The sequence below is a fragment of the Oryctolagus cuniculus genome, chromosome 8 (assembly GCF_964237555.1).
Source record: "Oryctolagus cuniculus chromosome 8, mOryCun1.1, whole genome shotgun sequence".
NCBI classification, from domain to species: domain Eukaryota; kingdom Metazoa; phylum Chordata; class Mammalia; order Lagomorpha; family Leporidae; genus Oryctolagus; species Oryctolagus cuniculus.
The window spans coordinates 9,478,447-9,727,526 of record NC_091439.1 but is presented as its reverse complement, the minus strand read 5'-3'; the positions used below and the strand labels follow the sequence as shown (position 1 = coordinate 9,727,526).

Below are 249,080 nucleotides of genomic sequence, written 5' to 3'. Positions count from 1 at the left end.
TTTTCACATCATTCTGTCGACGGTATCTTGCCTCATGACAATAGATGCGGATTCAGAACAAAAGTTTGGGTTCCTTCTCCGAAAGTTGTGAAAATAGTGCATTAAGGCTTCAATGATTTTGAAATTTATTATTTTATGTATTGTTAAGTATAATTATATTTTTAAAGAAGAGCAGCTGAAATAGAAGTTCGAAGTCGTTGCTTCTCTTGGAAGCCAGGAAAGGCATATGCTGGAATGCATGTACAGTTCCAATAATTTGGTTTTTCCTAGAGTGTGTTGTACAACACAAACAATTGATAAATACAGGACACGACTCCAAAGCAGTAGATGGGTAATCATTTAATACATGTTTTAATATGTACTAGAAAAAAGGTAATTAGCACATTTTTTCGGACTTCTAATGCAATGGTCATGATATGGCTAAAGTAGTGCCAGTGCCTACTGCTCCATCTGGTGCAGAGTCTTTCCCCAGCTACCTTTTGATTCATGCTTTTAGACCATTCAGGTAGCGCCACTAGAAATTATTTCCTGTCTTCCTGTTCCCTCCCTGCAGCCGGCAGCTTCCCCCTGTGGCGTTCTCTGTAGTTTTTATCACGGCACTTCACATTCATTTTATATATATCTTGCCTTCATCATCAAACCCGTCTTGGTTTCACCAAGACCTAACCCAGTGCTCGACAATGACAATGAATGTGTATAAATGAATGTCGCAGGGACTGGCCTTTTGTCCAGTGGTTAAGATGCTGGTGTCCCATACGGGAGTGCCTGAGTTTGCTGCCGGCTCTGGCTCCTGATTCCAGCTTCTCACCAATGCAGCTGCTGAGAGGCAGTAGTGAGAGGCTGTAGTGATTGAGTCCCTGCCACACACAGGAGACCGGGATTACGCCTCTGCCTCCGAACTTCAGCTTGGCCCATTCTGGGACATTGTGAGCATTTAGGGAGTGAACTGGTGGATGGAAGTGTGCACACACTCTCTTTTTCTCTCTGCTTCTCTCCTCTCCTCTCCTCCCCTTCCTTTCCCTTCTCTTCCCTTTTCTCTCTCTCTGCCTCTCAAATAAATTTGAAAAAAAATTTTAAAAGCATGTGCTAGGTATACAAGGACATAATTTTGTCATTAATTTAAAGATGACTAAGGATGGTTTTCAGTTGCAAATAAAACCCGAAGGATATTTTTCTTTTCTAAGCTAATTGTTACATTGAATAGCACTTTCCCATTAGCATTCTCACCAGTAAAAATCCATTTTTTATTAAATATTTATTTACTTGGGGGCTGGCGTTGTGCCATAGCAGGTAAATCCTCTGCCTGCAGTGCTGGCATACCATATGAGTGCCAGTTTGAGTCCCGGCTGCTCCACTTCTGATCCAGCTCTCTGCTATGGCCTGGGAAAACAGTAGAGGATGGCCCAACTCCTTGGGCCCCTGCAGCCACATGGGAGACCCAGAAGAAGCTCCTGGCTCCTGGTTTCTGATCGGCATAGATCCAGCCATTGTGGCCATCTGTGGAGTGAACCAGTGGATGGAAGTCCTCTCTCTCTCTCTCTCTCGCTGCCTCTCCTCTCTGTGTGCAACTCTGATTTTCAAATAAATACATAAATCTTTTTAAAAACCTGAAAGCCAAAGTCACAGAGAGAGGGAGAAACAGAAAGAGAGTGGGAGGTATCTTCTATCTGTTGGTTCACTCCCTAAATGGCTGCAATGGCCAGGACTGGGCCAGGCTGAAGCCCAGGAGCCAGGAGCTTCACCCAGGTCTCCTACATGAGTGACAGCGGCCCAAGCACTTGCACTGTCTTTTGCTGCTTTCCCAGGTGCATTAGTAGGGAGCTGGATCAGAAGTGGAGCAGCCAGGACTTGAACTGGCACCCGTATGGGAAGCCGGCATTGCAGGCAGCGGCTTAACTCACTGTGCAACAACACCAGCCCCACTAGTAAAATTCTTACACCATTCCTATGTCTTGAGATGCTCCAAGTTCTGCACTTTGATAGTAGCAGGCAGATGTAGTATATAGGTTATTAAGGATGAGGGCAAGGGCCGCCACTGTGGCATAGTGGGTTAAGCTGCTGTGTGTAATGTCAGAATCCCATATCAGAATGCTGGTTCAAGTCCTGATCCAGCTCCTTGCTAATGCGTGTGGGAAGGCAACTGAAGATGGCCCAAGTATCTGGGCCCTTACCACCCACATGAGAGACCCTGACAGAGTTCCCAGCTCCTGGATTCTGCCTATACTGTCTCTGGCTGGTTCTGCAATTGGGAGTGAACCAGCAGATGAAAGCTCGCTCTCTCTCTCTCTCTCTCTCTCTCTCTGTTCTCTTTCTCATTTTGCCTCTCAGATTAAAAAAAAAAAGAAAGAAAGAGGGCCGGCGCCGCGGCTCACTAGGCTAATCCTCTGCCTAGCGGCGCCGGCACACTGGGTTCTAGTCCTGGTCGGGGCGCCGGATTCTGTCCCGGTTGCCCCTCTTCCAGGCCAGCTCTCTGCTGTGGCCAGGGAGTGCAGTGGAGGATGGCCCAAGTGCTTGGGCCCTGCACCCCATGGGAGACCAGGAAAAGCACCTGGCTCCTGGCTCCTGCCATCGGATCAGCGCGGTGCGCCGGCCGCAGCGCGCCAGCCGCGGCAGCCATTGGAGGGTGAACCAACGGCAAAGGAAGACCTTTCTCTCTGTCTCTCTCTCTCACTGTCCACTCTGCCTGTCAAAAAAAAAAAAAAAAAAAAAAAAAAAAAAAAAAAAAGAAAGAAAGAAAGAAAGAAAGAAAGAAATATTTTTAGGGGCTGGCGCCATGGCTCACTTGTCTAATCTTCTACCTGAGGTGCCAGCATCCCATATGGGCACCGGGTTCTAGTCCCGGTTGCTCCTCTTCCAGGCCAGCTCTCTGCTGTGGCCCGGGAGGGCAGTGGAGGATGGCCCAAGTGCTTGGGCCCTGCACCCGCATGGAAGACCAGGAGGAACCACCTGGCTCCTGGCTTCGGATCGGCATAGTTCTGGCTGTAGCAGCCATTTTGGGGGTGAACCAATGGAAGAAAGACCTTTCTCTCTATTTCTCTCTCTCACCGTCTGTAACTCTACCTCTATAAAAACGAAATATTTTTAAAAAGAAGATGAAGGCAAATAAATATTAGTAGCAACTAAATACCCCTGAACTTGGATTGTGTAACCACCATCTAACACTTGCTAGAGTGATTGAATGGCAAATGTTTGTTGAACAAATTTTTTACAAAAATCTTGTAACAAAGATGAATTTCATTCATTTGCCTTTGGGTACCTACTGTCTGCAGAGTTTGTGAAGTGAGGCAGGCCGCACACTCTTCAGGAGCTTATATTCTTGTTAGGGTTGCCTTTCAGTCTGGGCAACAGGACTCATCCTAGGCCCTGCTCTGTAGAGAGACACTTTGACCATCTTCTTGTCATCTTCCATCCTGCCGGCAAGCCATCTGCAGGACCACAGGGCCATGCGCACCTGTTCTCCACCACCTACCTTCTACACCAGATTCCCCAGCTTGAGTCCCCCCGCCCAAAAAAAAAGAAGAATTTGAGACAGAGGTGTGCTAGGTATTTGCAATCAGAGTGAGGAAACCATGGACAGGAAAGGAGGAAAACCCACCATAGACATTACTGTATAAAGGGAACTCAACCCTACGGGAACTCTAGAAGCTTCCAGAACACATTCCAGAATTGTCAGGCTGAAGAATGGGAGGCTAAGACATTTCTCTCTCAAATCCCATTGGTTAAGTGTTGCTCCAAGAGAAATTGACATTTCTGGGCTCAGTTGCTCTTGGGCAGCTGCTATTCTGAGGAGGCCTTGAAGCAAAAAATGCACTTTGCACTCAGTTTGGGGACTGAAAAATCTTTACAAACCTTTCTTTGCCCAAGAGGATGGAAGAGTTTGTGGAAGGAGAAAGCATGGGGACGGATGACCACTTGAGCAGATGTTCCAGAGCTAAAAGGTGACTGCCAGGCCCTTGGCTCCTTTCTCTGTCTAAACTCCCATCATTCTTCACAGATCTGTGGTTCTTGCCATCGCTGTCAAAAAATTCCCTGCTCATTGGGTCGTGCCTGACTGGATCAGGAGTAGACGTTCAAGCCAAAACCAATGTTTACAGGAGGGACCTGGAGTAGGCCACCTGTCTCTGAGGTGGCATTGCAAAGCCATGCCCTGGGACAGTGACAAACAGACCCAATCAGGTCTTCTCTTGGGAGAGAGGAATGCTGAACGCACATAGAGCGGGTTGGTCATATGGGCTGCATCTGTGTCCCAGATGTCACTGAGCTGCGGTTACAATTCTCTGAGCATCTTCCTGCACACCACAGCCTTAGGATACAAAGTCAGAATGCCCACCACCAAGGAGAAATGTCCTCCATTGTCTCTGGTTCCTCTGCATTTGCAGTGTACACCGCAAACCACAGATTACTTTCTCAGGGCCCTTCCCTGAGATTCTGAAAAGTATGACCTATCTAAGAGACTTATTAAAGAAGTAGGAAAAGAAAGAGCAGTTGTTTGAAAGAGACAAGAATAAGTATGAGAACACAAAACCAAGAGGGGAGATTATATTAAAAGAAAAACTTGAGCCAACTTGAATTTCACAGGGTTTAATTGGGTGACTTCATAACTTTCTTTAAAGAGTTATTTATTTGGCCGGCGCTGTGGCTCAGTAGGCTAATCTTCCGCCTTGCGGCGCCGGCACACCGGGTTCTGATCCCGGTTGGGGCACCAGATTCTGTCCTGGTTGCCCCTCTTCCAGGCCAGCTCTCTGCTCTGGCCAGGGAGTGCAGTGGAGGATGGCCCACATACCTGGGCCCTGCACCCCATGGGAGACCAGGAGAAGCACCTGGTTCCTGCCTTCGGATCAGCGTGGTGCGCCGGCCGCAGCGCGCCGGCCGCAGCGGCCATTGGGGGGTGAACCAATGGCAAGGGAGGACCTTTCTCCTTGTCTCTCTCTCTCACTGTCCACTCTGCCTGTCAAAAAAAAAAAAAAAAAGAGTTATTTATTTGAGAGGAATAATTACAGAGAGAGGGAGAGACAGGTCTTCCATCCAGTGGTTCACTTGAGCCATCTTTCACTGCTTTCCCAGGTCATTAGCAGGGAGCTGGATTGGAAGAGGAGCAAGCAGGACTTGAACCGGCGCCCATTTGGGATGCCAGTGCCACAGGTGGAGGCTTAGCCTACTACACCACAGCACCGGCCCTGACTTTAGAACTTAAAGAGGTCTGGAAAGCTCAACTCTGCAATGTGGGCAGGGATGTTACAGAGAGAAAAAGGAAATGAGGCTTGATCGATCACAGCTCTTATTTGGACATAGTTTGATCAGTTGGTAGCTGATGGTTGGCTGGCACTTAGCTGCTTGTGGTTGGCTGAGACTTGGCTGTGTGTCATACTCTTTGTTATAATTGTCCTACACGGTTACTGATGTAGAAACTCACAGTAAGGATGCAGCCTCAGGCCAACTAACCTTTCTCCATGACTCATACCTTGATTTGCTCTGTGTGATAGTTATTCTTTTATTTTTATTTATTTTCTAAAGATTTATTTATTTATTTATTTTTAAAGATGTAATTATTTACTTGAAAGTCAGAGTTACAAAGAGAAGGAGAGGCAGAGAGAGAGAGAGAGAGAGAGAGAGAGAGAGGTCTTCCATCCGCCGGCTCACTCCCCAATTGGCCACAATGGCCAGAGCTGTGCTGATCTGAAGCCAGGAGCCAGGAGTCTCCTCCAGGTCTTCCACGTGATGCAGGGGCCTAAAGACCTGGGCCATCTTCCACTGCTTTCCCAGGCCACGGCAGAGAGCTGGATTGAAAGTGGAGCAGCTGGGACGTGAACTGGCGCCCATATGGGATGCCGGCACTGCAGGCAGTGGTTTTACCCGCTATGTCACAGCACCGGCCCCAAGATTTATTTATTCAAAAGGCAGAGTGACAGGGAGAGATACAGAAAAACATATTTTTTAAAAAAGATTTATTTATTTATTTGAAAGGCAGAGTTACAGAGGCAGAGGCAGAGAGAGGTCTTCTATCCATTGGTTCACTCCCCAAATAGTTGCAATGGCCAGAGCTGGGCCCATCCAAAGCCAGGAGCCTGGAGCTTCTTCCAGGTCTCCCACATGGGTGCAGGGGCCCAAGGACTTGGGCCATCTTACTGCTTTCCAAATCCATAGCAGAGAGCTAGAATGGAACTGGAGCAGCTGGGACTCAAACCAGCACCAATATGGATGTGGGCACTGCAGGCAGTGGCTTTACCCACTACACCACAGCTCCTGCCCCAGATAAAGAGATCTACTGGTTCACCCCCCCAAGTGGCCACAATGGCCAGGGCTGGACCAGGCTGAAGCTAGGAGCCTGGAACACCATCCTGGTCTCCCATACAGATGGCAGGAGCCCAAGCACTTACTCTTTTAGTCTAACAATTTCAAGGAAGAAACAGCATTAACTTCTCAGTCACAGTACAGATGCTGAGTTAGAAATGACAGTGCTATTATGTCATTTGTGTAGAGCATCATTCTCAACAGGAAATATCAAAACTGATTCCTGGGGGCATAAAGATCTTGGACCATTGGTGGGATGATGGTTTGTGGCCCTTAGCACATAAACAGATATACAATATACCCCTGGCATTAAACAATTCACCAAATGGGGATAGGGGAGTGATCAGGGGAAAAATGTCCAAAAGTTCCTTAGGGGGATGATGGTGGAGAAGAGTTTGAGAAACACTAGAGTACGGTGAAAATGTCCAAACTGGGGCACTTCTGAAAATGAAAGTGATTTGCTGCTCATAATTACACTGATACAACTGTCGTGATGCATCCCCTCAATTTTGTGGGAACTTCATCCTTCATCTTTTATTAACCCTGCTCCATGGCTCATATCTTGATTTGCTCCATACAACACTCTTCTATTTTTATTTTTTGAAAGATTTACCTATTTATTTGAAAGGCAGAGTGACAGAGGGATCAGGTGGAGAGAGAGAATGAAAGTGAGAGACAGAGACCTGCCATCTACTGGTGCACTCCCCAGATGGTTCCACTGGCCGAGGATGGGACAGCCTACAGCAAGGAGACAGGAACTCCATCCTGGTGGATGGCCAGAGCCTGAGCACTTGGGCCGTCATACATTGCTTTCCCAGGCACATTAGCAGGAACTGGATCAAAAGTAGAGCCACCAGTATTCAGACCTGCACTCTGATATGGGATGCAGGGGGCATCACTAGTGGTGACTCAACCTGCTGTACCATAATACTGCCCAGATACTTTATCTTTCCATCTGGAATGTAAACTCCTTAAGAGCAGGTGCAGTGACTTCCTCTTTGTAACTTTGCCTCATCTGCCATCATTTCTTCATGAGCATTCTATAGTTTCACAATATTTGTTTTTCCCGAGACAATCCATACTCTGTTGCTCTCTTTTACCACAAGTGTGGGATGAGTCTCAGCTGCAGGGTATAGCTCTGAGTGCCTCTGAGGGTCTATACTCACCCAGCAAATGTCCCCATGACCAACAGAATATGACATTAACTAGCAAAAAAAAATATGTATATATATATATATTCCAAGACACATGGAGAGACTGTAGAATAAAGGAAAATGGCTTTTTCATGCTACTTGAACAGAGTCCTGCAATTGCATTTTGAGCCAGGCCCCATAAACTATGTAGCCAGCCAAACACATATTCATTTATTTTTCTCATGCATTTGTCTACTGACAAAGCTTCATGAGAACCGAGACTTCTCTAGTGGCTAGGCTTAATAACCATTTGTGGAATATAAAAGCAGCTCATGGTATTAGCAGTATCTGGTCCGTTTCACCAACCAGGCTATAACCTCTTGGAGGGTACAGGTGTGGACTTGCCCTGCAAGGCCCGCACTGTTGGGGAGAGTAGGGGGATGGTGTTCTTCCACAAAAAGCACTGGTGACAGGCTTTGGTGAACTTATCTGCTTTATTAACGACCACATAGTTTTTAAAGGGCAGGCAGAAGGGGTGTAACTAATTCAGGGCAACACTAACTCTGTAGGACAGAACCAACACAGGCACCAATATGCCGCTCCAATCAGCTTGAAGGTCACGTAGCTAGGGTAGCTTTCCAGGTGGGCCTGGGCCACACCTGGGGGCAGTTTACCTGATTGGCAGAAGGCGGGGTGGGGGGAAATGTGCCCGGGGCTCCCACCGCCTGCCAGCAGTCAGGCTAACTACATGGGCTAGGCAGGCAGCCTCACGGGATCACCCACATACTGGCTTCAACATCATACTTGTCTCCCAGCCACATACCTGAAAGGCCAGTGTGAAACAGGTGCTTGAGGGACAGCATTGTGGCAAAGCAGGCTGAGCATCTCATAGGAGCGCCGACTCGAGTTCCAGTTGCTTCACTTATGATCCAGCTCTGTGGGAGACCCAGGTGAAGTTCTGGATTCCTGGCTCCGCCTGGCACAGCCCTAGGTATTGCAGCCATTTGGGGAGTGAACCAGCAGAGAGATCTCTGTCTCTCCGTCACTCTGCCTTTCAAATAAATAAGTAAAATTAAAAAAAAAAAAAAAAAGACATTTGCTTGGACATTTGTCCAGTGACTATAGCAATAAAAACACAGGTGGGTAGATGATTGAATATGGACAGGATGTTCCTGTCTCCCAGCTTGGGCAGTACTGGACTCCTTCTTTGCTGTAGAGAGGCGTGCACCTGGCTTTAAGTGAATCGTGTTCCTGAAGGGCAATCTGACATGTGCTGAGCTCAAACATGGGATAAGAGGCTTATGGCACACATCCACTTTCCCTGGTAAAAGAAACCCTCCACAGAGCCCGCCATGGCAATGTTGCTTGACAAGGGAAAAAAATAAGTGAAGACTAGAAGTAATGCGAGAAACAGCCTCACCCATCCACTCAAAGCATGGACTCAGACCCAGGAAGCGCAGCTTAGGAGACTTTATTAACCATCTTGCACGACCAGGGGCCTGGTGGGCCAGTACACCAGGGGTGGTTTACAGCAAGCCATTTACTTCCTAGAAGGCGGGCCCCTCCCCCAGTTCCTCACTGGCTGAGTACTATGGGGTTACAGTCTTCCCAGCATTCCTCCAGCTCTTTTGACCACTCCTAACATCCTGGTTGCCTAAGAACTTTCCAGGTGCATGTAATCTAGCTGTTATGCTAGCTAGCTACTTGTAACTTTCCACATATCTGCAAGCTGTTATGCTAGCTAGTTGTGTACTTATAGCTAAATACCTTACTTTGAAAATGAACCAAATGTTTACTTCTCACAGTTGCATCTGACAACATGAATATTCACAGTCGACAGTTGGCAGTTGGCAGTCATATTTGGTTGTCTTCTCGTTCCTGTTGTTTCAGCTGTTCTTCCAAAGCCAAGGACACCTCTTCAGGCGTTCCAATCTGTTCTGGAAGGTTTTTTTTTTAACTCTCCAGAAAGCAAAACAAATTTTATTGTGTTTCTTCACTGTTCAAGAAGGGTACTTAGAGCTCCATCTTGAATTAAGATAAATCTTAGCATTTATTCCATCACAGCAAAATACAAGTCAGAAACTTAGTGTATAAAAGCCTATAAATATAGCAGAGAAAAAATTGCATGTAATTGTACAAAAAAAAAAAAACAAAAAACCAATAATTTGTTTACAGTCAAGGAACAGCGACAATATTCCTTTATCATGGTACAAAAAGACAAACACCAAGTACAGACACCCATCCTGACCATGGGGAAGGCAGCTGTAGGTTAGGGACTTTAAATGGCAAATTCAAGTATTTGACTTAAGTTTTTTGACAAGGTTTGTAGTGCCTGGCTTTAAGTCCTGGCTCTGTGCCCCAGTTCCAGCTTCTTGCTAACACAAAAGGCATCAAGTGATGGCTCAAGTAATTGCAAGACTAGGTTGAGTTCCAGGCTTTCAGTTTGGGTCTGTTGCAGGCATTTGGGGAGTGAACCAGAACATTTGAATTCTCTCTGTCTCTCTTTCTGCTTCTTGAATAAATAAAAATCCATCTAAAAATTTTTAAAGGACAACTTTGACACCATGAATGGAGATTATGATTAGGAACATTCCCTTTGGTTTGATGACCATGCAGACTAACTTCTTGGAACAGACATGACTTTTGTTTCAGGCTGCTCTGGAGCCTGAAACCCCACAGCTGTGCAGACATGTTCTGTAGGTGCTTTGAGGACTGCTTGATACAATGTAGATAGTTTTACTGTTCTGAACTCCATCTGGTTAGATGCCGGTCCCTAAAGGTTTGCAGTGGGATCCCTCCTTAGTGCACTTCACTCCCCAGAAGTGTCTCTGCCATCGTCCTCAGAAGGACTCTTTATCTTGTGGTTATTTAAAGACTGTAAAGATTGTGATTTTGATCTACTTTTATAACCCTTAAATGTACATGCTTCTACCAGTGTGCCAGGATTTTCAAAATTCCTGTTCAAGGTACTTCCTCGGGGTAGACACTGTATGTGCACAGCATAAGCTGCCCCTATGTTACTGGCATCTCAGATGAGTGCCATCTGGGAGTCCCAGCTGCTCCACTTCTGATCCAGCTCCCTGCTAATGTGCCTGGGAAGGCCACAGAAGATGGCCCAAGTGCTTGGGCCCCTGCCACCCACATGGGAAGACCCGGATGGAGTTCCTGGCTCTTGGCTTTGACTTGGCCCAGCCTCTGACTGTTGTCGCTATTTGGGGAGTGAACCAATAGATGGAAGCTCTCTTTCTCTATCACTCCCTCTCTTTGGCATTCTGTCTTTCAAATAAATAAATCAATCTTTTATTTATTTTTTTTATAAAAGGTACTTCCTAAACGCTAATAGATTATTAGCATCATAGCAAACTTTGCTAACTAGTATGTACAGTTTGGCTGAGGCACTGCTAACTTCCACATGTTCTGGAACATTCTTTCTTTCCCTTCACTTAGAGAACAAATGTTAAATAAATAATCATTCACCTTAGAAATGGAGAAAACAAGCTTTATTATAACGATTTGAGAATTTGTGCATGGTAAAGATATACACATGAATCTTGTTTCTCCTATGTTTCAAGACAGAATTAATTTAAAGTTTTTATTGTAGACTAAAGCATCCAAAATACTGTGGTACATATGTCGCTACAAACACACACTTTGATGCACAGCGTTCATTCTTTTCTTTAAATAGGCAGTCAGCAATTTGATTCATAAAAGAACAAATAATGAGAATACATCAGTGTCAATGTCAGAGAGCGCAAGACTTAGTGTTCTAGACACAAAACGTACCAAACAGGTCTACGAAGAGGGAATGTACAAAACCCAAGAAGAAAAAAAGAAGCCAAAAGAAAAGCCTTCCTACTCATACACAGGATTGGAAGGTGACAGAACTGAGAATGAGAGAAGGAATTCCAGTACAAGAACACACTCTGTTGATGACAGAACATTCCAATGTCATAAAGCAAAAGCACTGAGTTTAAGGCTGTGTTCCTTTCAAAAGTTAATGGAAGTGCTGTACATTCATTGGAACAACATGGCCAATGTGTTAGTCTACTCTAGAACAGGAAATAGCTTTCATACATTCTCCACAAACACACAACCACTGCCTCACCATTCATCTTTAGAAAGGTTTTAAGATTAGCATCATGATTTGTAGCCTACTGTCATTAAAACAAAGCAAGATACTTATTTATACTAAACAAATCTTTAATGGGCACTTAGTTTCCTTTATGGCAACACTAGGTTCCTAGTTATCAAAAATATTAAAATAACTGTAAAGTTTAAAACCCTGCAACATTTACAGAAAGCAACAGTATTACGATTTTCAGTTTTCTGTAAAACTAGATAATGTTTGCATCAAATAGCTTCAATTTTATACTACTGGGAACTTGTCTTGTTTTAAAATTATTTAACTAAAAACACGCCTCCCTTCTCAGAGGTTGTTAAGTAGACAGGATACTACTGAATCCCAGTTAGAAAAAGATTCTTCCCACTGAAGTTATTGAAGACTATCCTGTATTTCTTTACCATTTTCTCCAATTAACTCGGTGCTATCACCAAAGCATTTGTTAACCCTTCGGGGTTAGGAATTCATCAGTACTTGCCGCTACACTACTATTCCAGTTAACTCCATGTTTGTACATACCCTGTATATTTCGTAGTGGAAGCAAGCATGTTCTAGTTGCATGGCTCTGGAGGATGTATTTGCCTCGAATCTAGTTAGAGTAAATTAAAATAAGGAAAGGTGAGGACTCGCTTAGTTCTGGAGACTAAAAGTTTGGTCAAAATACTAGTTAGTACTTAAAAAAAAAATGGCAAACAGTCACAGAAGCTTTGTGTTCATGTGTTTCTGGATGGCCAGGTGACTAACTTCCTGCGTCCACCAGGGAGGGGCTGTCCCAGCACGGACTGCATCGTCACTGACCTTGCAACCCTAACTGGCAATGGTTTGCCATAAGTGCCCAGGGGAAATCTGAACCTTTCAGAGCTACTTATTATGAACGTATGACAGATTCTGTACACCTGACAAAGCGAAATCAAGCAAATATGGTAGTCTAGAAAAAAAAATGCCACTTATTTTAATATCCTTCTCACTTTACCAGAAACCATCTTCCATAGAATGTGACAGAATTTCATTTAAACCTTGTCTATTTGTATCTCATAAGCAGCACTGTCCCCCAAAATATGCTTACCAAGAAATACAGTAAATGCACATGTATATCCAAATGTGACATGTTTTCTGTATGTTAACACATATGAGTACACATTTGGGGGGACAAAGTCAGAGTTTCCTGGAGTGCCCGCAGGACATGTTTCAGCTCTGGACAATGGAACAGGTCCAAAAGGCTGTCCTGTTTCATTCCAGGCTGTGTCAGTATGGACATGAAAAACAATGAGCATTGTGTCCAGTCTAGCCTGGACAGACATGACATGGCGGCTGGTTCATATATAAGTCAGTTTCTAAGTTCACAGATACAAATGTGCAAAAATCCTCTTTGAGTAAGCTAATTTTAAGGTCACTGGCCTGTGACAGAATCAAAATAGGAAGCCATTTTTTACTTGTGAAAATAAACTAAAATTAATTTGAATAACTTAGAAAGTTTTCTTTTTAGAGTATAACTAGGAACTATCAACAGTCTAGCCTATCTTCCAGGCAAAGTGTTAGTCAATGGAAAAATACTTTCCCTCCCAGAATGTAAGCTGCAAAAGGGTAGGGATTTCTGCCTGTTTCATCACAGTATTCCCAGTGCCTGGAACCTAGCAGGCACTCAGAAAACACGAGTGGTTAAATAGAAAGGCTTATTTCACTGATGTTAGGAAACAGTGTCTTGGTTTAACATTTTAAAAAATGTTACTGGATTTGACAGGCTTATCTCAGACAGGCTCAAACATATTAAAAACTCTACCTAACTAAAAAAACAAACCACTGACCCTAAATGAAAATCTTCCCAAGAAAACGTTTTCCCCTCAGCGGTTGGTTTTAAATTTAATAGACAACTGGAAGTAGCTACATTCCCTTCTAAATTTTAAAAGTCCTATAGAGAGGATGAAGTCTAAATTAATAAGCAAGAGACATCACATTCAAATAATCATACATATGGGAAATGTTTTCTTATAGTACAGTTCTAAGGTGCTTCCAGTGAAAAAGATCCCAAAGTCATTATCAAAAATGCCAAACACAACATCTTTTTTGGTAGAACTGAGCTAAACAAATTAAACAGTGGAAACAGACTGCATCTTATTTTACAGTATCAATGACAGATTAACAATTTCCCAAAATGCACTTATACTTAATTTTAAATTCAATGTAACTCAAGTTCTGCTTTTCTTTTGACCTGCCTTCCTGCCTGTTTTTTTTTTTTTTATTCCTTTTTTGCTTAGAAAGCACAGAAGGCTATTTTCTGACTCAAAGTCAGCTACCACCATCACTCCTAGAAAATGGCAAAAATGAAATCTGCTTGAGGGTTGGCTCTAGGACGGTTTTCAACTGCGCAGTGAAGGAATGTGCTGAAGAATGGCTGGACGATGCCTCCGTCTTTCAGAGTGCTGCCTATCTCAATACACCAAAGACTCAGCTATAATATATATATGTATATATTGTACATTCTATCTTACCCTAATCGCATATACATAGTCCCTTAACGCCTCTACTAGTCATTAAACAATGATAAATAACCATAACATGCCCTTACCTGTAATGCTCTCAAGATAACACAACTTTGGTAACACTTGCTTTCTAAGGGGGGGATCATTAATCCATCAATCACATGCCTTTGGTTGACACCATCAGTCCTCCAAAGGGCTACTTATGGCTCTCTGTCCTAGGATCCTGGTGTCCTATCACATGTGCTGACGTTTTGCAAGAGGTAAAGCTTTCGCTTTCGTGAAGTGGGAGAGGAAAGACACATGTGCAAACATGGCACACAAAACGTGACTTTTTCATGATTGCACTCCAGTGCAGCCATCTGGAGATGACAAGGCTGTCTGTTCACCAAAAGGGAGAATCACTTTTGGAATATGCTTCTCAAAGCACGAGGAATTTCAGGCTTCCCTGGAAATGTACTTGGTTTTCTGTGAGCAGGAATGAGAAGGTGGAAAGAACACACACAAAGGATCTTTGATCTAACCCAGAAAGATAGGGAAATTTGCATTGATTCTTAAGTGCTAAACTCAAGAGGCCAGCTGATCAAGCTAGAATGATTTTGCAAGACTGTCTTATTTTTTTTCTAAAATAATTTATGTGGAGCTGTTGATAACCAAAAAATGCCACAAGAGTAATACCTCCTGTAAAAGTGAGGTTAGAACATTCCCCAGGTCCTGTGACCTAGGCTCAATAAAGAATATAACTACAACAGATTTTGTCATTGTTTTGTTTCTGGAAGCTCTGTGCAAAAGCTACCATTCACAGGATTAATAAATACCTTTATGTAGTCTAGTTTTTTTTTTTTTAATGCTTGCTTGATTTGCAAAATCAGTTTAACTACATAAATCCCTGTCCTATAAGCCATAGTTCACAGGTGTAAAACTTTGCAGTTTTTACAGATTCAGTAGAAGAGATTCTTTTTTCTTTTTCAAACCCTAAAGGTGAATTACGGAAATTGGATAAGCAGTTTTTAAGGAAATTGTTACATTCAGAAATAACCTTGGAAAGTTCGCCATCGATTCTCTCTGACATGAAGTCTAGTCATGATCTGGTCCCCCGTGGAGAAATCCATTCCAGTTTGTAGTGCAAGACCTTGGGAAGGGGGTGTCCAGCTGCCCATGGTTACTGTAAGTATCGATAGACCTTGAAACAGTGATTTCCAGAGTCTGCAACCACAACATGGCCATCTGAGGTCAGGGCCAGGCCTTGGGGGCCATAGAGGGGGTCAGCAGATGTGTTAATGTAAGACAAAAATGATCCGCTTCCATCAAAAACCTGCAAAAAATACAGTCGTGTTATAAAGAAGGTCATAGTAATATGCTGAGACATTGGTTAGAAAATGCTTGATGCCTTTTTTTTTTTTTTTTTTTTTAACAAAAAAGCATGTAACATCCTAAGGTTGCTTAGGCCACTGTGGTATATACAAGGGTTCTTCAAAAAGTTCATGGAAAACACGTATTACTAAAAAACTATGCATGGATTTCAAAATTTGTGCACCCAACAAACTTCTCTCTTCATTCCACTCTTTCATGAACTCTTCAAAGCTCCCCCTCCTCCTTTTCTGGGTGCCAGATCTCACTCCTATTCTATAGTGGTTGCTCAGGTATCTGACGTTCATGGTCCTGGATGGTGTTTGCAAAACGAACGGTCCTCATTTTTCACACTACGCCTTCTCTTCCCTTTCAAGCCTCATATCTCCCTTCCATCCCCAATCACAAGGAAGAAGAGTCAGCAACCAGATCACAAATGGTCCTGAGTCATAACATGCAATGAGAAAATAAGAGATTGTTTTTTCCTTTTCAGAAAGGAGTCGTAAGAAGTCAATGACTCAGTATGTACATTTCATACACCAAGGTCGTCTGCTGCTCTGTAAGCTTCTGTGATGAGGAAATAAAAGGAGCAAGTTCAGGACCTTACATGTCCCCTTCCCATGACCCAGTCTGGTCTTCTGACCATTTGGTGTGGCCTGCATGGTGTTTTAAAAGGCAGTGTAATGAGGTGGGTGTTACAGGGGTCACAGTCCAAACAGTGGAGCATCTGTGATCCCAGATAGTACTGCTTTGTGAACTTAGTTCCCTGTCTGGCTTCTATAGCATATCAAAGTCTTCATGAATGCCTCCTTCAGGGCAGACAGCCACTGGAATAATTGAGATCAATAAATTGGAGAAATAAAAGCATTTTGTGTTACACTGATAACATCAACTCTTCTTCTGAGAGGCAGATAGCTATGTCAGATTTGAAATGCTGATCACTGCTATCCTCATGGAGACATATAAAAGCCACCAGACTTAGCTATGCTATGAACTCTGGTGCATGACACAGGGCCATGTCAGCAAGGGTGAACAGAGCTGTCTGTAAATGCATGCTTACAGCCGTGCAGGTGTGTGCATTGAGAAACCAGAGCAAAGAACGGTCTAGAACTCTCCATGAACCCCCCTGACAGTCTGGCAAAGACCATGTAGACCCCATGTTAGAATTCTGTTTAAAGTTTTTTGCCACAGGATATAACCAGTCTTATTATTTTTTAAACAAAATGCCAAATGTCATTCATGATTCCTAAATGATCAACACATAAATTCATTATTATTATTTTGTTAGCTTTCAATTTTGAAATAATTGTATATTCATAGGAAGTTGCAAAGATAGTAGAGAGGTCTTGCATCCCCTTCGTCCATTTCGTCCAATGTTTATATCTTCTGATTCCAGAATCTCATAAAACCCAATAAACTGACTTTGTGGTGTCTATGTATAGTTGTCATTTTACCACGTGTAGATTTGTGTAACCAACACCACCATCAGTGTACAGAACTATTCCATCACCACAAAGATCTCCCTTATGCTACCCCTTTTTGTCCTATCTCCTCCTCATATCCCCATCACATCTCTAACCCTTGCAACTACTAATCTGTTTTTCTTCTCTAATTTTGTCATTTCAAGAATGTTATATAAATGGAATCATACACTATGTGATCTTCTGAAAGTGCCTTTTCTCACCTGGCATGCTGCACTTGACATGCATCCAAGTTCTTGAGTATATCATTAATCTATTGCTTTTTAGTGCTGTGGTTATTTTAATTGCTCCAACTTCCATTTGTTGAAAAGGCTATCATGCCTCCCTTGATTGCTTTCTATGCTTTTGTCAAAAGTCATTTGGCTGTACATGTGTGGGAGCTATTTTTATATGTTCTATTCTCTTCCACTAATGCATGTGTCTGTCTCCCCACCAACATCACAGTCTTACTGCAGCCATATGGTAAATCATGAAACTTGATAGAGGGACTTCTCTCACTTTATTCTTTTTCCAAATTGTTTTAGCTATTCTAATTCCTTTGCCTAGCTACATAAACGTTACAGCAATCTTTTCTATATCTACCAAAACATCCTGCTGGGATTTTGTATTAAGTCTGTATATCAGTTTGGGGCCTAGTGACATCTTTGTTAAATCTTGCAATCCATAACATGGTTTATCTCTCCACTGATTTAAATATATTATTTGATTTCTTGAAGCAGTATTTTATGGTTTTCAGGACACAAATTCTGGGCATGCTTTGTTATACCAAAGTATTTTGTTTTGTTCAGCAATTGTGAAATGGTGTTGTATTTTTAACTCCAGGTCTAGTTTCATTCTTCCACATGTTGACATCCAATTTTCCCAGCATGAGTAACAGGAAAGATTCCTTTTTCCAATAGATGCTCTCTGCACCTTCATCAAAGATCAGTTGGGGAAAGATGCATGAGTTTACTTCTAGAGTCTCTATGCTGTTCTGCTGATCTATAGATCTGTTTTTATGTGAAATCCATGCCATTTTAATTACTGTAGTTTTGTTTTTTTAAATGTATCTCAACGTTAGACAGTATATAGCCTCCTGCTTTGTTCTTTTTATTCAAGATTCTTTTTGGCCATTCAGAGTCTTTTGTGTTTCCATACAAAGTTTAGTAGTGTTTTTTTCCTACTTTTGTGAAAAATATCACTGATTGATAATTTCACTGATCCTGAAAACTGTTTTGGGTAATATGGGCATTTTAGTGACATTGATTCTTCTAATCATGAACATGGGATGTCTTTCCAGTTCTTAGTGTACTCTGCAATTTCTTCAATCAATGATTTATACTTTTTATTGTAGAAATATTTCACCTGCTTGGTTAAATTTATTCCTAGGTGGTTTTTTTTTTGGGTAGCTATTAGAAATGGAATTGCTTTTTTGATAGCTTTTTCAGATAATTCTTTATTGGTGTATAACAACTGCTGCTTGTTTTTGCATGTTGATTTTGTACTCTGCAACTCTGCTGAACTTGCTTATTCTAACAGCTTTCCAGTGAAGTCTGGCACTTTCTATATATCAGACCACATTATCTGGAAACAGAGACCATTTCTGACTTCTTCCTTTCGAATTTGGATGCTCTTTATGTCTTTCTTTTGCTTAATAGTCTAGCCTAGGACTTCTAGTCCTAACTTCAATAAAAAAAGATGAAAGTGGACATCATTTTCTTGTTCCAGATCTTAGAGAAAGATTTTGGCTTTTCCCATTCAGTCTGATATTAGCTGTTGGCTTGTTATATATGGCCTTTACGATATTGAGGTATGTTCCTTTTATACTTCAGAGTTTTTATCATAAAAGGATATTGGATTTTATCAAATGGTTTTTCTGCACCTTTTGAGATGATCATATGATTTCTGTCTTTCATTCTGTTGATGTAGCATATCACAGTTTTTTTTTTTTTTGATTTGTGCATGTTGAACCATCCTGCATCCCTTAAATGGAACCCCCTTGATCATGGTGAATAATTTTCAAATGTGTTCTGGAATCTGTTTGCTAGTATTTTGTATAGGATTTTTGTTTCTGTGATCATCAAGGATATTGCTTGTAGCTTTGTTGTTATTGTTGTGACTTTGGTCTTGGTAAATGTGCTTTTTAAATCAGCACATTACGTAACGAGTAGTAGTGGGTCTAATGATAACTATGATTTTGAAGTTGTGATAATATAATTCATAATTCACGATGTCTACAACATGTAATCTGACATGAAAATTTTGGTGATTTTCCTTGGTGACAGAGTCAAGGGTATTATTAAAATTACTATGATTGTTGCCTTTAACCATGATGAAGGGAAATAACAAATAAAAGAAGTTAGTAAAAATAATATAGTAATTTTTTGTTCAATGGATCTCTTGAATCACATCCAAAAGCCCTTTGGATGCAGAGTGTGGGGTGCATGTTAAAAACCCCTTCATTTTGGTAATCTGCTGCTTAGGACCCTGCTTAGTTTGGTCCTTCTGGTGAGATTATCTATGGTCTTAGGACCCAACCAATGCAGAATGAAAAGCATTGCAGGTTGGAGGACAGCCAATTCATCACTTTTAATAAATAGCAACCACTCTATACATACACCTGGGGATGCTCGCCTACCTGGATCCTGCTGTTTCCCCAGTCTGCCACAATGATGTTCCCGTTTGAATCCACTGCCACACCTGTTGGGGCATTAAACTGCCCATTTCCTTCTCCATTTGAGCCAAATTTCAACATGAATTCTCCTTCCTGATTGAACACCTGTATCAAAGATTTAAAAATAAATTTCTTTTCAATTAAAAATAGTTGGCCCAACACTATAGATCTTAAAAATATCTACCTGAGCAAATTATTTATTACGAGACCTTTGACTTAAGACATAGGAAAAAAAAATCTGCAAACTAGATCCATATCAATTGTCATTTCCCAATTTACTAAGTAAATCTGATTTGTCAATTGTTAAATCGCTTTTTTGTTTACATCTGATTATTAATTATATGAAAAATACTTGTAAATTATAAAATGTTATACAAATATAAGGTGGTATGAGTGAGGAGAGCTACAGTTTTCAACAGTCTTATTCTTTCTGCCTTAAGTAAAATTAACTTTTAAATGGGCATGGTATCTAACAGCTGGGGTGATCATCCAGTTTGAATCAGAAAGTAGGAATTTCGTGTGAAGGTAGGTGCTCAGAATTTACTGCTGTCTTACTATACCAATTAACAAGAAAGGACAGACTGGACTTCATGCTTAGAAAAGGGAAAATTCACAGTGCGTGTGTAAGTGAGTGACATAGCAGTGGAGGAAGAATAAGAAAAGGGGCTTTTTTTGTGTGCCCCCAGAAAATGTTAGTTAAAGCAGAGTTTTTGTGATTCTAAGGATTTGCAGAGCAGAACTACTGAGAGAAGGAAGGCTGTGAGAAGTGAAGGGCTAGACTGATCTCTCAAGCAAATTCTCTTACGTAACTGATATGGTCAAGCAATGGATTTCTGTGGTTAATTAAATATTCTTATTAATTGAGTTACCATACATGTATCAAGTACAGAATACTGATCTTGAGAGAATTAAATTGTTACTGTGTTTAATGATAACATAGTAAGCACTAGTTTATACTGACTCAGATGATATTTACTCGCTTTGAAAGCTCTCTAGGACGTATCTTAAGCTTCCATTATCATATTGCCTAGATGCTTAGAAATATTCATCAGCAAAGCAAAAAGTGTCGTGTGCAAGGCACCTTTACAGATATGGAACTGGGCAAAAAAGTTCACCACAACCGAGCACAGATCGAATCTGAAGGTGCCTGGAGAATCCTGCTAGTGCTTTTTTCAAAACACATATCTTAAAAATGCATTTATGTGAGGGGCAGAGAGAGGGACACACAGAAGGATCTGTTGGTTCACTCCCCAGATGCCCACGATGGCTTGGGTGGGGGGTGGGGCCAAAGCTGGGAGCTGAGAACTCTATCCAGGTTTCCCTTGTGGGTGAACTGTCACCACAGCCTCCCAGGGTCTGCATTAGCTGGAAGCTGGAGTCAGGAGCCAGAGCCAGGGACTGAACCCAGGCACTCTGATGGGGTCACAGACATCTTAACCAGCCCGTGAATCACAATGCCAAAGGCCCACCCCTCACTGATTCTTCAGGGTGGACAGATAAGAACAACCAGTTCTTACTAAGATATTATGCTTCAGACTCTTTTTCCCTGACTCTTCCAGTCCCTGTTTACAGACAGCATTGGGTTTTACAGACCAACAGGAGTGTGCTTATGCAAGAGAGGACACAAGTTATTAATCCCTGCTCTTTCCTTTATTAATTCCCACGGCTCATCTTTGTGTGTGTGTGTTTGTGTTAACATCTTCGTCAGCATGCTTTCTTTGGCATAATCCAAACAGTCTCAGGTCATCTGCTTCATTTTGGAACGATGGACAATGTCCTATCTTGTCCCTTTTGCTCTGCCATGAAAAGAGACCACAGGTGGTTGTCCCCCTTCACCTAGGGTCTCACTTCCTGCTGTTTCGGCTACTCATGATGGCAGCATGAAGATTTGACATGGAAAATTCTAGAAATACATGCTTATTGTAGCACATGAGTATAGTTGTTCCTTTTGTTCTTAGTTGTTGTCATTAGTCTGTTGCTGGGTTTAATTTACAAATTAAACTCTACCATAGGGATGTGTGTATAGGGAAAAACATGGAATGCACAGGTTCAGGTGCTTTCTGTGGTTTTGGTATCTACTGGGGTCTTGGAACACTTTCTCCACAGACACTGCACTGCAGACAGCTAAAAAAGTAATGATGGCAGATTAACTGTTAGCCTGACCTACACTGTTTTGACATTTACCAGAAGAGCCCTGAATCCAGAACTGCTAACTGCTGTTCTATCAGACAAAAGTACAAGTTTCTATAGAAGTTACATGGCAATAGCTGTCACGGAGAAGAGGGAAAACAAAACAAGGCTATGATTTTATTAAATAAGAGGAAAACAGCATTGAAATAAATGCCTAAAATAATCTACCTCTACTGGACTGAAAACTTAAACAGGTCTTAGAATCTCATGAATTATACATTTGTCATATGCCTCATTTTCTCCTCTAAAAATGTCACTTAAGCACTTACAAATTACATAAATTTGTAGTCTATATGAATTAATATGAAAACCTACGCAAGAGCGTGAGCTGAAATTGCTTTTGTAGCGTTGCTCTTTGTAAGTATTCATAGTAAGCTTTCTTCTAAATCTCTGGATGATAATCCCTTCCCAGCTTCAAACTCCTGCTCTTGTCGAATGCCACCTCCAACTGGAAGGGTGCCTGACGGCCTTAATCACAAAAAGCTCTTCTGGAAATGTATAGAACTTTGTGTGTCCCTTTCTTCTGAAACCCTGCATTGCCATTTGCCTTGCATTCGGGTTACTTCTGTGTGTTTTCTTTCCTTCTGCTGTGTCAGCCAGGGCTGGTCAACAGGAGCCATCCCACATACAGCGCCAGCTGGCTCCCCCACAGGAAGGGCTGGGGGCCACAGCTGTGCGCAGTGAAACAGGGCAACTCCCTGAACCACCGCTGTCTGCCAGTGCGGGGTGGACACAGCCTACGCCAGGCGTTTGCTCAGCTTTGCACGGTTAGGGTCTAAGGATGGAAACACACAAGCCTCATTCCTGCGGCCTCTTCGGGTGTTCAAAGTCCCATTGCTGCAATGGGGGCTTGGCCTAGCAGTGAAGATGTGCGTATCCATACCAGAGATATGGGTTTGAGTCTCGGCTCCTCTCTCATCCCAGCTTCCTGCTAATGCATACTCTGGGAGGCACAGCTGATGGGTCAAGTGCTTGGGTCCCTGATACCCACAAAGGAGACTGGACTGAGTTCCTGGCTCCCAGCTTCAGCCCTGCTCAGCCTGGCTGTTGAGGGCATTTGAGGAGTGACCAGCAGATGGCACTCTCTCCCTCCCTGCCTCCATAATACTACTACTACTAATAAAAAAAACCCAATCCTACCCCTTATCTATCATTCCATAACTTTGGGTGCACCATGGTTGTCTCTAAGTACAAACTTTTGCCAATGGCCTATCACCCTAGGCTCTATTTTTCCATTAAATGGCTCACTTTTTGAAATTTAAATGAAGTTACTTATAAGGAAGGCTTTATATCACTTCTGTAAATACAAGCCAGTATTACTGTAAGCAGATGGGAACCCTAAAAATTAACACAGAGCCCTGAAAATAAAAATGTCAACCAGTGCAGTGCCCATAGCCACCTGGCACACCTGTGGTAGAACACACATCACACCCTGAGGAGGCAGTTCTAGAATATTACTGAACCTTTCCTCATCAATTCAGTAAATGGGGAATTCCTTTTCAATCACTTTATTATAATGTCCTGATTTTAAAAATGTTGACTCTTGCCCCTCCTGTACCTAGTGAGGAAGATGTACTATATTATCAGTACGTTATTTTCTAAATAACACCAAATGTGTGAAAGCAAATTTTCTTAATTTGATCTCCGAGTCAGCCTAATTTACACGTTTTAAACTAAGAAACGACTGCCACCATATTTTGTTTAAGTCCCTGGCTCTCCCAAGTCGGTATGTCCAGGTTAAAACTTGCTCCTGTCAGCAGCAGCAAAGTCCACCCTTCCAGGTTAAGCCCCTCGATCCTCTGTGTGTAGTTAGCATTACATTCTTTTCTCCCTGCTTGATTTCTCCATGAAAGCAGTTAACAATTTACAACCATTGAGGTGCCTGAAATACCTTGACGGAATGATTATGGAAATCTGTAACAATAATCTCATTATTGCTATTTACAGCTGCAAAATGAGGACCTGCAATAAAGATAGAAAAAAAAAAAAACAGGTGAGAACTCCATCAGCATCGCAGTTACTGTAACAAGAAACAAACACGCTTCACATATTACTTAGTTACTTAAGAGAACAAAGGATCAGAGAACCAGTCCTTGAAAGGAAAGCCAGCCAGGCCACTGGCCCCAGATTACTGGTGATTCTACACCTGCAGCTCTCCACTGACTCCTGGCAGACCAAGCTAAAGGCCCCAGCAGCCCTGATGAAGTGAGAAGAGCAGGAAGCATCAACGTTTGTTCTCCACACCATCATCTGGAGGACACACCTGCCAGCTTCCCTCAATATGTGTTAGTCAGTTTGGGGCTATCATCTCCCACTAGGGAGGACCCCGCAACTCTTAGCATCAGGAAAGAAACTCCAACGTGGGAAAAAGGAAGGAAGGAAGGAGGGAAGGAAGAAAGGGAAGGAGAGAGGGAGGCAGGGAGGGAAAGAAAAAGAGAGAGAGAAAGAGAAGAAAAGAGAGAGAAGACAGAGGGAAAGAGAAAGAGAGAGAGAAAGAAGAGGAGGGGAGAGGAGTGGAGGGGAGGGGAGGGGAGGAAGGGAATGGAGGGGAGGGGAGGGGAGGAAGGGAATGGAGGGGAGGGAAGGGAAAGGAAGGGAAGGGAGGAAAGGGGACAGGAGGGGAGGGAAGGGAAAATTGAGCGAAAATGCACATTTCCTAATTTTGGGTGGCATTCAGAAGCTGGTGGGACTGGAGACAAAGCACAGAGAAAGATGATGCCAATGAGCGCTCAACGCACAAAGCAGCCCTTCCGAAGGAAACTGCTGTGAAAGCCTGTTCCTGCAGCCATGGAAGTCTAAGGAACTCCTCACTGCAAGGTGCGGCACCGGAAGGACTGCCCTTCCTGCGCCCAGCACATATTCCTGACCCCTGTTATCTTAGCAAACCCTAGAAAGGTAACAAAACTTCTCATGGGGACGGGGGGTCTTTAAATAAAACCACAGCTTAGTGGAAGCAGGAGCTACTCCACTGTTCCTCAAAACACTTTTGTCTTCAAAATCTTCATTTTAAAATTTGCTTTGTGTTGAACGTGAATATCGGAAGATTAGATTTCCAGGCTGTGAACTGCCGCCAATGAAAGCCGACTGCGGCTGGCAGCTCGGCTTACAGCTGGTGGAGGGGCTGAGGAGCAGCTGACCATGCTTTCGCTCAGAGTTCATCCCCAGTGTCTTTCCCATAGCCAGCAAACACACTGGGGACGCGGCATCTTCAACATGCTTCAACAGCATGCAAATGTGAGCAGAAGAAGCGTAGAAAAGGGGGTTTACATATTACCATCGAGTGTACCTGCAAACTGCCTGTCCCCATTTCCTCGGCTACCAAACCTGGTGACTATTTTTCCGTTTGGCTGGAAGATAAACACGCAGCACGCCTTGTTGTCCACCACAATGATGTGCCCGTTGCGGTCCACAGAAACTCCTTTGGGCCCCATCAGCTTTCCTGATCCAATTTTTGTCTGTTAGGAACAAGAGCAGAAACGAAGTATAGATGCCACAGTTGAAGAACACAAAGACATTTTAGTCAACACTTGAACACAGGTGCTCAGCTACTCATGTAACACAGGGATCTTCTGTCTTAGAAAAGTGGCTTTAAAACATCCATTATCTGCTATAGACAGTTACAGGAAATTCTTGGCATCACCATCAAAAAATATTCTAGAACCTCCCCAAACTGGGGTTACATTGCCTTTCTAAAGAGGCAGCACTAGGAACCAGCCCTGTGGCATAGCGGGTAAAGCCACCAGCTGCAGAGCCGGCATCCCATATGGGCGCTGGTTCGAGTCCTGGCTGCTCCACTTCCAATCCAGCTCTTTGCTATGGCCTGGGAAAGCAGTAGAAGATGGCCCAAGTCCTTGGGCCCCTGCAGCCACATGGGAGACCCAGAAGAAGCTCCTGGCTCCTGGTTTTGGATCGGTGCAGCTCCAGCCATTGTGGCCAATTAGGGAGTGAACCTGCGGATGGAAGACCTCTTTCGCTCTGACTCTCCTCTCTGTGTAACTTTGACTTTCAAATAAATAAATAAATCTTTAAAAAAAAAATAAAGAAAGGCTGGCGCCGCGGCTCAATAGGCTAATCCTCCGCCTAGTGGCACCAGCACACCGGGTTCTAGTCCTGGTCGGGGCACCGGATTCTGTCCCGGTTGCCCCTCTTCCAGGCCAGCTCTCTGCTGTGGCCCAGGACTGCAGTGGAGGATGGTCCAAGTGTTTGGGCCCTGCACCCCATGGGAGACCAGGATAAGCACCTGGCTCCTGCCATCGGATCAGCACGGTCGCCGGCTGCAGTGCGCCGGCCGCGGCGGCCATTGGAGGGTGAACCAATGGCAAGGGAAGACCTTTCTCTCTGTCTCTCTCTCACTGTCCACTCTGCCTGTCCAAAAAAAAAAAAAAAAATAATAATAAAGAAAGAAAGAGGCAGCATTATATAGCAAAAAGTCGCCAATCAGGAGACTATCCTGTTACTGTCACTTACTTTGAACATACCTGATATAACACAAATGAATTTAATTTTCCAAAACTTCAGATTCCTTATATATAGTATTGAAAAATGGAAAAAGAAAAACAAAAACTGACCTCGATAACTCCCAGTGGTATTTTTGCAATATGCATTAAGCAAACTAATGCTAGGAAGTTACTGAGAGGAATGACAGTAAGCAGTCAGCAACAGGAAGCCATCCCTGGCACTGTGACACAGCAGAGTTGTCAGGCATCTACCACTGAACTTAGCTAGCATTAAGTTGCACCTGAGTGGGAGTGACGTCTTGTGTCCACCACTGTGTACTCACAGCCTACCACACTTCTTGGCCTGTACTAAGTCCTCAGCAAGTGTCTGCTGAACATCTTAGTAAAAAAAGTCTAGTGTTATAGGTCCAGGCTGATCCAGGGTGGGTTTCGGTATCTGCAGGGGGTTGGAAACAAATCTCCATGGATACCGAGAGGCCACATCTTAGAAAGTGCGTTAGTGGTAGCCTATAACACCATGAAAAGTTATATTCTTTTTTTTTTTTTTAAGATTTATTTATTTATTTGAAAGTCAGAGTTACATAGAGAAAAGGAGAGGCAGAGAGAGAGAGAGGTCTTCCACCCACTGCTTCACTCCCCAGATGGCCACAATGGCAGGAGCTATGCCGATCTGAAGCCAGAAGCCAGGAGATTCTTCCGGGTCTCCCACACCAGTGCAGGGGCCCAAGGACTTGGGTCATCTTCTACTGCTTTCCCAGGCCATAGTAGAGAGCTGAATCAGAGGAGGAACAGCTGGGTCTCGAACCAGCATCCATATAGGATGCCGGCACTGCAAGCCACAGCGTTAACCCGCTGCATCACAGTGCCGGCCCCAGAAGTTTCTTCTTTAGACCTTCTGTTTCCTCTCTGCATCAGCTCTGTCTGATGGAAGCAGAACATGAGCCACAGAGGTAGTTTTAAATTTTGTAATTCAGGAATGAGGGCTTTCCTACAGTGGGGAGAGAATGACTCTGTATCACCCTTTACTCTTGTAAGTTTACAAACGAGCGAGATCCAGATATGATCTTGTGAGAGCAAAGCGACATGGTCACCTAGGAGAGAACAAGGGGTTTCTCAGCAAGGACATCTGCTGTGTAACACTGACTCTGATTCTGTGTTCTCCAGCCCCAAGATCAGAGGCCAGGAGACCATCCTGTTACTGTCACTTGTTCGTCACACGACGGCAGGTAAAGAAAGGGCTCTGTGAGAACATTCTTGCCGGAATGTAAGAGGTCAGAAGGAAGAGGTGGCACTCTGATTATTGAAACTAAGCATATAGGGGCTGGTGCTGTGGCGCAGCAGGTTAAAGCCCCCGCCTGCAGTGCCGGCATCCCTTATGGGTGCTGTTTCGAGTCCTGGCAGCTCCTCTTCCAATCCAGCTCTTTGCTATGGCCTGGGAAAGCAGTAGAAGATGGTCCAAGTCCTTGGGCCCCTGCACCCACATGGGAGACCTGGAAGAAGTTCCTGGCTCCTGGCTTTGGATCAGCTCAGCTCTGGCCACTGCAGTCATATGGGGAGTGAAACAGCAGAATGGAAGATCCTTCTCTCTCTCCCTCTCTCTGGCTCTACTTCTCTCTGTAACTCTCTGTCTTTCAAAATATATAAAATAATTCTTTAAAAAAAAAAAACTAAGCATATGATCACCACCTAGCATCAGGGACTTAAGCAGTTCCTCAGAATGGATAATCATCTAGAATAAAAACAGAAAATAAAGGACGACTTCCATTCTATCACATGGTGGTGTAGTAACAGGTAGGACATATAAAAAGAACAACTTAAACACTTAACCAAAACTCCTTTTCCTTCTCCCTCCATCACTCCTAGTTTAGCCACAGTGGATCCTACCAAGTGTAATCAGAATCACTGCCTTTGGCCTGCCTCTGTTTCCCACCTTAAAACAGAACAGCACACAAAAATGTCTTAGCCTCTGGCTTTGGAACGGTCAAGAATCAGAGTGCTGAACTCAACAAAGAGGTTTATAAATTGAAGAGGAAAGGGATCATTTAGAAAATGGTGGCTGCTTGAGGCCTCTGTATTTGTTCTGATCACAAAAGGTTCCGAGATGAGCTGGAAGACATGTCAGGAAGCAAGAGGAAGGGAGAAGAACTTGAGGAGGCAGAGAGGAATGAAAAGGGAAGCTAAAAAACTGGGGAGTAAAAGGAAGAGAAGGGGACAAGGCGTTCCATCTCTGGAACCATTAGGAGCAAACAGAAATAATCTGAGTTGGTGGTAAAGGCATGTCTTTCCCAGCACCTGCTTAATTTTACAAAGTGCCACCCAAGAAGAAAACAAGTATCTCTGGGTATTTAGTGGCATGGACATTGCCCGTGGATGAACTCCTGCTATGGTACTAAAGTGTTTCCACCTGCGGTGCTTCTACCCTCGCTTGGGGTTTTGGTCAACACCCATCGTAAGAAAGGGTGCTGCAGAAACTATACCATTTCCATCTCCCCAATCCTCTGGGGATGTGGGGTGCTTTGTGTTTATTCCAGTTAAAAGCCATAGTATTCCAACCTTAAGAATCCAGTTCTTCCAAGAAGTATGTCCATTACTGGCCGACTAACGAACCACTGAATGAAAAACGATTAATTCTGAGAGGTCTCTTGGATATAAAACTGTTATCTCAATATGCAAAGCCTGTTTTTAGCATAAGCTACTGAATTTATAGACTGGTGGCTTTGATAGAGTATGAAACAGGAACAAGTGGCTTGCTTCTAAACCACACAAATGCTTTCAAGATATCACTTGAATAATTTTCCTATTAAAGCTGTCCTATTTGGGTATGTCTTAGCACCAATGCAATTATGAAAACACAGAACAAGGGGAGGAAGTTTGGGATACAGAGGCAGGAGATCTTTCTGTATACATGGCCAACCCACGGAGCCATCAGATTTCTAGTGGAACAAAAACTTCAAGGGCAATTGAAAAAGTATGAGCAATATTATGGAACTCAAAACGACAGCTTTTTGCTCTCCTAGACTGAGAAGATGTTACCCCACACAAACCAGAGGCTCCAATCTGAGGGTTACCAATGATGGAAGTAACTCATTTAATAAAAGCAATGAGGTGACCATAGTGAGCCAAAGATGTTAGAAAGGAAAATATAAATTGCTCTTGTAAGAGTCTGTCGATCACTTCCTGGCCTTTTGGCTAAGATCAAGTGAACAGTCTATTGAATGAGCTCATGGAGTCATCAGGATTCCAGGATGACTTATGAAAAGCAGCATCTCTGGCCTTTAGGAAGTAACACCAGGGGTCAGGAAGCCTGAATCCCAGCTGATCCAGAAGACTTCCTTTTTTAGACAGGGTTACTAGAGGCATGCAAAGGAACATGGCTTAGCTGCCTGTTTTGGATGAGACACACAGCACCCTGAAATAAAACCTCACTTAGACTCTACTCAAGTTCTAGGAGACAGATATTTACTTGCTGGGGAAACAGAAGCTGGTTTTGCATTTCCATACAGTCGATGGTGGCAGGAACACCAAACACATCAAATGATGAGAGCCCTCAAGGTCAAGCTCAGCTCACACTTTTCTCGCTGAACTAAGGCTCGATTTTCTTTCCCTTCCAACCCCTGCTACCACACACTCTACCGCTGCGGCTTTAGGTTACACCCATTTGTTTGCAGGCTGACATGAACTGTCCTGTGCATTAGCCTTTCTTCCACAATGAGCCTGTGCAGTTAAAGGGCAGGAACTGCGCCTTACAATTCTATTTCTTCTCTGTCATCTGAGAAAAGACAGGGGATCTCACAAGTGACAACTGCAGGTTAACTTGAAAAATATAAACTGCCTCTTAACCCTTTTCAAAAGGTTGGATGAGTAACAGGAACTTCCTCTATAAATCTGTGGTTTAAGAAAATGACCGAAAATCTCACACTGCTGTATAACACAAAGTCACAGTTAGGAGACATGATATGAGCAGATCTATGAAATCGGCCTTGTGGCTCTCACTTCGTAACGCTTAGATGACAAGATGTCTTTGTGCATACGGAATTGCTGAACAATAATGTGGAACTTAAAGAAGCAAAAGACAATTCTGTCGTTTCCTGTTCCTTCTCACTACTGTTCAGGGGCCAACTGTTGGTCAACCTTACCTTGAACTTCCCATCTGAAGAGAAAATGCTAACCCATTTATTATCATAGTCGGCAATGATGATGTCCCCACTAGGGTGCACGGCGACCCCCGTGGGCCGCTGCAGTTGCCCGGGAGAGCGGCCTCGTATACCAAAACGACTTTTGAACTGGCCATCGTTGGAAAATATCTGTAAAACAAATCACAGTCATTGGGGTGTGAAGTAGCCCAGGAGCTGCTGAGGAAGCGGCAGGAACATCTGTCTTATGAACTACAGCTCAGAAAGTGCAAACTCTATTCCGGAAAAATCTACACACACCGCGTATCTGAAGTCTAAAGTAGGAAAATATGCACCTGTATCTTTCTTGTAAACAGTTAAAGGTATAAAACTAGGGACTATACCTGTACACATTGGTTGTTGCTGTCTGCAATTAATATCTTTCCACTTGTAGACGCAGCTACCCCCTGAAGATTTGTAAACTCTCCTTTATTTCTTCCTTTGGTGCCTAAAAATAAATGATAAAACCACAGACATTAAGTACTAAAGAACAATTTCTCAGTTTCAGCCAAAGAATAATTCAACCATCTATAGGTGGTCTGAGAATGCATTTTTTAAACTATACTTTTTTTAAGAACCTCTCTTTCCTCCATAACCTATTCCATATGTTACTAAACTTCTCTTCCAGATCAATAAAGTCTTTGTAAAATCACATTTTAAGACAAATGCAAGTCTCCTCCTATTAATCTGTCAGTGTACATCAACATGATTAAAATACACTTAGATTCCACAAAGACATAAAAATAAAAACTAGGAGATGCATTTGGAGAGGGATCCTATTCTAGGGCTTTGCCAAAATCCTCCTCTCTCAGTCAGCTGCTCTTAGCTCTGACACCAGGACACTTGATTTTTTTGTGCATTTAATAAACCACTTGGCCATCGATATTATAAAAATAGCAGGCTGGGTTTCACTTACTGGCTTTACTTATGCATTCTTTCCAAAGATCTGATCAATACACTGTGTATTCTTCCTGAAAGTATAGAGGATATCATGACAGGGTACTGTCTAGATAAAATAAATAAAGCAAAAGGCAATTACTGAACCCAAGGAAAATAGCCTTATCCTTTTTTTTAAGGAAAAGAGGGAGCAGGGGTCAGAAAAAGAAAAACATCCACAGGTTAAGAGACATCAGCTTTTGTTTCCGAGGAAGTTTTACTACTTATTTCAGTAGGAGTATCTAAATATTAATGGATTGGGGCAGGTAGCTAGCTTAGTGGTTAAGCACCAGTTAAGATATTAATGCCCCACATCAGCATCCCTGGGTTTGATACCCCGTTCCAGCCCCTGTCTTCAGGTTTCTGCTAATGTGGCCCCTGAGAGGCAGCCGTGACAGCTCAGTTAGGTTCCTGCCATCAATGCAAGAGATTTAGATTGAGTTCCCAGTTCCACTGCAGGCATTTGGAAAGTGAATCAGTGGATGGGAGTTCTCTCTCTGTCTCTAAAATAAACAAATGAAGACACTTTTAGGCCGGTGCCGCGGCTCTCTAGGTTAATTCTCCGCCTGCAGCGCTGGCACACCAGGTTCTAGTCCTGGTTGGAGCACCGGATTCTGTCCCAGTTGCTCTTCTTCCAGTCCAGCTCTCTGCTGTGGCCCGGGAGTGCAGTGGAGGATGGCCCAAGTGCTTGGGCCCTGCACCTGCATGGGAGACCAGGAGGAAGCACCTGGCTCCTGGCTTCAGATCGGCGCCGCACACCGGCCATAGTGGCCATTTTGGGGCAGTGAACCAATGGAAGGAAGACCTTTCTTTCTGTCTCTCTCTCTCTCTCACTGTCTAACTCTGCCTGGCCAAAAAAAATAAGAAAAATTAAAAAAAAAATTAAAAAAATAAAGACACTTTTAAATAAGTTAATGAAACATCATGAACTTTGCTCAAAAATGACCTGGAAGGTTTAAATTTTCAAAGAGAGAGAGAGAGACAAAACAATTCCTTAGTTTAACAGTTTCATTTATATTCAGAGGATAACCTGATGCTTTTAGACATCGGTTCAGTGTCTTAGGAAAGAGCAGTCAAGGATGCACTGATGCTGGGCCACACGGAACACACGCGGAGGCACTGCCAGGGGCAGACTCTCGCAAAGCGGATTTTTGGGTTAGCGAAGCGACGTTGGTGGTGACTTAAACTCAGAATACAATCAACAACACAACTGCTGGGCACCCCCATCTCAGATGACCTGGTTCTCACTGGGCACACCAGGTTCTCGTTTTACTGAAATAAAGGATCCTATCAGTTTACTCGGTACCTCTCTGTCTCATCTGCTCTCAACTACAGGAAAGCAAGGTTTGCGAGCCAGATCCTCAAAGCAGTCTCTGCCACACGGTGAAGCCAAATATGCTATTTTCTCACAAGGTGTCAAAAGAGAGGATCTTTTACAGCGGCTCCATGGCGAGTCCCTGCAAAATTCGTGAGTCGGGTATCAGCCGACTTTCTTTATAACAGGAGTGTTGGAGTGGTATTGTGGCACACAGGTTAAGCCACCTCTTGTGATGCTGGCATGCCCAGGAGTCCCAGATGCTCTGCTTCTGATTCATCTTCCTGCAAATGTGCCTGGGAAGGCAGCAAACAATGACTCAAGTGCTTGGACCACCGCCACCGATGCGGCAGACTAGAGTGGTGTTCAGCCTGGCCCTGACCTGGATTTGGCAACCATTTGGGGGGTGAACCAGTGGATGGAAGGTCTGTAAAGAAAAAGGGGTAGAACAGAGAGGAGACAGAATACAAATTCGCAGCCAGGCTGAATTTATTCAAAGAAAATAAGCTTGCAGAGGTAGACCAACTGCCAGCATGTACACAGACCAAACATGTGGCAGAGGGCCCAGACCCCAGTAGGCTGGGCCTTTTTCTATTTTAGGTGGGCTAGGAATGGGGGTTAAGGGGGGGCAGTAGGTAGCAGTGAGCTTCCCCATACAGGTTCTTCAAGTATGGCCCTGCTGGCTTCCAAACCTGGGAAGGAATGCAGGGGGTGAGGTGGAGAATAGGGTGTGAGACTGAACTGGCATCTTGAAAGAAGGCAGGGGTAACAAGAACCCAAAATGGCTGAGGCTTCATCCTTGTTCCATCAGCCCTGACTCTGTAGATAAGGAGATAGGGCACCTGTTTCTTGCTGGCTACTTCCTGCTGATCCGGGACGCAGACATAGGGAAAGGATCTATATTCGGGATCGGATTGATTGAAGAAGAGCAGTCTTGTATTGTCCATTGGCCTCTGCGAGTTTATTTTCTTTGAATAAATTCAGTCTGGCTGTGAGTTCGTATTATGTCTCCTCCCTTTTTCTTAAATTTGGTGCCCCGAGTGAAGAGGCACCAATCTGCACCTCTTTTCCTTACAAGGTCTCTCTTCTCTGTCTCTCTCCTTTTCCCTCCGATGCTCTGCCTTTCAGATAAATAAATCTTTAAAATACAACAAAATAAAACTATGGGGTTGGCATTGTACACATATACTGAAATGGCATACTAGACCCTATAAATATGTGCAACTAATATGTGTAAATTAGAAATATATATATATATATATACACCCTTAAGATTTATTTACTTATTTGAAAACAGAACAACAAGGACAGAGTTGGAGAGAGTGAGAAAGATCTTCTATTTGTTGGTTCACTTCCCAAATGCCTTTAACAGCCAGGTCTGGACTAGGTCAATGCCAGGAACTCTATCTGGGTCTCCCACATGGTCAGTAGGGATTCAAGTACTTGGGTCATCGTCCACTGCCTTCCCAGGCACGTTAGCAAGGAGCTGGACTGGAAGCACAGAAGCCATGACTTGAATCAGCGCTCTGATATGGGATGCAGGTGTTGTTGGCAGCTTAATCCACCACACCACAACGCCCACATTGAAAATAAAAATACATTTTTAAAAAGATGGTGTATTGCAGCGGTTAAAAAAAAAAGAAATCCGGTCATTTGCAACAAAATGGATGAATCTGGAAAACATCATACTTAGTGAAATAAGCCAGTCTCAAAGGGACAAATACCATATGTTCTCCCTGACCTGTGATAACTAATAGAGCACCTAAAAGGCAAGCTGTAGAAGTGAAATTGACATTTTGAGAAGCAATGACTTGAACAGGCCTAGTCTTGACTGTTGAGGAACAGTTTTTTTATACTATTTCTTCATACTATTTGTTGAACTCTTTATTTAACACAGACTTAATCATATGTGTATAAAGTCAATTAAAAATAGATCTTAGTAAAAAATAAGAGTGGGAATAAGAGAGGGAGGAGGAGGAGGGGTGGGAGTATGGGTGGGAGGGTGGACATGGTGGGAAGAATCACCGCATTCCTGAAGTTGTAATAATGAAGTCTGTAACTTGTAAAACTGTATAGTTCTGCAAATAAATAAATAAATAAGGTGTGTTGGTTCTTGTTGGGCTGGAGGCAAAGGAAGGGGTGATTGGCCCTTGAAGGAGATGTGTACTAATGTTGTTGTTGTTGTTGTTTTTTTTTTTTTTTTTTTATTTTTGACAGGCAGAGTGGACAGTGAGAGAGAGAGAGACAAAGAGAAAGGTCTTCCTTTGCCGTTGGTTCACCCTCCAATGGCCGCCGCTGCAGCCGGCGCACCGCGCTGATCCAATGGCAGGAGCCAGGATCCAGGTGCTTTTCCTGGTCTCCCATGGGGTGCAGGGCCCAAGCACCTGGGCCATCCTCCACTGCACTCCCTGGCCATAGCAGAGAGCTGGCCTGGAAGAGGGGCAACCGGGACAGAATCCGGCGCCCCGACCGGGACTAGAACCCGGTGTGCCGGCGCCGCAAGGTGGAGGATTAGCCTATTGAGCCACGGCGCCGGCCTATGTTTTTGTTTTTGATTATTCCCCAGCAGTATGAAGAACAGCTGGCTAATGGATATAGAACAACTGAAGAACTGAAGAAAGAAATAATTTTTAAAAATACATTTTAGGAGGCCAGCACTGCAGCTCACTAGGCTAATCCTCCGCCTTGTGGCGCCGGCACACCGGGTTCTAGACCCGGTCGGGGTGCCGGATTCTGTCTCGGTTGCCCCTCTTCCAGGCCAGCTCTCTGCTGTAGCCCGGGAGGACTGTGGAGGATGGCCCAAGTGCTTGGGCCCTGCACCCCATGGGAGACCAGGAGAAGTACCTGGCTCCTGCCATCGGATCAGTGCAGTGCGCTGGCCGCAGCGTGCCGGCCGCGGCGGCCATTGGAGGGTGAACCAACGGCAAAAGGAAGACCTTTCTCTCTCTCTCTCTCTCTCACTGTCCATTCTGCCTGTCAAATATATATATATATATATATATATATATTTTAGGGGCTGGCACCATGGCACAGTAGGTTAATCCTCCGCCTGCGGCCACCGGCATCCCATTTGGGCACCAGTTCTAGTCCCCGCTGCTCCTCTTCTGATCCAGCTCTCTGCTATGGCCTGGGAAAGCAGTAGAAGATGGCCCAAGTCTTTGAGCTCCTGCACCCACGTGAGAGACCCGGAGGAATCACCCGGCTCCTGGCTTCGGATCAGCACAGCTCCAGCCGTTGTGGCCATTGGAGAGTAAACCAACGGAAGGAAGATCTTTCTCTCTGTCTTTCCCTCTCACTGTCTGTAACTCTAGCTCTCAAATAAATAAAATCATAATATATATATATATATATTTAAAAAGTAGTGGGGGCAGGGCCAGGATATCTTAAGGATAAAAACTTATAATAATAAAAATATTTGATAAACAACAGCATGGATGCAGCTAGATAAGGAGCTGAGGACCAACTAAAGAAGCATAATTCGGTACAACTGAGATTAGAAGATTAAAAAAAAAAGTAAAACAAAACAAAACGAAACAACAACCCAGGCTGTTATAGACTCTTTTTTTTTTTTTTTTTGACAGGCAGAGTGGACAGTGAGAGAGACAGAGCGAAAGGTCTTCCTTTGCCGTTGGTTCACCCTCCAATGGCCACCGCAGCCAGCGCGCCGCGCTGATCTGATGGCAGGAGCCAGGTACTTATCCTGGTCTCCCATGGGGTGCAGGGCCCCAAGCACTTGGGCCATCCTCGACTGTACTCCCGGGCCACAGCAGAGAGCTGGCCTGGAAGAGGGGCAACCGGGACAGAATCCGGTGCCCCGACCGGGACTAGAACCCGGTGTGCTGGCGCCGCAAGGCGGAGGATTAGCCTAGTGAGCCGCGGCGCCAGTGAGACTCTTGCTTATATAAAACTGGAAATGTGTCCATGGCTAGAGGCTATTCAGGTAGAGAAAGAAATACGGAAAATAAAGAAGAAAGGGCTAAGATGCACCTGAACAGAGCTGACGAACACTGATTTGCTGTGCTTCTGGTCCAGAGAGGGACACAAGAGCCTACGGTTCCCCTTCCTTGAAGCTTCTGTCTGTCCTGCTCTGGTAAAACCATTGCTACTCAACACAGACATTGCAGGTGGCAGCAGTGGTGAAAGCAAGGGCAGAAAACGGACAAACGAGTGCCTCAACAGAAGTCAGAAAGAGGGGAAATAGATGAGCAAAACACTTGGACACTTCTCTTCATTCTTTGCAGGAAGAAATACACATTTGAGGGCCAGGAAAATGGGCAGTCATTCTATTTGGGGGTGTCATTTTGCAACCGGGGAAACATGTGGTCAGACTCCATTTTGATTTAGAACAAGGAGAAGGAAGACTCGGCCCAGCTGGCCACCAGTGTGAGCTGCTCAGAAGCGCCCAACACTGCGCAGGGAAGCGAAGGTACCGTGCAGCCGCGGGCAGACGTGCAGCCGCGGGCAGACGCGGGGAAGAGGTTCTCCCGCCTCTGAGACGCCCCGCAGGGGAGGAGCCAGCCCAGCTCTTCCTCCTGGTCTCAAGTCAGCGTCAGGCTGAGGCCCCACGTGTAAACCACATCGCAGAGACGGAGAAACTTCTGCCTGTCTAACATCACTTGTACGTCTTTAAAAGAGGCTAGATGAAACAGACCCTGTCATTTTAATTTTACTTTTTTTTTGCTTTTAAAAATATGAAATATTGGGGCCAGTGCTGTGGTGTAGCAGGTAAAGCTGCCACGTGCAGTGCCGGCATCCCATTTGGACACCGGTTCAAGTCCCAGCTGCTCCACTTCCGATCCAGCTCTCTGCTACGGCCTGGGAAAGCAGCAGAAGGCTCACTCTGCTGGTTCACTCCTCAAATGGCTGCAATGGCTGGAGCTAGACCAGATCAAAGCCAGAAGCCCCTTCTGGGTCTCCCACATTGGTGCAGGGGTCCCCAGCACTCGGGCCATCTGCTGCCTTCCCAGATGCTCTCACAGGGAGCTGGATCAGGATATGGGATGCTGACATCAGAAGAAGCAGCTTAACCTGCTATGCCACAACACCAGCTCCAGGCTTCTATTTTTATTAGCAGTTTAACTAGAAAAATCTTGGAGGTGAGTAATGAACTACAGTGTATTGTCCTTATGCTGGAATGTTCCCATGTTTACAAAGAATCCTGGGGGGGCCGGCGCTGTGGTGCAGTGGGTTAACACCCTGGCCTGAAGCGCCAGCATCCCATACAGGCGTCGGTTCTAGTCCTGGCCACTTCTTTTCCGATCCAGCTCTCTGCTATGGCCTGGGAAAGCAGTAGAAGATGGCCCAAGTGCTTGGGCCCCTGCACCCACGTGGGAGACCTGGAAGAAGCTCCTGGCTCCTGGCTTCGGATTGGTGCAGCTCCGGTCATTGCGGTCAACTAGTGAGTGAACCATCGGATGGAAGACTCTCTCTCTCTCTCTCTCTGCCTCTCCTCTCTCTGTGTAACTCTGACTTTCAAATAAATAAATAAATCTTAGAAAAAAAAAAGAATCTTGAGACAAAAATAAAATAAATAGAATTCCAGAAGTAGACATACTTGGGGATCATGCTTAACTCTGTAAGGTCTTTAGTACAATCTCTTTAGTCTACAGAAAAGTGTCTGCCCTCTCTACAGTATTCTAAATACGTCCTTCAAAGTAGTTCTTCCATAATGAATATAACACAGAACACATTCAGTACTTACAAAATCTCTTCCTTCTTGCTTCAGTGCAAGAGATTTCATTTGAAGGCCAGCACTGTGGCACAGCGGGTTAAAGTCCTGGCCTGCAGTGCCAGCATCCCATATGGGTACCAATCTGAGTCCCAGCTGCTCTACTTCCAATCCAGCTCCCTGCTAATGCACCTCAGAAAGCAGCAGCAGATGGCCCAAGTCCTTGGGCCCCTGCACCCATGTGGGAGACCTGGATGAAGCTCCTGGCTCCTAGTTTCAGATGGGCCCAGCTCCAGCCATTGCAGCCATTTGGGGAGTGAACCACAGAATGCAGATCTCTTTCTCTCTGTTTTTCCCTTCCTCTGTCTGTAACACTGCCTCTTAAATAAATAAATAAATAAACCTATTATAAAAATGCCTGCTGGGCCGGTACTATGGTGTAGTGGGCTAAGCCTCCTCCTGCTGTGCTGGCATCTCATATGGGTGCCGGTTCTTATCTTGGCTGCTCGTCTTCTGATCCAGCTCTCTACTATGACCTGGGAAAGCAGTGAAAGACGGCTCAAGTGCTTGGGCCCCTGCACCCATGTGGGAGACCCAGGAAGAAGCTCCTGGCTCTCAGCTTTGAATCTATCTGTCCAGCTCTGGCTGTTGCAACCATTTGGGGGAGTGAACCAGCGGATGGAAGACCTTTCTCTCGGTCTCTTCCTCTCTCTGTAACTCTACCTCTCAAATAAATAAATAAAAGCTTAAAGAAATTCCTACTGAAGGAGTGAATTATTAATGACTGACAGAGTAAATGACATGCACATTACATCATGGGAAAATGAGATGTTTAACAACAGTGTACATTCTCTCAGCCCCTGAGTTAGCAGCACAGATATTATTGTTCCCATTTTAAGGATGAGAAAGTTGACGTTTAGCCACATCACAAGGGCAGCGGGAGTCCAGGGAAAGGCTAACGCCTGCCTCCTCTGATGCTTCCATCACCTTTGTCCTGTTACTCACACTGCGTCTTCCTGATTGGACTTTAAAAGATCCGGCTTTGGAGGTGAGGATACTTATGCTTTGGGCTCGCGTGGGTCACACTTTCTGCTCAAGATCCTTTCGAGGAGTCTGTCCCTTCTTACGTAGTGTTTCAACTGTTTGTCTGTGGCCCTCACTTGAGCGGAAGCTCCCTGAGGTTGGAGCGATGTCTGCCCTGTTCACTGTTGCACCCAGGGACGCAGCACGGGGCCTGTACTCAGCGTCAGAGGCAGCTTTGCTCCACTTAAAATGCAAGAAGAGAGCCCAAGGATGAGACTCTCGAGGGGTCAGGGTGGAGTGCCTATAATGACCTCAGATGCCCAACTAGCAGGACATTTGACGGAGGGAAGGAGGTGGCTTGCAGAGGTGAGGCAGGGAGGGCCGTGAAATAGTACCCTATCTTCCTGCAAGCCTCTAAACTCAGGCTACGTGATTTTACACATCCAGCTTTTTAACCAATTGATTTGTTTTCCTTTTGCTTGAACAGCAGGATGACAAAGATCTTCCATCCTCTGGTTCATGTCCCAGATGCCCACAATAGCCAGGACTGGGCCAGGTTCAAAGCCAGGAGCCTGGAATTCCACCCAGGTCTCTCACATGGGTGTCAGGGACCCAAAGACTTGAGTCATCATCTGCTACCTCCCAGGGTACATGTTAGCAAGAAGCTGGAATCAGAAGCGAAGGCGGAACTTGAACCCCGGCACCCTCTTATGGGATGCAGGCATCCCATGGGGCATCTTAACTGCTCCATCAAACACCTGCGCCCACAAATCTGCTTTAAATGACACTGTTCCAGAGTACGAATGAGTGTTTCATTCAACTTCTCTTCTACTCATTAAGGTATGGTGCATGAATTACAGAACCTGAAGGAACTGAACAGGAATTCTTTCACTCCCGCCCACGCGTTCTGGTTTTCCCTTTGTTCCGTGGCTTTCTTTAGTAGCTGACAGCTGAGTTCACAGCTTCCAGCCAGCAAAGTCTTAAAAGTGAAAAACACTGGAACACGAGTTCAGGCAGTCACCATCCACAGAGGTTCTAAGCTACTTCTCTACACTTAGGCAGGACTGTGTTCCAGTGCAGTATTATTAACACCGCAGCTCACTCAGAGGGGCACACATGTAAGTTTTCAGGCTCGACAGGCACCAAATACCCCAATATGGGAAAACCACAGGAATTAAAAGGACATCTTCAACGCAAAGGAATCACAGAGCTATCAAAAAGGCAAGGGCCTCACTTCTGGAAGCCTCAGTTCCTTCAACAGTTAGGATAATTAGGGGCTGTCCTGGCAATTCGGCTGGGAGGCTGGGGTGGTTTGTGACTTCCTGCGTGTACTAGTCGCTAGGTTATGAGTGCTCCCATCACAGCTGACATCAAGCTCCTAATTCGGAGTCCCTGACACAGCTGGTAGGAGCCGGCTCTAACCCACCATGCACTGTACTACGGTATCTTTATCCTACTGTGGGATTATCTGTTTACTGTGCCCACTGCAAAGTAAATCTAGCTGTGGAATCAAAATTTAAGTTCTTATTTTGGCTATGCTATTATTACAGAAAAATGTAAGCCATCCCTTTTATAAGGTCTAAAGATCAAATTATACAGGAAATGAAAGTACAAGGGGGGTCTTCAAAATTTTCATGGAAAATGCTAATTGTGAAAAACTACATGTGTGGACTTCAAACATTTTTGCACCAAAATAAACTTATCTTTTAATTTCATTTTTCCCATCAACTTTTTGAAGTACCCCCGGGTACTGGATTTTAAATGACATATGGAAATCCTTTGGACTAAGGATTTTAATTGAGATGCCACACCACAGCGCCTGGCTCAGAGAACGCACCTGCCTTTCTCCTTGCCTCTATTTCCGTGTATTCCCTCAGGTACGTGCAGGATACAACGCATGGTACTGGCATAACAGGATTGCTCTTGCAGCTCACTGCTCTGCCCTGGGCTGTGTGTCCCTGGACTTCCAAATGGGTGTGGTGAAAGGGAAATTAAATCAGGCATAGGCCATGACTTGATCCTCTTCAAATGGACAAAGTGCCAAGTATTCTTCTGCTCATTGTTGGGGACATAAATGGTTGAAGACATCATCCTTGACACTCAAAGAAATGACAGCCTCGTCAGGTAATAAGACCCAGGCCTAACTAATGATAATCTCAATGGATTCTGAAAAAGAAGGGGGCACTTTAAGGGAAAGATTAAATTCACCAACTAAGCAGCACAGCTGGCATCCAAGGTACAGGGAGCTCCACCACCAATGTGTCCAATGTCATCACTTTTGGTTCCTCTGATCTTTGCTCACCCTGCACCCTCTCACAAGATGTGTTCCTTAGAACAACCATGGTCTCTTCTCTTCACTTTTCCTTCTCTCTTCTCGGTGGTCCTCTGTCTGGGGGCTGCCATTTCTGCCTGCCAACTTCTGTAAGTCCTGCTCACCATCCAAGTCCTGGTTTAAATCCCTTCTCATTTCTATAGTTTTCCATCACCTGGTGTTAGAGGTAGGTGGGCATACAGCTGTCATGTCATGCCAAGCGGTAACCTCCTTGAGAAAAGAGATCTCCTTTCATCTCTGTATTCCCAGCATCTATCATAATGCCTGGCAGGCACTAACATTTTTTTGAGCTATATTATTGCATACTGAGTGCTGTTTTTCTCACTAGAATATGGATTAGAGGAATATGGGGGCCAGTGCTGTGGCACAGTGGGTTAAAGCTCTGGCTTGCAGTGCCAGCATCCCATTTGAGCACCAGTTCGAAACCCAGCTGCTCCACTTCTGATCCAAGTCCCTGCTGGTGCACCTGGAAAGGCAGTGGAGGATGGCCCAAGTGCTTGGGCCCCTGCACCCACGTGGGAGACCCAGAGGAAGCTATCTGGCTTCAGATAGGCTCAGCTCCGGCCATTCCAGCTATTTGGGCAGTGAACAAGTAGACAGAAGACCTCTCTTGCTCACTCTGTCTTTACCTCTCTCTGTAACTGTCTTTCAAATAAATCTTTAAAAAAAGAAACAGACTTTAAAAAAAGAGGAATATGACAAAAAATACTTAGGAATAAATTTAACAAAGGAAGTAAAAGAGCTGTATACTGAAAAATATGACATTAATATAAGAAAATTGAAGATGACAAATAAATGGAAGATATCGGCCGGCGCCGCGGCTCAGTAGGCTAATCCACCTTGCGGCGCCGGCACACCGGGTTCTAGTTCCAGTCGGGGCGCCGGATTCTGTCCCAGTTGCCCCTCTTCCAGGCCAGCTCTCTGCTGTGGCCCGGGAGTGCAGTGGAGGATGGCCCAAGTGCTTGGGCCCTGCACCCCATGGGAGACCAGGAGAAGTACCTGGCTCCTGGCTTCGGATCAGCGCGGTGCGCCGGCCACGGCGGCCATTGGAGGGTAAACCAACGGCAAAGGAAGACCTTTCTCTCTGTCTCTCTCTCTCTCACTGTCCACTCTGCCTGTCAAAAAAATAAAAAATAAATAAATAAATAAATGGAAGATATCCTATGTTCATGGAATGGAAGAATCATTATTGTTAAAATGTCCATGCTATCCAAAGTGATCTCAAACTCAGTGCAATCTCTTGTCAAAATCCCAATTCACAGAAACAGAAATCCTAAAATCCATTTGGAACTACAGAAACCTCCATATAACCAAAACAATCTTGACCATAAGAAACAAAGCTGTAGGTATTACGCTACCTGGTTTCAAAATCTACTTCAAAGCTATAATAATAAAAACAGCATAGTATTGGCACAAAAAGACACAGATGGCTGGAACAGAACAGAAAGCCCAAAAATAAATCCATGCATTTACAGTTAATTGATTTTTCAAGATACATGTTAAGAACACATAATGAAGAAAGGACAGTCTCTTCAATAAATAGTGCAGGGGAAACTGGATATTCACTTGAAGAATGAAATTAGACCTTCATTTCACACCACAGACAAAGATCAACTCCAAGTAGATGCCAAACTTCAATATAAAAACTATAAAACCACTAGAAGAAAACAGATGGAAAGCTCCAGGACACTGGTCTGGGCAATGACCTTTTGATAAGAATCTGAAAGCACAGCAGCAGAGAAGCAAGACAGACAAATGAGGGCCTGGAGTTACGAGTTAGACAGCTGCTTGTGATACCAATATGCCATAGTGGAGTGCTGGTTTGAGTCCGGCTGCTCTGCTTCTAACCCAGCTTCCTGCTAATCTGCCTGAGAAGGCAGCAGAAGGTGGTACTTGGGCCCCTACCACTTTTCTGGGGGACCAGGATGAGGTTGCTGGCTCCGGCTTCAGCCTGACCCTGATCTGGCTACTATGGTCATTTAGGGAGTGAACTAGCAGATGGAAGATACCTATCTCTCTCTCTCTCTCTCATTCTCTGTTGCCCTGCTTTTCAATAATTATATTAATTTTAAAAACAGATAAAATTTCATCAAATTAAAAAGCTATATAGCAAGTCCTGCACCCATGTGGGAGACCCAGATGGGAGTTCTGGGCTCCTGCCTGGCCCAGTCCCGGCTGTTGCAGCCATCTGGGGAGTGAACCAACAGATAGAGCTCTTTCTCTGTCTCTCCCTCTCTCTCTGTGACTCTGCCTTCAAATAAATAAATAAATCTTAAAAAATAATTTTAAAAAGTATAAGGAACTTACATAACTAAACAGTAAAAAAATCACAAATAATCTGACTTAGAATTGGCAAAGTGGTGTGGGCACTTGTGATACAGTGTGGTACACAGCTTGGGATGCCTGCACCCACATCAGAGTGCCAGTTTGGGTCCTAGCTACTTGACTTTCAATACAGATTCCTGCTGATGTATCCTAGGAGGCAGCAGGTGACAGCCCAAGTACTTGGGTCCCTGACACCCATGTGAGTGACCTGGATGGAGTTCTGGACTCCTGGCTTCAGCCTTGGCTATTGCAGTCCTCTGGGGAGTGAACCAGCAGACGGAAAACTCTGTCTCTCTCTGTGTGTTGCTCTGCCTTTCAAGTAGATGAACATAAACAAACATTTTTAATAGCAATACAATGGTCAAAGGGCCTAAAAAGAGACTTCTCTGAAGACATGAAAACTGCTAACAGGTCTGTGAAAAATGCTCAACTTCAGGAATCGTCACGGAGATGCAAATCAAAACCACACCAGCACCATGATCTTGGACTTGTAACTCCAAAAACAGTTCCAGTTTTGAGTGGGAAAGGGGAGGGTTGCGGGTGGGAGGGACGTTATGGGGGGGGGGAAGCCATTGTAATCCATAAGCTGTACTTGGGAAATTTATATTCATTAAATAAAAGTTAAAAAAAAAAAACAGTTCCAGTTTTATAACTGTGAGAAAGTAAGTTTCTGTCATTTAAACCCTCCAGACCATGGCAGCTCTGGCAAACTAAGAGAATATCTTTACTTCATTAATAAACCTGGACATAAGGCTATACACTAGGCACCGTTCCAAATTCTTTACCAATGTTTCACCATATAAACACCTTTCCACCAGTGTCAATCAATTTCTCAATGGGTAGGAGGAGAAAAGTAGACCCCTGTCCTCCCAGGGTAGGAGCCGAGAGCTAAAAACTCATACAGGAGAGGCCGTTGACCCTCGCACATCAGAGTGTATGGTTCCATGCCTGGCTCTACCTTCTGATTGCAGCTTCCTGCTGATGCATACCCTGGGAGGGAGCAGTGATGGCTCAAGGAACTGGTGTGGGTGCTGCCACCCACGCAGCAGGACCTGGATTGTGTTCCCAGCTCCTGACTTTGGCTCTGGCCTAGCCCCAACCCCTGTGAGCATTCAGGGGTGAGCCAGCAGATGGCAATGCAGGCGCTCTGTCTCGCCTCTTAATGAAAACAACACAGGGGTGTCTGCGTGTGAGTGTGCGTGTGCGTGTGTGTGCGTGCTGCTGCGGGGGGGACCCCTATGAGACATTTCTATTTCCTTAGGTGGTATCAGAGGTGGACATGATGAAAATGAGTAAGAGTAAAATCTTTTTTTTTTATTTGAAAGGCAGAGTTACAGGGAGGGAGAGAGAGAGAGAGAGAGAGAGAGAGAGATTGAGAATCTTCCATCTGCTGGTTATTCCCCAAATGGCTGCAATCAATGGGCAGAGCTGGGCCAGGCTGAAGCCAGGAGTTAGGATCTTCACCCGGGTCTCCCACATGGGTGCAGGGGCCTAAGCACGTGGGCCATCTTCCACTGCGCTCCCCAGGCCCATTATCAGGGAGCTGGATCAGAAGTGGCACAGCTGCACCTCAAACCATACATGCCCATATGGGATGCCAGAGGCACAGCTTAACCCGGTACACCAATGGCAGCCCCAACAGTAAAATCTTAGCTACCACTAACGGAGAATTTACTGTTCTCTGGTGAGTGCCCAGCAGATTCCAGGAATTCTCTCCTTTCACCCCAAACAACAACCTCAGATTAGGTCATATTTCATTCCTTATATTTTACAGCGAAGGAAAACAGGGCTCAGAAAGGGTAAGCCAGCTGTCTAGTTCTCAAGAAAAATCTGTATTCGGATGCAGATTTGCCCAATTCCAGATCAAGCCTTTTACCACGAACACTGTCTAGAGAAGTCACCGGGAATCACACTGGGAAAATGAATTTGTCCTCGGATCACTAGGAAGCAGCAAGCTAGGGTTTTTTCTTTTTTGAAGAGAAAAGGGAGTAGAGAGACTCTAACAGCCTTAGCAATTACACTTGCAAAAACAATGGTTCTCATTTAAATTCCTCCTACATGGTTTGGAACTTGTGTATCCTGGCATCTTCATTTTAAGGACACGGAAAGTGAAGCTCAAGAGATCTGCCCAGGGCTCCAGCAAGTGGGAGGCTCCCACCGCCCCGCCCCAGCTCTGCTTTGGCAGGTGCATCAACAGCCGACTCCACGCCCACACACCAGTGAAAGTATGAGGGCCTCCTTGGACCAGGATTCACCCTGCAGCATCAACACAGCAAACCAGGAATGTTCCGGAGCCTTGGTTTCCCAAGACACTCCTGGGGCCAAGTTGCAGCAGTGGTGAGGAGAGACTGAAGGTGCCGCCTGACACCCCTTCCCTGCCTCCTACCCAGCACAGTGTGCACTTGCTGGTTCTAAAGGTTCCAGAAAGTTCTGCAGGACAAACCTTACTTTCCTGCAGTCGGCCAAAGCTCCCCCCAGTGTAGCTGATCTGCAGAACTGCTTTTCCACACGTGTCAGTTGCAGCAGCCTCCCAGGGCCACTGCAGGGAAGGGCGGACCCCAGGGAAAGGGGTGCTGGCAGGAAGCTACTTTCTCAAGGAAACCAAAAGGCAGACTTTGTCTCTCTTAAGGAGGATCAAGCCCTCTGTTACTTAGTTTGCTTTCTGTTGAGGAAGCAAACAGTTAAAAAAGAGACAGTGCTCAGAGGCTACACATCAGATGAGGTAAGGGCTGAGAAGTTCCCAGAGCTCTTGGCTCAACCCACACCTACTGGCTTCTGCCTCAACCCCGCCCCAACCTCATTCTGTTCTCCCAGTTACCACCCAGCCCCTCCCCTTTGGGGTGCTCTCCCAGGGGAAGCAGCTGGGGGCAACACAACGGCAATGCCCCACCCTGGACAAGTGGGCAGAGAAGCAGCAGGGGGCTGCAGGGGGCCAGGGATGGCTGCCTGCAGGGGGGTGAGGCTGGAGGCTGCTAGGGCCACACCTCCCACCCCCCACCCCCCATACCCCCAGGGGCTGGGTGGGGGGACAGGCCAGCATTTTCCTTAAAGCATCCAGACCGCAGAAGCCCTGAATTTTCTGTTTCTCTTTTTCATTTATATTCAGATTCCAATTTTCTACTGTAACTCTTTTGCGGGAGGAGGTGGGGGAGGGGGCGGGGGGAAGGAAGCGAGGGGAGAGGAGGAGGGGAAGGAGGGGGAGGGGGAGAGCAGGGGAGTGGGAGGGGGAGGGGAAGAGGAGGAGGAGGGGGGAGGTTGAGCAGGAGGAGAAGGCACATCTCCAGAGGGGGAGAAGCGGGGACCAGACCCAGGGGTGGGGTCCCGAGCCGCGGCGACGACCCCTCCCCACCGCGCCCCCGGCTCACCCACGCGGAAGATCAGGTCGTCCTCGATGGGGTTCTCTTTTCGCTTGCCGGTGCTGTACATGCTCGCCGGCCTCTTCACCGCCTTCTGCTTGACGTGGCCGCTGCCGGGGGACTTGACGCGCCGCTTGACGCCCTCGGTGGTGGGCGACACGTCGGCCGAGCGGATCACCTTCAGCTTGAAGGGGCTGCCGCGGATGTGCTGGTCGTAGAGCCGCAGCGACAGCGTGAAGTCGCCCTCCTTCTGCACGGTGTAGAGGAACTCGTACGTGCCGTTCTTGTTGTCCAGGATCTCGCCGTCCGCCACGCTGCCGTCGGGCGTGCTCAGCTCGGCCGTCAGGTAGGCGTTGCCGGTCTTGCACAGCTCGCCGTCCTTGTCCTTGGTCGTTATGGTGACGGACATGGGCTGCCCGATGATGGTCTGCCGCAGGCCCTCGCCCGTGGCCACCGTCTCGGAGGCCACGGCGTTGGTGGTGAGGATGCTGCCCAGGTTGTGGATGGATTTCTTCAGGCCCTCGGTCTCCACGATGAAGTCCAGCTGGTCGTTCTCGCGCGGGTGCAGCGGGAAGTCCTGGTCGGCCAGCTCGTTCAGCTTCTCGCTCATCTGCTTCTTCACCAGCAACACCTCGGTCTCCGTGCCGTGGTGCAGCGCCTGCGCTGTGAAGTTGCTGCAGCTCTTGATGCTCTCCTGCCCCTGGAGCAGGGTGTCCAGCTGGGACTGCAGCACCTGCGGGCAGGGGGGAGGCGGGAGGCGCGGGGCGGGTGAGTGCCGCCGGCGGGGCGGGGCGCAGGCTCCCTCCGGAGGGCCGAGCCCCAAACACCCAGTGCTAACACGGGATTCTAAACCGCAGCCCCAGCACCTGCTCTGGCTATTTCCTTTCTGCCCCGCCCTGTCTCTCCCACACAAATATTTCCTGGGTCATGTGTTTTGGAGAGGGGCAAACAGAAACATCCTTGCCAAGAGCCTGCCAAACCCGCGGCGCTGTCTCCTGCCATCTGAAATAATCATTATTCAGTATCTGTTCCCTAATAACCAAAGCTCCCCCGTCACCACCCACCTAAAGCAACACAAACCAGAACAAAGGAAAACTCTCTGCACCTGAATATCAGAGGCTTTGCATGCCTGGTTTTGTGATGCGCCTGGCAGAGTTACACAAAGGCTGCAGCCAGGGCTCACTTTGAAGTTGGAAAACAGGTTGGTGTGGGTGAGAGCAATTAAGAGCCTATTGGACTTTATAATTAAGGAAGGAAAACAATCCCTCTTAACCCTAAATCCCGAAAGCATGCCATTGTATTCAACCTCGCCTTTTGTCGAGGTACAAACTGGCACTTAAGGTCACGGATAGAGCTGTGCCAGAAATACGAAGGCCAACAAGGAAACAGAGTGGAGTATCTCATTAAAGGAAAATTAGGGATTAGCGCACAATGGAGACACGTGAGGACGCACCTGAGTCCCCCCAGAACACACTGAGCTAGAATAAATGCCAAGGACCCCTGGGTCTCTCCCAGGACGAGGGTAAGGAGGACTGGGTCTTACTTTATGTTTGAGGCCGTAGTTGACTTCCAGCTCCATAAGCAGCACGCTCTTGCGCACGTTCAGAGTCTTCTGGAGCTCATCGAAGGTGGAATGGATGTCATCCACGATGCTGGCCTTCTGGTTGGTTAACTGATGAATGATTTCCGAGATGAACTGGAGAGCGGAATCAATTTCCGGGAGCCTGGGGATCAAGTTGTTAGAGATCATTATGGAACACCCCCTCTGGAAATATTCCAGAATCTGCACACATTCTGTGTTGTAAGCAAATGTTTCTACTATGCCTTTCATCATCTTCACAAGCCACTAAGGGAAGAGTGGACGTGGTACATGACAAGCACAGCCTCTCAAAGAAGGGACTTTGAGGGTTCATGTCTATTTCACTTTAGCCATCTCATTTTAATAAAGACTCGAAGTGCTCTGAAAAGCCACTGTGGTCAGTGTTTGTTGGGGGACTGTCCCATGCATTGCAGGATGTTGGACAGCATCCTGTCCCCTGCAAGATACCAACAGCATCTCAGAACACAGTGACACCAAATATATCTCCAGACATTGCCAGATGTCCCCTGCAGGGCACAGGGTCCCACGGTTGAGAACCACTATTCTTTTTTTTTTTTTCTTTTTGACAGGCAGAGTGAACAGTGAGAGAGAGAGACAGAGAGAAAGGTCTTCCTTTGCCGTTGGTTCACCCTCCAATGGCCGCCGCGGCTGGTGCGCTACAGCCGGCGCACCGCGCTGATCCGATGGCAGGAGCCAGGTGCTTATCCTGGTCTCCCATGGGGTGCAGGGCCCAAGTGCTTGGGCCATCCTCCACTGCACTGCCTGGCCACAGCAGAGAGCTGGCCTGGAAGAGGGGCAACCGGGACAGAATCCGGCGCCCCGACAGGGACTAGAACCCGGTGTGCTGGCGCCGCAAGGCAGAGGATTAGCCTAGTGAGCCGCGGCACTGGCGAGAACCACTATTCTAAACACATACACACACACATATATTAAATATTGGAGCTTTTATTCAGGACACCCACACTCTGCTCCTGGGACTTCTTGTATGTTCTTTCAGTCAGCACAGAGGACCTGCTTTTTCCCAATGTCTGTGGACTCCGGGTGAGAGATTTAGTGCTCTGCCTGCTTTTCAGCTGGCTGTTAATCTCCCTGTCTTTGGGCTTCCTCCTGCACCCAACAGCTACTCAGTTCCCTCATTTCCATGCCAAAGAAAGAACCTGAAAGCAGGAAAAAGGGGCAATCCCTGCTCAGGACAAAGGGAAAGGGGCCAGTCCTGGCCACCTGAGCGGTCCTGTGTGTTGCCAAGGAGCTCCCCAGAGTTCCCTGCATCCTACTTTAATTCATTTCCTCCTGCTGAGGCACTAGATGGCACCAGTGTAAGCTAAGGAGGTCGGACTTTTCCAAGGGGCAGGGGGTGGCCTTCAGCGCTACACATCCACAATCCCAGGAGAATTTACTTATGGCCCAGAAAGACTTATTCCTGAAAGGGTGACATGAACCAACTGTCGCGGGAGACAGAGACCATGAGGCCGGCTGGAGCTGCTGCAGCCGAAGGGGCCAGGTGGGGGTCTGGGGAGGGAGGCCTCACCTTTTGTTGACAGCGTCCAGTTGGACCTGGAGGGAGGCCTTGTGCTGCTCTACCACATCCTTGAGTGGGACTGTGGGGTGCTCCGCGTGCTCCCCCTCCGTGCACTCCCGACACATGGCGGTCTCACAGGACTGGCAGTAGAATTCCATCACCTGTGGGTAACACAAAGAAAGCCCCAGGTTCAGGGCCACGGGCTGCACCAAGCACTTGTCCTGGTGTTGCGTCGTTTCATTCTCACAGCCACCCCGGGATGTCCCCCATCGTGATGTCCAGTTTCACGAGGGGAAATGGCAGACAGGCCTCGAGTCCCGTACAGAGGAGGCTCTGCCTCCAAAGCTGATGTGTAGCCGGCAAACCGGCATCTCAGTGGCCACTTCCCCAAGTGCAGGGCTGTGGTTCTCAAGCGTTTTGGCCTTGGGACCTCTATATTCTCTACAAATTATAGCTTTTGTGTATGGGGATTATATCTACAGACATTGGTCGTATCAAAAGTTGAAAGTGAGGGGCAGGCGCTGTGGCATAGGTTAAACCTCTGTATGCAGTGCTGGCATCCCATATGGGTCCCAGTTAGAGTCCCGGCTGCTCTACTTCCAATCCAGCTCCCTGCTAATGCACCTGGAAAAGCAGGGGAGGATGGCCCAACTCCCTGTCACTGGCGTGGGAGTCCAGAAGGAGCTCCTGGTTTCTGGCTTTGACCTAGCTCAGCCATCTGGGGAATGAGCCAGTAGATGGAAGATCGCTGTCTATCTGTCTGTCCCTCTCTCTCTTCTCTAACTCTGCCTTTCAGGTAAATAAAATAAATCTTTTAAAAAAATTAAAACTGAGAAAAAGTTTCAAGTATCTATTAATTATAAAAAGTGATAAACCTGCAGCAGCACTGTGGTACAATGAGTTAAATCACCGCTTAGGACGCCGGCATCCCATATCTGAGTGCCAGAGTTCAAATCCTGCCTCTGCTTCCAATACAGCCTTCTGCTAATGAGCACCCCGGGAGGCAGCAGATGATGGTTCAGGGGCTTAGGTTCCTGCCGCCCATGTGGGAGCCCTGGGGCTGCTGGCTCCTGGCTTTGTCCTAGTTCAGCCTTTGCTGTTGCGGGCATTTAAGGAGTGAACTGGCAGATGGGCAACCTCTCACCTTCTCTCTCTGTCACTTTGCTTTTCAAATAATAAACATTTGGGAAAGAAGTGATAAGCCCTTTAAGTATTAATGTAAATGACATAATTGATGGCAAATACCTACATTTTGTGAATCAAAACATTTTGTGAGAAGACAGCATTGTTTCCCCTGTTTGTAAAATCTCTGCAGTGCCTGAGTTAATAAAAGATAGTTGGGTTCTCATATCTGCTCCTGCATTCAGTCTGTTCTAATCATACAATCTCTGGAAAATTCCACTGTATGCCCCTGAGAGAGAGAGAGTGGGAAAGGAAACCATGTCTTTGTATGACTGCACTATAAATACAGTTTTGACCTTGTGAACACCCTGTAAGGACCATAGGACCCACGAGGGTGCTTGGACCACACTCTAAAAATCGCTGCTGTTTGGATAAGAGCTGGACCGGGCAGTATACTTCCTGTCTCCACTTATTGGGCTGAATGACCTCAAGCCAATGACTTCCCTTCTTTGTGTTGCCGTTTCTGCTTCTGTCAAATGGAGATTACAACAGTCAGCGACTTCACTGGGCTGCTCTGAGTATTAAATAGGTTAGTTTGCATAAAGAACCCAATGATGCCTGGCCCTGGCCTGAGATATATCTTCAATAAGTAGCAGCTGCCACGATGATGATGATGATGCCACCGATGACATCATGTGCTTACCTGAAAATAAAGCTACCTATCTTGATTAACTGAACTCTTAGTAACGATATAGCATCAAGCCTGAATGCTGGTTTTCTTGTAAGATACTCCCCTGTTCTTTCTGGTTTGTGAATTCCCAAAGCACTTTTCTCTGTACCCCATGGATGAAATATTTATAAGAGGTCTTAAGTTCCTGAGCACAACAGCAACCAACTTGTAACCCAGAGCCTAGGTAACGCCTTGCATATAGTGAGTACTCAATGCTACTGCTGAATGAGTGAATGGGAGGACACTCTTCGTCATGACTTGGGTAGCAGGTGTTAGTTCTTCCTTCCTAGGGCTCCGTATTTTTCTCAGTACTTTCTGGAACCGATTCTCCCAGGAATAAAGCACTCAGGTTGCTGATAAGATTTGGAAGAAATCTTTGCCAAGTTCAGATGAAAGTCCTCAAACCATCTCCGAGACAGTTTTACATGTCATATGCCATCATAGTCTGAAGTAGGCAGATTCTGAGTTAGGGGTTTGAAAACACATTCCTTTTTTGTTGTTGTTGTTGTTGTTGTTGTTATATAAAGATTAATTCTATGTACTTTATTCCTCTACAGACCTTTTGGGAATGTGGTTGGACTATCATTGAAAGTTTCATTTCTTCTATAAAATTTATTTTGTTTTCACTTTATTTGAAAGGCAGAAAGAAAGGGAGGGAAGGGGATGGAGAGGAAAGAGAGAGAGAGAGAGAGAGAGAGAGAGAGGAGAGAGAGATCGAGATCTTCCATTTCCTTATTCACTTCCCAAATGCTCACAACAGCCAGGGCTGGGCCAGGCTGAAACCAGGAGCCCAGAACCCAGTCTGGACCTGCAGATGGGTGGCAGAGACCCAGGTACTTAGACCTTCATCTGCTGCCTTCCAAGATGAGTATTTGCATGAAGCTCATCATAGTTGGAATAGACAGGAGTCAAACCAGGCACTTTAATATGGAATGCGGCTGTCTCAAGGGGCTGTTTAATTACTGTGTCCCTTGCCTGCCCCTACAGTTTTCTTTTTTAAATCCACCTTCTACTCAAAAACATTTCTCCACACATTCCATTAACACGTACTTGAATAAATAATCTCAAGTGAAAATTCAAATATTCTAGGAGGGGTGGACATTCAGCCTACCGGTGAAGACACGGGCTACGAAGCCCACATACCACGTCGGAGTACCTGGGTTTACCCTCAGCTCCAGCTCCCGAGTCCAGCTTTGTACTAATGCAGGCCCTGTGAGGTAGTGACGATGACGCAAGTGGTTGAGTTCCTGCCACCCACCTGCGAGATGGATTGAATTCACAGTTCCAGGCTCTGGCCAGAGCTGGTGGGCGTGTGGGCATGGTGGTCATTTGAGGAATGAACAAGTGGGTGGGAGATTATCTCTCTCGCTTTCCCTCTCTCTCTCCTTGCATCTCTCAAACTAATCAATAAAAAGTTAAAAAGCAAACAAAAACCAAACACCCCACAGGAAGACCTTAATTTTATTCAGGTCTGATTCCATTAAGCAGAAGGCCCAGCACATGGCAACTATTGACGATTATTTGCTAAAGGATTTTTGTGTGAGTTAAGGGATGCGTCCTTCTTTCTCTAGGGAGAGGCAGCATTAGCTGATGGAAGACTTCCTTGTGGGTAGCTTTGGACATTTTACTACGCTGCTTGCCTTTCTGTGATTAGAAAATGGAATTTGTGGGGAGCAACTCGGACTATACTGTTACTGGAATTAAGACTTATTCTATGCATCTGCTCTCCCACAATGTGGCGCTGGGAGAGGAGCGAACAGCTTCTACCCAGCTGCCTCTCACCAACTTGACAAGCTGCAGGAGCCGCTCCTGATTGGAGGAGAGCAGCGTACTTGGTGTGTGGGCAGCTGAGTTGGGATTGGCGGAAGAGGACTATAAAGGAGGAGAGAGACAACATGCACCAGGAACATCTATCTGAAGGAACACCTGTGCAGCCCCCGAGAGAGCCAGCCGGCGGTGTGCTGCTCCCCCGCGGAAGTGGGGAAAGTGGCCAGGGGGAACCGCCCTTCCACGGAGGTGGAAGGGATGGTAGCCAACCTGGGAAGAACCAGCAGCAAACCCGGGGAGGGCCGAGCAGATAAAAGAACAGCGCAGGGTCCTGTGTCGTTCCTCCATGAAGAGGGGGAGCGACATAATGGTGCCGTGACTCGGATATGAAGCCTAGGCAGGGTTTAGTGTCGTTCCTCCACAAAGATGGGGAGCGACAGAATTACCTAAAATTACATGCAGTGCCATAGGAAACTTCCTAGCATTAAGTTTTTAGAACTTCTTCTTGGAAATGCAAATCTTTGGTAATAATATATAAAACCTACATCAAAAATATTTTACTCATTATGCAAAGTGCCAGCGAATGGGAGGATACAGGAGTATTTCTCATTAAACTCTAGGAATTTCTCAGGCAAACTTCATCTGTGGAATACAATGACTGTGAAGGCCAAGGTTCCTTGTCCCTGCCTGGCTTCAAACACAAGTGGCTGCCTTTTAACAGAACATTTTATTTTTAGACTGTACACAGCCAGATTAATTTTTACTAATATTTCAACTTCATAATCAGTTTCATGAAACCCCTCTAAAGCTGGCTGTCACTGCCAGCCATGTGCAGCAGAGGTGAGCCAAGAACCAAGAACAGAAAGTGAAGAGACTTCTTCCCCCAGATATTCAGGGTTCTGGGGCTCGTGTACGTTTCTTGGCTGGGGACTGCACACTCCCGAAGTCGGTGTAGCCTGGGACCCAGTTCTCACACTCTCCTCAGGAGACAGGAGCATGGCCTCAGGTCTATGGGCCAAAGGCAGTATGCATTTGGGAATCATTGTCCATACTGGATTTAGAAGTCACAAGGACTACATCATGTTAGGTGCACAGGAACATGGAGTCACCGCAAGGTACAGGGGCAAGTGCTGTGGCACAGTGGTCAAGGTGCCAGTTGGGCTGGGGCAAGCATTGTAGTGCAGTGGGCTAAGCTGCCTCCTGCAACATAGGCAGCCCATATCTTAGTGCCAGTTTGAATCTTGGCCACTCTGCTTCTAGTCCAGCTCCCTGTAAATGTGCCAGGGAAGGCAGCAGAAGATGGCCCCTGCTACCCATAGAGGAGACTCAGATGGAGTCCTGGCTCCTGGCTTCAGCTTGGCCCAGCTCTGGCTGATGGGGCTATTTAGGGAGTCAAACAATGGATAGAAAATACCCCCTCCCCCGTAGCTACCTTTCAAAGAAATTTTTTAAAAGTTTTTAAAAAAATGCCAGGGGCCAGCACTGTGGTGCAGCAGGGTAAAGCCCCAGCCTGCAGCGCTGGCATCCCTTACGGGCACCAGTTCAAGTCTCAGCTGCTCCACTTCTGGTCCAGCTCTCTGCTATGGCCTGGGAAAGCAGTAGAAGATGGCTTGAGCCCTTGGGCCCCTGCACCCGCGTGGGACACCCGAAGAAGCTCCTGACTCCTGGCTTCGGATCAGCTCAGCTCTGGCTGTTGCGGTCATCTGGGGAGTAAACCAGAGGATGGAAGACCTCTCTCTCTCTCTCTCTCTCTCTCTTTCTGTCTCTACCTCTCTCTATAACTCTTTCAAATAAATAAAATAAATCTTACAAAAAAAGCCATTTGGGAGGTGTCTTATATCAGAGTGTCTGGGTTCAAGTGTCAGCTCCACTCCGGATTGCAGCAGTGGTTTCTGCCATCCACCTTGGCTTGAGTCTTGGCTCCTGGTTTGGGAAGTGAACCAGAAAGTGGAAGACCTTTCTCTGTGTATCAGTCTCTATCTCTCTATCTTTCAAATAAAATGAAAATAAATAAAAATTAATAAAGTTCTCGTATGTAAAAAATGTGCAGTCCTCAAGTCCTCAAACCAGAGCTGATCATCTAAGATAAAGACTCAGCACCCGTCACTAGTGCTAATCCTTTTAAAGTTTCCGTTTGAAAATAATTGATTGCAGGAGCAGGGTGATACTGAAAATGGCAGATTAGAGAAAGCCCTGTCACCATACAGACAAATGAGCTACTGGAAGAGGCTTCAGTGGCAAAATCTGACCAAAAAATATAGGTTTTGCAAAAATCAGTTCAGAAAAGTCACTAAACCAAACCAAAACAATGAAAATGGATAGCAAGAAAAAAAAAACGGAGTGGGGAAGTATAAAACTGACCAAAAAAAAAAAAAAACAAAAAACAAAAAAACACACATTACATAGTTTGATAAAACTTCAGCTAGAGGGGCCAGCGCTGTGGCGTAGTGGGTAAACTGCTGCCTGCAGTGCCAGCTCAAACCCATCCAGCTCTCTGCTGTGGCCTGGGAAAGCAGTAGAGGATGGCCCAGGTCCTTGGGCCCTGCACCCACGTGGGAGACTCGGAGGAAGCTCCTGGCTCCTGGCTTCGGATCAGCACAGTTCCAGCCATTGCAGCCAATTGGGGAGTAAACCAGCAGATGGAAGAGCTCTCGCTCTCTCTCTCTCTCTCTCTCTCTCTCTCTCTGCGTCTCTCTTTCAATCTCTGTGTAACTCTTTCAAATAAATAAGTGAATCTTAAAAAAAAAAAAAAAGACTTTAGCTAGACTGGCCAAGAAAAAAGAAGATTCAAATTACTAAAACTGGGGAGGAAAGTATGGAAATTTCTATTATCATAGAAACATGAAGAGTATTAACAGAATACTAGTTGGATGCCAACCAACTGAATAACCTAGATGAAATGGACAAATTCCCAGAAACACCCAAACTACCAAAACTGACTCAAAGAAGACATATGAAGTCCAGGACCACATGGCTTCAATGAGAAATTTTACCAAACATTTAAAGAACAAGCATCAATTCTTCTTAAATCTTCCTGCCCCTCCAACCAACCAACCAAACAAAAGGGAGAAGGGGATACTCCCTAACTCAGCCTATTAGTATTAGGTCCATATTTCCCTGATGGAATCATATCACAAGATATGAAGATATCACAAGAAAATTACAGACGAGTATCTCTCATAAATCAGACGAAAACCCTCAAAAACTATTAGCAAAATGAGACCTGCCACATAGTAAAAGGATTAGACACAGTGAGCATGTGGGATTCATCCCAGGATTGCAAGAGAGGTTTGCATAGGAAAATCATTATATGTAATACGTCAAATCAATAAAATGAAGGGGAGAAACAAGATGATCATCTGAACTGATATGGAAAAAGTGTTGGACAAGATCCAGCGCCCATTCCTGATAAAGCAGACATGGAACTGGAAGGGGACTTCCTCACCCTTGTAAGTAGTATCTACTGAAACCCACAGCTAACATCAGACCGGGGAGAGGATGTGAATGTTCATTCTCATTACTTCTATTCAACCACGTACCAGAGGTTCTAGTCAGGGCATTTAGGCTAAAAAAAGAAATAAAATGAAAGCAAATTTGAAATTTCAGTTATTTATTGGAAAAGAATTAAGACTTTCTCTATTCACGGACCAGCACCTGTGGCATAGCTGGTAAAGCCGACAGCTACGATGCTGGCATCTCCTATGGGCAACGGTTCAAGTCCCGGCTGCTCGACTTTTGATCCAGTTTCCTGCTAATGTGTCTGGAAAAGCAGAGGAAGATTTCCCTAGTGCTTGGGTCCCTGTACCCATGTGAGAGACCTGGAAGAAGTTCCTGGCTATTGGCTTTGAATAGGTCCAGCACTGGCTGTTACAGCAATTTGGGGAGTGAAGCAGCAGATGAAAGACCTTGCTCTCTCTTTCTCTAATTCTGTTTTTCAAATAAATAAATAAATAAAAATATTTAAAAAATTTCTTTATTCAGAGATGACAAGATCTTTTTTATTTTTTATTTATTTATTTATTTATTTTTTATTTTTTGACAGGCAGAGTGGACAGTGAGAGAGAGAGACAGAGAAAGGTCTTCCTTTGCTGTTGGTTCACCCTCCAATGGCCGCCGCGGCCGGCGCACTGCGGCCGGCGCACCGCGCTGATCCAATGGCAGGAGCCAGGAGCCAGGTGCTTTTCCTGGTCTCCCATGGGGTGCAGGGCCCAAGCACCTGGGCCATCCTCCATTGCACTCCCTGGCCACAGCAGAGAGCTGGCCTGGAAGAGGGGCAACCGGGACAGAATCCGGCGCCCCAACCGGGACTAGAACCCGGTGTGCTGGCGCCGCTAGGCGGAGGATTAGCCTAGTGAGCCGCGGCGCCGGCTGACAAGATCTTATATATAGAAAAATCTTAAAGAACACACACACATAAACACACATACAATTAGGCAAATAAATTCAGAAGGTTGAAAGATATTTTATTTCTATACACTGGTAAGAAATAACCCAAAAGTGAAATTAATAAAACAATTCCATTTATAATAGCACCAAAAAGTTTAGGAATAAGTTTAACCAAGGAGGGTCAAGTCTTAAATATTGAAAACTACGAAACACTGCTAATGGGTAGGTGTTTGGCCTAGTGGTTAAGACACAAATTGGGATACCAGGATCCCATACTGGAGTGTCTGGGCTTGATTCTCAGCTCCACCTCTTGCTTTCAGTTTCCTGCTAGTGTGGCCCCTGGAAGGCAGTGGTGATGACTCAAGTAATTGGGTTCATATCACAATTCTAGAAGACTTGAATTGAGTTCCTGGCTCCCGGCACAGGCATGGGAGATCTCTCCCTCCCTCTCTCTCTCTCTCTTACTCTCTCTCTCCCCTTCTCAATGTATCTCTTTCTGTTTCTCACAAATTTGTTGAACAAAATTAAAGAATACCTAAATAACTGAAATGAATGGGAAGATGTTCCAGGCTTATGAACTGGAAGACTTAATATTGTTAAGATGGTGATATTCCCCAAATCAACACATAAATCTAATGAAATATATATCAAAATTCCAACTTCCTTTTGGCAGAACTGAACAAGCAAACCCTAAGATTCATATAGAATCATATGGAATCCTGAATAGCCAAAAACAATCTTGAGAAAGAGCAGAATTGGAAGACTCACACTTTTCCATTTCAAAATGCACTATAAAGCTTCAGTAATTAAAATAATGTGGTACAGGTATAAAGATAGCCATATAAATCAATGGAATACAATGGAAAGTGTAGAAATAAACTCATAGCTCTATTGTCAACTGAATCTTGACAAGGCTGCCAAGACCACTCAATGGGGAAAATAGTGTTTTCAACACATGATGTTGAGATAACCTGATAATTACATGTAAAAGAATGAAATTAAACTCTTACCTCAAATGACATGCAAAAACTAACTCAACAGATCCAAGACCTACATGTAAACTAGAACCATAAAACGTCTAGAAGAAAATAGGGATAAATCTTCATGACCTTGGGTTTGGCAACAAATTCTTAGACATGACATCAAAAGCACAAGCAAAACAATGAAAAGATAAAGTGAACTTCAACAAATTAAAAACTTTTACATCAAAGAACCCTACTAAAATAATGAAAAGAAAACCTACAGGATAAAGAAATATTGGCTAGTCATGGATTGGGTAAGGGTATAGAATCTGAAACATATAAAGAAACCTACAGGCTGACCCTATAACTCAACAACAAAAAGATAAACAACTTAATTCAAAAATAAGCAAAGGACTTGAAATGTAAAATGGTGTAGCCACTTGGAAACCAGTTTGATGGTTCCTTAAGTTTAACACAGAACTCCTAAAAGATCTAGTAATTCCACTCTTAGCTATATACACTATAGAAATAAAAACATACATCTACACAAAAACTGTATATGAGAATTCATAGTAGAATTATTCATAATAGCTGGGCAGTGAAAACGATCCTGACGTCCATGACTGATGGATGTATAAATACATTATTAACGACTACCCAATGGAATAAGCCAAAGAGGAATGCTGATATGAAGGCACTTCAAACTTTGTAGGAATACAGAATTAAAAAATGTTTCTTTTGGTCAAAAAGATTTTTGAAGTCATGCATGCATAGTTTTGTCATAGTATGCATTTTCCAAGTACCGCTGTATGATATAACACAGATGAACCTCGAACACATGCTAAGTGATATGAACAAGACTTAGAAGGCCACATATCATATGATTCCATTTATATCCAAAGTCAACAATGAGCAAATCCATACAGACATGCCAGAGACTAATGGTGGTCAGGGGGCAGGGGAGAAGGCAATGGGCAGAGCCTACCTCACAGGTTTAGTTTCTTTTAGGGTTGATGAAAATGTTCCGGGAATAGTTTGCACCCTTTGTAAATACCCTACAAATTACTACAAAAAATTGTTAAAGGTTAAATTTTGTATTATGTGAGTCTACCCTCAATTTTAAAAAAAGTCTGATTTCGGTTTTGAAGAGACGAGAGCAGATCTGGGTCACTGCAGCTGGTTCACTGTCCTAAGCCCGTCTTGGGAAGCAAAGGCCCTGAGTGAAATCCTTTTGAAGCATCAACCGCGCCTCACTCTGAGATGCTCCTGCTTGGGTTCAGACGGCGGCGGCTCAGACTGAGAGCTAGCTGTGTGTGAGGTGTGCGGCCCAGTGGAGCTCAGCTCTCCAGAGGGAGGAGGCCCCCGGGGGGGCAGGACAGACCAGAAGCCAGGAGGAGTTTATTGATGCTGACAGGTGGTCCAGTTTGTGTTCACCAGAAGGGGAGCCTGGCGGGGCCACACGCATCCCTAGCATGCAGAGTGGTCAGGGCCTTGCAGCCAGCTCTGAGGATCTGCATGAGCACTAACAGTGGATCCTGGTGGCAGAAGTGGGGACTTGCTAGAGGCAGGACACTTGCTAGTGGTATGAGCACCTCTCCTCTGCACCCCTTAACATTCTCATTAGCAAGGGGCCTTGGCAAGCAATACGACAGGCTTTCATCATCATTTGTGTTCCCGGGACCACAGACCTGGACTCAAATGGCTGCTTTAAGTGAAAAGAACCTCTTAGATCACTCACCACTATTCCCCCTTTTCCTTCTAAACGTGGACAATGCCGCCCTGGCAGTCTAACGAGAAGACAGTGTCGGAACACAGGAAGCAGATGACAGGCTTCCGTCTGCCAGTGCCAGTCAGCAGCAGGCAGCATCCTGCCTTGTTGTTAATTACCCGATTTTATCACCCTTCAGCCGCTTGAGTTGTTTTTAAAGATTCACCCCTGGCAATTAACTGCAGCAATTTATCTGGAATATTGCATGCATTTGGCTTGAATACTCAATGAGGACCCCTGTTTCCAAGCGGCAGCATTGAATTCCTACAATCCGAGATGGAACAATAGAGCGCATTCACGCACACACCTGCTAATTTTCCGAGGCCTCTTACTGATTTGTAAATTGTATGAATCCAAAGAACCATAATGACTGGGCATAGAGAAAGTGCTCAAAATGTGGAGAGAGTGCTCAAAATGCAATCTATACCGCTTCATTCACCTCGAGGAGGTTCGAACTCTTCGGACAAATCTTAAGTGCGATTTGATGAGATGCACTTGCTAGAAAGCAGGGGGAAGATCTTCATTGGAAGGCTTCTTTGACGGCAGCAGCATCTCTAAGAATGAGGCTGTGGGGCAGCCTGTGGCACCCACGAGTCTTCACTCAGCAGTAAAGGCAGCCAATGCATCTGCAGGAATTCTTTTCTCATTTCTCCCTTGCGCAGCGACAACAGATTTCTCTTCCCAAAGCTTCTCTAAGATGGACGGTGCTAGTCGATGCAAGTGCACAGCAATTTAAAGAGCTGACCTGTCTCCGCTGGTAGCACCTGGTCCCCGGGGAACCCAAGCCTGGACACCTGGGAATCACTCTACGGGCTTCAGTTCACCTGGTCACCCAGCGCATGCCCTCCTCCTTGACAGTCCTGCTGGCCGGGGTCAGGGCCCCTCTGTGCATTATTCTAGCAGCTTCCCATTTGGCTGTGCCTCGGGTTCTTCTCCTCTGAATGCACCCTCCCTCACATCTCTGGCTACTTAGAAAGGAGTTGAATGCACATCCAGCCTGGGCGTTCCAATGCTTAAGATCCTACAGCAACTCCCAAGACCTAGGAGGCACTCAAAATCCTTCAACGGGGCCGGCGCCGCGGCTCACTAGGCTAATCCTCAGCCTAGCGGCGCCGGCACACCGGGTTCTAGTCCCGGTCGGGGTGCCGGATTCTGTCCCGGTTGCCCCTCTTCCAGGCCAGCTCTCTGCTGTGGCCAGGGAGTGCAGTGGAGGATGGCCCAGGTGCTTGGGCCCTGCACCCCATGGGAGACCAGGAAAAGCACCTGGCTCCTGGCTCCTGCCATCGGATCAGCGCAGTGCGCCGGCCGCAGTGCGCCGGCCGCAGCGCGCTGGCCGCGCCGGCCATTGGAGGGTGAACCAATGGCAAAGGAAGACCTTTCTCTCTGTCTCTCTCTCTCACTGTCCACTCTGCCTGTCAAAAAAAAAAAAAAAATCCTTCAACGGCACCCGGACCCTCCACGCGGACCCTCCACGCGAACCTCACTAAGCCATCATCACGGCTCCCCGGCTCCCCGGCTCCCAGGAACTCTGAGCTGACATGATAATGACGGTCTCTTCGATTTTTCTATTCTCCCTGCAACTGTGTGCCTCCTGCACAGAATACCAGCCTCCCTTCGTACTGTATATACTGTGGTCCTATGAATTAAAAACACACAACTTCAAAGAAACTCATAAATATATTCACATATATGTCAGTTGCTTTCAAAACATCAGATTCGATGGTCATCAAACAGTGAGCTACCTGTGGCCTTAACAAAATGTAATCATGTCCCTAATATTGCCCATTTAGATTATTTCCAATTTTTACTAGAATATAAAAATTACCATTAACTTTGTAAATCAAATTTTTATTCTCACTTCTGGCTATTTTCTTAGAAATCTTTCTGCTAGTGAAATTACTAGATTAAAAGATGAGAAGCTGTGTAAAACATTCATTACATTTTGCCAAACTGACACATTTTCTGAAAAGTAATTTATCCTTCTACACAAAACTTATGAAAACATCTCAACATACACACTTTCAATAGTCCTGGTTGTTATCTGTTCTGAAAACTGCAACTAATTTGAGAAAATGTCAGTATTTGTGAGGCTTAACATTTAAAAAAAAATAGTTATTTATTTATTGGAAAGGAAGAATTACAGACAGTGAGAGGCAGAGAGAGAGAAGTCTTCCATCCACTAATTCACTCCCCAAATGGCCAAAACAGCCAGAGCTGCACCGATCCAAGCCAGGAGCCAGGAGCTTCCTCCAGATCTCCCACTTGGGTGCAGGGGCCCAGGGACTTGGGCCATCTTTCACTGCTCTCCCAGGCCACATCAGAGAGCTAGATCAGAAGTGGAGCAGCCGGGTCTCCAACCGGCCCCTATGTGGGATGCTGGCACTGCAGGCAGCGGCTTTACCTGCTATGCCACAGAGCCGGCCCCAGCAATTTTTTATATGATTATTGGCCACTTAGATCTCCCCTGTGAATTTTCTGTGTACTTTGCTTACTATCTTTCTGATGTTCATATTTTTACTAATTTGAATTAAGGATTTGCTGGAGTATTTTAATTATGAATTTCACAGTTACTATCATAAGTTGATATATATATTTTTCTATTTGAGAAAGAGAGAGCACATATACTTCCAACTACTGATTCACTACCCAAATATCCACAAGAGTGGGGACTGGCCCAGGCTGAAGCTGGGAACTGGGAATGCAATCCAGGTCTCCCATGTGAGTGATAAGACCCCAGTTACTTTAGCCATCATTGGGGCCCTCCAGGGTCTGTATTAGTAGGAAGCTGGAGACAGAGATGGAGCCAGGAACCAAACTCAGGCACTCAGGTGACACAGGTGCCTTAACTTAGCTACTACGCCAAATGCCTGCCCTAAAAGTTGAATTCCGACCAGTGTTCTTTTTGTTCTATCTTTACTAGATTTTGGTATCAGGGTTATGAGTGTATCATAAATGAATAGAGGGCCTTTGTATATTTTCTTATAATCCAAATATACATGCTAAGAATCATAAGGTCATTTTCTTTTTTGTTCTGTCATATATTTATTTGGTACTGCTTTTCTAACTTCTTGAATTGGATTCTTTGCTAATAATGGAAAAGACCTTAACTGGCAAAATTTCCTAGGTTGGGGTGGGCATTTAGACTTAGCAGTTAAGATGAGAGGGTTGGGGCTGGTGCTGTGGCGTAGCGGCTAAAGCTGCCGCCTGCAGTGCCGGCATCCCATATGGGCATCAGTTTGAGTCCCAGCTGCTTCACTTCCGATCCAGCTCTCTGCTATGGCCTGGGAAAGCAGTGGAAGATGGCCCAAGGGCCACTGCACCTGTGTGGAAGACCCAGAAGAAGCTCCTGGCTCCTGGCTTCAGATTGGCCCAGCTCCAGCCATTGTAGCCATTTGGGGAGTGAACAGTGGATAGAAGACCTCTCTCTCTCTCTGTGTAACTCTGTCTCTCTCTCTCTCTCTCTCTCTTTTTTTTTTTTTTTTTTTTTTTTTTGACAGGCAGAGTGGACAGTGAGAGAGAGAGACAGAGAGAAAGGTCTTCCTTTTGCCGTTGGTTCACCCTCCAATGGCCGCCGCGGCCGGCGCGCTGCGGCCGGCACACCGCACCGATCCGATGGCAGGAGCCAGGAGCCAGGTGCTTTTCCTGGTCTCCCATGGGGTGCAGGGCCCAAGCACCTGGGCCATCCTCCACTGCACTCCCGGGCCACAGCAGAGGGCTGGCCTGGAAGAGGGGCAACCGGGACAGAATCCGGCGCCCCGACCGGGACTAGAACCCGGTGTGCCGGCGCCGCTAGGCGGAGGATTAGCCTAGTGAGCCGCGGCGCCGGCCTTTTTTTTTTTTTTTTTGACAGGCAGAGTGGACAGTGAGAGAGAGAGACAGAGAGAAAGGTCTTCCTTTGCCGTTGGTTCACCCTCCAATGGCTGGCGCGGCCGGTGCGCTGTGGCCGGCGCACCGCGCTGATCCGATGGCAGGAGCCAGGTACTTCTCCTGGTCTCCCATGGGGTGCAGGGCCCAAGCACTTGGGCCATCCTCCACTGCCTTCCCGGGCCACAGCAGAGAGCTGGACTGGAAGAGGAGCAACCGGGACAGAATCCAGCGCCCTGACCGGGACTAGAACCTGGTGTGCCGGCGCCGCAAGGCGGAGGATTAGCCTAGTGAGCTGCGGCGCCGGCCCTGTCTCTCAAATAAATAAATAAATCTTTGGAAAAAACAAAAACGATGAGGGGGTTAAGACGCCCGTGTCCCACATTAGAGTACCTGGGTTCACTACCCAGCTCAGCTCCTGATTCCAGCTTTCCACCTATACAGCTGGGAGGCAGTGGTGATGGCTCCAGTAATTAGGTGCCTGCCACCCACAGAGAGACTTGGATTAAGTTCCCAGCCGTTGGCGCAGGCCTGCCCAGCCCTGGTCAGTGTGGGTATTTGGGGCATGGAACCAGCAGATGAGTGTGCTCTCTCTGTGTCTACCTCTCTCCTTCTGTCTCTGGAAATTCCAAACAAATTTCCTGGATAGAGATTTGACTTTAGCCTCATGCATTCAATAGATAAAGCTGCCACTTCCACATTTTATAAACAGCCCAATTTTGATATATTTCCCTTTAATTAAATAATTTAAATTATTATGAGCTTTTAAATGACATTTTGGGAACTTTCCATAAATAAGTGTTTCTAATATGATTTTAGGCATGGTGGTGCAGAAATTCGCTTTACACAATGGGAAAATAAAGTGGTGTTTGCTTTGTGACCTGGCATATGATCAATTTTAACTGCTCAAGTTCTCAACAACCCTAATAGTCTAGCTTAAAAGATTTTAGCACCTGCCTTTTCATTTTGGGGAGGCAGAGTTCTCTCGAAAGGAATTCTCTCTTGTCTGAAACTCATCCCGTCTTCTCCAGGCCCAGCGACACTATTCCAGTTCCACCTCTTACCCCTCATTTGGACAACTCAGGAAATTCAGCCTTTAGTCTCTGCTACTCTATTCTCCCATATGGGCTGCTAAAGTATTCACTTCCTCTGAAAGTGCAGATGTCTGTTTAACAGACTAATTTATTTTTTATTTATTTGAATAAATATATTCAATATTACAGAGAGAGAAGGAGAAACAAAGAGAGAGAGCGAGAGTGAGAGAGAGAGAGAGAAAGAGAGCTCCTCCATTTACTGGTTCACTCCCCAAATGGCTGCAATGGCCAGGCCAAAGCCAGGACCCTGGAGCTTCTTCCAGGTCTCCCATGTGGATGCAGGGGCCCAGGGACTTGGGTCATCTTCCATTTCTTTTCCCAGATGCGTTATCAGGGAGCTGGACTGGAAGTGGAGCAGCCAGGATTCCAATCGCACCCCTACGGGATACCACATAGCAGGTGGAGGCTTAGCTACCAACACCACAATGCCAGCCCCTTGACGTTTTTAAGGTTCCTGCACAGCTTGTGGAACTGAGGGCTAACCATTTCTTAATGGCATCCATAGCTCTTCACAATCTCCCCCCATCACCCTCCTAGGCCCACGTCTGTAATTGTCCTGTTCACCTGGGTCTCCAACCTCACCTGCCCTGTCTTCATGCTCCAGCTGCCCTGAGCTAGGAGCTATTCCCGAATTCTACAACATTCTTACTTTGCTTATTGATATCATGTTTCCAATTGTTGTTACTCCTCCTTCTGCAGGAAGGCTCATCACATCCCACATGGAGACCAGAGTCTACCACATCCCACATGGAGACCAGAGTCTACCGAGGTCTCCTAATGTTTCTGTCTCAGGTCAGGTCTCCAGAGAGCCCTGTTTTAAGGGGACCCTTTAAGGGTGTGTTGAGAGGATTCTTGCACCTGACCAAAGTGCCTTCCCAGAGCTAGTATCAGAATGTGAGTTCCAGATGGAGACTGACAGCCTTCCCTGAGAGCCTGTGTGGGAGAAAAGGACACAAGAAGAATGTTCGAACTGCCTTGGAAGGCATTAGAGTACTTTATAAAAAAAAAAAAAAATTCGTTTGAGAAGGAGAGACAGAGCTCCTGCCTGCTGGTTCACTCTGCAAGTGCCCACAGTAGGCTGGCGACAGAAGGCAGGTGCCTGGAACTCGACAGTCTCCTGCATGAGTGGCAGACACAATTACTTAAGCCTCACCTGCTGCCTCCCAGAGTGCGTGTTGGCAGGGGGCTGGGAAGGGAGCAGAGCCAGGACTTGAACTTGGGCACTCCAATAGGGGTCTGGGTATCCCAAGCAGTGTCTTTAATCGCTAGGCCAGAGGCCAGCCCCTAAAAGTCCTTATTTGCAAAATTCACATGGCAACTCTCCCCTGAAGTGCAATGTGTGGAAAAATCTCATAGTTATGAATACCCTAGGGTGCTTTCAATTAAATCATCACTGATAACGTAACCTATGATCTCTTGCTCTTAGTTTGGCCACCACAAAGCTCAGGATGCTACTTCCTCCATAATGAATCAAGCAGCTCTGTGACTTGAACTGCTCAATCCACAGTGTCTCCCCCTAGAGACACTGTAGAGAACTAACAGCTTTGCAGAGCAGTGTTCACGGAGCCCAGGATGGTGCCTGGCTGATTTGCTTGGCAAGGATGTACAGATTGGCTTCTAGGTATAAGATACTGGACTCAAGCTAGCGGTGTAGTGGACTTGGTCCCTGTCCTCCTGTGGCTCACATCCCACAGGGAAAGCTGGAAGACACAGAGACAGGCAGGCAGATCGTGGTGAGTGCCATGGGGGAAATAAACGGAGTGATGTGACAGAGGGTAACTGGGTGCATGAGGTGGCCTAGGCCACAGGATGCTGCACACACTGGATAGCTTGAAAGCTAAGCAAGATAGGGCCCAGCTTAGTACGCAGATGGGAGAAGCCTGGGTATGCAGGAGAACTTTGCACTGAGACCTCAAGGGTGAGAAGACGAGCGGGTCACTTAGTGCAGGAACAAAGAGCAGTGCTGGAGGAAGAACCAGGACAGTCAGGCCCCGAGGTGGAAAACCACATGGCCAGGTCCAGGAGGCCAGGGAGGCGGCAAAGTCACAGCCGGCAAACAGGAGGGGGTGCCGTGAGAGAAACAATACTACAGCTGGTCATTACTCACTGGCTGGCCTGCGAGGCTTCACTGTACACGGGGCTCTTCTTCTAAGCAATTTCACACTCTTTAGAAGTGGCCAATACAGAAAAAAAAAAAAAAGTGATTGCATCCTTAATCAGAAATAATTTTCAGAGCCAACATTTATCAAGAGCTTCCTATGTGCGTCACATGATTTAAACACTGGATCTTCCTATTAATCCTAGATGGGCAGCACTATTTTTGATTCCTTTGGACGGAAGTACAGAGAGGTTAATAAAGTTTTGCCAAAGCTGATACAGGGAATAAGTTTAAGAGGAAGCTCTGAGGCAGGCAGTCTGACTCCAAAGCCAGTGCTCTTGGCCACTACACAATACTGCCTCTCCAGATGATGAGGCTATTGTGAATTAGCTATTACATATATGTTGCATATGTTATATATAGTATATATTTAAAATGTTTACTTATTTTTTGAGAGTCACAAACACACACACACACACACACTCACACACACATACAGATACCATCCTCTGGTTTACTCTCCAAATGCCCACAACAGCCTTGGGGCAGGGTGAGGAACCCACCCCAGGTCTCCCATGATGGTGGCAGGAATTGAACTACTCAAGCCATTCCCCCTGCCTCCCCAGGGTCTACACTAGCAGGAAGCAGAACGGGGAGCAGGAGGCAGGATTGAAGCCTGCATACTCAGATATGGGATACACATGTCCTAACCAGTGGCTTAACTGCCAGGCCAACCCTCTGCCCCCACCCCTGAATTCGTTATTTAACAGTGCACACAGATCCTCCTGAGTGTATACCAGTTATTGTGCTTGCTCGTGGCACAGATGTGCTTGCAATCCATAATCTGTAGTCTATTCTCAGGGATCCACGCGGCTTCACATTTTATTTGTTATTAAGGGATAAGGTCGAAGGGAGCAGAGAAAGATCTCCCTCACAAGGAAAAGAGCTCTAACATTTTAATATCATTCTCTATCTGCAGCACTGATCCATTATTAAATCCATATCCATAATTTACTACACAGATGTTTATGTAGGTCAACGTGTGCCCGGCTTGCACAAAGCTACTGGGTAGCCCTGCTGGGAGCTACCAATAACATGCGCGAAGCAGACACAAGGAAGACTGATGTTTATCACTGAAATCATTCTGGCCAGAGAAAGTGAGCATGCAAAACAGTCTGAGGGCTGGTGGCAAAAACCTGCTTTAGTTACTCATTTTCCAGGTGGCTTCCTATTTCAATGTCTAATCAGCAATGTGCCCCCAAATTCCCCAAGGCCAAAACCGCCCGGCTCAGGGCAGCGTCTGCCATCGGCTTCACTTACATTGCCATCGTGGTTTGGGCAAGAGAGAGGCTTTCCCGCAGCCACAGCGGTGACCGTCTCCAGGATGGACGACTCCTCGACGTTGCTGCCTGGTGTTCGCTGCAGCACGTCCATCAGGTTTGTGATGAAGAAGTTGTTCTGGAGCGCGGCCACCCCTTTCTCGGGCAGGATGGAAGTCTGGCGGCACACTGGGCAGGAGAGGGTTAAACTGTGGGCGGGAATGTAGTTCTGCAGGCACCTGAGGCAGAGGGAGAGGTGGAGGAGGGTCAGAGGAGCGCAGGACAACACAGGACAGAGCCCCAGGTCTCCCAGGTACCACCCTGTTCTCACAGACTGAAGATGATCTCCTTCATAAGCAAAATACTTCAGGGGATATAGTGTCCTGGTGCAGCGGGCTAAGCCACTGCCTGTGACACCGGCATCACATAGGAATGCTGTTTTGAGTCCTGGCTGCTCTGTTTCCCATCCAGCTCTTTGCTAATGCACCTTGCTAATGGGATGGAGTTTCAGACTCCTGGCTTCTGCCTGTCTCAGCCCCGGCTGTTGCAGCCATTTGGGGAGTGAACCAGCTTACAGAAGATCTCTCTTTCTCTTTCCTCAAATAAATAAATCTTAAAAGAAAAATATCTATTTATTTAAAAGTCTGAGTTATGTAGAGAAAAGAAAAGACAGAGAGATCTTCCATCTGTTGGTTCACTCCCCAGATGGCCACAATGGCTGGGGCTGGGACAGGTTGAAGCCAGGAGCCAGGATCCAGGAGCTACTTCCAGGTCTCCCATGTGGGTGGTAGGAGTGCAAGCACTTGGTCCATCTTCCGATGCTTTCCCAGGCACATTAGCAGGGAGCTGGATCAGAAGCGGAGCAGCCAGGACACAAACTGGCACCCACGTGGGATGCCAGCATTGCAGGTGTCAGTTTTACTTGCTACTCCACAATGCTGGCCCCAATAAATCTTTCTTTTTTAAGGTTTTTTTTTTTAATTTAATGAATACAAATTTCATATGTATACCCAATAAATCTTAAAGAAAAATTGCAATAATCAAGAGGCAACCTGTATCACAGTGGCCCTGCCAACCAACCAGGCAAATGGTTATGCTCAAGGAAAAAAAAAAAAAAAAAAAAAAAAACGGTCATTGGCTTCTGCAGCCTTCTCTAGAGCTTGGGCAGACAAAGTGTCATCCATGGATCAGCATCTTTGGCCCCATCAGGGAGGTTTTTAGAAATGCAGACTCCTAGGCCTCAGCCCAAGTGCCTACCACAGCCGAGCCCCATGTGACTCCTATACATAGTCAGCTTGGGGAGGCACTGGTCTACATCTAGCTTTGGCTCATGAACGTGTGGACTTCTACAACTGGGAGAAACATGGCAAGTGCTTTTGTTAGCAATGAAACTCTCTTTACATAGAAAATCATAGTTGGACTTTAAGGACTCATCAAAGTGGAAACGTTTGGTTGAAGCAGGGATGGTCATCCGGAGTCAGAGTGGACAGGGCCCCTTCTCCTTGCCTTGCCTCAACAGGTGTCAACTTAGTTAATTTCATTAAGGAAATGAACACTTCATGACTGACATATTTACTGCTCCATGAGCTCAAAGTACTTGCAGTGTGCCTCTGAAGGAGGTGCTGTCACGATCCCTTAGGACAGATGAGGAAACACAGGCAGAGTAGGCCAAGGCACTTGCCCAAGGTACTCAGTTGGCCCCCGGGCGGAGCAGGAATTCAGACTCAGGCAAACTGGACACCATAACCTAAGCATTAAACAAGGAGTGTATCCAGTGCTTTCTAGTTGCTTAGACAGAGTTAGAAAACCACGGATTTAGTCCCATTCCCCTCATTGTGCAGGTGAGGAACTAACACGAAGAGGCTCAGCGATCTTCTCTGTGCCATGGAGGCAGCTAGCGCTGAATCAATTCAGAAGTGAAACAGCTTCTGCTAAGGTTGCGAATGGCATCTAATCCAGTCCTGCCCAACCAGGTCCTCACCATCACCACTGCCCTCTCCTGCCCTCACTGGTTTGCACTTTCATCTTTGTCGAAAGACAAAGGAGAGGCAGAGAGATCAAGAAAGTGACAGACACAGAGACAGAGAGCCCTCATCCACTCCTTAATTACTCACAACAGGCTAGGACCAGGCCAGAACAAAGTCAGTGTCCAGGAACCCAATCCGGGTCTCCTATGTGGGCAGCTGGAACCTGGTCACTTGGATCATCACTGCTTCCTCCCACAGTGTGCATTGGCTGGAAGCTGGGGTCAGGAGTAGGGCTGGGCACAGACCCAGGTGCTGTGATGTGGAACACAAGCATCCTAGCCAGCACCTTAACCAGCTGCTGGCCCCCTTGTCTTTTTTTTTTTTTTTTTTTTTTTTTTTTTTTTTTTTTTGACAGGCAGAGTGGACAGTGAGAGAGAGAGACAGAGAGAAAGGTCTTTCTTTTGTTGTTGGTTCACCCTCCAATGGCCGCCGTGGCTGGCGCGCTGCGGCCGGCGCACCGCGCTGATCCAATGGCAGGAGCCAGGTGCTTCTCCTGGTCTCCCATAGGGTGCAGGGCCCAAGTACTTGGGCCATCCTCCACTGCACTCCCTGGCCACAGCAGAGAGCTGGCCTGGAAGAGGGGCAACCGGGACAGAATCCGGCGCCCCGACCGGGACTAGAACTCGGTGTGCCGGCGCCGCAAGGCTGAGGATTAGCCTAGTGAGCCGCGGTGCCGGCCAGCCCCCTTGTCTTTATGACACAACGCTCACCTGATCCTCCAAATGTCTGTCTGTTCTGAGCTCGTCAAGTTTGGATTAATCAAAGGTCTACCACAGACTTCTCTCCCTGGGATAATATATCCACGTGCACGGCTCTAAGGACCACAGTCCCACACTCACCCTTCTTTCCACAGACGTCTCCCCTGGGCCCCATATTTGTACACCAACCCATCAGCAAAGTCTGCCAGTTCCTCACTATCTTTCTAACCTCTCCAGGTCTCTTGTTCCCTATCATACCATCCTTTCTGAGACATTTGCAATAGCCATAAACCTGTTTTGTTGTCCTCCAACTTTGTACCCTCTAACCCTTCTCCACGTTCCACAGTGACCTTTGTAAAATGCAGAACCAATCAACCAATCTTCCTCCACTCCCATCTGAGCTGGAAACCCTCCCATGACTTCCACTGCTCTTACATGAAGACACTCACGGCAGCATGGATCACCCACCTATAGGATCTAGTACCGGTACCTTTTCTGCCTTTCCCTCCATTAGCTGTGTGCCAGTCACAGGGGCTTCCCTAAGTTCTCCCAGCTATCTTGGTCCCTCTCACGACAGCACCTCTGTACTACCTGGAATTCTTTCTGCCTACTCATTCCCCTTTATTTAATTGCCACTCATCTTCGGAGCTGCTCCTTAATCACCGCTTCTCCAGGAAAGCCTTCCTTGATACAAACACTTATGAAGTTTCCCATGAATTGGCGAGTGTCACTTGTCCCTGGCTTAATTTCACAGTAATCTTTGCGATTAGGAGATTCATGACTGGCTCCGCTGCTAGGCAGTAAGCTCCACTAGGCCAGCATCTGCCTGGTTTTGCTCTCCTCCCAAGCCTTGATGACGGTGTTGTGGAGGATGGGGCAGCAGGAGGGGGACTGTGAGCAGAGGTTCCCGGAGCAGCCAGTGTGTACGTCTGACAGGGCTTGGTCTCCTGACAGTGAGGCGATCTGTGAAGATCTGTCTCCATAGCACCAACCATTTCCCACTTTAAGGAAAGTTGCCAGCACCTCTAAAAGGAAATCATTTTAATGTGCATGATGCTCAGACATTTTAGTCCTATCACCACTGTGACGGGCTCTTGCAAATCTGTGCCACTAGCTAGCTATTGGTTGGGGAACGGAGGGTAGCTGGGCCCAGACCCAGGGCAGCTCAGAAGTGCTCCTACTTGCCAGAGTAGGGAAAGAGGACCCAAAACACAGAATGGGCACTTAACTGTGGGGACTGGTGCGGTTCTGCCAGGCCCAGACTGTGTGGCTCTCAGCGCTGTGTACATAGTGCCAGGCTGTGCCGACTGCTGTGAATCAATTGATCTCACCATGTGTGCCCTCAAACACACACACAATTAGCTGCTGTTCATGTTTAGTTACACCCATTAAGCAACGGAGGGAAATCACTCTGTTTAATTAGTTTGGAACATGAAGGACAAAGCACTTAAGCCAAAGTACAAAATGAAAAAAGTAAAAAGTATTAGGGCCCTAATATGTCACCAAAGAAACAACAACCAAAAAAAAAAAAAAAAAAAAAAAACCAAAAAAACAAAACAAAAACCCATATCCATACACACATACACACACACACAGAAAATCCCACAACTCAAAACAAAAAGCCACAATGACAAATCTACCTTTTCCCTCCATTCATCACCACCACCAAGAGTGTGGCTATTATTTTGCACCTGAGACTTCCAAAGTAAATCAACTTGAGAATGCTCAGAAGGTAAATGCAATCAACACAGATGTAAAACCATTGGAAATACTGACTCCCTGTGCTCCACAGCAGGAAGTAAAGAATTTTAAGTATGAGTGCTAACCAACAATAGAAAAGGGAACAGGCACTGCTGCTTGGGACACCTGCGTCCCATATGGGAATGCCTGGGTTCAAGTCTCAGCTCTGCTGCCAATTCTAGCTTCCTGTTAAGGCCGACCTTGGGAGGTAATGGGAGATGACACAAGTATGTGGGTCTGTCACTCATGTGGGAGACCTGGAGTGAGTTCCTGGCTCCTGGCTTCAGTCTGGCTGTTTTAAGCATTTGCAGAGGAAACCGGTAGATGGGAGATGGCTGTCTATTTCTCTGTCTTTCAAAAAAAAAAAAAAAAAAAAACCCTTAAAATAATAATTTTTAGAGTATAATAGGAAATGTATTTAACAAAAAGATTATAAAACCTAATAATATATTTACTTTTTTTTAAAAAAAGATTTATTTATTTATTTGAAAGACAGAATTACACAGAGAGAGCAGGAGAGACAGAGAGAGAGAAAGGTCTTCCATCTGCTGGTTCACTCCTAATTGGCCACAATGGCCGGAGCTGCGCCAATCAGAAGCCAGGAGCCAGGAGCCAGGAGCTTCTTCTGGGTCTCCCACATGGGTGCAGGGGCCCAAGAACTTGGGCCGTCTTCTATTGCTTTCCCAGCCATAGTAGAGAGCTGGATTGGAAGTGGAGCAGCCAGGACTCGAACTGGCATCCACATGGGATTTTAGCACTTCAGGTGGTGGCTTTACCTACTACGCCACAGTGCCAGCCCCAATAATATATTTACTTTTAAGAAAAATATGTAACCTTAATAAACAATACTTCAATTAGGTCATACACTAATTACTAATATACTTCTTATGCTTAGTAGCTTAAATGGTTAGTTAAACAATGGGTAGAAGTGTGTTCTGATAACTACTTAACATCTTTTTCCAAAAAATGTTATCCTCTTAAGAAGGATAAATATGGGGCTGGTGTTGTGGCAGGAGGTTAAGCCTCCTCCTGCACCAGGCTGCTCCACTTCCAATCCAGCTCCCTGCTAATGTGCCAGAAAAGCAGAAGATGGCCTGAGTACTTGGGCCCCTGCTTTACATGTGACGACCTGGATGGCACCCAGGTTTCTGGTTTCCAGCTGGGCCAGCCCAGGCCTTTGTGGCCATTGGGGCAGAGAACCATTAGATGGAAGAGCTCTCTCGCTCTCGCCTCTCTCTCTTTCTCTCTCTGTCTCTCCCTCTCTCTCTGTAACTCTGTCTTTCAAATAATAAATCTTTTTAAAAAAGGAAAAATTTAATAAAAAAACAAGGATAAATAAGGAAGTATCCTTTCTTTTCCCAGAAATCTTTTCTTTAAGGTATACAAATTTCATGCATTTCACAAATACAAATTTAGGGACACAATGATTCTCCCACCCTACCCCCCTACACTCCCACCCTTCTTCCTCCTCCCTCTCCTATTCTCATTCTTATTTTTTACTAAGATTTATTTTCAATTAACTTTATACACATAATATTAACCCTACACTAAGTACAGAGTTCAACAAATAGCATTTTTTTTTGACAGGCAGAGTGGACAGTGAGAGAAAGAAAGGTCTTCCTTTGCCGTTGGTTCACCCTCCAATGGCCGCCGCGGCCGGTGCACTGCAGCCGGCGCACCGCACTGATCCGATGGCAGGAGCCAGGTACTTCTCCTGGTCTCCCATGGGGTGCAGGGCCCAAGTACTTGGGCCATCCTCCACTGCCTTCCTGGCCACAGCAGAGAGCTGGCCTGGAAGAGGAACAACCGGGACAGAATCCAGCGCCCCGACCGGGACTAGAACTCGGTGTGCCGGCGCCGCAAGGCAGAGGATTAGCCTAGCTAATCCTAGCTCACTAGCCGACAAATAGCATTTTAAAACAAACAAAATACACTGTTCCTCACCAGTGGAGTCAAGGGCTCATCTCCAAGTGTCAATTTTACTTCTATGGATTACTTTACATATGTAGCAAATTACATAGTGAGGAAATTTATCATTACTTTATATATGGTATGTCAAGTTTTCTTCATCTAAAACATCCTGGTGTTCAAATGTGACATTAGTATACACAGGAGATCTTTGGGGAGGAAGCACTATTTCATCCATGCAGATGCATGCCCCAACTTGTTACATGGAAGGAAATGGTAGGTTTCTAACTAACCCTCACCAAAGACCCTCTCTGCGAGGGAGCTGCTGCTGGCAAAGATTGTTTCCCAAAGAAGAAAGGGATGAGCCCGCACTGTGGCACAGTGGGTAAAGTTGCCATGGGAGACCTGGAAGAAGCTCCTGGCTCCTGGCTTTGGAATGGCCCAGCTTTGGCTGTTGCGGCCATTTGGGGGGGGGGGGTAATCAGCAGATGGAAGATCTCTCTCTCTCTCTCTCTCTTCCTTTGCCTCTCTATAACTCTGCCTTTCAAATAATAAATAAATCTTTTTTTAAAAAAAGAACAAAGGGAAATTAAAATAAAATTTTCTTCTTCAACTATTTATTTAATGCTCTCTTGTAGAAATGAATCAAGAGTTACTGCTTTGCTTCCTCCCACTTGGAATTGTTAGAAATAAAGTAAATTACTGGCAATTGGTGATTCTGCCTCTAGACGTCCACAAGAAGACGTTCACCGTCTCCCACTGGGAACCACAGAATTCTGGGAAAACACAGGGGTGGGGGAAGGTGTCAAAGGTCAATGTGAAAAACTCCATTGTTGGAGCACAAAGGAGGCTTACCTTTCGCAGAAAGTATGCAGACAGGGGAGAACCTTGGGATTCTTGTACCGTTCCAGGCATATACTGCAAATCAGAAACTGCTTGTCAATCTGGCGCACGACGGGGCTTGGGATGCTGGCGCCTTCACTGGCCATCCTAGACCACTGACATGGGGGGCCGGCTGTCTTTGACCCTGCACGCTGCTGCTGTCAGACAGAAAAAAGGAAAATATGTAATAATTTGTAGAGGCAAACCAGTCACTGGCTCTTTCAATATAGGTGCTGCTTTATAATACAGTAGTGGTTAATATCAGCCATCTCAACCTGACCATCGCCAATCCTCATTGTGGTACAAGGATACAATGAGATGCTTGTTGTTTGTTTTATACAGCAATAAAATAAGCACACGATCACCATGCATCAGAACAAAGAGGCTGTTCTGGGAACAGGTGTTTGGCACAGCAGTTAAGTCACCTGTGGGGACACCTGCATCCCTGGCTTGAGTTCTGGCTACTTTGCTTCTGATCCAGTCTCCAACTAATGTACACCCCGGGTGACAGCTCAAGTACTTGGGTCCCTGCTACCAATGTGGGAGACCCAGACTGAGTTCTGGGCTTCTGGCTTTGGCCTGACCCATACCTGGCAGTTGTGGGCATTTGGAGAATGAATCAGTGGATGGAAGATCTTTCTCCATCTGTTTCTTTGTCTCTCTGCCTTTCAAATGAAAAGATGAAGAGGGAGGAGGAGGAGAAGGAAGAGGAGGGAAGATGTGTCATATAAAGAGGTACATGGGGCTGGCACTGTGGTGTAGCAGGTAAAACTGTCGCCTGCAGTGCCAACATCCCATATGGGTGCCGGTTCAAGTCCCGGCTGCTGCACTTCCGATCCAGCTCTCTGCCATGGCCTGGGAAAGCAGTAGAAGATGGCCCAAGTCCTTGGGCCCCTGCACTAGAGTGGGAGACCTGGAGGAAGCTCCTGGCTGTGGATCAGTTCAGGTCCAGCCATTGCAGTCATTTGGGGAGTGAACCTGCGTATGGAAGACCTTTCTCCCTGTCTGTCTCTCCTTCTCTCTCTGTAACTCTGACTTTGAAATAAATAAATAACTCTTTAAAAAAAAGTAAAGAGGTACATATGCTATGTTTCAAAGCAGTGGTGGCTGAAGGAATAAATACTTATATGGCTATGGTTGTGTCTCCAGCTGTGACCATATTTTATTCCATGTTTGCCTTTTATATTCTTATTAAATTCATTATGTTCTTCCAGTTGTCATACTTGAAGGCATCAGATTATGCCACCCCAACATAGGACACTTTGGCATTAAGAATTAATTTGAACTGAAAGCTACTGAGAAACAGCAGACACCAGGAGAGCTCTTTGTCCTCCTCCATCTGTCTAAAAGCAGGGCACCAATGTCCTTTTTGTAAAGGAAGCCTCCATTTTTAAAAATGCCCCTCTCTCTGATACCAGGAAAAGACTTAATCGAGAATACACACATAAGTCTGACACCAGCTTTGCTAAACAAATCTGTCTGCCACACACTTCCTATTCCTCTTCCCACAATTCACTGCCCCTCAGAGTCTAAACCCCTCCTTCCTTTGTCTCATCAATTCTCCACAATTTATCACTTCTTGTTAAAATGGTATATAGGTCTCCAGGTCTAACCACATCTTTGGGTTTTCACTCCTTTTCTGTCAAGTCCCTGTTCCTGTAAGATGCAGAAGATTAACATCAATAAAATTCTTGTCTCCTTTTCTCCTGTTAATTTGTCTTTTGTCACTTTAATTCACAGGTTCCAGGGACAAAACTTTTTTTTTTTAAAGATTTTATTTATTTATTTGAGAGGTAGAGTTATATATAGAGAGATGGAGAGACAGAGATAAGGAAAGGTCTTCCATCTGCTGGTTCACTCCTCAAATGGTCACATGGCCAGAGCTGAGCCAATCCGAAGCCAGGAGCCAAGAACTTCTTTTTGGTCTCCTATGTGGGTGCAGGGAACCAAGCACTTGGATCATCTTCTGCTGCTTTCCCAGGCCATAAGCAGAGAGCTGGTTTGGAAGAGGAGCAGCCAGGACACTAACTGGTGCCACACGGGATGCTGGAGCTGCAGGCCGAGGCTTAGCCTAACACACCACAGCCCCAGCCCCCAGCCAAACAACTTAAAAGGACCAAAGGAGAGCTTCTCATCTTTTACACCCTATTATGTACGATGGTGATAACTAGAATTTTTTACTTAAGAACATCATATGTGGTTCAGAGAGTTTTCTACAGAACCAAACGTTTGCAGATTTGAGTCTAAGTTGTATCAGCCATCCCCATAGTTGTAAAGAAATGTCCACTGAGATTCATGCACGGGCATTTGCAGGACCAGATGAAGTGAATTAATTGACAGAAAGTTTCAAAATGTCAGGGATCATTCCAGAAAAGGAAAACACCTTGGGCAACAGAGAGGAAGCAAAGAGATAAGGGAGGGGAAAGTCACAACATAAAACTCTGCTTGAGGAAGGCATTTGACTCAGTAATTAAGACAATGTTTGGGACATCCACATCCCATAACCAAGTGCCTGGGTTAGAGTCCTGGCTACCCCAACAATTCAGCTACCTGGTAAAGCACACCCTGGGAGGCAGCAGTGACGACTCAAGTAATTGGCTCTCTGCACCCTTAGGGGAGACCTGGATTGAGTTCCTGGCTCTTGGCTCCAGCCTGGTCCAGCCCCAGCCCCACCTCTGGCTGTCATTTGGGGAATGAAACAATGGATAAAGGGTATCTCTGGATATCTCTGTCTGTCTCTTTCTACCTTTCAAATAAGCTTAAAATATTTTTTTATTTTTAAAAACCCTACTCCATTTACAATTTACAGAAAGAACTCGTGGCTTCGATCCTAAAAAGGAAAACCAAAGCTGAGCTAATTGGTAAGGTACCCATAGCCGTCCAATTCCCAGTGGAATACTCTTTAAAACAAGAAAAGATTTATTTATTCATTCAGAAGGCAGTGTGACAGAGAGAGAAGGAAAGAGACAGAGTGAGAGAAAGATCTTTTACCCACTGCTTCATTCCCCTAAATGGCCGCAGCAGCTAGGGCAGGGCCAGGCCAAAGCCCAGGAGTCTGCAACACCATCCTGGTCTCCCCTGTGGGTGGCAGGGGCCCAAGGACTTGGGCCATCCTCCGCTACTTTCCCAGACACATTAGCAGAGGGCTGGATCGGACGTGGAGCAGCCGGGACTCGAACCAGTGCTCATCTGGGATGCTGGCCTCATAGGCCACGGTTTAACTGATTGCACCACAATGCCAGCTCCAAACTCGTGATGATGCCATCTTCAAGACTAATCTTCAGTATGACCTTGGTAGGAGGTAATATTATTATTCCCATTTTTTGGATTTAAAAAAACAGACTCTGTCAAGAGGTTTGCCAGAATATAAACTCAGGTGTGTCTGTCTCTAAATCCATGGACTTTCCACTCCCTAAATCATCATCAGGCCTGACCCTTGTGTTTTATGAAGGCTGTACTATGGGGGGCTGAAGCTGTGGTGTAGTAGGTTAAACCTCTGCCTGTGGTACCAGCATCCCATATGGGCGCTGGCTTGAGTCCTGGCTGCTCCTCTTCATATCCAGCTCTCTGCTATTTTTCCTAGGAAAGCAGTGGAAGATGGTCAAAATGCTTGGGACTCTGCACCCACATGGGAGACCCAGAAGAAGCTCCTGGCTCCAGATTGGCCCAGATCCAACCGTTGCGGCCATTTGGGGAGTGAACCAGTGGATGGAAGACCTCTCTGTCTCTGTCTCTCTTTCTCTCTGTAACTCAGCCTCTCAAATAAATAAATAAATAAATCTTTGAAAAAAAAAAAAAAAAAGGAAGGCTATACTATGGAAGCTTGGATGCTTTCATTTGGCCCGGGACCTGTGTTTGAAGCTGGGAAACACAACATAGTGACAGAATCAACAATTCTATGCTTCTAAAAGAAACACTCTTTTCAAAATCTTAATGACAGTTCTTACTCTCCATCAAATCACCAAATGTTTTGAAAAACATTTCAACTTGTATTAGGAAAATTGTTGTGTATTTGAATACAGCCATATAGATGACACCCCTACTTTCCAACCCTTTACCTTCTGCATAATTTCACTACAGGGCATGAATAACAGACGGGCAGAAGCTGGGGAAAGCACCTGCACCTGAGCAATGCCACACTGGGCGGAGCTCTGCATGAACAGTGTGGCTGGGAGGGGTCTGCTGGGCTGCACGGCGTGTGTCTGCAGAGAGCCAGAGCGGGGAGGGCCATTCAGTGATTGGGTTACGTGCAGCCCCCGTCTCAGGAGAACCGAGATGTTGGCTCACTGTCTGCCCTTTTAAACACATCCTTATGACGTCAGCACAGGGGAGGGGTGGATTTGCCTGTCCTAGAGATAAGGAAACCCAAGCTGAGGGTTTGAATGAGCAGCCCAAGGTCATGCAGTAAAATCAGTAAGTCAGAAAGCTCTGATTTCACGTTTTCCTTCTTACCCGATAAGCAAGGATACCTAATCTGAAACAAGTTTAACGCTTTGCTGAGGGGTGTGTGTGTGTGTGTGTGTGTGGTCTTCTAAAAATGACAGGGTGCTCACCCTGGCAGCAGTAAAATGTGAATGATCCAGAGAAGATTGGTATAGCCCATGTACAAGGATGGTATGCAAGGCTGTAAAGTGGTTCATTTTTTCCCCCTAAAATATGGTATTAACTTTTCAATTGAAACCAATTAAAAATAATTTGATTTTGAATAGCTTTTAAAGTTTGTCACATTATCCTTTGAAATAATCATAGCCACACTAAGTTTGAAGTAGGCAAAGAGAAAACATCATTTCCTCTTTTTATTAACCTTAGAAATTGTGATTTGAGGCAAGAAAAACATCTGTCTTAATTGAATGATACATGGCACTTTAAAATATGTGGGGGGAATAGGCCGGCGCCGCGCCTCAATAGGCCAATCCTCCCCCTGTGGCACCGGTACCCCGGGTTCTAGTCCCAGTCTGGGCGCCGGATTCTGTCCCGGTTGCCCCTCTTCCAGGCCAGCTCTCGACTATGGCCCAGGAGGGCAGTGGAGGATGGCCCAGGTCCTTGGGCCCTGCACCTGCATGGGAGACCAGGAGAAGCACCTGGCTCCTGGCTTCGGATCAGTGCAGTGCGCCAGCCGCAGCAGCCATTGGAGGATAAACCAATGGAAAAGGAAGACCTTTTCTCTCTGTCTCTCTCTCACTGTCCACTCTGCCTATCAATAAGTAAATAAATAAATAAAAGTTTAAAAAAAATATGTGGGGGGACAGGGACAGGAGTTTGGTGCAAAAATTAAGACGCCACTTGGGGCGCCCATATCTCACGTCAGAGGCCTGGGCTTGGATTTTGCTCTACTTCCCATTCCAGTGTCCTGCTAATACACACAGGCAGCAGCAGGCGATGGCTCAAGTACTTGGGTCCCTGCCACCCATGTGGGAGACCCAGATTGAACTTCCAGCTTCTGGTATTGGCCTGGCCCAGCCATGGCTGTGCTGGTACTTGGGAGTGAACCAGGGAACAGAAAAACTCCGTCTGCCTTTCTCTGTCCCTCGGCCTTTCAAATAAAATGAAATAAATAAATGAATGAAAAACTAAAAAATAACTTTATTTTGGGGCTACTTTTAAAACAATCCATGCAATAGTTTTTTCCTTCATAATAAACATTTCCATGAACTTTTTGAAGACCCTTCGTATATGTTGACTGAATGAAATTTCGAAAGGTGCTATTTTTATGCTTTAAAGATGAAAATGAAAACATTTCAGTCTAATTTTATGATAGTTATGCGGATAAGGGCAAATCTTTGATAGTATCCTTCATGGACATGGCAAACTAATGACCTCCACTCATCAACACTGACAGAAAATCACAATATCACAACTCTGTCACCAGTGACCTGCTGAAGGCATCTGGGTGTTTTAGAACTCCCAGGAGCGACACAGAAGGCTTCCACCCCCACAGACCCCCAGGATAGCGCAGCGGCACACCAGGGTGGGCCTTGGGGAGGAGCCTGAGTGCTTTTGGATGTTGACAGAGGAGAAGGCGGGAAGAGCCATTTTTAAAAGACATTCATAGTCGCAGGGAGTTCGATGTGGACATTCACCCGCCTAAGAGCTTTCACGTGGGGAGAGGAGCTCCTGTTCCAGGGAGGTGCGGCGGTGGGGGGCCTGGTGTGCGCTCCACTCTGGGTCACCTGCTCGGTCCCGCCTTTCTCTTGGCCCCAGTTTCCCTGCCCTTGCTGTGTTTTCCTCCATAGCACTCACTGGCCGCCTTCTCCTAGGCCCTCATGTTTGCGACCCCCTCAAAGTTCCTTTGTGGAAGTCTGAGCCTCCAACGTGATGGGATTGGGAGGTGGGGCCTTTGGGAGCACCTAGCTGAGGGTGGTATCACTGCCCGTGGGAGAGAAGGAGGGACAGTGCCTTCTTGCTCGCTCAGCTCCCTGACACGGAGGTTACAATGAGGAAAGAGCCACTAGACTCAAAACCCAGAAGAGAGCTCCCACCTTGCCTTCAGATTGCCGGCTTCCAAAACTGAGTCAACGCATTTGTTTTGCTTAAGCTACCCAATCGGGTTGTATCAGGCTGAACTTGGAACCCTCCCCTCCCCGTGAGACACAGGCAGTATGTCATTTATTCTCCATGTCGTCTTTCTACCCCGGAACCCCCTGCTTCAATACAAGGTTCACGTGACCCGGGGTTTTGTCCGATTTCCCATTGCAGGAGTTCCAGCACCCAGCACCGTGCCAGGCACATGGTGGACACTGCTTATTTTTTTTTTTTTTTTGAATGAATTAAACCAGTGACCTGTAACGTGGAAGTAGATTTGGGCACAGCAGCAGGAAAGAGCGGCACTGCTGAATTCTACCACGGAGAGTATTGGCGTCACTTGATGTCAGACATTCCCCGCCTTCCGTGTGATAGTCCAAATATTAGCAACAGCAGCCGTCACCCAGACAGTAAATCTCAGTGACACATTTTAACACGTTCCAAGTGCAGGAAAGGCAACTGGGAGCTACTGTGAACACATGTGCATGGAAGCAGGCGTCTGAAAAGCTGGCGCATCGATCCTCATTAATGGGGACTTGGCAATAGACACAGCTTGTTGTTGGGGGAAAAAAAAAAACAATGCAGCCATCACAGAACCCTTGGGCACAGGGAAATCTGGCCCCAGCACTCCCTCCCTCGCAGCATCTCTGGCGTTTGTCCTGGCCCCTTTCCCAAATCTCCTACGACTTGGGGGAAATGACTGTCCCCATGGAAGAGAACTTGATAGCGGGAGATGAAATGGGAGAAAAATGCCAGTGTCCACAATTCTGAGATTTAGACCACAGTTCTCACCCCAAATTATACCGCTTAGCTCAAAAGACTACCCAAACTCTCTGCTGCTGACACTGAGTGAGGAGGAGCAGGAACGGAGAAAGGAAGCGAAAAGCCACAGCGAAACCACCCTGGAGTTGGCAAAACTTGTCCGGCTTGTCTAGGGAACACAGTCTGGAAACAGACGCCAGGATTCCTCTGAAAAGTGAGAATCTAACATGTGATTTGTGGGCAAACGTCAGCGTGCTTGATTATACATCATCCTAGAGGAACCCAATTCCATGTCTATCGTGGTTCACAGCATTCTGAGGTTGCTGCTCTTTTTTCCACTTCAGTTGAATCAATAAATTAATATGTTGGGGGGGGGGCGGCAGCATCATGGCACAGGAGGTTAAGCTGCCACCTGTGTTGCCAGCATCCCATATGAGCACCAGTTCTGGCTGCTCCACTTCCGATCCAACTCCCCGCTAATGCTCCTGGGAAAGCAGTGGAAGATGGTCTAAGTGCTAGGGCCCCCGCACTCATGTTGGAGACCTAGATGGAGTTTCAGGCTCCAGGTTTTGGACTGGCCCAGCCTGGGTCATTGCAGCCACTTGGGGAGATGGAAGATCTCTCTCTCTCTCTCTCTCTCTCTCTTTCTCTCTCTCACTCTCTGTTACTATGCCTTTCAATTCAATAAATAAATATCTAAAAATGAACTCTCTTGGAACAAAGACAATGATTCAGTCATGCAAAAAATCAGCTTCCCAAGCAGATGCAAATGTCCTGGTACATTTATAACAGGAACCATGAGGGTTATCCGTAACAGATGACAAGCTGCCTTGACCTGCCAAGACAGGCAGCAGTTAGAGCTCAAGCCACAGGCTAAAACACAATTCAAGAATCAAGGTGCTCTCAATGGCTTTACATTATGAGCCTACTGCCAGTCACCTGCAGTTGAACTTGCAATGTTACTAAGGACTCAACCAGAAGAATGAAAAGAGGACAGTCTTCCATGACATTAAAACAGGGTGACCCATTTCCAGTTAATCAAGCCACTATCCCAGATGGCCCTTTGGTAAATTAGAAGACTGGGTGCATTCTCTTTCCTGGTGGTGTATGTGTTGTGTGCTTGTGTTCCTGTGTTGTGTGTATCTGTGTGTGTGTCTGGGGAGAGGGAGTCAGGAGTCACCCACTTGGACTTCTGTCTCCAGGCCAGGACCTGCCCAGACTCTCCAAGGTTCTCATATTTCCGTGGCCTCATGGATGGCAGCTTCCCTAGGTGTGTAGGCTTTCACCACGTGGAAGTTAACTTGCAAGCTGCACCTCCAACTTGTCTTTACGATAGGTGTGCCTGTTTCTCCTGCCTTTTTGCTTAGGATCGCTAGATAGTGAGAAGTCCTCCTGCAGTAAGTTCTTCAGCTCTGCCTAAGTTCCAGAAGCCTGTGTCTGTGTGATAGTGGTAAGTGGTCAGGCTAATTGACACTCACCTTACAGAACTGTGGGGTGGTCAAGGTGAGTGGGGTCTCCTTGCCCATACATGCATCACTTGCCAAGTCTTCCTTGTTCACTTTGGGGATAATACAAAGAGGATGAACACTATAGGACCACAAGAAGGGCAGGGGCACCTAGGGCCACAAACCCCAGGGATCAGTTCTGGGAGTTGGGAGAGACTTGTAAGAAGGAGGAAGAAAAACTAATTTCCCATTAGAATTCCAAAAGACACAAGCTTATTGTAAACCCGTTTTCACTCCAGCAGTATTGAAAGCACTCTTTCATGCTGCTGTTGACAAATAACACAAAGCATTGAATGGAGAATATGAAGGCAGAAGAGGGTGAAGTTTAAGAGGAGAGACAGACCAGCAAACAAAACCCAGGAACACACGTTTCCCCCAGTGATGATGGCTCAATACTTAGCTCATTTGTTCTTGCTCTCTGATCTAAAACTCCAAATGTGGGAGTAAACCTGTTCAATTCAGACAAACTGCACAGCAAAAACATTCAAAGAACCCTAATAACCTACCCACTATAGAGTGACACTAAAATCTTACATATGCAATGAAGGGACACAGATGACATCAAACATTAAAAAAAATTATAGGTGTGTGCAGATTATCATTTTGCCACAATTTAGAAGCAATTGTTACATGTTTTGGAAGACAGAACTACGATAGTAAATAATTTGGCAGTAATGATTTAAAGTTTGAAAGTCTTTCCTTTCTGTGTATTTCAGTAACACTGGTCATGAGAATCTTCATGTTGATTTTATAGGAGAGAGAATGAACTGTCTAACACAGTCTTAGAAATTAGCTTAGTTACATTCTTAAAGATTGCTACATACTTAGGATTCTTTTCTATTTAATAAAGACACATAAAAGAAAGTCATGAGTTAGAAGAAATTAACACCTTAAAAATCCAAATGAATATTTTTGTTTCTTAATAAGACAAAGACTGGCTGTTTTTACTTTATTTTACAAGCATCCAAATCCGGTGATCTTTTGTTATCACATGCGTTTTAAAATCTGAAGTCATGTCAGGATTATCCCGTTGACTGTGTCAGAAAACGTGTCTAGGTTTTATTCTCATATTTAAACATGTGTAGGCTAAGTATGCTGCATTCATACATCTTGAATCAGAGGGCACTTTTACATTCAGCTCTGTTTTAACCTTTCCCACGCAACTCGCTACTGTCTTTCTAGGAGGGGACTGGAAAGAAATACTTAGGGGTTTGGGAAGGGCTAGGGCAGATGCCTGAGACAGAAAGCTGCTTTCTAACACCACAGCACACAGGAAACTTCTCATTGTGTGCTCGCCGGCTCACAGGGGAGGGGTGTGCGTTATTTAACATGACAGTGGGTTACAAACAGTGCTGCCCAAATGTCTGCCCCCAGATACTGAAAGACACCAGAAAATAGGCTCACCTAGGCAGAACTGCAGCTTAATACTTAAAAAGCAATTTAATAATCTGGGTGAACAAGCAGCTCTCCTTGCACATTGTACATTTTTCTTAACCTCCAACAATTTATTCACGAGCAGTAAAACTGCCATCATGCAATCGAAGCCAAAGCAATAAACTGGTAATTTTTAAATGTCTCATCTCCATTCTGAAGCTATGACATGGAAACCATCTTTTCTTAAGACAAAGATACTTTATCTTTTGGTTCAGGAATCCATTTATTAACATTCAGTTTTTTGTTTAAAACAACCTTCCGACTTGCTCTCCAATCCCCTAAAATAAGGAATAAAGACAGGGTGGGCAGACTTTCAGAAAAAGCTCTACACAGAAACAATACTTGCGGTTTCAGGAAGCAAACCTAAGGGCCAACTCAAGGGTTTTTTTTCCTTCCCCCTTCTGTGCAATGCTACCATTGAGCTCCACCCAGATTTGATTGCACTTCAAAGGCAGGGAGAAATTGTCAGGGGAAAAAAAAAAAAAAAAAAAAGCAAATCATTGACTGCATATCTGTCTGCCAGCCCTCACTGGCATTCAGCATGCAGAGGGTCCAGTCATGCATTAATAATGAACGGGTCTCCAACGGTAACTGACAGCCCTGGAACTCAACCCCAGGGTTCTCCAACAGAGGGTGGGTGGGGGAAGGGTCGGAGCCAGGGAGGAATCCTGCAAATTAAATATCTCATCCTCATTTTTCTATCCAACAGAGCTAAATATTCCTCTCTTTAAAACAGGCCAAGATACACACGAAAATAAAGACTAGTAAAAAAAAAAAAAAAAAAAAAAAAAAAAAAAAGAACCCAGAGAGATTGCATTAGAACTTCCTAAGAAAAATCTCTCATGACTTTCTCCCCCGACTTGTTAAATCTGGTGTCTTTGTTTAGGCAAAGAGTGAGTCCCCTGCTATTTTATAGTTACAGAGCATGCAGCAGCACCGAGAGAGGGAAGGGGAGGAGGGCCGATAGAACAGAAAAAGCAGGGAGACCTACCCATTTCTGCAGACAAACAGATGAACCACCAGGAAAAGGATGAGACCCTCCCAAGCCTGTCGCTGCAGCCCCATGGCAATCCAAAAGAACAATGCACATTTCTGCTAGCGACTCAAGTTTAGAAGCACCATGCAAACAGACTGGTTAAAATTCCCTACCATGCAGTGCAGCCATCATCAGAAGCCCAGCATATCTTCTGCTCTAAGTAGTGATGTGCCAGCTCATGAACAGAACAGAAGAAGAGAAAAATGGAGGAAACCAGAGAAGGCTCAGGAGGCAGCAATGTTCCCGGGTCATTAACAAGTGGGAGACCCCCTTCGGCAGTCACACCGATCCATCTTTATCTTACAGAACATCTCGCTCTCACTCAGCGTCTGTTGAAAAGACTGCAGCAAACCAAGCAAGGGATTATGGGATGGGGATGCAGCAGCGAGCCGCGCTGAGATTCGCGGGTGGCTCGCTTTCTCCTCTGAGTCAGCAGTCAGCTGTTGCCACGCTCCCGAGCCCAGAACGCGGCAGCCGGGTTAGCCCGGGGCTGGCCGGCTGCGCTGCGACCCTCGGAGCGTGACGCAGGGCCAGGAGGGCGAGCGCACACCCCCACGGGGACTAGTTTGCATCTGGAGGCGTGCCGGGGGTGGGTGCGAGAGCACACGCTGACTGAAGAGACAAGCAGGCAGCTTCCCTAGGTATCTCGAGTTGCCGGAAACACAAAAGTAAATTCTAAAAATGCAAAAACTCCAGTCTCTACTGCCCCTCCTCCTCTCAGTGTTTTCCCAGAAAACGGTCTATGAAATACAGAGCCACAGGCCAAACATGCAAACGACATTTCTCTGCTTTCTGTGGTTCCAATCATTACTCAGAAAACAAAACAAACAAAAAAAGGTACATTAAGTTGATTCAGGGGATAACCAGATTCTGTTCTTTTTCTGATGATGCTTTCAGTTAAAGGTTGGGAAATTTGACATACTTTACATATACTTATAGCTTGATTTCCTAGTCATTCAATTAAATTTTAAAAGGCATTAATAACATAAAATTATAAGCACGTAGTTAACTGAAAGTGAGTAGGTCCTCTTATGACAAATAATATATTTGAATTAAAAAATCTTACATATATTAGAATGGAATTCATAATCATTCTCTTTTTTACAGAAATAAAGGCAGGCAATATTATTGTGTTCTATTTGGTGGTCAGTTACTAGCTTAGTATATTTTTTAAAGATTTATTTATTTGAAAGGCAAAGTTTCAGAGAGGGAGGGAGAGACAGAGAAAGGTCCTCCATCCACTGGTTCGCTCCCCCAAATGGCCACAAAAACCAGAGCTAGGCCAGTATGAAGTCAGGAGCCTGAAACTCCATCTGGGTCTCCCCTGAGGGTGGTAGGGGCCCTAGCACTTGGGCCATCTCCCACGGCTGTCCCAGGCACATTGGCAAGGAGATGGATCAGAGCTGGAGCAGCTGGGACTCAAACTGGTGCTGTAGCTTTATCTGCTGCAACACAATGTGGGCCCCAGTCAGTTACCAGTTTAAGAGTGATGATTAATAATTTTTATTTAAGACTATGCATATTTATCACATTTGTTCCATGTAGTCAAGCAGTGTCTTGAAGATGCAGTTCTGAAGAGCAGTGATGGTTATCACCTGCGGTCACAGAGAACCAAGGAAATCAACGCACCCTGGAAATGCCAATTTTACATGCCTTTTTGGTGGCACCTTTGGCCATCACACCCTTCCTTGCCTGACCCTCACAGCCCTATGCAACCACCACTCCACTTCCTGTCCCTACAGATCTCCCTGTTGTGGACCGTCACACAAATGGTGTCAGACAGCATGTGGCCATCTGAGTCTGGCTGGCTTCACTGTGCTTCCAAAGTTCGTCTATCTTGTAGGACGCATCAGTATCTCATTCCTTTTGATGGCTGATCCACCGCACGGATGTAGCACCTTCTGTTCATTCATTGATCAGTTAATGGACTTTGGACTTATTTGGCTATTCTGAATAATATCACTGTGAATATCTGTGTCCAAACTTTAGTCTGGACATACGTTTTGCTCTAGAATACTTTAATTAGGGAGGCCAGTGTTGTGGTACAGCAGGTTAAGCCACCCCTTGACATGCTGGCCTCCCATGTGGGAGTGCTTGTTAAAGTCGTGGCTGCTAAACTTCTGATCCGGCTTCCTGCTGATGCAGCTGGGAAGGCAGTGGTAGGTGGTCCAAGTATTTGGGCCCTAGCACCCATGTGGGAGAGCCAGATGGAGTTCCTGGCTCCTGGCTTTGGCCTGGCCCAGACTTGGCATTGCTGTCACCTGAGAAGTAAGCCAGTGGATGGAAGATTTCTCTCTCTCTCTTTCTGTGTGTGTGTGTGTGTGTGTCCCTCTCACTCTGTCTCTCTGTTTTTCAAATAAATAAATGTTTTTAAAGAACAGTTTATTTAGGACCTAACTCCTACAGGCAGTTGGGCTGCCCCCACTCGGTTTCATAAAGATCTCCTCCCAAGACAGGCCATCACAGGGGTGTCTGGTTTGCTGGGATAGGGGTGCCCTCTTCCCATCCTGCTGCTGGGCCCAGCCCAAGCCAAATTCCTCGAATGCTGACCCCTCCCCCAGCACATCCTTTCTTCTGACCTTCCTCCTTCTCTTCCTCCCACAACCCAAATTCTTGGCATGTACAACTGGAACAAGTCTCTGTTATCAGAAGAGGATGGAGAAGTCAGAGAGATTCTTGGTCTTGTTGCTGGGTTGGTAGACAGAGAAGGTTCCCTTACTGGTTCAATCATTCATTCCAGAGAACACTGTTGAGTATATATTCCAGGCACTGAGTAGCCATTGAGGATGCAAAGAAGAGTTGAATGTTTTTTGAGTCCTTAGGAAGGTTAGGCTATAGCGTGGGAGATGGATCAGTAACCAGGAAATTGCAACGTGGAGTGGAGAGCATTTGAGAGCAAGAGAACATGGATACTTTGGGTGCCCACACGTGGGCTATGTTGGGCTAGGGTGAGGTGGGGGCACATTTAAGGCACAGAACACAGCATAAGCAAAGAATAGCTGCAGAGTGGGGTGAAGGTGGAACAACTGGGGGTCATATTTGTTTCTTATCTTCCATTTGGAGTTGGGAATTCCTCCTCTGTGGAAATAGGATTATACAGGCTGGTTGTGTTCCAAATACCCTTATCATTATGTCTTGGCTATTGTATGGATTACAACATGGGCTTTCAGGGCTTGGCTGGGAACCTAGCAATCACAGTTTACATTGCTTATTGTCGGACAATTCGCAGGCAACAGCATCTTCTCCTTGGTATTCCTGGCCACAGGTAGATGGTGGTAGTGGTCGATGGTGTGTTTCTCAATGAGCTGGAGTTTTCCTAGATTAAGACCTCAAGGGGCCAAATGTGGGACTTGAGGAGCAGAGAGGAGCCTAAAATCTTTGGGATTAAGGCTGCTGCACCCCCTGCTGAGTTCTTGGAGCTGTCTTGCTCCTCTCCACTGTTTCCCCCTGGCCTTAAAGGTCATCAGCCAGTTTGACATGGAAAGCATACAGACAGTGCATATGCATGAGAAAAGCCTATAAGTGCTAAATTAGGTGTGGCAGGATCCTGGGAGCAATCCAAAACTGACTGACTAATCCAAAACACTTTATATACAGTCTACCTATGCCCGATGGAGGAAGTTTCCTGCAGAAAAGAAACTCTTTAGGATGGCACGCAGGGCACTTTATGGTCTAGTCGCTGCCTTTCTCATTGTTTCTACCTCCTGCCCTCTCCCATTGTACCCCAGCTCCTAAGACATTCATCATGAGCTTTTTAGCAATGGATCCCAGCAAAGAAATGGTACCAGTCCCTTCCCCGGAGTGGTAGGGTATGCCCGTGGAAATGTAAAGGGGTGCTCCTGGCTGTCACTGTGTGTGTGGGTGAGGGGAGGCTATACTACTAACACTGAGTGCCTGGGGGCAGGCTTGCCAAACACCTGCCAATACATGGCTGGGAGAGTTTCACACAGGTCCTTGGTCTCCTCATATTGTCCATAGCACCCTGTGAGAAACACCCATGTCTAGGTTTAAATAGCATTTGTTCTGCCAGGAACCGCTCATCTTCTCCTACTTCCTGCCCTTGGTTAACTCCTTTGACTCCTCCAGAGCTCGGCAAAGCCACCACCTACTTTGAGGATAATTCTCTGACTCTTCCTTCAACATCCAGACCCTTCTACCCCCAAACCAGATGGGGTAGCACTCCTGTGTGCTCCAAAGCACTCTTGCATGAAAACTGCTGAAGAGTCCATCTTTCTCCTGTATCTCCCCACTTCTAGTGCAATACCCATCACAAAGTAGGTACCAATAATGAAAGAATGACAAAAACTCCTGGAAAGATGAGTATGACAAATTATGACATAAAGGTAAGAATCTGTCTCAGAATTTGAAAACAGTTGGACCAGAGACCAGTTGGGAAAAGCAATTCCTCAGTTTTTTTTTTTTTTTTTATTAATATTTATCTATTTTGAAAGTGTTTCAGAGAAAGGAAGAGGCAAAGAGTGGGGGAGGGGGAGAGGATCTTCCATCTGCTGGTTTACTCTCCAGATGGTGGCAAAGGCCAGCACTGGGCCAGGCCAAAGCCAGGAGCCAAGAGCTTCATCTAGGTCTAGGTCATCTAGGCCCATGCAGGTGGCAGGGGCCCAAACACTTAGGCCATCTTCTACTGCTTTTCCCAGGCCATTAGCACAGAGCTGGGTTGGAAGTAGAGCAGCTGGACATGAACTGGCACCCATATGGGATGCTAGTGCCACATTTAGCAGTTTTACATGCTATGCCACAATGCAGCCCTGCAGTTCCTCATTTCTGATCACTGGCTTCTCATTTCAAATTTGCCTTCATAATAGATTTTCTCTTTGATCCTCAAAGCAAACCCAGGAATGCGCAGAGTGAGCATTACTATTTTAGTGGAAATTGAAGTTTAAAAGGGCTAAGTGGCCAGCCCAGGGTGGACTAGCCATTATGTAGTCAAGATGACCCAGAGTCCAGGTCTTATGGCTGAGCCAATTCCCCTTTCAGTGTTCAGTGTCCCTCCAGAATGGGAAAGAACAGGAACAGTAATCAGGTAATTCCAGAGTGAAACAAAGCCAGCTGATTAGATAGGTGAAGTGTCTCACTGAGAAGTAAATACAATCAACTAGAAGAAGAAAACCTGAAATCAGAAGGTTACAAACGCTGCCCAGTGCAATCATTATTTCATTTTTCTCTGCTTTCAAAGAGCTTCATGAAACTTCCTGCCCCATGGTCTCATGAAAGAGGATGATAGACGACAATTATTTTCAGCCTGGGGTGCAGGCACGAGCAGCTGGAGATGAGATATTGTTAAGCTGACTTTCACAGACTCTGCTTTTCCAGGTGTGGCCCCTCAAGATCAAACTCTTTCTAGACAGCTCAGATCCTCTGCAGCCAGTTGGACTGTGTAGTCTGGAGTGGACCCCAGGTGGCTTCTTCTCTATTGCCCACCCACCAAGGGGCATTGAGGAAATTCTTTAGAAGCTACTGGGAGGTCCTAGAGCAAACAAGATGGCAGAAAAATAATGGCAGATGAAGCAGAAAGTATCGTCTCCCTAAGTGTCCTTAGCAAAAGAGAAGGTCCAAGTTGGCCTTAACCTACTGGGATTATGTGGATAAATTGAGGTAGCAGCTGAGCCAGTTCCAACCCAAGAACTCTCACACCAGCACTGGAGCAGCCTTGGTGTTGCCATTGAATTTTACCCATTAAAAAATAATAAAGTAAAATAAAAGTTACATTTTTCACAAATGATTATGTGCACTTTGGGGCAGAAGGCAATGATGACACAAAAAGAAAAAAAAGACATGACTCGAACGTCTCAAAATCACACCTGGGGGTGGAGTTCCCTGATTCCAACTAGCAGTCACAGTGGTTAGGACTGAGGGGTCAGGACAACCCTTGGCAGCTAGACAGTGTGTGCAGTAAAGGTGACTCAGGTCAATCGCCCCTGACTCTGCCCCACCCCCTCAGTCTCCCTCCATCCCATCAGAGTGCTTCCACAGGTGCTGCCCCAAACTGGAGAGAGACTCAGGTTGGATCTGCCCAGCACAGAGCAGAGCAGAGACCATCGATTTCCTCGCTCCAGGCCTATCCTTTTGTTAAAGACCTTGGCATTCACTGTACTTATCAAAGCAGTTTTCTCATGTTGACTCATACCGAACAGGCAACAAAAATTCATGTCCTGAAACGCTAACCAAAAAGGAGTTTCCATGGGTCTGTTGTAATGCACTCTTATGGAACTCATAATGATGTCTTTTCTAGGTGCTTACAAACCATGCCGTTAATACTTCTTCTCTATAATTAGGCCCGATATTGAATTCCTTAATCTATCATTTGTGGGTCTCATTTTTTTCATTTTGGTAAAGAAAGCATATTTTCTGGAGTCCATGTTTAGGAAATTTTCGCTTTCCCTAATGAGAGACTGTGATTTGGCAATCTTAGCTATAGATTCTCTCAGAAACCTGGAATGTGGTTTGTTGAAGCCAGGACACAAAGTTATTCAGAACAACTGAATTTTCTCTTAAATCACTTTTCCTTTTGTATTCATTCCCTAGGGCTGCAGTAAACCAAAGAACCACAAAGTGGCCTGGCTAAACAGAATAGAAATGTATTCTCCTACAGTTCTGGAGCCCATAAGTCCTAAGTCCAGCTGTTGACTGGGCCATGCTCCCTCTGCAGCCTCTGTGGGAGGACCATCCCTGCATCTCCCAGCTCCCGGTTGTCCCTGGCATGCCTCAGGAAGAAGATGCAGCCCTCCACTCTCTCTCTGTTACCTGGCCTCTTCCTCCGGAGCGTCTGTGTACTTACATGGCGCTCTCCCGGTGTCTCTGTTTTCTCCTAAGGACACGGGTCATACTGGATTAGGACTCACTCTCACATGACCATGATTAATTTGATGACACCTGCAAAGACCCTGTTTCCAAATAAGGTCACGTTCACAGGTACTGGGATTTAAAACTGCAATCTATAGCTTTCTGGAGTACGCAATTCAACCCAGAGTGCCTACCGTGGGTAAAAGGTTAGCACAAGGCCTGGGCTGATGCCTCAGAATGACCTGGTCCCCATAAATACAGTAGAGGTAAGATATTGAGAAATGCTGTGTCTGCCTCGGTTGCGATGTACATTAGTGGAGCTTGGGAAGGAGGCTGTGACTTGTGTGTGTGTCAAGGTGATCCCTGCACCTTGGATCTCCTCGCTGAATGGGTGAAGGGCAAAGGTAGCTTCTGGGTCCCCCAAGGTGCTGTCTCCCCTGCCTTCCACCCTTCGCTGAGGCTCAGTCACCAGGATAGGCTACAGCCTATTTGGGCAAACCGCAACTGGGCGGGTCTGAGCTCCTATCCCAGGAACTTCCCGAAGCCCCTTCTCAGCCTGAAGCAAAGCCCAAGGCTCTGCCCCGCCCCACCGACTGCCTGCAGCCCCAAGTCCACGCTGCCTTCTCTTTGTCTTGACCAGACTGGAACAGCACAAAGAGCCAAATTCACCCAACCAGACGCTCCTTTGTTTGCCGCGGTTGGGCCTGGAGGAGTCCAAGCTGACCGCCCACCCTGAGGACTCCCGGAATACGCGCTCCTGGGCCACACTGGATTTCTAGCGACCCGGGCCGGCAGCCCTCACTGAGGTTCGCCTCAGGATCCAGGGAGGGTGGCTCCTCTCCTAAGCGGTTTCGGGATCACACTTTTCTCTTTGGCCACTAAAGTCACGGCGGCGTCAGGCTCCCGCCTGCGTCCGCGGTGATCCCGGCCACAGAGTTGGATTTTAGTCAGGGATTCCACAGAGCGGAGCGGAACCCGCCGGCGCGGGAGCCGGGAGGCGGCGGCCGGGGTGGGCGCGCGGCTAGCAATGCCTGGCTGAGCTCCCGACTTCCTCTTCCTCTCAGGCTCTCCGCTCTGGCCCCTAAAATGGACGACTTTTAAGCCCGTGAGGAGTGCTTCCATCAGGTGACAGTCAGCCAAGGCAATAATCACAGGTGCCGCCAAATTTCAGACGGCCCCGGGTCGCCCAGGCCCGCCGGAGCCCCGACAGCGTTCACCGCGGCGGCGGCACAGCCGGGTCCTTGTCTCCACGGCAACAGGCACCGCCCCGGGGAGGCGGCTCCGCTCCGGCTACGGAAAAAACAGGCTGGGGCCGCCCCGCAGAGATGCCGAGGCTCCCTTAGGAGCCTCCATTTTCCCCTTCTCTACTGGGACGCAGGGCCATTCTGTCAAAGAATGGACCCCCGGGGTGGAGGTGGGGGAGGGGGGTCAGGCCGGCGGCGACGGCGTTCGAAGCTGGGCGCCGCCGGGACCCCGGGCCGGGCCCTCCCTCCGTCCACGACGGCGCGCTCCCAGCCGCGGCCCTCCCCCGTCTCCTGGGACGGCGGCCCTTGGGTTCCGGCACCGCCTCTCCCGCCCTGCAGCTAACAGGCCTGGGTTGACCCTGACAGAGGCAGATTAATCTGAGGACCGGGGAGCTTGCCATCATGCACCCAAGGCCGCCCACAGGGCACCATGCCTCGCTTCCTTCCCACTTTCCGAATCAAACTGTGAGCATGCACCTGTGACTGGGCACGGCTCCAGAGACCTAGCCAAGCTCGCTCAGCAGTACCCCAACCCCATCCCATCCCCAGAGTGTAAGTTCTAAGACACCCCCCCCAACCCCACCCCCAGAGTGTAAGTTCCAAGAGCCCCCGTGGATGCCAGAAGCCGCCATGAGGACCAAACCCTACATATGCTCTGTTTTTCTCCCATGCATATAAATAACACCTAGGACAAAGCCCGGTAAGACATTAACACCAACTAATAATAAAATACATCAAAACACAATAAAAGTTATGCGTGTGTGGTTTCTCTCCCTCTTTCTCAAGATACCTTCATGTCCTTTTACCTTTTCACTTAAAAGAAGCAGTTTATCGCATCTCCAGAAAGTACCTGAATTGCCCGGGTCACTACTCTCACACTTTGGGGCCATTAGAAAGGACAACAAGGGTCACCTGAGCACAAACACGGAAACCACAGCATCACCCGCTGCCTCCCAGAGTCTGCATTAGCAAGAAGCTGGAGTGGGAAGTGGAGCCAAGTGTCACACCCAGGTTTTGATATGGAATATTGGTGTCTTAACCACTAGGCTTGCCTCTGACCTCATAATTCCATCTTTCCACAAACTTCCTGAAGTCCCTGCATAGGTGTGCATGCTGCCCCAGCTGACTGGGGTGCTGTCTGGTAGGCATAAGGGTCTAGGTCTAAAATCAGCTGACTGTGGGTACAAATGCCAGCCCTGACCCTGACCAGTGCAGTGGTGTGGGCCAAATCACAGTTCTCAGAACTCTTTTTCTTCATCTGTAAAATGGTAAAAAGAGAATCACCTCACAGGGCAGTTAAAGGCTTAAACAAGAAGTGTCTGGGGACCGGCGCTGTGGCTTAGAAGGTTAAGCCACTGCATGACACTGGCATCCCATATGGTCACTTGTTCAAGTCCCAGCTGCTCCACTCTGATCCAGCCCCCTGTTAATGGCCTGGGAAAGCAGTGGAGGATGGCCCAAATGCCTGGGCCCCTGTGCCTGCATGAGAGACTGAAAAGAAACTCCAAGCTCCTGGCTTCGGCCTGACCCTGCTCTGGCCATCGCAGCCATCTGGGGAATAAGCCTGAGAATGTCTCTCTCCTCTTCCCTCCTCTCTCTCTGTAACTCTGCCTTAAAAAAAAAAAAAAAGAAAAGAAAAGAAAAAGAAAAAAAGAAAAAAATGTATGAATGGTTCAAAACATGCCAATTGTTGTTGCTGTTTTAATGACTCAAGCCCAGAGGGTAGCAAACTTTTTCTGGGAAGGGTCAGTTTCTGTTGCAACCTCTCAATGCCACTGTAGTATGAAAACAGAGAAAATAGTAGAGAATTATTGCAGCTACATTCCAGTAAAATTGCATTTATAAACACTGCAATTTGAAATCTTGTATGATTTTCTCATCATAGAACATTTTTCTCTTGGATTTCTACAATTCATTAAGATATGTAAAAACCATTCTTAGCTCCCAGGCTATCGCAAAAACAGGCAGTGGCCTTGATCTGGCCTGCAGGCCAGAGCTTGCCTATTCTTGCTCAAACCTGATGAAAGGGCTGGCATTTCCCTTCGTGGATCTTGCTTTAGAGGAAAATGCATTTGCTGGGTCCATAATACCAGAAAATTCAACATCTGGACATGAAGACAACAGGCTGGATTGACGAACAAGGTTATAAACTAACCCAAGGACAGCGAACACCTCATAAAGAAAAACAATACCTACAGCTTTCTTGTGCAGAAGCCAACACAAGCCAGTTAGTGATACTCACCATTTACCTGTGTGCACAAGATAAGAGCTGGAAAAGTCAATCAGTTCCTTAAATGCACCAACACCCTGTGTTTTGCACACAGAGGAAGCTGCTCCTGACAGGTGCAAGCATTGGCTATGTGTGTACTTTGCGTCTCAGCACTGGGTGCAGAGGAGTGCAGAGGGTCTTAAGCCCCGAGAATGGCAGAAGAGTGTGCACTGAATTAAGAAAGATAGAGGAAAAGAGGGCAGGAGGAATCTGCTGGAACCAGGAGGGGCAGCACAGACATAGAAAGCTGATCACTATGTATGGATGCTAAAGTTAGAGGAGAGGGGCGAAGGGCAAGGGAAGAGAAAGAGAGAGAGAGAGGATCTCCCATCTACTGTTTTACTCCTCAAATGGATATAACAGCCAGGGCATGGAAGCCAGGAGCCAGGACTCAATCCAGGTTTCCAACATGGGCTGCAGGAACCCAGGTACTTGGGCCATCACGCTGCCTCCCAGGGTGCATATTAGCAGGAAGCTGGACTCCAGAACCAGAACCGAGAATTGAACCCAGGCTTTTTGATGGGGGACACAAGCTTCCTAACCAGTGCCTTAACCACAGAGCCAAATCCCTGCCCTACTGTCTAATTCCTAATTCTCTTTCCTTTCCTTCTCTGTTACCCTCATACATACCCAGGGATGGGAACAGGACATGTGCACTTCCTTTCTACTGCAGGCTAGCAAGATTCACTCTCTAGTCTATGTCAAATTCCTTACAGAACAGAAATTTCTTCTCTAATAATAAAATGCCTACATATTCCAGAGACATTGTAATTAATAATTAAACCTGTTTCCATTGGCCCAGAGGAAAGGCAAAGCTTTCTAATAAAGCCATTTCAAAAATCCAGTCCGCCCTGACACAGCTTTAGAAAGTGACATGCTATCCATGTCCAGCCAATATTACTAGATAAAGAATTTGCTTAGCCAGCTTGATTGTGGTGTCGAGCAATGCCAAGGTCAGGTGTTATAATAACACCTCTCCCTTCATGGGGACTCTCCTCTGGGAAGAAAGTAGCCCAGACATCTCCATCCTTAAGATTTGAGTCACAGGTAACCAGCTGGCTCCCTACAGAATAGCTCTTTTGTTTCCACTTGGATCTGATGAATAAAGAAAACAAGACCCCAGGGTTCTTTAGAAAGGGAAAGGGGACAGTCTGTAATCTGGGAAGGAGCCCAGCTGCCAGGTGCTCCTGCCCTACCCAACAAGAAGCTGGAGCCTGGGGCGGGCATTTTGTGCAATGGTTAAGATGCCTGCATTCTGTATGGGAGTGCCTAGGCTCAAGTCCCAGCTTTGCTCCTGATTCCAGCTTCCTGCTAATGTGCACCCTGGGAGGCAGCAGATGATTGCTCAAGTATGAGTCCCTATCACCCACACAGGAGACCCAGGCTGAGTTCTAGGCTCCTTGCTTCAGCCTGGCCCAGCCCTAGCAATTGTGGGCATTCAGGGAGTCAACCAGCCGATGGGAGATCTGCGTGTGTGTGTGTGTGTGTCTGTGTCTGACTCTCAAATGGATAAAAATTAATTATTTAAAAAGTTATAGGCCTCAGGTCAAAGAACCCGACACTGTCTTCTCCTCTCGGCCTGCTGCTTCAGGCTGTGGCACTGGTACTCCCCAAGGCAACAAGAGTCACCTCCTGGCATGTAACTGCTCCATCTCAGACTCAACAACCTGGACGAGGTCATAAACGCCCCCGCTTTCTAATCCCACAGGGCACATGAGTTCCATTTGGTGATGCTGATGGGAAGCTCCAAGCCCTCAGGCTGGCCCCTGATCCACCCCCTCCTGGGGAGGCACAAGGCTCCCATCTTCTCCTAGACTTGGGGGCCTCTGACATCAGAAAGCACCTCAAAGACGATACGACCACAAAATGCTCCAGGTGCTGGGCCCTGCCTACACGCTCCCCTCTCACTCAGGCCAGGACCCCCTACATCTCTGCAGAAGACATGGGCTTGGTGGACATATTCAGTCATATGACCCCCCCACCCCGCACTGTGTAGAGGAAGGAACACAGGTCTGGGGACATGATGTGACTGCCCCCAGGCCACACAACACCATGGCACAGCCATTCACAGAGCTCAGGCCTGATTCCCAGCACCAGCCTCTCTCCACCGGGCCCATGGTCCTCTTGTCACTGGCAGACATGGGCGTGGAGCCCTTTGTCGGCCGGCTGGGCTGCATTTCAGTTAGTTCTCTCCAGACTGTTGTACAACAGAAAGGCTTGGAAATGAAAACGTCTCGCCAAGTGAGTCTAGAAAACTGTGTTGCGGAACCCCCTGCAAAGAGCTCTCCAAGCACAGCAGCTCTGCTCCAGGAGTTAATGGTTTACAGTTTATGAATATGCAGACATCAGAGGCAAACAGCAGGAGTTCCTAGCAGAGCAGAGGAACAGGAACCCCCTCTCCCCAAGGAGGAGAGTACTAATAAGGAATACAGTCCTCAAAGGTTAAAAATCCAGCCATCCATGGGGCAGAGGGCAGGGGAAAAAAATAAACCATGACATCCTGTTGGAGGGGGAGTCACAGGAGAAGGCAGACTCCTGGGAATAGAAAAGAAAAACTGTACAGAGCACAGTGGCCCAAGACTAAATGCCAACTGCCTGCAGTTATGGAGTTGTGTAGCCTCGGAATGACCTTGACAATAAAATTCTGATGCTAAAACAAACACGGATGAGTGGAGGTTAGGTCATTAGCAGTCATACGGATTGCACATGCAGCCTAGTAAGCAGTCATGCTGGTGAGCGGGGCAAAGGGATAAAGCAAACAGATTTACTCCAAGAACCCACACCTGGCTGCCATCAGATGGCCGGCGCATTCCAGCACCTGATACCCCTCTCCTGTCCCCTGATGGGTTTCGGTAGAATTCCCACCCTATTTTTTTTTTTAAAGATTTATTTATTTATTTGAAAGGCAGAGTTACAGAGAAGCAGAGGTAGATAGAGAGAGAGAAAGAGAGAGGGCGAGAGAGAGAGAGAGAGAGAGAGAGAAAGAGAGAGAGGTCTTCCATCTGCTGGTTCACTCTCCAATTGGCTGCAATGGCCAGAGCTGCGCCAATCCGAAGCCAGGAGCCAGGAGCTTCTTCCTGGTCTCCCATGTGGGTGCAGGGGCCCAAGGACTTGGGCCATCTTTTACTGCTTTCCCAGGCCACATCAGAGAGCTGGATTGGAAAAGGAGCAGCTGGGACTTGAACCCACACCCATATGGGATGCTGGCACTTCAGGCGGTGGCTTTACCCACTATGCCACAGCTCAGGCCCCTCTACCCTATTTTTTAAAACCTATCCAAACATGTTTCTTTGTTCCCATGAATGCGAAAACCCAGTCTTCACTTAAACTTGTCCACAAAATTTATTCAGAGATAGCTTTTATTCCTATTTTCCAGTTTCAGGGCTCTGGTGGCAGCATCCTGAGAACTTTTTCCAGGGCTTCTGCTCTTTGCTCCTGTTTGCTTCTGCCCTTGTGACTGCTTCTGGCTTTTTGAACATCAGGCAGACATTCAGCCTGGCGGTCCAGATGCCCACTGGGATGCCTATATCCCATATCAAAGTGTCTGGGTTCAGTACCCAACTCCAATCCTGACTCCATCTTTCTTCTAATTCACACTCTGGGATGCAGCAGGTGGTGGCTCAAGTGCTTGGATCCCTGCCACCCATGTGGGAGACCCAGACTGAGTTCTTAGCTCCTGGCTTCAGCCTGGCCCAGCCCCAGCTATTGCCGGCATCTGGGCAGTGAACCAGCAGACAGATTTTTGTCTATGGTGCTCTCACTCTCTTTTTCTCCCTGCCTCTCAAATACATTCATAAATTTAAATTAAAAAAAAAAATCCATCAACCCATCACCTCAAGGAGGCCACCTCTCTGCAGTTCATGGCCAAATTAACAGTTCTTCCTGAGGGCCATGGTCTGCTTCCCATGCGCAGTTCCTGCTCCTGCAGCCCCGGCTCCCTGTCTCTGCTCAAATGGTGCCTCCTCCCATGGCCTCCTGACCCTCCTATCTCCAGTGGGCGTTTTCCTTTGCTATCTATCACTGGACCCTGTTTGAGTCCTCCATGACAATTGTCTCAGTTTATAATGACATGAGGGTATGCCAAAGGGTCATTGAAATTGGGATGTTGTGATGTGTACTTTGGCACAATTCTTTTTTATTTTTTTTATTTTTTGACAGGCAGAGTGGACAGTGAGAGAGAGAGACAGAGAGAAAGGTCTTCCTTTTGTCGTTGGTTCTCCCTCCAATGGCCGCCGCGGCCGGCGCGCTGCGGCCGGCGCACCGCACTGATCCGATGGCAGGAGCCAGGAGCCAGGTGCTTTTCCTGGTCTCCCATGGGGTGCAGGGCCCAAGCACCTGGGCCATCCTCCACTGCACTCCCTGGCCACAGCAGAGAGCTGGCCTGGAAGAGGGGCAACCGGGACAGAATCCGGCGCCCCAACCGGGACTAGAACCCGGTGTGCCGGCCCCGCTAGGCGGAGGATTAGCCTAGTGAGCCGCGGCGCCGGCCACTTTGGCACAATTCTGAAATCCAGGCATAATTTTTCATATTATGCATTTTTCCATGAACTTTTTTTTTCCCAAAGATGTATTTATTTAAATTTTTTTGAAAGTTAGAGTTGCAGAGAAAAGAGGGAGACCTTCCATCCACTGGTTCACTCCCTAAGTGGCCACAAGGGCCAGGGCTAAGTCAGGCTGAAGCCAGGAGCCAGGAGCTTCATCTGGGTCTCCCATGTGGGTGCAAGGGTTCAAGCTCTTGGGCCATCTTCCTCTGCTTTTCCCAGGCACATTAGCAGAGAGCTGGATGGGAAAAGGAGCAGCCAGGACTCGAACCGGTACCCATATGGGATGCCTGCATTGCAGGCAGTGGCTTTACCTGCTGCGCTACAGCACTGGCTCCCTCTATGAACTTTCTGAAGACCCCCATTGGTCAGAGCTGTCACCCCCACCACCCTGTGGAATCCACAGGGGCAGGAGATAGAATCACCCCCCAACCCCAACAAGGACATGGCACACATGCAACCTTGGCACGTGGCTTGCAACAGTGTGTGATGCAGAATGACTGAGTTGGGCCTGCCTGGACATTGTCTAGGGCCGTGTGACTAGCCTTGCGCTAGAGAACACAGTCTCACTAACGAGGCTACAGGTGAAACACCTGAGAAATACTTGCTAGGACCAGGCAAGTATGTGAGCCCTGTTTGTAGAAGGGACCTGTTGGGAAAACGGTGAACCACCAGGACAGCACAGGCTACGTAAGAGTGGCACAGAATCTACAGGGAGAGGTCTCCCTCCATAGGACTTACTGAAAACAGTCTCGCCCAGTCAATCACATGTGTTCAGAGTGCATTTGCATTGTTGTCTGCTTAACGGGTACATGCAAATATTAGAAACAACAATAGACAGCTCTGACATGTTCTGTAATTCACTGCTGCTTGTTCCTGGATTCTGCATTAGTGAGTTCTTTCAATATGTAAAGTAACCTCCTACAGATGATGCAAGTGGCGTAGGAGAGGACACCACTTACTCCCACACCAAGTCCTTTCACAGTGGGAGAAGGTAGTCTCATCATTACATGTTTTTGATATTCTTTTTTTATTTTAAAGAAAGAAACCCTACTGTTCATGCATAAATATATGTAGTTTATACAATAATGTAATACAGTAGCTTTGAAAGCAAACATCAGACTGCCATGTAGAACTTCTCCCTTCAAAGTGGGAATCTAAAAACAATACCTGAAAGAAAACCCTGCCAAATAAGATACTGTGTCTTCTCATTCTTTATTGCTTGGCCTTAAGTATTTGCGGTATTATTAGAGGAAACCATTTTTTTTTTTAATAAGCTAACAAGGGCCCAGATTGTAGTATAGCAGGTAAAGCCACCGCCTGCAGTACCGGCATTCCATATGGACACCAATTCAAGTCCCGGCTGCTCCTTTTCCAATCTAGCTCTCTGCTATGGCCTGGGAAAGCAGTAGAAGATGGCCCAAGTCCTTGGGCCCCTGCACCCATGTGAGAGACCCAGAAGAAGCTCCTGGCTCCTGGTTTTGTATGGGCACAGCTCAAGCCATTGTGGCCATCTGGAGAGTGAACCAGCAGATGGAGGTCCCCCCCTCCCCCCGGCCTCTCTGTAACTCTGCCTTTCAAATAAATAAATCTTAAAAAAAATAAGCTAACAATCCTTATACACAGCTTGGCAGCAATCATCTTTTCTGTTTAAGTCAAGTAATGAAAGAGGAGTATGATATTCAATTTCTAACCAGCGACTATTTGCTCCTGCAAAAAGCATGCGGCACCAGCTGTTAGTCCCTACCTCACCTGCTTGCCCACTGCTTCTTCCCAGGGTGCTCAACACATTTAACTCTGCTCTCAAATTTAAAAATTTAAAAAATAATAATAATTTAAAGTTAGTGCTCTGTCATGCATGGACATTTGATAGTGCTCTAAAATTTTGCTCCTAATCAAGACCAGGATGAAAAACAGCAGTATTACCTAACAAAAGTCATGTTGTTCATTGAAGAAAAAAGCGACAGAAAAACTTGGTGCAGGCCATTTCTTTACGACAGTCACTCATTCATTCCTCTTGTACGTGCCACTGCTTAGGAGGCACAGGGGGCTCCCACGCTGTCCCAGCAGTATGGTGGTGACTGCATTCTTTGGCAATTGGAAATAAGAAGATAAGGTTTTCTCTAGATCAGAAGGGAACGGAAAGAGAACATCAGAAGGGCAAAAGAAAAGAGGGCTATCTTTATGATAGGATCTCCAAACAACTCTCAAAGCCAGTTATTTTCTCACTGGGGACTCTGAGCACTAACCCTGCAAAAGCCACCCCCCCACCCCAGACTTTATCTGACCCTGATCACCTCCGGCTATGAACACACTACACTGGTGGTTAGGGCTCCAACTGGGAGGACTTCAGAAAGTTCCCGGAAAAATGGAATTAAAAATATGAGCTTATTTTGTACAAAATACTTGTAAAAATCTATGCAGAGTTTTTTTTGTCACAATACCCATTTGTTGCATATTACAAAAAAACAATTTTTTGGCACCAAAATAAACTGATTTTTTCTTTAAGTTCCATTTTTTCCCCAGGAACTTTTTGAAGCAGCTTCTTACATCGATTTTGGGGAACACGGACACTCAGTCCATAATGGGGAGCTCTGAGGGTTTTGTACAGGGTCTGTGTGTTCTGTCTCCAGGAGCCCGTCTCCTGGGCCTCCTCACCATGACCCCTTCAGGCCCCTTCAGATTCAGGCCCCCTCAGATTGCTGGGCGCAGGAGAGCCCAGCCTCACCCACAGGACATTCGGGCACGGCAACTTCAATGCATGCAGTTGGAGCTGGAATGGCTACTCCAGGCTTGCCTTCCAACAAGCCTTAAAAAGCTTTTGCTGGGGGCCAGTGCTGTGGCATAGCGGGTAAAAAAGCCACCGCCTGCAGTGCCGGCATCCCATATGGGTGCCGGTTCGTGTCCTGGCTGCCCCACTTCTGATTCAGCTCTCTGCGCCTGCGTGGGAGACCCGGAAGAGGCTCCTGACTCCTGGCTTCAGATCAGCACAGCTCCAGCTCTTGCGGCCAATTAGGGAGTGAACCAGCAGATGGAAGACCTCTCTTTCTCTCTCTGCCTCTCCTTCTCTCTCTGTAATTCTGACTTTCAAATAAATAAATAAATCTTTTTTTAAAAAAAAACACTTTTGCTAAAAATTTTTGTTCATTTATTTGAAAAAGGCAGTGAGACATACAGACACGACAAAGATCTCCTATCCACTGCTCACTCCCCAAATGCCCAGAACAAAGCTAGGAGCCAGGAGTTCCATCCAGGTCTCCCAAGTGGGTGGCAGAGACCCAAGCACTTGAGCCATTCCTGCTGCTGCCTCCCAGGGTGTGCATTAACAGGAGGCTGGAACCCAGAGCAGAGCCAGGACTTGAACCCAGGCACTCCAACATGGGATGCAGGTCCCCCAAGCAAGGGCTTAATCATTAGACCCATAACCCACTCCTTTAAGAGATTCTAGGGGCTGGCACTGTGGCTCACTTGGTTAATCCTCCGCCTGCGGTGCCGACATCCCATATGGGTGCCGATTCTAGTCCCGGTTGCTCTTCTTCCAGTCCAGCTCTCTGCTGTGGCCCAGGAAGGCAGTGGAGGATGGCGCAAGTGCTTGGGCCCCTGTACCCACATGGGAGACAGGGAAGAGGCACCTGGCTCTTGGCTTCGGATCGGCGCAGCACTGGCCATAGCGTCCATTTGGGGAGTGAACCAACGGAAGGAAGACCTTTCTGTCTGTCTCTCTCACTATCTGTAACTCTACCTGTCAAATAAATAAATTAAAAAAAGAGATTCTAAATGCACTGATTCTAGTTTACCAGAGTCTTGAGTTATCACAGATCCCTCTTTTAAAAATCTCTGTGCCTTTATGCACACTTTCTTTCCGCCTGGAGTTGAGCCAGTTCCTTCCCTTGAAAGTGTTCCATTTGGACTCAAACCCAGGCACAGTGATGCGGGATGTGGGGTTCCCAAGCAGCAGCTTACCCACTGTGCCAAATGCCTGGCCCTGCTCCCCACATCCCTGTGACCCAGGCCAGCTGTGCACTCGCCCCTCCTTTGAGTCAGGACCAGTTCTTAAACAGAACTTCACTGCTGATTCTCACTCTCTGCACTAATTATTTCTTTAAACGTCTGCCCATCCTACTGGAGTGTGAGCTCCTGGCCATGTTTATCCATCTTTTACCCTATGCATAGCAAGGTCTAGACAGTGAACAGGTGCTCAGTAGACAGCACTCACTTATTTTATGAATATTACTTTCCCCCAAACACACAATGTTTTAGGCCACGTGGAGAGGAGGGGAAGTGAGAGCTATGGAGCACCTGCTAGGTACCAGGTTCTCTGCTAAAAAAAAAAAAATTATTCTTTTTTTTCTTTAATAAGATTTATTTATTGGGTTTAGCGCTGTGGTGTATCTAGCAGAGCCGCCCCTCTCTGTGCTGGCATCCCATGTAGGGGCTGGTTAGAGTTCCTACTGCTCCACTTCCAATCCAGCTCCCTGCTAATGTGCCAGGGGAAGCAGTGGAAGATGGCCCAAGTCCTTGGGCCCCTGCACCCATATGAGAGACCTGGAAGAAGCTCCTGGCTCCTGGCTTCAGCCTGGCCCAGTCCTGGCCATTGCAGCCATTTGGGAAGTAAACCAGCAGATGGAAGATCTCTCTCTCTCTCTCTCTCTCTTTCTCTGCCTCTCCCTCTCTGTAATTCTGACTTTCAAATAAAACTCAGAAAGGCAGAAGCATGAGTACATCTTCCATAGGCTGGTTCACTCTCCAAATAGCCACAATGGCTGGGACTGGGCCAGGCCAAAGGCAGGAGCCTGGAACTCCATCCGGGTTTCCCCCATGTGTGTAGGGGTCCAAAGACATGGGTATCTTTCGTTGCTTTCCTAGGACGTTAGCAGAGAGCTGGATCAGAAGTAGAGCAACCAGGGGCTGGCGCTGTGGTGCAGCAGGTTAATGCCCTGGCCTGAAGTGCCAGCATCCCATATGGGTGCCAGTTCAAGACCTGGCTGCTCTACTTCCGATCCAGCTCTCTGCTGTGGCCTGGGAAAGTGGTAGAAGATGGCTCAAGTCCTTGGGTCCCTGCACCTGGGTGGGAGACACGGAAGAAACTCCTGACTCCTGGCTTCTGGCTTCTGGCTCCAGCCGTTGCGGCCATTTGGGGAGTGAACCATTGGACGGAAGACCTCTGTGTGTGTGTGTGTGTGTGTGTGTGTAACGCTGACTTTCAAATAAATAAATAACTCTTAAAAAAATAAAAAAAGAAGTGGAGCAGCCAAGACTCAGATCAGCACCTATGTGGGATGCCACAACATCGGCTCCCCAATTTGATTCTTTTTTTTGTTTTTAATTTTTTTTTTTTTTTTGACAGGCAGAGTGGACAGTGAGAGAGAGAGACAGAGAGAAAGGTTTTCCTTTTGCTCTTGGTTCACCCTCCAATGGCCGCCGCGGCTGGCGCAGCACGTTGATCTGAAGCCAGGAGCCAGGTGCTTCTCCTGGTCTCCATGCAGGTGCAGGGCCCAAGCACTTGGGCCATCCTCCACTGCACTCCCTGGCCACAGCAGAGAGCTGGACTGGAAGAGGAGCAACCAGGACAGAATCCAGTGCCCCAACCGGGACTAGAACCCGGTGTGCCGGCGCCGCAAGGCGTAGGATTAGCCTAGTGAGCCACGGCGCCGGCCCCCCATTTGATTCTTGAGACAACTTGGCAAGACAGGAATTAGTGAATAAACAGAGAGCAAAAACTCATCTTATTAGAAATAAGAGTACTTCCCCAAAATGTCAAGAGACTCTCCTGATTTATTTTGGGTTGGTAATATTTTTTGGAACTCAGTTAATACTGAAAGAGCAAAATGATTGAAAATGGTGCTTTTGAAAGGAACATGTGGGCTGGCACCGCGGCTCAATAGGCTAATCCTCCACTTAGCGGTGCTGGCACACTGGGTTCTAGTCCTGGTCGGGGCGCCGGATTCTGTCCCGGTTGCCCCTCTTCCAGGCCAGCTCTCTGCTGTGGCCAGGGAGTGCAGTGGAGGATGGCCCAAGTGCTTGGGCCCTGCACCCCATGGGAGACCAGGAGAAGCACCTGGCTCCTGCCTTCAGATCAGTGCGGTGCGCCGGCCCCAGCACACCAGCCGTGGCGGCCATTGGAGGGTGAACCAACAGCAAAAGGAAGACCTTTCTCTCTGTCTCTTTCTCTCACTATCCACTCTGCCTGTCAAAAAAAAAAAAAAAAAAAAAAAAAAAAAGAAGAAAAAGAAAAGTAACATGTATATATGTATGACTGAAATTCAACATAGTAGCGTAGCTTGTATGTACCAAAACATGTAAATGGCCAAGAGCCATCAACAAGGTATTAACAGGAAGCCGCTCCCCATGAGCCACTCTACCCAGTCTGCTCTTGGACTGTGCTGCTGGGATACCACCCACTGGTCTTTGCAGCCAATGAACCAGAACATCACCGCTTGTATTGTTCCGGGAGCAAATGTTCTTCAACTATCATGTTGGCATGACTTCCTGAAAGTTGGATGAGACAAACCTTTAAAAATAATCCTATTATTTGAATGCTCCTGCCGTTTAGATTCCCAGATAAATGATCTTCTATAGTTCTGCTTATATGGTTTTCCAGGGAAAGTCTCAAAAGCTCTCAGGAGTCAGTTTTCGACATGCTCTCCTGGCTCCAGTCATCTGTCGCAGCAGCCAATTCACTACCTTCACCTCCATGAACTCTGCTTGGGTACACATTGTGAAATGTGCTATGCCATGTGTCTGGCCTAACTAATTTTGGAGGTTAATACCCACAAAGCAGGTAAACAACCATGAACTGGCAGACCTGCCCAAAAACCTATGTGCTCATTAGTTGGTTTGTCAGCTTTTTTCTGAGGCTTGCTTGCGACTGTCACCATCCCCTTACTGCTCACCCTCACTTGGAGGTTACATGGGGAGAAGGGCAGAAGGACAAACAAGCAAGCAGGCTCAAGCTTCTGGGCCAGTTTTCTTGCAGGAAAGTGGCTCAGGTTCCCGTGGACTGAAGAAACGGACCTTTGGTCCACTGGGACCCAATGCGGCTCTTATGGTCACACCACTGGCATTCCCCACCAAGGCACAAAACGCACCACATAATCCAAGTCGGACGCTTCTGGACAACGGGGAAGGTGTAAGACACAGGTGAGTGGAGCTGCAGAACAGACTACTGACAAGCCTTCCATTCTTTGCAATAGAGCTAAAATTGGGTTTCAATATGTGTAAGGCCATTCACAGACCATCCTGATATTATGAGTTCATTGCTTGATAATGTAGAAAGCATATACAGGGGCCAGCGCTGTGGCACACTAGGTTAATCCTCCCAAATGGGCGCCGGTTCCAGTCCCAGTTGCTCCTCTTCCAGTCTAGCTCTCTGCTGTGGCCCGGGAAGGCAATGGAGGATGGCCCAAGTGCTTGGGCTCCTGCACCCGCATGGGAGACCAGGAGGAGGCTCCTGGCTCCTGGCTTCGGATCGGCGCAGCTCCGGCCGTTGCAGCCACTTGGGGAGTGAACCAACGGAAGAAAGACCTTTCTCTCTTTCTCTCTCTCTCACTGTCTGTAACTTACCTGTCAAATAAATAAATAAAATCTTTAAAAAGAAGAAAGCATATACGTATTTACATAATTACCACCCATCAATCTGTGTATTAGTATTTTCACATTTCATACACTTTGACTCTTATTAGTATGCACACTGCTCAGTGACTATGCACCATAAACACCAGACTCAAGGGTATATTAGTTCTTTGGCTAAGTGGGTGGGATGTCCACACCTCATATAGAAGTGCCTGGGTTGCAGTCCCAGCTCTGCTCCTGACTCCAGCTTCCTGCTAATATGCACCCAGGGAGGCAGCATATGATGGCTCAGGTAGTTGGGTCCTTTCCACCCTGTGGGAGACCTGGATTGAGTTCCTGGCTCCTGGCTTCAGTCTGGCCCAAGCTCAGTCACTATAGGCATTTGAGGAGTGAATGAGCGGATGGGTGCTCACTCTGTCTTAGTCTCTCTATGCTTATCTGTTTTACAAATAAATAAAACACATATATTTTTTAAAAAAGGTATATCATTTCTAAAAGAAACCAAACTGTCAACTAATCATCAATTAATCAAAAATTTGTATTGAATGCCTAGTACAATGTGGTTATAACACTGTGCTAATGTAAAGTTGATGAAATGGATTATGGAGGTGAAGAACAAGTTAAATTGTAATCTCCCAGATCCCAGAAGTTAAATCAACAAGCGGAAAGGAGAACTCGAACCAGCTGATTTTCAATTTTATTTGCTTCCTCAAACACTCACAAGAAATAACAAGCAACATTAAATTCTAGATTTTTTTCACAATCCTTAGACTCAAAGAATTTGCCATCAAAACCAAATATGCGGCCGGCGCCGCGGCTCACTAGGCTAATCCTCTGCCTAGCGGCGCCGGCACACCGGGTTCTAGGCCCAGTCGGGGCGCTGGATTCTGTCCCGGTTGCCCCTCTTCCAGGTCAGCTCTCTGCTGTGGCCAGGGAGTGCAGTGGAGGATGGCCCAGGTGCTTGGGCCCTGCACCCCATGGGAGACCAGGAGAAGTACCTGGCTCCTGCCATCGGATCAGCGTGGTGTGCCGGCCGCAGTGCGCTGGCCGTGGCGGCCATTGAAGGGTGAACCAACGGCAAAGGAAGACCTTTCTCTCTGTCTCTCTCTCTCAATGTCCACTCTGCCTGTCAAAAAAAAAAAAAATAGACACTAATTGACTCACAGCCCACTCCTGAAACCCACAGCGTGAGAACAGCTGTTCAGCACCCTCTTGCCTCCTACCCCACCGGGACTGATGGCAGCAGAAATGTTGAGTGACATCACAGAAGCTAAGGAGAGCACTTCAGGGTGAGTTTAAGTCCTGAGCCTAACGCGATGCAAAGCAAAGCCCTGGACCAAATCATGCCCCAAGGACACATGGAAGTGGAGCGCACAGCCGTGAGTCACTCACGGCTGCCACGTGTCTCTGGGGACTGAAGCCATCTTTGCTGCCCGGTTCTCCCCCAGTTAAGGTACGGAAAAAGATGCATGTGCACTTCACATTGGAGAATATTTTAGCTGTTAATTCTAGAGTTGCTATAGCTTCACATGGCAGGAGGACTGGGTACACAGCCCGAGGCGAGCAGCCCTGCACCTGCACACCCACTCTCATGTAATTCCTGCAGACAGAGGTAAAGAGGGAAATTATACCTCTGAGTGGAAGCTACGCAATATGACACTGAACATCTTGCTCAGCAGAAAATGGCTTTGCTGGCAGGACTTAGGGAACTCACCCTGGAAGTATATCACAGACCCCGAACATACGCATTCATCCTTCCTCCAAGTTCATGGGAAAAATAATTTTAACTTTAAAAAATTCATTTATTTAATCCAAGAGGCAGAGAGGGAGAGAGACAGAGGCAGACAGAAACAGGCATCCCATCTGCTGGTTCACTCCCCAAACACCTGCAGCAGCCAGGGCTGGCCCAGGCCAAAGCTAGGGAACCCAAACTCAATCTGGGCCTCCCACAGGGTGGTTGGGCCCAAGTACTTGAAGCCATCAGCTACTGCTTCTCAGGGTACACATTAGTTGGAATCAAGAGGGAGCTGGAGGGGCTGGGCTGTGGCATAGTGGGTAAAGCCACCCCCTGCAGAGCCAGCATCCCATATGGGTGCCGGTCCAAATCCAACTGCTCCACTTCCAATCCAGCTCTCTACTATGGCCTGGGAAGGCAGTGGAAGATGGCCCAAGTGCTTGGGCCCCTGCACCTGCGTGGGCGACCTGGAAGAAGCTCCTAGCTTCAGATCGGCTCAGCTCTGGCTGTTGCGGCCATGGGGAATGAACCAGCAGATGGAAGACCTCTCTCTCTCTCTCTCTCTCTGCCTTTCAAATAAATAAATATATATTTAAAAAGAGATAGAGCAGGATTCAAACTCAGGTGCTCTGGTATGGGACACAGACATCCCAGCGTCTTAACCACAACACCAAACACCCACGCTTCATCTTCTCCTTTTTGCCTTCACATATACATTGGTTTTCTCCATTAAAAAAAAAAAAAAAAAAAAAAAAAAACCTTCAGCATGAAGGAATCTGGGGTGTGATGTAACTGGTTACATCTTGATCGCTGTCATGGTTACAGCTTGATAGTTGTCATGGTTACATGACCATGCATTTATCAAAGCTCACAGAATAGGCGCTGGCAGTTAGCCTAGTAGCTGAGACGCCCAAGTCCCTTACTGGAGTAGCCAGGTCTGAGTCCCGGCTCCAGCTCCCGGAATCCAGTTCCCTTCCAGTGCATACCCTGGGAGGCAGCAGTGATGGTTCAAGGAGCTGACTTCCTGCCACACCCACGTTGGAGACCTGGATTGGATTCCTGGCTGTCAACTGTGGCTGGGCCCGTGCTGGCCACTGTGGCCATTTGGCCAGTAGTCCGGGTCTATCTCTGTCTGTCTCTCTCTGCCTCTTAAATAGATAAATTAAAATGTTTTAAAAACATACAACATTTTAGGCCGGCGCCGCGGCTCACTAGGCTAATCCTCCGCCTTGCGGCGCTGGCACACCAGGTTCTAGTCCCGGTCGGGGCACTGGATTCTGCCCCTCTTCCAGGCCAGCTCTCTGCTGTGGCCAGGGAGTGCAGTGGAGGATGGCCCAAGTCCTTGGGCCCTGCACCCCATGGAGACCAGGAGAAGCACCTGACTCTTGCCTTCAGATCAGCGCGGTGCGCCAGCCGCGGCGGCCATTGGAGGGTGAACCAACGGCAAAGGAAGACCTTTCTCTCTGTCTCTCTCTCTCTCACTGTCCACTCTGCCTGTAAAAAAATAAATAAAAAAAAAAAATACAACATTTGGTGCTAGAAAGGGTGGATTTTATAGCATTTTAAGAAAACCTTACTTCTAAAAGCATGATGTTCAGATGAAAGCCCCCCAGACTCTTCTGTCGGTCCTCCCGCCCTGTGACCATCACCCCATTCCGTTCCTTCCTCCCCCTGGCACTTTCTTCCTAGTGTCTTCACTGTAGCTCAGACCAAAGTTTCCCCGAATCAACCCTCAGTGCGTACAGCCTGTCCTCGCACCTTTCTATGACTGCTGGCAACAAAACTTCTGCAGGAAACTTTTTTAAAAGATTTATTTATTTATATATTTGAAAGAGTTACACAGAGAGAGAAGGAGAGGCAGAGAGAGAGGTCTTCCATCTGCTGGTTCACTCTCCAATTGGCTGCAACGGCCAGAGCTGTGCCAAAACAAAGCCAGGAGCCAGGAGCTTCTTCCAGGTCTCCCATGTGGGTGCAGGGGCCCAAGGACTTGGGCCATCTTCTACTGCTTTCCCAGGCCATAGCAGAGAGATGACTCGGAAGTGGAGCAGCTGGTACTTGAACTGGTGCCCATATGGGATGCCGGCACTGCAGGCAGCGGCTTTACTCGCTATGCCACAGTGCTGGCCTCAGGAAACTTTTTGCTCCATTTTGGAGGGAGAGAACACCATTGCTTCTCCTCTCCTTCAACTGCTCTTGGCTCGTTCTTAGCAGTCTCTGGGATTTGACTCTCCAACCCCTGTCTGGGAGGGAGGACAGCGCGATCAAGTTTCCGGTGGCCTCCAGCCACCTCCACATGGCTCCGTCACCGCTCCCAGCCTAGCAGGTGCAGCCCTGAATCTCGCACCCTGGCCTTGGCCAGCGAGGACATCCTTGCCACGGGTCCTTCTCGCAGGCTGGAAACTGTGAAGACAACAGCCACTCACCAGGGGATCAGTCTCCCGGATCAAGGCAGCATGCGTGGAAACGCTGTGTGGACAGCACATTCTACACTCACGGCCACCCGCTGGAGTCTCACTCATTCACAGCCTCCTCTGAAACGTCTCCAGGTTTCACTTATGGGTTCTCTGTCCACTCCCTGGCCGACAGCTCCCGGCATCCTCTGTCTTTGGCAGCCAGTTCCCCTTTCCCTGAACACATTTTCCATCTCCTTTTGCTGCTCAGGACTCTTCAGATGCACCTGTGAGGGGCTGAATTGTGGGCCCCACCCCCAACGTGTGCTGAAAGTCTCCCAGTTCCTCGGCAAGTGACCCTACTGGGAAACAGGTCTTTACAGAGGTAAACAAAGTTAAAGCATTAGGCTGGGCCCCACCCACTCCAATAGGACTGGACAGAGACCGCCACAGAGGGACAATGAAGACTCAGGGGGAACCCCAGTACAGCCAAGGTCACCCAAGGCCATCAGACGCTGGGAGAGTCCCACAGCAATCCCTCACAGCCCCAGGAGCCACTGGTGCCCAAAGTCAGTCCAGGCCTCTCCAATTCATGCCTATCTCCTTATTCGGCCTAAAAACCCAGGCTTTCTTGCCTAGGCCTTCTGGGCAGCCCCAGGTCTCCGGCAGCTGTGCCTCCATCCCAGGCCCCCCCGAAATGTGGTTCTCTCCCCTTCCACACCCCAGTGTGCCCTTCCCCTTCTGTCTTCACCTGGGTCTTGCACATTCCTCCTAGCTCTAGGTTGCTGCAGCTTCTTTTCCTCAGTTAACACTGCCTGTGGCTTTCTCTCTCCTCTCCCAACCACCCTCAGGTTTGCTACCCACATGGTTAAGTGGGCACGTGGTCACGTCGCATTCACATGGGTCCCTCAGAGTTTCTCGCGATGTTCTTGGATCTCAAGTTAAACGTCAGGTGACTCATCTCTGTTGGAAACCGCTTTGCCAGGCACCTTTGGATTCTTCTCAACAAAGCATCCATTTATCCAGAGAACCCCACAATTCCTGTATTATATTATCGCACGTCAGCCAATCAAGGCTCTCTAAGAACGGGGGTGAATCCGGACTCCCCCTTTACTGATGAAAATCTCACTGGACTTCTTAGAGCCTTGGTTCCTTGTCATCTTTAAAAATATTACCTTGCAGCCCAGATGGAGTTCCAGGCTCCTGGCTTCCATCTGGCCCAGCCCTGGCCTTTGGGATGGAAGATCTGTGTGTGTGTATATGTGTGTGTATGTGTCCTTCTCTCTCTGTAATGCTGCCTTTCAAACAAATAAAATAAATAATTAAAAAATATATAGTGTCTTGAGACTGGTGCCGTGGCGCAGTAGGTTAATCTTTTGTCTGCGGCACCCTCATCCTACGTAGGTGCCGGTTCTAGTCTTGGATGCTCCTCTTAGAATCCAGCTCTCTGTTGTGGCCTGGGAAAGCAGCAGAAGATGGCCCAAGTCCTTGGACCACTGCACCCGCATGGGAGACCCAGAGAAAGCTCCTGGCTTCTGGCTTCAGATGGGCGCAGCTCCAGCCATTGTGGCCATTTGGGGAGTGAACCAGTGGATGGAAGACCTCACTCTCTCTCTCTCTGCCTCTCTCTCTAACTCTGTCTTTCAAATAAATAAATAAGTAAAATCATATATATATTATATATAGATATAGATATAGTGCCTCTCAGAGTCATCGTAAAGATAAGATGGAATGATTAAGTGAAACTGATTTTCAAAAGCTAAAACTTTGCTCAAACATGAGATTAAATCATTACAAGTGTCTTAGTGCCAAGCGAGCTCAGCGAGTCAGCTGCTGTGTTGATGAAATGAAGGGCCTGAACCAAGTGAGCAGGTTGTTCTGGATTCGGGCCACGGGGCCCATAAGTTTCCAACTGGTAGGAGGGATGGAGAGAGCTGCAGAGCACAGGGGCCCACAGGGTTGGCTTCATAAACAAAAGGTCCAGAGTAGACTGCCGCCTCAATCTGCTTCTAGGCACGTGGCATTCCAGGCTCTCGGCAGCAACTGACAGTTCCCAACATAACCAGCTTGTGTGCAATAAATCCATTATGCCTAAGCGAGAGCTTAATGTTTGGAGGGTCTACCTGATGTCAGACTGAAAGCTTACCATGCTAAAGGTACCTACAATACAAAAAAGTGAATCCGGCTCAGAATCTCAATACGATTCATCCTACGATCATATCAAACCAAGGAGGAGGGGCGGGCATTTAGTCTAGTGGTTAAGACTTGGATTAAGACACTCACCTCCAGGGCCGGCCCTGTGGTGTAACGGGTAAAGCCACTGCCTGCAGGGCCAGCATCCCATATGTCCCCGCTGGTTCACTCCCCAGATGGCCACAATAGCTGGAGCTGTGCCAGTCCGAAGCCAGGAGCCAGGAGCTTCTTCCAGGTCTCCCACGTGGGTGCAGGGACCCAAGGACTTGGGCCATCTTCCACTGTTTTCGCAGGCCATAGCAGAGAGCTGGATGGGAAGTGGAGCAGCCAGGACTTGAACTGGCACCCCTATGGGATGCTGGCCCTGCAGCAATGGCTTTACCACCACAGCACCGGCCCCATTTCTATTTTCAAGGAGTTAAATTAACTTACTTTCTGAAGCTTCACCTTTGGTATCTGTTCAACAAACTGTACACCTTGGCCAACAGAAGACTCTGGCCAGTGAATCACGAAGGGATCATTCTTAAGCTGTGGACACCAAACACAGCACACACATAAAGACTCTAAGCACTGTAGTGGCCATCATGTGTGAAAGTCCCTGAAAGCCAGACCCTGAGTTTCCAGCGACTGGAAAAAAATAGACGAGCACACAGGCAGGCAGTCTGGGCTGCTTCTCCACCTGCAAGGACAAAGACAGCCTCTTCCTCTGCTCGGCTGGGAGCTCCTGCTGCCCTTGAACCTCATGGACAGAGAGCAGCTGATGGCTGACCCAGAAGACTGCAGACTCCACCATTCCCAGGAAGCCCAGGCGGCACTTGGGCAAATGCATTTCTCCAAGGAACCCCATGAAGAGGAAACGGCTCAGGAAAACACGCATGGAGGAAAAGAAATTAGTTCTATCATTTATTTCTATCAGATTTCGCTTTGGCCTGATGCCTCTCGTGTGGAATAAGCCCCAAACACGCCGCAGAAGATTTTGTACTGAATTACAAATGAAAACCGGCTCCCCTGCAGATGGAATTCTGAATCTCATAACCCCACAAATTCTGTCCTCCTCCTATGACGGAAACTGCTTTCCCTCAAGCACATTCTTAGATAACGATTTCCCCGTCCTTGATGTCTAAAGGTTTTTTAGAAAGCAATATGAATATGTAATGGACGCCTATTACAATTTGAAACCTTTGTTTAAGCAAAAACTGTTTACAAGTAAAATCCTTTTAGAGGAAATCCCTGAGAAATCCAATAGTTTTTTGTTTTTTGTCTTTTAATGAAGTTGTATTAATGATGACTAAAACCTGCTTCCTGTGCCAGATCTGCAGCCAAAGCAGACATCAGAGTTAATGTCAGAAGAAAAAGCAGCCTGCACAGCGCCCCCCCCCCCCCCCCCCGATCTTTTCCTGAAGCTGCTTTCCTGGCTGCTGTGGCAGCCCTGAGTGGGGTTTTGCCTTCAGGCACCAATTACTCAGCTGGCTTGAGCCATCTGCAGGGGAGGAGGAGGTGAGGGTCACGGAAGGCAAGGACATCTAAGGGGTGAGTGCCACTTGATGGCAGCAAATGGGGACAAACAAGTGTATGGTTCATACCATAAGCACGTGGTACCCGGTCACTTCTTTATACGCTGCCTGTGTGATGGTCCCAAGACCGGGTGCACAGCAGAGAATCTATCCTTGAAGGCTCACTTGCACAGAGTGTGCCCCACCACAGATGGACAAAGCCCTGTTCCTACCACATGCAAACAGCACTGTGGGTAACGGGGCACAAGTCTGCAGCTCACGCTTGGCCACTGGTGCCACGTGTGGCTGGTGGCCGACTCCACTAGTGGCTAAGATTCCCAGGAGGAAGACAGCCAGTTCTGACGCTAACCGCTAGGACAGCTTCTCCGAAATTGTACGGACTGAAGCATGAGCATTCTGTCGGCTGCATTTTCTCCTCTCTGGAGTTGGTTTTTGTGTTTAAACTTTAAGCCACTGAAAGCTACTCAGGTCTGCTCATCTGAGGCACACAGAGGCTGAGGACCTGTTCTGGAAGCCTCACAGGACCACGTACTGCATATGGCTAGGATGTGAGTGCCGAAGAAATGGGGGTGCTGAGTAGGACTCAAACTTGGAAGGAGAAGGAAGGGAGAGAGTCAGGCAGAGGTCTTGGGTTGATATGGGTGTCACGGTTAATACACACGATGCTGATCCTGTGCCCTTCAGCCCATTTGAGTACACTTTTTTTTTTTTAAAGATTTTATTTATTTGAGAGGTAGAGTTACAGACAGTGAGAGGGAGACACAGAGAGAAAAGAGAGAAAGGTCTTCCTTCCATTGGTTCACTCCCCAGATGGCCACAATGGCCAGAGCTACACCGATCCGAAGCCAGGAGCCAGGTTCTTCTTCATGGTCTCCCACGTGGGTGCAGGGGCCCAAGCACTTAGGTCATCCTCCACTGCCCTTCCGGGCCACAGCAGAGAGCTGGATCGGAAGTGGAGCAGCCGGGACTAGAACTGGCACCCATATGGGATACCAGCACTGCAGGCAGAGGATTAACACACTGCGCCAGGCGGCAGCCCCAAAGTACACTTTTTTTAATAAGCAAAAAGAAGTAGGGCCGGCGCCGCGGCTCACTAGGCTAATCCTCCGCCTAGCGGCGCCGGCACACCGGGTTCTAGTCCCGGTCGGGGCGCCGGATTCTGTCCCGGTTGCCCCTCTTCCAGGCCAGCTCTCTGCTGTGGCCAGGGAGTGCAGTGGAGGATGGCCCAGGTGCTTGGGCCCTGTACCCCATGGGAGACCAGGAAAAGCACCTGGCTCCTGGCTCCTGCCATCGGATCAGCGCGGTGCGCCGGCCGCAGCGCGCTGGCCGCGGCGGCCATTGGAGGGTGAACCAACGGCAAAAGGAAGACCTTTCTCTCTGTCTCTCTCTCTCACTGTCCACTCTGCCTGTCAAAAAAAAAAAAAAAAAAAAAAGCAAAAAGAAGTAGCTAACAAGGAGAGAGCTGAGGTCACCAGCCTGCCCCTGTGACTCTGCCTACTCTATGTAAACCTCCTTCTTTTTGTACAGTGGAAAACCACTATTTCTAAAAAACCATCACTCAGATTCTGTGCCAGCCAAAAATACCCAACGTGGCTGCTAACGGTGGCCTTGCGATGACCTATAGCTAATTATAAGAACACTACAATAAAATTATCATGGTTGACACTTCTACTCCCATGATGCCCTGATGAAATTTCCCAAAAAAGTGAGAAAATGTGTGCACTCAAATCCCACCTCAAACACCACCTCCTATAATATAAAATTAAACCCTGTTCCAAACACAACCCCTATGAATATTCAGTTCCCCCAGATCATATCAAGAGGTCTACGGCCATACCACCCTGAACACACCCGATCTCGTCTGATCATATAAAGGGATAACAATACCTCTCACTGGTTATAGTTCACTCTCACACATGCCTGCACTCCCTCTTGAGTGTGTACATCTTTTAAAAAGACTTATTTATTTATTTGAAAGCCAGAGTTACATACAGGGGTGGTGGTGGGGTGGTGGAGAGAGACAGAGAAGGGTAGGATAGTGCTTCCATCAGTTGGTTCACTCCCCATCTGGCCACAATGGCCAGGGTTGAGCCAGGCCGAAGTCAGCCTGGAACTCCAATCAGGTCTCTCATGTGAGTGGCCAGGGGCCCAAGCACTTGAGACATCTTCCACTGCTTTCTCAGGTACATTCCAGGGAGCTAATGGAAGTGGAGCCGGCAGAACTTGGACCACCGCTCATATGGGATGCCAGCATTTCAGACAGCAGCTTAACCCGTACTTTTGCTTTGATAACTATAAAGTTTACTCCTCTGTTAACCTTAACCTATGTCTTTTTTGCATTGGAGACAACAACCTGGACCCAACCATCTAACACTTTCATCCACTTTGAGAAGGTGACTTCTTACTGGCCATGCTAAGTAAGAAGTACCCAAAAGACATATATCGCATAAAGGGTTTGCTTTTATAATCTGTCTGTAACAGAGTAGTTACTTTGCCTTCCATAAGCAGGATCCAATGCACCGCATGAGTGAAAGAAGCCTTGGACATATGCTGAATGCAAAGGAGAGCCAATTGTCCCAAATTTGCAAGATCATGCACACGCCAATACCAGATCACCACACACTGAGACGGCTTTGCTGTTGTAAAGCACCCTCAGCCCTGAGGGAGGCAGCACACCTGCCCTGAGCTTCCTGTCCCTGGAGCACCCTGCAAGTTCTTGCCCTTCCTCTTCCCCCACTGATGCTTCTAGTTCACCATCCTAATTCCCAGGAGAATTATCACTGAGGCAGACTGCATACTAAAAAGATAGAACTGCACCCTCCATTGTGTCCCATGGTCAAGGGCATACAGGCAGGCTAACAAGATGCAAATTCCATTCAATGTGGCTAATGCCTTTTTTATCTCTAAGCAAAGGCCCAGAAAACTCATGCTCTTCATTGGTTTTATAACATAGCCCTGCAGCCATTGTTGGATGGGCAACACTAATTTAAATAAATTGCATGTAGTCAGCACAAGAGACCAGCACATCTTTGTTTAGTCTGAGTGGCTCTTTTCATGATTAAAGAGATCTGATCTCATCCTCTTAAGTAATGCAAAACTCCAGGGTATCTATCATTTACCCCCAGCGAGGTTCCCTTGGTTGGTCATTTGGTGCTGCCCATGACCTCTGTTGAACTGCCCAGTGCTGGGGAAGAAGGACCACTATAGGAATAGAACCATGAGCCGAGCAGGAGGTTTGCAGGCAGGTAGCAAATGCCACCTCACTCAGGTCAAGTTGAAAGAGCCAGGAACACACCTTTCAGTGTATGTGGCTGGACAAGAAGATCCTGTCACAGCACTAGACCTGAATTCCCAGCTGAGGGAAGACTTTGAGGAACTGGTGAGCAGGTGGGAGAAGGACGCTCAACACATCCAAAGGCGCCCCCCAAGGCCGGAAAACTCCTTCAAGGCTTAGGCTCCCCATCTGATGCCACATTCCTTCCCAGGTCATGCAGCAGTGGCCTCAAAACACAATCTTGGCCCAGTAAATCCGTGTCAGCTGGCAGACTGGGGTATGCACTGGACAGTGCCTTCCCTTCCTTCTGCCTGACTGGGTGGAACAATCTAAGGCAAAACTTGTTCTACTTTTTCACATTTTTGGTCTTCTTATTAGATCTGCCTTTCCACGGGGTCTTCACCTCACACATTTGCCATTTTATTTGCTTCCGAGTCCTTGAAGCCATCCTCCCTTAAGCCTTGAGTGCCAGCCCTGATCCTAATGGGCTGATAAGCAGGTCAGCAAGACCTTAGGCCTCTCTGGATATTTAAGTTTAAATCAATGAATGTCTACAGTTAAGCCAGAAAAAGGCATAGATGTTCAAACCACAGACGTTCTGAAGTCGGAAAAACATCTACACGGCTGAGATGCTGACTTAAAAGGTTAATCACCTCCCAGAACTCCGCTGCCTCCAGTGTACTTCTATAAATCTCTCTGGTTCCAAAAGGCAGCATGATGTGGGTTGATTCACCTTGCTGAAGTGAGGCACCTGCGAAACCTGCACCCACAGCAACTATTTCAGCACTTCTAATAGCTGTCAGAAGGTAACAAAGATGTTGACAGAATCTTTGTTTGACTCAAGGACACATTCTAACCCTCCAAAACAGGCAGAAATGAATTTCATCGAGGCACACGGTATGTGACATAGAAAGAAGAATGCACTGAAAATTGTAGGGAGAGGATTTCTCTGATCCAAGGTTAAGAAGAGCTTCAAAAGCAGGATACACAAAAATAATAATTTCACATAGGAAGGAACAATTATTAGTAACATAAAATATTTGCCAACAAAAGTTCTGTTTCTGAGATGGCATTTCCACCAAACCCTCCAAAATCACATAAAAGCTGACTGGCCAATCAACAAAAGCTCAGTGTCACCAGTCTCACTCTCCTGATTTTTCTACTTCTTTATCTTCTAGACTGTACTTGCTAATTCTTTAAATTATTTTTTTTTAAAGATTTATTTTATTTATTTGAAAGTCACAGTTACAGAGAAAGGGAGAGAGAGAGAGAGAGAGGTCTTCTATCCACTAGTTTACTCCCCAAATGGCCGCAACAGCTGATGCTGAGCAGTTCTGAAGCCAGGAGCCAGGAGCTTCTTCCAGGTCTCCACATGGGAGCAGGGGCCCAAGGACTTGGGCTGGCCTCTGCTGCTTTCTCAGGCACGTTAGCAAGGAGCTGGATCGGAAATGGAGCAGCCAGGACACGAACCGGTTCCCATATGGGCTGTTGGTGCTGCAGGCCAGGGCTGCACCACAGCGCTGACCCCACCAATTCTTTAAATTCTAAGCCTAAACACTACCCATATCAAGGGACCTACCATTTTATCCAGGGAAGACAACATGTTAACCTCATAGATGACATACAAGGGCCTTTTCAGACTTGCCAACTCAGTCTGAGGCCCAGTACAGAAGAGCATAAGAAATACAGTTGTCTATACAATGCCCTCAAATCGCTCACATAAACTAATGTAGCGTTTGCACAGAACCTACGCACATCTGCCCACCTGCTCTAACTGGTCTCTGGATTACTATAATACCTAAGAGAATGTGACTGCTACCCAAGTAATTGTTTCACTGTATTGTTTAGGGGATAATGACAAGGAAAAAAAATCTGTGCCAATTCATCAACCTTTGCAGGCCTACCTAGCTGGTACACATTAGCAACAATGTAACAATTCTCACCCAGTTGTTTAAATTTTATGATGTGAATCCTGAGATATGGAGGGGTTATTGGCGATGTGGAAGTATTAGGATAATTTAGCCTTTGCCTCAAGCATTTTAAGACAACACTCTCAGAGAGATCTCTCAAACGTACGTCTGGAATGTATTTTTTAAGGAAAAGTACCGTTCCTGTCTTTATCATTAGCAACAATATAAAAGCATCTGTCCGGCCCCTGCCAGCACAGACTGTCAGTACTGTGCAGATCAAGCTAAAATTGCCTTTGAGAATCCCTAAGCCCAGGAGGATCTCAGTGTACACCAAGCAGTATCACTTTTAATGGAGTGGTGAGAAGAGAAAGCAGTCCTAATAATGTCAGCTCCCCGGGATTTCAAGGTACTACTTTCACAGGTTTCTTTGGGCATTGCTATGTTACCTGGCTGGGTCATCTCCATTCACTCGGCCAGCTACTCAGCACATAGCACTCCCAGAGATGGTAAATTACTGCTGCTGGGAGAAGGCCAGCAAAGATCCATAAAGTAACCATCCAGAGTCATCAGTGGACAGAAACTCCAAGGACACAATGCAACCCAACGGCAGACCAAAGAGAAGGTCAAAGCATAAGAGGCTAATTCTCAGAGAGACTCTAACCCGTTTATATTTAGTGTCTTAGAAGAAGTTTCTTCCAGTTCTGCTCCAACACGAGGTAGAAATGACAAACTGACCAAACAACCAGGAACCCATTGAAGTCAGCATTTTTAAAACGATAATGCAAGAAACGGAATTCCAGATATAAGTGGCACATTTATTTTTGACAGCTACAATGGAGTTCCCAATGAGCGACTTAATAGATTTTTCCAGAAACATAAAGGCAGGGCCTGGAAAAATGCTCTCAGAGAACACTGATAGGGGACACTAACAAGCAAGCCAACCTTGACAATGAAAGGTTTATTAGAAGAAATTCTAGATTCCAGGATCCAAAAAGAATCACAGTAGGTAGTTAAATGTGATTCTACAGCAAAGGGAGGCTGGGAAGCGGGAGACGTGGTGTTAACCCTTGGGTAGCCAGCCCAGATGACTATATTAGTGCAGACGGCCCCGCCCATTCCAACCACATCCATATTTGCCCTAAGGGAGGAGGGAGGTGGGGTTTTGCAACTGATTCTTAATCATTATATGAACCTGAGTTTGAAGGGGAAGGAAATACAGTGTGAGTCATAAAGAATCCCATCAGACGGCTTTGCAGTCAGGTTAAGGTTGTGGCGATCAAAGCATTCTGAGCCACTCCTGCTCTTTGTGTCTCGCAGCCAAAGGCCAAGGATAAAATCAAGTGGAAATCTGAGACCAGAGGTCACCTAGGGCTGGGAGGGAGTGACCCCGACACAATGCCTCCTCCTCCTCCAGCCACCGCAGGCAAAAGGAACCCGGAAACACAAGTCGTCCTGCACCTAGCTCAGCCACATTCTGCGCACTCCACCTTCAGAACAAAACTGGCTGGAAACTACCGCGGGGGGTGGGGTGGGGGGAGACGTAGGTGCAACCGAAGCACAGCAGCCCCCCGCCCCCACCCCACCCCCACCCCCGGCCGGATCTCATCACCTCAGTGTGGACCTCTGAGCGCTCACACTAACTACTGAAAAACATGTGAATCGCAAGCTGTCTCCATTCCGCAGATCATAGCAGGTGGCTCCCGCGGGGCAGGAACGAGGTGTAGACGAAGGAAACTGGTTCATCTACGGGGTGGGATTGCCGGTGGCGCCGAATCTGGCTCTGACAGGCAGTAGGGAGGCAAGCCTCCATCGCCAGCCCCAGTTTGTCAGCAGCGTGCAGCTTTCGACAGGGGGCGAACGTTTCCAGAATAAATACACCCATCGCACGGAGCCCCGCCACCCCTTCAACACCAACACCTCCTCCTCCATCGTTCGCGCCTGGGCAGTGGGCAGGAGTGGGGACCACCAGGAAAGAAATCTACTGAACAGTCCCGGGAAAGCCACCACAACTTTTTCTGAAAAGAGCTCGTCTTTCCCACACCATTCCTGCCGCCGCTGCTCTTTAAGACCGCCCGGCATCTCCCCTCGGCGGCGCAACGTGACCTGGAAGGCAGGCAGGTCCGGGCCCGCCAGGCGCGCGGGACCGGGGAGCGGCGCCAAGGCTCGGCCCCTCCGCAGCGCCCGCAGCCTGCGCGGCCGCCCGGCTCCAACCCCGCAGCCAGGATCTGCAAATGGCTCTGGGCAGGCCTCCCGCACGCCTCGGGCCGCCCAGCCCTGGCTGGGAGGCGAGGCCGAGGCAGGACTTACTGCGAGACGGTGCCCGGCTCCGCGGGGATGCGCGCTTCGCCGGGGGCGTCGGGGCGCCCCTGCCCGGCAGCCGCCGCTCGCTCGCTCGCTCGCTCGCGACCTCAGGCGGCGGCCGACTCGGCGCCAGCTTCTCGCTGTTCCGCCCGCGCGGGTCCGGAGGGGGAGCCGCTCTAGGGCCTGGCGCTTTGTGCGCGGTTAGCCCGAGCGGCGCACGCAGGCCCGAGGACGAGCGGCTGCCTTCTGGCTGGATCCCGCGGGGCCGCCGCTCGGCGTCCTCGGTTCCAAGTGGCTGTCAGCCTGGTCGCGCCCATGGCGTGCTCGGTCCCAGAGCGGGGAGACATCTGTTTTCCATAAGCCCCGAAGGCAGAGGCAGATCCGGATTACGGGCTGCCCAGCTCTCAGGCACTCCCAGCGCCCAGCAGGCCCGCTAATCCCCCGGAGAAGCGCGGGACGCACTACATGAGGACTGCCGGCCTCCGGCCAGCCTCCGGGGCGCGCCAATCGCGGGAATCTGGGGGCCCAGCGGGCCCCCCCACAAGCCTTATCAGAACCCGGCACACTCCTGAGACTGAGCGAGGGGGACACCTCCGCGTTTAAGTGAATTCTAGTAAATGGGCCAACGCTTTATACATCAGCACCAAAAATAACGACACATCGCTGTCTCTCTAGGCTTTATTTTTCACCCTGTAAATAGCTTGGAGTACAGGGCCTCCGCCTCCCGCCCCTCTATCCACACTTGATGAGCGCTCCTGCAGCAGCCAGAGGTTTCTCTTCTCTTTGCTGCCTGGCGGAGGAAGGTTTGTCGTGGAGACTGCAATTCCAGACACTGTAAAATCCCTAAGTTAGGGACGTATGCCCAGATGCTTATCGGAAACAGAGAAGCAGCTTGTAAATCATGCTGAGAACCAAGGAAGGCCTCCTAAAGGAGGCTGCGTTTGAGTTTTTAAATTTTCTATTTGAAAGAGAGAGAGAGAATGAGAGAGAGAGAATCCACTGGTTCACTCCCCAGAGTCCCAAAACAGCTGGGGCTGGGCCAGGCAGAAGCCAACAGCCACATTCAACCTAGGTCTTCCACATAGGTAGCAGGGGTCCAAGTGTTTGAGCCAAGACCTTCTGCCTCCCAGGTACTGTTAGCAGGGAGTTGGATCAGAAGTGGAGCAGCGGGACCTGGAACCAGCACCCATATGGGATGCTGGCGTTGCAGGCCATGGCTTAACCTCCTGTGCCACAGCACACCCTCTTCCCCAAAGTAGCATCTTAAACCACTATGCCAAATGCCACTCCTGAATTCTGTTTTCGAGAGACAGAGACAGCACCTATCTGCTGGTTCCTTCTCCAAATGCCCACAGCAGCTAGAGCTGGGCCAGGCTAAAGCCAGGAGCCAGGAACTCAATCCTGGTCTCCCACATGGGTGGCAGTAATCCAACTAAATTGTCACTGCTGCCTCCCAGGGTGCACATTAGCAGGAATCTGGAATCAGGAGCAGAGCGAGGCATCAAACCCAGGTACTCGGATATGGATGCTGGTGTTTCAGTCACAAGGCCAAACACCTGCCCTGTGATTGAGATATTTCAAGACTGAGCAGAGAGGCGGGGGTGGGGAGAGCTAACTTTGCCCGTGTTTGTGGGAAGCAGGAGCAAATGTAAGCGGTGCTTAGGTCGGGTTACCCTGAGCAGGAGTTACGTCACCTTGGTCCGAAGCCATGAAGGTCCTCTCAGAGGTCTGAAGTGGGCAAGTGGCTGGATGAGGTTTGCGTGTAAGGCAGATGATTGCGGGAGGCATGTGGAAAGAGGCTAACCCGGGGAGGGAGCAGAGGTCGGTATGGGAAGGGAGGAGAGGACTCCAAGGACCAAGGACGGGGAGAGGGAGAGCCTTTGGGATTTGCCGCCTGGTGCCAGAGAGCTGGGGGGAGTTCAGGCTGTCCTCCAGGATTCTGCCTTGGGCAGCAGGGTGGGTAGGTGGAGGTGCAGCTCCCGGAGAGAACAAGGGAAGAGAAGCAGCAGGTGTGACCGAGAGAAGGGAGAAGTTGAGTTTAGACATCTGAGTGGGTGGTTTTATGGGCTATAGAAACATAATGAATACAGACAAGGCAGTCACGTGCCCTGGTGGGGCAATATGGATTTGGCACTTGTCTGATTATAAGTAGAAGAGGAAAGACTGAGAAGAGGAAAATTCGCCGCGTTAGTTTGCCAGGGCTGCCATAGCAACGTGGGCACCCCCCCAACTGCATGGCTGGCACTACGGGAATGTGCAACCGGCCAGTTCTGCAGGCTGTGAGTCCTAGACCAGAGGGCTGGCTCTCAGGGAGGATCTCTTCCCCTGCCGCAGTCCCAGATCTCTAACAGACTCACTGCAATGTAACCATAACCTTTGCATGGTGCTCTCCAAGTGGGTGCCCGTGTCCATGTCCCCCTTTCAGGAGGACACCCACCACATTGGACCAGGGCCCACCCCACTCCGGGATGATCTCATCTTGTTTTGTTTTGTTTGTAAGCATGTACTTATTAATTTTGAAAGTCAGAGTTACATACACAGAGGGAGGAAGAGATGTTCCACTTGTTGGTTCAGCCCCTAGATAGCCAGAACAGCCAGTACTGGGCCAGTCCGAAGCCAGGAGCCAGGTGCTTCCTCCTGGTCTCCCACGCGGGTGCAGGGCCCAAGCCCTTGGGCCATCCTCCACTGCCTTCCCGGGCCACAGCAGAGAGCTGGACTGGAAGAGGAGCAACCGGGACAGAATCCGGTGCCCCAACCGGGACTAGAACCTGGAGTGCTCGTGCTGCAGGCAGAGGATTAGCCTAGCGAGCTGCAGCACTGGCCGATCTCAACCAGTTACACCTGCCTTTATTTCCATTGCCTATTTGGAAATTACCTTATTTCCACATAGGGCCACATTGTGAGGCATTGGGGGTTAGGACGTCACCATATGAATCTGGGGTTCTTGGACTTAATTGAACCCCTAACATTTACACAGTGTGAACTGAGTGCCAAGCGTGGGGTGTTGGGTTGGAGAGGAGGAGAAACATCAGCTTCCGGTGGGCGAAAAGAACAGATTTGGATGGAAACGGAGAGAAGAAGGATTTAGAAAGGTCCAGGAGCAGGGGTCCACAACCAAGGCAGAGACATTTTTAAGAAAGGAGTGATTAATATCGCCACAGGCAAAATGCAGCCAGAACTTGCCTGTCGCCTTGGGCAGTGTAACAGTCAGTGGACCAGAAGGTCAGATTAGCCGATGAATGGCCAAGGGCCTGGTTGGTTCCAGCATTCTTGGACTTTAAAACCATTATCCAGGCAAAGCCACTGAGGGACTGGTGGTCACTTTCCAGGCATTTGAGCAGCCTCGTCTGCAGGAAAGACTGAATATGTCCCAAAAGGATGTGGTGATTAGATAGCTGACACTGGACCTCACTGTGGATGAAAAGCAATGTGAAGGCCGGCGCTGCGGCTCAACAGGCTAATCCTCCGCCTAGCGGCGACGGCACACCAGGTTCTAGTCCCGGTCGGGGTGCCGGATTCTGTCCCGGCTGCCCCTCTTCCAGGCCAGCTCTCTGCTGTGGCCAGGGAGTGCAGTGGAGGATGGCCCAAGTGCTTGGGCCCTGCACCCCATGGGAGACCAGGAGAAGCACCTTTCTCTCTGTCTCTCTCTCTCACTATCCACTCTGCTTGTCAAAAAAAAAAAAAAAAAAAAAAAAAAAAAAAAAAAAAAAAGAAAGAAAGAAAGAGAGAGAAAGAAAAGCAATGTGAAAGCCTTCTAGAGAAGCTACGCCTGTGCTAGAGCGTGGTAGACAGAAAGGAAGACGTGGGGCGAGCAGGGACAAGGGCCTGGTGGATGTCTCCCTGAAGTCCTGCTCAGAGAGTCTGCGCCCAGAGGAGCAGCGCTGGAACCATGTGGAGGGAGAAATCCCATGTTGTGGGGCTGGCACTGTGGCATAGTAGGTGAAGCTTCCGCCTGCAACACAGGCATCCCTGTGGGTGCCAGTTTGTGTCCCGGCTGCTCCTCTTTGCTAATGGCCTGGGAAAACAGTGAAAGATGGCCCAAATGCTTGGGCCCCTGTACCCAGGCTCCCGGCTCCTGGCTTCTGCCTGGCCCAACCCTGATCATTGCAGCCATTTGGGGAGTGAACCAGTGGATGAAAAATCTCTTTCTGTCTCTTTCAAATAAATAAATAAGTCTTTTTAAAAAATATGATGTTGTTTTCTGCTGTGTGCCCTCCAGGCCTGGTGTGGTGTGTGCTTCATTTCCCCAGTCCAGATCTTGTCTGTCCCTGATTACAAAGCTCAATTGGCAGCCCCCTGGCAGGGAGACCAGCCTCTTTCTAGGACTCTCTTACACACTGGATTTCTGAGATAGCCCATTCAACTTGTCGGATACCCTGGCCTTCACTACCCTGCTTACCCCTGAGTACCGCCTGCCATGTCTTCTTAAGTCTGAATTCCTGCAACACAGTTAGTAGAAACCCAAACATGGGTTTGGGAATTGAAAAATGATATAACGTCATTTAATAACTACCAAATAAAAAGAGCTACTCTGTAAGGGAAACCAAAGCCTCATTTTAGTTGTATTGATTGTGTTCAGGGTCAGCCGTTAGGTGGAAATGAAAGAAAGCCACTCTACAGAGAGGAACATTGAGGACTCAGTCAAAAAGCTCACAGAATTTTGTTGCTATGGTCTGAATACATCCTCTGAAATTTTATTTATTTATTTTTTGAGATGACATTTTTAATTTATCTTATAGCTCCAACAGAAGAATGAAAAGCTCAAAGTCCCGCAGGAAAATAGGCATGAGGAAAATTTCTATGTTGAAACTGAATTGCCGGGGCTGGCGCTATGGTGTAGCAGGTAAAGCCACTGCCTGCAGTGCCAGCATCCCATATGGGTGCAGGTTCGAGTCCCAGCTGCTCTACTTCCAATCCAGCTCTCTGCTGTGGCCTAGGAAAGCAGTAGAAAATGGCCCAAGTCCTTGGGCCCCTGCACCCACATGGGAAGACCTAGAGGAAGATCCTGGCTCCTGGCTTTGGATCGGCACAGCTCTGGCCATTGCTGACAACTGGGGAGTGAACCAGTGGATGGAAAATCTCACTCTCTCTGCTTCTCCTTCTCTTTCTGTGTAACTCTGCTTTTCAAATAAATAAATAAAGCTTAAAAAAAAAAAAAAAAAGAAACTGAAGTGCCGACGAGACCGTATAAAGAGCAGGGCAGGGCCTCAGGAGGCCATTAGTGGACCCTTGTCCTTGTGGCCCCAAATCTGTTTCTACTCTACCACACAACGTGGCTTCTCTACAGCACTTTTGTGTACTGCTTCGCTTCCAAATCATGGCCCACTGTCAATCCATCCAGTCACCAATCACATGGACCATGCATCTTCACCATCATGAACGGATTTATTCATGCCATTGTCAAAGGGCTGGTGGCCCTTTGTGTCCTTTCTACCACAGGACCCAGTGCTCAAGGTGCCCTCTTGGAAGCAGAGAGCCACTCCCAGCTGACACTGAGCAGGCCAGTGCCTTGAACTTCCCCACCTCCAGAATGGTGAGAAATAACTTTGTTATGTAGAAATGACCCAGACTGAGTGGCACAAAGGGACTAGGACACTCCTCTGGAGAACTCTGGAGTAGAAACCAAAGGAAGCACTAGGCAATAAGCCTGCTTTGTCTCATCAGACGAGGCGCAAGCTGATGAAATTTTACAGCTGGCATCCAGGGGTGAGGAAGCAGAACAGAGATAAACAATTAATTTTGGATTGAAGATAGAGACAGCACGGGAAAATAAGCAGACAATCATATTTCAAAAATAATTGGGAAGGTGACAAGGAAATTGCCGCTGACTTCCATTACAATAAAAGCATGCTTCCTTGTAACGTCTTCCTGAAATGATGATTTATTGATCTTCTTGGGCTAATCCGTTAGCCATAGAGGTAGGTTCCTGGGACAGGCATTTAGCCCAGCAGTTAAGATACCACCTGGGATGCCCACATTCCATATCAACATGTCTAGGTTTAAGTCCTGGCTCCGATTCCAATTCCAGCTTCCTGCTAATGCACTCCTGGGAAGCAGCAGGTTGATAGCTCAAGTATTTGGGTCCCTGCCACAAACATGGGAAGCCCAGCTTGGGTTCCAGCTCTGGCTCTTGCCAGCAGGCATCTGGGGAGTGAACCTGCATCTGGAGACCTCTGTCTCTGTCTCTCTGCCTTTCAAATAATTTTTTTTTAATTGAAAAATATAAAAGTAGCTTCCTGAGTCTCTGGGGGAGCTTACTCAATACAGACTTAAGGCCACATCACAGAACCAGACATTCCTTCAAAAGCAAATATTAAGGAAAAGCACATTAGAAAGCCAGGATCCTCAGAAAATGATTGTCTCTGGGCTCTTGCTCATTGCTCTCAATTCCTTGCCAAAAATTTTGCTTTTCATAAATTTTCTTTTTAAATACATGGTCAAGATTTCGGAGTTTGGAAACAAAAATCTTGTTTGAATAAAACAATAAAAGATAACAAAAACAGTCAAAGGACCTTTTAGATCTGTATTTCTTTGGGCCATTGTGACTTAATGTCTATTCAGTTCTCACATTACTGATGAAAACACAAACAAACAAAAGGAACCACAAATGTCCCTTTTATCTAACATGTGTATAAAATGACAATTGAGTCATTTTCTTATTATTCATAGATTTCAAAAATGATCTGTAATATCCAAAAGGCTATTATATGTAGAGGCTTTTTAAAAGTCAACTTTTAATAAATATAAGTACTACATTACCAGATCAGCAAATTATCCCAAGGGACCACAAGGTAAGCACCTTTCAGGTCAAGAAAGAGGGGGTTCCCAACACCCCACATACCACTTCCCAAACATAGCTTTGAGCTGGATGTATTTTTTCACAGAAATACTATTGATGGTAGTAAGTGCCCAGATCAGCCCACAAAAGTCAAAGAATGCATTTAGTGTCTAACAAAACGGCACCATATCAACATCACTGTTTCCATAGGGAAATGCATTTTCAGTTCTCAGCAGTGGTGCCAGCAGACTTGGAACCTCAAGGGCTCCCACTCCAGGGATTCTGGGTGGGTGGTATGGGGGCATGAGAGGGGGAGGAGGAGCTACACCAGGATCCCAGCACTGCCAACCCACGGGCTCTGCCTCTATAGGTGCCATGTATCATCCAATCACGGGTTCAATCAGCAGTGGGTGGGGAAAAGATACAATCTGTACTGAACAGGTCCTGACTCTCCTGCTTGTCACTATTTCCTAAACAATGAAACAACTTACAATTACATTGTGTTAGCTAGAGATGATCTAAAGCAGGGGTGTGGAACAACCGCCATAGTGACTACAGTCACTGTGTGAGCCATTGAATGGCCTTCATTTTCAATAAGGTAAAGCAGGCTAACATTTAAATTCATATTAAAATTGAAGTTGATAATTTTGTGTGGCCCATGAATGATGCTATAAATATCCAAATGGCCCTGTGCAGAGAAAGGCTCCCCACCCCTGGTCTAAAGTACACCGGAGGACGGGCATGGATACACAATACAACACCGTTTTAGAGCATCCACAGATGTTGATATCCATGTGTGGCCCTGAAACCAGTCCCCATCATACTGGGGGGAAATTGTAATCAGTTCCTGGTCCACACCAGCTTTAGGATCTCAATAGGAGAAAACGGGGCTGGTGTCGGGATGCAGCCATTTAAGTCACTACCTGCAATGTTGGCATCCCACATGAGCGCTGGTTTGAGTCCCGGCTGCTCCACTATTTTTTTTTCTTTCAATTAATTTTTTTTAATTTTTTTACAGATTCAATATAGTTCATAGATATAATTCTGAGAACATAATCATATTCCCTTCTGCCCTCCCTCCAGGCTGCTCCACTTCTGATCCAGCTCCCTGCTAACGTGCCTGGGAAAGCAGCAGAAGATGGCCCAAGTACTAGGATCCCTACCACCCACGTGGGAGACCTGGAGAGAGTTCTAGGCTCCTGGCTTCAGCCTGGCTCAGTCCTGGTTATTGTGGCCATTTGGGGAGTGAGCCAGAGGATAGAAGATCTCTTTCTGTCTGTCTGTCCTGCTTTCAGTCATTCTGCCTTTCAAATCAATAAATCAATCAGTAAATCTTTAGAGAGAGAAAGTGGCATGTTAACTAGACATGTGCCAAGTGTTCTGTTTTAGGAAAAAGATTTTAAACAGGGGGTCTAGCTGGGTATTAGTGCTCTAAGTCTATGTTAGGGTGATTTGCATGTTACATTTGCTTATATGCTAGACATCCTAGAAAATTAAGAGATATATATTGGAAACCTAGGGTGTGTGAAGGATGCCAAGGGAAGCCACTGATATAACTGCTATTTTTTGTTGTAATAACTGATCTTTGTAGATTTTCTCTTTGGCAGATTAACAAAGAGAATTTATTACAAATATTCAATGGTGTTTTCTAAAATTGATCAAAGTTGTAAGAAAATAAAAATCGGCCGGCGCCGCGGCTCACTAGGCTAATCCTCCGCCCGCCTAGCAGCGCCGGCACACCGGGTTCTAGTCCCAGTCGGGGCGCCGGATTCTGTCCCGGTTGCCCCTCTTCCAGGCCAGCTCTCTGCTGTGGCCAGGGAGTGCAGTGGAGGATGGCCCAGGTGCTTGGGCCCTGCACCCCATGGGAGACCAGGAAAAGCACCTGGCTCCTGCCATCGGATCAGCGCGGTGCGCTGGCCGCAGCGCGCCGGCCGCGGCGGCCATTGGAGGGTGAACCAACGGCAAAGGAAGACCTTTCTCTCTGTCTCTCTCTCTCTCACTGTCCTCTCTGCCTGTCAAAAAAAAAAAAAAAAAAAAAAAAAAAAAAAAAAAAAAAGAAAGAAAGAAAGAAAGAAAATAAAAATCACCAAGGATATTTTTCAAAACACATACTAAGGGCTCCGACCCAGATCTCATGAGTCAGAATTTCCCCTGGGGGAGACCTGATTATCTGTTTCACAATGTACCTAGGTATTTCTTATCTTCAGGGGAGTATGAGAACCCTGGCTTGGTCTAAGAAATATACATATGAGTCATGTATTTAATTAAAAGTGCAGGGCCCAGGGCCGGCAGTGTGGCACAGCGGGTTAAACCTCTGTCTGTGACGCTGGCACCTCATGTGAGCACCTGTTTGAGTCCCAGTTGCTCCACTTCTGATCCAGCTTCCTGCTCACATGCCTGGGAAAGCAGTAGAGGATGGCCTAAGTGCTTGGGCCCCTGTGACCCACATGGGAAACCTGGATGGAGCTCTGGGCTCATGGCTTCCACCTGGCCCAGACCTGGCTATTATGGCCATTTGGGGAGTGAACCAATGGATGGAAGATCTCTTTCTTTCTCTCCTTCTCTGCCTTTCAAATAAATAAATAAATCTTTTTTAAAAAGTGCTAGACTTGAATAGACCTTAGTTATGGTGATGGTCATTCTAAACAGTAAAATGATGTGGGGTGTTGGCAGCCTGCTTTGGCCAAGCTTCCCTACTTCGGGCAGTTATGGTTTGATAATTATCTTTATTATTTCTTTTGCCCCCAGTCCTCAGCATACTAGGTAATTGCTCTTAAATGATGCTTATTTTAAAAAATGGACTGCGATGGCCAGTTTTAATCTCTTTTATCATGGTCCCCTCATGCAATGCTCCGTGCCATAGGCCCTTGGAGGCTTCAGTGGTTGGGACTTGGAGGGATATTGCCCAGGGACTTGGAGGGACACTGGGATTTACCAGTGGCATATCTGACTCTCAGGCCTCTTAACTGCACTGTGATCATGGGACTATAAATAGCATAACCAGCCAGTGTTACTGGAAAGCAACTTTGTGATATGTGATACGTAGCGGCCATTTGAGGGGTGAACCAACAGAAGGAAGACCTTTTTCTCTGTCTCTCTCTCTCTAACTCTGTGTGTCCAAAAAAACAATGTTTCTAGCGGTGCTGGCACTGTAGCATAATGGGTTAACCTGTCACCTGCAATACCAGCATCCCATATGGGTGCTGGCTTCAGTCTTGGTTGTTCCATTTCCTGTCCAGCTCCCTGCTAATGTGCCTAGAAGATGGCCCAGGTGAGTGGGCCCCTGCATTCACATGGGAGACCCAGAAGAAGCTCCTGGCTCCTGGCTTCAGCCTGGCCCAGCCCCAGCCATTGCAGCCATCTGGGGAGTGGATGGAAGATTCTTTCTCTCTCTCTCTCTCTCTTTCTCTCTCTCCTTTTCAAATAAATAAACTAAATCTTTTAAAAAACTGTTTCTAGGGTTGGGTATCTGGTCTGCTGGGTAAGATGCACACATCCCAGACATTTGGCCTGGGTTTGATACCTGCCTTTGGCTCCTGATTCCAGCTTCTTGCTAACGCTGATCCTGCAGGTGGAAGAGGGTGGTGGTGGGGAGGGACCAGTGATGGGTCAAGTAACTGGGTCCCTGCCATCCACGTGGGAGACCTGTTTTGAGTTCCTGGCTCCCAGATTCCGTTCCCACGGCCCTGCCATGGCTGATGCAGACATTTATAGAGTAAACTAGCCAGCGGGAGGTCTCTTTATCTCAATCTCTCTCTGTGCGTCTCAAATAAATTTTTTAAAAGTTTCTGTTTTATGCTGTAGTCACTCCACTGTAAGAAACCTCCAAGGTACTCCCAGATATGCCACAGACATATGAGGACACTCCAAAAACTTCCAGGAAAGGGGAGAGCATTTGTAGCTGTAAAGATATGGCTCAGTCTCCTGCATCCCCTATGCAAGTGCCTGGGTCCTAGTCCCAGCTCCGTCTCCATGCCAGCTTCCTGCTAATGTGCACACAGGGATGCAGCTAGGGATGGCTCAAGTAGCTTAGGCCCTGCCACCCATGGGGAGACCTGGATGGATTTTCCAGACCCAGCCTGGCCCAGCACTGTTGTTGCAGGCATTTGGGGTGGGGGCAGTGTGAGCCATTGAATGTCAGATGTCTCTCTGTCTCTCTCTTTCTGTTTCTGCCTGTCCCCCTGCCTTTCAAAGGAATAATAACAAAATAAATAAAAATCTCGAAAAGTTCTTGGAAAACTGGGATGAAAAGGTGTTTCTTTTGTTGCAAACAATTCTGAAACCCCTGCCTAATTTTTCCATAAGGCACCTTTCCATGAATTTTTTTTAAAGATATATTTATTTACTTGAAAGTCAGAGTTACACACACACACACACACACAGAGAGAGAGACAGAAAGAGGCAGAGAGAGAGAGAGAAAGAGAGAGAGAGAGAGAGAGAGAGGTCTTCCATCCACTGGTTCATTCCCCAATTGTCCGCAATGGCCGGAGCTGTGCCTATCCGAAGCCAGGAGCTTCTTCTGGGTCCCCCATGTGGGAGCAGGGACCCAAGGACTTGAGCCATCTTCTATTGCTTTCCCAGGCCACAGCAGAGAGCTGGATCAGAAGTGGAGCAGCCAGGATTCAAACCCGTGCCCACATGGGATGCTGGCACTGCAGACCAGGGCTTTAACCTGCTTTGCCACAGCGCCGGCCCCTTCATGAAATTTTTGAAGCCTCTGTGTATGTCCAGTTTCCGTCCTGGAGTACCACTTTTGGGTCGGCCCTGTCACTTCCCAATTGTGCAGCCTTCCACTAAATAGGTCACTTGCTGCTTTGTGCCTCAGTTTCGTCACTTGCTAAGTGGTGATAATAGTAGGCCTGTAACAAATACTGATTTAGTTAAGATGCATAAGGAGGGGCTGGTTTTGTGGCATAGCAGGTAAAGCCCTGTTGGTGGTGCCTGGAATCCCATATGGGCTCCAATTCAAGTCCTGGATGCTCTACTTCCCCTCCAGCTTCCTGCTAATGGCCTGGGAAAGCAGTGGAGGATGACCCAAGTGCTTTGGCCCCTGCACCCACATGGGAGACCTGGGAGAAGCTCCTGGCTCCTGGCTTTGGTCTGGCCCAGTCCCAGCCATTGCAGCCATTTGGGGAGAAAACCAGCAGATGGAAGATCTTTCTTCCTCTCTGTCTCTCCCTCTCTCTGTAACTCTGCCTTTGAAATAAATAAAGTAAATCCCCCCCCCCCCAAAAAAAACAAAAAGAACTTCAAGCATCGCTGATCAAATAGTTAGCAATTTAACAAATGTAACTATTATTAGCTATTATTACAAAAACCTTCATGACTACCCTGTAAGAGAAAAAAAGTTTGGGAACAAGCTCAGTGATGCAGTTTCTGTCCTAAAGGAGCAAGTTCACAGTCCACCCAGGAACCCAGGAGGGTCCGGGGGCATTGGTCTGAGTCAGTAACCCCGATTTCTGTAAAGGGGTCCTGAAGCTCTTCCACCCAGTCCTGCTCCACTCCAACCTAGCTCCGCCCTCCCCAGGGACCCTGCCCTTAGAAGCCACACCCAGAAGTGTGCGGCACTGACAGGTGTGTTTGCAGACAGCCGGTGGGCACAGTCTGTGAGAAAAAAGGACGACTCACGCTGGAGGCCAGACAGCCAGCGCAGGGAAGGCTGGACCGCCCACCACGGCCCCTTCCCCGCCGCCTCCAGTCCTCAGTGACAGCTCAGACAATGCGCCCCTGGGTTTATTGCCTGTGTTGAGTGTGGGAAGAGAGCTGCTCTTTTCAGTCCTGTCACCGTCTTTCCTCGTCACAGATCCAACGCGGCTTCTCCAGGGTCACCGCCGCCTTCTGGGGCTCTTTCCATGTTCCTTTTGTAACGGATGGCATTAATATTTATGGGGTGTCCCAGACACAGCAGCTATATTTAAAGGGGCCACATTTCTACGAAGTCACGGACTGGTGCAATTTGCTGCTCAACAGTGCGCTTAGGACAACGGGAGCACCCACTACACAGCTCCGGTTCTTGACCCTCGGGGCCAGCGGAAGAAGCTGAGCGTCAGTGATTTCACGAACGGGTGCGGCTGTACTGGGCGTTCCACAGAGGCTGTGCTCGCCCAGCGGCCCCGCAGGAGACGGCCTTGTAGATTTCACAGGACCTTTCCCGTGAAGCCCCCCCCCCCCCCCTGGGCTTTCACTTCTGATGGCTTCAGTGACCCAGAACCTACCATGGTCCAAAAATACTAGGCAGAAAATTCCAGAAGCAAACAACCCATGCATCTTACATAACTGTTATTACTGCATATGGTTATGATATTCTATTTTAGGATTAGCTATTGTTGTTAATCATTTACTGTGCCTAAGTTATAAACTTTTGCATAGGTATGTATGCATGGAAGGTCTTCAAAAACTCATGAAAAATGTGTATTATAAAAAAAACTGCATGGATTTCAATTTTTTCTGCACCAAAATAAGCTTATCTTCTAATTCCATTTTCCACAAACTTTTTAAAATATCCTTATATAGGATGCGACAGAGTATATGTAGGGTTTTGTGTTACCTGAGGTTTCAGGCATCCTTGGGACTTGAAGTGTATCCTTCCCCTTTAATTTATTTATGAGAGAGAGAGAGAGAGAGAGAGAGAGAGAGACAGAGAGTCAATCTCCCATTTACTGCCCCACTCCCCAAATGCCTGCAGCAGCCAAGGCTGGACCAGGCTGAAGCCAGAAGCCTGGAACTCCACGGGTGGCAGGGACCCAAGTACATGAACCCATCCCTTGCTGCCTCCCTGGGTGCACATTAGCAGGAAGCTGGGACCAGGAGTGAATCGGGAACTCAAACCCATGCACTCTGATACTGCATGCAGGTGTCCCACGCAGTGTCCAACCTCCCTGTCCTTCCCCAACTAATGAGAGGTTACCATATAGAAAACAAAATGGGGGCCAGCGTTGTGGTTAAGCTGCCGCCTGCAATGCCAGCATCCATATGAGTGCCAGTTTGAGTCCCGGCTGCTCCACCTCTGATCCAACTGCCTGCTAATGCACCTGGGAAAGCTGTAGAAGATGGCCCAAGTGCTTGGGCCCTTGCCATTCATGTGGGAGGCACAGGCTCCTGGCTTCAGCCTGATCCAGCCCCAACTGCTGCGGTCATTTGGGGAGTGAACCAGCAGATAGAAGATCTCTGTCGCTCCCTCTTTCTCTGTAACTTTGCCTTTCAAATAAATGAAAAAATAAATATTTAAAATCAAATCAAGTCACCCAATGCTGCAACTAGAACTATCTTGGAAAACCACGCGATTTGAAGCTATCTTGGAAAGCCATTGAGTACATGTTATGATATGTGGGTCTGAGGCCACGTTATAGCTTCAAAGTTCACTTCACACTGCCGGTTTTACCCTTCCAGGAAGGGGACAGAAGTAAGAAGGAGGAAATGCACATAGTGAGTGCTCCATCCTTGCAGGGCCCCTGGGGGACCTCCGTTGGGCATATTTAGTATCACAAGCTACGAAAGTGTACCTGCTGGCAACTGCTGGGTGTGTTTGCAGGGAGGCTTAGAGTGTGCTACAGACCTAGACTCTTCCTCCCACACGCTCCTTAAGGGATAGGCACCATTTCACAAATTAGTTTCAGACTGGTGTCAAGAGGCAGGTCTTATGTTTGTGAAGTCAGAGATTGGTCCTGTTGGTCCTGTGGTTTTTATTTATTTCTGTTTAAAGATTTGTTTATTAACGTGAAAGGCAGAGTTAGAGAGAGGAGAGAGAGACAGAGGGAGAGCTCAATCTTCCATCACCTGGTTTACTACCCAAATGGTCGCAACAGCAAGGGCTGTGCCAGGATGAACCCAGGAGCCAGGAGCTGGGAGATTTTAATTCCTGCCTCTAGCCCTGCACTGCAACTCCACTCCTTACAAGTCAATCTAGTCTGCCTACTCTCCCATGATGCACCTGTGTCTCATCCAGAACTAAGAAGAAGGAAATGCCATTATGGCCATGTGGAAGTTAAGATCCAAGTGCGGCACCGTGAAGCTATCAGAAATCTTCATGCCCAACAAGCCCCACTCAAACTCTCTCGCATTTGTGTATTCGGTCATTGCCTGCCCCACAAAGGGGACTGTTACACGTAGGAACAGCACTTTTGCTTTTTGGCTTCTGGCCCTTGTTGCTGTCTCTTCTCTCTGGCCTCCCATAAGCTCTCTTCACAGACAACTCTGGCCCAATCATGACAGTTATCTCTCCGTGTGGGGATGCCTACACACACCCGTGAATGTATGTTTACTCTCTCACTTTTAAATAAATCCTGCCTTCACTTGTGCACTGCACTTATTCCTGTTACACATTCTGATCTCTGTGGGGGCAAGGACTTGGCATAAAAATTGAGATACAGGGGCTGGCGCTGTGGCACAGCAGGTTAAAGCCCTGGCCTGAAGTGCCGACATCCCATATGGGCACTGGTTCTAGTCCCAGCTGCTCCTCTTCCGATTCAGCTCTCTGCTATGGCCTGGGAAAGCAGTAGAAGAGGGCCCAAGTCCTTGGGCTCTTGCACCCACGTGGGAGACCTGGAAGAAGCTCCTGGCTCCTGGCTTCGGATCAACACAGCTCTGGCCATTGCCGTCATCTGGGGAGTGAACCAGAGGATGGAAGACCTCTCTCTGTCTCTACCTCTCTCTGTAACGCTGTCTTTCAAATAAATAAAAATAAATCTTTTAAAAAAATGAGATACAAATTCCCATAACAGAACCATGATTTCAAGCCATGTTTAACTTGTGCTCCCGAGCTCCTGGGCGGGAGATGCCTGTCAGATGCAGATCCTAGATTAGCAGCTGGAATGGACTTTGAATCAGAACACCCCGGCCCCAGGGACAGCTTATCCAGAGCCACCCCTAGCCAGAGGCGGAGTGGAGAGCTGGGAGGCCAGCCTGTGCATGCCTTCCACCATATTCTTTCTTCGTCTCCCCCTCCAGAAGGCACAGAGCCCTGCTCGGCACAGCTGGGCAGTTCGCAGGACCCTCGTTGAGTGCTGCTAACAGTCACCCTAGAGGAATTCATACGCTGTGTGCTGAGCACTGCATAAAGAGCTTTACTCCTTACCATACTGAAGCCTGAACACAGTCCAGGGAGCTCTGCTGGCAGCCCCGATGTGGAGCTGGGGAGGTGGAGTCTAGGGAGGTTGTTCACTTGTTCACTAGGGGAGCAGCACAGGTGAGGCCTGCGCTCACGCTGACCCGAATCCAAGCTCTTGCTCCGAACCCCCCATGCCCTTCAGCTCCTGCCCTGTCTGATGTCCCTCAAGGGCTGGCCCTTCCTGGCGTCTGGCCCATGTCACAGATAAAGGCACTGGGGCACAGAGCGGTTAAGTAACTTGCATAGTTACACAGCTAGCAAGAGACCTGAAGTATGGATTATTACCAAAGGAAGTATGGCTTATTACCAAAGCATGCTTTTATGCTGTACAATAAGAAATGCAGACTAGGTCTTGTTCTGTTTCCGGAGGCACATTTCCTAAAGCCCTTAGAAGCTCTAAGAGACCAAGTCTTTTTGTATGCTAATGTGATGACTCTGGGCTGGACCCCCAGCCCCACCCCAGGATAGCCTCAGGATGGGGGCTGGTTGCCCAGGGAACCAACCCCACTGATCAGAGGGATGGAGTTTTCAGCCTCCCCTTCCCCACTGCTCCCCTCCCCACCTCTAGGGCTGGAGAGGGGCTGGAGATCGATTCCATCACTGAAGGCCAAAGGTCTCATCCACCGTGCAAGCAGGCCTGCGGATGATGTCATACATCTCCAAATGGCCCTTGGCAGAAAAAAAGGCCCCTCACCCTTGAGTCAGAATTGAGTCAAATTCTAGTACATAAAGTCTTCTGGGGGAACCTGAGGAGGCACAGCCTGGATTGGTTAGGGCCTAGCAGCGGGCCCAAGAGTGAGGTGCACCTGTGCTTGCCCTGCCGTGCCCCAGCCACACCCCCCCACGCCCCTGCCACGCCTCCTTCCCGCCCAGAGGGTCAGCAGTTAACTGGCACCTGGCAGAGTCAGAGTTCTGTCCTACAAGGCCACACCCCACGGTGGGGGGGGGGGTAAATTCCTCCCCCTTCCCAGCTCTGGGACTGCTCCTGAGACCTCGGCCTCACCTGTAAATCACCTTGTGCTTCCACGGAGTGGGTGCAAATGTTCAGGGTGGGCGCTGGGCGTGGAGGCTAAGACATTCATTAGTATGCCCGCATCCCACATATATGAGTGCCTGGGCTCAAGTCCTGGTTCCAGCTTCCTGCTAAAGCACACACAGGGAGGCAGAGGTGATACCTACTAGTTGTGATGTGGTGTAACTAGGTGGCAGTTTAGGTCTGGGTGAGCTGGAAGTCCCCAGCATAATGCTATCCCTCTACCTGTCCATCAAAGTACCCTTTCCTGGGGGATATTTATTTCATCCAGGCCCTAAAAGAGGAGGTCATGAAAATATGGATATTAACCTCCATGTGGAACTCTGTACAGGTATAATATTTCCAGGTGGTTTCGTGCCTGCAGAAGTACTGTTGTAGGTAGGCATATAGGATAGAATTGATCAGGTTTGGGAGCTAGAAGACCAGGCCTTCACCACGCCCCTGTGTGACCTCATGCCCCTACCTGGCCACACCTGTCTGCCCACCGGCCAATTAGACTAATTAATTGCTCCCCTTTGGAAGTGGATCAAAGGCCTGGGACACAGTGGGCCCTGCACTTTTTTTGGCCCTTTGCCATTGCGGGCACTTGCTGCCCTTGCCTCCAGGGCACGTGGCCTTCGGGCCACCCACCCCATGCTTCCTGGCTTACATCCTCCTCCACATGGCCAGCTCCTGGTACTCGGTATGAATCCAGATTTCTCTCTCTTTTAGATAGGGCCCTCACTCTCCTATGCATTTCTCTCACTGAATAAAAAGCTTAAAAACTTATCATGCTGCCTCGGTCATTAATATTGGTATTCTGAATTCTGTGAATATTAGGCAAGAACCCACACAGGCTTATTAATATTGAGAATTTATTAATAAGCACACGGTGATATAATTGGCACCCGATATCATATGGCACCCCAGATGGGACTTTTAGGGGGACAGCCTCCGGTTTCAGAACCATCCCTACCTCACTCTCTCTCTTTCACAGACCACAGCTGGAGGTACCGCTCAGCCACTCTCTTCCCCTCCCCCACCCTTTCTCCCTTCGGGTGGTCCTCTGGCCCACTCAGAAGAGTAGTTCTCCATCTAGGACAGACCAGATGTTTTTTTCTCTCAGTAATAAAGAAATCCTGTGCCTATGTGTGTACCTTATACATGTCTGCACTTAGAAATCTTACCTTTGTGTGAGTAAATTAAGATGCTCCCACCCACATCAGTTGGGCCCCTGCCACCCATGCAGGAGACCTGGATTGAGTTTTGAGCTCTTGACTTTAACCTGGCCCAGTCCTGCCTTTTGCTGACATTTAGGGAGTGAACCAGCAGATGGGAAATGTCACTCACACACACGCACAAAATCATGTTGCTTTACGTCAAATTCATCTGAAAATGACTCTTGCCTTCTGATTTAATTACTCCAGGAGTCACAAAAGCATAGTCATATATATATCAGCTGTAGGCTGGCATGTGGCGGGGCGGGACGGGGGGTAGTTTTATAAAGCACCTAGTGTATAAAGTCCCAGCTTTATCTGAAATCAGACTTCCCTCTTCAGCTTAGCAGCTCTTGTCCACGTCCAACACAGAGCTGAGTTCAGTGTCTTACACCAGCAGATCCTCACAAAGAAAAGGACAAGAGCCTCAGAGCACAGCCAGAAATTTCCAAGACACCTTCCAGGACTCCCCAGGGGCCATGCACCCTGCCTCTCCCGGCACATCCAAATCACAGCACAATCCGTCACTTGCCACTGGCGCCTGGCTCTCTGCCCCTACCAGGGACAGGTGTCTAACTCAGCACCCAATCGGCCATCCAAGGTGATGAAATCAGGCACCCCAGAGCAGCCCCTGAACAGTTTCCGGCGCTCACTTATTCACATTCACAGCCAGGAAGCACCCCCATGGCGTGCCCGGTCAGCCCCTCTCAGCTCTCACCCCCACCCGACACGGGGTGCCCCGGGGAGCCCAGGACTAGTGCTCTGTTGGCCAGCGGCTGTTCCTTCATTCCAGAGCCGAGTGCAGATGGCTGTAGTACCCTTTGAGCGCTTTTATGGGGCTGTAAAACTTTACAACAGCCTGTCACTGAAACCGTTCCCACATTTCTGAATGGACGCATTTATGACATCCACCACTACCACTGTTGGCCCTTTGAACATGCTAGCAGATCTGAGATCCACTGACTCACAGCAACCCCAGGACAGCAGAGCTAAGGCCTGACCCTGAGTGCTGGAAGTGGGGCAGAAAACAGCATCTGAGACCCACATCGTGGCAACAGCCACATCCTGGACACTCTGGTGTCGCAGCCGGCTGCATCTTTTCCCCTATATTTCCTTTTTTTTTTTTTTTTTTTTTTTTTTTGACAGGCAGAGTGGACAGTGAGAGAGAGAGACTGAGAGAAAAGTCTTCACTTCCTGGCTCCTTTCGTCTCTGGAGAGACAGGGCTCACTAGGAGCGTTGTCAGCAAATCCCAGGGAAGGGAACTGCTCTTTCTCTTTCGGAGTCATTAGCAGGCACTTAAAACCAGGAAGAAGCTGGCAACTTAGTCACAGCTTGTGTCTCCCAGTGCCTGCGAATTAACCAGCTAGCCCAGAAAAACAAAAAATCACCGCACACTTAGAGTGTGCTTACCTGCGGTCCATCATGGCCAGTCCTGGGCATCTGAGAGCAGCCCCAGCCTCCTCGGATCTTGGACTCAGCGCCCCGCAACCCTCAGACAATCGAGCTCATTATAGTCATCAGGCCGCTGAGTTCAAGGGTGGCCTTTACAAAAATATAAACAGCTTGTGAGCACCAGCCAAAGGGGCGGGGCTGCTGTGTCAGGGGACTAGGGGAGCCAATGACCAGCCTCTGTGGGCTCTGTTTGCTTAAGATATTGTGTTTCACTCTGAAGAGGGGAGACAGGGATGGGGGAACACTGAGCGGGAAGGGCCAATGGCTTTTTTTTTTTTTCCAACACTGAAGTTCTCTTTATTTCTGATTGTTTCTTTATATCCATCCATGTGAGGCTAGCTTCCTCATGTACTTCTCAAGTCTGGCTCCCGCCCTAGAAATTTCCAGTCCAGTTTCTGACTCTGTAGTTGACGTTACTGAAGGTCCCCTTGATTCCCCAAGTCAGTGCTTCCCTGTCCAGTCCTGCCTGTGTCACCTTTCCTTTTCCTGTATTCCCTTTAAAATGCACCTGCATCCTAGCTTTCAGTTTCCAAGAGACCAAGAGAAAGCTATTGGTACATGCACCAAAGTAGGCAGGCATAGATAGGGCTCCACACCACGGAATGCCTGGTTGCCACAGTGAGAGCAGGGGACAGTACTGACCAAGACCATCTTGGGCTTTTTTCCAACCCTCAGTATCCCCATCAGTCCAGCGTGAAACTAGGCAAGTTCCCTCCCGTGGGGAGCACCTCGGAAGACGGCGTGACCATGCACTACGGCACGGTCCATCTCTAGGGGTCACTTACGCAGCCTGATGGCGTGGTTGTGGGGAGTTATCCAGAGCAATCGTACAGATTGGGTTCTCATAAAGGTGGAAGCTCCTGAGTTGGGAGCAGCGGCTCAGGACAGATATGGAGGCACTGAGTTGGGAGTGCATGCACTCATAGTTCTAAAAGTTCAAGGTATAAGGATGGTTGCAACTTTCTCTGGCAGAACTTGGAGAGGCTCAGGGCTCAGATGGGGGCCCGGCTGCTGCTCCTCTGCCCCTCAGATCCAGCTTCTTCCACTGCCCGGAACTCAGCCACAGGGACAGATGCTTGCTGAGTGATTCTGGAAGCTAGCAGGCGGTTGCCCAGGGGATCTCGGGGCACCAGAGCGCCACCTGTAGCTTTCCTAGACAAAGACCGAGTTTCTACAGAGCTCCCAGAGGATGCGCAGCCTGAGCAATTACAAGATGAACCAGGGGACCCCCTGCTCCTCTGACTGTGGACACCGTGGGCAGACGTGTAGATGTGGGAGAGGAGGAGCTTGCCCAGGTCACTGATCTGGCCCAGCTGGGAGGCAAACATGCGGGGTGGAAAGTTTCCAGGTGCATTTCACTCCCACCACCTCCATGTAGTCCAGACCTGTCATTTCCAGGGCCTTCCTGGTATCTCAGCTGGCATTGCAAAACCTCCAGCCTCTCACAGCATTAGGGTAGTAAATCCTTCCCCTGCCTGACCCACAGGAAAAGGCGGGTGAGGATGGCATCCACCTCGAGGCAAAGAACTGCAAACAGCTTCATCCCCATCCTTGGAAAGTTCTCCGCTATTTGGCCTTTTACAGCTGGACTTTGGTGAGCCCACAGGGCCGTGGCTTAGACCACAGGATACAGAGGTTCCGATGAACAAATGGTAAATTCAGTCCCTGTATGTCCTACTTCCTGGGGTAAATCTTCTGGACGAGCCATCCAGGAAGCACACCCAGGGCAGCTTGTAAGACCATCAGGTGTGGCGTCATCATCAAGCCCCCTGAGGGAGGCAGGCCAAGGGCCAGGCGCGCACCATCGCCTTCAGGGTTTTGCTGTGTCCCTTGGCGAAGGGCTCTATGAATGGTGCTTGGACAAGTTCTGTGGGCAGCTCCTGCAGAGTGGAGATGGCCAAGCCTCAGCCTTCTGGCTTCCCAGTTCCAGGAGTCTGGTGGGGCCTGGATGCTCCTCCTATGGAATCAGATCTGGATGCAGTCACAAGGTGCTCAGACCTCACAAGGAACCGGGCAGTGAGCCCAGCCTCCAGCATTCCGGGTCTCACTGCGGCTCCACTGCCCAGATGGATGCAACAATCAGGTCTGGGCCAGGAACTCCACCCTGGTCTCCCACGTGGGTGGCAGAGTCCTCTGCCTTCCAGGGCCATTATCAAGAAGCTGGGTGGGAAGCAGAGGAGCTGGACTTGAACTAGCACTCCCATACAGGATGCCAGCATCGCAAGCTGTGGCTTAACCCACTGTGTCACCTCACAGGCCCATGTTTTAATTGACACACAATAATCATATACGTTAAAGGGATATACTGTGAAGTTTTGATACTTGTATACATCATAATGATCAAATCAGAGTAATCAGCATACCATCTCGTTAAGCTTTTGTCATTTCTTCATGGTGCACATTCAAAATCTTCCTTAAGCTGTTTTGAAATAAGTGCTACACTATTGCTAGCCATAGTCACCTTGCTGCATGCTGGAACATCAGAATCTATTCCTCTATATAACTGGAACTTTGTACTCAGGGGCTAGACTCTTCCCCACCTTGCCCAGGCTCTGGGAACCACCCTTCTAGGCTCTAGTTCCAGGAGACGAGCCTTTGCAGTTTCCACATTTGAGCGAGATCACACAGTGTTTGTTTTCCTACTCACAGCTCACTACATTTAGCATAATGTCTTCCAAGTTCAACCATGTGGCAGATGATAGGATTTCATTCTTTGTTCATGGGTGAACAGCATTCCATTGTGACTATACACCACATATATTTTTTTTTAAGATTTATTTTATTTATTTGAAAGAGTTAGAGAGAGGTAGAGACACACAGAGAGAGGTCTACCATTCCATTGGTTCATTCCCCTAATGACTGCAATGGCCAGAGCTGAGCTAATCTGCAGCCAGGAGCCAGGAGCTTCTTCCAGGTCTCCCACATGGGTGCAGGGGCCTAAGGACTTGGGGCATCTGCTGCTTCTTTCCCAGGCCACAGCAGAGAGCTGGATCAGAAGAGGAGCAGCTAGCACTTGAACTGGCACCCATATGGGATGCTGGAGCTGCAGGCTGGGGCTCTAACCTGCTGCTCCACAACACCGGCCCCACAGTCTTTATCCTCTCACCTAGTGATGGACACTTGGTTCCATGTCTTGGCTTTTGTGAATAGTGCTGCTATAGACATGGAGGTGCAGCTGTGTCTTCACCAGGCCGGTTTCATTTCCCTTGAATATATACACAGTAATGGGAGTGCTGGGTGCTAGCGTGGTTCTATTTTTAATTTCCTGAGGACTCTCTGTGCTGTTTTCCATAATGGCTATGCTAATTTACATTTCCACCAGTGGGGTATACATACAACAGTTCCCCTTTCTCCACTCCTCACCAGCCTTTCTTGTTTTTTTTTTTTTTTTTTTTTTTTTTGTCTTTTCCTTAATAGCCATTCTAATAGGTGAGGTGCTATCTCATTGTGGTTTTGATTTGCATTTTCCTGATGGTTAGTGATATTGAGGAGTTTTTTGGTTGATCTGTTGGCCTTCTTTTGAGAAATGTCTCTTTCTCATTTCTTAATTAGACTTCTTTTTTGTTATTATTATTATCGAGTTATTTAAGTTCCTTATGTATTCTGGGGCATAGTTTGTGAATATTTTCTGTCATTATGCAGGTTGCCTTTTCAATCTGCAGGCTGTTTCCTTTGCTGTTCAGAAGCCTCTTAGTTTGTTGTCATCCCATTTGTCCATTTTTGCTTTGGTTGGCTTGTGCTTTTTACTTTTTAAAATATTTATTTATTTGAAAGATAGAGTTACAGAGAGGCAGAGGCAGAGGGGCAGAGGCAGAGAGAGAGAGAACTTCCATCTGCCAGTCCACTCCCCAAATGGCAGCAACGGCCGGAGCTGGGCTGATCCAAGGCCAGGAGCCAGGAGCCTTCTTTGGGTCTCCCACATGGGTGCAGGGCCCCAAGGACTCAGACTGTCCTCTGTTGCTTTCCCAGGTGCATCAGCAGGGAGCTGGACCTGAAATGGAGCAGCTGGGACCTGAACCAGCACCCATATGGGATGCCGGCACTGCAGGTGGCGGCTCTACCTGCTACGCCACAGCATGGGCCATCCTCTGCTGCTTTCCCAGGCTCATTAGCATCTCTGCTGCTTTCCCAGGCTCATTAGCAGGAAGCTGGATCGGAAGCAGAGCAGCTGGCACTTGAACCAGAGCCCATATGGGATGCCGCCATCGCTGCTGGCCGGGGCGTTAACCCACTGTGCCACAGTGCTGACCCCAGCAAAATAAATCTTTAAAAAAGAAAAGAAAATCAGTGGGATGTACATGTTCCTTTTAAAAATGCTCATCTTATTAGATCACATGTGTTCCAACAAAGCAGAATCTTTCAGTGCAGTTCAGTATTCGGAAGAAAAAGTAAGGACAGCATGGCTTCCTTCTGTCGCCTGAACTTGACGAAACGCTGCTTTTGAAGCTTCTACATCAGCGTAACCTTTCAATACCCCACAGTAATAACCAAGAACCAGAAAACACACTGTGGCTTTTTTTTCCTTTATGTGATTTCTAAATAATACACTGAGGACAAGAAAAAGTTAAGAGCTATTCAGTTGATTGTGTGGCATTATATAAATTACAGGCATACGAACTTAGAAAAGCGTATAATCATTACAGTTTGGAATACTCCCGTTATTTATAAAAGAAAGCACAGTAGATAACCAAAATGAACTAGCAGAGAACAGAAACATGCTGAAATATGCTCATTTTCCACAACCTTTGTATCAACCCCTTCTTTATTGATTATAGAAACGATGTGAAGATGCCAACATCCCGTATTGAAGCACTGGTGCCCACCCCACCTCTGATTTCAGCTTCCTGCTAATGCGGATCCTGGGAGGCAGTGATGATGGTTCCCATAAGCGGGTCCCTGGTACCCATGTGGGAGACCTGGGTTTCCTGGTCCCCATTTCAGCTCTGACCCAGTCCTACGCCTGGTAGGCTTTTGGAGCACGAACCGGTAGATGGGGTCTCTGTCTCTCAAACATTTTTAATGATAATCCAAAGATTCTGTCTTTTATTAAAAATATTCAGTGTTCTGTCACTGACATTTAATTTGTATTCAGTTTCTCTGGTACCCCTTCCAAATAGTACGTGAGGCTCCTCCTCCTGGTCTCTGCATTTTCTTAATGATTCCAAAGAGCTGTTATATCTATGCTCTCATGGATTTTGATTTTAAGATACATATGTGTTCCAGAAAGAACTCAGTTTTTCTCTAAAGTATTAAGATCTTATCATTAAAAAATGTTTTAAGGATGTGGATATTTGGCACCGTGATTAAGACGCCGCTTGGGATGCCCTGCTTGAGTTCAAGTTCTGGCTCCACTCCAGTTCCAGCTTCCTGCTGATGCACACACTGGGAGGCAGTAAGTGATGGCTCAAGGACTTGGGTCCCTGCCACCCTGTGGGAGACTTAGATTGAGTTCCTGTCTGGCCTCAGCTTGGCCCATCTCTGGCTATTGCAGGCATTTGGGGAGTGAACCAGTAGATGAAGGATCTCTCTCTCTCTCTCTCTCTCTCTTTCCCTTTCAAATAAATAAAATTAATGCCTAAAGAACTTCAGGACGCCAAAAGAATGAGCAAGAAAAGAAATTATAGAAAAATTAGATTTCATCAAAATTAAAAACTTTTTTGCATCAAAGGACATTATTCAGAAAGTTTAAAAAGCAATCTGATGGGAGAAAATATTTGCAAAACATCTATCTGATAAAGTTCCAGTATGAAGGATATATTTAAAAACTCTTACAAACTCAACAATGAAACAGCATAAAATCTAATTTTTTAAAAAAATCAAAGTTCTTAAATGTCCAATTCTAAAGAAAATCAGACATGAATGGCCAGCAGGCCCAAGAAGACACTCAACATAAGTCACTAGGGAAGTGAAAAGAAAGACAATGAGGTGTGGCTTCACATCTATTCAGATGGCTGTAATTTAAAACACAGAAGAACCTTTGGAGAAGGATCTGGTGGCACCAGAAGTTTGCACATTATTTTGTGAATTTAAAATTGTTTAGGTGCTGTGGGCAACAGTTTCAGAGTTCTTCAAAAATTCAACACAGAATTTCCATATGGCTCAACAGTTCCATTCCTGGACATGCCCCCTAAAGAACTGGAAACAGAGATTTCAACAAATACATGTGTGAGCAGCAGGTTTGCAGCAGCACTGCACACATGGCCAAAAGAGAAACTGCCCAACTATCCATCAACAGAAGAATGGGTCGACTGTGGTGTATACATACAATGCAACATTACTCAGCCGATAGACCCCACGACAGCAATGATGAGCCCCCTAAAACACGCTCAGGGAAAGAAGCCAGACAGGGAGGGTCACATGCTGTAGGGTTCCATTTATATAAAAATATCCAGAGTGAGTAAACCCAGGGACACAAGAAGAAGATCGGTGGCTGCCAGGGGCTGGGGGAGCGGGTAACAGGGAGACACTGATCAGTGTTCTGTGCAGTTGGGAATGTTCTGGAACTCGATGGTGGTGGTGGTTGTGTCACACAAATGTACTCAACAGCACTGATCCTTCTACAGTGGTTAAGGCTATTTACATAAATGTCACTTCAATCAATTACCTTTTTTATAAATTTTAAAAGTATTCTTTAAAAAATTATTTTTGGGGCTGGCAGTGTGGAGCAGTGGATAAAGCTGCTGTCTGCAGCACCAGCATCCCATATGAGTGCCAGTTTGAGTCCCAGCTGTTCCACTTCTGATCCAGCTCCCTGCTGATGTGCCTGGGAAAGCAGTGGAAAATGGTCCAACTCCTTGGACTTCTGCACACACGTGGGAGACCTGGATGAAGCTTCTGGCTCCTAGCTTCGGATGGGCACAGCTCCAGACTTTGCGTCCATCTGGACAAGTGAATTAGTGGATGGAAGATTCTCTCTCTCTCTCTCTCTCCGCACCCCCCTTAACTCTGCTTTTCAAATAAATAAATAAATACATATTTTAAAAATATTATTTTCATTTTATTTGACAGAGAGAGAGAGACAGACAGACAGACAGAAAGATCTCCCATCTGTTGGTACCTGTGCCAGGCTGAAGCCAAGAGCTGGGAACTTAACCTGGATCTTCCATATGGGTGATTGGGACCCAGTGACTTGAGCCATCACTTGGTGCCTCCCAGGTGCACATTAGCAGGAAGCTGGAGTTGGAGCAGAGCCGGGACTGGAACCCCGGGCGCTCTGATGTGGGATGTGGGATTCCCAGCAGCGTCTTAACCACAGCGCCAAACACCTGCTCCTTAAAAGAAAAAAACTCAAAGCTTCCGTATCCTCTGGGCTCATCAGGACTTTTCCTTGAAAGATCACCCCACACGTTTACTGAAGAGTTTTAGAAAGAAGGTTTAGCTGTTCTACCCATTCATAACGAATGCTTTGCTCAGGCGCTGTGGGGCAGCTGGGTGCTAGGAGGCCCATGAGCGCCCTCTGTGCCCAGGGGAGGAAGAACAAGAGCATCGGATGGGGCGAGGAATGCGGGGGACAGGTGAGGACGCAGGTGTCAGGTGAGGGGGTCTGCAAGCTTGACCTCATGCAACAGTCACAGGCACCTGGGGCGTGTGGAGTGGGCGGCGGTTAAGACACTCAGCTCTTTCTATTCTGGCTCTTTCTATCCTGCAGAGCCACTCCAAAGGGGAGGGGTGATGAGCCCCAGCCATTGTGGGGAAAGCTGCTTCCCAGTGCAAAAGGAAAAATAAAGTAATTGCCTAAAACTTGCTAAGGAGCATTTTAGACGGCAAAGAGTGGTATGGCTCGCTTTCCAGCGGGCTGGCTACACAAGCCGAGGAAAAGGCCAAAACCAGTGATGGAACTTTACCCAGAAAGTTTCATTTTCAAAAAAAAATCATAAAATCTTAAAAAGTGAGGGGTTTTACTGGGTAATTTCACCATGCAGCTTCATTTTTCATGTAGGAAAACCAACGCTTTGCAAAATAAGCAACTTGTCCAGGGCTGTAGGGCAAGACTGCAGGAGAACCAGGCTGGGACCCCCGCCTCTTATTCCTAGGCCAAGGCCCTTCCTTCCTTCCTTCCTTCCTTCCTTCCTTCCTTCCTTCCTTCCTTCCTTCCTTCCTTCCTTCCTTCCAGATTTATTTATTTATTTGAAAGAGTTATACACAGAGAGAAGTAGAGGCGAGAGAGAGAGAGAGAGAGAGAGGTCTTATATCCACTGGTTCACTCCCCAATTGGCCGCAATGGCTGGAGCTGCGCCTATCCTAAGCCAGGAGCCAGGAGCTTCCTCCAGGTCTCCCACATGGGTGCAGGGGCCCAAGGACTTGGACCATCCTCCACTGCCTTCCTGGGCCACAGCAGAGAGCTGGATCAGAAGTGGAGCAGCCGGGTCACAAACTGGTGCCCATTTGAAATGCTGGCACTGCAGGCAGCGGCTTTCCCCACTATGCCACAACGCCAGCCTCCCAAGGTTTTTTCTACTATGCTATTTACAATGCATCAAGAAATAGATCCTAGGTTAATCTTTACTGACACACCTCAGATTCTCGGCCTCCTCCTCACAGATGTAATTCTGGCCCTCTATCCATTCCAAGTGAAGCAGAATGACTGATAGTCTGACATCCTCAGTGGGTTTACCATTTCCTTTATCATATATTTATTTAAAAAATCAGTAGAGAGATGTTCACAGGCTATGATTAGGAGAGGGCTATATTTGAACTTAGTTTGTTTTAACATCAGTGAACCCACAAGGCTGGTGTTGTGGGGCACTGGGTTAAGCCACCACCTTTGACACCGGCATTCCATATCAGAGCCGTGGTTCAAGTCCCAGTCGCTCCATTGCTGATCCAGCTCCCTGCTAATGTACCTGGGAAAGCGGCAGCAGATGGCCCAAGTGTTTGGGCCTCTGCCACCCACTTAAGAGACCTGGATGCAGTCCCTGGCTCCTGGCTTTGGCCTGATCTAACTCCAGTCATTCCGGCCATTTGGGGATCGAACAAGTGGATGGAAGATCAATCTCTCTTTGTCTTTCTCTTTCTATCTCTCTCTCTCTCTCCTTCCCTCCTTCCCCTCTCCCTGTCTCTCTGCCTTTCAAGTAAATAGAATAAATCTTAAAAACAATCCTTGGAACTCCTTGGAAAGCTGGAACAGAAACGAACCCAGAAGGAAAGGAACAAGAAAATAAGAGGCGACTCAGCAAACAATGGAAACGTTTAGCTGGGCATTCCATCAGCAAAAGCAACTGCATAGGGTGCAAGCCCTCTGCCAAGCTGCTCCACGCATCCCTGGGGCCCACTTCTTTCCCGACCGTCCTACCCCTTGACATTGGCCGACTGCCTCTATTAAAAGTAACACACAAAATAATTACAGAGGCAGTCGTACGTTCTTTTAAAAGACGGGGAGATGACATCACTACTTTCTACATTCCGAACCGTTGGATTATGCAAGTCAGAAAACTGCTCTATGCCCTTTGAGAATGCTCATCATCTAATTAAAATTTCGCCCTTGATCTGAAACAGCGACCTCTTAGTCACCAGCTCTGGGCAACCTGAAGCTTCAATTACTCCCAAGCCCAACCCTTCTAAAGAGCTGAAGCCCCAATTAACTGACTTGGCTCAACACCCCATAATGCACTCATTTTCAGGTCTCTGATGTGCCAGCATTCAAAGCACTGCACTGCAGGGAAAATGTTCAGTTGTCTGCTGGTACTTTGAAAAGAGTGACTGACACATAAAACTGTGTTCTCGTGTCAGGAGACCAGGCAGTCATATGGCTATGGTTAAGGGAACCGACTCCTGACAGAGGCCCTTTGGAGAAATGTGGATGAATGACGGGACCTCTTAGTTCTTCTCAGATGATATGGGGTAAGTAGGCAGTTAGTAAAAGTTCAGGGGACCTGGAATTCTTACAACCCTGCAACGTGACCTTATTTCTTTAACTGTCGGCCTCATATGCCCATCTTCCCAGGATGCACCTGTGTCATACAGGACCAGGCTGCATGCTAAGATCCCCATCCCATTTGTATATTTGATTAAAGTACTACCCCCTACCTCCCATAAGAGGCTGAGAGGGGCTGGCGTTGTGGAGTAATGGGTAAAGCCTTCAATGTCCGCATCCCATATGGGCACTGGTTTGAGTCCTGGCTGCTCCACTTCTGATCCAGCTCCCTGCTGATGTGCCTGAGAAGAAAGAACAGGATGGCCTGAGTCCTTGGACCCCTGACTCGTGTGGAAGACCTGGAAGAAGCTCCTGGCTTCTGCTTTCAGCCTGGCCCAGCTCTGGTCATTATGGCCATCTGGGGAGTGAACCAGTAGATGGAGGATCTCTCTGTCTCTCCCTCTCTCTGTAACTCTGCCTTTCAAATAAATACAATAATTCTTTTTTCTTTAAAAAAAAAAAGGTAGGGAGGGTTTGCTGTGTTAGTCCTTTCAGGCTGTTATGTCAAAATACCATACACTGTGGCTTATAAACAGAAGACATTCATTATGATTTTGAAGGCTGGGACATCCAGGACCACGAGACCAGCAGATTTCATGACTGGGGAGGACCTGGTTCCTCTTTAATTGACAGCTGTCTTTTTGCTGCGTCCTCACATGGTGGTGGGGGCAAAGAGCTCTCAGTTTTCTTTTGTAGGGGCCCAAGTCCCATGCATGAGGCTTCTGCCTTCAGGACCTAATCACCTGCCCGAGGTCCCACCTCCTAACACTGTCACCTTTGGGGTTAGGGATTCAACATAGGAATCTGGAGGGGACACAAACCTTCAGCCTGCAGCAGACTTGTAGGCCACATGGCTTAACACACAGGGGGATTTAAATCAGGCCTTCCAAAGACCTAACGTCCCTGGAGATTTGACCTTCAGTGACATTGAAAGACTTCATGGGCAGAAGAAAAATAAGCTACGATCTTTTTAAAACTAAATTCAAGTTAATTAAACACTTTTTTCAAAAATGATTTATTTTATTAATACGAAAGACAGAGTTACAGAGAGAGGTAGAGCCAGAGAGAAAGGTCTTCCATCCACTGGTTGACTCCCCAAATGACCACAATGGCCAGAGCTGTGCTGATCTGAAGTCAGGAGCCAGGATCCAGGAGCTTCTTCCAGGTCTCCCACGCAGGTGCAGGGGCCCAAGCACATGGGCCATCTTCCACTGCTTTCCCAGGCCATCGCACAGAGCTGAATTGAAGTGGAGCAGCCAGGATACAATGCCAGTCCTGCAGGCTGGGGCTGTAACCCACTGCACCACGGTGCTGGCCCCTAATTAAACACTTTTAAAAACACTGTGCTATGATTATGTTTCATTACCTTCAAGGTTTATGTTGCTCCCAAATCCGGCATAAAACTGGACTTTCAAATCTGCTAACACCTGCTGACGGGATGCCACTCTGGATTCTCAGGCGTCCATTTCTTCTTGGAAAGTTTTCTTTGCTGCTTCCAGCATGTCTTGTGTTTAGGTGGGCATTTAGCTCAGTGGTTAAAAATGCCCGTGTCCCACATCTGATACCCTGCTTTGATTCCTGCCTCTGGCTCCTGACTCCAGGTTCCTGCTAATACAACCTGGAGAAGCAGCAATGATGGTTCAAGTGTTTGGGATCCTGACACTCACAGGGGAGACTTGAATTGTGTTCCTGGCTCCAAGTTTATCAGGCATTTCCAGAGTGAAGCCGTGAATGGAAGCGCTCTCTCTATCTCTCTCTCTCTCTCTCTCAGATAATTAAATGAAAACATTTTAAATTTTCTTTAAAATGGTGAATGGTAACACCAATTTGATAAAGTGTCATTAAAACAGGTATGATGTCATTACGAGCATCTTCTAAATTTCGAAGCTGTTCCTTTCTTAACTTCTATGTCTTTCTTTAGATCCGTGATTCTACTCATATTTCTGGCATTTTTTCTTACTTTTTCTTTGAAGATTTATTTTATTTACTTCAAAGATTTACTGACAGAGGTACAGACAAAGAGGTCTTCTATCTACTGGTTCACTCCCTCATTGGCTGCAAAGGCAGGAGCTGAACCAATTCAAATCCAGGAGCCAGGATCTTCTTCCAGGTCTCCCCCATGGGTGCAGGGGCACAAGGACTTGGGCTATCTTCTACTGCTTTCCCAGGCACATTCACAGAAGCTGGATAGGAAGTGGAGCAGCTGGGACTTGAACCAGTGCACCTATGGGATGCTGGCACTGCAGGCTGGGGCTTTAACCCACTGTGCCACTGCACCTGCCCCAAATTTGCTTACTTCTGCTGATCTTCAAAAGTAACATCAAGAATCCAGTGCTGCAGCATAGTGGGTAAAGCTGTCGCTTGCAGCACTGGCACCCCCTATATATGCACACCAGTTTGTGTCCCAGCTGCTCCTCTTCCCATCCAGCTCCCTGCCATGGCCTGGGGAAAATGGCAGAAGATGGCCCAAGTCCTTGGGCCCATGTACCCACGTGGGAGACCCAGAGAAAGCTCCTGGCTCCTGGCTTCAGCCTGGGCCAGCCCTGGCTATTGTGGTCATCTGGATAGTGAACCAGCAAATGGAAGACCTTTCTTTCTCTCTCTTTGTCTCTCCCTCTCTCTCTGTAGCTCTGAGTTTCAAATAAATAAAAAGAAAAAAACTCAAAAAACCCAAAAGTAACATTGACATCTTCTGAAGCTGCCTTTTTCATGGTGTCTGTCTTCTTGGGGCTATACAGTTTTCTTTGACTTTGATCAGGTCAGGTTTTGATTATGGTCTGCTTAATTGCTCCTCAATGCTATGTCAATTATGGACAAAATATATCATCCACCTTTAGGTCAGCCTGTTGAGATGAAGTTCTGAACTCATTCTAACAAACTCATTATATGGATACTTCATATTTATCAACCTATGTGATTTCTTTGTATTTCTGTGAGAAAGAAACTGGTGGGAAGGCGTAAAGTCAGGTGTCTTATGAAGCTGAGCCAGGAAGAGGCCTTGGCCACCCACCCATCGTGTGTCCCCAGCCACGTGGATGGGCTTTCACACACCTCCCACAGTCCTTTGCTCCGTCCCCATACCACCAACGGCCCACATTTGCATAAAGACGCAGAAGTCAGGCTGAGGCCGTGAATTGCCCCATGCGGTGGACCAAGTAATGGCCCTGAGCCCTTTTCCCCATCACCCAGCTCGTTGAGCTAGGTTGTGATTAACTTCAACATCCGCAGTTGTTCAATTAGTTGGTGGATGCCATGGGGAGGATTTGCTGAACATCTAGTTCAGAATCTAACTCTACCTCTAAAATAAATAAAATAAATAAAAAAGATTCCGTAGATGAACTCTAACTGGGTCTCCCACGTGGATGGCAAGGACTCGAGTACTGCAGCTGTCATCTGCTATTTCTCAGGCCCGTGCAGGGAGCTGGGTCAGAACTAGAGAAGCCAGACTCTAACAGGCACTCCAATTTGGGTGTAGGCAACCCACGTGACAGCTTAACCCGCTGTACCACAGGCTCCAGTACTTGCGTGTGTCTCCTGTTCTCCAGGTTCCCCCATGTTGTGGGAGGCGATAGAATTTCCCTATTTTTATGGCTGAATTGTATTCCATTATGTAAACATCTAAGGGGTCTTCAATGCACATTATGAAAAATTTGGTATGAATTTATTACATCCAAATAAACTTATCTTTTAATTGTACTCAATTTTTTTTGAAGTTGGTTTTTTTTTTTTTTTAGTTTTTGACAGGCAGAGTGGATAGTGAGAGAGAGAGAGAGACAGAGAGAAAGGTCTTCCTTTGCTGTTGGTTCACCCTCCAATGGCCGCCGCGGCCAGTGCGCTGCGGCCGGCACACTGCGCTGCCGATGGCAGGAGCCAGGTGCTTTTCCTGGTCTCCCATGGGGTGCAGGACCCAAGCACTTGGGCCATCCTCCACTGCACTCCCTGGCCACAGCAGAGAGCTGGCCTGGAAGAGGGGCAACCGGGACAGAATCTGGTGCCCCCAACAGGACTAGAACCCGGTGTGCTGGCACCGCAAGGTGGAGGATTAGCCTAGTGAACTGCTGCGCCGGCCCTGAAGTATCTTTATATCACATTTCAAAAATAATTTACTTACTTATTTGAAAGAGTGAGAGAGAGAGAGAGAGAGAGAGAGAGAGATCCTCCATCTGCTGGTTCACTCCCAAAATGGCCACAACAACCATGTTTTCTTTATCTATTCACCTGTTGATGGACATTTCAGTTGATTCCGTATCTCGGCTATTGTGAAGAGTGCTGTCATGAACATGAAAGTGCAGATGTCTCTTCCACATGTTGATTTACTTTCTTATGGATGTATACCCAGTAGCATATATCCAGCACTGGGCAGTTCAATTTTTCATTTTTAAAGGAATCGTCACATCATATTGGTTATCCAAGCTTATATTCCCACCAACAGTTGTAATGGTTCCCTTTACTCCATATCCTCACCAGCCCTTGCTATGTCTTGTTTTTTATTTATTTTTTATTTTTATTTTTTGACAGGCAGAATGGACAGTGAGAAAGGTCTTCCTTTGCCGTTGGTTCACCCTCCAACGGCCGCCAGGGCCGGCACGCTGCGGCCGGTGCACCGTGCTGATCCGATGGCAGGAGCCAGGTACTTAATCTGGTCTCCCATGGGATGCAGGGCCCAAGCACTTGGGCCATCCTCCACTGCACTCCCTGGCCACAGCAGAGAGCTGGACAGGAAGAGGAGCGACTGGGACAGAATCCGGCGCCCCGACCTGGACTAGAACCTGGTGTGCCGGCGCCGCAAGGTGGAGGATTAGCCTAGTGAGCTGCGATGCCGGCTGTCTTGTCTTTTAAAACTTTATGTATGCATGCATTTATTTAAATATTTATTGATTGATTTGAAAGAGTTACACACAGAGAGGAGGAGAGGCGGGGGGGTGTCTTCCATCCGCTGGTTCCCTCCTCATTTGGCTACAACGGCCGGAGCTGCGCCGATCCAAAGCCAGGAGCCAGGAGCTTCTTCTGGGTCTCCCATGTGGGTGCAGGGGCCCAAGGACTTGGGCCATCTTCTACTGCTTTCCCAGGCCATAGCAGAGAGCTGGATCAGAAGAGGAGCAGCCGGGACTAGAACTGGCGCCCATATGGGATACCGGCACTGCAGGCTGCAGCTTTACCTGCTATGCCACAGTGCTGGCCCCTGTGTTTATTTATATTTATTATATATAAATTTTTTATATACAATTTGAGAGGCATCCTTGGAGCAGGTGGAGTGAGTGGCTCATGGCATCTGTGTCCAGTGGTGGTTTCAGAAGAGCTGTCTGTGGATGGCTTCAGCGTGAGCTTCCGTTAATCCCACTTGCGCTACTTGCAGTGGGCACCTCTTACCCTTGAAGTACATGACTTTGATAGAGCGGTGGGTGGGAAATGGATACTTTGTGAACGTAGTCACTGTTTAGGAGACAGATACAGATGCCGGTCCCACTGGAATCCTGATGGCCCAGCCTGGCTCTGTGCTTGCACAATCACCACGATGCTGGGGTGCTTGGGCGAGAGCTCGACACTGGGAATTACCCTCCGTGATCTGGAGGCTCACAAGGAGACGGGCCAATCAGATCTGGACTTGGCAACCAAGAGGGGTCGTGGGGGGCTTGATGAGTTCAGTAGAGAGTAAACAAGGCGATAGAAGGACTGTATGGGCAGGTGGTGGTGGAGCGGTTAAGTTGCCGCTTGGGACACCTGCACCCCTTATCAGACTATCAAGTCCACCCCACGTCAGACTATCAAGCCCACCCCATACCAGACTATCAAGTCCAAGTTCCTTCTCCTCTGCTTCTGATCCAGGAGCCAGCAGGTGATGGTTCAAGTACTTGGGTCCCTGCCACCCTTGTGGGAAACCTGGATTGAATTGCCAATTTGTGGCTTCGGCCCGGCCCAGCCCCCAGTAGTTGTGGGCATTTGGGGAGTGAACCAGTGAGAGGAAGATCTCTCTTTGTCTGTCTCTCTGCCTTTCAAATAAAAAAAAATAAAAGAAATAAATTTTTAAAATAACCGCATCCAAATAAATTTTTAAAATAACTTGTGGACTGGACCACAAGCCCAGGAAGGACTTTTCAGGCTCGGAGCGTGCAGTTATGTGTGTAGAAGGGACATGTTTCTGTTCCTCCCCCATTGCTTCTGAGAGCAGACTGGAAGCAAACAGGCTTCGCTCACAGCCTGGTGGCTGGCAGGATGTTTATGGAAAACAGCTTCCGTTGAGGAGCGTGCTCAGCCCTGTGTATTGGGCAGCTCCCAGTCTCTGAGACTTCCGAAGCATGCGAGAAACAACCTCCACCTGGCACTTTGCAACTGGTAATCAGGCTGCCTTGTTCTCAGAATGATGTCATCATGAAGGAAAACAGTTGTTTGAAAAATAAATACAAGCGACAGAGAAAGCTGAGCTAATGTCTCTCCACGATTGTGCCTAACGGTAGTACACCTCGGTCCACTTTCTCAAAGCGTTTCCTGTTTCATTTCTACTGAAGCCCCCCTAGGTCCCAGTTATGCAACTCTGCAGGTCTTGCTCAGATATTTCAACTTTAAGGTTATCATGGTTCCTTGGTATTGTGGTTAAGCATCCACTGGGTGGTACTGGTCAGTTTCAGTTCTCTCCTTCTTTAGGATGGTTCAAGACACAGGCATGGCCCCCAGGGCGATGTCCGAGCTGTGTGAACCACTCGTGGTTAATCCAAGCTGACCCAGCAATCACAGGTGATGGGTCTGGGGCGAGATGGGAAGCCTTGCCCAGGCCAAGGCAACCCTTAGGCTTTCTGAACTAAAGCGAAAGGGAGAGAAGCAAGCCTTCTCAGACACTTGGCTCTGCAGGGTGTGCCTCAGTCAGCCACGCTCCTGCCAAGCCATCTCAGGAGGAGCAAATAAAGCTACGATGCACAGAGAAGCAGAGAGAAGACACTGAGAAAGAAGACCCTGCCACTGCACCTCCATGTTTTTTTCTTTTCTTTTTGAAAAGATTCATTTATTCATTTGAAAAGCAGAGTTACAGAGAAAGGTGAGGGAGAGAGATCTTTCTGCTGGTTCACTCCCCACATGGCCCCAACAGCCAGGGCTGGGCCAGGCAGAGCCAGGACCCTGGAACTCCAGCTGGCTTTCCCACACAGGCAGCAGGGGCCCAAGCACGTCTGCTGCTTTCCCAGGCTCATCAGCAGGGTGCTGCATAGGAAGTGGAGCAGCCTGGAATTGAACTTGCGCTCATATGGTATGCTGGTGTCATAGACAGTGTCATAGGTGGTGGCTTAACCCACCACGCCACAGTGCTGGCCCCACCTCCGTGTTTTCTAAGATGCCTCAATATTCCTTCCCCTGATGTCGATCGCTCTTCTGAGTCAGAGTTTTGTTTCTGTCCTTGGAAACCAGAAGATGGTAAGTAGGGGTGGGCATAATTGTGCAGTGGATAAAGTGGCCGGGAGTGCCTGGTTCAAGTTCTGGCTGGGTGGCTGCTTCTGATCCAGCTTCCTGCTCTGCACCCTGGGAGGCACCAGATGACGGCTCAAGTGCTTAGGCCCCGACACCCATGTAGGAGACCTGGATTGATGTCTGTGCTTCTGACATTAGCTTGGCCTAGCCTTGGCTGCTGCAGGCATTTGGGGAGTAAACTCCCCAAATATGGGGGATTGGAATATGGAAGATTGATCTCTCTCTCTCTCCCCCGCCTTTCAAGTAGATTGAAATAAATAAATAAAAACAACAGTGAACAGCAGATTTTGGAATAAGATTCTGTAAGTGATAAGCCGTGTGGTTTGGGACCATTAAAATCTTCATCTTCAGTCTTTAAGCCTCAGTTTCCTTATGTCAAATGTAACTGAGGAATGTCTTCCCTGAAGCTTCCTGTGAGGAGTGAGATGAACAGCATCCTGCACTCAGCACACGGTGTGAACTGTTGTGATGATACAGGGCCCCAGGGCTCAAGTCACACAATCCACTCCCTGCCGTTTCACTCCATCAGGGTCCTTCAGGCAGAGGGCGTGGGTGGAGTGGGACAGAGACGCTCACACCCTGACCACCTTTCCAAGATTAAGAGGAGGCCTTGAGTTGGGTGGTGGGTGCAGGGTCAGCAAACAGGCACTAACTTGATACGGAATATGAGCACATGGGCCTGGTGTTGTGGCACAGTGGGATAAGCCTCCTTTTGTGACACAGGCATCCCACTTTGGAGTACAGGTTCTAGTCCTGGCTGCTCCTCTTCTGATCCAGCTCCCTGCTGATGCACCTGGGAAAGCAGCAGCAGATTCTGGGAGCTCTCACACCTATGTGGGAGACTCACATGGAGTTCAGGGCTCCTGGCTTCAGCCTGGACCAGCCCTGGTTATTGCAGCCATTTGGTGAGTGAACCAGCAGAAGGAAGATCTCTCTCTCTGTGTCTCCCCATCTCTGTTACTTTACCTTTCAAAAAAATATTAAAAAAACAAAGAACATGAGCACAGATGGTATCTATTAGTTTTTTCTCAATCTTTGGGTCCTCTGTTTACACTGAAACCGATAGGTTGCATCAGCAATCTAATTGCATATATATGATTTATGACTACAAATCAATTCCTGACACTGTCGAGAAAATATCGCCAAACACGCTGAAATTTAAGATGATCATATTTATGACACGGTGACAGGTCTTTAATTAAAGTTCTCTTCATATAGAATTTTCCCTTTATAAACAGCCTATTTGAGAAACCTGACTTGAATTTTTAATACTGGATCTTTTTACAGAGGAAAAAATAACCTTTACTATTTTGTGGCAAGGGAGTTACACAAAGGTACTTCAAAATGTTTATGGAAAGTAGAATTAAAAGGTGTTTTTTTTTGGGGGGGGGGGGTCTTTTGACCTGCCACCTCAGATGCCTGCGTCCCACACTGTAATGCTTGGGCTCAGTACCTGACTCTGCCCCTGCTAATGTGCACCCAAAGAGGCAGTGGTGGTGGCTCTAGTAGTCGGGTTCCTGCCTCCCATGTGGGATACCTGCCTCCTGGCTGCACGCAGCATGCTCCAAGCCACTGGCATTTGGGAGTGAACCAGCAGATGGGAGTTCTCTCTGTTTCTTGCTCTACCTCGCAAATGAAAAAAAGATAATTTTATTTTGCTGCAAAAAATTTTGAAATATGCAGTTTTTTCCTAATGTACATTTCCTAAGAACTTTTAGATATTTTGTATATTTGAATGTTAATTTTTTGCATGAAAATAAAATTATGTCTAAAAAGATTTCTTTATTTGAGAAGGAGGGAGAGAGAGAGAGAGAGAGAGAGAGAGAGAGTTCTTATCTCCCAAATTCATCCCCCAAATGCTTCAAGTAGCTAGAGACTGAAGCCAGGAGCCAAGAACTGTCTAGGTCTCCTGTGTGGGTGTCAGGGACCCAAGTACTTGCGTCATCACCTCCTCCCTCCCAAGGTCAGGGACACAAGTATTCGCGCCATCACCTCCCAGGATCCCTCCTAGGATCTGCATTAGCAGGAAGCTGGAATCAGCAGCTGGAGCTATGAATCAGACCGAGGCACCCTGATAGGGGATATGTATATCCTAACCACTAGGCCAAATGCCCAACTCTAAACTCGTCTTCTTCTTCCATTTATCCACATGGTTTTTGAAGTTTCCGGTACTAGAACTTATAGCCTTTTCTGGAAAGTACTAATAAATGTAGTATCATCATTGTGTCCAGCAAGTCTGATGATGTGTGTATTCTTTGGGCCAGCTTCCCCGTGCAAGCAAAGCCTTACTTTTTCTCATTCTTTCCCTTCCGGTCATTGCTTCGGGTCTGGAAGAGCAGACTCTTCGATACCGCCAGCGGCAGGAGGCAGAGAAGGTGTGGCTCTGGTTGCGCCTCAGGAGGTGGAATAACCCCAGCTTGGGAGTCACGATTCTCCTTTCAGGGACTTGGCAGCCGGGACAATCCTTGGAAAGCAGCCCTTGGGTGCCGGCATCTTGGGTCTTGTGTAACTCTAGAAGCTTCTGTCCCGGGCTCTCCCTGGAGCCCAAAGAAGAATTCTTTCCTTGGTGACAAAGCATGGGAACAAGGTCCCTCCAGCTCTGTTTACAGGAGGATGAGATGGCTCAAAATTTGAAGTTTAAGCACCATTTTCTAGAAAACTCCTTCGCAAACCTCCATACTTCTTCTCTCTACATTTTTTAAAGCATGAAAGTCAGATGCATTCACTGCCCACCTTTAATCTCCAGGCAGGACGTCGGGATCAGAGGTAACCCAGGAGACGGCTGCGTCACAGGTGAGCGAGCTGAGACCCACGGAGGGGGAGGGACCCAGTTCCCACGCTCAGCACACACCCCTGAGGTCCCCGGCTTCCTCCTCCCCTGCGGTGCTATTATCTTGGGTGAATGGTTCTTTGTTGCAGGGCTGCCCATGGCATGGCCGGCCTCTACCCGCTAGATGCCAGGGACCACATGCCCATGCCCTGTGACAGCCACAAGCGTCTCCAGACACTGCCAAATGTCCCCAGGCGGACGAGAAGTCCTCAGCACCGTGACGAGAGCAGCACTCTGCCCGGCTGTGGCCGGGGCTGGCTTTTGATCCCAGGTGTGAGAAGGGATGAGCCGAGCCCTGCTCACTTTCGAGACGTTCTCTGGTGATGATCAGCCTGGTGCGGCAGGGGAGACTGGCTCCCAAGGTCCCCCAGCACGTCACCATCAGCTGCTGCCTTTGCCCTGTGGTCAGGCAGTGGAGTGGGGTCTCCCAGGTCTGGAAGGAGAGCCCAGGCCCAGCCACCATCTGAGAGTCTGTCCCATCCACAGCGCGTTGCTCCCATGGGGACAGCTAAGCCTTTCTGAGCCACACTGGGTTCTAGTCTAGTTCCTGATAGCATTTTCCAGAACCAGCTCCCTGGGCGGGCATTCTCAGCATCCCCTTGGCGGTCTTGTGCCACAGTGACTTGCCCGTGGTGTCTGCCTGGATCCCTTCTGCCCGTGCATTTGCTGAATGAATTACAAAATAGGTAAGAGAATGAATAAATGACTCTTTTTTTCCCTAGAGAGAGAGCATGAAGCACCTTTTATTTTTAGAAGACTTATTTACTTACTTACTGGAAAGGCAGAGTGACAAGGAGAGAAAGATAGAGACGGAGAGAGAACGTCTTGGTTCACTCACCAAATGCCTGCAAAAACTGGGGCTGGGTGAGGCAGAAACCAAAAGGCAGACATTCTATCCAGGTTTTTCCACGTGAGTGTCAGGAGCTCAAGTACTCGAGCCGCCGTCTGCTGCTTCCTAGGAGCGTTAGCAGGGAGCTGGATTGGAAAGAGAGGTGGGACTGCATCCCGGCCCGCCAACGTGGGATCCGGGAGTCTCAGCTGGTGGCTGAACCTGCTGCCCCACACGGCCACCCTGAGCCCTTCCATTGGCCTGCGGTCTCCCCAGGAGCAGACTTCACTCCTTCTTTCCACAAAGACCCTTCTGGCCCCGGGGGCACCCAGCGTGCTTAGTTCCTTAAGTGACAGGCTCCCCATCCAAGAGATACCCATTGGTACAGAGAACTCTCAGGACACTTCGGGTTTCACTGCATTGGCTTTGCTACTCCAAGGTTACTCAGTTCCAACCACTTTGCTCAAGTAAAGCAAAAAGGCTCTTGCTCTCAGAGGCTCTGGCTCCTTGCCTGGACGGTATTTGGCATAGCCCACTGCATGTCTCAGTCTGGCAGAGTGGGTCGTGAGCTCCAGGGGGCTTCTGGGCTGTCATGCCCGGGGTATATTCCTTTTCCGTTTGTTCTGCTGTGATCTGAATGCTGCTTTTGAGTGTCTGCTCTGTCCCCTGCACCCTAAGCAGGAGGGATGGTCCTGGGAAGAATTTTGCCAGTTGGGGAGGGTGTGCTCCCACCACGGGGGCTCAAGAAGGAGTCAGGGCAGCAGGACATTCTTCTATACACAGGACATGGCAGGAGGAAAGTTGCTGAACCAGGAGATGATTTCCTGATTCTCGGGGCCAGCTGACCAGATGGGGCTTCAATGAGCAGCTGATTGGGATAAGTGAACTAGGCAGAACGTATTTGTGTAGAAGGCTATTGTTGTTGAAACTGTTCATGCCTGGGGCTGGCATTGTGGCACAGCGGTGAAACCACTCCTGGGTGCCAGCATCCCATATGGGTGCTGGTTCGAGTCCTGGCTGCTCCACTTCTTCTTCTTCTTTTTTTTTTTTTTGTAAGATTTATTTATTTACTTGAGAGGCAGAGTTACAGACAGAGAGGAGAGATAGAGAGGGAGAGATTGGGAAAGGGAGAGAGAGAGAGGTCTTCCATTCTCTGGTTCACTCCCCAAATGTCCGTAACAGCTGGAGCTGGGTCAATCCAAAGCCAGGAGCTTCTTCCAGGTCTCCCATGCAGGTGCAGGAGCCCCAGCACTTGGGCCATCCTCTGCTGCTTTTCCAGGCACCTTAGCAGAGAGCTGGATCAGAAGAGGAGCAGCCAGGACTTAGCAAGTGCCCATATGGGTCGCCAGTGCTACAGGTGGGTGTTTAACCTACTATGCCACAGTGCTGGCCCTCCTGCTCCACTTCTGGTGGTGGAGCTGGGACTCAGACCCGGGCACTCCAACATGGATGTGGGCATCCCACGTAGTGCCTTAACCACCACGCCAAACACTCCCCAACTTGTCCCTTATCCTGACCTATTTTTGCTTGTCTCGATCGTGGCTCTCTCTCACCCACAGGCAAACCCCCAGCACCCTGTGCCCTCTCACCAGGCTGTGCACTGCTCACTGGTGCAAACCCAGAGACACCATGCTGGCATCTTGTGTCCCAGGCCACTCTCTCACTTGAGTTCCACCCTTAGCCAATCCCTGCAGAATGACACTTGGGCATCATCTTCTTGGTTCTCAGGCTCGGCTTAGCTGCAAAGCCTGATCCTTCACTCCTCCTCCCCCTTTCACCTGCAGCCCTCTGGACAATCAAGCTCCACTCCCCACTTTGGGTGCCGCTCAGGTTCCCACATCAATGCTGGGGCTGAGCTCAGACACGGTCTGTATTGCAATCTCCTTCCCCACCAGCAGGTGGCGATGTTTTTGTTTTTGTTTTGTATTATGCACAATACAAGTCCTCGAGGAACGTGTGTCACCCAGCTGGAGACCTGGGGCTTTGTCCTGGGACTGTGGAATAATGCAACTGGGAAATCATACAGGCAAGTGAGAGGGGGCAGGAACCAGCCCATGTGTCAGAGCCCAGAGATGGTCCAGACCCCGAATGTGTGTACTCAGCACAGAGAGATGGCCCTGCTCTGGCAGGACAGGGAGGCGCTGGAGGAGGAGGACAGTGGCAGCGTCACACTGGGGGACACGGGCCTTGAGGCAGACACACCAGGTCGCCCCTCGCCATTCACACACCCACGCCCTCACTCCTTCATTCATTAGTCACTTGCCCTTCCCAAGGCCACGCTCTCAGCAGACAGCTGGGTCTGCAGATCCTTGGGTGCTGCTGTGGCTCGGCGAGGCACCCCCCTCCTTGGCCCCTTCCCTCTCCCAGCTCTGTTTCCACTGCTGCCTCTGAACCAGCGAGCTTCTTCCTCCCCTCCTCTCACGGCTTATTAGCTCCCCGCGGGTCTCAGTTGTCCCACCTGGAACGTGGGCTGCTGCGGGCTTTCACTGGCCTAGGTGGGGAGAGGCCAGCGGCACCGGAAGCATCAGCGGTGGGCACGGGACGCAGCTGTTGATCAGCATTCGCTCTCCCCATTTCTAAAAGCCAAGCACTCCATCAGCAGGCCCCCAGTGTCGGAACCCCGGGGCTCCCCAGCAGAGTCACTGGGAAGAGGACGGGGATCTCAGCTGGGCCAGAAAGCGGCAGGGTGGGAGCAGGCACCCCAGGAGCCCAAGTCAGGAGGCCGCCTGGCGCCCGCCCACCTCCAGCCGGTCCCGGGCAGCCGGGAGTTCTCACGTCCACCTGCTGTGGGCTGAGCACTTAGGTCCTCCAGCCACACACCTTGTCCTCGGTGCATGAGGCCGGAGCTATCTTCAGACTGGGAGGTGGCAGTGTGCATGGCCCAGAATCTCCCAGTCTAGAAGGCCTTTGTCTGCTGTGAATCCACCTGATCTGTCCCCTGGGGCAGGGAGGGCTCAGGTGGCTGTCGGTGGCCTGACCCAGAACCCGGCTGTCACCCGATCCCCCGAAACCCTGATCAGCGCCCCTGGGCCTCCAGAACCGCTGTGTCCTCCCCTCGCCTGCCTTTGCAAGGCTTCCTAGAGAGGAAGGGGCAGCGCTGACTCCCACCCAGCCCATGAGACCCGCTGTGGGCCTCAACTCCCTCATCTGTAAAATGGATTCAATAGCATCATCCACCTCAGAGGGCTGGAAGGAAAGTGTGTAGGGTAGGACTTGGAGCAATCCCAGGCTGGTTGCATCTGAGCGAGCTCTTGTTATCATTCTCATCCCAAGTAGAAATCCTCCATCCCCAGAGGTCCTCCTCCCCAGCCCTCTTGCTTTTCGGAACTCCCAGTGGGCCCAGAGACAAGTCACCGGGCAAGGCTTGCCACCCCTCGACAGGCTCTTTGTGACACTTCTGTGAACAGGCACCTGTGTGGGAGGGCAGAGGTTTCCCCCCAAATCGGGACAAAGGCTGGCCCAAGCAGGCACTTGTATATTCAGCCGTGTGCCTCGAAACATCAGTGGACCGCAAATGTGATGGGGGTCCCGCAGGTGACGGTGGAGCTGAACGATGCCCTCTCCCAGTGACGCCAGGGTGCATGACCCACGTGTTTGCAGCGACGCTGGCACAGACACACCCGCAGCACCGCCAGCCATGCATCACATGCATTCCCCAGGACTTGATCCGGGACACAGACCACTCTGGTACTGGCTGATGTGTTTCCACACCACGCTTCATCGCTGTCCTAGAGCACACGCCTTCTACTTTCACGGGCTGTAAAACACTGTGCCGCATTACCCCGACAGCAGCTCCCCCGCCCCGTGTTTACTGCACGTGGAGTGATTGATCTGTGTCAGCGGGCGTGCCTGAGTCTGATCTAACGCTCGCATAAGAAGGAAATCGCCAAGGATGAGTTTCTCAGGAAGCGTCCTCACACAGGAAGGAAAGAATGAATGAGTGGTGTGCTCCATGGCAGGGAGTAGTTGGTTAATATTTTCCCCAGGGGATTGTTTCTTTAATATTTCTGGGAAGGACCGCAACACCCAAAACTCGCCTTTCCGAGGCTCTGTGCCCTGCAGGTAGGACGTAAGACCAGGGAGCCCTGGGCTCTGCTTCCGGCCGTGTCCCACTTAGCTGTCAAGAGCCTCATTTTCCTGACAATGATACCTTCATTCTGGGCATACAGGAAAATGAATGGGCTGGAGTCCCACAATAGAAAGCAGAGGGATGAGAACTCTACCAAAAGGGGGCGGAGCCAGCTAACTGAAACCTGGTGTCCTAGGAACTTGACATGGTTTCTGTGACAACGCAAAGGTTGCGATGCTTGTCCTGCTAACCACACAGATTTGACGGCAACACTCTCACGAGTGGAAACTGTCTTCCTAAGCAGGCATCCGGGACCCAGCAGTAGCTTGACACCAAGGTCCTTGCTCTGAGCCCTGTGCATCGGGAGGTTCACATTCACTGTTACCCACCCAGCTTTGCCACAAATAAGGTGCTGATTTTCCAAACATTGCCTCAACGCCTCTCAGGTGGGCGTGGGTGGTTGGAGCAGCAGGTAAGAAGCCTCTTGGGCTGCACCACATAGGAGTGCCTGGTTCAGCCCCAGCTCCACTTCCAATTCCAGCTTCCTGTTACTGTGCACCCTGGGAGGCAGCAGGGGAAGCCTCAAGTACTTGGGTCCCTGCATCTGTGTGGGAGACCCGGCTTGAAATCCAGGCTCCTTGCTTCAGCCTGGCCCAGTCCTGGCTTCTGTGGGCATTTGTTGAGTGAACCAGCAGATGGAAGATCTCTCTTCTGTCTCTATTTCCATCTCTGTTTCTATCTCTTTGCCTTTTATATGAAATGAGAATAAATTAAATTATATATAGATTTTTTAAAGTTTTATTTATTTATTTGAAAGGCAGAGTTAGAGAGACAGAAAGACAGAGAGATCTTTTATCCACTGGTTTACTCCTCAAATGGTCACAACAGTCAGGACTGGGCCAGGCTGAAGCCAGGAGCCTGGAGCTGCATCCGGGTCTCCTACATGGGTACAAGAGCCCAAGTACTTGGGCCATCTTCTGCTGCTTTCCCAGGCGCATTAGCAGGGAGCTGGATCCGAAGTGGAGCAGCGGGGACTTGAACTGGTGCTCATATGGGATGAGAGCAATGCAGGCAGCGGCGTAACCCGCTGTGCCACAGCGCTGGCCCCAAAATTAAATCTTAGAAAACCCAGGTATCTACCCACTTCCCCTCATGAGACGTCAGCCCCTGTTTGCTTTCCAGCTCAGCCAGATGAGAAAAGCCTCACATTGTGCTTTCCTGGGGACTTCAGCCCCAGTGTTTGTGCAATGCAAGGGAGCAGAGCCCAGAGTCACTGTTCCAGAATCAAGCTAGGGAAGTGCCACATGGGCTGTGTCACGCGAAGCACACCTGCACACAGCACTTCCGGAGGCTGGCTCCAGGGGAGGGAAGCCAGCAGGTAGCCCCAGCGTGGAAAGGCTGGGAGATGAGTCTGGGCGACTCTGATTTAAACAGACATCACTTCTCATGGCCTCCTCGGGTATTGTCACTCCTCAAGAACAGGTCACGGCTAGCATGATTGTCAAGGTTCTTGGACCAGGAATCATTTTGTATTATCCTTTGCCCCAAAGCCAAAATCTCAAAGAACTAGAAGCACTGCTTAGTAGCCTAGCAAACTTTTCCATGAAAAGTAGTTTCAGCTACAAACTAAATATTTTTCCTGTTTCCCTGTAAGCAGGGGAGGCAGACAGAAAATGCTTTATTCATACTCGAGATATTATTTTCAGTTGTTTATTTTTTTTATTTGATGAAGTCATTTGAGAGAGACGCCTTTGTCCTACTGTCAGGCTCCCTGGATCTGCCAGGCAGCCTCCACCCCTGCTCTTCCCAGGGTCCTGCTTCCGGGAGTCCCGCCACGTTCCGGCCACTTCTCCTGCACAGCGCTCTGGAGTGGAGACCGCTGAGCTGTGCCCATCCCCTCCCGCGATGGCCTCAAGGCACCAGAAGAAATGACACCAGCTCTCCACGAGCAGGTGGGGACGTGGGGGGGTCAAGCCTGCTGAGTGTTCCATGCCTTGCCATGTATTTGACCAAGGTGACAGGAGAGATGGGGTTTAGTCACCCTTGAGGGCTTACGTTCATCTTATCTGTCCTATGGCAAGAAGCAGGCTGCCTGGGAGCCCGCTGATTCCTTTTCTGCAAGGGGGTGCTACAGCCTTGTGGAGTTTCTTCTACAGGCAGCAATCAATTGCTCGCTTTTGATAATGAACACAAACATACTTTTTTTTTTTTTAAATGAATGAAATGAATCAAAGAGGGAGAGGTGAGTATTTTGCTGAAATAACCATACTTGGGGGGGGGGTGTTTCATGGTGCTAGTGGCAGGCGGCTGCCAGGTTGGGCAGGTGAGGGTGAGCCAGAGACACTAACACACCCAGCGGCAGTACCACCTGTCCTAGGAGGTCTTCGGATCCCTTCTCTCTCCATCCAGCTCGGCTCTCAGGACCGATTCGGGTCTCATTCCCCACTCGAAATACAAGCAGAGCTGAGACTGACAAGAGTTCCCGGCAAAGGAAATGCACTGAGTGTGCATTTTCAGAAAGGGCCGCCGTCATGGTGTGACACCTGCCACCTCTTCCCTCCGCACTGCGGAAAACCAGCAGCAGAGTGAGAGGTGAGTGAGGTGGAGCCGTGGAGTGCAAGGTTCCCACAGCGAATGGCGCCGCGGTTGGGATCCCAGCTCCTAGCGCCCCTGCTGCAGGTGGGGCTCTGTAGCCTGCGCTGTGCGGGTTCGCGCCACTCTGAACAACACTGGGTCAGACTGGCAGTGGGTCTCCAGCCCAGCTTCTGAGGCCCAGGGCACAGAGCTGTGTTCGCCCTGTGTCTCGCTCCCAGCTGGGGACAGGGACCTTGGTCCTGTCCCTTCCGCGGCCATCTTAAGGTGACTTCCACGTTTCTTTTTCAGAGCTTTGCTCCTGGAAGTGGCGATCTCAGCGCTCTGCTTCCTGCTCTTCTGCCACTCCCTCCTCCGCTGGCCTCACTGGCTCAGCCACCTGTGCAGGTGCAGGTGAGGGGGTTACGGACACCTGGACTCAGCCCCGAAGCATGTCACCTGCTACTGGCCACACCCCCACTTGTTCAAGTGGGAAGGGAGCTTTAAAAGCCTGGGGAATGTAGGGCATAATCGCTCATCACCATGTCCAGGTGGACGTCCCCTCTTCTCCCAAGGCCCCGGCCCACCCCAGGGACCTCCCCGCACTCACTCTTGAGTGAGGTTTTTCCTGCTTCTTCCTCTCTCGGGCCTGCACACTCCCCTCCAGGTCTTCATCACAGTCGAGAAACGTCACCTGTGGGGCTGGTGCCGTGGCGTAGCAGGTGGACTGCAGCACCTGCACCCTACATGGGCGCCGGTTGGAGACCGGCTGCTGCACTTCCAGTCCAGCTCCCTGTTAATGCGCCTGGGAAAGCAGCAAAGCAGTGGAGGATGGCCTCAGTACTTGGGGCCTGCACCCATGTGGGAGACCCAGGAAAAGCTCCTGGCTTCAGCCGGGGTGGCCATTTAGGGAGTGAACCAGCAGATGAAAGTGCTCTCTCTGTCTTTTAAATAAATAAATCTTTTTTTTAAACAATGTTTCCTACACAGTCCCCTCAGGCTGCCCCTCATCTGAGCCTGGCTGGGCCCTATCTTCTCTCATGTTTCATGGCCACTCTCCTGCAGACTTTGTGTCAGGACGCCGCTCTGTCTCTGCTTGGCCACAATCAACACACATTCCCACCGCATGAGCAACTACAGCCCAAGCCAGAGTCCCCCAAACTCCTGAAAATGGGGCATCAGCCCCCTCCCGGGAAGTGCACTTGGATTAGTTAAAATCACCTCGGTGGGGGCAGGCTTTTGGCAAAGTGGCTAAAGACTCTGTGCATCTCAGATGAGAGTGCCCGAGTTCAGAGCCGGCTCTGCTCCCAGTTCCAGCTTCCTGCTGCTGTGCACCCCGGGAGGCAGCAGTGAGGCTCAGTTAGTTGTGTCTCTGCCCCCACATGGGAGACCCAGATTGAGCTCCTAGCTCTCAGCTTCGCCTGGCCCAGCCCCAGCTGGTGTGGGCATTTGGGGAATGGCCCAGAAGATGGTAGTTCTTTCTCTGTCTCTCTACCCTTCAAGTAAAATGAAAATAAAAATGCAAATAAATTTTAAAGTCACTTTAATGGACAAATGTGCCAGTTTCTATTGAAAAATCAATGTCACTAAAAGGGGGAGGGTGAGACGAATTACAAGGCCATAACAACCAAATGCAACGTGCACATTATTTCCATTCTGAGTCCACAAACGTTAAAGGGATTCATTTGAGATGATCAGGCTGAATGTGAGCCAGGTAATAAACAACACTGAAGTTATCATTGCTAATGCTGTTCCATTTAATCATTGCATTGTGGTTTTATATATATATGCATATGCATATAAATGTATATTTTAACATCCTAGCAGATAATTTAGGTATCCATGCTGAAGTGTTTACAGATGAACTGTCAAATGTGGGATTTGCTTTCAAATACACCAGCAAGCAAACCCAAGCATGCCACAGTAGACAGTTTGGGATGGGGGAAACAAGGTTGGCAAAATGTTTACACTGTTGAAACTGGGTTTGGTTTCATGGAGTTGATTACACTGTTCTTTCTACTTTAGTGTCATTTTCAAATTTTCCCGAAGGAAAAGATTTTAAAAGCCACTGCAGCCATAACCTCCGTGCTTGCTCCAAGATGGACCATCTTGTTTTCCGCTCCCAAATTCAATCGGTATTAACGGAAACCCAGTTGGGGTTAAAAGCCTGTGGCAGGAATGTGAGGGCTGCAGGGCCACACAAGACCTGATGGACTATCAGGTATGCACAGGGTGAATATCCCTGTCGGGTTATATTCGGCCCCTTGGGTATAGAAAACCCTGACCCTTCCCAGACACCGGATCTGCTGCCTGAACCAACTCTGGAGCTCTGCAGTCCCCCAGCCTCGGCTGCAAGCAGGCGACACCCCCACCCTCCCACCCAAGACGTCTCAGGAAACCAGCTTAGCATTTCCAGGCCCCTGGCTCCTCACTTATGAAAAAAGCAGCTGCTGGTTGCTCTCATTTCGTAGGCTGGCTGTGAGCATTAACCACGACAGGAGCAGGTGCATTCTGCTATTTGCCTGGGCTGAGCAGAAGGAGTCCACAGTGCCAGCTCCCATTGCTGTCTGGTTGGGCAGCCACCAGCCGCCCTTTCTCAGCACTGATACAGCTGTGACCAGTACCCAGGGTGGGCTCCCCTGTGTAAGCTCCACCTGTACGTCTTAGGTGGGGCCCCTGGGAAGGCTTTTCAGGCCCACCTGGACCTCCAGCAAGTTTCCCAAGAGGAATAAAAGCCCTAGAGTTTGCCTGCACGTCAGCATGGGAGTGAATGAGCCGGCCCTCAACAAGGTGCTGCTTGGTGCCCATCAGTTTTGGTTTGGGGGTTGCCGTGGCAGGAATGCAGGTTTTTCTATTACTTAACTTATTTGTTAATATTTCTCTGAAAGGCACAATCTTTTTTAAAAATTTTATTTTTATTTATTCAAGAGGCAGAGAGACACAAGAGAGAAAGATAGAAAGACCTTCCATCTACTGGTTCACCCCCCCCCCCCAATGCCTTAAACAGCCAGGGCCGGTGCAGGCAGATGCCAGGAGACCAGAAACCCATCCAGGTCCCCCATGCGGGCAGCAGAGACCCAAGTACTTGAGCCATTACCGCATCTTCCCAGCGGGAAGCCAGTTAAAAGCAGAGCCAGAACTTGAACCCAAGTACTTGCGATATGGGATGTGGGCATCCCAAGCAGTGTAGTAACCACTGTGCCAAACGCCCATCCCAAAAGGCTGGATTGCAAGCAGGCAGCGGTGCAGGGGAGTCTCTGCAACACAGCCCTGGCAGCATCTTCCCTAACTGGTGGTGACAGGGGTGGTGACCAAGTGTTAACGTAAGTTAATCTGCTTGTTTGACTCAGAATGAAATTACTGTATTACTGGAGTTGATTAGACCTATTCTTCCTCCCCTCTCTTCCTTCTCTTCTCCCCCACTCCTTTTCAACTCAAAGGCTAACAATGTTAGTCCCAATAGTCCAGCCCTTCACTTGAGCCTGTATTTTGTTACACAGTGGAAGCACACGTCCCATCCACACCCCAGCTACATGCTGGCCCCAATACTCCGTGGAGCCTGCACAGTGCACATCTGTTTGCAGACGCAGACAAAGTGTGAACGTGCCCGTGGCAGAGGTGGCCACTGTTGCGGGGGAGGCACTTGCTTAAGCACAAGTGGCACTAAGCTGCAGGCGGAAATGCACTTGGCTCAGGAGTGCCACACCTGAGCTTGGATGGATGCCCCATGTAGACCATCTGCTATCATTCAAAATGCAAATGCATTCTGGAGATGGACTAGAGGAAGAACCCGACCTTGGTTCTTCTGTCAAATCACAGGGAAGGATCACAGGGAGCTTTATTAGTACTAAAATCTGCACCAATGCTGCGGGTTAAGAATCTTTTCTGGCCCAAGTCCTCGGGTCCCTGCACCTGCATAGGAGACCTGGAAGAAGCTCCAGGCTCCTGGCTTTGGATCTGCACAGCTGTGGCTGTTGTGGCCATCTGGGGAGTGAACCAGTGGATGGAAGACCTCTCTCTCTGTCTTGACCTCTCTCTCTCTCTCTCTCTCTCTCTCTGCCTCTCCTTCTCTCTCTGTGTAACTGCGACTTTCAAGTAATATAAATAAATCTTTTTTTTTTTTTTTTGACAGGCAGAGTGGACAGTGAGAGAGAGAGACAGACAGAGAGAAAGGTCTTCCTTTGCCGTTGGTTCACCCTCCAATGGCTGCCGCCGCCGGTGCGCTGCGGCCGGCGCACCGCGCTGATCCGATGGCAGGAGCCAGGAGCCAGGTGCTTCTCCTGGTCTCCCATGGGGTGCAGGGCCCAAGCACCTGGGCCATCCTCCACTGCACTCCCGGGCCACGCAGAGAGCTGGCCTGGAAGAGGGGCAACCGGGACAGAATCTGGAGCCCCAACCGGGACTAGAACCTGGTGTGCCGGCGCTGCTAGGCGGAGGATTAGCCTAGTGAGCCGCGGCGCCGGCCCTAAATAAATCTTTTTTAAAAAAGGAATCTCTTTTCTAATGAAACATTACATCAATCCATGTACAAGGGGACTTCAACAAGTTTCTAGAACATGGAGTTAAAAGAAAGTTTATTCTGGTTCAAGAATGTTCTGAAATTCATGTCAGTTAATTTTTTTAATATAATACACATTTCCAAGAACTTTTTGAAGACCTCTCATATGCATGGATTTCCAAGTGTTTGGACACCAAAATAAAATTATCTTTTAATTCCACTTTCTAGAAACTTATTGAAGTACCTTGGTTTATACTCTTGTGGTATAATAATATACTCACACAATTATGTACATTTATGAAGCTAGAATCACACCAGAAAATGAAAAGTCAAAAAATACTGTTTTTTTTAAGGAGGTTGGATGAGCTCCTCTTTTTTATTTTCATTTTATTTTATTTTTTTTGACAGGCGGAGTGGACAGTGAGAGAGAAAGAGAGACAGAGAGAAAAAAGGTCTTCCTTTTCTGTTGGTTCACCCTCCAATGGCCGCTGTGGCATGCGTGCTGCAGCCAGCGCACTGTGCTGACCGAAGCCAGGAGCCAGGTGCTTCTCCTGGTCTCCCATGCGGGTGCAGGGCCCAAGCACTTGGGCCATCCTCCACTGCCTTCCTGGGCCACAGCAGAGAGCTGGACTGGAAGAGGGGCAACCGGGACAGAATCCAGCGCCCCAACCGGGACTAGAACCCGGGGTGCCGGCGCTGCAGGCAGAGGATTAACTTCGTGAGCCACGGCGCCGGCCAAAAAATACTGCTTTAAATAGTCAAGTGACATTAAATCAAAACGCACAGACCAAGGTAAACCGTCATCTCGTCTTGGAATAACCTGGTAACTGAGGCTGTTGTATCCCAGGCTGCACACTCCAGGATCACTAACAAAGCACAGGATACGCTAACTGTCCATTAACGTGTGGTGTGTGAGGTGGGTGCAGCCGCAACCACAGCTTTCTTCAAGAACCTGCCTGAAATACGGGCCCCACCAGGGTCCTGATCAACAGCTCCCCACTCTTCAACTCATTATTGATTTCTGGCAGAGAGCAAAGTGCCTCCGTGGCTACAGCAGTTACATCAAGGGAACACGGCTTCCAGCATTCTGAGTGAGTGCTACATCAGAGCTGGGAGAAGTCAGGACTCTGCGAATGCATTTTAAAGACCTTTTAACCTGCAATGAAATCAACCACTGTAGGCCACTTCACTTTCTAATCGAAGAAATGCTATTGTATACCTTTGTGCCTGTTCAAACGGTTTTATTTGAGAAGATGGAAAAATTAACCTTTGGGGTTATTTCTAAGTCTCTACAGTGCTAATCTCAATCAATCATGATTATCCATTCTCTGGATTAGTAAAATCATTTCCTTCTAATTCTGTGCTTCCCACTACCTGCTTTTGATCACTCAGTAGCTACATATTTTTCTGTAGCTTCTGAAGCTATACAGGCCCTTTGCAAAAATCCAATTATCACCAGTCATCTTACGGCACAGAAATGATTACTTAACAAGTCAGCAGCATACCAGTGCATAAACACATCATTAAAACAGTGCTATTAAAACAGAATAGTGCATGAAATTTATCATCTCTTTGGCATTCTTATCAATAATATGTCATGGGTAACTTTCTATAGAAGGTTAGAAATGTTTCATTCTATAAGCCCGTGTGTGTGTGTGTGTGTGTGTGTGTCTGCATAACGTGCTTGTTCATGGATGCAGCATAATTTATTTAACCAATGACTTATGTGAGTGAGTTAATATTATAAACAAATCTAACCAAAAGCATCCTTGTACATACACCTCTACAAATGTTTCCTATTTAAAATGTTTGCTTACAAGTAGCTGCCTTCATTTTCCTTATTTAAAAAAATCATCCTAGATAAGCCATGGGTTAAGCAATGACAAGAAGTTTGGCAAACAAGCCTTGCAAAGTACATGTGTTTACGTTTTGTGTTATCCACAGGCTAATATCTGGCTTCCCGGCCAGGAGGTCTGAGGGGGGACGTGGTGGATGGCGGGATTTCGATCGCCTTCCTCAAGCCCTGCAAGTCTTGTCTCACTTGGGAGACGCAGCCCACGCCCGCCTCCTTCTTTCTAAATCAGGCCTTGCTGGGGAAGCGTTGACCCACGGCTCATGTCTCCTGCAGTATTCATCAGGCACTTGCTCTTCTCCGTTCAGTTATTACAGGAGGGGTGTAGGGTGCGCTGCACCCCACAGCCTTATACCTATCCCAGAGGCAAAGAGCATTCAAGAGCTGAGAGCCCATGTTTGTTCTAGAAGCGTCAGGGATCTGAAAGCGACTGGTTAAAGACCTCACTGGGAAAGTCAACTATGAAAACTGAGATGGGCTTCAAAATCAACGTTGTTTCTTTGCTATTTTGTGGACACCTTTTCATCTGCTGGTAGCACAAAATTTCCATTCAGGACTTCTTTCCATGTTGCAACTTGCCATGGCGTCATACTCACGTTATGGTATATTTTTCAATGGGCTGCTTGTCTAGAGACTTTTTCCTTTTCTGAGTGCCAAGTGCTGTGAACAATGACTTACTTCAGCGGGAAACTCCACACCAGGTCCGCAGCAAGGTCATGTGTGCAGCTGTGTCCCTTTGTGCTTTCGCTGGTTTGGCTGCGTGTTATAAAAGAAAGCATTCTTCAAGAACCAAATCCACAGCCCAGCATAAAGGGAATGAAATGCAAATGTGCTCTTGCTGGCCCTGTTCACCTTGACCATGCATCACCACCTGCACCTGTAGGGAACTTGGCCAAAATCATACAGCTTGAATCTAGCATGGCCAAGGTTTGAACCAAACATGCTGGCTGCAGAGTCCGTATTCTTGATGTTGCTATATGGCTAATTTCTAAGAAAAGATTTGTTTATTTGAAAGGCAGAGTTGGGGGGCGGAGAGAGAAAGAGACAGGGAGGGATCTTCCATCCACTGTTTCACTCCCTAAATGGCCGCAATGGCTGGGCTGGACCAGGCCAAAGCCAGGAGCCAGGAGCTCCACTCTGGTCTGTCACATAGGTGGCAGGGGTCTGAGGACTTGGGCCACCTTCCGCTGCTGCTGCCTTCACAGGTACATTAGCAGGGAGTCGGATTGGAAGTGAAGCAGTCAGGACAGGAACTGGCACCCAAATAGGGTGCTGGCGTGGTAGGTTGAAGCTACTGTGCCATAACTCCAGCCCCTACAGCCGATTTCACCATACATACCCAGCCATCCCTGTGCTTCAGTAAAGTGGAAAACCAACAACCTCCACTCTGGAGGAAAAATGTAATCTGAGGTCTCCAGACAGACCACAGGGAGGTGGGAGCTGGCTGAACGGAAGCCGGGGGTCAAAGTGAAGTCTGCACACTGAATGTGAGCATGGCAGATTCTGCTTCCTCTCATGCCCCTGATGGTGGAAACCAGTTCGACCCAACAAAGAAGTATTCTTAGGAGACATCTCAGCCTTGGAAGAATTACACAGCCCCAGCCTATGATATGAATGTCTCCTACCCAGCTCACATTGAAATGTGATGGGCATTAAAGATGCTTGTAAAGATTTTTAAAAATTTAATTATTTGAGGGGCTGGTGCTGTGGCATAGTGGGTAAAGCCACTGCCTGCAGTGCCGGCATCCCATATGGGCGCCAGTTCGAGTCCCAGCTGCTCTACTTCCGATCCAGCTTTCTGCTATGGCCAGGGAAAGCAATGGGAGATGGCCCAAGCCCTTGGGCTCCTGCTCACATGTGGGAGACCTGGAAGAAGCTCCTGGCTCCTGGCTTCAGATCAGCTCAGCTCTGGCTGTTGTGGCCAATTGGGGAATGAACCAGTAAATGGAAGATCTCTCTCTCTCTGCCTCTCCTTCTCTCTCGGTGTAACTCTGACTTTCAAATAAATAAATAAATATTTAAAAATATTTAATTATTTGAGAAGCAGAGTTACAAATAGGGAGAGGGAGAGAGAGAGAGAGAGAGAGAGAGAGAGAGAGAGAGAGAGAGGTCTTCCACCTGCTGGCTTGTTCACTCCCCAAATGGCTGCAATGGCCAGAGCTGAGCTGATCCAAAGCCAGGAGCCAGGAGCTTCTTCCAGGTCTCTCACGTAGGTGCAGGGGCCCAAACACTTGGGCCATCCTGTACTCCTTTCCCAGGCCATAGCAGAGGGATGGATCAGATGTGGAGCAGCTGAGACATGAACCAGCACCCATATGGGATGCTGGCACCACAGGTGGAAGCTTAGCCTACCAAGTCACAGCGCCAGCCCCAAAGATGATTTTAAGAAGTCATTAGAATTCTAATGAATGGACCGATGCCGTTACAGAGGGCGGGAGTGAGTGAGTGACCACGGGAGCGGGTTCCCAGTGGAAAGGACGAGTTGCTCCCACTTCTTCCTCTCTGTCTCAAGCTCACTCGCTTGCCCCTCTGCCACGTTACGACACAGCAGGAAGGCCCTCACCAGATGTCAGCACCTGCTCTTGCACCTCCCAACCTCTGGAACCATGAGCCAAGTCAACGTGTACCGCTTGTAAATGACTGAGTCTGTGGCACTCTGTTACAGCAGCGGCAAATGGACTAAGATACCCCATTAAAGAAAAATCCTTTCAACACAGCCTTTTGGGGTCACCCAAAGGAACAGCTGACTCATGCCAAATCACCCTACAAGGACCCGCCAGTTGCCAAAGCTGCCAACTGCACAAAGACTCCAATCAAGTGATTCAGAACCTCAATCTCCAAGTACGAGCAGACGTCCAAGGTCACCACACAGAAAAAGGCTAAGACAGATCTCACACCAAATACATTTACCTAGATAAATAAATAAGTAAAATTCAGGTGATACAGAAACCATACAAAGAGATCAAAAAATGTCTAAAGTCCACTGTTTAATGTCATCAGAGCAAAATAAGGGGGGGGTAGTTATTGCATTCATGAAAAGACAGGATTTTTTGGTTTGTTTTGTTTAAAGAACAGGAATGACACCTCGGAAATTTTAAAAGTGGAAGCAAAATACCTTAACAGTATTAGAAGATCAGAAAATTAAAAGATGGAGCCAGGGGCCAGCACTGTGGTACAGCAGGTAAAGCTGCCGTCTGCAGCACCAGCATCCCATATGGGCACTGGTTCAAGTCCTGGCTGCTTCACTTCCAAACCAGCTCCCTGCTAATGTGCCTGGGAAAGCAGTGAGGATGGTGCAAGTCCTTGGGCTTCTGCACCCACATGGAAAATCCAGGTAAAGCTCCTGGCTCCTGGCTTTGGCCTGACCCAGCCCTGGCCATTGCGGCCATCTGGGAAGTGAACCAGCAGATGGGAGAACAATCTCTCTCTCTCTCTCTCTCTCTCTCTCCTCTTTCTGTAACTCTCCTTTCAAACAAATTCTTAAAAAGAGAGAGATGGATCCAAGTGATAAAGTTCCAGGAGAGAGAACAGAAGAAATAGAAGGGGGGGGGGTCAACAAAATAAACACAGAGAGCATTTTCCTAGAAATGGAAGTCACGGTGCATCTTAGAAAGGCCAAGTGATCAACATAATTAAGGGAAAACGCTGAAGTCCCAGGCAGTCACATGAACTATCAGAGTGTACGGGGGAAAGCCCAGCTCACAGGGAGGAGTGGAGGATGGAGGAGCAGGTGTCCAGCAGCAGCAATCCAGACAGGCAAAAGCAGTGCAGCCCACAAGTAAGGAGTGTGGTGGGCACCAGTGGGGTCAACTACAACATCCCGAGCAGACAGATTTTACCTGGTGGCCCTACAGCAGCAAACTACAAAATGTGTGAGTGTAATAAAGACATCATCAGTGATTCAAAGACTCAAAATGACCTTCTCTGTATCCTTTCTTAAGAAACTATTTGGGCCATTGTTGAGGCACAGTGGGTTGAACCACCACCTGTGTACCAGCTGAGTCCCGGATGCTCCAGATCCAATCCAGCTTCATTCTAACGTGACTGAGAAAGCAGCGTGAGATGGCCCAAGTGCCTGAGCCCCAGCCACCCACTCAGGAGACCTGGATGGAGTTTCTGGCTCCTGGCTTTGGTCTGGCTCAGTCTCAGCCATTGTGGCCATTTGGGGAATGAACCAGAATTTGGAAGATCTCCCCCCCCCCCATTGTGTAACTCTTTCAAATAAATGCAATAATTTTCTTTTAAAAAGAAACTATTGGAGGAGATATTATTTTTCCTACAAGTTCTTAGAAAAACTAGGTTCTTATATATTTCTTAGATTTTTACCTTCAAAAAATTCTCACCCCATTAATGGATCCATTCTTTTTTTTTTTTTTTAGATTTATTTATTTATTTGTTTGACAGAGTTACACAGAGAGAAGGAGAGGCAGAAAGAGAGAGGTCTTCCATCCGCTGGTTCACTCCCCAGTTGGCAGCAAGGCCGGAGCTTGCTGATCCGAAGCCAGGAGCCAGGGGCTTCTACCAGATCTCCCACGTGGGTGCAGGGGTCCAAGCATTTGGGCCATCTTCTACTACTTTCCCAGGCCATAGCAGAGAGCTGGATTGGAAATGGAGCAGCTGAGGCTTGAACTGGTGTCCATATGGGATGCTGGCACTGCAGGCGGGGGCTTTACCTGCAAACCACAGCGCCAGCCCCCATACTTCGGTTCTGGAGAGCATGGTACCTGGCCCAGCTGATTTTTTTATTTTATTCTATTAGAAAAAATTTTTTTTGACAGGCAGAGTGGACAGTGAGAGAGAGAGAGATAGAGAGGAAGGTCTTCGTTTTTCCATTGGTTCACCCCTCAATGGCCGCGGCGGCCGGCACACCGCACTGAAGCACTGAAGCACTGAAGGCAGGAGCCAGGTGCTTCTCCTGGTCTCCCATGCAGGTGCAGGGCCCAAGCACTTGGGCCATCCTCCACTGCACTCCCGGGCCACAGCAGAGAGCTGGACAGGAAGAGGAGCGACCGGGACAGAATCCGGGGTGCTGGCGCCGCAGGTGTTGGATTAGCCTATTGAGTGCCGGCCCCAACTGATTTCTTTAGTTCACTTAGTCCAGTGGGAACTGGTCACTTAGGCACCAGTGGAAAAGGAAGATTCGAATACCCCTGGCAGCCTCATGCTCTGGGGAGAGCAGCCTCCCTGTTAGCAAGGCCCTGGGTGAAGTGAAGCCTGCAATGAACCGCAGCCTGAAACCAGTGCCTGCCCTGCCCTAGCTCTCGCTCTGCCACGGCCTGGAAACTCTTGCTCTTCGTCTACTCATCCTTTCATTGGGATGGCTAATTGTTTATGTGCCACTTGACTGGCCATGGGGTTCCCAGATATCTGGTCCAGCATTGCTCTGGGTGTTGGGATGAGATGGAGTCTTCGGTAGGGAGAGTAAAGCGGATTGCCCTCCCTAATTATGGGTGGGCCTTAACCAATCAGTTGAAGGCTTGCCTAGCATCCAAGACTGACCCTTCCCTGTGTAAGAGAGGTCACGCCACACTTCACCTGCAGCACCAGCTCCTCCTGCCCGAAGACCTTCAAAATGGGAACTCTGGCTCTCCCTGGGTCTCCAGCCTGCCCGCCCACCCTGCAGACTAGATGGGTCCATTTCCATAATCATGTAAGCCAATTCCTTTCAACAAGTCTCTTTGTACATCTATATCCATGTCCTCTGTATCACTTATATCCATAGCTACATGTCTCCTATTGGTTCTGCTTCTCTGGAGAACCCTGATACAGGCATTCAGACAAATATTTATTGAACGTGTGCTAGATGCCAAAGCAGTCCATTAAAAGGACAAGGGATTAAAACCACAGTCCTTACCCTCGACACTTCAGGAACTTGGCAATGGGTTCCATAACAAACAGTTGCTCCTGAGAGGGAATGGGCCCGTGCTTTCACTTGGGATTTTCAGGTTTCCTTACCGCCTATCCATGAACACAGCCTGACCACGTCCACTTAAGCATCTGATTTCCCATCTTGCCTTATCTGGTTTTTCTCTTTTTCCTGGTGGATGGAAGTGAAATCTCCTCCGGTGGAATACAGCAACTTTCTAAGTCAGCTGTGGAGGACAGCAGTGCACTTACTTATCAGAGGTCCGCGGAGCCACGCTCACTGATGCTTTGCCATGTGTCCCTCACGACGTCTGCCGCCTTGGAGTCCTGCCCAGTACTCAGCCATCTAGGAACCTGGCTGGATCTGCGCATGTGCAGAGGCAAGGAGGATACTGGCGGTGCATAAGCGCACACGTTTGATGTGTGGAGTTTGCCTTTTAGCACGAAGCATGGGTGTAACTCTGATCCACCTCGGTGCTAGTAAAAGCAGGGGTTACTTACAAATATTTGCTTGCAAAGTGTTTCTGTACAAAGGAAGGAGCAGGATTCCCCTTTCAAAGTTTTGTGTTGCACGTTTAGAACAAAGGCGCTGATTTCATTTCAAGGACAGCGAAATCTTTGTTCCTCAGAGCACCTGAGAATGGGCGAGTGATGGCCCTACAAAGAGTCTGGCCAGTGAAGACTTACTCTACAGTGGAGAGGACTGTGCCTGGTCTTCCTCTCACTCCCTCCTAGGGAAACACAAACACACGAGTGCAAGCACAGAAACTGAACTCATTAATGTTTGTGGGGCAGAGCTACCCCCAACCCTGCCCTCAAGCCTGAAAATCGACAATCCTCTCCTAAAAGTCCTCTTAGTAACTCCCAAGATTAATTGACTTCCCACTGGGGACACTGGAGAGATTGGTGATTTATCTGGAATATCTCTTGGAACCTTGATGGGCGAGGGTCAGATAACATCCCCTCCACTCCACTACAGGGTTTAACCAAGCCAATTGCATGGGCTGGTACTGTGGTGTAGCGGGTAAAACCACTGCTCAGGACACCAGCATCCCAGATTGGAGTGCTGGTCTGAGTCCCTGCTGCTCCACTTCCCATCCAGCTCCCTGTTGATGCTCCTGGGAAAGCAGTAGAGGACGGCCCACGTCCTTGGGCCCCTGTACCCATGTGGGAGACCTGGATGGAGTTCCTGGCTCCTGGCTTTAGCCTGGCCCAGACCTGGCTGTTGTGGCCATTTGGGTAGTGAACCAGTGGTGCAAGATCTCTCTATCTCTACCTCTTTTATATATATATTTCTCTGCCTTTCAAATAAATAAATCTTTTTTTTTTAAAAAAAGCATACAACAGAAATTAAGGAAAGGGGAGAGATGGGGGGTTGGGAGAGGAATTTCAGGGAAACATTTAATTCAGAAGGGACATAAAAAGGTATTTCAAAACCACAGTGTGAAGACTACAACTGTCTCCTATTCCAAGAATTGTATTCAACAGCTTTTGGGGAAGTTGTAAAACAGAGATACACAAAGGAAACATTACTCATCGCCAAATCAGAAGCATAGTGAAGCTTTTACTGAAAACAGTGGGCTGTGCAAAATACGTGAAAAGAATAATATACGAATGGAAATAGACGATCCCGTCTAATTAATAAAAATTCTCAAGGACTAAATTTCCCCAGTTTCTTCTGTCACGGCAATGGCTAGCAGACAGCACTTCTGCATGGTTCAGCGCTGAGCCACCATGAGTCTCTGACATGCTGCTGACCACAGGTCACACAGGGTGCTGACAAGCTGTCCCGGGGACGCCTCCTCACAGACGGAGAGAAGTCTGTTCAAACCGTTCAAGTACTAAAGTTTGAATTACAGACCTGGGGGGTAGAAAAAAATTCTAAGCAGAGACTTCAAAGGTCAGTTAAGAATTTGTGAAACTTCAGTGAGCTTTTTATACAAGTGGCACAAGATTCTGGAAGAGTCCTAAAGACTCAGGCTCCAGTAACGTCTTGGGGACAAGTCCAAAGTCGTCATTGTGATACTGAAGTAAGACGGAGCTCCATCTTACATCATCTTTGACCTGACAATGCTCATTCACCCAGATTCATCATCTGTGTGCAGTGAACCAGGCTGGACCAGTTCTTTGGAATCTTTAAAACCACCTGACATGCTGCTCCCATTTACAGAGGAAGAATCTAAGTCCGTGTCCTTTTTTTTTTAAGATCTATTTTATCCACTTAAAAGTCAGACAGAGAGACAGAGAGAGTTCTTCTATCCACTGGTTCACTGCCCAAATGGCTTCAATGGTCAGGGCTAGGCCAGACTGAAGCCAGGAGCCAGGAGCTTCTTCCAGGACTCCCACATGGATGGCAGGAATCCAAGCACTTGGGCCATTTTTCACTGCTTTCCCAGGTGCATTAGCAGGGAGCTGGATGGGAAGTGGAGTAGCTGGGAGTTAAATGGGTGCCCACATGGGACGCTGGTGTCACAGGAGGCAGCTTTACTGGCCAAGTGACAGAGCCAGCCCCTGAGACTGTGTCTCAAGCAAATCGATGAAGGTCACACACCTGTGGGGTCAAACCCCAGTCATCTGTCTGCAGAACCAAGGCCTTGTGTGTCTTCTCCTGCAGCAACCATCAAAAAGGGGATTATCAAGTCCATGTTCACTCAGCCCCTTGGACTACTGCTCATCTGGTTTCCTTAAGGGAAAAACATCTCCACCTTCTCTGCTTATATTTTCAGTCCTAACCATTCCCTGCAGCCCGAGAGCCACCACTCAATAATCCGTGTCCAAAAATAGCACCCTCCCCTCCCTCGCCTTGGCACAGAATGAGCTGTCTGCACCACTTCTCCCAGGGTGAGCCAGTCCAGCCTGCCATCCAACACTGCCTTCGTTTTATTCTTTATCTGTTGCGTGTGTGTGTGTGTGTAAATCTTTCTTGTAATTATGATGGCAAGGTTAACTGTTTAAAAACATCATATGCAACTTTTAAAATAATTTTTAAAATTTAACTTTTGACTGACATAAAAGTTGTACATATTTATGGGGTTCCACGTGATGCTACAAAATATGGATACACTATGTAATATATATCTCGCTTTACATTTATCATTTCTTTGTGGTGAAGACATTCAAAAACCTTTCCAATAACCAGTGCATGATCGTTATCTACACACATCTTAGTATGTGGTAAAACACCAGAACTTCTCACTCCTGTCCAGCTCTGTAACTTAGTATCCATTAGCCAATCTTTCCTTAACTCCCCCCTATTCTCCAAAGCCTCTGGCGATCACCATTCTACTCTCAACTTCTATGGGATCAGCATTTTTAGATTGCACATATGACTGACATCATGTAGTACTTGCTACTCTGTGCCTTTTTTTAAAATCCTCACTGGGAGAAATAACGATTTAATAAATCCCTCCTTACCTCCCTCCACTCCCCCTCTTCCTTCCTTTCATCCTTCGAAAGACAGAGAGAGAGAGAGAGAGACAGACAGACAGACAGAATATTCCACCCACTGATCCACTCTCAAATGGCCACACAGCCAGGCCTGGCCCAGGAAAAGCCAGGAGTTGGGAGCTCCATCCAGGTCTCCCACAAGGGTGGCAGGGACCCAAGCACTTGAGCCGTCCATCACTGCTTCCTCTCGGGATGCTCATCAGCAGGAAGCTGGAATTGGACGTGAACCCAGGCCTTAGTGCAGGAAGTGGGTGTCCCAGCAGTGTGTTAACTGCCGCCAATGCCTGCCTCTATTCGGATTTCAGTAAAATTGTTCTGTATTGTGTCGCCTCGTATACTCACTCACATGTAACTATGCACTAGAAAATTTACTTTTTGGATTTTGAAGAGAATAATCTTTAAAATAAAATAAATTTTCCAACAGAATTGCTGTTTTTTAAAGCTGATCATAATTCAAAGTATTGCATCATTTAGATTTTACTAATACTCATTCAAAAAATTTATTTGAAAGGTAGAAAAGCAAAGAGAGGGAGAGACAGAGAGAGAGAGATCTTCCATCTGCTGGTTTGCTTCCCAAATGGCTGCAATGGCCAAGGCTCGGCCAAGTCAAAGCCAGGATCCTGGAACTCTATCCTAGTCTCCCACACGGGTGGCAGGGGCCCAGGTCCTTGAGCCATCCTCTGCTGCCTTCCCAAACGCATCAGCAGGATGCTGGTTCTGCAGCAAGGGAGCCAGCACTCAAGTCGGCACTCTGATATGGGATGTGGGTGACCCAGCAGTCCCTTAATCTCCTGCACCACAACGCCCACTCTTAAGGTTCTTATTAATTCAATGTAACAAGAACCTTTGATCATTCAGGACAGGAATGAATGGACTACTTAGGCATTTTAGACCCGAGTATCAAAGTTCCCCTTTACCATGGAGAAGTTCAAAGGAATGGACTGGAATTTTACCTTCTCTCTCTCTCTCTCTGTCCCTGGACACCTGTGAGTAGATATTCTGTTAAGCAGTGAACTTGCCAAAAGGAAAGAGCCAAGAGCAAAGTTCTAGAATGGAGAGGCCATCAGATAAACTACCTCAGAGGGAAAAAAACACCAGGTGTGGCATCCAGGTGGACAAGCCCGTTGGCCCGGATTCACCATGGGAAACCTATCATTATCAAGCCAGAAAAAAAGGGCAGTGCTTGATGTTCTGGGTGCTGGTGCAAGTTCACGGTTCTTCAAGATCAGCCTGGGCACAGCAGGAAGAAACACAGACATCAAGGAAGCCTGGTGCCCGGCTACGTGCTGCAGGTTTGGCCCCGTGACTCGGAGGAGCAGGTAGCCAGGAGCCCTGGGGGCAGCCCGTTCCTGGGTCACGGCCCACAGGCTGCTTGCTGGTTTTCAACGGGCGCTGTCGGAACATCCATCAGGCCTCATGCCACCCACCCCTCCTGGTCCTCAGGAGCCGGGCGCAGCTGGCACAGACGCTGAGAGGGTGGAATGTGTGACTCTAAGCCTCCAGGAAAAGAATCAACCACCTTTTTCCATGGAGGGCACCCCGGTCCCAGCCTGAGGCCTTGGTAGCCCAGTATTAGGGCCGTTGCGGCTCCTGCCCCTCTAAGAAACACATCTCTGCATTTTTGCATGCCAAGAATCCAACCACACATCTGGTTCCTATTCCTTCCCTTCCCTCGGGGCCATTTCCACTCTGTAACTCCAAAACCTTCCCTGCTTCTCACCGATGGGGAAATCCGTACATCCCAAGCTCTGCCTGCTCCAGTTTGCAGAACCGAGGGGGTGGCCCCAGGACTGGAGACCACAGAGCCGCGGCTTAAGGGAGGTGTCCGGGGCCTAAGAAGGGGGACCTGCTCCCTGCTCCTCATCACCGAGGTTTTGCTGCTTTCCCAGAGCCTGTGGGTAGTGAACACGGGCAGCTGCTAAAGAGAGCAGTGGTCATTTATGGGCAGTGCAACCCTGCTTAGCAAAGCTGTTCTGACCAAGAGCTGGTTGTGCGTGTGTCAGCGCTGGGGCAGTGCTGGTCCCTCTGTGTGCTCAGCCACCTTTGCAGTGCAGGTCCCCGTGTCACCCTGGAAGGCTCTCAGCGCCTCATCCCTGGGAAAGGGAGGGAGGTACCACCCAGGTCTTCACACATAGCAGGGTTGCAGCAGAGACAGGCAGCACTCTGCCTCCCTGCTGCTTCACCACCTGCCCCCAACCCAGCTCCCTCCCCCAACAGCAGGCGACAGCCCTGATCCCGAGAGGAGAGGCAGGGAGGATCCACCTGCTCCCGTGTCCAGCTCTCCTGTTGCTCCACCTCCAGCAAGGATGCTCTTGTGGGTGCAGAGTGGTGCTGCCTGCTTCCCTTCTGCTCATGGACACACACGGTTGCCTGGTGCTTGCGTATCTAAGAGGGGTGTGAAGCAGGGGTTTTGGACTCTCAGTTGCAAAGATCATCCCTAAACCTCAGTACTGCTTGTGGCACGGGAATCCAGGTTTTCTGTCATCTTTCACCCCTAACCCCAAAGACAAGGCACCAGGAGGCCCACTTCAGGGCAGTCCCCAAGCTCCGCCACCCCCATTTCTCCCAGGGTGGGGGGGCCCTCTGAGTAACACATGCCAGGGGGAGGTGGGTAGGTGACTCTGGGGGCTCTCCAGGGATGCTTTTACAGCTGGGATGTTTAGGGCACTGGAGAATGTTCCTGTGTCCCAAAGCTCCGGAGAGTTCTGTGGAGGAGCTGACACGCAGCCTAGGAGACCTGGGTCTTTGGAAAGAAGGGGACCAAGAACCGGGCCGTCAGGTTAGAACTAAAGCCAGGGCCCTTGCTGTGGTGTAGCAGGTAAAGCCTCCGCCTGCAGTGCTGGCATCCTATATGGGTGCTGATTTCAATCCTGGCTGCTTCACTTCTGATCCAGCTCTCTGCCATGGCCTGGGAAAGCAGTAGAAGATGGCCCAAGGCCTTGAGCCCCTGCACCCACGTGGGAATTGGGGAGTAAACCTGCAGATGGAAGACCTCTCTCTCGCTTTCTGCCTCTGCTCTCTGTAACTCTGCCTTTTAAATAAATAAATAAATAAATAAAAAATAAGGAAATAAAAGAACTAAAGCCAGAGGATGCCTCAGGAGAGTCCAGCCCCCACTCAGGGCACCCCCCACTCTGGGAAAAAGTGCAGCTGGGGTGGCCCAGTCTGGCCTGGGGGCCAACTTCAGCAGAGATGGTTTGTGTAGCAAGCATGGTACATTTTTATTTCTTTTAAAATGTTGATTTATTTATCTGTATTTACCCAAAAGGCTAGAGAGAGAGAGAGAGAGAGAGAGATCTTCCATCTGCTAGTTCACTCCTCAAATGCCCATGACAACTAATGCTGGGCCAGGCTGAAACCAGGAGTCCAGAACTCCATCGCAGTCTCCTATGTGGGTGGCAGGGACCCAAGCACTTGAGCCACCACCTGTGGCACTAGCAGGGAGCTGGATCGGAAGCTGGACTCCACCCAGCACCCTACTATGGAATGCAGGTGTCCCAAGAAGCAGCTGGAGCCTCTGTGCCACAACACCTACCCTTCTGCAGGACCCACATCCCACATGAGTGCAAGTTCCAGTCCCGCCTGCTCTACTTCCAATCCAGCTCCCTGCTAATGTGCCTGGGAAAGCAGTGGAAGACAGCCCAGGTGCTTGGGGCCCTGCACTGTTGCAGCCATTTTGAGAGTGAGCCAGCAGATAGAAGACTCGTCTATCTGCCTCTGCCTTTCTGTAACTCTGCCTTTTAAATAAATATATCTTTTTTTTAAAAAGTGCCTCATTATGTCCCATATGCATCTGTTTTTCTGTTACTCCATCCATCTAAGCATCTCACAAGTTCAATAGTCATTTCTCTCCCTAAAACGGCTTCTGCTCTGCTGGCCTCTCTTTTTTCTACTTCACTATTTTGGTTGTTTTGTTGCTTTGTCCTGAAATCCATGGCCCCACTCCAATTTCTCCACATTCCCTTTAAGTACAGGTGCAAAAGCGGGAACAATGTCCCAACCACAATTTGACTAGAGAATTCAACAGAAGTCTTTGTTTCTGGTTCTGTAAGGCCATATTTAATATCTCAGAGTCAAATTAATTTCTTTTCAAAACATTTTTACTCAAAGCGTAATCTGATTTTTATTAACAAGGACTTCATTTGTAAAATCTAAGGACCCACACTCCAAGATGGAAAAATCAAGATTGGGGGCAGATTCAAGCACCAAATATCAAGACCCAGTTTTTGGGGTAGGGCCAAGACCTGACATAAAATGAAAGGAGCCATATCACATGTCCTTAACAGCTTTAGTTCTTTACCCACCTAATAATTTATGATCATTTGATTATTAGTCTGTTTGTATGCAATTTCTGAGCTAAAATAGATTACTGCTTTTCTGAGGATTATTTCAAAAATTTGCCCATCTTGTAGGCTTTGCCTTTCTTTCCTACTTGTTCACATTAAAGCGATCCCCTAGCGCCAGGTTAACAGAAACGCTGTGTAGCAGGAGATGGAGTGGGTCGACCAGCACTACTGACTGTTTTGATCCTTTGTTATGCACATTTAGTGGATGAGAAAGGGAAAGCCGCAAACTTTAAGCAGCTGGTTCACAATTTCTTGTCCACCCTCCCACACTGGATGGGTCCTGGCTCTGGCAGGCACCTCTCGGGACGGTGAGGGCTTCCATGGCTTTTAGACCCTGACCGCGGAGACACCACATCAGGAAACCCGACCGCAGGGGCTGCGCGCCGGCTTCTCTCTATCACACCCTCCGCTGAGACAGACGCACACGGACGCGCACCGCCAACCTTGAACGTGACATTGTGAAGCCACTTGACTGTTGACCACTCCCCGAGACCCCGCCTAGGAAAAAGCCGCGGCTCCTCACGAAACGTGCAAACCATGATGCCAGCTCTGGAAAGCCGGGAAAATCGTCCGGAATTAAACATAAAAACTAAATCGAACTTCCAAGATCTCCTGTAGCCATCAATAGGAAGCCGAAAGAAAACGCACTCCGATCTCACTCACACGCTGGGGAGACACTGAGCGCAAAGCCGCCTATCCCGCGAGAGCAAACGCAATGCGCGGGGATGCGCAGGGAAGAAGCGGGGCCCACGAGGCTCTGGGATTCCCGGGGACGCCAGCACCCACAGCCCCAGGGGCGCGCCGCCGCCACACCCGCGGCCCCGCCGCACAGCCACAGAGGGAAAAGGAGCCTTGCCCCGTTGTTTCAGGCCAGTCGCACAAAACGCGGCGTCTCCCCTTCCTCTAAAATCACTCCAGGGATTGGGCACAGAACCGGGCCGGCGCCTCGCGCCACCGAGGCCCAAGGTTCTTTTCCTTTGTGTGTTGGTCCCCAGAGCACCTGCAGGTTCCCCAGTCCCTCCCGCTGCAGGCCGAGGCGTGGCGAGGCGCGCACCGGGAGCCTTCCCGCAGCCCGGCCCTTGCGCGCCCGCCCCTCTGGCCACCGAGACTCACCCTTGCCGGGGGTTCCCGAAGCGCGCTCCCCCAGCTCGCCCGGGCAGTCGGAGGGACGGCGCGCGCTCCCGGAGTCGCCTCTCAGGCGGCCGGCTGCAAGCCCCTCATTTCCCTCGAGCTTACTTGAAACGCACCCCGGTGCCGCCCCGGCAGCTGCGGGTCTTAATAGCTTTGGGGCCAGCCTGGCCCTCCCCCGGAGAGGCGCGCAGACGCCGGGCGGGGGGACCCGGTCTGCCCGCCGCTGTCGCCGCCGGGGTGACTGTGCAGGAGCAGAGCAGGCAAAGGCTGAAGAGCCAGCCAAGAATTCTCCAGAAACCGCCGCTCTTCCCCGCGCGCTCCGAGCACACGTCTGATCCCGCCCCAGCAGTATTTTGGAAACAAAACGCGAGGCAGGCCCTCGTGTAGTGACCCCACTGTGCCGCCACCCTCAGCCCTATTTCGACTTCATTTTCCTGGGCACAGGCGGGATGCCCTGGGCGCCGAGCGCGAGAAGCGCCTAGGGCGCTTTGCTTGGCGCTGCGGGCGCGCGCGCCTGCCCCCAGCACTCAGGACCTTACTGTCTCGGGGAGCTCCGTGGCAGTGCCTCGTTGGCCCGGACCATTTCCAGCGCAGGCAGCTCCTCCCTCGCAGACCGCGCGGTATTACCAAGCTGGGAAGAACCGGTGGTCCTGTCTGGCCGGTGGAAAGTCAAAGAAAGCTATCCCACCGAAAGTAGTGTGTGAGAGCAAGTAGAGACATTATTAGCAGGCCGATCCTGGCGCAGGGCGGCCCCCCAGGGACCCGGCCCGGCCTCCGGCGAGCTGGGTCTGGCGTGCTTGGCTCGCTGCACCTGCTTCTGCCGGGGTGGTTTCCGTGGAAACCCAGGAGAGCAGGTTCTTCCTCCAGACGCGCGGTTTCTCTGACAACTGCGACTCAGCGCTAGGCATTCCAAGGAGGATGTCGGTGGGTGCGGGCTTTGAAGCACAGACTTGGAGATGCAGGAGGGTAGCCGGGCGGAAGTAGGAAAGCTGTGGTGTTGAGGAATACAGCCAGAGCTGCAGGGGCCTGGGAGGGAGGCGGGGGTGTGGGCAGCACTCACCCCTTCCCACCGAGTGAGTTTATTTTTAAAAATACTCATTTCTTTGAAAGGCAGAGAGGCAGAGATCTGTCTGTGGTTCACTCCTCAAATGCCTGCAGTAGTCAGGGCTGGGCCAGACGAAGCCGGGAGCCAGGAGCTGAATCTGGGTCTCCCGTGTGGGTAGCAGAGTACTTGAGCCGTCACCTCTGCCTCCCCTCTGGAATGAAGAGCAGAGTGCAGCCTTGTACCCAAGCACTCTGAAATAGGGTGCAGGCGTCCCAGGCGGAGGTTCAACCGCTAACACCGCCGCCCCGCCTCCCCACCCCCCGCCACGATGCTTTAAAAATTGTGAAACGTTGAAATTTATGTTCGTTTTATTTTGCAGTGACAGAATGGGAATGAGTTTTTCAAAATGATAAAGTACACAACTGAAGGACATGATGTTGAGTGAAAAAAGGCAGGCCCAGAGAGACAAACACCGCATGTTCTCCCTTCCATGTGGAGCTAAATTAAAAAAAAAAAAAAGAAAAGAAAAGAAAAGAAAAAAGAAGGAAATGCCTGTGTGTATCAGTATTACTGCAAATACCATTTTGTAAATTTTTTTAAATTCATTTGAGAGGTAGCGTTAGAGAGAGGGAGAGACAGAGAGGTTTTCCATTCCCTGGTTCACTCCCCAAATGGCCATAATGGCTGGAGCTGAGCTCATCTGAAGCCAGGAGACAGGAGCATACTCAGGGTCTCCCATGTGGGTGCAGGGGCCCAAGCACTTGGTTCGTCTTCTACTGCTTTCCCAGGCCATAGCAGAGAGCTGGATTGGAAGTGGAGCAGCCAGGACTAGAACTGGTGCCCATATGGGATGCTGGTGCCACAGGCAAAGGCTTAGCCTACTATACCACAGAGTCGGCCCTGTAAAACTTTGTTTTATGTGTTTGTCAAGCCAATGGTTAAGAATGTTATATTACTATAGTTTTAATGATCTGTGATTACTTTCAAATTTCCTGCATATGGGTGAGATGGCCATTTTTCCACTCAATTATTGTTTATAGCCATTATATGTATTCCCACTAAACTAGGGTCTTTTTTGTTTTTAACTTGTTAAACTTCTTACTTGATGAAGTATTAAGCCTTTTAACTATAATGTAAATCTAAAGTGTGCAATCTCAAAAACTAAAAAAAAGGGGGGAGAAGGAAAGAGGATGGGAAGAATAGGGAGGGTGGAAGGGAGAGAATATCATTATGTTCTTAGCATTGTATCTACAAATCACACAGAATCTGTTAAAAACCAATGAAAAATTAAAATAAAAACATTTTAAAAAGAGGATCACTTTCAATGAATGATTCAGTACACCATAGGAAAAGAGAATTGTACATTGTAATCTTAGGTTTACACAATCACACAGAGCAGCGTGTGCAAACTTTTGAAAATACCAAAGCTCACTTCAGTGACAAAAATAACTTCAATGTGACGAAGTTTTATCATTTATCACAGTCTCATGAAGTGCAAGAGCTTATGAAAAAACTGTTACTGACAGTAGCTGGTTTTGCCTGAAATTATGAACCACAGGCAGGCCTCTTCTGAAGCATTCAAGTTTGAAATTCTACCACATTTCTTTTGCAAAACAAACCAGCTACAACAGAATTGAAGCCATTGGCTAAAGGATGAGGAAAATAAAAACACAAAAAATGCAACAACAGTAAAAACCCCTGGGTTTGTTCCCAAGATTTTCCACACAAATATTGATTTCATTTTACATTTCTGCTAAAATTCACAGCCATAGATTAACAGCCACATGACAAAGGGACTTCAGAAGTACCAAACCATGCAATATTTGTATTAATGTCTTTAACTATTTACCATAGTCTACATTTACCAAGGGAGTTTCCACTGGCTTTCTAATGACTTCCAATAGTCTCTTCAGCTTCTTTAAAGAACAAACCCTGGGGGACTTCATGGGAATTATATCTAACTGTGGATGATCTCCTAAACAGAATAAGTCAACAATTGTTCTGAATATAACCACCTACCATAAGGCGGTGATGAACATATGGTAACAAAATTTTATTCTTTACTTTAGATGAAGGTTTGGGTAGCAGAGATCGGAGGTGTGGATGATAGTTACATAAAATGTAGATGTTCATAGGCTACTTTGTTACTCCTGGGTATGGATATGTCTGCAGTCTGCAGAGCAGTACTAAAAGGCAAAATGAAACCAATTAATGAGCTTGCATGCAAGGCATAGCAGGACTATAAATTACACATGCCCCATAGTGGTTTTTCTTTATGATAAATTGTTAAAAGGCATTCCAGAAAGTTCATGGAAAATGGAATTAAAAGATAAGTTCATTCAAGACCCCTACTTTACATCTTATATAAAAAACTCAAAATGGATCAAGGATCTGAATTTACAACCTGATGCCATCAAATTACTAGAGGAAAATATTGGGGATACTCTGCAAGACATTGGCATAGGTAAAGACTTCTTAGAAAAGACCCCAGAAGCACAGATAATCAAAGCCAAAATTGACAAATGGGATAACATCAAGCTAAGAAGCATCTGTATTGCAAAAGAAACACTCAGCAAAGTTAAGAAGCAACACACAGCATGGGAGAAAATATTTGCGAACTGTGCAGCTGATAAAGGATTAATATCCAGAATCTATAAAGAGCTCAAGAAACTCAACAACAACAAAATAAACAATTCAGTTAAGAAATGGGCAAAGAACTTGAACAGGCATTTTTCTTTTTTTAAAACCTTTTTTAAAAGATTTATTTTATTTATTTGAAAGCAGAGTTACAGTGAGAGGTAGAGACAGAGAAAGTCTTCCATTCTCTGATTCACTCCCCAGATGGCCACAACAGTGGAAGCTGGGCCAATCTGAAGCCAGGATCCAGGAGCTTCTTCTGGGTCTCCCATATGGATGCAGGAGCCCAAGGACTTGGGCATCTTCTACTGCTATCCCAGGCCATAGCAGAGAGCTGGATCAGAAGAGGAGCAGCTGGGACTAGAACCAGCGTGCATATGGGATGCCAGCACTTCAGGCCAGGGGGTTAACCTGCTGCGCCACAGTGCCAGCCCCTGGGCTTTTTTCTAAGGATAAAATTCGAATGGCCAACAGACACATGGAAAAATGCTTAGGATCACTACAAATCAGGGAAATGCAAATCAAAACCACAAAGAGGTTTTACCTCATCCCAGTTAGAATGGCTATTGTACAGAAATCAACAACCAATAAATAGTGGTGAGGATGTGGGGAAAAAGGTACCCTAATCCACTGTCAGTAAAAATGTAAACTAGTATAACCATTGTGGAAGACAGTATGGAGATGTCTTAGAAGCTGAAAATAGATATACCACATGACCCAGCAGTCCTACTCCTGGGAATTTAGCTAAATGAAATGAAATCAGCATATTAAAGACTTATCTGTACCTCCATGTTTATTGCAGCTCAATTCACAATAACTAAGATATGAAATCAACTTGGATATCCATCAACTGGTGACTGGATAAAGAAATTATGGTGTATATACACTATGGAATACTATTCAGCCATAAAAAGAATGAAATCCTGTCTTTTGCAATAAAATGGATGCTACTACAAACTATTACACTTATTGAAAAGAGCCAGTCCCAAAGAAACAAATACCATATGTTTCCCCTGATCTGTGGTAACTCATGAAGTACCAAAAAAATGTAATGTCTATGAGTGAAATTGACATTTTGAGATTTGATGATTGTTTACAACCCTTATCTCTACTGTTGAGGAACAGTTTTTTTTTCTCTCTTCTTTTTTTCTTCTTACTATTTGTTGAATTCTTTACTTACTGTAGGGTTAATATTATGAGTATAAAATAGACTGGGAGAAGATCATTGTAAAAATTAGATTTTTTTAAAATTTACTTGAAAGGTAAAGTTAAAGAAGAGGAGGAGGAGGAGAGAGAAGAGAGAGAAGAGAGAAGAGAGGGAGACATATCTCCCATATACTGGTTTACTTCCCAAATGGCTGCAATGGCCACAGCTGGGCCAAGCCAAAGCCAGGAACCTGGAGCATCTTCCAGGTTCTCCACATAGGTGCAGGGGCCCAAACACTTGGTCCTGCTTTCCCAGGCACATTAGCAAGGCTCTGGATCAATAGTGGAACAACTGGGTCTCAAACCAGTGCCAATATGAGATGCTGGCATCCCAGGTGGAGGCTTAACTTGCTATGCCACAGCTCTGGTCCCACTGTAAGAGTTAAAGGAAGGAATGGTAAAGGAAGGAGGAGGCAGGGTAGGATTGGAAGTATCACTATGCTCCTAAGTCAGTATATATGAAATATATGAAATCTGTTCACCTTTAAAAAATTAAAAATTGAAAAAATATTTATTTTCAAAGTTTTTTTTGTAAAAGATAAGTTTATTTTGGTACAAAAAGTTTTTTAAAAGATTATTATTTATTTATTTGAGAAGTAGAGTTAGAGAGAGAGGGAGAGACAGAGGGAGAGAGATCTTCCATCCACAGGTTCACTCCCCAGATGGCCACAATGGCTGGAGCTGAGCTGATCTGAAGACAGGAGTTTCTTCTGGGTCTCCCATGGAGGAGCAGGGGCCCAAGCACTTGGGTCATCTGCTGCTTTCCCAGGCCATAGCAGAGAGTTGGATCAGAAGACGAGCAGCTGGGACTTGAACCACCACCCATATGGGATGCCAGCACTGCAGGTGGAGGTTTAGCCCACTACTCCATAGCGCTGGCCCACAAAAAGTTTTTGAAACCCATGCATAGATTTTTCATAAACATATTTCTCATATAATTTTTGAATACTCTTGTATGTTCCATATCTAATCTTTAAAAAGTTAAAAATCTGTGGTAAATTTGAATTAATAAGATTTTGCTATACATATTATGATCATATGGTGATATTACTCAGTCTCTGAGTTGAGACCAATAAATACAAAATACATCTTTTTAAAATTTTATTTATTTGAAAGGCAGAGTTACAGAGAGACAGAAAGAGAGAGAGAAATCTTCCATCTGCTGGTTCACTCCACAGATGGTCGCAATAGCCAGAGCAGGGCCAAGCCAAGCCAGGAGCTTCATCTGGGTCTCCTGTATGGTGGCAGAGGCCCGAGCACTTCAGCCATCTCCTGCTGTTCTCCCCAGGCTATTAACAGGGAGCTGGATAGGAAAGGGAGCAACCAGGACTCGAACTGGTGCCCAGTGGGATGCTGGTGTTGCAGGCGGCAGTTACCCTCCATGCCACGACGCTGGTCCCAAAAAGTATCTCTTTAAAAGGTATACACGCATTTCTGAAAAGTGCCATATGCTACCAGTCTTTCATAAAGTAAGTGATAGTTCCATATTCTAAGGAAATGGCTTACGTAAAAGAAATAGACAGGAAAATGCTTTCATAAAGCAAAAAGGCTTTTTAAAGCTGAGAAGAGTAATCTATGTTTTGAAAATTCACATAGTACCCTGAGTCTTCTTTGAAGCATGTAATTTTTTTAAGAGTAACTCTTCATTTAAAAATTTATTTGAGAGGCAGAGAGAAAGAGAGAGTGAGAGTGAGAGAGAGAGAGACAGACAGATAGACAGAGAGCAAGAGCGCTTCCACCTGCTGGTTCATTCCCCCAGATGCCTGCAATGGCTAGGGCTGGGATCCAGGAACACAGAACAGGTCTCCCATGACAGTGGCAGGACTCAAGCACTCGAGCCATCAGCCCCGCCTCCTGGGGTCTGCATTAGCAGGAAGCTGGGGTCAGGAGCCGGGCTCACCCACCCTTCTTTGGCTTTACAGCAAGCCTAACGGTGCTTTGAAAGAAGACGATTTTTAAAAATGGACTTAAGATGTGGACAGATATTTCACTAAAGAAAAGCTATGGAAAGCAAATAACCACATGCAAAGATGTTTAGCATCATTGATGATTTGGGAAATGCAGATGAAAACCACAGTGAAATTCTACTAGATAAGAATGGCTAACGAATGAAAAACAAGACTGAAAATGCCAAGTGCAGCATTTGCAAGAACATAAGACACCTGGAATGCTCACGCGTTGCCGGCAGCAGCGAGCCACTTTGGGAAACAATGGAGCTGCTGCTCATGAAACTAAACTTACATGTCCCACGTGTGTCCATCTGCTGTTGCCGTAACAAACCACCACAACTCTGGATAAAACCACGTGCATTTGTTAGCTCACAGTTCCGGAGGCAGGAAGTCTGGAGCAGGGTGGCTGGGTTTCACGGAACCACAGCGCTCGGACAACATTGTGGGCTGGGCTGCAGCCTCCCCTGGATCCCCTGCAGCCACTGCCAAGTTCACCCAGGTACTTAGCAGAACTGAGTCCCGCGCTGTTGCAGGACTGAGGTCTCCCCTTCCTTGCTGGTCAGCGGGTGTGTGTGTGTGTGTGTGTGTGTGTGGCTCTGGCATCAGGCCAACACATTGGATCCCACTAGGCTTCCAGTCTCTCCTCTGACTTCCTTCTTTGCTTACAGCTTTGATAAGACTCACCTGATTAGATTAGTCACACGCAGAAAATTCCCCCCGCCCCACCTTGGCCATGTAGGACAACATGCTCCTAGGAGTGACATCCATCACATCATTGTCACCCACTTCACTGACACAGGGAGAGTTCTACAAGAGCCAGGATCATGGTGGGAAGGGGGTCACTCTCAGAATTCTGTTTACAAAGCCACGTGACCCAGCCATTCTACTCCTGGGTATATGGTGATCCAAGGGAAATGATACTGCACACCTACCCAAAGACGTGCAGGTGAATACTTGCATCAGTTCTATTTTTTAATTTTAATTTTTAAAAATATTTATTTTATTTATTTGAAAGACAGAGTTACAGAGAGAGGTAGAGACAGAGAGAGAGGTCTTCCACCTGCTGGTTCACTCCCCAGATGGCCACAATGGCCACAGCTGAGCCAATCCGAAGCCAGGAGCCAGGAGCTTCTACAGGGTCTCCCATGTGGATACAGGGGCCCAAGGACTTGGGCCATCTTCTACTGTTTTCCCAGGCCATAGCAGAGAGCTCAATTGGAAGATGAGCAACCAGGACTAGAACCAGTGCCCATATGGGATGTTGGCCCTTCAGGCCAGGGCTTTAACCCGCTGTACCACAGCGCCGGCCCCATCAGTTCTATTTATAAAGGCCCCCATCAGTTCTATTTATAAAGGCTAGAAACCAGAAAGAACTCGCATGTGCACCAGCTGGTGAATTAAGGAAACAAACTGCAGTTTATGCACCTGAAAGAACACTCTCAACAACAGAGAGGCTCCTTCCTGGTGGACACAAGATCTCAAAGCACATTGTTGGGGCCTGCACTGTGGCATAACAAGTAAAGCTGCCACCTGCAGTGCTGGCATCCCACATGGGCACTGGTTCAAGTCCTGGCTGCTCCACTTCCAATCCAGGTCTCTGCTATGGCCTAAGAAAGCAGTAGAAAAGCCCAAGTCCTTGGGCCCCTGCACCTGCGTGGGAGACCCAGAGAAACTCCTGGCTTTGGATCTGCTCAGCTCCCAGCCGTTGTGGCCATTTGGGGAGTAAACCAGAGGATGGAAGACCTCTCTCTTTCTTGCTCGCTCGCTTTCTCTCTCTCTCTCTCTCTCTGCCTCTGCCTTTATGTATCTCTGCCTTTCAAATAAATAAATCTTAAAAAAAAAAGAAGCACATTGTTGAGTGAAAGAATTCAGACACCAAAGGTTGTGCCCTACGTAATTTAAATCATATGAAATTCTAGAAGAGGAATTCTAGAAGCAGGAGGCAGATCAGTGGTCAGCTGGTCCCAGACAGTGGCAGGAAGCACCCTGGTGCAGGGACACAGTGGGATTGGAGGCGAGGAGCAGGTGTCATCTCCTGACTGCGTGGTGGCTTCACACCCACACATTTCCCAGCACTCTGTACTGTGCTAGTAACGTCAGTGAATACAGTCTATGTAGATTAGACCCCAGCCTTGAGCCATTTCCGGTTGCCCCACCAGGTAATTTACAAGGAATCAAGGCTCACTCAGCTCACAGTTGCGGAGACTGGGAAGTCTGGGGTGGGGGGAGCTGCCTCAGGTGGGTTCCCCACAGTATCCAGAGTTGGTGAGGGGCCTGTGGGGTGACAGAGGTGCGGGGGAGGCCTGGGGGGGTGGTATTTTGAGGCTCAGGGCTTCCTTGTAGCCAACTGGGGAGTGAAACCTCGCACGGAAGATCTCTCTCTCTTCCTCTCTGTCACTCTGCCAAATAAATAAGTAATTAAATCCTCTCCACTGACTTGGGTTTCAGTTCTAGGACCTGAGGGCCCCAGGCAAACATCCCAGAGCCTGTGTCTTCCTTGTGGCCTCTTTCCCAAATTCCCTGCTGCACCCCCCCACATCCCCTTCCCTTTAGGCTCCTAAAAGCAGAGGCTGGCTGGGGGTGGGGTGGGTGGCGTGGGGGCGGGAGCTATTTGCCATTGGAGCAGAGCGCTGCCCCTGGCCCATGTCACTGCACATGTGACATGATGAGCCTATTTGCATGCACCATGCCTGTGTGGAGCCACTGGCAGGGCTGGCACTACTAGGGCAGATGCACAGGGTAAAGTCACTTTCCCTGCAGCTGCAGGAAGTAAAGAATTCTTCGCACACCCTGACACGTGGCAGGAGGTGCTGCCCGGTGGAGACGAGGCCCTGCTTGCATGTTCCACAGCATTGAGTTTCTTCCTTCACTCAGGGCGCATAAGCGAGTCCTCCGTCCTTGCTGCCTGTGTTTGCATTTACTGGCTTGCAAACATCAGAAATGGACTCAGAACAGGCAGAGAACTCTGGAGATGACTCTGTATTGTGGATCTGGCGAGTACTCTCAGACAGAGGGAGAGGTGCAGCGGTGCAAACACATGATGACGGCTAACACGGCTGTTTCTCTGGCCCAGGCACTGCGTTGTTTTTGCACACTTGAGCTCTGAAGGTCCTGAAGGTGTCACCGGAGAAAAGAGCCGTGGAAACCATGGGGTTCTTGTCTTCGCGCAAGAAAGAATTCAGGCATGAGATGGAGAGCGAAGTAATAAGGCCTCATTAGGGATGGGGCATCGTTCAGAACGGAAGGGACAGAGAGAGAGCGCCCAGTTGCTCGGACTGGGGGAGAGTGAGGTGACATGGTGGAGTGGAGAGAATGCACCTGGGCAGGCCAGGTGGGCGGTCAGCAGAGCAGAGAGCTGAACGTGCAGTCTTTGTTCAGACTCCCGGTTTTTAAGGAGTCTCTTTACCCCGTCCCAGGACAAAGGATGGGGAGCCCTGGGCAAAGGCTTTGTTGGGTGAAAATTAGCAAATTCCTCCCCAGATTTGCCGGCACCGGGCAGAGCAGAGGGGCTTCCCTGAGCATCTGTGAAGGCTTACTGCCCCCTGTTCTCAGGTCAGGTGACCCGTTTGGTCCTGAGGAGAGAGAGTTCTCCTGGGAGCTTTCCTCTGGGGAATGGCTGGGGCTACCCGCAAGGTTAGCAGGGTCTGAGCAGGACTTTGAAGAGCAAGATGCAGGGCTTCTGGGGCTTCCAAAGCAGATGTTGGTCTCTTCAGGCCCTTCACACACACACACACACACACACACACACACACACACACAGAGGCTGATTCTTAACTTCCTACCTAACAGAGGTAACTTCTTAGGCACTGAAGCGATGGTGCTACGGTTCTTTGCTTTGTGCACGGTCAGCTCTGTAGTGATCAGGTTTGAAGGGTGCCTCCTTTTCAAACGATTCACCCAAGACATCTGGTGGTAGATCTAACACTTCAGTACCAAACCCATGCGGGGCTTAGCACTTGGGAGAGGAGCCTATCTGTGAGGATTTCACATTCTCTTGCACCAAAATAAACTTATCTTTGAATTCCATTTGGCATGAATCCTTTGAAGTACTCTGGGACATGTGATGCCTTGCAGAAAATAAGAGAGAAATGAAAATTTCTGCTAGCAATGGCTTTTGTTTAATGGGAGATAAGAGGCATTTAACGTGCCTAGGCACAGGAAGGCTTCTGTCATCTTAGATAAGCGGCCAGCCAGCAACCTGAACCCACCCAGGGGCACCCTGGGTCAGATAAGGCCTGCAGCAGGGACTAAAACCAAATGCAAAGGCCCTTCTGAGGGGGACGATAAAGCTGCTGGTGCGGATGAGCCCAGCGGGCGCTCTCTCCTGCTAATCACGCCAGCTGTAGCGGCTAGGGTGTGTCCCGGGAATCCCTGTGCTGGACACTGACGCCCTAAAGTTATCTGTTAATGCTGTTGGGCCATGGGGTCTCTCGTGGGTCATTCAGATTAGGTAAGGGCATTAGGTAGGGACCCTGTGATGGCATCAGTGGCTCCGTAGGGAGAGGAAGAGTGACTTGAGCCGCTGAATGCATGCGTGTCTGTCTCTCCCTGTCTCTCCCGCAGCAGCAGGGCCCTCACCAGAAGTCAGCTCTGTGTCCTGGGATTTCTCAGCCTCCAGTACCTGAGTTAAAGAAATCTCCATTCCCTAGGAATTCCCCTGTTAAGGCACAGGAAATGGAACGCTTCGTCCAGGGCACCTGTGGTCAGCGATTCTCAGCCAGAACCAAATCCTGGCTTTTCCAGGGCAGGTGGGGCAGGGGTGGGACTCCAGAGCCTGGTCCCTGGTCCCTGGTCTTTGGGAGCAGCTGCTGCCTCCTGCAGGCCGTGGCTGGCTTTGCTTAGAGACACAGCACAGTTCTGGTCAATTCAGGCCTTGCTATCATCTTCTTTTAAATTTGAGAGGCAGACAGACAGACAGACAGACTGGGAGCTCCCATACCCTGGCCGATCCCTCCAAGTGCTCAAGACATCTGCAGGGCAGAAGCTGTGAGCTAGGAATACAATCCAGGTCTCCCACGTGGCGGGCAGGGAGCCATCACCTGGTGCCTCTCAGGGTTTACATTAGCAGGAAACTGGAGTCAGGAGCTGGAGTCGGAGCTGGAGCTGGGTACAGAACCCAGGCGCATCCATGTGGGGCATGGGCTCTCAGCTGGAGGCTTAGCCTGCCCTGCCCTGCCTGCCCTGCTGCGTCACCTTTACCCTCACACTTGGTATCCTTTCATCCTTTCCCCTAAAACATCCCTTCCAGCAACTCAGACTGAAGTACAAGGTCTTCAAAGCTTTCCTGGAAACCGCATGTTATATGAGAACACTATACATGATTTTCATTTTTTTTTTTGCACCAAAATGCACTTATCTTTTAATTCCATTTTTTCCCACTAACATTATACAGCTGCCTTATTACCATGGACGTTCAACACCTGTCATGCTTTATCAACACTCTGCCACTAAATCCATCTAAAGAAAAGCTCCTTTAAAATAGGGGCTGGCATTGTGGAGTAGTGGGCAAAGTTGCTACCTGTGCTGCCAGTATCCCGTAAGGGCTCTTGTTCGTATCCCGGCTGTTCCATTTCCGATCCAGCCCCTTGGTAATGGCCTGGGAAAAGCAGTGAAAGATGACCCAAGTGCTTGGGCCCCCACACCCACGTAGAAGACCTGGATGAAGCTCCTGGCTCCAGTCTGGCCTAGCTCGGGCCATTGCGGCCATCTGGGAAGTGAGTCAGTGGGTGGAAGATCTTTATCTGTCTCTCCCTCTCTCTCTGTAACTCTTTCAAATAAATAAATAAATCTTTCAAAAAAATTTAATAAAGGAGAAAAACCACCCCTTTGAGACCTTCCCTTCCTTCTTTCTCCTATTTTAGCATTTAAAAAAGTACAGAGAGCTCCCCTAACATGTATTAACTAGAATTCAATTTACAAGGATTCTGTTCTCAGACACACAGCGATTCTTCATCTATGATTTGGCGGGTTAGATGTCAAATTAACACCTGACTCTGTCTAGCAGGCTCAGAAAAATTGCCTGAGTCACCTGTGTGACTCCGCAGCCTTAGCACTGGGGAGGGGCCAGGGACATGAGCCGGGAGCCACAGTGCTCACACAGGGTCATATCTGGAGGCTTCCAGACCTGCACTCCTGGCTTGAGACAGGGAGGGGAGTTACCTGCTGTGTTTTCCTGTGGTTTCTCTTGGGGGTAGGGGAGGGCGGATCTGTCCCGACACAGCGGCAGAGGGGCCTGGGATGGAGCACCAGGCAGGCACCAGGGGATTTCTGGGACACTATAACGACCCCCCAGACAGCTGCAGCTCCTAGTGCCGGGCAGCTGACAATATTCCAAGAATAATTGAATGTCTCCCCTTTCTTAGGCAGCTCGAGCTCTTATTCTGTCTGCGTGCAGAAGGGAAAAAGGTCGCTTTCTCCAAAACACAACTATACTTCTGTGCCTTTTTAAATCTCCATCCTCAGCAGGTGATGGCTCAAGTACCTGGGCCCCTGCCACCTACATGGGGGTCCAGGATGGAGCTCCAGACTCCAGGCTTTGGTCAGGCCCAGCCCTGGCTGTTGTAAGCATTTGGAGACTGAGCCATTAGATGGAAGATCTCTGTTTCACACTCTCTGTTGCTTTTTCAAATAGATAAAAATAAAATTTTAAAAAAAATCAAGAGAGCAGATGTACCAAAAAAAAAAAAATAGAGACAAACTCTCCATCTTTTTCCTGGCTTGGTGCAGCCAAGGGGCCTTGGCAGACTCCTGGGGTAATGGCACCTGTCACTTCCCAATCACACGATGAAGCACAGAGCATCACCCGCGGCCACGGCTGCTGCTTCGCACCTGTGGCCATTTCCTGGGTGTCTCTTCATCAGCAATGACAGTCAGGCGTGCCAGTCTCGTGATGCTAGAAACATCTGCTGGCCATTTCCCCTCTGTCGTTAGCTGGTTCAAAGCTAACATTAGCTGGTTCAAGTCCCTGTTCAGGGACTTGTGCCACAATCATTGTCCTGCTCAGCTTTTTTGACATCCCACTCTTGAAAATCATAATGATGGTGAAACACTTGAAATCCCACAGTGTTTTCCAACTGGCACAAAGAGCTGGGGGAAGAGGAAGAAACCCCTCACAGGTGTCTGCCCCGGGGCCAAGAGCTTTGCCTCATCTACATCTACTCATGCGATACCACCTAGGTGCAGCCATTGTGACACAGCAGGTTAAGCTGCGGGCGCCCATATCCTATATCGAAGTGTCTGGATTGAGTCCCAGCTACGCTGCTTCTGATCCAGCTGTCTGCCATGTGCATCCTGGGAGCAGCAGGTGATGGCTCAAGTGCTTGAGTCCCTGCCACTCACACAGGAGACCCAGAGTTCCAGGCTCTTGACTTCAGCCTGGTCCAGCCTTGGCTGTTGCAGGCATCCCATATGGGTGCTGGGTTCGAGTCTCGGCTGCTCCATTTCTGTTCCAGCTCTCTGCCTATGGCCTAGGAAAGCAGTAGAAGATGGCCCAAGTACTTGGGTCCCTGTATCCACATGGGAGACCCGAAAGAAGCTCCAGGCTCCTGGCTTTGCCTAGGCTCAGTTTCAGCCATTGTGGCTGTTTGGGGAATGAACCAACAGATGGAGGGCCCCTCTCCCCGCCTCTGTGTCTCTGTAACTCTTTCAAATAAATAAATAAATAAATCTTTTTTAAAAAAAAGTAACTAGAGGGTCAGTATTATGGCACAGCAGGTTAAACCACCACCTGCAATGCTGGCATCCCATATGGGTGCTGGTTCGAGTCCTGTCTGTTCCACTTCTGAACCAGCTCTCTGCTAATACTCCTGGGAGGGCAGTGACAGATGGCCCCAGCATTTGGACCTACATGGGAGACCCAGATGGAGTTCCAGGTTCCTGATTTCAGCCTGGCCTGGCCTCAGCCACTGCCAGCATTTGGGGAGTGAATAACTGGATGAAAGATCTCTCTTTCTCTAACTCTGCCTTTCAAATAATTTTTAAAAGTAACTACAATACAATTAACTTTGGCAAGAAAAATACCACCTATTATTGTTTTACTAATGTGAGAACTATTTTCATGATGGTGTTTTCCATTCTCACTTTTGCCCAATGCATACTTTTATATGCTGGGTTACAGAAGGCACACGGTTTTATTGTCTGACACAGGAATTCCAGTTTTGACAGTTGCTTCTTTCTTTGCATCCCTTTCCCTTTGTTATATCACATGATCTGTATTTATAGCTTAGCCATTCTTTCCCTGCACTATAATTAATATTTGCGTATCAATCTCCCCCCCTCCCTGGAGAGACTGGGTCACACTTACCTTTATGATCTTAGCCCCTGGCATGGTGTCTGGTACAGAGCTGGCACTTGGTATTGCCTGTGGAGTGTGGGACTACAAGCACAGTGCATTCAGAATAGGTTAGTCTAGACAGGGACTTTTCCTGTTTCAGGGGCAGAATCCAGGGTTCACAAACCCCTGGATGTTCAGCACAGGGGAGAACCTCATTTGCAAAGATGTATAAAAAGCATTCCAAAAGCACAGTAAATTCTCAGTGGGAAAGAGCTGTCAGCAAGGTATGCAGAAGACATGCAAAGGCCCTGAGGAAGGCGAGTCCTGGGTGGATCTGGCGTGCCCGGCTCTGGGTCAGAGGCCTTATGTGTTCTTGCTGAATCCCTGGCCCTGAGGACTGCTGATGGACCAGAGCTCCGAGGACATTCAGCTCTCACCAGCTACAGCAACACGGAGTGCATGACACGATCCCTGAGACGGCTGTCAGCCTCAGCCGGAGCCTGCACTACATGAATGGATCAAGTTCAAAGACAGCAGCTAAATAAAAGGCAAGTGGGGTGGTCTCTGAGGGATTCTGGAAGATGGCCATGGTGATGGCCCAGTCTTTTAATCCCACCAATTCCATCATGAAAACAGAAAGAGCAAAATGGAAAACCCATGGACAAGCTTTCCAAGGCAGCGAGAAGTTCAGCCAACCCCACAAACCCCAGACTACAGCAAGTAAGAGCAAACCACCAACACCCACCATCTGGGGAGTGAACCAGAGGATGGGAGATCCTTCTAGTGCTCTCTCTCTCTCTCTTGCTCTGTAACTTTGCCTTTCAAATAAATACACAAAATCTGTTTATAAAAAGAAAGTTTTTATGAAAAGAAATGTAAAATAGCAATAGTAGAGAAATTGCAAATACATCAAGGCAAGAAAGTTTCACCAAAGAGATCCCAACTATAACTTTTTATTTTAAAATGAGTGAAAAGACATGGAGAGGAAATTCAATTGACCAGGCATTTCTCCAAAGACGACACATCATACAAATGACCAATAAACACATTAAAACACGTTCAACATCATTAGTCATCAGAGAAATGCCAAAGATACAAACCACAATGACAAGCTACACCCACTCAGAGAGCTATAATGAAAAGATAATAGCAAGTGCTGGCAAGGAAATGGAGAAGCTGGAACCCTCATGCATGGTTGGTGGGGTTGGAAATGGTGCAGCCTCCCTGGAAAACAGCTTGGCAGGTCCTCAAAAAGTTAAACTTTCCCATATGATTCGATGATACATTTCTACTCCCAGATATACATCCAAAAGACTGGCAAACAAATGTCCACACAAAACCTGTGTGTGAACGCTCCTAGCAGCATTGTGGATAACAGTCCCAAAGCAGACCCATCAATGTTGGATGGATTGAGAGATGGTGCTGTATTTACACCTGGAACACCATTTGGCTATAAAAAGTAATGAAGGTCTGATGCATGCTACAACACGGATGAATTCTTGAGAACAACGTGGTAGGCAAAAACAGCCAGACACAAAGACCATCTATTGCATGATTTCATGTAAGTGTCTGAATAGGCAGCTGTAAAGACAGAGTCCATTGGTGGCTGCCTTGGAATGGGGAAGAAACAGGGAGTGGCTCCTAAGGGCCTTAGGGCTTGTTTCTGGGGTGATGTACTAGCGAGGCTGGTTGGGCAGAACAACATTTTTACATGAGGCTAACAGGTCCATGTGAACTGAGCCTCCACAGAGTCCCTAGGACTTCCTCATTGTCCAGTTTTCCTCTCTTGTCTCCTGTATCTTCTATTGTCACACATTTCTGTGAATGTACGAAAAACCACTGAATTGTGCACCTTAAATAGGCGAATTGAGGGGCCTACAGTGTAGCGTATGGGGTTATGCCTCCATCTACAGTGCCAGCATCCTATATGGGCTCAGGTTCCTATCCCAGCAACTCATCTTCTGATCCAGCTCTCTGCTGTGGCCTGGGAGAGCAGCAGAAGATGGCCCAAGTGCTTGGGCCCCTGAACACACATGGGAGACCCAGGGGAAGCTCCTGGCTTCAGCCTGGCCCAGCCCTGGCCATTGTGGCCATTTGAGTGAACTAGTGGATGGAAGATATTCTCTCCCCTACCCAGTAACTCTGCCTTTCAAATAAGTAAATAATAAATCTTTTAAAAAATTAGGCAAATTGGATGGCATGTGAGTTTTATCTAAAAAAGTTCTCATTTTAGAGGAGAAAGTTAAAAAAGTCAGAAAAGTACAACATAAATCAGAATTCCACAAACTCAGAAATGAGGTATCAGAACTCAGAATTAGAAACAGAAGGAAAAAAGTCATTTCAGGCATGAGAAGTAAACTAGAAGAAATGTTATAGTGAATAAAAATTACATATTCTGCTCTAAGAGAAATAAAAGGTAACAGGGAAAAAGTTAGAAAAATTGAAAAGGAACTAAAAAATTTCAAGATAAAGTTGAGAAATACTGAAAACTCAGGAGATCCAATATGTGGATAATAGGAGCTTCTAAAGAAATAAGCGAGGCAGGGGAAAAGAACAAATTCTGAAAACCATAATGCAAACAAATTGCCTTAAATAAAACATATTTGTGCCGGCGCCGCAGCTCAATAGGCTAATCCTCCACCTTGCGGCGCCAGCATACCGGGTTCTAGTCCCGGTCGGGGCACCAGATTCTGTCCCGGTTGCCCCTCTTCCAGGCCAGCTCTCTGCTGTGGCCCGGGAGTGCAGTGGAGGATGGCCCAAGTGCTTGGGCCCTGTACCCCATGGGAGACCAGGAGAAGCACCTGGCTCCTGGCTCCTGGCTTCGGATCAGCGTGGTGCGCCAGCCGCAGCGCGTCGGCCGCAGTGGCCATTGGGGGGTGAACCAACGGAAAAGGAAGACCTTTCTCTCTGTCTCTCTCTCTCACTGTCCACTCTGTCAAAAAAAATAAAATAAAACATATTTGTGAGTACACATCCAAGGAACACAACATGCATCTTGAATGTTCACTGAGCAATCGACACCAAGATAGACAGGTGTCCTAGTAAAATCATTGAGCATATTTAAAAAAGAAATTCCTAAGAAAAACCATTAAGATACTTATGAGAGAAAGAAAATGAAATTTTGTTCAGAAGAAAGTGAAAATAGCAGTGGGCATTTGTACCACATTAAGGCAGTGATGAGATGCCCGGGTGTGAGTCCTGGCTCCAGCCTTGATTTCCAGTTCCTGCTACTGCACAGCCTTGGAGGCAGCCGGGGATGACTCAAGGGGTTGGGTCCCTGCTGCCCACGTGCGTGACCTGGATTGGGTTCCCAACTCCCAACTTCTGCTCAGCCCAGCCTTGGCTATTGTGAGCATTTGGGAAGTGAACCAACAGGTGGAAGATCTTTATGTGTCTTTCTCTGCCTTTCAAACAAATAAACAAAAAAGAAAATGGAAAACCATTTTAAGATATTCAAGGAAAGAAGACGTGAGCCCGAAACTTGACATGCAGCAAAACTGAGTTCTGGTGAAGGATACGGACTGTCATCAACACGTCAGGACGTATGGACTGCTGCTTCCATAGCCTTTCCCGAGGAATCTGCTGGAGAATGAGTCTCGGACAGCCAGAGTGATTAGAGCTCCGTCGATAAGCAGGCTGCTGGGGGACATCCGATACATATTGCCCGCACAAGTTCACGGATAATGCCTACCATGAGAAGCTTCTTTACGAAAAAACAAACAAACAAACAAACAACCCACATATCTTTTTTTATTTTTTTTTATTTTTTGACAGGCAGAGTGGACAGTGAGAGAGAGAGAGACAGAGAGAAAGGGCCACATATCTTTTAATTCCACTTTTCCATGATCTTCTTTTTAAAGAAAAGAGTTACTTCTTTATTTGGCAGGAGAGAGAGAGAGAGAGAGAGAGGGAAAGAGAGAGAGTATCTTCCATCCTCTGGTTTATTCTCCCAAATAGCTGCAGCAACCAGGGCTAGACCAGGCCCAAGCCAGGAGCCTGGAACTCCATCTGGGTCTCCCATGTAGGTGAAGAAGCCCAAGGACTTGGGCCATCTTCTGATGATTTCCCAGGTGCATTAGCGGGGAGCCTGATTGGAAGTAGAGTAGCCAAGACTTGAACTGGCACCCATATGGGATGCTGGCATTGCAGATGGTGGCTTAACCTGCTGAGCCACAACACTGGCCCCTCCAGGAACTTTTTAAAATATTCACCATAGAGCCGGCGCCGTGGCTCAATAGGCTAATCCTCCACCTTGCGGCGCCGGCACACCGGGTTCTAGTCCCGGTTGGGGCGCCGGATTCTGTCCCGGTTGCCCCTCTTCCAGGCCAGCTCTCTGCTATGGCCAGGGAGTGCAGTGGAGGATGGCCCAGGTGCTTGGGCCCTGCACCCCATGGGAGACCAGGAAAAGCACCTGGCTCCTGGCTCCTGCCAGGATCAGCGCGGTGCGCCGGCTGCAGCGGCGGCCATTGGAGGGTGAACCAACGGCAAAGGAAGACCTTTCTCTCTCTGTCTCTCTCTCACTGTCCACTCTGCCTGTCAAAAAAAAAAAAAAATATTCACCATAATTAAAACTAAGTGAATGTTAAAAAGGTGAGTATGCACTATGTCCAGGCTATATGTATAGACACTGTAGATACAGAACAAACCTAAAATATAAATGGGGGAGAATGGAACCAGCACATGCTGAACACTCTAAGCTTTTCTCAGTAACTTTATTGATGGCAGCACTGATGTGATGCTGAGACTGCTATCTTGTGACGTCAGCTGCAGTAAAAGAGTAATTATGGAATGTAGGCATTTTCTCATCCCATGAGAATCAGGTGTTGCAGTGTGTGAAGAGAATTCACACAGATTCAAAGAAATCACAGTCAGGAAAGGTGCAAGAAAGTCACCCAATAAGCCCCAACTTTGCAATTCTGTGAATATTTCAATGCCATGTTCTTTATTTCAAAGTTAGTACACATGGTATATTTATAGCTCTATTGAAGTCTTTAGAGGTGTCCTAAATATAGGATAATGGAACATAATGGGTTAAGCAAAATAGCTAATATCCAGGTTTGAATCTGTAAGTATTTTGTCTGTCTACTGAATCTTTCTATCTACAGCTGAAGCCCAGGGACAACCACCAATCTAATTGCAATGAATGATTCCTGCAAAAAGAAACGAGGCCAGGCCAGGAAGCCTTAAGGACTGATTCTGAAGTCAGAATGTTATTTAAAGCGATTGTCGTTCTATGAGTCTGCTGTATGGACTGCATTTCAGGCATGGAAAGCCAAGACACTGTGGCAAAAAATGTTCTACATGAAGGATCTCTGTGAGTGAGACCCCAGCAGAAAGAAGTGGTCATCAAAGAACGATGTACTTTCTTTAAAGGGAGGAGAGAATTTCCACTTTGCTTATGGCCTTGTCTAAAATACTGATGGAGTTTGTGGACTCAAAAGCTCAAAAGGCTTCCATAGCCTAGGCAGATCATGTCCAGGGTCTCGGGTGGTCACTGACATCATACATAATAGTGTTAATTGTTAAATCAACAACAGGAGTCATTGTGCACTAACTCCCCATGCAGGACCTCTGTCCTCAATGAGTTGTATTATGAGAGTTAACTGTAAAACTAGTTCTCAGTTGTGTATGGGTGTGCAAATTATTGAAACCTTTACTTAGTATAGAATTGGTCTTCTGTGTACTAAGTTAATTGAAAATGAATCTTAATGGAGAATGGGACTGGCAAGGGGAGATGGAGGAGTGGGGGGTGGGAGTGTGGGTGGGAAAGCATGTATGGTGGGAAGAATAACTATATTCCTAAAGTTGTATTCATGAAATTTGTATTCCTTAAAAAATAAATTTAAAAATGCCAAAAAAAAAAGAAAGAAAAAAAACAGGGATTTCTGGAGAAATGACTGAATCCCTGATCATCTTGTCACACCAAACACCAACCTAAAGAGGCGCTACTGGCCAAATAAGGGCAAACAAGAGCATTGAAAATATGGGGAATACTCAGTGTTGAAATTATGGGCTTTGTTAAATCCATGAGCTCATAAGGACACTACAGCATCTCATCTACTGTCTTCAGGAGGTGCCGTGGGACTGTTCTAACTACCGTGGACAGCAAGCTCCCCCAAGACTCAGTAACACAAAGCAACAATGGTCTGATGCTGATGGATTCTGGACTTCAGGCAGGGCCTGGTGGGAACGGCCCCACGACTTCTGGGCCCTCATCTGAGACTGGAATCATGCAGAAGCTGCTTCCCATCAAATCTGGGGCTGGGGTGGGGGTGGGCGATGAGTCAGCGGGGGCCATGAGCCAGTATGTATGCGCATGTGCATGTGTGGTATGTGTGTGTGTATGTGTGTGGTGTGTGTGTGTGGTGTGTATGTGTGATGTGTGGTGTGTGTGGTGTGTATGTGTGTGTGCATGGGTGGTGTGGTGTGTGTGTGTGTGTGGTGTGTGTGGGGTGTGTATGTGTGGTGTGTGTGTGTGTGGTGTGTGTATGTGTGTGTGCATGGGTGGTGTGGTGTGTGTGTGTGTGTGGTGTGTGTATGTGTGGTGTGTGTGTGTGTGTGGTGTGTGTATGTGTGTGTGCATGGGTGGTGTGTGTGGTGTGTGCATGTGCATGTGTGGTATGTGTGTGGTGTGTGTATGTGCAGGTGCATGTGTGGTGTGTGTATGTGCATGTGCATGTGTGGTGTGTGTATGGTGTGTGTATGTGTGATGTGTGTGTGGTGTATGTGTGTGCATGTGTGGTGTGTGTGTGGTGTGTGGTGTATGTGCGTGTGCATGTGTGGTGTGTATGTGCACGTGCATGTGTGGTGTGTGTGTGGTGTGTGTATGTGTGTATGCATGGGTGGTGTGTGGGGTGTGTGTGTGTGGTGTGTGCATGGGTGGTGTGTGTGTGTGTGGTGTGTGTATGTGTGTGCATGTGTGGTGTGTGTGGTGTGTGTGTATGTGTGGTTTGTGTATGTGCACGTGCATGTGTGGTGTATGTGTGTGTGGTGTGTGCATATGTGGTGTGTGTGTGGTGTGTGTGTGTGCGCGTGCATGTGTGTGTGGTGTGTGTGTGTGTGTGTGGCCTGTCTGCATTGGGTTCTCAAGTCCTCGGATTTCTTACTGGCAGCTCTGGGCACCAAGAGCAAGTACTTCAGCACACAAGGCAGAAGCTGCGTGATCTATGATATTGCCCAGAAGTCACAAATTGTCACTCCTTATACAGTCACGTGCCCACCGAGATTCAATGACACCCAGAGTCCACCTCTTGAAGGCAGAAGTGCCTAGAATTTGCAGCCATGTTTTAAATTCACCACGGGGATGCATTCACTGTCTTGAAGATTGGGTAATTAAAGCAGAGAAAATCAAGTTTTTTTTTTTTTTATATGAATCCAGCTACTGGGCATTCAAATATAACACGAAGGGCAGCAAGCCTTTATAAAAGTCGAAGAAAAAGAGCGACATTAGAATCACTCCATTTTGTAGAACAGCAAAGTGATGGGTCTACAGCATCTGGTGACATCACAAAAGCCGTGGCAATGTGCCTCCTGAGGAAAGGACACAGCGCCACCTACAGTCTTGCCAGGGAAACGAAACATGCATCTGATCCAGCTTCCGGCTTCAGATAACCAACATGCAGTTTCCTGTCCAGGGGATGGAGGAACAAGCAGAATTGCACCACGAGACCACGCTCGGCAAAACCCGGGCCCCATGACGTTCTGTGGGAAAGGATAAAAGCTATAAAGTATAAAAAGTGGAAGACATTACTAAGCCTGCACGTGTGGTTGCTAAAGCCATAAAGGAACAAGGAACAGATTGTAATCAAAGTCAGGACATGGGTTCTTTGTGGGGAAGAGAGGGGGTTGAGTTGGGACAGGCAGTGGAGGAGTTTCTAGGGTGGCTAGCACTTTTGGTTAGAAGGGCATTCACCTATGACAATGCACTAAGTTCCACATTTATTTTGGAGAATTTATTTTTATAATCAAAAGTGCAAAGCAGAGGAGCAGAGACGGGTGGAAAGCGATTTTGATGATGGGGGTGCTAACATTTATTGGACATTTACTATGAGGGGGTTTTCAAAAAGTTCTTGGAAAATGCATATTATGAAAAAACTACCCATGGATTTAAAATTTATTTGCACCAATTAAAAAAATTTTTTTTTAATTTGAAAGTTAGAAAGAGACAGAGGCCTCTAATCTGCTGGTTCCTTCCCCAAATGCCCACAACAGCTGGGACTGGGTCAGGCTGAAGCCAGGATCCTGGAACTCCCTCTGGGTCTCCCATGTTGGTGGACGGGCCCAAGCACTTGAGTCATCGTCCACTGCTTTCCCAGGTGCATTAGCAGGGAGCTGGATTGGAAGTGGAGCAGTAGGGGGGGCGGTGCTGTGGCACAGCAGGTTAAGCTGCTGCCTGCAGTGCTGGCATCCCACATGGGTGCTGATTCTAGTCCCAACTGCTCCTCTCCAATCCAACTCTCTGCTGTGGTCTGGGAAAGCAGTAGAAGATGGCCCAAGTCCTTGGGCCCCTGCACCAGCATGGGAGACCCAGAAGAAGCTCTTGGCTCCTGGCTTCAGATCAGCGTAGCTCCAGCCGTTGCAGCCAACTGGGGAGTGAACCATCGGATGGAAGACCTCTCTCTCTCTCTCTCTGCCTCTCCTCTCTCTATGTAAATCTGGCTTTCAAATAAATAAATAAATTTAAAAAAAAAAGGAAGAAGGAAGTGGAGTAGTGGGGATTCCAACCAGCACTCATACTGGATACCGGCACAGCAGGCAGTGCCTTGACCCCCTGTACCACAGCGCCAACCCTGATGAGTAGCATTTTGGAAGCGCTGAAGGTATTGTCCAAGAACTCTGTGATACATTAGTGGCACACAAGAGAATAATTTGATTTGGTCTTCACAGAGATCAATTTATCTTCTTATGGTGGTAATTAAGGATCCAGTCTCTTTCCTGGAAACAAATGTCCTATACATCTTTGCCACTAATCTTATTTATACTCTTTTTTTTCTTTCCAAATTTGTATCTGTTTCTTTGAAAACAAGAGAAACAGAGAGACAGGAGGAGGAAGAGAGTGACAGAGAAAGAGCTACCACATATGCTGCTTCACTCCCCAAAGCCCACAGTGGTTAGAATCGGGGCAGGCCAAAGCCAGAGCAGGGAACTCGATCCAGGTCTCCCTCAATCACTTGGGTCCTCTGCACCTCAGCAGGAAGCTGGGGTCAGGGCCAGCGGCCAGGACTCAATCCCGGCCCTCCAGTGCGCACGGCAGCTGCCTTAGTCATAGGTCACACGCCCGCCCCGCTCCCACTCTTCAGAAAGGAAGGGGTTTGGAACCATTAAATAAACACATTTAAATAGAGAAAGACCATAAACGATTAGATTTTAAAAATGAAATGTGAGCTATAAATGGAACAAGCCATCACCTTTTAAGAAACAGGATTAGATAATAGATTTCCTGTTCTCTCCGATTACTTGGAAAACCCCGGAGTCAGCTATTTGATCCTCTGACACAGAAGCTGGCTCTCTGATCGCAGGCACCACCAGGAACGTCTTTGCGGTCTGTACCAAGAACAAGCTTGAGAGCGGAGCCTCCATCAAGGCTTCCTGAAAGTGCAATCACTGGATTGTCCAGGAGAGGGCACTCGTTCCCCAGGCTCCTCACAGGCGCCCAGACCAGCTCCCCTCCCCCCAGCACATCCATCGCAGGTTGTGGCTGAGTTAGAGGCTGTGGATGGAGATCACGGGATGCAGACTTCTCTGTTGTTTTCTTTGGCTTTTGAGAAATTTAAATCTTTTCTCAGTCTTCTGGAAGCTGAATATTGCATTGTTAAAAAAAAAAGGAAAGCACCCCCCACCCCCGAAACCTTTTATTTAAGGGATAAAAACTTCATGCATTCCCTAAGTACACGTTTAGGAATACAGTGATTCTCCCACCATGCTCACCCCCACCCCTCCTCCTCCTTCTCCCTCTCCCCTCCCCAGTCCCATCCTCCACTAAGATCCATTTTCAGTTGAATTTCTACACAGAAGACCAGCTCCACACTAAGCAGAGTTCAACAATTTGCACACACGCAAACCTGTTCCTCAACAGCTGAGACAAGGTGTTCACATCTCCCACTTCATGCACTACGACGAACTGAATCTTGGAGTTTTACAGTTAACTCTCCTAACACAACTCAGTGAGGGCAGAGGTCCCGCGTGGGAAGTAGTGCACAGTCACTCCTGTTGTAAGCATCTGCTTGTTAAAAAGATGTTGTTTGCCTGGGGTAAAAGTTCCTATCCTAGGAATCCCTCTTTAAGCAACGGCACATTTTGCCTGAGTTGCGTTTGCACGATATGCATAGGCAAGCCAGACGTTGGAAGGGGAATCTTGGGTTTAGCCAAGATAAAAACACAGATGCTCCCTTGCATGACAGCTGTCCTCACTTCTCCCAACAAGGCCCCACGTTCCCACCCCTCACCTGGCGTCCTCTTGTTTACTAAAGAAAACTCATCTCCACCCTAGGAACAGCTCCACCCAAATCTTCGTGCTTTGTAAAAACTTAAGCGTTACCTTCATGGTCTGCTTCTAAGAAAATAGCGAGTATTCCTCATCCAACACCAAGAGAGCAAAGTCTCCAAGCAAACACGCCAAGGAAAACCCAGCCTTCGTGCGTACTCACGAGGTCCTTAAGCTCCTAATATTGACATCGGTTTCTTAGTGCTCTGTGCACTTCCTTCGCGATAGCAAACAACAGGTATGAGAGGCGGGCGTGGCTGCTCCACGAAGGTGGGCTCATGCGCCCACAAGGGCCGTGCCCAAGAACAAGAAGCAAAAAAACGTCTTAGCAAACGCAGCTCCTGTGCACTGGCCGCGCTGGTGCACCAGAGTGCCGGGGTTGGGGGAGAAGCAGCCAGCCAGCCAGCCCGGAGCACAGTTTGCACAGCCTACTGCTTTCTCTCCGGGGGTCTCTTGGCAAGTATTACGTTCAGCTTCAGCATACTTTCTGAAAGGTATTTTTAGAAGTCCTTCTGTTCAAAGCCTTGAGCACCTTGGAGTTTTATCTATGCGGTATCTCAGGGCCTTCGGGTTGTCGAATTCAGCCAGTCCGCGCATATGGAGAAGCTCCAGTTCCCACAAACACAGCCGGCCTGCAGCTGCCAGGCATTTGAGGCCAGGTGGGCCCGGCTCTGAGCCATGGACCAGGTGACACCTGCTGCTCCCAGCAGGTGTCTTCCATGCTGGGGCCAAGTGTTCAGGGCCGGGGCACCTGCGGAGCCTTGAGAGGGGGCTCACACACGCTCTCCTCTCCCAGGAGGAGACGCGGGAGGCGACACCTCCGTCTCAGAGCCCTCCCCGGCCAGGCCGCCCCTCTGCACCTGTGCCTGCGTGGTCTCCGTGGTCTGCTTTCCAGCGCGCGGCCGGCTGACCCGCCCACCGCAGCTTCCGCAGAGGCAGCTGGCGCTTTCAACTTCACTCACTTCCGGCCTCGGTTTCCGGTGCCGGAGATTTTATCCTGGGGACTTCCGGATGGCACAGCCCTCAGTGACACTGGGACAGCCCGGAGTCACGTGCGCAAAGGTGCGATGCTAAACAAGCAGGTGCAGGTGTTCTTCCAGGAGAAGATGAGCCTCCACTTTCTTTGGCTCTCAAAGTGGGGTTCGCAGCCCCTAGAGGCCTCGGAAGCCACTCCCGAGGGGTCGGGAGCCTACTGGGGTGGGGGAGCGGCTGCAGACAGGCCCCAGTCACTGAAGTTGGCCAGAGCCTTGCATGGCCTAGAAACAACAAAGGGGCCTCGGAGACCATCTGGTCGACCTCCCTGTCCCCCTTATTTTATAAATAAGGAACTGGGTCTTGGCGTCACACAGGCCCAGTACCAGCGACTCCTGACTTAGCCAGGAACTCTTAGGATGAGTCCTCCTCGTTCCTGCACCTGTGGGAGCACAGAGCCGTGCGAGAGGCTGCCTCTGCTCCCGCTGCCACCTCCTTTAGTCGCGTTCCGGGTTCCCTGCAGTCGTGCGAGCGGCATGCTGGGGGCGGGGTGCCGTCTGCAGCGCGAGCTGGAACCTGACTTGCCTCTCATATGTGGTTTAGGAAAACGACTCTGCTCCACGTGGCTCGGTTTCCTGATCTGTGAGTTGGGGAGAATAGCAGCAGTCAATATGTGATACTGCACGTGTTGTCTAACACACATACAGCTTAGAAAGGGGTCTGAGGAATTGACGGTTGAGGTGCCCTGAGTTAAGCTGCCGCCTGTGGTGCTGGGATCCCAAATCAGAGTGGCAGCTTGCGTCCTGGCTCCACTTCTAGTGCAGCTCCCTGCTAATGTGCCTGGGAGAGCGGAGAAGGTGGTCCAAGTACTCGGGCCCCTTCCACCCACATGGGAGACCTGGATGGAGTTCCAGGCTCCTGGCTTCAGCCTGGCCCAGCCCTGGCCATTGTGACCATTTGGGGAGTGAACCAGTGGAGAGAAGACTGATTTCTGCTTCTCTCTCCCTCCCTCTCCCTCTCTCCCTCCCTCTCCCTCCCTCTCTTCCTCTCCTCCCTCTCCCTCTCTCCTCCCTCTCTCTCTCTCTCTCTCTCTTTCCTCCCTCCCTCTCTCTCTTCCTCTCTCCCTCTCTCTCCCTCCCTCTCTCTCTCTCCCTCCCTCCCTCTTCCTCTCTCCCTCCCTCTCCCTCTCTCTCCCTCTCTCTCTCCCTCCCTCCCTCCCTCTCTCTCTCTCCCAGTGGAGAGAAGACTGATCTCTCCCTCTCTCTCCTTCTCTCCCTCCCTCCCTCCCTCCCTCCCTCTTTCTCTCTCTCTCCCAGCGGAGAGAAGACTGATCTCTCCCTCTCTCTCCCTCCCTCCCTCTCTCTCTTGTCACTTTCAAATAAACAAATTTTAAAAGAATGGAGTCTGACACATTAAGCCCTAATCCTCATCTCTTGTTTTTTTTTTTTTTTTTTAATATGCATTTATTTATTTGAAAGTCAGAGTTACACACAGAGAGAAGAGGCAGAGGCAGAGAGAGAGAGGTCTTCCTTCGCTGGTTCACTCCCCAGATGGCCACAACAATCAGAGCCAGGCCGATCCTAAGCCAGGAGCCAGGAGCTTCTTCCGGATCTCCCACTCAGGTGCAGGGGCCCAAGCACCTGGGCCATCTTCCACTGCTTTCCCAGGCCATCAGCAGGGAACAGGATTGGAAGGGAAGCAGCCAGGACTTGAACCGCGCCCATATGGGATGCTGGTGCCGCAGGCAGATGCCTAACCTACTACACCACAGTGCCAGCCCCTAGAATTTCCGTGTTACTCTCTGGAGGCAGAATTCCTGCCTCTTCCCATCTGAGGCCACAGGAAGTCAGGAGGGAAGGTAGAGGCTTTTCGTTTCAAAGCCCCAGCGAATGCGAACCTTTTCTTCCAACGCCCAGTTCATGTATCACTTCTTCCTGAGAGAGTGCAGGCCTGCCAGCCAGGGCTCACGTGCCCCCCACCCTCCCGAAAGAGTGCAGGCCTGCCAGCCAGGGATCACGTGCCTCCCACCCTCCTGAGAGAGTGCAGGCCTGCCAGCCAGGGGTCACATGCTCCCCACCCTCCAGAGAGAGTGCAGGCCTGCCAGCCAGGGGTCACGTGCCCCCCACCCTCCAGAGAGAGTGCAGGCCTGCCAGCCAGGGCTCACGTGCCCCCCACCCTCCAGAGAGAGTGCAGGCCTGCCAGCCAGGGCTCACGTGCCCCCCACCCTCCTGAAAGAGTGCAGGCCTGCCAGCCAGGGGTCACATGCCCCCCACCCTCCAGAGAGAGTGCAGGCCTGCCAGCCAGGGCTCACGTGCCCCCCACCCTCCAGAGAGAGTGCAGGCCTGCCAGCCAGGGGTCATGTGCCCCCCACCCTCCAGAGAGAGTGCAGGCCTGCCAGCCAGGGCTCACGTGCCCCCCACCCTCCAGAGAGAGTGCAGGCCTGCCAGCCAGGGCTCACGTGCCCCCCACCCTCCTGAAAGAGTGCAGGCCTGCCAGTCAGGGGTCACATGCCCCCCACCCTCCAGAGAGAGTGCAGGCCTGCCAGCCAGGGCTCACGTGCCCCCCACCCTCCAGAGAGAGTGCAGGCCTGCCAGCCAGGGGTCATGTGCCCCCCACCCTCCAGAGAGAGTGCAGGCCTGCCAGCCAGGGCTCACGTGCCCCCCACCCTCCTGAAAGAGTGCAGGCCTGCCAGCCAGGGGTCACATGCCCCCCACCCTCCAGAGAGAGTGCAGGCCTGCCAGCCAGGGCTCACGTGCCCCCCACCCTCCCGAGAGAATACAGGCCTGCCAGCCAGGAGTCATGTGCCCCCCATGCTGCCCAGAGCTCTGCCATTGCTGTGGTGTGACCCAGGGTTTATTTTTCCAACTCTGTCGTTCACCCTTGCACTCCCATAGCCTAGTTTTTCATTGCACCTGCTGTACACATGTATACAGTAGGCACTCACTTAGGAGTTTCCCTGATGATGAAGTTCCTGCTTTTGGAACTCTGCCTGAACTTACACGGCAATGAAGAGCGCAGCTGTCTGGCAGACACAGAAGCCGAGACGGCCCCAGCCTTGGCGATGGCAGACAGCCTGTGTGTTTGTGCTAAACATGGAACTTAGCCAAACACACATCATTCCCCAGGGATGAGGACAGCGCTTGCATGGAACGGGCTGACAGAGACACGTGCCAGTATGTCTCTCCTGCACCATCAGATAGCAGCCATGAGTCACTTCCTCGGGAATGGGGGCTCCAAGCAGGACTCCGGGTGTGGGCGTGTCTAGGCCAGCCTCTGGGCTCCTCTGCTCTCATTCCTTCTCCCGTGAGCATTGGTTGGGGTTGACTACAGGTTCGAGATAGGATTGCACAACTCCAGGAATTCGTGGCCCCAGGCTCGAGTTTCACCTGCATGATGTACAGATGCCGGAGGGACTTGGAGTCTTGGGTTAAAAAATCCTGAGTTTTCATGACCTTGTCTCAGATTCTGACACCAGGTCCGTGGTGGGGCCGTTGTGAGGGGCTGGGCTGCTTCAAATCCTGTGCCACTTCTTCTCTAGCAGCAGATGTACACGAGAGGGACCCAGGTAGATTCTGTTTTTTTTTTTTTTTTTTTAAAGATTTATTTTATTTATTTGAAAGACAGATTTACAGAGAGAGGTAGAGACAGAGAGAGAGATCTTCCATCTGCCAGTTCACTTCCCAGATGGCCACAATGGCTGGAGCTGTGCCGATCCAAAGCCAGGAGCCAAGAGCTTCTTCCAGGTCTCCCAGGCGGGTGCAGGGGCCCAAGGAGCTGGGCCATGTTCCACTGCTTTCCCAGGCCAGAGCAGAGAGCAGGATCAGAAGTGGAGCAGCTGGGACTTGAACTGGTGCCCATATGGGATGCTGGCGCTCAAGGCCAGGGCTTTAACCCACTGTGCCACAGCGCTGGCCCCAACCTGGGTAAATTCTTAACTTGTTTTCAACTTATTTATTTGAGAGGGGAAGAAGAGAGAGAGAGAGAGAGAAGGAGAGAGAGCTCATTTGCTGGCTGATTTACTCTTGCTAAGGCCTTGGGCCTGGCCGGACGCTGGGCTTGGTCCCTGTCTCCCACAGGAATGGTAAGGACCTGTTTGCTTGGGTCGTCCCTGCTGTCTCTCCTGGTCTGCATTAGCAGGAAGCTGGTCAGGGCAGGAGGTGGGTATCCCACCCAGGTGGTCGCGTACGGGGTGAGTGTCTTAACCACTAAGCTGAAGGCCAGCCCCAAGCTATCGTTTTGGCCCTGTAGCCACTGCAACCTCAGAAAAACCAAAGGCAGTGAAGAGAATCTTCTATTTCCTCTTTTTGGTGGTCACTCCCTCAAAAATGAACCTGGCAAGCCAGCGCAGAAATGGAGGAAGATTTCCTTTGTAATTATAAAATTAGCATATGTAGAACTTTGGATTATAACCTAAAAAAAAAAAAAAAAAAAAAAAAAGAAATTTGTCCAGAGTGAGACTTTATGAAATGTAGTTTGTCTCCAAGGACAAAAAGTCTGCCATTGGCATATCCTTTTTTTTTTTTTTAAATATTTTATTTATTTATTTGAGACGTAGAGTTACAGATGGAGGGAGGAAGAGACAGAGAGAAAGGTCTTCCATCCACTGGTTCACTCCCCAAATGGCCACAATGGCTGGAGATAGGTCAATCATGAGCCAGGAGCTTCTTCCAGGTCTCCCATGTGGGTGCAGGAGCCCAAGGACTTGAGCCATCCTCTACTGCTTTCCCAGGCCATAGTAGAGAGCTGGATGGGAAGAGGAGCAGCTGGGACTTGAACCGGTGCCCAGATGGGATGCCAGTGCCATAAGCAGAGGTTTAGCCCACTACGCCACAGTGCCCACCCCTGGCATCTCCTATGAACAAGGCTGTCAGTGCGAGACCACTCTGGGGGCCCCTCTTCTGCTGGTGGCACCAGGGACATCGCAGGTGAGGGTTTCCTGGCACCAGTTCTGTCCCTCATGGTGACATCAGAACATTTGCCAGCAGGTCTGCAGATTTTCCATCCTGTGTTTTTTGTTCCTGTGTGTGGCTCAGCAAGGGGCACCCCACACAGGGCCACAGCGAGCACGGTACAGGAAGGAAGCCAGCTTTGAAATAGAGATTTTATTAGCCGATGTACCACATTGATCTATCTAGGTGTCCCAAATGTCAACTGTAGATATTTGATTTCTCTGAAACCTTAAGTCAGTAGAATCTGGGGAGCAGCTTTTTAAGAGTTATTTTATTTTGAAAGAGTGAGAGAGAGAGAGAGAGAGAGAGAGATCGTCCATCCAGTGGTTCACTCCCCAAATGGCCACAACAGCCAGTGGAGGGCCAGTCTAAAGCCAAGAACCAAGAGCTTCACCCGGGTCTCCCATATGGGTGGCAAGACTCCAAACACTTGGGCCATCTGCTGCTACTTTTCTTAGGCCATTAGCAGGGATTTAGATTGCAAGTGGAGCAGCCAGGATATGAACTGGTGCCCACATGGGATGCCGGCATTGTGGATGGTGGCTTTAGCTGCTATACTACAACCCTGGTCCCTGGGGGACAGGTTTTAAAAAGTCATTTATTTATTTGAAAGGCAGAGAGACAGAGAGAGGGACAGACATACAGAGATCTTCCATCCACTGGTTCACTCCCTAAATGCCCCACCGCTGGGTGCAGGCCAGGCTGAGCTGGGAGCCCAGAACTCCACCCAGGTCTCTACATGGGTGGCAGGGGCCCAACGAAGTGAGCATCTGCTAAGTGCCACCTGCTAAGCAGTCACCTGCTGCCTCCCAGGGCGTGCGTCAGCAGGAAGCTGGAATCAGGACTCGAGGCCAGGCACTCTGCTATGGGAGTGCAGTCTCCAATGGTGGCTCAACCGCCCCCTTGGGAACAGTGTTGACAACAGCACAGAGTGAGAGAGGGTGACTCTACACAGAAGGGTGCTGGCAAACGTTTACCAACCAGCTCTTCCCAGAAAAAGCCATGTCTATTTTTTATCATACATTTTACAAAGGGTATATATAACCTACAATTGACAACTAATAATTAAGTTCATAATATTGTTTCTTGTAAATAGCATGTAGTCCATTGATTGTCAAAGAGTGTTTTTCATTGAGGTTTTTTTTTTTTAATACATTATCCCTCTTAGTATTTTTTTTTGTCTGTTCTACTTAATATGACTGGTTTAATTCTGTAATTAATACACAGTTATTCTTAAGTGTTGAAAATTAACTGAAATGTGATCCCTGTTAAACATAAGAGTGGGAATAAGAGAGGGAAGAGATGTATAATTTGGGGCATGCTCGGGCTGACTTGCCCCAATTGGTAGAGTTGGAAACATACCAGGGGATTCCAATTCAATCCCATCAAGGTGGCATGTGCCAATGCCATCTCACTAGTCCAAGTGATCAATTTCAGTTCACAATTGATCATAATGAAAGGACTAAGAGTCAAAGGGAGCACATAAACAAGTCTAGTACCTGCTAACACTAACCGATAGAATAAATAAAGGGGAGAGTGATCCAACATGGGAAGTGAGATACTCAGCAGACTCATAGAATGGCGGATGTCCTAAATAGCACTCTGGCCTCAGAATCAGCCCTAAAGGCACTCGGATCTGGCTGAAAAGCCCATGAGAGTATTTCAGGCATGGAAAGCCAAGACACTCTGGCAAAAATATCTCTGTGAGTGAGATCCCAGTGGAAAGAACAGGTCTTCAAAGAGGGAGGTGCCTTTCTCTGAAGGGAGGAGAGAACCTCCACTTTGACTATGACCTTGTCTAAACAAGATAAGAGTCGGAGAACTCAAGGGGCTTCCATAGCCTTGGAAACTCATGACTGGTGCATAGGGAGATTACTGATGCCATAAACAGGAGTGTCAATTTGTAAAGTCAACAACAGGAGTCACTGTGCACTTACTCCTCATGTAGGATCTCTGTCCTTAATGTGCTGTACACTGAGGCTTAATGCTATAACGAGTACTCAAACAGTATATTACACTTTGTGTTTCTATGGGGGTGCAAACGATTGAAATCTTTGCTTAATGTACACTAAACTGATCTTCTGTAAAAAAAAAAAAAAAAGAAAAAAGAAATTATCAATTCCCAACTTGACTCTCACTGGGATTAAACATGACAATAGGTCTGATCTGATTTCATCATCATTTAAAAAAAAAATCATCTATTATTTTTCACTTTATGTTTCTGTGTGGGAGCAAGCTGTTGAAATCCTTACTTAAGGTATACTAAGCTGATCTTCTGTATATTAAGATAATTGAAAATGAATCTTGATGTGAATGGAAGGGGAGAGGGAGTGGGAAAGGGGAGGGTTGTGGGTGGGAGGGACGGTATTGGGGGGGAAGCCATTGTAACCCATGAGTCGTACTTTGGAAATTTATATTCATTAAATAAAAGATAAAAAAAAGATTTATTTATTTGAAAGTCAGAGTTATACAGAGAGAGGAGAGGCAGGGAGAGAAAGAGAGAGGTCTTCCATCTGATGGTTCACTCCCCAGATGGCTGCAATGGCCAGAGCTGCACAGATCCGAAGCAGGAGCCAGGAGCTTCTTCCAAGTCTCCCATGTGGGTGCAGGGGTCCAAGGACTTGGGCCATCTCCTACTGCTTTCCCAGGCCATAGCAGAGAGCTGGATGGGAAGTGGAGCAGCCGGGTCTCAAACCGGTGCCCATATGGGATGCTGGCGCTTCAGGCCAGCCAGAGCGTAAACCCGCTGTGCCACAGCACCAGCCCCTCATTGAACTTTATCATCTGAGCAGAGCGCTGGCCAGGAGAGGCCTGGCAGAACAGCTGGTGGGAGTGAGCATGTAGTGGATGCCCCGTATTGGGTGAAATGAATCCAGCAGATGTACAGCTGCGAACAGAGATGTGTTTGAGGATATTTCCAAAAAGGCACAAAAGGCACATGATGAAGATACAGTATTTATAAAAATACTAACCCACAGGTCTGGCGCTATAGTGTAGCAGGTAAAGCCGCTGCCTGCACTGCCAGCATCCCATATGGGCACTGGTTTGAGTCCCGGCTGCTTCACTTCCAATCTAGCTCTCTGTTATGGTCTGGAAAAGCAGTAGAATGTGGCCCAACCCTGCGTGGGAGACCTGGAAGAAACTCCTGGCTCCTGGCTTTGGATCAGCACAGCTCCGGCTGTTTCGGCCATTTGGGGGAATGAACCAGCAGATGGAAGACCTCTCTCTCTGCCTCTCTATAACTCTGCCTTTCAAATAAAATAAATAATTTTTTTTTAAATGTGTGATGGAGACATCACAGATGGTTTCAATGTGCTCTGTGCTGGTAGTGGGCATGGATGTCGGTTGTGTTATTTTTGTAGTTCTGTGCGTGTGTTTGAAATTGCTGTGCATGTTATTGGTGGGGGCAACCAGTTCAGAAATTGGAGGAAACTGGAATTAGAAGCCCCTCTCCATCCTTTCAGCTCCCTGATTTTCGAAGAGAGAAAAACAGGCTGATTCTCTCTTGCATGCACACTCTCTTGCATGCACACTCTCTTGCTCTCCCCCCAACCCAACTCTCCCCATCTCTATCAAAGGCAATTTTTAAATTGAGAGTTTCCTGGCATGGATTTTGCATACCCTGGACAGTTGTCAAATGCTGTGAAATGGGTGGGAAGTGCCCCCAAGTGTCCACTGGCTGCCCACGGCATTCTCCTCCCATCACTCACCACGGAGGTGCAGACGGAGGGCTGTGACCAGTGTCACCTCGCGGCTCTGACCCCATGCTCCTCTGGGCCGGTGATTTTCAAGTTAGAGCCCATCTGGGAACTTACCAGAAATGTAGTTTGCTTGGTTCTGCTGCCAGTGATGCCAATCAACTGATTGGGTAGGGATGGGATGGAGAGAGGTGTGTGTGGGGGGGTCAGTGTAATTATTCTTATTTATTCGTGAGTGACACAGGGAAAGAGGGCTCTCCCATCTACTGGTTTACTCCTCCACTGCCTGCATTGGCTGGGGCTGGCTGTCTTGGGCTGAAGCCAGGTGCTGGGAACTGAATCCAGGTCTCCCATGTAGGTGACAGAAACTCAATTACTTGAGCCATCAGCACTGCCTCCCAGGGTCTGCATCAGCAGGAGCCAGGGAAGAGACCAGCACTGGCATGAGCATTTTAGCCACTAAGCCAGTCGCCCACCCCTGCAGTTATTAGTGTTTTACAAATTTATTTATTTGAAAGGCAGAGGGCAGAGTGACAGAGCAGGAGAGACAGAGGAAGAGGTCTTTCATCCACTGGTTCACTCCCCGAAATGGCCACAATGGCCGGAGCTGGGCAGGAGCCCGGAACTCCATCTGTGTCTCCCATGTAGGTGCAGGGGCCCAAGCACTTGGGCCATTCTCCACTGCTTTTCCAGGAGCATAAGTAGGGAGCTGGATGGGAAACAGCCAGGACTCTAACTTGGCGCTTATATGGGATGTTAGGCCAGCGCCATGGCTCACTTGGCTAATCCTCTGCCTACAGCACTGGCACCCCAGGTTCTAGTCCCGGTTGGGGCACCGGATTCTGTCCTGGTTGCTCCTTTTCCAGTCTAGCTCTCTGCTGTGGCCCAGGAGGGGAGAGGAGGATGGCCCAAGTGCTTGGGTCCCTGCACCTACATGGGAGACAGGGAGGAGTACCCGGCTTCTGGCTTCGGATCGGCACAGCAGCAGCTGTGGCAGCCATTAGGGGAGTGAACCAACGGAAGGAAGACCTTTCTCTCTGTCTCTCTCACTGTCCTACTCTGCCTGGCCAAATATATATATATATATATATATATACGGGATGCTAGCATCCTGGAAGTGGCTTAACTCGCTGTGCCACAATGCCAGCTCCTTGGAGTTACTTTTTATAGGCACTTCAGGTTGCCGGCACAGAGGGCCTGCAGGCCACACTCCGCATCGTGGCTACCTTTTTTACTAAATGCCTGCCTTGATTTCTTCTTTGAGGATAAAATGGAGCTGGGGAGAAAAGGAGACCCAGCTACAGCTGGTGAAGCTGAGATTCAAAAACCAGGCAAGGCTGCACACCTAGGTGCATGGAAAACACACACACACACACACACACTGGGGCAGGGGCCAGAGTGAAAGCAGATGACCTGTGTTAGCAAGGGAAGCGCAGGTTTCCAATGTGCATGCCAGCGGTGGTGGGCTTGGGCTGGACGGTAACACGGGGGAGAAAGCCCTCCCCTCCCCTCCCCTCCCCTTCCTTCTCCTCCTCTTCCCCTTCCCCTCCCCCTCCTGATGGACAGAGGGAGAATAAGGAGCAGATTCCAGCTGACAAGCGCCTGGTTTCTTCACACTGGAATCTTCTCACTTCCTAACTTTTGGCAGGTGCTCCCAGCCAGCTAAAAGACAAACAAGCCTTGGAGACGGCGTATTTATCATCACGACCTTCAAGGGGAGACTGCTGGCTGGCAGTCTGGTGTGGACAGAATCCTCGGGATGGGCTGAGTTCCGGCCCCCTTCATCCCCACATGGTCCAGGCTCCCCAGTGGCTCTGGGAGCCGCCCCCGTGTCTTTTCAGCACCCCCCCTCCCACTTAACTAAGAACCCTGGCTGACTCCGCAAGACCTCAGCAGGGAGGAAAGTCCCAGGTAAAGGAGACCTCCTATTTAAAAGAAAAGTCCCCACAGCCTCAGAACTGCTGGAGGGTCTGCAGCTCAGAGATCCTGATAAGTGTGGAAGTCATTGGCAGATGGATGCTGATGCAGGCCCTGGTTGCAAACCTCAGGACAGGAAATTGACAGGGAAGAAAGAGCGTCACAGCTAGAGATCAGGGAGTCTTGGCCTGGGGGCGCAGGCTGAGCGGCAGTGTCTGGTGGGACAGGGGAGAGAAAATTATGAAATCCATCGAGAGCAGAGGATCCAAGCGGCCATTGGGCGACTTCTAGGATGGTTCTATCTGGTGAGGCTGGACAACGTGGCGGTCACCCACGGCCTTGACCAAAGGAGTTGCAGAGCAGAGGTGCAGACAGAAGCCGGGTTGGAGGGGCTTGAAGAGCGGATGGAGAAGCAGGGATACCAGCGGGTTGTCCGCCCCCTGCTGGAGAAGTTTTGCAATGAAGCAGAGCGGAGAAAGGAGGGGAGACGCCTAGAGCCCAGGGAGTTCTAGAAATACGCTGTTATTGAATGACGGGCGGCTTAGCACGTGTGTGAGTGGTGAGGGTGAGCCAGAGGAGCGGGACTGGTGGTGCAGGAGAACACACTTAACCGGGGGAGGCAAGTGCTGCTGCTTTGAGCAGACTTTCGGAGCTGACAACGCACGGGGCGCTGCTCCGGGTGTGAGTCACAGAGCGCAGGAGGGCCCTCACAGGGCCCTGTTCTCAGCAGGCTGCAATTGCACAGCCCCAGCCTAGGAGCGCCTGGGGTCTCCAGGAGGACTGTGGTCCTGCCCATGCCTTCATTATGGATGCCTAGCTTCCAGAACCGAGAGAGAATACTTTCTGAAATCTTGGGGCAGGGCTATTTTTTCTTTCCCTCCCATTTCTCTCTCTTCCTCTCTCTCGCTCTCTCTTCTTTTCTCCCTCTCCCTCCCCTCCCCTCTGGCATCCAACCAGTGTTCCAACCACTGTGTCAGACGCCCACCCCACTTTTCTGCTATCTTAAGCCACCAGTTTGGAGTAATTTGTGACAGTGTCCCTAAGACATGAATAGAGGAACCTGAAGCTGTGGCATTGGCTGCTCCTCCCTGTGGTTGTAAAAGTCTCTGGAAGTGCTGAGCAGACCAGAGCTGTTGAAGGGGTTGGTTAAGGACAGTGAGGAGCAAAGTTGGGATATGACAGGTGGGACGGCACAGCTCTGGTATTAAAGAAGGGAGAGGGAGGGGCCAGCACTGTGACATAGCGGGTAAAGCTTCCCCTAAAAAAACCCCATCCCATATGGGTGCTGGTTCAAGTCCTGGGTGCTCCACTTCCCATCCAGCTCCCTGTTAATGTGCCTGGGAGGGCAGCGGGAGATACCCCGAGTGCTTGGGTCCCTGTACCCACGTGGGAGACCTGGAAGAAGTTCCTGGCTTGGCATGACCCAGCCCCAACCATTGTGGCCATTTGGGGAGCGAACCAGTGGATGGAAGGTTCCCCCTCTCTCTCTCTCCTTCCCTCCCTCTCTCCCTTCCCTCTCCCCTCTAACTCTGCCTTTCAAAAGAGTGAGAGTGAGAGGGAGAGAGTGAGAGCGAGAGCGAGAGCGAGAGAGAGAGAGCGAGCTTAGAAGTGGCAGTCCCAGCAGCCGTGAAGGGAGCTGGCTGAGGGGAGATTGAACGTGGCCTCTGCTGACCATACAGAGCCGGGGCGAGGGAGGGGACGGGGCCTTGAGGCTTGCACCTCTCTGGCGCCCGCATGGACAGGTGCTCGAGCCCTGTTAGGTGCAGTCCTGGGTTCAGAGAGGGCGGTGGGCAGAATTAGGGGCTGTGCTACTCCACACAGGCGTTGGAGTCACCCCCTGTGCCAGCTGAGGGTCTCCGCCCCCTGCCACCTCCCCACCCCCTGCCCTGCCAGGCAGCACACACACCTGCGAGCTGCTGTCTCTGGTGCAGCTGGCTTTATGGCTTCTGACAGTGACGTCCCCAGGGCACAGCAGAAGGCGTGCAGCATATTTGTCAAGATTAATGTCCAGATTGTATCTCGGGATTTATATCTATGTGTGTCTAAGGGTCGGGGTCTCTTCCATAAATTATGATGCATTGCTGTGTCGGGATGTTGTGCAGCGACTCCGTCACACGGTTGAGGAATGAGGCAAAGCTTGCGGAGGTAGTGTCTGCACGGGCTCAGGTAACAGAGCACCATGGACCCAGGGGCTGATGGGTAACAGCGGCCTCTTGCTCACAGCTCTGCAGCCAGGAAGGCCACACTCAAGGCCCAGCAGACTCTGCCGCCCAGGGCGTCCTGGCTGGCAGATGGCGCCTCCCCCTGTGGCCTCAGAGGACACAAGGGTGCAGGGACTCCTCCGGGGGACTTGTGAGGGCACTCGTCTCACTCATGAGGGCTCCGATGGCCTCTCAGAGGCCCCACCTCCTCATGCCTTGGGGGTGGGGCTTCCATGTAGGACACAGGGAGATCAGAAGAAGGTAGACCACAGCAGAGAGCTAAATGCACAGACACATACGATAGGGTCCTGATCTGGCAGAACAGACAAGGAGAAGGTATGCTGTGGGCAGAAATATGGGAAATTGAGGGCCGGCACTGGCTGTGGTGTAGCAGGCTAAGCCCCGCCTACAGTGCCGGCATCCCATATGGGTGCTGGTCCAAGTCTGGGCTGTTCCACTTCCAGTCCATCTCCCTGCTGGTGTGCCTGGACAGCAGTGGAAGATGGCCCAGGTGCTTGGGCCCCTGGGGTCCCATATAGGCCCATAGTGGACCCACGTGGGAGACTTGAAGGAAGCTTCTGGCTCCTGGCTTCGGATTGGCCCAGACTTCAGATCAGCTCTGGCCATTGAGGCCATTTGGGAAGTGAACCACCGCATGGAAGACCTCTGTCTCTCCCTCTCTCTGCCTGAAACTCTGCCTCTCAAATAAATAAGTAGATCTTAAAAAAATCAAATATGGGGAAATTTTAATTTTCTCCTTTCTTTTCATGTATTTTCTGAAAGCGATGATGAATGTCTGTCATTATCATGATCTGAAGACAAGAAAGAGAATCTGACCCCACATGCTTCTCAAACACTCCCCCCACCCCCCTCCGTGAGGAATATTTCGAGAGACGCTCATGGTTTCCGACGCTCGCCGTGTCTGGTTTTGCCCATTTGTTGAGTTGGCATCCCACATTGAGTCCCAGCAGCTCCACTTCCTATCCAGCTTCCTACTTATGTGCGTGAGAAAGCAGCAGAAGATGGCCCAAGTACTTGGGCTGCTGCACCCACGTGATCCAGAAGAAGCTCCTGGCTCCTGGCTTTGGATCAGCCCAGCTCTGGCCATTATTGCCACTTGGGGAGTGAACTGGTGGATGGAAGATCTCTCTGTCTCTCTCTGTAACTCTGTTGTTCAAATAAATAATTTATTTTAAAAAAGAACATTTACTTAAAAAAAAAACCCACAATTTTCCAGCATAGTTAAACACACTTTAAAAAAAGCATGCTGTATTTATATGCTAATTAATTGTTCTTCAATGGTTTTATCTGTTGTACACTTCCTGCAAAGAAATTTACTATTGCATTAAGCTACTTAATGAACAGTTAGTGTTTTTAAAGCATGAACTATGAAAACTCTCAGCTACGTGCTTCACCCTTACCATTTATAAGTGGAATAAAAATGAATTCAAAACAAGCTGATCCTACCTCCGTTTCACAGCTCACAGGTGGGAGAAGCCCTCTGAATCCAGAGTGTGACTGGCTCCCACACTGCCCACCCGAGACGTCCCATCCCATCTGGGAAGAAGCTCCCAAAGGAAACCGATCAGCATCGCCACCCCCCACTACGTCCGGTCTCCAGGATTCGAGCCCGGGGCTCAGCTCAGCGCCGATCGGCCAGGGGAGCTTATGGAGTCGGTGTGTGGAACACGTTTGAATTTTGGCTGTCCCACACCAACTCACGGGAAGAACTTGAAAAGAAAGTCACCTAACGGAAGACGAAGGTGATAAAGGAAATGACCCGTGCTGGTGCCCACGTAGAGTGTAGATCCTTTAAAAAGTTCACGGGAAATGGAGGTAAAAGGTGAGCTTATGAATGGGAAATCCACGCATCAGTTTTTTCACCACATGTATTTCCATGACCTTTCTGGAGAGCCCTGCTAGGTCAATGTCATATGTCAGAGCTGACCCCGGGGTGCTGCTTCTGCGTTTCATTCTGGCCCATGTCCACGTTCTTCGTGTTGCCAAGAAAATGCCCTCAAAGGCTGCTGTTGCGTCTCTCTGCCTTCCCCATGGCCCAGGGCCCTCCTGTGGGCTCTCGCTGTGCCGCGGGTGTGGCACTGTCATGGGGGAGGGGGCTGTCTCATTGTGGGGTGAGCTGAGGTGACATGGACTGTGAGATCGCTGTCAGCAAGGCATGCATGCCCACCAGTACGAGGGGTGATGCCTGCACCAATCACGTATACAATAGATATTAATGGGGGTCGGCGTTGTGGCACAGAGGGTAAAGCTGCCATCTTCAACGCTGGAATCCCATATGGGCACCAGTTCGAGTCCCAGCTGCTCCACTTCCAATCCAGCTCCCTACTAATGGTCTGGGAAGAGCAAAGGAAGATGGCCCAAGTGTGGTAGCTCCTGGGTCCCGGCTTTGGCCTGGCCCAGCCCGGCCCCTGGTCATTGCAGCCATTTGGTAGGTGAACCAGCACTTGGACAATCTCTCTCTCCCCCTCTCTATAGCTCTTTCAAATAACTAAATCTTAGAATAAGTCAACAATAATAAACACTGATGGGTTAAGTGAGTGGCTCCATGGCCAGGCGGCAGTGCAGGTCATGGCTAGGATAGCTCCCCCAGGAGTGGACACCACGGGGCCAGCTCCTTCCCCCCTCTGAGCCTCCCATTCCGTCCTGTTTTCTCTTTCTCCATAGACAGGGTGCTCCATAGGACACCCTGAGGTTGGGGGATGGGGTAGAGTGGAGAATGTTCTAGAAATATGCACTTATCCTCTGTGCGCTTCCACAATAATCCCGCTCATGTTGGATGCTGAGTAGCAGCCACCACAGAAAGAGGAGCAAGAGTAGAAGAAGGGCCTTCAGAGAGCCGAGGGGGAAAGAACCAGGTTATTCTGTAGCCTGGGGCAAACACAAGCAGGGTAAAGAACCTGTTACAAAGTCAGATGAGACAGGCAGAGGTATAAACAACCCAGGCCAGCGGCCATGCTCACGCCTCCCCACTTCCTCCCTCAGAGCCCTGTGCTGTCCTGCTCTGGGCCCTGGGGGGCGCCATCCACTTACTGGCTGCCTGCCTCGGGCTCTGGACCCCCTGCCTCCGACCTGGGTCCCGGCCTCAGAAGCCCTCCTTAGCCAATGAGAGGGAAGGCGGACAAAGCGAGGGCATTCATTTCTCCCCCCACCCCCTCACCTTGTCTGCCTGGTTTCTTGCAAGATTCAAGCTAGGTTCTACTTTAAAAAAAAAAAAAAAGAATACTTATTGAGAGGCAGAGAGAAAGAGACAGAGGGAAAAATGGGGAGAGAGGGTAAGACAGAGCACTCCCACCTGCTAGTTCATTCCCCAGACACCTGCAGTCCCAGGACTGGGAGAAAGCTAGGAGCGTGGAGCTCAGTGAAAGTCTCCCACGCAGGTGGAAAGAACTCGGTCACTCAGGCTTTCACTGCTGCCTCCCAGGGGCTGCACTGGCAGGAAGCTGGAGCCCGGAGCCACAGTGGGGCATTGGGGCCAGGAGCCACAGTGGGGCACTGGGGCCAGAAGACACAGTGGGGCATTGGAGCCAGGAGCCACAGTGGGGCATTGGGGCCAGGAGCCACAGTGGGGCACAGAACCCAGGGACCACAGTGTCGGATGTGGGTGTCTCAACTGCTAGGCTACTTACTCAGTTCTATTAAAAAAAAAAGATTTTATTTATTTGAAAGGCAGAGTTATGAGAGTGAGAGCAAGAGCGAGAATGAGAGTGAAAGTGAGAGAGTGAGAAAGAGAGGGAGAGGGACTGTCCACTTGCTAGTTCATTCCCCAAATGGCCACAGCAGCCAGGCTAGGCCAGGCCAAAGCCAGGAGCTTCCTCCGGGTCTCCACGTGGGTGCAGGGGCCCAAGCACTTGGGCCGTCATCACCTGCTGCTTTCAGGGAGCTGAAGAAGCCAGAGAAGTGTCAGCAGCAGTGGCTCCCAGTGGTTTTGAGTCCAGACATGGACTCCGCGGCAATGAATTGGAGCTCCATGGGCACCCAGAGGTTGCTTCCCCCTCTTCCTTTACTGGTTAACCTCAGCCAGACGTTCTCTCCAAAAGGTCAAGAGCAGCCTCTGGTGTCTTCAGGGGTCTTCAGGATCCTGCCTTGCTGCCACTTTGGGAGTGCAATGAGACACTGGAGAGTGTCACCCACTGCTGGCCAGCGGAGTCACCAGCATGGCTGGCAAGCTGTGAGGTGACCAGAGAGGCCTCTCAGAGACGCACTTCTTCCAGGGGTCAGGCCAGCGCTAAGCGCTTCCACATGCACCCTCTAATTTAATCTTCTTAACATCCCTGATCTGATAGATAAGAAACCCGATTACTGAGAGCTTACGTAATTTGCCCAAGGTTACCGTGGCTCCTGACTGCCAAGGCGGGATTCAGACACAAAGACGCCAGGACGCTTGTTCTTGACCACCAGACTCCACCACTGTGAGCACTCGGACGGGCTCGTCGGCCTTTCCAAACCTGAATTTCCTCCGCTGAAAAATCAGGGGGCATGATTATAAATCATATAAAGCGGGTGCGGGTCTCGTCGGGACACTGCTTTACCTTTATCTGCCGCCAGGTGGCGCGCGGCCAGCTGTGCCTTCAGGGCTGCGGCCCGTGTGGGCTGAGGGGCTCTGTTTCCCTCTCAGCCCACAACGACTGTGGCGTGGGAATGGAGCGGAAACTCATTCCCAGTGGTAAGTGGTGCAGAGACCCACAGCTCCCATGGGGAAGAGCCAAGCGTTTACCCAATTGCCCTGACCCCAGAGGGCACGATATTTCCAGCAGCTACGGAGCGGCTGCTGGCTGGGACCCGAGACCCTGCCTGTTAGCAGCTGCACTCACAGTGAATGGAGATGAAGTAGATGCATCGCCAGCCTGCGGAGCAGGGAGAGAATCGCACACCAATCCCACTCTCTGAGACCCCCGTGAGGCCGCGGACCCCTACCCTCTGTGGGTTCCACTGAATCCACTCCCTGCCTTTCGAGTCTTCAAATGGCACCTCCGGGGAGACCACGAGTAAGTCACAGAAGCACGGGAGGTCCGACCGTGTGTGTGCTCCGACCGTGTGTGCTCCAACAGTACCCCACCCCCACCCCCGGGCAGTGAGAGGGACAGGAACGGCTCCGGTGTGGGTGTGCCGACTTTCCTGGCTGGTAGAATCAAGAACACCCCGCCCCCTGCCCCCCCCCCCATGGCCTGCCTCTTCCCGCTGGAGGGTGGAGATGCGCATGATGGCTGGGGACCCAGGGAGTGGAAGGGGAGAGGCGGGGACGAGGATTCTTCGCGGTCAGTGCCTGCCCGAGTGTGTGCGTGTGTGTCTGCACGTGCACACACACCCCGAGTCTCCCATGGTGAAGGGGACCCTCTCGGGAAGGTACGGGGACCCCCGGTTCTCAGATCAGCACTACTGCCTCTTTCCTTGCTGCACACCCCAGTCTCCAGATTCTGGAGCATCGCTGGGAGAGTGCATCAGGCAGTTCTGTTTCCTTAGAGCCCTGGGGAGGGGGGGGGGGGAGTGAGATCGGCAATCCTGGCGAACTGGATCTCTGGGGAAAGCAGTGGAAAATGCTAGAGAAGGCAGCTGGGAAGCTCACGGTGCCCGTTTGTGGCTGGGTTTTCCAGCGGAAGCGCCTGTTAACCACGGTGAAAGCGAAGAATGGCTCTGGAAGTCTTTTAGAAATTTGACTGCCTTAGCAAGCGGTGTGATCTGTGGAGATGATTCCACGGGAACGGAGGGGTTACCCTCCCCCCCGGAGCTAGGTCACCCCGACTCGCTGAGAGCTGGAAGTCAGCTGGGGACCGGCATCAGCAGGCTGCGTGGGGGTCATTAGCGCTGAGTCAGGCTCCCCAGCAAGCTGGGAGCTTATGGGACATCCCGCTCTGTGAAAACGCAGGCATCTCTGTGGGCCCCGGGTCGGGGGCTGTGCGCCCCAGCCCGGGAATTTGCACTCCGGTCTGGATGAACAAACAGCACTTGCGGCTCCTTGGGTCGCACCGCTTTTTCCTGGGAGTGACCGCTTGCTTCAGCCAAGGGAACAAAGGGAGCGAGGGTAGTGGCTCCAGGAGAGCCGAAGCGCCATCTGGTGGCCGCTTGCCATAAATCTTGGCCTCTGGTGCAAATCCCTTGCACGGAGGGGCCGTTTGGTAAGACCTGGAGAAGCCTGGAGAAGCCGGCCCTTGCACAGCCTGCGGGCCTCCTCCTCTCTGTTGTCCCAGTGTGGGGTGCTGAGCCCCATGGTCTGCAACAGCGTCCAACTCACAGAGCCCAGAGCACGACCTCAGCCTAAGAAACAGACTCCTGGGCTCCCACGTGGTACCTCCATGAGAATCCTTGGGAGGAAAAAATGCACAAGACGCTCTGATTTTTATTTTCTATTAATGTTCTGAAACACAAGAGAAAAAAAAATACGCCGAGCCCGTCTGTCAGGTTCCCTCTCATTTAAAACTTGCCTCATCCACCGGCCTCATCCACCGGCCGAAGATTGATTTTACAAGATGAGTACAGACCCTGCCCCGAGCCCAGCCTCTCGCCTTGGGCTCCCTGACCGCAAACTGGCCCCTTGTCCTGGGCGGGAGCTGGCAGTGACTGCGGTGACCCCAGCGTGACATCTCCACCCAGTGGCCACAGAGCGCGGCTCTCCCTGAGCAAGATCCCCGAGCGAGTGAAGTCCTTCCCCAGGGTTCCCCAGGGTCCCTTGTGCCGCCCGCTTCTCTCCCTGGCTCCAATTTTGAAGTCTGCTTGCCTTGCGGAGATAAAACTCCCCGAGAACCTTCTCACCAGTCAGGGGGCTCTGAAAACCTGCAGCAGCCGAGGACAGCCTGTCTAATGGCGTCCTCTGGGGGAGGGGGTGACAGCTACGGAAAGGCGCGCGAAGAGCCACTCCCCGGCCTCCAGGGGGCGCTCCCACACACGCACACCCTTCTTTCCCCTACCCCGGGGTGCTTGAGCCCCAGTACCCAGGGCCGTGGTCCTCAGGGCCAAGCCCTCCGTCATGACTTCTTCCTCCTGCTGGGGTGGTGCAGCTGTGTTCAGACTTGCCTGTTCTGAAATAAATAGCTGGGCACCTCTCCGAAACGGGTGTTCACGTTAATTAGCAGGAAGAAGATGAGGCAGGAACTGAGCTCAGAGGAGCTGGGGCGGGGGAGGGCAGTGGAGCAGCTGGAAGTCTCAGCACTGATTGGCCGGTTTTGCCTTGTTGGGGACTGGGAAAGGGGGTGGGGGCCGAGCCCCTATCACTCCCATGCACAGAGGCTGTGGTTAACCTACGGTGCGTCCCCGTTGGCAAAGGCCAATAGACGGGACCACTGCTCCGGGTACTGTTTCAAGATGCCCAAAGCACCTGGGCCCTAGGTACCTGGGGGAGGAGAGAGACAGAGTATCAGACAGGCCACCCCAGGGTGAGGACACTCCTTTCAATTAGAATAACCTGAAGCACCAAGGAGAGGCAGCGCCTGGCCACCTGCTGCTCCCCAGCCTCCCGGAACACCAAGGCCATGGCCCCCGTCCGGCGGCTCAGAATCAGGCCAGGAAGAGCTGAAGCCTGGAATACTCTGTTCCCTGGGGGGACGCCTTCCTACCTCCCAGTGGCCCTGAGCTCTTGGAAGAGGGCAAATTTCCAGAGGTCCCCATGGGCCATGGGTGGGAGAGTGTCACAGGTGCCCAGGCACCGGAAGGGTTGACAGGAAAACTCGAGGTGTCAGGACCTGCGAGAGCCACAGGGCGAGTTGGGTGGGGGGATTAGAGTGCTCCGGGGGCCACCATGTCGCCCCTAGAACATACACCCCACCCCAGGAGTTCAGCACTCCCAAAGGTGACTTTATCAGGACAGGGAGTCTTTACAGGGCCGGCCCTGGCCAGGGATGACAGCTATCCCTGGAACAGGGGGAAATGCAGACACACACACACACACACACACACACACACGAAGGGCCCCAGCCACAGAGAGGCCTCCTAGCCCCACACCTTGGTTTTGGACATGGGAGGCGACCAGGTCCGTGACATCCCGTGACAGCAGCCTGGGAGAACAAAGCTCGGGCTCCACATCTCTGCCTAGGCTCCCCCACTGCCTGGGAAATCAGAAGTTCGGCCAGACACTCTCCAAAATTTCTTCCGGCTCCACGGGACTCTCGCTTTCCTGGCCTCTGGGCATCAGAACAAGGAGGAACTTCCGGTCCCCCCAGAACCTAAGGCCGTGTCTGGGCTGAGACCCTTTTGGTGCAACACGTCCCAAGGATGCCACTTTTCTGGAGCGCAGCTGGGGTGGGGACTGCATCTGGATATGAAACATGTTCTAGAATAGGACAGAGCTGGAATTTGAAATGTGGTTTTAATAAAAAGGAATCAGTAAGTAGGTTAAAGAGCCCTTCTCGCTTCCCCACAAGCCTTGATCTCCTCCGGCCAGGCCTGCCTTCAAGTTCGGGACGTGTCGGCTCTGCACGTTATTATTGCACGGTGGTCAGGAGGAAGCCCACGCCTTTGAACCCACCTTGGTAACCACACTCCCTCTTCCTGCCTCTTTCCCACAGCCCGCACCATCAATTTGGTTGGGTTTTGCATGGGAAGGTAGCCGTGTCGGGTGAACTCTGTTTGCGCTGCAGGTGTGGGCTTGTTGGGCGAGGAGGTGCCCGAGGGGTGTGCCGGGGGCGGAGACCGAGGCTGGCACCCACGCCAGCCGCGGCACACTTTGGGGGGCGGGGGGCGTCTATGGATTTCTGGCAGGTGCCTGCTCCTGCCCATCCGTGGACACCTCGTCCTTGGCGAGACGCGTGGGGAGCAGACAGCTGCTGTGGAAGCCAGAGCTGACATTGAACTGGTCAGTGCAAGAGCTTGTCCTGTCCTGGCACCTGGATCCCCATGTTGGTAGGAGCACCCCAAGCTGGCTGTGCCGGGTAGCTCCACTCCAGCTGGTGCAGTGAACTCACAGAAGGGACCCTGGGCACAGACGAGGTCTCATCGGAGGTTGACCTCGTGTAACTTCTCACCACTGGGCTGCAAGGGGAGGGCGAGGGAGGGGATGGAGTGGCCGTGAGGGCCCCTTTGAGGCTCGGTGCGTGTGCAGCTGACTAACACGGGGGTGATGTAATGGATAACCGGCAGACTTGGCGGTTGCTGCAAACCTGGCTGAATAATCCTGATAATGACCCTTTACTCAGCGAGGGTGGCATCCAGATAAGCAGATTGTCACAGCTCTCCTGTAGCTCCCACTGACAGTGCCTTCGATTGCCATCTGCCATGATGTAACGCCCCGCCGTGATTGACACGTCCCTGCCGCACCTGCGGGGCCTGCAGGAGAGCCAGCCGCCACCCGCCTGGGCGAGGTGCTGGGGGTTGTTCTTGTCCCTTCGCTCCTGCTGTTGGCAGCCGGCCAGAAGTGACACAGGAGGGACAGAGGCGCTCCAACTCTGGTAGAGGCGGGAGTAGAAACTCCTGTGTTCCAGCCCATGTGTTCAGGGGAGGCTTCCTCTCCAGCCTCAGCCCCGGGGGGCGGGGGGGAGCTCAGAGCCCAGGCCTGGCCAATGAGACACCTGCCCCTCCCAGGCACCGGGATTGGTTCAGGCGTGGGCCAGTGAGGGCCACTTCTGAGCTGTTTGTCATAGTCCTCGGGAAAGAGGCCGGAGCTGCTGAATGACTAAGATTAATCTAGAACAATCTGGAACAGCCAGCGGCGCCTCTGCATCCTGGGAGAAGAGTTGGAACAAGAACTAAACCAACACAGAGCAGAGCCGGGCAGAGCTGAGAGCAGAGAGAGACAGAAGGAGATGACTGATTTCTGCTATCGGTCCGGGCCCTTTGACCCAGCTTGGCTTGAAAATGATCCCGTATTTGTCAGTCATCTAAGCCGATGCACTCTCCTCTCTTGCCACTTCGGGCTGGGTTTGCATCGTTTGCAACTCACCAAAACACAAAGCTCATCAGCTCCCCAGGGCCAGCATGGAGCCCACTGCCAGCTCTCGTGGGCTGCACTCTGCTCCCTGGGGCAGGGGACAGGCCAGCCCCCAGGAGGCGCCGATGAGCTGCGTCTGCGTCAGCCAGCTCCTTACCTTGGCCTCCCCATTACTCTCTCTTCCTTTTTTTTTTCCTCCTGATTTTTTTATTTCCTTTCTCCTGTTTGCTTTATTCCTTCCTCCCTCCTCGTTCTGTCTAGAATTTTAGAAAGTTCCAAAGGGGCCAGTGCTGTGGAGCAGCGGGTTAACGCCCTGGCTTGCAGCGCCGGCATCCCCTATGGGGGCCAGTTTGAGACTCGGCTGCTCCACTCCGACCCAGCTCTCTGCTGTGGCCTGGGAAAGCAGTAGAAGATGGTCCCGGTCATTGGGCCCCTGCACCTGTGTGGGAGACCTGGAAGAAGCTCCTGACTCCTGGCTTCAGATTGGAACAGCTCAGGCCATTGCAGCCAACTAAGGAGTGAACCAGCGGATGGAAGACCCCTCTCTCTGCCTCTCCTTCTCTCTGTGTCTAACTCCAACTTTCAAGTAAATAAATAAATCTTAAAAAAAAAATGATGGACACAGAAGCAGTTGGAAGGGGCTCCCACCAGTCAATTCTGAAACAAACTGACCGCCGGAAACAGTGGGGAGGGGTGTGAATGAATGACAGACCATTAAAAATAAGAATTTAGGAGTTTGTGAATCCATACGGATAGTACATGGATGGATGGATGGATGAATGCATGGACAAACAAGTAATAATCAGAGAACAGAAGAAAAAGAAAGGGAAGTAAGTCTTTTGCTTCCAGCAGACATTGATGCCAGAAAGTGTGGAGAAAGTCAGTGTTAAAAATGTTTTAATTTTTTCACGTGGAAAAATCATTTTTAAGCTATCTTAGTAAGGATTTTGATAGCAATTGCCTATATATATTGCTTGTGGTATTATGGAAACTTTGACAATACTGATTTGGGGCCAGCACTCTGGTGCAGCAAAGACACTGCGTTAAGACACTGCGTGCCACCTGGTCATCCCATATCAGAGCACTGGTTCAGGTCCTGGCTGCTCTACTTCTGATCTAGCTCCCTGCTACTGTGCCTGAGGAAGGCAGAGGAAGATGGTCCCCACCACCCAGAAGGGAGACTTGGATGGAGTTCCAGGCTTCTGGCTTCCACCTGGACCAGCTCTGGTTGCTATGGCCATTTGGGGGAGTGAACCGGTAGATGGAAGATTCTGTCCTTCTGTCTTTTAAATCAATCAATTTTTAAAAAAGCAAGGTAAATTCTCCCCATGCATGAACGTGGGGTGTCTTCCCATTTATTTGTGCCTTAATTTCTTTCAGAAATGTCTTGTAGTTTTTTTGTGTACAAGTGTTTCATATCATTAGTTAAGTTTGCTCTTCCTATATTATTATTCTTTTTATATTTTTGATGTTATTGTAAATGGTATTGTTTTCTTCTATTTTTTTTTTTTTTGACAGGCAGAGTGGACAGTGAGAGAGAGACTGAGAGAAAAGTTTTCCTTTTTGCCGTTGGTTCATCCCACAATGGCCGCCGCGGCTGGCGCACCGCGCTGATCCGATGGCAGGAGCCAGGTGCTTCTCCTGGTCTCCCATGGGGTGCAGGGCCCAAGCACTTGGGCCATCCTCCACTGCACTCCTGGGCCACAGCAGAGAGCTGGCCTGGAAGAGGGGCAACTGGGACAGAATCTAGCGCCCCGACCAGGACTAGAACCCGGTGTGCCAGCGCCGCAAGGCGGAGGATTAGCCTAGTGAGCTGCGGCGCCGGCCTGGTATTTTTTTCTTAACTTCCTTTATTAGTATATAAAAAACTGATTTTTGGTGTGTTGACTTTGTATAAAGGAATTTGAGTTTTCTGTGGCATCTTTAGAGGTTTCTATAAATGAATGTTTTATTTTTAAGAGAGAACGGTAGGGGCCAACATGGCACAGTGAAGATTAAGCCACCACCTGAGATGCTGCCATCCCATATCAGAGCACCCATGTGGGTCCTGGCTGCTCTTCTTCTGACCCTGCTCCCTGCTAATGTGCCTGGGAAAGCAGCAGAGGGTGGCCCAAGTACTCAGGCCTCTACCACTCATGTGGGAGACCTGGATGGCATTTCTTGCAGCTGGCTTTGTCCTGACCCAGCCCTGGCTGTTGAAGGTGTTTGGGGAGTAAACCCACAGATGGAAGCACTCTCTGTCTCTGTCTCTCTCTTAATCTACCTTTCAAATGAAATTTTTAGTTATTCCCTAGTAATGCTGCGCCCTTGTGTAATCTCAGTCGGGTTACAAATGTCAGCAGATTAAGAAGGGATACTGGGGCCGGCGTTGTAGTGTAAGGGGTGAAGCCGCCGTTTGCAACACTGGCATCCCACATGGGTGCTGGTTCGAGTCCCAGCTGCTCCACTTCTGATCCAGCAGCAGAAGATGGCCTCATGGGAGACCTGGGTGAAGCTCCTGGCTCCTAGCTTTCTGGTCATTTGGGGAGTGAACCAGTGGATGGAAGATCTCTCGCTATATAATGTAATATATATGTAATTCTGCCTTTCAAATAAATGAAACAAATCTTTAAAAAAAAAAAAAGAAAGAAAGGATGCTATTCCTCCTCCATTTGTTAATTTTCCCAGTGATGCTGGTCATCACATTCCCCTCCTTTGACAGAGGATACTGTCCAAGATCAGGGATTGCATTTAGTTGTTTTGTTCCTTAGTCTCCTCTACTTCCATAATTAGAATTTTTTATTATATCAACATTTGTAAAGAATACAGCTCCCTTTAAAAAAAGGAGATTTGTTTAATTGAAAGAGTGACAGAGAAAGAGGAAGAGATGGAGAGAGAGAGAGAGACATCTTCCATCCATTGGTTCACTCCCCAAATGACTGCAACAACCAGGGTTGGGCCAGGCCAAAACCAGGAGCCAGGCACTCCACCTGCCACATGGTGGCAGGAACCAAGTATGTGGGCCATCACCTGCTGCCTCCCAGGACCATCAGCAGGAAGCCGGCTTGGAAGTAGAGGAGCTAGGACTCTAGCCAGCACTCTGGAATCAGAGTGTCTCAAAGAGTGGCTTAACCTGCTGTGGCAGAACGCCTGTCTCTACACAATGAAGATGCAGGGGCCTCAGAGGGCTCTGCTGCATGGATGCTCCCTGACTTCCACAGCGTTGCACCCTGAGCAACCCCACTGCAAGCTGGAAAAGTGTAAGTTGAAAATGCATTCAATTCCCCTCATCTGCTGACCATCCCAGCTTAGCAACACAATCCACTTCCCCCCTGTAACTGGGGGCTGCCCCGGGGCTGTGGCTGCTACCCCTGCCCAACACTGGGATAGGGCTTTGTCATACATCACACATCACTAGCCTGGGAAAAATAAAATTTCAAAAGTCAAGGTACAGTTTCTTTTTTTTTTTTTTTGACAGGCAGAGTGGACAGTGAGAGAGAGAGACAGAGAGACAGGTCTTCCTTTGCCGTTGGTTCACCCTCCAATGGCCGCCGCTGCAGCCGGCGCACCGCGCTGATCCGATGGCAGGAGCCAGGATCCAGGTGCTTTTCCTGGTCTCCCATGGGGTGCAGGGCCCAAGCACCTGGGCCATCCTCCACTGCACTCCCTGGCCATAGCAGAGAGCTGGCCTGGAAGAGGGGCAACCGGGACAGAATCCGGCGCCCCAACCGGGACTAGAACCCGGTGTGCCGGCGCCGCAAGGTGGAGGATTAGCCTATTGAGCCACGGCGCCGGCCAAGGTACAGTTTCTACCGAACGCATTTGGCCTTCGCGTCATGGTAAAGTTGAAAGTCACGGGTTGTTCGTCCTGAGTTGGGAAGCATCTGTATGTCACTTACTCTCAAGTGGTTCAGAAATCAAAGAGGGCAAGATCGTGGGAGAGGGAGACACAGGGAGAGACAAATGATAAAACACCGCAGAAGGTTAGCCTGAGAGAAGTGTGGATGGCTGGCTGTCCCTGCTCTCCTAACTGCCCTGTAGGTTTGCAGCATTTCCCAGTTGTTGGTGGTGTTGACGCTGTTTCCACTTGCCTGGGGCTGGCAGCTCCTGCAGCCTTAGCTTCTCTGGACAGTGCCACAGGCTCTGCTGTAACAGCAGGGGCAACACACGGGGCTTCCTTCCACATGGGTTGGCGGTTTTGTCAAGTGGAACTTAATCCTTCCAAATCAAGAGGATTATTTTGGATAAGCCATTAAGATGCTTCATTAAAATGTTAGTGTCTGATTGCCAGTGATTCTGTTTGCAAGGGTTCTCACAGCCGGGGTGTGTGTGTGGCACCTCTGCTCCCCTCCCCCAGCCCTGCCAGCCGCAGGTGACCCTCAGTGCCCTGACATCCCCATCACTTCTGCCTGCCCCCAAGGAGCCTCCCAAGGGTGGGCACAAAGCATAAGGAGAGAGGCATTTCAGACATACTCTGAGGTGGGTGTTTGGTCTGGTGGTTTATTTATCTTTAAAATTAATTTTAATATTTATTTAATTTTGAGAATAGGACAGCTTATTTAATTAACAGTTTCCTTTTTTTTAGAAAGCTTTTATTAATGAATACAAATTTCATAGGTACAGCATTTGGAATATAGCATTTCTTCTCCCCATACCCGCCCTCCCTCCCCCACTCCCATCCCAACTCCTACTCCCTCTCCCATCCCATTCGTCATTAAGATTCATTTTTAATTATCTTTATATACAGAAGACCAACTCTATACTAAGTAAAGATTTCAACAGTTTGCACCCATACAGACAAAGTATAAAGTACTGTTAAAATACAAGTTTTACCGTTAATTCTCATAGTACAACTCATTAAGGACAGAGGTCCTACATGGGGAGTAGGTGCACAGTGACTCCTGTTGTTGATTTGACAATTGACACTCTTATTTATGGTGTCAGTGATCACTCGAGGCTCTTGTCATGAGCTACCAAGGCTATGGAAGCCTTTTGAGTCCACAACTCCATCAGCATTTAGACAGGGCCATAAGCAAAGTGGAAGTTCTCTCCTTCCTTCAGAGAAAAGTACCTCCTTCTTTGGTTGGCTGAGTGGTTTAGACAACAGTGTTCCATAGCAAAGTACCTGACTTTGATTCCCAAGTCCAGTTCTGGCTGATGCAGACTCTAGGAGGCAGCAGATGGGGGCTCAGGTGACTGGGTGCCGGCCTCTCCTGTGGGAGACCTGGAGTAAGTTCTCAGCTCCCAGCTTTGGCCAGGTCCCATCCTGGCCATTGCAGGCGTTTGGGATGTATACTAGCAGATGGGAACTTTTTCTGTCTCTCAAAGAAATAAAATACATAATTAAACATTTTATAAAAAAATAAGATTTAAATCTTAAAAAAAAGACCCCCAGTTAAGAGAAGGTTGAACATTTTGGACTGACTATTTCTGGAGCTTCTAGCAAGAGCAAGGTAGCGAGCCGGCGCCGTGGCTCAATAGGCTAATCCTCCACCTTGCGGCGCCGGCACACCGGGTTCTAGTCCCGGTTGGGGCGCCGGATTCTGTCCCGGTTGCCCCTCTTCCAGGCCAGCTCTCTGCTATGGCCAGGGAGTGCAGTGGAGGATGGCCCAGGTGCTTGGGCCCTGCACCCCATGGGAGACCAGGAAAAGCACCTGGATCCTGGCTCCTGCCAGGATCAGCGCGGTGCGCCGGCTGCAGCGGCGGCCATTGGAGGGTGAACCAACGGCAAAGGAAGACCTTTCTCTCTCTGTCTCTCTC

At 48.5% G+C, this 249,080-nt stretch overlaps 1 protein-coding gene and 1 non-coding gene across 10 annotated transcripts; one reads left to right on the top strand and one right to left on the bottom strand.

The window, feature by feature from the left end:
* Positions 1 to 10,909: 10,909 nt before the first annotated feature.
* TRIM2 (tripartite motif containing 2) lies at positions 10,910 to 194,900 on the bottom strand. Of its 9 annotated transcripts, none has more exons than XM_070047374.1 (12): positions 194,678 to 194,900; positions 76,737 to 76,921; positions 69,510 to 69,747; positions 50,408 to 50,559; positions 48,823 to 49,003; positions 47,289 to 48,012; positions 30,669 to 30,772; positions 30,289 to 30,456; positions 24,982 to 25,150; positions 23,587 to 23,657; positions 19,470 to 19,610; positions 10,910 to 15,336 (listed from the first exon to the last, which is right to left on the bottom strand). In XM_070047374.1, the coding sequence occupies exons 2-12, from the start codon at positions 76,868 to 76,870 to the stop codon at positions 15,184 to 15,186; spliced, it is 2,235 nt and encodes a 744-aa protein (XP_069903475.1). In that variant the 5' UTR covers positions 76,871 to 76,921; positions 194,678 to 194,900; the 3' UTR covers positions 10,910 to 15,183. The 9 variants fall into 9 exon arrangements, with proteins under 9 accessions (XP_069903475.1, XP_069903479.1, XP_069903478.1 ...); XM_070047378.1 differs by lacking the exon at positions 194,678 to 194,900 and adding an exon at positions 194,121 to 194,137; XM_070047377.1 differs by lacking the exon at positions 194,678 to 194,900 and adding an exon at positions 155,359 to 155,376.
* Positions 81,304 to 81,409, top strand: LOC127483331 (U6 spliceosomal RNA). The gene has a single exon (XR_007909527.1). It is a non-coding gene; the product is annotated as a U6 spliceosomal RNA (small nuclear RNA).
* Positions 194,901 to 249,080: the final 54,180 nt, after the last annotated feature.

Bases quoted from the DNA above. Each gene is read 5' to 3' on its own strand.
- TRIM2 (XM_070047371.1), bottom strand. From the start codon at position 145,320: ATGCCCAGGACTGGCCATGATGGACCGCAG. The intron at 76,922-145,290 runs GTAAGCACACTC...TCTGTCTGACAG, and splicing joins CTGGCCATGATGGACCGCAG to CAGCAGCGTGCAGGGTCAAA. The intron at 23,658-24,981 runs GTACACTCGATG...TCTTTATTGCAG, and splicing joins TGGGGACAGGCAGTTTGCAG to GTCCTCATTTTGCAGCTGTA.